The sequence below is a fragment of the Macaca mulatta genome, chromosome 15 (genome assembly GCF_049350105.2).
Source record: "Macaca mulatta isolate MMU2019108-1 chromosome 15, T2T-MMU8v2.0, whole genome shotgun sequence".
NCBI lineage: Eukaryota > Metazoa > Chordata > Mammalia > Primates > Cercopithecidae > Macaca > Macaca mulatta.
The window spans coordinates 15735885-16019915 of record NC_133420.1 but is presented as its reverse complement, the minus strand read 5'-3'; the positions used below and the strand labels follow the sequence as shown (position 1 = coordinate 16019915).

Below are 284031 nucleotides of genomic sequence, written 5' to 3'. Positions count from 1 at the left end.
TGCAGTGGTGAGACCAAGGCTCACTGCAGCCACGGCCTCCTTGCCCCAAGCGATCTCCTGCCTCAGCCTCCCTTGTAGCTGGGACTGCAGGCGGACGCCAACAGGCCCGGCTAATTTTTGCAATTTTTTTATGGAAACGTGGTCTCCCTATGTTGCCCAGGCTCTTCTGGAACTCAAGCGGGCTCACGCGATCCTCCCAACCTCGGCCACCCAAAGTGCTGGGGTTACAGGTGTGAGCCACCGCCCCCGGCCCTAGGTGCTTTTTAAATGCACTTACCCTCAGCCATTTCACTAGATGTATGTGCAAGCAGATTCGTGGCATCTATGTTTTTTTGGCAAGAAAACTAGGAGCGCCCATGGGCGTGGGAGCACGCACCTGTGGTCTCAGCTGCTTTGGAGGCCGAGGAGGGAGGATCGCTTGGGGCAGAGAGGTTGGGGCAGAGAGGTCGAGGCTGCAGCAAGCCGTGGTCCTGCCACTGTACTCCAGCCTGGGCGACAGAGCGAGACCCCGTCTCGAAAAATTAAGGCCAGACGCGGTGGCTCACGCCTGTAATCCCAGCACTTTGGGAGGCCCAGTCGAGCAGATCACTTCAGGTCGGGAGTTCGAGACCAGCCTGGCCAACATGGCGAAACCCCGTCTCTACTAAAAATACAAAAATTAACCGTGCGTGGTGGCGGGCGCCTTTAATCTCAGCTACTTGAGAGGCTGAGGCAGGAGAATCGCTTGAACCCGGGAAGCGGAGGTTTTGGTGAGCCGAGATCGCGCCATTGCACTCCAGCCTGGGCAACAAGAGCGAAACTCCGTCTCAAAAAAAAAAAAAAAAAAGAACTAGGAGCAAACTGGCGCGCCGGCAGAACGCCGTTGTGCAGACGCAGATTTAAGATCGCGCCAGATGGAATGAAAAAGCAAGGAGCAGAAGATGGGTGGGAGCCCACTGCGCTTTTAAAAAGCTGCATGTCTGCTTAGAGTACACACAAATCCTGGCACACAAAGCAGTAGCACCCGAGGGAGGCGAACTCCCGCGTTTCACACCTGCTTCTCGCCCGCTGCGCACGCGCCTCACCCTCGCCCAGTGCGCACGCGCGTTGCTACCCGCCGGACCCCGCAGGCGCGGTGAATCGAACGTCGAGCACGGCGGCGGGCGGTGTGGAGTGCTGAGCGGCCTCACCCCCAACCGTCGGCCCAGTAGGACGGTTCCGAGGCGTTGCCCGGCGCCGGGAGCGGCTCTGCCTGGACTCGGAGAAACGCGGGTACGTTTGGGGACACCGGGGACGACAGCCCAGCCCGGACTCGGGAGAGTCAGTGCGGGACGAGGGCGTCCAAGTCTTGCCGGAGCCGGGGGCGGGGTTCCGGCCCGGGCAGGTGCGGCGTTCGGCCGACAGAGCCCCGAAGAAAGAATCCGCGGCGCGTGCAGCCCTAGGGAGGAAGAGTGTGCCGCGGGTGCAGCCTCAGGGTGAGGACGGAGCTGGGGCCGACGCAGCCTCGGGAGTTGGTGGCCGGGACAGGTGCGGCCTGTGGGGAAGAAGGGCCTACCAGGAGAGGAGGTATTCCCAGGACAGGTGGGACCTTTTGGGAGAAAGGCGCTCAAGGCAGGTGCAGCTTAGGGAGGGAAAGGCGCGTCCAGGGTAGATGGGGCCTGAGGATGCCAGCGGGGCGCCAGCGGCCAGAAGCGGCTTTGGTGTGAGACAGGATGCCCCAGGGCTGATGCAGCCTCAAGAGAAGCGGCGCTCAAGGGAAGATGAAGCCCGGAGGAGAACGTGGAGGCGGAGGGTGCAAATGCACCCTTCAGGCGAGAAAGGGAGCACCTGGGGATGATGTGCCGCTGGAAGAGAAGGCAGGGAGGCACTGGGGACAGATGCATCCTTGAGGAGAGATAAGGAGGCCTCGAGGCTCGGCCAGGTTGGGGTCCCTGGGCCGAGCAGCTGAGATGGCACCCAGGAGCTGCCCAGGGTCAGAGAGCTGTGGTGTGGGCTCCTGGTCGTCGGGGAGGGAGGGGAGAAACCCTGGCATTCCTTAGCGGTGTTCTCGCTCCCAAGACGTGCTCAGCAGGTTTTATGGAATGAGTTGTTGACAGGAGTGGATGTCCAGTCCTGAGATCCCCTGAATTCCCGCCCGAGTTCACTGCTAGTGCCCCTCACCCCACATGTCTACCTCAACCAAGACTCCAGGAACTGAGGCCTTTCTTAGCAGCCCGGCTGTGCTGTGGTTCTCTCAGCGCGCGTCTGGGAGCCAGGTGGCTGGGGATTCCTTTTGCAGCTTCTCGTGAGCCCTCATTGACCACGGCTTCTCCCTTCTTTTCTAGGGCATCTGCCTGAGCCCACTTTTCTACAAGATGTGGGGATTTTTGAAGCGCCCTATAGTGGTGACGGCTGACATCAACTTGAGCCTCGTGGCCCTGACTGGGATGGGGTTACTGAGCCGGCTGTGGCGACTCACGTACCCGCCGGCTGTGGTGTAAGCTAAGTGACTCCATTCCCAGGGTGAATCTGGAATTGTACTTTGTGATAGGGGGAGCCTTACTGAAGAGCATAAATGAGAGAGTGAAATCCTGGCTTTTTGGTGATAGATGTTTTTGGCAGTGAGACGAGAGGCCAGTCTGTCCCCAGGACAGCCCCAGCAGAGTACACCTTTTAGGTCTTGCCTTCTGGGTCTGTAGCAGGTGAAATTTGGCCCATTAAATGGGTGCAGTAGAGGAAAATCTGGTTGCCAACCTTGGGTAACAGTTTTAAAGTCTTGATGGATTTGGAAGTGAGTCTTCACTGTTGAGAGTGCTCAGAATGTGTTTTTGTCATAATGGGAAGTGATTGCTGTTATTATTGCAGGGCTCTTTATTAACTGATTAATGCGTGTTTTTTGTTTTTTGTTGTTTTTTTTTTTTTGAGACGGAGTCTCACTCTGTCGCCCAGGCTGGAGTGCAGTGGCGCGATCTCGGCTCACTGCAAGCTCCGACTCCCAGGTTCATACCATTCTCCTGCCTCAGCCCCTTGAGTAGCTGAGACTACAGGCGCCTGCCACCACTCTGGGCTAAGTTTTTGTATTTTTAGTAGAGACAGGGTTTCACCGTGTTAGCCAGGATGGTCTCGACCTCCTGACCTTGTGATCCGCCCGCCTCGGCCTCCCAGAGTGCTGGGATTACAGGCATGAGCCACCGTGCCCAGCCGTTTTTTGTTCTTGTTTTTGTTTTTGAGATGGAGCCTTGCTTTGTCGCCCAGGTTGGAGTGCAGTGGGGCCATCTCAGCTCACTGCAGCCTCTGCCTCCTGGGTTCAAGTAATTCTCTGCTTCATCCTCCTGGGTAGCTGGGATTTATAGGTATCCGCCACCACGGCTGGCTAATTTTTGTATTTTTAGTAGAGACGGGGTTTTACCATCTTGGCCAGGCTGGTATTGAACTCCTGACCTCATGATCTACCCACCTCGGTCCCCCAAAGTGTTAGGATTACAGGCGTGAGCCACTCCGCCCTGCTGCATGTTCTTTTTTAACCTTTTATTATGGAAAACGTCAATCACATACAAAAGCAGGGAGACGAGTATAATGAATGACCCCCACACACACCAGTATATTCATTACCCAGCTTCACCTTGTCAGTTCACAGCCAGACCCCTCCCTGCAGTGGATTTTACTTTGAAGCAAATCCTAGACATACTGTATTCATAGATAATTCAGCGGTATATCTGTAAAAGATGAAAATTCTTTTTTTTTTTTTTTTTTTGAGACAGAGTCTCACTCTGTCATCCAGGCTGTAGTGCAATGGTGCGATCTTGGCTCACTGTAACCTCTGCCTCCTGGCTTCAAGGGATTCTCCTACCTCAGCCTCCTGAGTAGCTGGGATTACAGGCACCTGCCATCATGCCTGGCTAATTTTTGTATTTTTAGTAGAGAAGGGGTTTCACCGTGTTGGCCAGGCTGGTCTCGAACTCCTGACCTTGTGATTCACCTGCCTTGGCCTCCCAAAGTGCTGAGATTACAGGCGTGAGCTACTGTGCCTGGCTGAGGATTCTTTTTTTTTTTTTTTTTTTTTGAGACGGAGTCTCGCTGTGTCGCCCAGGCTGGAGTGCAGTGGCCGGATCTCAGCTCACTGCAAGCTCCGCCTCCCGGGTTCACGCCATTCTCCTGGCTCAGTCTCCCGAGTAGCTGGGACTACAGGCGCCTGCCACCTCGCCCGGCTAGTTTTTTGTAGTTTTTAGTAGAGACGGGGTTTCACAATGTCAGCCAGGATGGTCTCGATCTCCTGACCTCGTCGTGATCCGCCCGTCTCGGCCTCCCAAAGTGCTGGGATTACAGGCTTGAGCCACCGCGCCCGGCCGAGGATTCTTAAAAACAAAAATCACATAACCACAGTTGTATTATCATGCCTGAGAAATTTACGGTGGTTTCTTGGTTATCTTCACCTTTCCCTAATTGAAGACATGTTATTGCAGTTAATTCCCACGTTTCCCTTTCATACTTGGAACCGTTTTGTTGGGTCATCAGGTCTGATCACCACAGACACATGCTGCTGGTGGGGGTGGGGGTGGGGGTGGGCGGCAGGATTAGCCTCGTGTCCCGGCAGGTCTTTCAGCAGGTTGGCTCATAGTATCCACCGAAATCAAACACGAGGGAGAGACAGAATCTGTATGGGGCAGGCATGCTGAGTGCCAGCTGTGCTTGGGGAATTCCCCATGTCTCTGTGGGTGGGTGATGCTGTATGCATCTTCATATCTGGGGATGGGAAACAGTTGGGGCAAAAGATCCAGCCTTTGCTGATCACCCATCCAGAGTCGTTTGGAAATACATAGACATTTATCCTCACACTTTTTGTTTACAGTTAAGATTCTAATTGAGGCCGGGTGCGGTGGCTCAAGCCTGTAATCCCAGCACTTTGGGAGGCCGAGACGGGCGGATCACGAGGTCAGGAGATCGAGACCATCCTGGCTAACATGGTGAAACCCCGTCTCTACTAAAAAATACAAAAAACTAGCCGGGCGAAGTGGCGGGCGCCTGTGGTCCCAGCTACTCTGGAGGCTGAAGCAGGAGAATGGCGTGAACCCGGGAGGTGGAGCTTGCAGTGAGCTGAGATCCGGCCACTGCACTCCAGCCTGGGCGACAGAGCCAGACTCAGTCTCAAAAAAAAAAAAAGATTCTAATTGAATATAACATGGGTTTTTTTTTTTCCAGTTTTGACGAAGTGTATTATGGGCAGTACATCTCTTTTTACATGAAACGAATCTTCTTCTTGGATGACAGTGGGCCGCCATTTGGCCACATGGTGCTGGCCTTGGGAGGTAGGAATCATCAGTTAGGAGAGTAGCCCCTGCCCCTCAGGACCTCAAATACATTGAAAACTTATCAGTGCATCTCTTACGGGCAGAATCCAGGACTTATTATTGATGCATCTTGTTGATTGCTTACCACAGTACTCTAGAAATGTTTGCTGAATGGGATAGTTACTGATTAATCTTCTGTTTCAGGTTATTTAGGAGGATTCGATGGCCATTTTTTGTGGAACAGAATTGGAGCAGGTAAAAGATAATTTTCATTTCCCTTATTAATGTGCACAGGTTAGAATGGAGAGATTGTGGTTTTTGTAGGGATTAACAACTGTGGCTTTTTTTTTTCCTTTCATACCTAGTCCCGTAGAAACTGTGCCTTACTAATCTGAGTCCAGAAAATAATAAATTGGTTGTATACAAATGAAAGACTTTTGAAAAGTCTGGTTAAAACCTTAGTGTTTAGTTACAGTCATTATTTTCGCCCTTGTTTTTGGTACACGTATTATGTAGCATCTGATTGCAATTATCTTTTTACAGGTAAATTTTGTACATTGCCACAATGTTTTTGAAAATAGGGAGGGTAAATGTATAAGTAAGCCAGTAATTTTAGAATCCTTAGTCCTTTCTATGCTTCATGAGATCGGGTTCCGTGACTATGCGAAGCTCATTGTAAAGCCCTCACCCATAGTGTATGCACTGCGCTGCTGATGTGGTCCCCAGTTTTGTAAATGTGCATTTTAGAGTCTGTGAACGTGATGGCGCTGTGTGAAAACACAGCTGCCGTACATGGAGATGGTGTGTGCACAGTGCAGTCAGCTCTGCAGTGTGGTTGCTTTTCCAGAATACAGTAGCAACGTGCCCGTGTGGTCCCTGCGCCTGCTGCCAGCGCTCGCGGGGGCCTTGTCCGTCCCCATGGCCTACCAGATAGTGCTGGAGCTCCACTTTTCTCATTGTGCCGCCATGGGAGCTGCTCTGTTGATGCTTATCGGTAAGACCTGGGCCCCTACTTGTTCTTGCTGTCATCCAGGGAAGAACTGACCCTCTGGCCCAGAAGATCACGTGGGCGTGGTGGGTGAACTGCACCGAAAAGTGTACCTGGTTCATCCAGATTTGGCGCTGCCAGTCACCCACTCCCAGGCTGGCCCCATGGCTACGGGGTTGCTGAATTGTGGGATCAGACTCTTCTCAGCAGTCGGGGTATGGCAGTAGAAAACTGCCCAGATGATGCTGCAAAGTCCATGCACACGTGGGCACCTCCATCTCCAACCAATCCTGTGACCAAATGATAACTCCCCTTGTTCCACCCGTCCCGGGCCTTGGCCAACTGAGATGGACTCGTGAGTCGGCGGGTCCTCTTCAGGGAGGGTCTTCCAGCTCACGTGTATGAACAGATGAAATTAAAGCAGATGAAAAGTTAGATTAGGCCGGGCGCGGTGCCTCACACCTATCATCCCAGCACTTTGGGAGGCTGAGGCAGGTGGCTCACGAGCCCAGGAGTTCAGGACCAACCTAGGCAAGATAGTAAGACTGCATCTGTACAAAAAATAAAAAAAGGGTCGGGCGCGGTGGCTCAAGCCTGTAATCCCAGCACTTTGGGAGGCCGAGGCGGGTGGATCACAAGGTCAGGAGTTTGAGACCCGCCTGGCCAACATGGTGCAACCCCGTCTAAAAATACGAAAAATACAAAAAATTAGCTGGGTGTGGTGGCAGGTGCCTGTAATCCCAGCTACTTGGGAGGCTGATGCAGGAGAATTGCTTGAACCCAGGGGGTGGAGGTTACAGTGAGCCAAGACTGCGCCAGTGAACCCCAGCCTGGGTGACAGAGTACGACTCTATCTCCAAAAAAATAAGCCGGTCATGGTGGCTTATGTGAGCCTGTAATCCTAGCACTTTGGGAGGCCAAGGGGGGGTGGAACACAAGGTCAAGAGATCGAGACCATCCTGGCCAGCATGGCGAAACCCTGTCTCTACTAAAAATACAAAATTTAGCTGGGCATGATGGCGCGCACCTTTTGTCCCAGCTACTCAGGAGCCTGAGGCAGGAGGATCCCTCGAGCCCTGGTAGTCAAAGCTGCAGCGAGCCATGATGGTGCCACTGCACTCCAGGCTGGGCAACAGAGCAAGACCCTGACTCAAAAAAAAAAAAAAAGACAGTAGAAAATGAAAAAGATGTGTATTGGGTGATGACTGTAAGAGGCCCTGTGCTATAGAATGTGTTAACATTCACGACAGCCCCACATAGTTGTATCGCTTCTGAAGTATGCGTTTTTTCATGAATGTTTTTATCCTCATATATTTTCCCTTGCTACCTTAAAATTGACACGTATTTCCTCTTTGAAACAGAGAATGCTCTCATCACTCAGTCAAGGCTAATGCTTTTGGAATCAGTGTTAATATTTTTTAATCTATTGGCCGTGTTGTCCTACCTGAAGTTCTTCAATTGCCAAAAGCACAGGTATGGAAAATGGAGTGTCTTCCTAATTAACAAAAACAGAGATTCTGGGTGGTTTGTTGACCTGAGATGGTCCAGTACCTTTTTTTGTTTTGTTTTGTTTTGTGAGACAGTACCTTTTCATTTTGAGGAGTTGCTTGCTAAATATCTTTTTTTTTTTTTTTTTTTTTTTTTGAGACGGAGTCCCTGTCCCCCTAAATATCTTTTTTTTTTTTTTTTGAGACAGAGTCCCTGTCACCCAGGCTGGAATGTAATGGCGCAATCTCGGCTCACTGCAACCTCCGCTTCCCAGGTTCAAGCAATTCTCCAGCCTCAGTCTCCCAAGTAGCTGAGATTACAGGCACACAGCACCGTGTCTGGCTAATTTTAGTATTTTTAGTAGAGACGGAGTTTCACCATATTGGCCAGGCTGGTCTCGAACTCCTGACCTCAGGTGATCCACCGTCTTGGCCTCCCAAAGTGCTGTGATTACAGGCGTGAGCTTCTGCGCCTAGTGCTAGATATGTTTTGGTCCTCTAGTATTTTGGGGGTTGGCCCTTGGCTTGTGACTTCATAAATACATCTTCATTTTTTCTGTAATTTAAACTAACAGGGCAAAATTTTCTGGGCAAAAAGAAAAATTCTGCTGGGCCAGATACTTTGGGAGATGGGAATTCTTTCTTATTGCACCTGGGGCTCAGCATGGCCAGCTGACCCAGAAAGATTTCTCTGAGGAATGTGGAGCTTCTCTAGCCTTTTGGAAATGTGTCTGAACTATTCCTGTCTCCATCTGCTCTGTTTGTATTCCAGCCCTTTTTCTCTGAGCTGGTGGTTCTGGCTAACACTGACAGGGGTTGCTTGTTCCTGCGCAGTGGGGTGAGTTCAAACCTCTGGTCTCGGTTAGTGTCCTCCTCCTCCTCCTCCTCCTCCTCCTCCTCCTCGTGTTTTCCTGTCTCATGTTAACTCCATTCCTGTCATGTCTTTGCAGCATCAAGTACATGGGTATGTTCACATACGTGCTCATGCTGGCGGTTGCAGCTGTCCATGCCTGGCACCTAATTGGAGACCAGACTTTGTCCAACGTAGGTGCTGACGTCCAGTGCTGCATGAGGCAGGCCTGTGTGGGGCAGATGGGGATGTCACAGGGGGTGCTTGGTGAAAAGACTCAAATCCTCAATGTTTCCGAAGCAGGCAGGCCTGGGCAGCCTCGCCTGTCAGCCTCTGCACGTGCCTCTGTATGGGAGGCCAGTGTCTTTCAGTAACTTTTCCTAAGCTCATAATGTTTAGAGGTGGGTGCACTTTTCCACATCGTAGGGCGTGACTTTTCTTTGAATCTCTGGCAGGTCTGTGTGTTCTGTCACTTGCTTGCCCGAGCAGTGGCTTTGCTGGTCATCCCGGTCGTCCTGTACTTACTGTTCTTCTACGTCCATTTGATTCTGCTCTTCCGCTCTGGGCCCCACGACCAAATCATGTCCAGTGCCTTCCAGGCCAGCTTAGAGGTAAGTAAGCAGTGGGCATCGTGGCTACTGGAGGAGCAAGATGATAGTGGACCCAGAGTTTTCTTAGAAACACATCAAGTGAACATTAGCCCTTGAATCAAGAAATGAGGTATCCACATCCATATTTCTTTTTTTGGCAGTGGGGGATGGCATCTTACTCTGTCACCCAAACCCCGCCTCCTGAGTTCAAGCGATTCTCCTACCTCAGCCTCCCAAGTAGCTGGGATTACAAGCACCTGCAACCGGTTAATTTTTTTGTTTTGTTAGTAGAGATAGGGTTTCACCATGTTGGCTAGGCTGGTCTGGAACTCCTGACCTCAAGTGATCCACCCGCCTCAGCCTCTCAAAGTGCTGGGATTGCAGGAGTGAGCCACCGTGCTCCGCAGCTGGGAGCGTTTTAAAGTCAAGTCCTACAAACCCTGGGCAGTTTCACCCGCCTTAAGGACCACACTCAACTGTGACCTTCATTCCTATGAACCTCGCAGCAGTGGTAGAAGGTATCAGTAGAGGCGGTCAGGACTGTGGTTCCCGAAGTCAACCAAGCCTGCCGACGGCCAGTGCTATAGTGCTGTGTGTTTCAGCAAGTTGTTTGGCTCACCCCAGTCTTGGTCTTCTCATCTCTTAGGCAGACATCATCATTGCTCTTACCTCATAGGATGCTGGTACGGACTGAATAGGGTGCGTGTGGAAGGCTGAACTGAGTGGCCCAGAGGCAGCATTTGATCAAACTTAGCGCTCATTATGGTTCTATAATGTAACATGACGTGATTAAATGGTAGATCATTACCAGTATTACAAGAATGGCCACTAGCCTGAACATCACTCCAGAGGGAGGAGTGGCCATCGGGAAGGCTGGCTTAGGGGCATTTTTCTTTCTGTCTCTCACTCATCAACCTTCTGCTTCTGTCTCAGGGAGGACTAGCTCGGATCACCCAGGGTCAGCCGCTGGAGGTGGCCTTTGGGTCCCAGGTCACTCTGAGGAACGTCTTTGGGAAACCTGTGCCCTGCTGGCTGCATTCCCACCAGGACACCTACCCCATGATGTAAGGACAGTGATGGTTTTACTTTTAAGATTTATTTGCTCATAGATTTGCTTATCTTAGCAACTCTCCCTTTCTTTGAGGAAGTCTGTTTGCAAGACAGAAGGAAGTTGAGCAGCCCGGGTGTTGATTGCCAGTGAGCTTTGTGGTTCCCGGGTGTTGCTGGAGGGACTTGGCATGTGGCGGGGCCCAGGGTCGGCCCCAGCTCTGTGGCTGTGGCTGACCTCAGCACTGCCTGCCTAAATTATCTGATTTCAGCTCCTTATCTGTGGTATCTTCATTTTCCCTGAAACCCCTTGCTAGGTCGTATTTGTTGAAATCTGCTTCCCTTTTGCAGAAACTTTAGGAGAAAGGCTTGTGGGCCCGATCCATGACCCACTTCCAGATACGTTTCTTTCCCTTTCTTATATTTTTTTCACAAATAGGGATCTCACTCTGTTGCCCAGGCTGGTCTCAAACTCCTGGGCTCAAGCAGTTATCCTAAGTCAGCCTCCCAAAGTGCTCTGATTACAGGCGTGAGCCACCGCACCTGGCCCAGATACATCTCTTTGTTGACTTCACACAGATATGAGAACGGCCGAGGCAGCTCCCACCAGCAGCAGGTGACCTGTTACCCCTTCAAAGACGTCAATAACTGGTGGATTGTAAAGAATCCCGGGAGGTGAGTGCAGGTCCTGCGACTCCAGAGCAGAGCTCACGTCCTGGCCTGTCCAGGCAAGACCCTGGGACACAGTCCTGGGCCCCCTTCTTTCCCTCCCTCACTGACTCTAGTCACCATCACAGCCTTGAACGCCAGCTCAGTGCTAAGTCTGAGGTCGGGGAGGAGGTCATGAGATCCTCAGTAAGCAGCCTGCTCAGTAGCTGTTCTGAGTTTCCAGGCGAGCCCCAGTGCCCCGACCTGTGTCCCTCTCCCTTCCTCATAAAAACAAGAACCCCCCTCCTGCAAAAGTAGCATCATCGGCCGGGCACGGTGGCTCAAGCCTGTAATCCCAGCACTTTGGGAGGCCAAGACGGGCGGATCACGAGGTCAGGAGATCGAGACCATCCTGGCTAACACGGTGAAACCCCGTCTCTACTAAAAAATACAAAAAACTAGCCGGGCGAGGTGGCGGGCGCCTGTAGTCCCAGCTACTTGGGAGGCTGAGGCAGGAGAATGGCGTGAACCCGGGAGGCGGAGCTTGCAGTGAGCTGAGATCCGGCCACTGCACTGCAGCCTGGGCGACAGAGCGAGACTCCATCTCAGAAAAAAAAAAAGTATCATCATCCTGCACATACCCCAGCTAGAGGCGCCCCTCGCTCTCACCCCCACATCCAGTCCTGTGGATTCTGCCCCCAAACCAGGTCTCTAGCCGTCTCGGTCACTGTCTCCCTATGGTGTCCTTCCATTGCTGCCTGCCCAACTCTAGCACCTGCAGCCCAAGTGGGCTTTTTTTTTTTCTTCGTTTTTTGTGGGGGGACAGAGTCCCACTCTGTCACCCAGGCTGGAATGCAGTGGTACCATCTCAGCTCACTGCAACCTCCACCTCCCAGGTTCAAGCGTTTCTCCTGCCTCAGCCTCCCGAGTAGATAAGATTATAGGCTTGTGTCACCACGCCCTGGTAATTTTTGTATTTTTAGTAGAGATGGGCTTTCACCATGTTGGCCAGGCTGGTCTTGAACTCCTGACCTCAAGTGGTCCACCCAGCTCAGCCTCCCTAAGTGCTGGGATTCCAGGCGTGAGCCTCGGCCCCCGGGCCCCTCATACACTTTGGTTGGTGGAATGCCCCTCAGCAGGATTCCCTGGCAGTCATGGTACATTTATCACTATAGTGTTTGTAGACAAATTCAGAGCAATGCAGGTGTGATGACTGCGGGTGGAATCACATTTGGAAAGTGACCTTTGGTTTCAGAAAAGAGCTCAGTTAATGTCTGTGCTTTGGTTTCCTGTGCTCACCTCATGTGAGGCACACATGGGTTGGGAGGCAGTCTCGGCCATCAGAATTCAGAGCTCGTGTCCCTCCGGTGCAGCTGTTGGTTCTGGGGGACGAGGCTCTGCGTGGTCCCAACAGCACTGTGTCTTCCAGGCACCAGCTGGTGGTGAGCAGCCCTCCGAGACCCGTGCGGCACGGGGACATGGTGCAGCTGGTCCACGGCATGACCACCCGCTCCCTGAACACGTGAGTGTGCCCGCCGTCTGCTCTGCGGCACCCGTGGGTTTCCTCTGTGATTCTCTGTTCAGACCAAAACGTCAGCCCTGGCTCGGGCCACTGCCACGTGTCTCCCCCTCATCTGCACGTGTAGCAGCTCTTAGATCTACATTTGTTGCTGGGAGGGGACCCAGGCCTGGCCGCGGAAGGGAGGGGGTTAAGAGGAAGCAGAGGCTCTGTGAGGACTGGACAGAAGCACTTAGCACAGCCCATCCTGGGAGAGCTCGGGACCCAGTGGACGAGTGTACAAGGACGGGCTGGGAATGTTGACCCGCTTTCTACACAGAGAATGGAGTTGGGGCGCACCTCCATCAAGTGGTGAAGCTTAAAGCATGAGTGAGTCCAAGAAGCCTGGAAGTTGGGGCACGAGTGGAGCCGTGAAGGCTTCTTCCCTCCTAGTCCTTCGTCCTTGTCCGACTTGCCTTCCCGTGGCGCTGGGCACAGTTGATCATACCCTCCTCCTCCTCCCCGACTGCTCTCTCCACTGCCTCCTCTTCCTCTGTTGCTCTCAGTCTCTGAGAGCCTCTGGCCTTGCCGCCTCTGCACAGGCCCAGTCCTGGGGCTGCCTCTCCTGGACTTCCACCTGGCTGCCTGGGACTCACCTCAAGCTCTCCACGACTCCCACCTCCACAGGGACAGTCACTGGCCCTGGCTCTTCTGGTTCTCCCTTGAAAGGGCCCAGTAGCTGAGGCATCACCTGGCTCCTTCCCTTCCTCTCCCATCGAATGTTGATTCCATTGGGAGATCCTGTTTCTCAAACTTCAGAACCAGCCCTAGGTAGGGGTCCTTACTTCTCCCTCCACTCCCACCTCCTGGGGCCTGACCTCTCCACCTTGCAGCAGCCCGCTCTGTGCTCAGTGACTCCCGTCATGCTCAGTTCTCCCACCGAGGCCCCTGGTGACCCTGACATGCTTTGCCCCCGCCACCCTGGCTCCCTCCCAGCCCTGAAACGACCACCTGCAGGCCCCTTAGGGCCTTCACACTTGCTCCCTCTGCGGGAATGTTCTTGGACTTGGCTCCCCCATGGCCCACTCTATGTAGGGGTCTGCTGGGATGTCACCACATCAAAAAGTGCCTCTTGGGTGCTGTCCCCCGCCATTTGTTGTATTAGTGGCACTCTCACAGCTGCATGCTCTGCCTACCAGCATGATGGCTGTTTCCCAGATGGCTGTGAGGGCCGCATCTTGTTCACAGCGGGGTGGCTGCTCCTAGACAGTGCCAGGTGCATGGTGCGGTACAACATGGTTACTGATTAAAGGAACCAGGTGCTCCTGGCTGGGCACGGTGGCTCACGCCTGTAATCCCAGCACTTTGGGAGGCCCAGGCAGGCAGATCATTTGAGGTCAGGAGTTGGAGACCAGCTGGGCCAACATGGTGAAACCCCGTCTCTACTAAAAATACAAAAATTAGCCAGGCATGGCGGCACATGCCTGTAGTCCCAGCTAGTCAGGAGGCTGAGGCAGGAGAATCGCCTGAACTCAGGAGGCAGAGGTTGCATTGAGCCGAGATCGCGCCATTTGCACTCCAGCCAGGGTGACAGAGTGAGACTGTCTCAAAAAAAAAAAAAAAGAAGTGGGTGTTCGTGAACATTAAGGTTGATAGCCTTTTCTCCCGGCATAACTGCTGCGTCCCCAGGCCAGCTGGGCGCAGGAGCGGGCAGCTCAGCCCTGCAAGTTGTAGCATTGGTACTGCCAGCTGGCATCGCAGCAGTACCGGGTCAGGGGCCTAGGCTTGCGGTTCCTTCCTCCGAAACTTGGTTTGCTCGTCTAACAGGTGGAACGTTCCACAGCAGAGTGTCCTTTTCCCCTGGAAATGTTCCCGCAGGGCCTCCTCCCTGTTTAGCGTCCATTCCCATTGCTGAGCCTCAAGATCTCTGTCCTCAGTCGCAGCGACTCATGGGACCAGGCCACCCCTTATGGCTGAGCTGGCTTTGTTTCTGAAAAGCAACCTTTTCCCCCCTGACAGATTTAGTAAGTGCCTTCCAGAGGAGTTCAAGGAATTCCTTCTGAAATCTCAGTCTCGGTTTTCTAGGCATGATGTTGCAGCCCCTCTGAGTCCCCATTCACAGGAGGTCTCCTGCTACATTGACTATAATATCTCCATGCCCGCCCAGAACCTCTGGAGACTGGTGAGTAAGGCTGTGGCTAGAGCAACCACAGCCATCAGTAATGAACACTCCCTCACACAAAGCACCTCCTCACCCGGATCACTTCCTGACACAGCATTTCCTCACCTGGAGCACTTCCTCACGTGGAGGACTTCCTCACACAGAGCACTTCCTGACACAGCACTTCCTCATGTGGAGCACTTCCTCACGTGGAGCACTTCCTCACCTGGAGCACTTCCTCTAACACACACACTTCCTCACACGGAGCACTTCCTCACAAGGAGCGCTTCCTCTAACAGAACACTTTCTTACACGGAACACTTCCTCCCACGGAGCACTTCCCTACACGGAGCACTTCCTCTAACACAGAACACTTCCTCACACGGAGCGCTTCCTCTAACACAGAACACTTCCTCACATGGAGCACTTCCTCTAACACAGAACACTTCCTCACACGGAGCACTTCCTCTAACACAGAACACTTCCTCACACGGAGCACTTCCTCACACGGAGCACTTCCTCACAAGGAGCACTTCCTCTAACACAACACTTCCTCACACGGAGCACTTCCTCTAACACAGAACACTTCCTCACACGGAGCGCTTCCTCTAACACAGAACACTTCCTCACACGGAGCGCTTCCTCTAACAGAACACTTCCTCACACGGAGCACTTCCTCTGACACAGAACACTTCCTCACACGGAGCACTTCCTCTGACACAGAACACTTCCTCACACGGAGCGCTTCCTCTAACAAAGAACACGTCCTCACACGGAGCGCTTCCTCTGACACAGAACACTTCCTCACACGGAGCACTTCCTCACACGGAGCACTTCCTCTAACACAGAACACTTCCTCACACGGAGCACTTCCTCTAACACAGAACACTTCCTCACACAGAACACTTCCTCTAACACAGAACACTTCCTCACACGGAGCACTTCCTCACACGGAGCACTTCCTCTAACACAGAACACTTCCTCACACGGAGCGCTTCCTCTAACACAGAACACTTCCTCACATGGAGCACTTCCTCTAACACAGAACACTTCCTCACACGGAGCGCTTCCTCTAACAGAACACTTCCTCACACGGAGCACTTCCTCTGACACAGAACACTTCCTCACACGGAGCACTTCCTCTGACACAGAACACTTCCTCACACGGAGCGCTTCCTCTAACAAAGAACACGTCCTCACACGGAGCGCTTCCTCTGACACAGAACACTTCCTCACACGGAGCACTTCCTCACACGGAGCACTTCCTCTAACACAGAACACTTCCTCACACGGAGCACTTCCTCTAACACAGAACACTTCCTCACACAGAACACTTCCTCTAACACAGAACACTTCCTCACACGGAGCACTTCCTCACACGGAGCACTTCCTCTAACACAGAACACTTCCTCACACGGAGCACTTCCTCTGACACAGAACACTTCCTCACACGGAGCACTTCCTCACACGGAGCACTTCCTCTAACACAGAACACTTCCTCACATGGAGCGCTTCCTGACACGGAGCGCTTCCTCTAACACAGAACACTTCCTCACACGGAGCACTTCCTCACACAGAACACTTCCTCACACGGAGCACTTCCTCTGACACAGAACACTTTCTCACACGCAGCACTTCCTCTAACACAGAACACTTCCCCACACGGAGCACTTCCTCTAACACAGAACACTTCCCCACACGAAGCACTTCCTCTAACACAGAACACTTCCTCACACGCACGGAGCACTTCCTCACACGGAGCACTTTCTCACAAGGAGCACTTCCTCTAACAGAACACTTCCTCACACGGAGCACTTCCTCCAACACAGAACACTTCCTCACACGGAGCACTTCCTCCAACACAGAACACTTCCTCACACGGAGCGCTTCCTCACACGGAGCATTCCTCTAACACAGAACACTTCCTCACACGGAGCGCTTCCTCACACGGAGCATTCCTCTAACACAGAACACTTCCTCACACGGAGCACTTCCTCACATGGAGCACTTCCTCTAACACAACACTTCCTCACACAGAGCACTTCCTCTGACACAGAACACTTCCTCACACGGAGCGCTTCCTCTAACACAGAACACTTCCTCACACGGAGCACTTCCTCACACGGAGCGCTTCCTCTGACACAGAACACTTCCTCACACGGAGCGCTTCCTCTGACACAGAACACTTCCTCACACAGAGCACTTCCTCACACGGAGCACTTCCTCTAACACAGATCACTTCCTCACATGGAGCGCTTCCTGACACGGAGCGCTTCCTCTAACACAGAACACTTCCTCACACGGAGCACTTCCTGTAACACAGAACACTTCCTCACACGGAGCACTTCCTCTAACACAGAACACTTCCTCACACGGAGCGCTTCCTCTAACACAGAACACTTCCTCACACGGAGCACTTCCTCACACGGAGCGCTTCCTCTAACACAGAACACTTCCTCACACAGAGCGCTTCCTCTAACACAGAACACTTCCTCACACGGAGCGCTTCCTTTGACACAGAACACTTCCTCACACGGAGCGCTTCCTCTGACACAGAACACTTCCTCACACGGAGCACTTCCTCACACGGAGCACTTCCTCACACAGAACACTTCCTCACACGGAGCACTTCCTCTAACACAGAACACTTCCTCACACGGAGCGCTTCCTCTAACACAGAACACTTTCTCACACGGAGCGCTTCCTCTGACACAGAACACTTCCTCACACGGAGCGCTTCCTCTAACACAGAACACTTCCTCACACGGAGCACTTCCTCACACGGAGCACTTCCTCACACAGAACACTTCCTCACATGGAGCACTTCCTCTAACACAGAACACTTCCTCACACGGAGCACTTCCTCACATGGAGCACTTCCTCTAACACAACACTTCCTCACACAGAGCACTTCCTCTGACACAGAACACTTTCTCACACGGAGCGCTTCCTCTAACACAGAACACTTCCTCACACGGAGCGCTTCCTCTAACACAGAACACTTCCTCACACGGAGCGCTTCCTCTGACACAGAACACTTCCTCACACGGAGCGCTTCCTCTGACACAGAACACTTCCTCACACGGAGCACTTCCTCACACGGAGCACTTCCTCACACAGAACACTTCCTCACACGGAGCACTTCCTCTAACACAGAACACTTCCTCACACGGAGCGCTTCCTCTAACAGAACACTTCCTCACACGGAGCACTTCCTCACACAGAACACTTCCTCACACGGAGCGCTTCCTCTAACACAGAACACTTCCTCACACGGAGCGCTTCCTCTAACACAGAACACTTCCTCACACGGAGCACTTCCTCACACGGAGCACTTCCTCTAACACAGAACACTTCCTCACATGGAGCGCTTCCTCTGACACAGAACACTTCCTCACACGGAGCGCTTCCTCTAACACAGAACACTTCCTCACACGGAGCACTTCCTCACACGGAGCACTTGCTCACACAGAACACTTCCTCACACGGAGCACTTCCTCTAACACAGAACACTTCCTCACATGGAGCGCTTCCTCTGACACAGAACACTTCCTCACACGGAGCGCTTCCTCTAACACAGAACACTTCCTCACACGGAGCACTTCCTCACACGGAGCACTTCCTCACACAGAACACTTCCTCACACGGAGCACTTCCTCTAACACAGAACACTTCCTCACACGGAGCGCTTCCTCTAACACAGAACACTTCCTCACACGGAGCGCTTCCTCTGACACAGAACACTTCCTCACACGGAGCGCTTCCTCTGACACAGAACACTTCCTCACATGGAGCACTTCCTCAAACACTTCCTCACACGGAGCGCTTCCTCTAACACAGAACACTTCCTCACACGGAGCACTTCCTCACACGGAGCGCTTCCTCTAACACAGAACACTTCCTCACACAGAGCGCTTCCTCTGACACAGAACACTTCCTCACACGGAGCACTTCCTCACACGGAGCACTTCCTCACACAGAACACTTCCTCACACGGAGCGCTTCCTCTAACACAGAACACTTCCTCACACGGAGCGCTTCCTCTAACACAGAACACTTCCTCACACGGAGCACTTCCTCACACGGAGCACTTCCTCTAACACAGAACACTTCCTCACATGGAGCGCTTCCTCTGACACAGAACACTTCCTCACACGGAGCGCTTCCTCTAACACAGAACACTTCCTCACACGGAGCACTTCCTCACACGGAGCACTTGCTCACACAGAACACTTCCTCACACGGAGCACTTCCTCTAACACAGAACACTTCCTCACATGGAGCGCTTCCTCTGACACAGAACACTTCCTCACACGGAGCGCTTCCTCTAACACAGAACACTTCCTCACACGGAGCACTTCCTCACACGGAGCACTTCCTCACACAGAACACTTCCTCACACGGAGCACTTCCTCTAACACAGAACACTTCCTCACACGGAGCGCTTCCTCTAACACAGAACACTTCCTCACACGGAGCGCTTCCTCTGACACAGAACACTTCCTCACACGGAGCGCTTCCTCTGACACAGAACACTTCCTCACATGGAGCACTTCCTCAAACACTTCCTCACACGGAGCGCTTCCTCTAACACAGAACACTTCCTCACACGGAGCACTTCCTCACACGGAGCACTTCCTCTAACACAGAACACTTCCTCACACGGAGCACTTCCTCTAACACAGAACACTTCCTCACACAGAGCACTTCCTCACACGGAGCACTTCCTCACACGGAGCACTTCCTCACACAGAACACTTCCTCACACGGAGCACTTCCTCACACGGAGCGCTTCCTCTGACACAGAACACTTCCTCACACGGAGCGCTTCCTCTAACACAGAACACTTCCTCACACGGAGCACTTCCTCACACGGAGCGCTTCCTCTGACACAGAACACTTCCTCACACGGAGCGCTTCCTCTAACACAGAACACTTCCTCACACGGAGCACTTCCTCACACGGAGCACTTCCTCACACAGAACACTTCCTCACATGGAGCACTTCCTCTAACACAGAACACTTCCTCACACGGAGCACTTCCTCACATGGAGCACTTCCTCTAACACAACACTTCCTCACACAGAGCACTTCCTCTGACACAGAACACTTCCTCACACGGAGCGCTTCCTCTAACACAGAACACTTCCTCACACGGAGCACTTCCTCACACGGAGCACTTCCTCTAACACAGAACACTTCCTCACACGGAGCGCTTCCTCTAACACAGAACACTTCCTCACACGGAGCACTTCCTCACACGGAGCGCTTCCTCTAACACAGAACACTTCCTCACACAGAGCGCTTCCTCTGACACAGAACACTTCCTCACACGGAGCACTTCCTCACACGGAGCACTTCCTCACACAGAACACTTCCTCACACGGAGCACTTCCTCTAACACAGAACACTTCCTCACACGGAGCGCTTCCTCTAACACAGAACACTTCCTCACACGGAGCACTTCCTCACACAGAACACTTCCTCACACGGAGCGCTTCCTCTAACACAGAACACTTCCTCACACGGAGCGCTTCCTCTAACACAGAACACTTCCTCACATGGAGCGCTTCCTCTGACACAGAACACTTCCTCACACGGAGCGCTTCCTCTAACACAGAACACTTCCTCACACGGAGCACTTCCTCACACGGAGCACTTGCTCACACAGAACACTTCCTCACACGGAGCACTTCCTCTAACACAGAACACTTCCTCACATGGAGCGCTTCCTCTGACACAGAACACTTCCTCACACGGAGCGCTTCCTCTAACACAGAACACTTCCTCACACGGAGCACTTCCTCACACGGAGCACTTCCTCACACAGAACACTTCCTCACACGGAGCACTTCCTCTAACACAGAACACTTCCTCACACGGAGCGCTTCCTCTAACACAGAACACTTCCTCACACGGAGCGCTTCCTCTGACACAGAACACTTCCTCACACGGAGCGCTTCCTCTGACACAGAACACTTCCTCACATGGAGCACTTCCTCAAACACTTCCTCACACGGAGCGCTTCCTCTAACACAGAACACTTCCTCACACGGAGCACTTCCTCACACGGAGCACTTCCTCTAACACAGAACACTTCCTCACACGGAGCACTTCCTCACACGGAGCACTTCCTCACACAGAACACTTCCTCACACGGAGCACTTCCTCACACGGAGCGCTTCCTCTGACACAGAACACTTCCTCACACGGAGCGCTTCCTCTGACACAGAACACTTCCTCACACGGAGCACTTCCTCACACGGAGCGCTTCCTCTGACACAGAACACTTCCTCACACGGAGCGCTTCCTCTGACACAGAACACTTCCTCACACGGAGCACTTCCTCACACGGAGCACTTCCTCTAACACAGAACACTTCCTCACACGGAGCACTTCCTCTAACACAGAACACTTCCTCACACGGAGCACTTCCTCACACGGAGCACTTCCTCTAACACAACACTTCCTCACACAGAGCACTTCCTCTGACACAGAACACTTCCTCACACGGAGCGCTTCCTCTAACACAGAACACTTCCTCACACGGAGCGCTTCCTCTAACACAGAACACTTCCTCACACGGAGCGCTTCCTCTAACACAGAACACTTCCTCACACGGAGCGCTTCCTCTGACACAGAACACTTCCTCACACGGAGCGCTTCCTCTGACACAGAACACTTCCTCACACGGAGCACTTCCTCACACGGAGCACTTCCTCACACAGAACACTTCCTCACACGGAGCACTTCCTCTAACACAGAACACTTCCTCACACGGAGCGCTTCCTCTAACACAGAACACTTCCTCACACGGAGCGCTTCCTCTGACACAGAACACTTCCTCACACGGAGCGCTTCCTCTAACACAGAACACTTCCTCACACGGAGCACTTCCTCACACAGAACACTTCCTCACACGGAGCGCTTCCTCTAACACAGAACACTTCCTCACACGGAGCGCTTCCTCTAACACAGAACACTTCCTCACACGGAGCACTTCCTCTGACACAGAACACTTCCTCACACGGAGCACTTCCTCTGACACAGAACACTTCCTCACACGGAGCACTTCCTCACACGGAGCGCTTCCTCTGACACAGAACACTTCCTCACACGGAGCGCTTCCTCTAACACAGAACACTTCCTCACACGGAGCACTTCCTCACACGGAGCACTTCCTCTAACACAGAACACTTCCTCACATGGAGCACTTCCTGACACAGAGCGCTTCCTCTGACACAGAACACTTCCTCACACGGAGCACTTCCTCACACAGAACACTTCCTCACACAGAGCACTTCCTCTAACACAGAACACTTCCTCACACGGAGCACTTCCTCACACGGAGCGCTTCCTCTGACACAGAACACTTCCTCACACGGAGCACTTCCTCTGACACAGAACACTTCCTCACACGGAGCGCTTCCTCTAACACAGAACACTTCCTCACACGGAGCACTTCCTCACAAGGAGCACTTCCTCATACGGAGCACTTCCTCTAACAGAACACTTCCTCACATGGAGCGCTTCCTCTAACAGAACACTTCCTCACACGGAGCACTTCCTCTAACACAGAACACTTCCTCACACGGAGCACTTCCTCTGACACAGAACACTTCCTCACACGGAGCGCTTCCTCTGACACAGAACACTTCCTCACACGGAGCGCTTCCTCTGACACAGAACACTTCCTCACACGGAGCGCTTCCTCTGACACAGAACACTTCCTCACACGGAGCGCTTCCTCTGACACAGAACACTTCCTCACACGGAGCGCTTCCTCTGACACAGAACACTTCCTCACACAGAACACTTCCTCACACGGAGCACTTCCTCTGACACAGAACACTTTCTCACACGGAGCGCTTCCTCTGACACAGAACACTTCCTCACACGGAGCGCTTCCTCTGACACAGAACACTTCCTCACACGGAGCGCTTCCTCTGACACAGAACACTTCCTCACACGGAGCACTTCCTCTGACACAGAACACTTCCTCACACGGAGCGCTTCCTCTACACAGAACACTTCCTCACACGGAGCGCTTCCTCTGACACAGAACACTTCCTCACACGGAGCACTTCCTCTGACACAGAACACTTCCTCACACGGAGCACTTCCTCACACGGAGCGCTTCCTCTGACACAGAACACTTCCTCACACGGAGCGCTTCCTCTAACACAGAACACTTCCTCACACGGAGCACTTCCTCACACGGAGCACTTCCTCTAACACAGAACACTTCCTCACATGGAGCACTTCCTGACACAGAGCGCTTCCTCTGACACAGAACACTTCCTCACACGGAGCACTTCCTCACACGGAGCACTTCCTCTAACACAGAACACTTCCTCACACGGAGCACTTCCTCTAACACAGAACCCTTCCTCACACGGAGCACTTCCTCCAACACAGAACACTTCCTCACACGGAGCACTTCCTCACACGGAGCACTTCCTCTAACACAGAACCCTTTCTCACACGGAGCACTTCCTCACACGGAGCGCTTCCTGACATGGAACGTTTGAAACTGCCATTGAGAATAATCATTTTTCCTTTTGGTTGTAACAATAAAATGGGAAAATGACAGCCATGTGACATCATGGGGTCATTGTAAGGCTCCGGTATGTTAGGCTGTGACAAGGCAAAGAGCCTTTCTGATGTTAGTTGTCTTTTTTATTACTTGATGCAAGGAAATCTCTAAGCTGTGTCTCCCAGGGACAGTGTCTGGCCTTCATTTGAGCCATCTGCGAGTTCTGCCAGATAAGGACTGAGACTTGCTCACTTTTTGGACAGGGCTGTGAGCCCTCTCCATGAATAGGCTTTGCAGAGAGGCACGAAGAACATTAGGCTTTGTATTTTCTGTGAGGAGGCATCTTGTACAGCCTTGGCAAGGAGGAAGGCGCACTTCCCCAGCGACCCTCGGAGCAGCCCAGGGTGCTGTGGGCATTGGGAAGGAAGACCAGCACCAGCCCCTTGTAGCTCCCCTCACGTTGGGGGCTTGTCCCTTTATCTCAGGCTCAAGTCAGTATCATTGTTTGGTGATAGGTCTTCATTTTCATATTGAAGGAAATTTGAAAAGGAATGAAATAATTCTTGAGATCTCTTTTTGCAGGAAATTGTGAACAGAGGATCCGACACAGACGTCTGGAAGACCATCCTCTCAGAGGTCCGCTTTGTGCACGTGAACACTTCTGCGGTCTTAAAGGTAAGGACACTGTCCTTGGCTTGGCCTGTCCTGAGCTGCAGGCTCCAGTCTGTTCCTGAGCCCCTCAGGCTCCACTGCCTCTCTGCAGGCAGAACGCTTGATTCAAGTCATTGTGGCTTCCCTTTACACTGAGGGAGGGCGGCTTTTGTAACTTCTCGGGATGGAATCCTAAGGTGAAGCTCCCACAAGGGGCACCTGCTGACAGCGTGACCCCGGCAGGGGTTCCCCTTCCAACCCGAGTGGATGTGGGAGTCACAGCCTTCCCATCACGCCCTTTTCTCTCCCGCGGTGTCACCAGCTGAGCGGGGCTCACCTCCCTGACTGGGGGTATCGGCAGCTGGAGATCGTCGGGGAGAAGCTGTCCCGGGGCTACCACGAGAGCATGGTGTGGAACGTGGAGGAGCACCGATACGGCGCGAGTGAGTCCGCGGCGTAGCTTCCGCCACTGGGAATGCGCTTTGAGCTGCTCGATATTTTCGTAACATCCCAAACAGTTCTCATTTTGGTGGGAAGGGAACTGAGCACATTCTCCATGCTCGGTGGCAGGTCATCTCCCTCCCTGCACCCAGCTGCTGTGGTAACAACTCAAGACGCTTCTTCCGAGGTATCGCTGGAAGGCAGCCAGTTTATCCCTGTGCAAGTGGAGCCTTCTCGGTCGAAATCGCCTCATTTGACGGGGTAGTCTTGAGTGTGGCGGGGAAAGCTAAGTGGAGTGATGCGGTTCGATGAGTGGTCTTTGTGGCTGGTTGGAAAGGCAGGAAACCAGCTTCTTTCTGCACTGACAGCTTCTGCTCTGAGCTCTCGACCTTGTGCTACTTCTATCTGTCATGCCCTTGTCTGTTCTGCCAGGCCAGGAGCAGAGGGAGCGGGAACGGGAGCTGCACTCACCTGCGCAGGTGGACGTCAGCAGGAACCTCAGCTTCATGGCGAGATTCTTGGAGCTGCAGGTGAGGAGCGGCCAGGGGAAGCCAGCCTAGCTCACTGAGCACTGACTCCTCAGCTGGGAGGCCTGGGGGCTACACAGGTCTCAAACCAGGTCAGGCTTTGACGCTGGAACCACAGGCTCACCACAGAATGAGTGTCTCCTCTCTCCGGTGTAAGGGACTGTGTGTGACACCCTGGCCCACACCTTGTGGCCCTGTGGTCAGGAATAATATAGGGACCCAGGAGGTTCTGCAACATCGCCAGGGTGTCCTAAGGCCCCCAGGCAGCAAAATGGGCCACACTCAACAGAGCCCAAGAGAAGTCACAGTCAGAAACTCAGGGTCACAAATCCGAACATGACCTCAGAGAGCATTCGGCCTGGTCACTTAGTCTACAGAGGTGGGGCGGCGTTCCCAAGGCCACAGCCAGGGCTAGAATCCAGGTTCTGATCATGCTGCCTCTGACGCGTGATCCGAATGAACTTGAGGTGGGACGGTCCGTGTGCAAGGGGCAGCGGTGTACTCCTTTGACCAAATCCACGCACAGCGGGAGGCATCCCCCATCCTCACTCTCAGAGGCCTCTGCTTTGTTCCAGTGGAAGATGCTGGTGCTGAGAAGCGATGACTCGGAACACAAGTATAGCTCCAGCCCGCTGGAGTGGGTCACCCTGGACACCAATATCGCCTACTGGCTGCACCCCAGGACCAGCGTAAGCGAGCAGTGCTGACAGCTGACAGTCATGGATTCATCCTGTTTCTTGAGAATTCCTTCTGGCATTAAGAGCAGCCACTGTACCCTAGAAAGTGCTGGGTTTCTCCAAAGCTTTTCCTGACAAACTTGCTTTTCTGTAAACGCTTTGGCAGCCTGGAGCCAGGAGTAGGGGCGTGGCATGTGTGCCTGCTGAAGGAAACGCGGCTTGATTGCTTTTGTGGAGACACGTTGTTCCCCTTTTCCTGGCGGAAGTGGTTTTAAGATGTTCCCGGCCGGGCGCGGTGGCTCAAGCCTGTAATCCCAGCACTTTGGGAGGCCGAGATGGGCGGATCACGAGGTCAGGAGATCGAGACCATCCTGGCTAACACGGTGAAACCCCGTCTCTACTAAAAATACAAAAAACTAGCCGGGCGAGGTGGCGGGCGCCTGTAGTCCCAGCTACTCCGGAGGCTGAGGCAGGAGAATGGCGTAAACCCAGGAGGCGGAGCTTGCAGTGAGCTGAGATCTGGCCACTGCACTCCAGCCCGGGCTACAGAGCAAGACTCTGTCTCAAAAAAAAAAAAAAAAAAAAAGATGTTCCCATTCGATTTTCTGGGTGGCACCTGGCGGTGGAGCTTACCGGTGCTTCCCTGATGTGCATGCCGTCTCTCTCCACCTGGCAGAGTGAAAGCATTTGTAGGCTGGGCACAGTCAGTGCCCCATACGTATTCACTGGATGGGCAGACACTGGCAATGCCCACCTTTTTCCTCCTCTCTTAGAGGCGGGTAGGTCGACTCAGCACGTGCACCAAAGGCAGAGGTGCAGGCCCAGAGGCCGCCCCACCCTGAGCTCCGAGCGCACTTTGCATTCTCCTCTGCGAACAGTGCTGCTGTTACAAAGCGGAGTCATCTGCTCCTGGTCTTCAGTTTCCAATTACAAAACTGAGAGCATCAGTGCTTTTTTTTTCTTTTTGTGATGGAGTCTTGCTCTGTTGCCCAGGCTGGAGTGCAGTGGTGTGATCTTGGCTCACTGCAACCTCCACCTCCCACGTTCAAGCAATTCTGCAGTTCTCCTACCTCACCCTCCAAGTAGCTGGGATTACAGGTGCCCACCACAATGCCCGGCTAATTTTTGTATTTTTAGTAGAGACAGGATTTCACTGTATTGGGCAGGCTGGTCTCGAACTCCTGACCTCAGGTGATCCGTCCACCTCAGCCTCCCAAAGTGCTGGGATTACAGGTGTGCGCCACCGTGCCCGGCTGGCACCAGTGCTTTTAATGAAAGGTCTGAGTAGGCGCAGACCTGTCCACAGTAGTGGTAAGGCCTAGTGGACTCTAGGCTGTGCCTGGCGTGTTTTCACTCTGCTGAAGTAGCGCATGCATCTGAATTCCTTTCCTGTGTTCTCTTCCCTCCCTGAGCATCTTCCATGTTCCTTTAGGCTCAGATCCACCTACTTGGAAACATAGTGATCTGGATTTCAGGCAGCCTCGCCCTGGCCATCTACGCCCTGCTGTCCTTGTGGTACCTGCTCCGACGGCGAAGAAACGTCCATGACCTCCCTCAGGGTTAGTACATCTCCTACATGGCTTTTTTCCTTTTAATATAGAGATGGGGTCTTGCTGTGTTGTCCAGGTTGGTCTTGAACTCCTGGGCTCAAGCCATCCTCCTGCCTCAGCCTCCCACAGTGCTGGGATTACAGGTGTGCGCCACTGCGCCCAGCCCACAGCTCATTTTTATGTCTGTTCCTTCTCTTCCTGCTGAGCGTTCACCACCTCAGGTGACAAACCGACTTCATAGGAACCTACCCCTTAAGGCAGCCTCTTTGTTTCTGTATTTCGGGATCTTAAATTATGTTTGTCTCTTAAGTTCCCATGTTGCGTTAGAGGCACCTCCATTTGAGTGCAGCGTATGGGCCAAGAGTTGCCTCCTTGGTCCCCTGTTGCCCATATGCGCTGGAAATGGCTGGATAACACGGGCAGCCAGGCCGGGCGCAGGGGCTCACGCTTGTAATCCCAGCACTTTGGGAGGCCAAAGTGAAGGAATCACTTGAGGCCAGGAGTTCAAAACCAGCTTCGGCAACATAGTAAGACCCCTGTCTCTAAAAAAGCGAAAGAGAGAGACAAAATCCGGCCTGTGGGAGCAGCAGAGCCGGTGTAGCTCAAACGCTTTCCTGTAGATGCCTGGCTGCGCTGGGTGTTGGCTGGGGCGCTGTGTGCTGGTGGCTGGGCAGTGAACTACCTCCCGTTCTTCCTGATGGAGAAGACACTCTTCCTCTACCACTACCTGCCCGCACTCACCTTCCAGATCCTTCTGCTCCCTGTCGTCCTGCAGCACATCAGCGACCACCTGTGCAGGTACGGGGGCCGCGGAGACAGTGGCTGGACCAGGCAGCAGCCCTCTGCTGGACAGCCCATGTGCAGCAAACACGTGGGGTGCAGCGAACCCCACCCATTTCACGTTACACTGACATCCTCCTGGCCCCTCTGGGGAATGGGTGAGGTTCAGAAGAGATGCCCAGATGAGGCACTGCAGGAACCCAGAGGGAGAAGTCACGGCTGACAGAGATTAAAGCAGAGTGGGTAGTAAGATGGGGAAGGGATGCAGAGATGTGGGCGGCCTGGAGGATTCGGGAGCAGGGAGCAAGGCCCAGGAGCCTCAGGGTGTCAGGAACAGCAGCTGGTTACGGCCGGGTTGTGTGGTGTGGTAGAGAGAACCCAAGAAAACTTCTAAACCGGAGTGTGTTTGGAGGTTGGAGGGCAAGGGCCTCCCGGTCTCAGGAAGCCACACAAGGGAGGACTGTGGGTTTGGGACCAGTCCTCTGGCATCTGTGTGGAGGTGGCCCAGCCGCTGTGGAGGCCTGAGTCGTCAGGGGGGTCCCCTTTCTGTGCATCCAAGCAGGAGATGGTCACAGGTGGTGGGAGACAAGACACAGAAACCTGAAGGCAGAACCCCAGGCCTCGGGGGGCGACTGTGGGGACAGCAGATGCCAAGAGGCTGCTGGACAGGGAAGCCGCAGTGGCCACCCATCCTCCCCCACATTGCTCTGACCTCTGCAGGTCCCAGCTCCAGAGGAGCGTCTTCAGCGCCCTGGTGGTGGCCTGGTACTCCTCCGCATGCCATGTGTCCCACACGCTGCGCCCACTCACCTACGGGGACAAGTCACTCTCGCCACATGAACTCAAGGCCCTTCGCTGGAAAGACAGCTGGGACATCTTGATCCGAAAACACTAGAACAAGAGCGTGGCAAAGAACACCCGAGCTGGGGTCGGGACAAGGTCGAAGGGTCTTGGTCAGTGTAGTTAACAAGCAGGGTGGGCCCTGCGCTGGGAGGACATGGGCCGGGCTCATCAGGGCCTCTACTGGAACGCGTGGGGGTCTCATTCTTGAAAAGCCCTCTGATGAGCACCTCCTTTTGTGCAAAGTTCATTTTTTCTCAACAATGAAGATGTTCCCTCCGTGTTTTCACCCCTGAGCTAAGACACAGGGAGTATTTCAGCGGCCAGTGTAGGAGTCATCGATGAAGAAAAGCCGAGAACCCAAGGCCAGCAGTGGAGCAAGTGGCCTCAGCAGACCGGGGCCTGGTCCTTGCTAACCGCTGCAGGGTGGAGTTTGATCTGGCAGACCCGATCCTCCTTCATGAACACCCAGCAACCTGAGCAAGTCCCAGCCCTGCCCTGAGTGAGCCTGGCAGGTGTCCCGGGACAGGCGTCCAGGAGGGCCGCCTGAACAGTGAGCCGGGGCTGGGGCTTGCGAGTCATTCTCTGTGACAGCATCAAGACTGGCCCTCCGCACCATGCTGTGTGGAAACCCTCCTGAGCCTGCCGAGACGGGGCTGAGTGAAATCTTCCTCAGTGGTCAAGGTGTGTGTCATCCATACAGCTCCTTGCCTTTACTTTGTCTTTTTAAATAATAATTTAAAAAGGGACAAACTGGCATTTGTAGTTGGTGTTATTTATTGATTCTTCCTCCAAAGGGGCCTAAGCTCGACCAAACCGTTACCATTGTCAGAACCCAGCCACAGAGCTCAGCTCCCTTCACCCACGCCATGTCTGCGTCACTACTGTGGGTGAGCCTGGACGGACGGACGGGGGCTGGGGCTGTCCGTGGCAGCAGCAAGTTATGCTTCCCAGAGACAGCCCCATGCGGGAGGATCCACCCAGGCAACCCAGACACGGGTGTTCACACATGAGGCGGCGAGCTCCATACAACACAGAGGAGGCACACTGACTTCAGGCGGCCATGTCTGCGGGGACCTGGGTGATCCAGGTGCCACAGCCAGAGGCACCATTCCCTGCACATGGCCATCAGCCACCCCAGCGTGGGGCAGCCTGTCCAGACAGCACCTTGGGGACTCCCGTGAGGGTCAGCAAGGGCCCGACCCCAGGCAGGACTGTGCATGGACACTGTTCTTCAGCCGGGACAGAACTGGCCTCCGCTGCCTTCTGCCCTGCTGCATGGGCTCCCGGCCTGGCCCCACATGAGCTTGGGTGTGATGCTGGGTGTTCCCGGGGCGCCCGCCTCGCTTCTTTGCCTTTAAGGCACAAGCAAGGAGGGAAAACATCCCTGGGCGGCTCCCCACATCCGTGTAGGCCACGCTGGACTGTGAACCACTGGGCCACGAAATGAGGTTTGTAGGCCACAAGCAGCCTTGTGTTATGTAACAGAACAGAAAACATGAGGACATGTAACATGTAAAAAAGGAAAGTACTTGTTCACAAAACTTTTGAGTTACGTGTGTGTGTAAGAACCAGATCAGACTGGAAAAAAACTCTGCCCCTGTGGGTTCACTGTCAGCAAAACACCAGCCAGCCACAGTGTCCAGGCTGTCTCCTCACTCTCCCCAGTAATACGTGCCTCAATCCTCACAGAAGCCTCCTAGGCTTCCCGCACACTCTGGCATTTCTCAGTGACCTAGAGAGATCTTTAAACTGCAGTGAGCCTGAGGACGTGGCTGAAATCCTCAGGAATGCCTGTCAGTGTCCCAGCAAGTTGAGTCTGAGTGACACATCTGAGTTTCCACTCCTGAGTGAGGAAGGCCTCGCTGCTAACACCCCCCTGGGGTGTGCCAAAAGGAAGCAGTGGGTGTGGGTGGGCGTCCCCAGGCTCAGTCCCTGAACACACATGCCAGGTGGGAGACCTACCCCAAGGCTTGGCAGCCCCTCAGTGGGGTCTGCTGCTGGACTCCAAGTGTGACCGTTTGCCAGAGGTCAGCATCCCAGGGTGGTCCCCTGGCTCGGAAAAGGTCCTCTTGTAGCTCCGCCCATTGGACCCTCCTCGGTGCCATTTGCAGATGTCACCATTCAGAATGTCCTGGATGTGCTGCACGATCAGGTTGATGGCAACTGCGCCAAGAGACAGACAAGCAGCGAGTTAGCCACGTCTATCGCCCATGGAGACTGCCCCTCCCTGCAGCACTCAGCCAGGAGTGGGCGCCCAACCTCTGCCCCAAGGCACAGGCCTGCGTGAGCTGGGCATCGGGTCAAATCTCAGCAGACAGAAACACGCATCAGGACACAGCAAAATAAGACTTCTTAGCTTAGTCTTTCAGGAATTTATGTTACAGTTGCTTAAAATGCTTTCTGCTAACAGGTTTGAATATAATATATATGTACGTTTTAAGAAACAAGGTCTTACTTTACTGCCCAGGCTGGACTGCAGTGGCCCAATCACAGCTCACTGCAGCCTCAACCTGCCAGGCTCAAGCAATCCTCCCACCTCAGCCTCCCAGGTAGCTGGGACCAGAGGCGCATGCCACCATGCCCAACTAATTTTCTTATTTTTTGTAGAGATGGGGTCTTGCTATGTTCCCCAGGATCTTGAACTCCCGGGCTCAAGTGATCTCCCCGCTTCGGCCTCCCAAAGTGCTGGGATTACTGGTATGAGCCACCGCGCCCAGCTACATACATTTTTATTATTTATTTATTTATTTATTGAGACAGAGTCTCGCTCTGTCACCCAGGCTGGAGCGCAGTGGCACGATCTCGGCTCACTGCAAGCTCCGCCTCCCAGGTTCACACCATTCTCTTGCCTCAGCCTCCCGAGTAGCTGGGACTACAGGCGCCCGCCACCACACCCGGCTAATTTTTTTGTCTTTTTTAGTAAAGACTGGGTTTCACCATGTTAGCCAGGATGATCTCCATCTCCTGACCTCGTGATCCACCCGCTGCGGCCTCCCAAAGTGCTAGGATTACAGGTGTGAGCCACTGCACCCGGCCTACATACATTTTTAAGCGTATTTTAACCCTGTGCCGCAAATCAACAGTGACAGGCCTCCAGCACACAGGGGAGTGCTCAGTAACTGCATGCTGGTAGAACTGTCCCTGCCTCAAGCTCTGGGAGGGGTGGGGGGACAGCCCAGCAGGCCAGCTTCTTACCCATATTGTCCACTCCTCGCGGGATGATCACGTCAGCATACTTCTTTGTCTGTAACGCACAAGGGGGGTTTCCATGAGGACTTTTCTTTCCAAGGTGATTTTAAGATGCTCAGAAACAGATGGGACAGCAGGAAGGGCGGCCCTGGGGTGCTCAGAGGTGCTGGTGTCATCAGCAAATGGGGGACAGGGACTCAGTCCTCAGGTGTGAGATGCCATGCATGATCCAAGAAGTGAGGCAGAAAGTACAGCTGAGGCAGCCAAAAGGAAGTGCCTCTTCCAGTGTTCCCATTCCATTACAGGAGACAGCTGGCTATGCTAACGACTGGATTCACTGGGCCAAGCTACGTGTGGCACGTCTACAAAGTGTGACATTGTTCCTCCGGAATTATGAAGCTTCTGCAATACCCTGGCACAGCAACAGGACAGATGCCACCAAGCATTATTGCTGCAGGCAGGGACACCGATGGTACCTTACTCCCTCATCCATCCACTCATTGGTTCAATGCTGACTGATTCTCATTCCCTGTCAGATGCTCTGCTGCTGAGGAAGGACAAGGACGGAGATATACCAGGAAATGCAGGGCTGCTGGGGAGGGCCTGCAGCCAGATGGTGGGGGCAGGGCGGGGGGCTTTAGGGAGGGGGAAGCTGCCTGGAGAACATGCCTGACTCAGACAAAGCTGAGGGAAGAGGGAGAGCAGGGTCTGGGCCGAAGGACGGAACTTGGAACGGTGGGTGCTGCTGGCATGTGGATTTGGGTCAAGGAGGCGGCAGAAGAGACAAGCTGCAGGAGGCAGACAGGGACCGAGTCCTGGGGACAGCTGTGTCTGCAGCCGGTGGGACCCCATCTCATGAAAGCATGAGCGCAAGGGCGAGGCCTGCTTTCCATTCCGGTCTGATCGTCTGATGGGCTGGAGGAGTCCCAGAGACCCGACAGGGGTCTTAACTGCCAGCAGGGATGGGCCTGAATGCAGTCGGGAAATACCTACGCGGTCCAGGCAGAGGACCGCACAAGCCACTCAACATGAAGATGAAGGAAAAAGCAGCTCAAGAATGGCTCTGGGTGGGGCTGAGGCTGGGCGTGGTGGCTCACACCGGTGATCCCAGTACTTTGGGAGGCTGAGGTGGGTGGATTGCTTGAAGCCAGGAGTCTGAGACCAGCCCAGCCAACATAGCAAAACCCTGTCTCTGCACATAAAATAAAATAAAAGGAAAAATTAGCCAGGCATGGTGGTGTGTGCCTGTAGTCTCCAGCTACTCAGGAGCCTGAGGTGGGAGGATCACTTGAGTGTGGAAGGTGGAGGCTACAGTGAAGCAAGATCTTACCACAGCACTTGGGCCTGCGCGGCAGAGTGAGATCCTGTCTCAAAAAACAAGCAAACAAACAAACGAAAAACCAAAAACATCTCTGGGGCTTGGGCCCAGGACACAGCAGGTGACAGCACTTCCTCTATTCAGGTCGCTGGGTCAGATTTGATATCCAGAGTTTTACTGCAAATCACCTACTTTAGATCCCAGGAGATGGAGACCAGCCTGGGCAACACAGGGAGACCCCATCTCTACAAAAAATTTAAAAATTAACCGAGCATAGTGGTGCATGCCTGTGGTCCCAGCTACTCGGGTTGCTGAGGTGGAAGGATTGCGTGAGCTTAGGAGGTCAAGGCTGCAGTGAGCTGTGATTGCACCACTGTACTCCAGCCTGGGGCAACAGAGCAAGACTCTGCCTCGTTAAAAATTTTAAAAAAAAAAAATTGAGCCAGGCACAGTGGCTCAATCCCAGGATTTTGGGAGGCCGAGGCGGGTGGGTCACTTGAGGCCAGGAGTTCGAGACCAGCCTGGGCAACATGGCAAAACCCCATCTCTTCTAAAAATACAAAAATTAGCTGGGTGTGGTGGCGGGTGCCTGTAATCCCAGCTACTCGGGAGGGTGAGGCAGGAGAACTGCTTGAACCTGGGAGGTGGAGGCTGCAGTGAGCTGAGATCACGCCATTGCACTCCAGCCTGGATGACAAAAGAGACTCTATCTCAAAAAAAAAAAAGCAGCAGATAGAACTTATTTGACCTACGTATCAAAGGCAGGAATCTTGGTTCCAGTTCCTTTGTGCTGTATTTTTACCTTTTAAAGAGAACCGGCAAAATGCTCTCTTTAAAACACTCCAATTTGAGTAGAGCACAAGTCCCATCAAGCCCGAAACACAAGATGGAGAAACGGAGGAAAGACAGGTGGGTGCGCAGCGGGGAGTTCCTGCCCTCTGCGAGCCAGCTGGGATCTGTCCACAGTGCTCGCTCTGGGATTTCAGAGCACTGGCCCCAAGCAGCCCGGGGACACAGGCCCTGGAGGAGCAGCTATGAAGCACCTTCTGAGGGCCAGATCCCGGTCCTGGCAGTCAACAGCCTAACGTGCTCTGAGGGGCTAAGCACCCAGGACATGTCAGATGATAAGAAGTGCCCCGGAAAAAGGAAGCAAGCAGAGAGGCTGGCGCTAGGTACAGAGGGTTTTCAGTGTTGAACAGGGACGCTGGGCAAGGACCTGAGGCAGGGAGGAAGCGGCTAGTGTGGATGTGGGGGAGATATGGGGCTTTTTTAGGCAGAGGGAGGAGCAGGCACAGAGAATGTTTTTAGAGCTGAGAACTACTCCCAGGGCATGTGGCCGTAATGAACCAAATTCTCCTTCTTTTCTTTTTTTTTTTTTTTTTTTTTTTTTTTGAGACCGAGTCTTGCTCTGTCTCCCAGGCTGGGGTGTAGTGGCCGGATCTCAGCTCACTGCAAGCTCCGCCTCCCAGGTTTATGCCATTCTCCTGCCTCAGCCTCCCGAGTAGCTGGGACTACAGGCGCCCGCCAACCCGCCCGGCTAGTTTTTTTGCATTTTTTAGTAGAGACAGGGTTTCACTGTGTTAGCCAGGATGGTCTCAGATCTCCTGACCTTGTGATCCGCCCGTCTCGGCCTCCCAAAGTGCTGGGATTACAGGCTTGAGCCACCGCGCCCGGCCATCTCCTTCTTTTCAATCAGATCACTGTCACTCAGCACTGAGCCCTCTCACAGCACTGGGTCCCACGTGTCCTTGTGAAAGGGGAAAACGGACTCTTAAGCAAGCGCAGGTACCGGCAGGCAGAACTCCTCGAAGGCCGGCTTCACGAAGGTAGTGTACTGTGTCAGAATCTGCTCCAGGTCCCTCCCTCGGCGCACGTCCCGGAGAACTGCAGCAGCAAGAGGCAGGCATGCATCAGACCTCAGGGCCCGCCGCCACCCTTGGCCAGGCAGGCAGGGAGGCCCACGGCCGCCTTACCTCTTCGAGACAGCCTGACGTCGGAGTCGGTGTCCACAAAGAGGCGCAGGTGGAACATGTCGCGGATCTCCTGGCTGTAGAACACCAAGATGCCCTCAAACAGAACCACGTCTGCAGGGTAGACCACCGTGGTCTCTGGTAACCTGAGAGGGGCACGGGGAAGGGGGCTCTGCTGCAGACACACAGTCAGCTTCCACTCCAGGGACACTGACTTTGTGGGTGAGGGTGGAAGACCCACGGAAACCAACTGGGGGAGGCCTGCCACTAGGCAGGCCTGTGTGAGCCCCAGAGGGGACGTCCTAGCCGGCCCCTCTCCTGGGCCCTCCCAAGAACCACCTGCTTACCTTGAGTGCGTCACAAAATCATAGGTCGGCACCTCCACAGTTTTGCCCTCTACAATGTTCTTCAGAGTCCTGTGCATCAAATCATTATCAAAGGCATCTGCAGGGATGGAGATAAAGGCAAGACAGGCTGGATGTCCTCCTGCAGCGGACAGCAGGGAACCCTCTCTGCTCTAGGGTCAGCACAGCTGGGTGCTGGGGACACTGAGGACCCAAACACAGGTAGACTAGGACCTGCCCTACAGTTTAGGTTTGGTAGCAACAGCGTCCTCTGCAGCCCTGCAGACCACAGGATGACCCTGTCCTTGCTGTTCTCGGGCTGTGCCACTGCCCAAGCTCTGTGCCACTGGGATGCGAGAACACAGGGGTTTTCTGATCAGTTCTTCCTGGGAGGTGGGTAGGCTGGGCCTCTGCTTCTCTCTTTTTCTGGGACTAACTGGTTAGACTGTGGCTTTGCAGGCCTTCTTCCCACAAGTCCTTGGGAAAAGGCTGACCATGCCAGCCAGCCAGGGTGGAAGCTTCTAGCAGCGGCAGGTGTCTCCCTACCGCATCTGTCCCTGTTTACCTAGCCCGGAGCTTCAGGCCACCAGCACTAGTTTACCCACCGCCTCCCACACTGGCCTCTCTAAGGACTTTGCCCCAAAGCAGGGGAGGGAAATGAAGGGCCACCGTGGGCAGAGGTGTGTGTGGAGGGCCCTGAAGGCCGCAATGTGGGAAGGGAAGATGGGAGGATTTCTCCAGATCACAGCTGTGGCAGGCCAGGGCTCCCCACGGTGCAACAGGTTTCCTCACTGGCTCCAACCACGCTCCTGTGGGGACACCCTGGGCCCAGAGAACTCCGCAAAGTTCCCCTGACTTCACGGTGCAGCCAACTCCACTGCAGGCTGTCTGGGGAGCTGAGGGGAACAGCCCAAGTGGGTCGACATCCATCCAACCCTGGGCCCAAGCGCAGCTGGTGAGCAGCCGCCCAGAATGGGGTCTGCCCTCCCCGCACCGTTGGACTCTCGATGTACCTGGGTGATCGAAGTTGTACTGTCCCTTCAAGGCCTTGGCCTTCTGCTCTGCCGTCAGGACCTTGTAGAACCTGTCCTGGCTCAGGATGACCACCTTCCGCTGCCGCTGCTCCACCTCGTTCTGTCCCAGCAGCTCCATGATCTTCTCACACACGGTCGACTGGAGACACAGAAGGGGGATTCCCGCCTGGAAACTCTCGTCCTGTGACAGGCATGGGGCCCCTCCTGGGGGCTTCTGCACGGGGCTGGATTCTGGAGACACTGACCCACCCGACCCCTGCGGGGGATGCTTGGGAGGCGGGAGGACACCAACAGGTGTGGATGGTCTCAGTGGGAGGACCGCGGGGGCCCAACCAGGTCAGCTCGGACTAGGGGCTCTGAGGGGCCCGGCCGGCGGAGAGGCTGTGGGGGAGCCCCGAGGCCCAGCGACCCAACCCCTCGCCCGACGCCGCAGCCCGCCCCGGCCCATCGCGGCCCGCAGCCCCTTCGCTCCCGCGCCCTGCCCGCGCCTGCGAAGGGGTCCCTCGGCCAGGGCTGGGGTCTCCTCTCTGGACCCCAGCGGGACCGGGCCGCTCGTAGGAACCGGCGAGAGGCGAGACCCCGGCCCGCCCGGCCCCTTACCTTCCCGCTGGCAGTTCCGCCGCTCACCCCGATCAGGAAGGGCCGCTGGTGCGGTCGGTCGGCCTCTGGCGCTGCGCCCTCGCACTCGTCGCCTCCCGCCGAAGCCATCTCGGCCTCCGCTCCCGCGCATCAGTTCCCCGGCGCGCCCGCCCCTTCCCCAGGCCCCGCGCGCCAGCGCAGCCCAGAGGTCGGAGGCGACTCCGGCGATCACTTCCAGGAGGCACGCGGGGCACGCCGGGAGTCGTAGTCCACGCAGGGGGGGGACGCGCATGCATGAGGGTGCCGGGCCCGAAGCGCACACCGGGGCGCCAGCGGCCCCTCGCGCCGAAAGCTGACTGGCAGGGGACTGCTGCGTCCCAGCCTCCAGCCGCCTGCAAGGTCTCAGACGAAGGTGGCTGGGAAGGTGCCCGTTCCGCACCCCGAGACTGGGGCTGCGCCTCCGCCCGAGTGCTTGCCTCTGCCTCGCGCTGCCTCTGCCCCCGTCCCGGGCCCTCCCCCAGTCGCAGCCTGGCCTCGGCCCCCTCCAGCCCAGGTTCCTCTTGGCCATCCGGGCGTCCGGAGGCCTCCCACCCCACCCGCTGCTGGAGCCGTCGGGGCGCCCCGGAACGTGGCGGGGACTGTCACCTGATGACTTTAGGCTCGTGCCTACAGCGCGCCAAGGAGGCAGAGGCCCGTGTGTTTCCACCCCTGCCCCCGTGCCTGGCACAGAGAACGTGACAGGAAAATTCTGATCCATTCAAATTGTGGATTTCCCCAAGACAGAAAGACTGTTTGCAAGTCCAGCTCCTAACGCAGCTAAATATTTGATGATGCTGAGATATGATGCCAGTGGGACTAGAGTAACCTGCAGGCATAAAAAATCTTGGTTTCTGTCCCTTGGCAGCTATTCATCCATCCCAGGAGGGGCTACAGGCAGCTCCCGGTGATCAGTGGGAGGGGGCTTGGGCTCCCGGAGCCCTGTGGACATGGACAGCAGGAAGCTCCCGAAGGGGCACTGAGTAAGCTTGTCTTGCCAGGAAAAGCAGTGTGTGGTTAGGAGCCAGCTGACCTTGGACAGTGACATGATCACTCATGTTTTTCCACTTCCAGTGTAGGAGAAATACCGTGGTGAGACCTCCCTGTCCTAAAGCACACGCAGGGCTTGGCGAGGGCCCGACCCAGAGGCAGTGCCTGTTGTGTGTTTTCTTAGATTCCGTGTTTGTCTATTTGGCATCCATTCACCATCCGGCCGGTTCTATTAACTACGTTTTCTTATTTTCTGTATCCTTGGTGCTCTGGCATTTGGGCTCAGGGTTAGCCAATTCTTAGAGATAGCAAAGGCCAGGCCGGGTGCGGTGGCTCACACCTGTAATCCCAGCACTTTGGGAGGCCGAGGTGGGCGGGTCACAACATCAGGAGATCCAGACCATGCTGGCTAATACAGTGAAACCCCGTCTCTACTAAATATGAAAAAAATCAGCCAGGCAAGGTGGCAGACAGGTGTAATCCCAGCTACTCGGGAGGCTGAGGGAGGAGAATCACTTGAACCCAGGAGGCAGAGGTTGCAGTGAGCCGAGATGGTGCCACTGCACTCCAGTCTGAGCCATAGAGCAAGACTCCATCTCAAAAAAAAAAAAAAAAAAGAGATAGCTAAGGCCTGGGCCAGAGCATGCCTTTCATATACAAAACAGACAACCCGGGCGGGCGCCGTGGCTCACACCTGTAATCCCAGCACTTTGGGAGGCTGAGGTGGGTGGCTCACGAGGTCAGGAGATTGAGACCATCCTGGCTAACATGGTGAAACCCCATCTTTACTAAGAATACAAAAAATTAGCCGGGTGTGGTGGCGGGCGCCTGTATACTCGGGAGGCTGAGGCAAGAGAATGACGTGAACTCCGGGGAGGTGGAGCTTGCAGTGAGCCGAGATCATGCCACTGCCCTCCAGCCTGGGGGAATGAGCGAGACTCCGTCTCAAAAACAAACAAACGAACAAAAAAAAAGACAACCCCAAGTCTACAGCCCCAGCCACCTCCTTATCTAATTCTCGCCCTGCAAGCCAAGATTCTCCCTGCCCTAAATCACCCAGGGCCAGGTATCAGGTGACTAGAGACCACACTGCAGCCCAGAACCTGCTAGAATTACTTAAACTAGCCACTTTTAAACTCTTTCCCGGCCGGGCGCGGTGGCTCAAGCCTGTAATCCCAGCACTTTGGGAGGCCGAGGCGGGTGGATCACGAGGTCAGGAGATCGAGACTATCCTGGCTAACATGGTGAAACCCCGTCTCTACTAAAAATACAAAAAACTAGCCGGGCGTGGTGGCGGGCGCCTGTAGTCTCAGCTACTTGGGAGGCTGAGGCGGGAGAATGGCGTGAACCCGGGAGGCGGAGCTTGCAGTGAGCCGAGATCACATGCCACTGCACTCCAGCCTGGGCGACAGAGCGAGACTCCGTCTCAAAAAAAAATAAATAAAATAAAAAAAAAAAATAAATAAACTCTTTCCCTGCCCTGTCAGGCCTTTCCCATGGAAACCCCAAGAAAGTCTCAGACCTGGGCTCTCCCCTCGCTCCTGCTTCTGCCTCCTGACCAAACCTGGGGTTCCCTACAGGCCCTGCATGGCATGGGTGCCCTTTCTCTCAGGAAATGTGATCAATCTTGCAATGGCTTTGGCCTCTCCTCGTGGTCACTCAGCCGTACCTCGGTAAATTAAGCCCCAGGCACAGGACAGTGCCTAGCAAACAGCCATGCTGCTGGCTTAGATCTGTCTAGGTGTGTGCCCCAGAGGTGGCCGTCCCCCAAGCCAGCTTTGAATTTGTATCAAGGGAGAGTTAGACACGGTTTCTTGCCATTTCTTCCCCTGTGGTCCCGCCACCTAGTGAAAGGCAGGGAAACTAGCAGAGTCTGACCAGGAGATGTCCCTGGTACCCCTGGCCTCTGTCTCATGTGCCCTCTCTGGTGACTGGTCACAAGGCATGGGCTGCCAGGGCCAGTCAGGCTGTTGCGTGGTTCCGCTCCCAAGGCAAAGGTACTGTTTGGGGAGGAGTCACTCCCTGGGAACTGGCCCAGCACCCAGGAAGCCCACAGTCCAGGAAACAAGGCCCGGGCCCACATGGCTCAGGCCTTTGGGTCACAGTGGCTCCCCTGTGGGACCATCACAACCACCACCAAGCAGAGGTCCAGCCCCAAACCTCTAGCTGGTCCCTACCTCCCCATGTTGTGAAGAAGAGTGACTTGTGCGTGTGTGTGTGTGTGTGTTTGTTTGGTTTTTTTTTTTGAGACGGAATCCTGCTCTGTCACTCAGGCTGGAGTGCAGTGGCACAATCTCGGCTCACTGCAACCTCCGCCTCCCAGGTTCAAGCAATTATGCTGCCTCAGCCTCCCCGAGTAGCTGGGACTACAGGTGCCCGCCGCCAGGCCTGACAAGTTTTGTATTTTTGGTATACAGACAGGGTTTTGCCATGTTGCCCAGGCTGGTCTCGAACTCGTATTCACCCTCCTCGGCCTCCCAAAGTGCTGGGATTACAGGTGTGAGCTGCTGCGCCGGCCAAAGATGAGCCAAGATCCGGCCACTGCACTCCAGCCTGGGCGGCAGAGTGAGACTTTGTTAAAAAAAAAAAAAAAAACCGTGAGTGGATGGAAGGAATTCCTGGTGTGTTGGAGGGTTTGTTTGACCTTTGTGGACATGTGCAGAGGCCTGGCCCTGCACAAGACACACTAGGGGTCATGGAGATGGAGACAACAGGACCAAGGAGTCTCCCAGGGCTGCTCCTGCCTCCCAGCCCGCACTCGCCTCCTCAGGCCCACCGAGCCCCAGCCAGGACGCCTGCCTGTCTACAGGTACCCTCCCATCCCAACCCTGTCACTGACTCTTCCCCACACCAGTTCCCCAGTGAAGCTCCCGGCCGTCCCCTGGATGAGCCAGGCCAACTTCTCCGTTCCCAGTGGCCCTGGTTTCTCCCCTGGGAAGCCACTAACACAGAGGCAGTAAAGCAGATGGTTCTGCAGTCGCCTGCTTGACAGCTGCCCTGAGCTTCAAAGTACCAAGAGGGCAAGGCTGTGGCTGCCCACGTAGCGAAGTCTCTGCCTTGCACAAGAAATGTGGTGTCAGTGGGCGCGGTGGCTCATGCCTGTAATCCCAGCACTTTGGGAGGCCGAGGCGGAAGAATCACTTGGGCTCAGGAGTGCGAGATCAGCCTGGGAAATACAGCAAGACTCTGTCTCTATAAAAAATGTTAAAATTAGGCCAGGCGCGGTGGCTCACGCCTGTAATCCCAACACTTTGGGAAGCTGAAGTGGGCAGATCACCTGAGGTCAGGAGTTCAAGGCCAGCCTGGCCAACATGGTGAAACTCCGTCTCTACTAAAAATACAAAAATTGACCGGGCGCGGTGGCTCATGCCTGTAATCCCAGCACTTTGGGAGGCCGAGGCAGGCGAATCGCAAGGTCAGGAGTTCAAGACCAGCCTGGCCAACATGGCGAAACCCTGTCTCTACTAAAAATACAAAAAATTAGCTGGGCGTAGTGGTGGGCGCCTGTAATCCCAGCTACTTGGGAGGCTGAGGCAGGAGAATCGCTTGAACCCGGGAGGCGGAGGTTGCAGTGAGCCGAGATCATGCCACTGCACTCCAGCCTGGGCAAAAATAAATAAATAAATAAATAAATAAATAAATAAGCCGGGCATGTTGGCATGCGCCTATAATCACAGCTACTCAGGAGGCTGAGGCAGGAGAACTTGAACCTGGGAGGTGGAGGTTGCAGTGAGCTGAGATCGCACCACTGTACTCTTTTTTATTCTCTCCGAAAAAATAAAAAAAAAAACTAGCTGAGTGTGGTGGCATAGGCCTGTGGTCCCAGCTACTGGGGAGGCTGAGGTGGGAGGAGTGCTTGAGCTTGGGGGAGCGGAGGTTGCAGTGAGCAGAAATCACGCCACTGCACTCCAGCCTGGGGTTGTTGCTGAATTGGGGGTTGGGAGTAGGTGGAGAGTTGGGTGGAGTCTTGGAGCCCTGGAGTTTGGGTTTCCCAGAGCCAGGCAAGGCCGTACTCCTAAGAGTGACCACGGTCGACTCTGCGGATTCGTTCTCTTACCTACACTCTGGTGCAGGATGTTGAAAATCAGGGAGGCTGTGCGTGTGGGGGAGTGGCGAGTATACAGGAAATCTCTGCACCTTCTGTTCAATTTTTCTGTGAATCTAAAACTGCTCCCCCTGCCCCCTCAAACACACGCAGCACAGGAAACACCACCCTCCACAGCTGCCCTCCTCCCTCCTCCTTCAAGCCAGACTAACCCCTGCAAAAATGTCAGCTCATGCCAAGCCCATCCTGAAGCTTTTATTGAACACTAGCTGGCTCTCAGCGCTTAAAGAGTTAAGCAGGTGCCTGCTGTTTTAAGTATTGATTGCCCTTTTCCCTGTAATCATAAAAGTAACTCCTGCTGATTGCAGAAAATGTATACACACAAACACACAACCAAAACTAGAACCACCCCTTACTCCTCACCCAGGGAAAAGCATGGTTTTGAGTTCTGGGGTGTGCCCTTCTGGTCTGACATGGCTGTTCTAGATAACGGAATGGGAGGCTAAACAAGGTTTGGTGGTGTTTTTTTTTTTTTTTTTTTTGAGACGGAGTCTCGCTCTGTCGCCCAGGCTGGAGTCCAGTGGTGCGATCTCGGCTCACTGCAAGCTCTGCCTCCTGGGTTCACGCCATTCTCCTGCCTCGGCCTCCCGAGTAGCTGGGACTACAGGTGCCCACCACCACGCCCAGCTAATTTTTTTGCATTTTTAGTAGAGACCAGGTTTCACCGTGTTAGCCAGGATGGTCTCGACCTCCTGACCTCGTGATCTGCCCACCTCGGCCTCCCAAAGGGCTGGGCTTACAGGCGTGAGCCACTGTGCCTGGTCTTTTTTTTGAGACGGAATCTCACTTTGTCTTCCAGGCTGAAGTACAGTGGCATGATCTTGGCTCACTGCAACCTCCACCTCCCGGGTTCAAGTGATTCTCCTGCCTCAGCCTCCTGAATAGCTGGGATTACAGGCACCCGCCACCACGCCCGGCTAATATTGTATTTTTAGTAGAGATGGGGTTTCACCACGTTGCCCAGGCTGGTCTCAAACTCCTGACCTCAGGTGATCCACCCGCCTCGGCTTCCCAGAGCGGTAGGATTACAGGTGTGAGCCACTGTGCCCGGCGTGTTGCGTGTCTTAAATAGCATTAAATCCTCACAACCACCCCTGTGATATGGGTACCATTGTGATCCCATTTTCCTGATGGGTAAATTGAGGAACAGAGAGCTTATATGGCTTGCCCAAGTCCTGCAGCTGCAAGAGACTTCAGTCAAGTTGTCTGAGCCAGCAGGCGTAGGAAGCCAACGCACATACTCACACATACACACTCCACACACACACAGAACTGCACCATCTCCCTGTTCAAAGACAAGATGGGGAAACATAACCGCCAGGCCCTTGGAATTTAAGAAGGTCCCATAGCCAGTGGTTTGAAGCTGAGTTGCCCATAAAGGGTCCAGGACCAGGTATGTGTCTTAGGGGTGGGAGTCAAAGCCGCAGCTTCACACACAGCAGGAGGTTCTGGAACTGGCCCTCTGCAGACCACTGGAGCCCGAGAGGAGCTGCCCTTTTGTGAAATTACAGAAACCAGTGCAGCACTCGAACTCTGGGTAAACGGAGTCATATCTAAGAATGTGGAACCAGGGGCCTGCGCTACACCTGGGCCACCCACATGGGACAGAAACTCCAAGCTAACAAACTGACATAAAAATGGTTCAGACCAGGCATGGTGGTGCACACCTGTAATCCCACCACTTTGGGAGGCTGAGGTGGGAGGATTGCTTGAGGCCAAGAGTTCAAGACCAGCCTGGGAAACATAGTGAGACCCTGTCTTTTTTTTTTTTTTTGAGACAGAGTCTTGCTCTGTCGCCCAGGCTGGAGTGCAGTGGCTGGATCTCGGCTCACTGCAAGCTCCGCCTCCCAGGTTTACACCATTCTCCTGCCTCAGCCTCCCGAGTAGCTGGGACCACAGGCGCCCGCCACCTCGCCTGGCTAGTTTTTTGTATTTTTAGTAGAGACGGGGTTTCACCGTGTTAGCCAGGATGGTCTCGACCTCCTGATCTCGTGATCTGCCAACCTCGGCCTCCCAAAGTGCTGGGATTACAGGCTTGAGCCACCATGCCTGGCCTTTTTTTTTTTTGGAGATGGAGTATCACTGTGTCATCGAGGCTGGAGTGCAGTGGTGCAATCTCAGCTCACTGCAACCTCCGCCTCCCGGTTCAAGCCTCCCAAGCAGCTGGGATTACAGGCATGCTCTACCATGCCTGGCTAACTTTTGTATTTTTAGTAGAGACGGGGTTTTGCCATGTTGGTCAGGCTGGTCTCGATCTCCTGACCTCAGGTGATCTGCCCACCTCGGCCTCCCAAAGTGCTGGGATTACAGGTGTGAGCCACTGTGCCTGGCCAGTGAGACCCTGCCTTTACAAAAAAAACAAAACAAAACAAAAAACAAACAAAACCCCAGCTAGGTGTGGTGCTGGTGGCACATACTTATAGTCCTAGTTACTAGGGAGGCTGAGGTGGGAGGGTTGCCCAAGCCCAGGAGTTCAAGGCTGCAGTGAGCTGTGATGGCATCACTGCACTCCAACCTGGGTGACACAGACTCTGTCTTAAGAAAAGGAAAAAAAGGCCGGGCGCGGTGGCTCACGCCTGTAATCCCAGCACTTTGGGAGGCCGAGGTGGGCGGATCACAAGGTCAGGAGATCGAGACCATGGTGAAACCCCGTCTCTACTAAAAATAGAAAAAATTAGCCGGGCGCAGGGGGGGGCGCCTGTAGTCCCAGCTACTCGGGAGGCTGAGGCAGGAGAATGGCGTGAACCTGGGAGGTGGAGCTTGCAGTGAGCCGAGATTGCGCCACTGCACTCCAGCCTGGGCGACAGAGCGAGACTCCGTCTCAAAAAAAAAAAAAAAAAAAAAAGAAAAGGAAAAAAAAAAAAGGCCAGCCACAACTGGTGCACTCATGGGAACCCCTCACAGAGACAAATGCGAAACTCTGATATTCCAGGGCACCAACATGGCACGTGCAGGATGCTTTTAGAGGACAACGGCTGCTGAAGATGAACTCACACACAAAAATTACAAAGATGAGGAAATCTGCCCCCTTGCAGAACAGTTAACAGGTGTGACTAGTGATGAAGTCACATCTGACAAGATACAGATGATAACATTTGAAAAGGACCTAAAAATAAGTCTATCGGTTGGGCTCAGTGGCTCATGCCTGTAATCCCAGCACTTTGGGAGGCCGAGGCAGGTGGATCACTTGAGGTCAGGAGTTGGAGACCAGCCTGGCCAACATGGTGAAACCTCACCTCTTCTATAAAACCAAAAATTAATTGGGTGTCCTGGTGCATGTCTGTAATCCCAGCTACTCAGGGGGGTTAGGCTAGATAATCACTTGGACCCAGGAAGTGGAGATTGCAGTGAGTCGAGATCACACCACTGTACTCCAGCCTGGGCAACAAGAGTGAAACTCCGTCTCAAAAACTACAACAACAACAACAAAATATATATATAGTCTATTAAAGTGTTTGAAGACCTGACAGCTAAATGCAACACATAATCCTAGGATAGGAACAAATATGCTAGGAAAGAAAAGACATTCTCGGCCGGGCGCGGTGGCTCAAGCCTGTAATCCCAGCACTTTGGGAGGCCGAGGCGGGCGGATCACAAGGTCAGGAGATCGAGACCACAGTGAAATCCCGTCTCTACTAAAAATACAAAAAATTAGCCGGGCGCGGTGGCGGGCGCCTGTAGTCCTAGCTACTCAGGAGGCTGAGGCAGGAGAATGGCCTGAACCCAGGAGGCGGAGCTTGCAGTAGCCGAGATTGCGCCACTGCACTCCAGCCTGGGCAACAGCGTGAGACTCTGTCTCAAAAAAAAAAAAAAAAAAAAAGACAAGACATTCTCGAGTCATTTGACAAAACGGTAATACAGACAGTAGATTAGAGCAGCGGTTCCCAACCTTTTTGGCACCAGGGACATGGAAGACAATTTTTCCACGGACTGGGTAGGGGGTGGGGGGTGGTTCCGGGATGATTCAAGTGCATCACATTTATTGTGCACTTTATTTCGATTATGATTACATTGTCATATATAATGAAATAATGATAGAACTCACCTTGATGTAGAATCAGTGAGAGCTCTGAGCTTGTTTTCCTGCAACCGGATGGTTCCATCTGGGGGGTGATGGGAGACAGTGACAGATCATCAGGCATTAGATTCTCTTAAGGAGCATGCAACCTGGATCCCCTCCCATGCGCAGTTCACAACAGGGTTCACAGTCCCGTGAGAATCTAATGCTGCCGCTGAACCACACATGTATTTATAGGAGACAGAACTCAGGCAGTAATGTGAGTGAGTGATGGGGAGTAATGTGAGTGATGGGAAGTACTTAGACAGGCAAAGTTTCACTCTCTTGCCCGCCACTCACCTCCTGCTATGCGGACCGGGGTACAGGTCTATGGCATCCAAGGGGTTGGTGACCCTTGGATTAGAGTCTAACTTATTGTACCAGTGTTCAATTCACTGAATTTGCTAACTGTGCTGAGGTTATGTAAGAAAATATCCTTATTTTTAGGAAATGCACACAGTTATTTAGGGGTAAATCACCGTGATATATGCAATTTATTCTCAAATATTCAGAAAAAAATTAAGTATACGCATATACATGTGTGCATCTGTGTCTGTGTATGAACAGAGAGTACACAAATGCTAAAGCAAACAGTGCAAAATGTGAGCCGAGAAGGGGTCTGTGCAAGGGCTATGGGATGATGAGCTCCTGCCGCTGTCACAAAGTGCCAGGGGCCGAGTGGCTTCGGCAACAGAAATGTATTTCCTCCCAGTTCTGGAGGCTAGAAGTCCAACGTCAAGGTGCAGGGTTGGTTTTCACGGAAGATGGCTGCTCCTTTGCTCCCTCGCTGCCTCTTCCTGGGGTTGTCACTGTGTCCGTACAAACCTGGGGTCTCTTCCCTCTTCCACCCTTTTTTTTTGTTTGAGATGGAGTCTTACTCTGTCACTCAGGCTGGAGTGCAATGGCACGATCTCGGCTCACTGCAACCTCTGCCTCTCAGGTTCAAGTGATTCTTCTGCCTCAGCCTCCCGAGTAGCTAGGATTACAAGCACCCGCTACCACGCCTGGCTAATTTTTTTTTTTTTTTTGTATTTTTGTAGAGACAGGGTTTCACCATGTTGGCCAGGCTGGTCTTGAACTCCTGACCTCAGGTGATCCTCCCACCTCGGCCTCCCAAAGTGCTGGGATTACAGGCACAAGCCACTGTGCCTGGCCCCTTCCTCTTTTTTTTTTTGAGACAAAGTCTTGCTTTGTCACCCAGGCTGGAGTGCAGTGGCACAATCTCGGCTCACTGCAACCCCTGTCTCCTGGGTTTAAGTGATTCTCCTGCCTCAGCCTCCCGAGTAGCTGGGATTACAGGCATGTACCACCACACCTGGCTAATTTTTGAATTTTTTTTTTGAGACGGAGTCTCGCTCTGTTGCCCACGCTGGAGTGCAGTGGCACCATCTCGGCTCACTGCAAGCTCCACCTGCCAGGTTCACGCCATTCTCCTGCCTCAGCCTCCTGCGTAGCTGGGACTACAGGTGCCCGCCACCACGCCCGGCTAATTTTTTGTATTTTTAGTAGAGATGGGGTTTCACCGTGTTAGCCAGGATGGTCTCAATCTCCTGACCTTGTGATCCACCCACCCCGGCCTCCCAAAGTGCTGGGATTACAGGCGTGAGCCACCACGCCTGGCCCCTCCAGGTTTAAGCAGTTCTCTGCCTCAGCCTCCAGAGTAGCTGGGAGTATAGGCTGGTGCCACCACACCTGGCTAATTTTTTATATTTTTAGTAGAGACGGGGTTTCACCATCTTGGCCAGGCTGGTCTTGAACTCCTGACCTCGTAATCCACCTGCCTTGGCCTCCCAAAGTGCTGGGATTACAGGCGTGAGCCACCATGCCTGGTCAAATTTTTGTATTTTTAGTAGAGACAGGGTTTCGCTATGCTGCCCAGGCTGGTCTCGAACTCTTGACCTCAGGTGATCTGCCTGCCTCAGCCTCCCAAAGTGTTGGGATTACAGGCGGGAGCCACCACGCTTGGCCTCTTCCTCTTCTTATAAGGACACCAGTCGTATTCGATTAGGATCCACCCTTATGAGCTCACTTAGCTTTTGTCACCTCTGCAGAGGCTCCGTCTCCAAATACAGTCACACTCCGAGGCACTGGGGGTTAGGACTACAACATACGAACCTGGCGGGGGACACAATTTAGCCCATGACACAGCAGGTTACACGGCTGTTCTTTCCACTATTCTTGCAACTTTTTCTATGAGTTTGAAAGAATTAATAGAAGCCATTTGAAGAGAAAGCAAAGCACAAAATATGTATTAAAGTTGTAGATTTTAATTTTATTTATTTATTTATGTTATGTTTTTAGAGACAGAATATTGCCCTGTCACCCAGGCTGGAGTGTAGTAGCACAATCGTAGCTCACTGCTAACCTCAATTTCCTGGGCTCAAGTGATCCTCCCGCCTCAGCTTCCTCAGTATCTGAGACTACAGGTGGGTGCCACCACACCTGGCTCATTTTAAAATGTACTTTACAGACAGGGTCTATGTTGCCCAGGCTGGTCTTGAACTCCTGGCCCCAAGTAATCCTCCTGCCTCAGCCTCCTAAGTTGTTGGGATTACAAGTGTCAGCCACTGTGTCTGGCAAAAACTTTAGATTTTTTTAAAAACCAAATGAAAATTCTAATCATAGGCCGGGCGCGGTGGCTCAAGCCTGTAATCCCAGCACTTTGGGAGGCCGCGATGGGCGGATCACGAGGTCAGGAGATCGAGACCATCCTGGCTAACACAGTGAAACCCCGTCTCTACTAAAAAATACAAAAAAAAAAAAAAAACTAGCCAGGCGAGGTGGCAGGTGCCTGTAGTCCCAGCTACTCAGGAGGCTGAGGCAGGAGAATGGCGTAAACCCGGGAGGTGGAACCTGCAGTGAGCTGAGATCCGGCCACTGCACTCCAGCCTGGGCGACAGAGCAAGACTCCATCTCAAAAAACAAACAAACAAACAAAAAAAACAAAGACATCAAAATGTTTTGTAGGGGCCTGTTGCAGTGGCTCATGCCTGTAAGCCCGGGACTTTAGGAGCCTAGGCAGGCGGATCACTTGAGGCCAGGAGTTAAAGAGTAGGCTGGCCAGCCAGGCACTCACGCTTATAATCCCAGCACTTTGGGAGGCTGAGGCAGATGGATCATCTGAGGTCAGGAGTTCGAGACCAGCCTGGCCAACATGGCGAAACCTCGTCTCTACAAAAAATACAAAAATTAGCCAGGTGTGGTGGCGAGCACCCGTAATCCCCAGCTATTAGGGAGGCTGATGCAGGAGAATTGCTTGAACACAGGAGGCGGAGGTTGCAGTGAGCTGAGATCGTGCCACTGAACTCCAGCCTGGGTGACACAACTAGACTCTGACTCAATAAAAAAATAAAAATATTTTGTAGAGGCTGGACGCATTCGCTCACGCCTGTAATCCCAGCACTTTGAGTAACCAAGGTGGGTGGATCACCGGAGTCCAGGAGTTAAGATCAGCCTGGGTAACACAGGCACCAAACCCACCTCTACGGTTATTCCTGGTGGTGCTCACCTTGACCACCTGGCTCCAGTGCTGTCTGCCAGGGTTCTTGGCTGTAAACTCTCGGATTCACACGAGTACTGAATTCTGCACATGCGTGGTCCTGAAAGTGAGTACCCCTTACATTTTGCATCTCAGGACCTCACTGGTCTCACCATAGCCCTAGTCATGCTCTTTTCTATTTGTTCTATCTGCACTTGAATTGATGTCTCCTCTTTTTTCACTTCCTCATGGGTTCATTGAAAATTGTTTATGGTTCCATTTATCCCCTCTATTACATTTTTTTTTTGAGATGGAGTCTCGCTCTGTCGCCCAGGCTGAGGCTGGGGTTCTGTGGAGGGATCTCGGCTCACTGCAACCTCCGCATCCCGGGTTCACGCCATTCTCCTGCCTCAGCCTCCTGGGTAGCTGGGACTACAGGCGCCCGCCACTAAGCCCGGCCTATTTTTTGTATTTTTAGTGGAGACGGGGTTTCACCGTGTTAGCCAGGATGATCTCGATCTCCTGACCTCGTGATCTGCCCGCCTTGGCCTCTCAAAGTGCTGGGATTACAGGCGTGAGCCACCACGCCCGGCCAACGTTATTATTGAGATCTTTTCAATAAAAATCTGGTGATTGCCCTAGAGTTTACAACATATGTATTTAATTAATCTGTTTATCTTCAAATAATGTTCTATTGCTGGTGCATAGTGTAAGAGCTTCACAGGAGTGCAGCGCCAATGCCTCCCATCACTTTTCTACTGCGTCACATAATTAATGAATTAATTTTTTTTTTTTTTTTTTTTTTTTTTTTTTGAGACGGAGTCTTGCTCTGCCTCCCAGGCTGGAGTGCAGTGGCCGGATCTCAGCTCACTGCAAGCTCCGCCTCCAGGGTTCACGCCATTCTCCTGCCTCAGCCTCCCGAGTAGCTGGGATTACAGGCGCCCGCCACCTCGCCCGGCTAGTTTTTTGTATTTTTTTAGTAGAGACGGGGTTTCACCGTGTCAGCCAGGATGGTCTCGATCTCCTGACCTCGTGATCCGCCCGTCTCGGCCTCCCAAAGTGCTGGGATTACAGGCTTGAGCCACCGCACCCGGCCATGAATTAATTTTTTGAACAGGGTCTCACTCTGTCTCCCAGGCCGGAATGCAGTGGCTCAGTGTGATCTCAGCTCACTGCAGCCTCTGCCTCCCACACTCAGGTGATCCTCCCACCTCAGCCTCCTGAGTAACTGGGACTATAGGCACATACCACCATGCCCAGCTAATTTTTGTATCTTTTGTAGAGACAGGGTTTTGCCATGTTGCCCAGACTGGTCTTGAACTCCTGAGTTCAACCAATCTACCTGCCTCGGCCTCCCAAAGTGTTGGAATTACAGGCATGAGCCACTGTGCCTGGCCTAATTTATTTTTTAGTATGCTATAAACACAAATAAATTCCTACTAGTTTTGCTTTAGTGTTTTTTTTTTTTTATTTTAGATGGAGTTTTGCTCTGTTGCCCAGGCTGGAGTGCAGTGGCATGATCTCAGCTCGCTGCAACCTCTGCCTCCAGGGTTCAAGCAATTCTCCTGCCTTAGCCTCCCAAGTAGCTGGGATTACAGGCGCCTGCCACCATGCCTGCCTCATTTTTTATTTTTATTTTATTTTTTATTTTTAGAAGAGATGGGGTTTCACCATGTTGGCCAGGCTGGTTTTGAACTCCTGACCTCAAGTGATCTGCCTACCTTGAGCTCCCAAAGTGCTGGGGTTACAGGCGTGAGCCACTGCACCTGGCCTTTGCTTTAGTTTTTTTATTTCTTCTGCCTGAATGAACTCCCTCTGTTGTTTTTGTTTTGGATGAGAAATTACTTTTCTTTTTAAAAAAGAATTGTAATAGACTTTATCTTTTTAGAGCTGTTTTAGGTTCACAGAAAAATTGAGCTGATGGTGCAAAGATTTTCCCATATACTCCCTACCACCCCCAGAGGCACAGTCTCCCTCATTTTCAACACCCCACACCAGAGTGGAACATTTGTGGCAATTGGTGAACCTATATGGACTCACCATTACCACCAGTGTCCATCGCTACATTAGAGCTCACTCTTCATATACATTCTATGGGTTTGGATAAACTTATAATAACATGTATTCACCATGATATTATTATTATTATTATTGTTTTTGAGATGGAGTCTCACTCTGTTCCCCAGGCTGGAGTGTGGTAGCATGATCTCGTCTCACTGCAACCTCCACCTCCAGGGTTCAAGTGATTCTCCTGCCTCAGCCTCCTGAGTAGCTGGAATTACAGGCGCCCACCACCACATCTGGCTAATTTTTGTATTTTTAGTAGAGATAGGGTTTTGCTATGTTGACCAGGCTGGTCTCAAACTCCTGACCTCAAATAATCCGTCCACCTCGGCCTCCCAAGTGTTGGGATTACAGGCGTGAGCCACTGCGCCCAGCCTATAGCATTATACAGAGTAATTCCACTGCCCTAAAAATCCTCTCTGCTATTCATCTCTTCCCCTCCCTAACCACTGTTCACCGTTCATCTTCCGTAGTTTTGCTTTTTCCAGAACATCATCTAGTTGAAATCATACAATACGTGGCCTTTTCAGATTGGTTTCTTTCACTTAGCAACACACATTTAAGGTTCTTCCATGTCTTTTCATGGCTTGATGCCACAAATGTGAAATGTTTTTCTTTTATTTTTAAAGAAGTTTTTTAAATCTTTTTTTTTTTTGAGACGGAGTCTCGCTCTGCCGCCCAGGCTGGAGTGCAGTGGCTGGATCTCAGCTCACTGCAAGCTCCGCCTCCCGGGTTTACGCCATTCTCCTGCCTCAGCCTCCCGAGTAGCTGGGACTACAGGCGCCCGCCACCTCGCCCGGCTAGTTTTTTGTATTTTTTAGTAGAGACGGGGTTTCACCGTGTTAGCCAGGATGGTCTCGATCTCCTGACCTCGTGATCCGCCCGTCTCGGCCTCCCAAAGTGCTGGGATTACAGGCTTGAGCCACCGCGCCCGGCCAAATCTTTTTTTTTTTTTAATGAGATTTTTACTGGGTATAGAATTCTGAGTTGACAGTTTTTTTTTGTTTGTTTTTGTTTTTTCCTCACTTCAAAGACGTCACTCATTGTCTTCGGGCTGGCATAGTTTCAAACAAGATGTCTGCTGTAATTCTTCTATTTTATTCCTTTTTCTTTCTTTTATTTTTGAGACACGGTCTTGCTCTGTCACCCAGGCTGGAGTGTAGTGGTGTGATAACAGTTCACTGCAGACTTGGCTTCCCCAGTTCAAGTAGTCTTCCCATCTCAGCCTCCCATCTGGCTGGGACCCACAGGCACACCACCACATCTGGCTTTTTTTTTTTTTTTTTAACTTTTTGTAGAGATGTGGTCTCACCATGTGGTCCAAGCTGGTCTTGAACTCCTGGACTCAAGCAATTATTTTGCCTCAGCCTCCCAAAGTGCTGAGATTGCCACATTGATGGGTGAGCCATCACACCTGGCCTCAATCTTTCCATTGATAATTCCATTTCATTCTGACTCTTGATCTGGTGGATAAAACTGACTTTGTTTCCTATGGACATTTACAGAATCTGTCTTTGCTGCTAGAATCTTGCAATTTCACAATCACGTCCCTTTGGAGGGTATTCTCCCCAGTATGCTGGGCCCTCAGTGACCTCTTTCCATCTGAACACTTGTGTCCTTTAGTTCTGGGAAATTTTCTTGAATTCTTTTTTTTTTTTTTTTTTTTTTTTTTTTGAGACAGTGTCTTGCTCTGTCACCCAAGCTGTAGTGTAGTGGCATGGTCTCAGCTCACTGCAACCTCTGCCTCCTGGGTTCAAGCAGTTCTTATGCCTTAGCCAACCAAGTAGCTGGGATTACAAGTGTGTGTCACCCCACCCAGTTAAGTTTTGTATTTTTTATAGAGACAGGGTTTCGTCATGTTGGCCAGGCTGATCTTGAACTCCTGGGCTCAAGCAATACACCTACCTTGGCCTCCCAAAGTACTGAGATTATAGGCGTGAACTACCATGCTGGGCCTCCATTGGAATCTTGTCAGCTTGGATGGGGGTCATGTCCCACCAGAGTAGTTTTACATTTGCTTTGGATGGGTGCTCTTTCCTAGAGCCAATTTTGTTTTAATGACAATTTTTAGGGTAGGGGCATCTAGATTAGCAGATAGGCTGACTTTGAACTCCATATTCATGTGAGGAACAGGCCCAGGGCTACAACTCTCAGGGAGATTTTATTTCCAGAATTCACACTGGGTCACACCAGCTTCCTTCTCACCCCTGTGGGCCACGGGTAGATTTTGTTTTCTGTTCATTTCTCTTCATCCCAACTCCCTGCTTCCCAGACCGGGAGGAAAAGCAGGGAACTCAAGCCCTAGACTCTGAGACCAAAGCACCCAGGGCTGTTGCACACTTCCTGGGCATATCTGTCCCTCTATCTTCATTGCTGGTCCCTGAAGATTCTCTTGGCTACCTGGAAGCTCAGCTATGAACATGAAAGGCTGTCTGGCATGCTGGTGTTGTGTCTCTAGCACTTCCACGTGGTTGGACTGGGACCTGCCTCAGATTCTCCGGTCTGGCACATTTCAGAGAACAGAAGTCCCACACAAATGGTTTTTAAAAGTCAAGATATTTTGGCCAGCCATGGTGGCTCATGCCTGTAACCCCAGCAGTTTGGGAGGCTGAGGCGGGTGGATTACGAGGTCAGGAGATTGAGACCAACCTGGCTAACATGGTGAAACCCTGTCTCTACTAAACATACAAAAATTGGCCAGGTGCGATGGCTCGAGCCTGTAATCCCAGCACTTTGGGAGGCCGAGACGGGCCGATCACAAGGTCAGGAGATCAAGACCATCCTGGCTAACACGGTGAAACCCCGTCTCTACTAAAAAAAAAATACAAAAAATTAGCCGGGCAAGGTGGCGGGCGCCTGTAGTTCCAGCTACTTGGGAGGCTGAGGCAGGAGAATGGCATGAACCCTGGAGGCGGAGCTTGCAGTGAGCTGAGATCTGGCCACTGCACCCCAGCCTGGGCGACAGAGCCAGACTCTGTCTCAAAATAAATAAATAAATACAAATACAAATACAAATACAAAAATTAGCCAGGCTTGGTGGCGGGCGCCTGTAATCCCAGCTACTCAGGAGGCTGAGGCAGGAGAATTGCTTGAACTCGGGAGGTGGAGGTTTCAGTGAGCTGAAATGGCACCACTGAACTCCAGCCTGGGCAAAAGAGGGAGACTCTGTCTTAAAAACAGAAATGAGAGATTTCACATTAAAACCTACGTTTCTGGCTTCTTTTGCTGGAAAATTAAAAGAAAGCTACAGCCGCCGTGACTCCCCTCCGTGCAGGTCACATCCGCCCAGCTGTGGTGTCCGGTTGCCCAGGTCCCCACCACTCCTCATTGTCTCATGCTGCCCCGCTGGCCTTGCGGGCACTCTCGTGTGCCACCCTGACTTCTCTAGTCCGCCTGGCTGGCTCCCCCTCCTACCCCAACCCGTCCAGCCCTGCACAGCACCGCGGAGCCTCCATCAAGCCTGTTCTACCCAGGCAGGCAGGGAGGCAGGTCCGGCGGAGCTCAGGGCGCGAGGGAGCGACTGTTGACCCAGCCGTGGGCAAACAAGGCGATCAATTATTAACCGGCCGCGCTGCAGGCACCAGGAAACCTGAGCCTGCGGTGCAAGCCGAGCCAGCCCGACGGGAGGCGAAGGGCCAGGGAGTCGCGCAGCCCCTGCAGCCGCCGCGGGCTCAGACCATGGAGGCAGGAGCTGGAGGGGTAGGTGCTGGCGGGGCAGGTATGGCTGGGCAGATGCCTGCGGGGCAGGTGCTGGTGGGACAGGTGCTGGCGAGGCAGGTGCAGGCGGAGCAGGTGCTGGAGGGGGTGTAGGTGGTAGATAACAGCGGCGGCTGCTGGAGGGGCAGGTGCTGGTGGGGCCGGTGCTGGAGGGGGTTTGGGGGTAGATACCTGCGGGCCCGGTTCTGGAGGGGCAGGGATCAGAGGGGCGGGCCCAGGCCCGGGATTGTGGTGCCCCGGAAGCCGGCAGCAACAACATGGGGGAGAATGTCCGGCCCAGGACACCCCACCCGGAGCCAGGGTGGGGAGGGCCGGGAAGCTGCTGTGGAAAGTTCGGGAGCTCTGGGGGCGCTCCTGTGGGCGAGCCAGGGACGGGGCCGTGGCAGTTCATTCTCTGCGCATTTTGTCCCCTCCCGCCCCGTGTCCCGCCTCTAGCAGCTCCGCTCACCGCGGCCAGGCTGAAGCCCTTGCAGCAGGGGAGTGGGCAACCCTGGCCAGGGCGGGCTGGAGATAGAGCCTGTAGTGGGGAGCACGAGCTGGGAAGAGACCCCACGGGCTAATTCGGGGACGGAGAGCTGGAGACAGGGACCGAGAGGGGTGGGGTGGGGGCAGAGCTGGAGACAGGCGCGGACGCGGGTGGGACTTGGCCAAGGCTGGGACCAACTAGACGTCGCCCATCCCCAGGTGCCAGGCGCTGAAAGGGGCGGGAGACAGGGAACCGAGACGTCGTCCTTACCCTGGGGAGTCTCTGGCTGGCAGGAGGCAGTGGGGCGGTAGCAGTGGGACCCCTGCAGAGTCCCGCGCACTCTCTGCCCCCGCATCCCCTAGCGCGGCGGAGCTCCAGAGCCCAGGGATGAGGTGCACCCAGTCCCATTTGCAAGAAACTCCGGGAGATGCTGGAGGGCTGACCCCTCCCGCCCCTGCCCCGCCCTCCAGGACCTCCCCCCAAATCCTCAAGCACTTGCCCGGCGGGGAGCCCGGATCCCCCTTCCCAGCTGGAATGCCTGGTGGAGGCTCTGGTGTCAAGAACCTGAGAACCCACCCGAGGCCCCGCCAGGCAGCGCCGCCAGCAGGTTTATTTACTCTGGGGCTCTATCTCCGCGCCATCGGGCCAGGTATTTGCCCTGGCGGGATCCAGGGAAACTGCGGTTTTTGTTTTGATAGCTGGGGCAGGGACAGCATCGCAGAGAGACCTGTTTCGAGTGGAGAGCTGACTCGCTGAGACCCACGTTTCCTGCTGGCAGCGTGGGTTCCCTCATTAGTAAAATGGGGAGCATAAAAACGAAAGAACACCAGAGGATGACCCGGGTTACGGAAGCAAAAGCTCTCAGAGCAGAGCCTGGCCTCATGTTCGCCTTTTTTTTTTTTTTTGAGACTGAGTCTGGCTCTATTGCCCAGGCTGGAGTGCAGTGGCACGATCTCGGCTCACTGCAACCTCCTTCTCCCAGGTTCAAGGGATTCTCCTTCCCAAGTAGTTGGGATTACAGGCGCCCAATGTCAGGCCTCTGAGCCAAAGCTAAGCCATCATATCCCCTTTGACCTGCACGTACACATCCAGATGGCTGATTCCTGCCTTAACTGATGACATTCCACCACGAAAGAAGTGCAAATGGCCTGTTCCTGCCTTAACTGATGACAGTACCTTGTGAAATTCCTTTTCCTGGCTCATCCTGGCTTAAAAGCTCCCCCACGGAGCACTTTGTGACCCCCACCCCTCCCCGCCAGAGAACAACCCCCTTTGACTGGAATTTTCCTTTACCTAGCCAAATCCTATGAAACCGCCCCACCCAGGGGCGGGGGGTGGTGGCTCAGGCCTGTAATCCCAGCACTTTGGGAGGCCCAGGCCGGTGGGTCACGAGGTCAGGAGATTGAGACCATCCTGTTTAACACTGTGAAACCCTGTCTCTACTAAAAATACAAAAAATTAGCCGGCGTGGTGGTGGGCACCTATAGTCCCAGCTACTCAGAAGGCTGAGGCAGGAGAATGCCTGAGCCCGGGAGGCGGAGCTTGCAGTGAGTCAAGATTGCACCACTGCCTAGTCTCAAAAAAAAAAAAAAAAAAAGGCCCCACCCCTATCTCCCTTCCCCGACTCTCTTTTTGGACTCAGCCCACCTACATCCAGATGATTAAGAAGCTTTATTGCTCACACAAAGCCTGTTTGGTGGTCTCTTCACACAGAAGAGAGTGAAATTTGGTGCTGTGACTCCGGTCGGGGGACCTCCCATGGGAGATCAATCCCCTGTCCTCCTGCTCTTTGCTCCGTGAGCAAGATCCACCTACGACCTCAGGTGCTCAGATCAACCAGCCCAAGGAACATCTCACCAATTTTAAATCGGGTAAGCGGCTTCTCTTTTTTTTTTTTTTATTTTGAGACGGAGTCTTGCTCTGTAGCCCGGGCTGGAGTGCAGTGGCCGGATCTCAGCTCACTGCAAGCTCCGCCTCCCGGGTTTGCGCCATTCTCCTGCCTCAGCCTCCTGAGTAGCTGGGACTACAGGCGCCCGCCACCTCGCCCGGCTAGTTTTTTGTATTTTTAGTAGAGACGGGGTTTCACCGTGTTAGCCAGGATGGTCTCGATCTCCTGACCTCGTGATCCGCCCGTCTCGGCCTCCCAAAGTGCTGGGATTACAGGCTTGAGCCACCGCGCCCGGCTGCGGCTTCTCTTTACTCTCTTCTCCAGCCTCTCTCAGTATCCCTCAATCTGTTTCTCCTTTCAATCTTGGTGCCACCCTTCAATATCTCCCTTCTCTTAATTTCAGTTCCTTTCCTTTTCTGGTAGAGACAAAGGAGACGCGTTTTATTCGTGGACCCAAAACTCAGGCCCGGTCACGGACTCGGGAAGACCGTCTTCCCTTGGTGTTTAATCAAGCGGGGACGCCTGCCTGATTGATTATTCACCCACATTCCATTAGTGTCTGATCACCGCAGGGACACCTGCCTTGGTCATTCACCCACATTCCCTTGGTGGCAAGTCAATTGCGGGGACTTTGGCAAACTCAAGCACATTGCAGCCCAGGGCTGCTCAGCCAACCCCTTCTCTCCGGGTCTCTACCCTTCTCTTTAAACCTGCCTCCTTCACTATGGGCAACCTTCCACCCTCTCTTCCTCCCTCTTCTCCCTTAGCCTCTGTTCTCAGGAACTTAAAACCTCTTCAACTCTCGCCTGACCTAAAATCGACGTGTCTTATTTTCTCCTGCAACATCGCTTGACCTCAATACAAACACGACGGTGGTTCCAAATAGCCAGAAAACGGCACTTTCGATTTTTCCATCCTACAAGATCTAGATAATTCTTGTCGTAAAATGGGCAAACGGTCTGAGGTCCCTGACGTCCAGGCATTCTTTTACACATCGGTCCCTCCCTAGTCTCTGTTCCCAATGCAACTCGTCCCAAATCTTCCTTTCCCTCCCGCCTGTCCCCTCAGTCCCAACCCCGAGCGTCGATGAGACTTTTGAATCTTCCTTTTCTACAGACCCATCTGGCCTCTCCCCTCCTCCACAGGCTGCTCCACGCCAGGCTGAGCTAGGTCCCAATTCTTCCTCAGCCTGTGCTCCCCACCCTATAATCCTTTTATCGCCTCCCTTCCTCACAGCTGGTCTGGCTTACAGTTTCGTTCCGCGACTAGCGCTCTCCTACCTGCCCAGCACTTTCCTCTTTAAAGGGTGGCTGGAGCTAAAGGCATAGTCAAGGTAATGCTCCTTTTTCTTTACCTGATCGCCCCCAAATCAGTTAGTGTTTAGGCTCTTTTTCATCAAATATGAAAAACCCAGCCCAGGTCATGGCTCTTTTGGCAGCAACGCTTAGACGCTTTACAGCCCTAGACCCTAAAAGGTCAAAAGGCCGGCTGGGCGCGGTGGCTCACGCCTGTAATCCCAGCACTTTGGGAGGCAGAGGCGGGTGGATCACGAGGTCAGGAGATCAAGACCATCCTGGCTAACGCGGTGACATCCCCTGTCTACTTAAAATACAAAAAATTAGCCGGGCGTGGTGGCGGCGCCTGTAATCTCAGCTATTCAGGAGGCTGAGGCAGGAGAATGGCCTGAATCCGGGAGGTGGAGCTTGCAGTGAGCCGAGATTGAGCCACTGTACTCCAGCCTAGGTGACAGAGCGAGACTCTGTCTCAAAAAACAAACAAACAAACAAAAAGGTCAAAAGGCTGTCTTATTCTCAATATACATTTTGAGACTCTGTCTCAAAAAACAAACAAACAAAAAGGTCAAAAGGCTGTCTTATTCTCAATATACATTTTGAGACTCTGTCTCAAAAAACAAACAAACAAACAAAAAGGTCAAAAGGCTGTCTTATTCTCTTTTTTTTTTTTTTTTTTTTTTTGAGACGGAGTCTCGCTCTGTCACCCAGGCTGGAGTGCAGTGCCCGGATCTCAGCTCACTGCAAGGTCCGCCTCCCGGGTTCACGCCATTCTCCTGCCTCAGCCTCCCGAGTAGCTGGGACTACAGGTGCCTGTCACCTCGCCCGGCTAATTTTTTGTATTTTTAGTAGAGACGGGGTTTCACTGTTAGCCAGGATGGTCTCGATCTCCTGACCTCGTGATCCGCCCGTCTCGGCCTCCCAAAGTGCTGGGATTACAGGCTTGAGCCACCGCGCCCGGCGTCTTATTCTCAATATACATTTTATTACCTAATCCACTCCTGACATTAAATAAAACCCCCACAATTAAATTCTGGCCCTCAAACCCCACAACAGGACTTAATTAACCTCACCTTCAAGGGGTACAATAATAGAGTAGAGGCAGCCAAGTAGCAATGTATTTCTGAGTTGCAATTCCTTGCCTCCGCTGAGACAAACCCCAGCCACATCTCCAGCACACAAGAACTTCCAAATGCCTGAACCGCAGCTGCCAGGGGTTCCTCCAGAACCTCCTCCCCCAGGAGCTTGCTACAAGTGTCGGAAATCTGGCCACTGGGCCAAGGAATGCCCGCAGCCCGGGATTCCTCCTAAGCCGTGTCCCATCTGTGTGGGACCCCACTGGAAATCGGACTGTTTTTCAGTTTTTCAACTCACCTGGCAGCCACTCCCAGAGCTCCTGGAATTCTGGCCCAAGGCTCTCTGACTGACTCCTTTCCAGATCTTCTTGGCTTAGCGGCTGAAGACGGACGCTGCCCAATCGCCTTGGAAACCTCCTAGACCATCACGGACGCCGAGCTTCCGGTAACTCTCACAGTGGAGGGTAAGTCCGTCCCCTTCTTAATCAATACGGAGGCTACTCACTCCACATTACCTTCTTTTCAAGGGCCTGTTTCCCTTGCCTCCATAACTGTTGTGGGTATTGACAGCCAGGCTCCTAAGCCTCTTAAAACTCCCCAACTCTGGTGCCAACTTGGACAACATTCTTTTTTTTTCCTTTTTTTTTTTTTTTGAGACGGAGTCTCACTCTGCTGCCCAGGCTGGGGTGCAGTGGCCGGATCTCAGCTCACTGCAAGCTCCGCCTCCCGGGTTTACGTCATTCTCCTGCCTCAGCCTCCCGAGTAGCTGGGACTACAGGCGCCCGCCACCTCGCCCGGCTAGTGTTTGTAATTTTTAGTAGAGACGGGGTTTCACCGTGTTAGCCAGGATGGTCTCGATCTCCTGACCTCGTGATCCGCCCGTCTCGGCCTCTCAAAGTGCTGGGATTATAGGCTTGAGCCACCGCGCCCGGCCGACAACATTCTTTTATGCAATCTTTTTTAGTTATCTCCGCATGCCCAGTTCCCTTATTAGGCGGAGACATTTTAACCAAATTATCTGCATTTTAACTAAATTATCTGCTTCCCTGACTATTCCTGGACTATAGCCACATCTCATTGCCTCCCTTCTTCCCAACCCAAAGCCTCCTTTGCGTCTCCCTCTTGTATCTCCCACCTTAATCCAGAAGTATATCATGCACCCCTTACCATCCTATTAAAGGTTAATCACCCTTACCGCGCTCAATGCCAATATCCCATCCCACAGCACGCTTTAAAAGGATTAAAGCCTGTTACCACTCACCTGTTTTTAAGGCTTCTAAAGTCTATAAACTCTCCTTACAATTCCACCATTTTAGCTGTCCAAAAACCAGACAAGCCTTACAGGTTAGATCAGGATCTGCGCCTTATCAACCAAATCGTTCTGCCTATCCACCCCGCGATTCCAAACCCATATACTCTCCTATCCTCAGTACCTCCCTCCACAACCCATTATTCTGTTCTGTATCTCAAACACACTTTCCTTCCTATTCCTTTGCACCCTTCATCCCAGCCTCTCTTTGCTTTCACTTGGACTGACCCTGACACCCATCAGGCTCAGCAAATTAACCTGGGTAAGGCTGCACAGACATCCCCCATTACTTCAGTCAAGCCCAAATTTCTTCCTCATCTGTTACCTATCTTGGCATAATTCTCTGATGCGGGCCAGCCCCTCCACACCTGTGGGTGTTTCTCGTCAGGTGGGACGAAAGACTGAGAAAGGAAATAAGACACAGAGAAAAAGTGTAGAGAAAGAACCGTGGGCCCAGGGGACCGGCGCTCAGCATACGGAGGACCCACGCCAGCACTGGTCTCTGAGTTCCTTCAGTATTTATTGATCACTATCTCTACCATCTCAGAGAGGGGGATGTGGCAGGACTATAGGGTAATAGTGGGGAGAGGGTCAGCAGGAAAACATGTGAGCAAAGATCTCTGTGTCATAAATAAGTTTAAGGAAAGGTGCTGTGCCTTGGTGTGCACGTAGGCCAGATTTATGTTTGACTTTACGCAAACATCTCGGTGCATTAAAGAGCAGTATTGCTGCCAGCATGTCTCACCTCCAGCCATAAGGCAGTTTTCTCCTATCTCAGTAAATTGAACATACGTTCTGGTTTTACACCGAGACATTCCATTCCCAGGGAGGAACAGGAGACAGATGCCTTCCTCTTATCTCAACTGCAAAGAGGCCTTCCTCTTTCACGAATCCTCCTCAGCACAGACCCTTTACGGGTGTCGGGCTGGGGGATGGTCAGGTCAGGTCTTTCTCTTCCCACCAGGCATATCTCAGGCTATCACATGGGGAGAAACCTTGGCCAATGCCTGGCTTTCCTGGGCAGAGGTCCCTGTGGACTTCCGCAGTGCATTGTGTCCCTGGGTACTTGAGACTGGAGAATGGCGATGACTTTTACCAAGCATACTGCCTGCAAACACTTCTTTAACAAAGCACAGCCCTAAATCCATTAAACCTTGAGTCAACACAGCACATGTCTCTGCAAGCACAGGGTTGGGGCTAGGGTTACAGATTAACAGCATCTCAAGGCAGAAGAATTTCTCTTAGTACAAAACAAAATGGAGTCTCTTATGTCTACTTCTTTCTACATAGACACAGTAACAGTCTGATCTCTCTTTCTTTTCCCCACAATTCTCATGAAAACACACATGCTCTCCCTGCTGATCATGTCCGGCTAATCTCTCAAACCCCAATCCCTTCTACAAAACAACAACTTCTTTCCTTCCTAGGCATGTTTAGTGCGGTCAGAATTCTTTTTTTTTTTTTTTTTTTTTGAGACAGAGTCTCGCTTTGTCACCCAGGCTGGAGTGCAGTGGCCGGATCTCAGCTCACTGCAAGCTCTGCCTCCCGGGTTCACACCATTCTCCTGCCTCAGCCTCCCGAGTAGCTGGGACTACAGGCGCCCGCCACCTCACCCGGCTAGTTTTTTGTATTTTTTAGTAGAGACGGGGTTTCACCGTGTTAGCCAGGATGGTCTCGATCTCCTGACCTCGTGATCCACCCGTCTCGGCCTCCCAAAGTGCTGGGATTACAGGCTTGAGCCACCGCGCCCGGCCGTGCGGTCAGAATTCTTACACAACAGCCGGAACCACGCCCCGTAGCCTTTCTGTCCAAACAACTTGACCTTACTGTTTTAGCCTAGCCCTCATGTCTGCGTGCAGCGGCTGCCACTGCTTTAATACTTTTAGAGACCCTCAAAATCACAAACTATGCTCAACTCAATCTCCAATCTTTGCTGGCAGGGCTATGCTGAACCTACTTGGGCACGCTGTAATTGGATGTCCTGGGTTCTCCCAATTCTTAGTCCTTTAATACCTGTTTTTCTCCTTCTCTTATTCGGACTTTGTGTCTTCCGTTTAGTTTTTCAATTCATACAAAACTGCATCCAGGCCATCACCAATCATTCTATATGACAAATGCTCCTTCTAACAACCCCACAATATCACCACTTACCACAAAATCTTCCTTCGGCTTAATCTCTCCCACTCTAGGTTCCCATGTCGCCCCTAATCCCGCTTGAAGCAGCCCTGAGAAACATCGCCCATTCTCTCTCCACACCACCCCCTAAAAATTTTCACTGCCCCCACACTTCAACACTGTTTTGTTTTGTTTTTCTTATTAATATAAGAAGACAGGAATGTCAGGCCTCTGAGCCCAAGCTAAGCCATCATATCCCCTTTGACCTGCACGTACACATCCAGATGGCTGATTCCTGCCTTAACTGATGACATTCCACCACGAAAGAAGTGCAAATGGCCTGTTCCTGCCTTAACTGATGACAGTACCTTGTGAAATTCCTTTTCCTGGCTCATCCTGGCTCAGAAGCCCCCCCACTGAGCACCTTGTGATTCCCCACCCCTCCCCACCAGAGAACAACCCCCTTTGACTGGAATTTTCCTTTATCTACCCAAATCCTATAAAATAACCCCACCCAGGAGCCGGGTGCAGTGGTTCACGCCTGCAATCCCAGCACTTTGGATGGCCGAGGCCTGTGGATCACGAGGTCAGGAGATCTAGACCATCCTGGCTAACACGGTGGAACCCCATCTCTACTAAATATACAAAAAAGAAATTATCCGGGCATGGTGGCGGGCGCCTGTAGTCCCAGTTACTTGGGAAACTGAGGCAGGAGTATGGTGTGAACCCGGGAGGCAGAGTTTGCAGTCAGCCGAGATCACACCACTGCACTCCAGCCTGGGCAACAGATCGAGACTCTGTCTCAAAAAAAAAAAAAAAAAAAAAAAAAAGATTATTACTATGATTTATCTTCGCTTTACAGATGAGGAAATGGAGGCACAGAAAGTCTGTCACATGCCACGCCTCCCTTTTGGGGAGGACAAAGTCTCACTCTGTAGCCCTGGCTGGAGTACGGTGGTTCGATCACAGCTCACTGCACCCTCCTGTGAGGAAGCCACAACGTCTGGCCAAGTTTGTTTATCTTGACCTCATGGAGCATAGTTATAATGGCTGCTTTTTCTAGAAATTCCAATATCAGGTCATCTCAGGGTTGGCATCTGCTGACTGTCTTTTCCTTTGAGCATTGGTCACGTTTCCACATTTGTATGGCGAACCATCTTGGATTGTGTCCTGGACATTGTGAATAGTATTGTTTCACGTGTCCGTGTGAAGAGACCACCAAACAGGCTTTGTGTGAGTAACAAGGCTGTTTATTTCACCCGGGTGCAGGCAGGCTGAGTCCGAAAAGAGAGTCAGCAAACAGTGGTGGATTATCATTAGTTCTTACAGGTTTTGGGATAGGCGGTGGAGTTAAGAGCAATGTTTTGGGGGCAGGGGGTGGATCTCATAAAGTACATTGTCAAGGGTGGGGAGAATTATAAAGAACCTTCTTGGCCAGGTGCGGTGGCTCAAGCCTGTAATCCCAGCACTTTGGGAGGCCGAGACGGGCGGATCACGAGGTCAGGAGATCGAGACCATCCTGGCTAACACGGTGAAACCCTGTCTCTACTAAAAAGTACAAAAAACGGCCGGGCGCGGTGGCTCAAGCCTGTAATCCCAGCACTTTGGGAGGCCGAGATGGGTGGATCACGAGGTCAGGAGATCGAGACCATCCTGGCTAACACAATGAAACCCCGTCTCTACTAAAAATACAAAAAAATTAGCCGGGCGAGGTGGCGGGCGCCTGTAGTCCCAGCTACTCGGGAGGCTGAGGCAGGAGAATGGTGTAAACCCGGGAGGCGGAGCTTGCAGTGAGCCGAGATAGCGCCACTGCACTCCAGCCTGGGCGACAGAGCGAGACTCCGTCTCAAAAAAAAAAAAAAAAAAAGTACAAAAAACTAGCCAGGCGAGGTGGCGGGCTCCTGTAGTCCCAGCTACTTGGGTGGCTGAGGCAGGAGAATGGCGTAAACCCGGAAGGCGGAGCTTGCAGCCAGCCGAGATTGCACCACTGCACTCCAGCCTGGGCTACAGAGCGAGACTCCGTCTCAAAAAAAAAAAAAAAAAAAAGTACAAAAAACTAGCCAGGCGAGGTGGCGGGCTCCTGTAGTCCCAGCTACTTGGGTGGCTGAGGCAGGAGAATGGCGTAAACCCGGAAGGCGGAGCTTGCAGCCAGCCGAGATTGCACCACTGCACTCCAGCCTGGGCTACAGAGCGAGACTCCACCCCAAAAAAAAAAAAAAAAAAAAGAACCTTCTTAAGGGTGGGGGAGATTACAAAGTACATTGATCAGTTAGGGTGGGGCAGAAGCCACAATGCTGGAATGTCATCAGTTAAGGCTATTTTCACTTCTGTGGATCTTCAGTGGCTTCAGGCCATCTGGATGTATAGTGCAGGTCACTGAGGATATGATGGCTTAGTTTAGGTTCAGAGGCCTGACGAGTATGTTGTGTAGATTCTTAGTCCTGTTACAGTTCCCCTGGAGAAAGTGGGTTTGTTTGGTTGCAGCAGGCAATCAGCCTGGTTCGTTTCAGACCACAAGTTCTGTTTCACCTTCTATGAGTGGCATTTCCAAACTCGGGTCAGTTCTCAGAGTTTTTGTTAGGCTGGTCTGGGTTTTTCTCCTGCACATGCAGTTCAGGGGGAGACTGAGACTTGGGTGAATTCGTTCTAGGGAGTCCAACCATCCCAGTTTGTTTGGGACTAAGGAGTTTCCCAGGATGTGAGATTCTCAGTAGTAAATCCGAGAAGGTCCTGGGCAGACAGTGATAGGGTGGTCACCCCAGGTCACACACAGAATCAGGGGACCCCCTTTCTCCAGCTCTGTCTCTTCTAGGTCTGCCCCCATCTTCTCACTCTGCAGAGAGTGGGGAGCCCTTTCCTTTCCTGGTCCATCTGGTCAGAAGGACAGCGTTTCTACTGGACTTTTAGTCTCCTGTTCTGATCCTCCAGTGGGGGTCTGCTGCTGGTGCTCTGTGCTGCCAGGGCAATGAGAGGGGAAAAGCAGGGAACTCACCCCCTCGAAGTCCATTTCTCTACGTTTTTTGTTTTGTTTGTTTTGTTTTGTTTTGTTTTTTGAGATGGAGTCTCACTGTTTCCCAGGCTGGAGTGCAGTGGCGTGATCTCGGCTCACTGCAACCTCTGCCTCCTGGGTTCCAGCAATTCTCCTGCCTCAGCCTCCTGAGTAGCTGGGATTACAGGCATGTGCCACCACGCCCAGCTAATTTTTTTTGTATTTTCAATAGAGACAGGGTTTCACCATATTGGCCAGGCTGGTCTCAAACTCCTGACCTCAAGTGATCTGTCCGCCTTGGCCTCTTGGGAGCCACCGTGACTGGCCCATTTCTCTAAGGTTTTTTTTTTTTTTTTTTTTTTTTGAGATGGAGTCTCACTCTGTAGCCCAAGCTGTAGTGCAAAGGTGCAATCTTGACTCACTGCAACCTTCGCCTTTGGGGCTTCAGCAATTGTCCTGCCTCAGCCTCCCAAGTAGCTGGGACTAGAGACATGCGCTACCCACACGTGGTTAATTTATTTATATATATATATATATATATATATATATATATATAGCAGAGACGGGGTTTCTTTATGTTGTCCTGGGTGGTCTCAAACTCCTAAGCTCAGATGATCCACCCGCCTCGGCCTCCCAAAGTGCTGGGATTATAGGCGTGAGCCACCACGCCCGGCCATTCTCTAAGCTTTGACTCCACTCCACAACCTGCCTGCTTTTGTTTGCTTTTCAGTGACCTTAGATGGTTCCTTTTTGTATTTTGTCTAGACTTTTCAACTGTCATCAGCTGGAGAGATAGGCTTTTAAAAAATTGTGCTAAATACGTATAACATACAATTTATCATTTGAACCACTTATAAGTATGCGATTCAGTGGCATTAAGTACACTCAGATTGTTGTGCAAGCATCACCACCATCTTACCTCCGGAACGCTTTTTCATCTTCCCAAACAGAAACTCTATACCCATGAAACACTAACTCCCCAGTCCCAGCCCCTGCTAACCTGGAGAGAAAGGTCTTTAAAGCTTCTGCTTACAAAATGTTTGTCAATGCCCCATTGTCCAAAGCAAGTCACACGGCCAAGCCCAGATCCAAGGGGTGGAGAAACAGGGAACATCACAGATAAAGGTGTGGAGGTATAAACAGCGTGGCAGGTGTATGGGGTGCGGGGGCCATGAGTGAACCCCTGGCTGCTGGGAGGGGGTTGAGGCAGGACGTGCCAGGGGCTCAGCATTCCCTGACACTGGGATCACTCTGGCAAGGATCCCTGCTTCTACCCGTGGGGGACTTTAGAAAGGGTCCGCCCACCCCCACTGAGATGTCTGTGTGATGTCTGTTTCACTCATCCCTCTGCCTTCTATAACCCTTAAGGACACTTAGGAAATGGACTTCTAAAGCCAGACCCCTGGCTCTGGGCTGCCCACTTCTGCTGTGAGGCCTGAATGCCCACCTATGTCAGGGGAGTCCGCTCTGCGATTCTCTTCCAGGGCCTTCCTTGCACGCTTGCCTGAGGCCCTCTGGTGCTCAGCTGGTCGGGATGCTCTCAGGAGGTGCAGGGGACCTTAAGAATTTGTTGGGACCTGACCAGGCACCACCACGGCCTATCTTTGGGTGGTGAAGGCCAGGGCCTGGGTCGGCAGCAAGGCAGCTGGGCAGCTTTGAGGCTCTGAGTCCTGGCTTCAAACTGCTGGGCCCTGTGTATTCTGGTGCCCATTCTCTTGGTGCCTCAGTGTGCATATGGCCCTTAGTGACCTCCTGGCTCCACCATGTTACTCTAGCTACAGTTTGGCAGCTCCTGGGCACCTCACCCCTCCCCTACAACTCCAAGCCAAGAATATAATTGGTTCAGCTCATCTCAGGTAGGCATCCCCTTCTTTGGAGGTGTATCTCAGGACAGCCAATCAGGGGCTTCCCTGGGCGGATTCTCCTTTTCTGGTCCAATTAGCTTTGACATAAAGGCCTTGGGGGCAAAACTACCTCCCAATAGAGGCCATCTGCCAAGGAAAGGGGGCGGGGCAGTGTGGGGAGGGGCGGGGCCAGCAGCCTGGGTTCCCACCCAGATGAGTCGTTCAGTCTGTGTGACCCTAGCAAGGCGGGTGGCCCCTCTGGGCCTGTTTTCTAGTCCCTTTGGGTCAAGATCCGATGAGGCCCAGCTGCAGAGGGCTGGGAGCTTGGTTTGTGGGAGCTTCGGGACCAGGGAGGTCCCACCCAGCCTGGTGGCCTCTTGCTTATGGCCGCTGCCATTTCCTTCCAGGGTCCGACACGAAAGGGGGCGGCAGCCCCGCCACCCCTGAGGACCCCCGGAGTCCCCCAAAGCCCGCCGCCCCCGAGGATCCCCAGATTTCCGCCCAGCCCGCGCTGCCGCAGCTCCCGCGCCGCCCGCAGCCCCTGGACGAGGATGGGGCGCTCAGCGAGGACGGGGCCGCGGGGGGCAGCGAGCCCACACCAGAGGACGCCCCGGCACAGGCGGTGAGCGAGGCCGGTCCGGCTTCCAAGGCGGCGGCCAGCAGCGCCCCACACATCGGCTTCGTTGGGGAGCCCCCGCCCTACGCGCCCCCGGACCCCAAGGCCGCGCCGCTGCTGTACCCGCCCTTCCCGCAGGTGCCCGTGCTCCTGCAGCCCGCGCCGTCTGCGCTCTTCCCACCGCCGGCTCAGCTCTACCCGGCCGCGCCCACGCCACCCGCGCTCTTCCCGCCGCCCGCCGGGGCCACCTTCCCCTTCCCCGTGGTGAGTGGCGGCCGCCCTGGGCACGCTCCCCTCCGTGCTGTCTGCGCGTGGTCGGGGGCGCCCATGCGGAGGGCGAGAGGTCACTTCTGTCCTTGCAGAGGAGGAAGCGCCACCTTGGCCTGGGGGCGGGCGAGTCCTGGCGGCTCCTTAGAGGTAGGGGCGTTTGAGTGGGGTTTTGGAGGATGAATGGGGGGCTAAGGCAAAGAGAACGACAGGCACCCTGGGCAGAGCGCACCGCACAGGCGTGGAGGGGCCGAGACTGGGCGTTCTGGGGATGGTGGAGGCTTGTTTGGCTTGGTAGGGAGGGGAGGAAGGTGGGACCTGTGGTGAGGGACCCCAGAAACTTTGGGTAGGAGGTGATTTGATTAGATGTGCTTTAAAAACAAAACAGTCCGGGCGCGATGCCTCATACCTGTAATCCCAGCACTTTGGGAGGCCAAGACGGGCAGATGGCTTGGGCTTAGGAGTTCCAGACCAGCCTAGGCAACACAGTGAGCCCTCATCCCTACTGAATGTAAAAATAATTACCCGGGCGTGGTGGTGCACGCCTGTAGCCCCAGCTATTCATGAGGCTGAGGCAAGAGGATTGCTTGAGCCAGGGAGGTCGAGGCTGCAGTGAGCCGAGATCACACCACTGCACTCCAGGTTGAGTGATAGAGCAAGTCTCTGCCTCCAAAATAAAAATAAAAATAAAACCAAACAAAAATCCTGGGCTGACTGTGGGGGAAAGATTGGAGGTCCCCCAGGAAGGGGTGGCAAGCCCAGTAAGGACGATGAAATATCACAGAGGCTGGACCCTGGACTGAGCCAACTGCAGAGGGCAGGACTGAGGGCTCAGCGGGACTCAGTGGCCAGGGGTGCAAGAGGGAGAGGGCAGAGGGGCACCCTGACCCAACCCCTCCGTGAATTGCAGCCTCAACGGGTGGGGACTTGAAGACTGAGTGAGAGAACCTGCACGGCCTGGCTGGCCTTCTCACTCACTCTGCTGTCCAGAGGTTGGGCCAGTTCCTCACCACTGTGGCTCTGCCCCCACAGTACAATGGCCCCATGGCTGGCATGCCAGGCCCTGTCACGGTCGAGCACAGGCCCCTACCAAAGGACTATATGATGGAGTCAGTGCTGGTGACCCTTTTCTGCTGTCTGCTCACCGGCCTCATCGCCATCGTCTACTCCCACGAGGTAGGTGTGGGGGCGGCCCTGGGCACAGCCTCTCCTAGCACGCAGCCATTGGTGCCCCAGTGGGTCCACCGAGCCCCTTTTCCAGCAACACGGTCCCTGGCGTCTCTCCCTCTGGAGGGGGTAGGGAATTGGGAAGTCAGAGCCTAATTGTTTGTGGGGTCCTTGCCCCTCCTGTCTCTGCCCCCAACTACTCAAAATGTGCTGTGGAATGTTTGGCCAAAACAATTCACAGCAAAGGTGTGAATGACTGCTAAGTCCCATGCTGCCCATTCCAGTGGGGGTTTGTGTTTTAAAGGGGGTACCATCTGCTCATTCATTCCTATGCTCATCTAATCTATCCATCCACTCCATCTCTCCAACTCTCCGTCTCCCTAGCTCCCCATCCACTCACCCACCCATTTATCCATCCACCCACCCATCCACCATCTCTCTCTTTTTTTTTTTTTGAGACAGAGTCTCGCTCTGTTGCCCAGGCTGGAGTGTGGTGGCGCCATCTTGGCTCACTACAAGCTCTGCCTCCTGGGTTCACGCCATTCTCCTGCCTCAGCCTCCCCAGTAGCTGGGACTACAGGAGCCTGTCACCACCCCCGGCTATTTTTTTTTGTATTTTTAGTAGAGACGGGGTTTCACCTTGTTAGCCAGGATGGTCTCAATCTCCTGACCTTGTGATCCGCCCGTCTCTGCCTCCCAAAGTGTTGGGATTACAGGTGTGAGCCACCGCGCCCAGCCCATCCACCATCTCTCTAGCCTCCATCCATCATCCATCCATCATCCATCTACCATTCATCTACCATCTTCCATCCGCTCACCCCACTATTCATCCATCTGCCTACTCACCCACCCACCAATCCCTACCCATCCATCCATCCCTCCATTCATCCATCTACTCATCCATACACCCACTTATCACCCATCATCTCTCTAGTCTCCATCCATCCATCCATCCATCCACCCACCCATCCATCCACCCACCCATCCCTCTATCCATTCATCTATTTATTAGGCCCTGGGAATTCAAAGATGCCAATGTGATGACACTCTAATAGAGACAGAAGCAGGGCTGGGTGCGGTGGCTCACGACTGTAATCCTAGCATTTTGGGAGGCCGAGGTGGGTGGATCACCTGAGGTCAGGAGTTCGAGATCAGCTTGACCAATACAGTGAAACCCCATCTCTAGTAAAAATACAAAAATTAGCCAGGCATGGGGGTGGGCACCTGTAGTCCCAGCTACTCGGGAGGCTGAGACAGGAGAATCACTCGAACCCAGGAGGTGGAGGTTGCAGTGAGCTGAGATCGCACCACTGCACTCCAGTCTGGGAGATGGAGCAAGACTCTGTCTGAAGAAACAAACAAACAAACAAAAGCAGGCAAGCCTCTGGGGGCCTGTGCTCAAGGCTGACCTGGTCTCAGCCCTGGCTTCACTCTGCTGTTGAAGCCCCCAGCCATAAGCAGAAGGCAGCTCTCAGGACAACTCAGAGGTGGGACTTGAGAGGCTGCTGCCTGCTGGTGAATTCTGGCTCCACCATTAGTGGTGTGTCCCCGGGTAGGTCACTTAACTTCTCTGAGCCTTTGTTTCCACATCTGCAAAGTGGGGTCAGCCTCAGGGCTGCTGCAAGGATGGTAGAGGTTGAAGCTGAGGGCATCCGTCAGTGCTGAGCGTGACAAGCACCTGATGGCTGGCGGCCGCCACTGCCTTCACTCCTGCCCCCTTTTGAGCTGTGGGCCTGGCAGGTCCCTGACCTTTTCAGTGTGTCAGTTTCTCAAGTTTATGGAATTGGGCCTGGCCCTCAGTCGCACTGGGAGGGAGTGGGGGCTCCCTGTTCGCTCCTACCACCCCCTCCCTGTCTCGTTGCAGACTCGTGCAGCCCTGGGCAGGGGCGACCTGGCCCAGGCCGAGGAGGCCTCGCGGAAGGCCCGCTCGCTGGTGCTCTTCAGCCTGCTCTTCGGGGTCTTCGTGTCCACCAGCTGGGTCATCTACGTGGTGGTGGCTCTCTACCTTCCCTGAGGCTGTGACTCCTGTGGGGATGCCGGATGCCGGGATGCACAGGGATAACTGGCCGGGCCAGACCCTTTCTCTGCTGGTGGCCAGCTCTCGCCTGCAGAGGCCTCAACTGACTTGTGGCCAAGCCTCAGCCTCCTCAGCCCCCACAGGTGGCCCACTGGAGCCTCAGTCAGTGTCCTAATCCAAGGTGTCTCCAGAGCCTGACCCCAGCCGTGGGACAGGAGCCCACCAGAGGCCCATTTCCTAGGTGCCTCCTCTCAAGGCCTTCGTGGGACTCCTCTTGCCTTCATCTGTGCCCTTGGGAGGCCACTGGAGGGACCAAAGCCTTCACTGTCTTCAGAGCCATCTGGAAGGACACTGCAGCCTCCACCCCCTGCCCAACCTCCAGCCCAGCTTAGGTGATCGCGCTGCCAGTATTACCTTTCCCTGTGGGAGAGTGGAGTATGGTGGCTCCTGGCTGGTTGTTCCTCTATCTCTTCCCCGTCCCAGGAGACAGGGTCCCTCATGCTGACCCTACATCCAGAAACCAGGGCCACAGCGTCTGGTCAATCAACAGAAAGTGACACCCCGTGCAGGGCTTCACATTGCTACTTTGGGGACACTTCCTGGCTCTCTTCCAGGGCCCACGGCAACATCTGTCCACAGCTGGGCTCCAGGACACCCTACCCACCCCTCTCTGAGATGCTGTTGGCATAGAGGCAGTGCTGGCAAGAACCACCAAATGAGAGAGGATCAGCCGGGTCCTTGTTTGATGAGGGCCACCTGATTGGGGAGCACTTGAACCAAGATCCCTCCACCAGCCTGTAGAGCTGTACCTATGACCCTGGCATCAGATGCCTGGTACCCCAGTCCCATTAGCTGTGGTCCCAAGAATTACCCTGCATTTTAACAAGATTCAAAACCACTGCAGATGCTGGGCGAGGTGGCTCATGCCTGTAATCCCAGAACTTTGGGAGGCCAAGGTGGGTGGATCATCCGAGGTCAGGAGTTCAAGGCCAGCCTGATCAACATGGTGAAGCCCTGCCTCTACTAAAAATACAAAAATTAGCCGAGCATGGTGGCAGGCGCCTGTAATCCTAGCTACTCGGGAGGCTGAGGCAGGAGAATTGCTTGAACCTGGGAGGCGGAGGTTGCAGCGAGCTGAGATTGTGCCACTGCACTCCAGCCTGGGTGACAGAGTGAGACTCCGCCTCAAAAATAAACAAACAAAAAACCATTGCAGAGAGAGAAGAGGAAGGGGACCCCCAGCTGAGCCATACAAGATTGACAGCTCAAGCAAAATCGTTTGGTTTCAGAGCAGCCACCGTGTGCTACTTACAACTCTGGCACCAGGGGCTGAAACAGGAGAGTGGCCCAGCCCAGCCCAGTCCCTCCTCCAGAAAGCTGGAGAGGCAGGCATGAGGAAATACGTGATGAGCAGCCTGGAGACTGTGGATTTTGGTTCAGTAACCAGGGCCCGAGGTTCTGCATTTCTAATAAGCTTCCCAGTGACGCCGAAGCTGGTACTCAAACCAATAGCTAAGTAAGTGGGAAATTATCAAAACTACTAAAAGACATTAAAACCAGGATCATGACATGGATGCCCCCGGTGTCTCTATTCGACATTGTTGTGAAGTTCCAGCTAATGCAAAAAATAAAGTGAAATTTCTAGTAAGAAAACTATAAGAGAAAATTATTACCTAGCTAGACTATCCAAGAGTCAATTAAAAAAACATGAAACTAGTAAGAGAGATAACTCAGTAAAGTGGTTGGATACAAAATAAATACACAAAAGCAATAGTAATAACCAGGTACACTTGGAAAAATTTAAAATTCAACTTAGTGATGACAACAGTAAAATTTAGGAATAATTTAACAAAAGATCTGGACACCAAATTAAGAAAATTACTTTTAAAAATTACCAGAAAAAAAGTCCAGGTGCGGTGGCTCATGCCTGTAATCCCAGCACTTTGGGAGGCTGAGGGGGGCGGATCACATGAGGTCAGGAGTTTGAGACTGGCCTGACCAACATGACCAAACCTCATCTCCACTGAGAATACAAAAATTAGCCAAGCATGGTGGTGCTCACCTGTAATCCCAGCTACTTGGGAGGCTGAGGCAGGAGAATCGCTTGAACTTTGGAGGTAGATGTTGCAATAAGCTGAGATCGAGCCACTGCACTCCAGCCTGGGTGACTGAGTGAGACTCCATCTCAAAATAAAATAAATAAAAAAGACCAAAAAACAAATAAGATGTTTGTTTAGATGTAGAAGATGTAAGATACAAATAGCTTTTTTAATAGATATTTTTAGATAGATTTAATACAATTCTGGCAAGAAAACCCAGCTTTAAATAAATGACAAAAACTATCTTAAAATTAATTTGGGAGGAAAACTATGCAAAGATTGCTAATTTTTTTTTTTTAAGTTGAATGAGAGGGGACTTTCTTCACCAGATATTAAAACTTACCATAAAGCTATAATCAAAATGGCGTGGCATTGCCACAGAGTTAAATCAGTGAAAAATTATTGAAAATCTAGAAAACATTACAAGTATATGTGGAAAGTTAGCAGTTACTAAAAACGGCATTTTAATTGAGTAAAAGAAGGTTCCTAATAAGAGTTGCTGTCTGGTTGGAAAAAATAATTATTCTAACATTGTATGCAAAAGTAAATTCAATATGGATTAAAGAGTTAAGTATAAAATGAAGCTCTAATCATAATAGAAGCAAGCTTAGGAAAATATTTGTATAACTTCAGGGTGCTGGGGTATGTAAATGGGAGGCCTTTTAAAATCTAGAAAACCATAGAGGGAAAGATTGATTTATTTGAGTCCTATATTTCAGGAACATGCAGATTTAAGTCATGAGATATGATTTTTACCCACTGGATTGTGAAAGAATTAGAAAAGTCAAACACATCTAGAGTTGCAGAGGGACTGCTCACTGTCTCACATTTATTACTGGTGGATATGTATTGCCAGAATCTTTGTAGAAAAGAGATTGATGGTATTTGTTACTAATGTATGTATGGGCCAGGCATAGTGGCTCACACCTATAATCCTAGCACTTTGGAAGGCCAAGGTGGGAGCAGTGCTTGAGTCCAGGAGTTTGAGACCAGCCTGGGCAACATAGCGAGATCATCTCTATAAAAAAAAAGCCAGGTATTGTGGCATGGGTCTGTAGTCCCAGCTACTTGGGAGACCAGAGTGGGAGGATTGCTTGAGCCTGATGTCGAGGCTACAGTGAGCTGTGATCACGCCACTGCATTCCAGCCTGGGTGACAGAGCAAGAGCCTGTCTCAAAAAAAAAAAAAAAAAAGAGTATGTATGTGAGAGGAATTTAAAATTTTTGCACTTTTAACTGCTTATCACTATTGATTTGCATATTTATTATATACATATAATGTTCCTGTCATGTATGCATGGACATATAACTATGGACATAGGCATGCAAAAAACAGAGTCTGAAAGATTTATTCCAAATTGCTGATAGTGGCTGCCTTTGGGGACAGAAGGTGATGAGGAGGGTTTGTGCAATGCATTGCTGAATTTTAAAATAGGATGTATTGTGAATTTTTAAAATAACAGAAAATATGCATTACTTTTGACCTGGAAATTCTAGTTTTAGGATTCATAGTCATGAAGAAGGAAGGGTCTGTTTTCCTGGAGCTAGCAGTCCAACATGGGAGACAGACATTTAGCAGATAATGTAGCTGCAAACTATTCTAAAGTGCCACGAAGGAGAGGTAGCTCCTGCAAATCTGAAATGTTGAGTAAAACTGAGAAAAAACTCTCATTAAATTAGACTGTATCCTGATTTAAGAGATATGAAAATATTTCTTAGAATCATTCAGAGGTGGTTGAGAGAGTGGTGAAAAAAGGTTATTCTAAGCATAAGTTGTGAGTATATTAACATTAAAAGTCAACGAGATGCTGCCGAACTACATTCCAAAGCGGTTGCATCATTTTGAACTCCCACCAGCAATGAATGAGAGTTCCAGCGGCTCCCGTCCTCATCAACCCCTGGGATTTGTCAGTCTTTTACGTTTTAACTCTTCTGGTATGTGTGTAGTGGTATTTCAGTTTGGTTTTAATTTGCATCTCTCTGATGCTCTGATGACTAATAATATTTAGGCTTTTAATCATTTTTTTTTTAATTTAATTTTTTAAATACAGACAAGGGTCTCACTCTGTTACCCCAGGCTGGAGTGCAGTGGCATGTCCACAGCTGGAATTCCTGGGCTTAAACAATCCTCCTGCTTTGGCCTCCCATGTAGCTGGGACCACAGGTGTGCACTGCTACATCTGGCTAATTTTTAATTTTTTTTTATAGAGACAGAGTCTCTGTTGCCCAGGCTGGTCTTGAACTCCTGGCCTCAAACAATCCTCCTGTCTTGGTCTCCCAAAGCGCTAGGATTACAGGTGTGAGCCACTGCACCTGGCCTAGCCTTTTATCATGTATATCAGCTATTTGGATATCTCTTTTTACGAGGTGCCTGTTCAAGTTTTGTGCCCATTTTTATGTTGGACTGTCTTTGTTTTAGAGCAGTTCCACATGTATTTGGGATGGGTCCTATGTTAGATACAGTATCGCAAGCATTGTTTCTCACTTGGTAGCTTCCCTTTTCACTTTTTTTTTTTTTTTTTTTTTTTGAGACAGAGTCTTGCTCTTGTTGCCCAGGCTGGAGTGCAATGGTGTGATCTCTGCTCACTGCAACCTCCGCCTCCCGGGTTCAAGTGTTTCTCCCGCCTCAGCCTCCCTTCCTTTTCAATCTTAATGGTGTCATATGATGAAAAGTTCTCATTTTTTTTTTTTTGTTTTTTTTTTTTGAGACAGAGTCTCGCTCTGTCACCTAGGCTGGAGTGCAATGGCACAATCTCTGCTCACTGCAACCTCCACCTTCGAGGCTCAAGCGATTCTCCTGCCTCAGCCTCCTGAGAAACTGGGATTACAGGCGCCTGCACCGTGCCCGGCTAATTTTTGTATTTTTAGTAGAGACAGGGTTTCACCATGTTGACCAGGATGGTCTTGATCTCTTGACCTCTTAATCTGCCCGCCTTGGCCTCCCAAAGTGTTGGGATTACAGGCGTGAGCCACTGTGCCCAGCCAAAAAGTTCTGTTTTAATGTAGCCAAACTTATCTTTTCCTTTGTAAATAGTATGCGTGTAGGGGTATTTCAGTGGCTTCTGTAGCTTAATAAAATTTCTGTACTCATAGGACATGAAGATGCTCTTATAATATCTTTTAGATCTAGAAGCTATTGCTTTATTTTTTAATTTTTTTTTATTTTTGAGTTGGAGTCTCGCTCTGTCACCCAGGCTGGAATGCAGTGGTGCCATCTCAGCTCACTGCAACCTCTACCTCCTGGGTTCAAGCGATTCTCCTGCCTCAGCCTCCCAAGTAGCTGGGATTACAGGCGCCTGCTACCATGCCCTGCAAATTTTTGTATTTTTAGTAGAGATGGGGTTGCACCATATTGGCCAGGCTGGTCTTGAACTCCTGACCTCAAGTGATCCGCCCACCTCGGCCTACCAAAGTGCTAGGATTACAGGCGTGAGCAACTGTTGCCTGCCTGTGCCTGGCCTCACTGCTTATTTTCACATTTTGATCTGCCACCGGCCTAGAATAGATTCCAGAGCTCTATTTATTTATTTATTTTTTGAGATGAAGCCTCACTCTGTTGCCCAAGATAGAGTGCAGTGGTGCAATAATAGCTCACTGCAACTTCCACCTCCCAGGTTCAAGCGATTCTCCTGCCTCAGCCTCCAGAGTAAGCTGGGACTATAGGCATGCACCGCCATGCCTGGCTACTTTTTTCGTATTTTAAGTAGAGACAGGGTTTCACTATGTTGGCCAGGCTAGTCTTGAACTCCTGACTTCACAATCCGCCTGCCTCAGCCTCCCCAAAGTGCTGGGATTACAGGCGTGAGCCTATTTCTTTGCCACTATCACACTTCATTATGGGGTGCTATATACACATATATTTGACACATTGTCTTTCTCTATTACTAAGGCTGAAGTGCAGTGGTGTGATCACAGCTCACTGCATCCCTAGCCTCCTGGGCTCAAGTGATCCTCCCACCTCAGCCTCTGGAGTTGCTAGGACCACAGGTGTGCGCTACCACACCTGGCTATTTTTTTATTTTTCTGTAGAGATGGGGTCTCCCTATGTTGGCTTGTTTTTTTTTTTTTTTTTTTTAAGATAGGGTGTCAACCATGCTGGAGTACTGTGGTGTGATTGTACCTCACTGCAGCCTCAAACTCCTGGGCTCAAGGGATTCTCCTGTCTCAGCCTGCCAAGCAGTTGGGATTACAGGCATGAGCCACCATGCCCCAAAGTCACTTCTCTGTTTTTTTTTTTTTTTTTGAGAAGGATTCTTAATCTGTTGCCCAGGCTGGAGTTGCCTCAGCCTCCTGAGTAGCTGGGATTACAGGCGTGCTCCACCACACCCGGCTAATTTTTGTATTTTCAGTAGAGACAGGGTTTCACCATGTTGGCCAGGCTGGTCTCAAACTCCTGACCTCACGTGATCCTCCCGCCTCAACCTTCCAAAGTGCTGGAATTACAGGTGTGAGCCATGGTACCCGGCCCCAAATTCACTTCTTAATTCTGATAATTTATCTGTAGATTCTGTTGGGTTTTCTATATATATAATGTAATCTATATATAATGAGTCTTTTGTCCTTTTTTTTTTTTTTTTTTTTTTTTTTGAGACGGAGTCTTGCTCTGTCGCCCAAGCTGGAGTGCAGTGGCGGATCCTGGCTCACTGCAAGCTCCGCCTCCCAGGTTCACGCCATTCTCCTGCCCCAGCCTCCCGAGTAGTGGGACTACAGGCGCCCGCCACCTCGCCCGGCTTATTTTTTGTATTTTTAGTAGAGACAGGGTTTCACCGTGGTCTTGATCTCCTGACCTTGTGATTCGCCTGCCTCGGCCTCCCAAAGTGCTGGGATTACAGGCGTGAGCCACCGCGCCCGGCCTGTCTTCCTTTTCAATTCTTACCCACCTTGGGTATTTTTCTTGCCTTATTGCACTAGCTGAGAACCCTATTATAATGCTGAATAGTAGTGCTGACAGCAGGCAACCTTGTCATTTTCCTAGTCTCAAAATTAAGGCTTTCAACATTTCATCTTGTTAAAAAAACAGATTTTTAAAAATCAGGTTAAATACCCTTCTGTTGCTAGTTTACAAAGAGTTTTAAAAAATTATGCATGGATATTGAATTTTATTTTCATGTATACTGAGAAAATGATCAGATTTAATCCATTTCAAATGTTAAAATAGCTTTTCATTCCTGGAATAACTTCATCTTGATGAGGATGTATTATTATACTTTCTGTATTTCACTTTGCTAAAATTTTGTTTAGGATTTTTGCATTGTGTTCAGGAGTAAAATTGGACTGTAATTTTCGTTCTTGTTATGGTTTCAGTATCATAGTTATGTTGGTCTCATCACAAGAATTGAAAATGTTTCTCATTTTAGTTTTTGGAAGTGTTGTATAAGATCTGACATTTTCGGGGCTGGGCGCGGTGGCTCACACTTATAATCCCAGCACTTTGGGAGGCCAAGGCAGGTGGATCACGAGGTCAGGAGATCGAGACCATCCTGGCTAACACGGTGAAATCCCGTCTGTACTAAAAACACAAAAAATTAGCTTGGCATGGTGGTGGGCGCCTGGAGTCCCAGCTACTCGGGAGGCTGAGGCAGGAGAATGGTGTGAACACGGGAGGCAGAGCTTGCAGTGAGCCGAGATCACGCCACTGCACTCCAGCCTGGGCGACAGAGCGAGACTCCGTCTCAAAAACAACAACAGCAACAACAACAACAACAAGATCTGACATTTTTCTTTCTTTCTTTTTTGAGATCGAGTCTCACTCTGTTGCCTGGGCTAGAGTGTGGTGGGGCCATCTCGGCTCACTGCAACCTCTGCCTCCCGGGTTCAAGCGAATCTCCTGCCTCAGCCTCCCGAGTAGCTGGGATTACAGGCACCCACCACCATGCCTGGCTAACTTTTTGTATTTTTAGTAGAGACGGGGTTTCACCATGTTGGCCAGGCTGATCTCAAACTCCTGACCTTGTGATTCACCTGCCTTGGCCTCCCCAAGTGCTGGGATTACAGGCATGAGCCACTGCGCCTGGCCAAAATATGATGTTTTTCTATTCTTCAAATGTTTGGGAAAGAACTGTTAGCATTTCCCACTAGAAGCATAGATTTATCCATTTCTCCTTGTAGTACTGTCAGCTTTTGCTTTACATATTTTGAGGCCATGTAATTAGGGGTATACAAATTTAGAAATTGTTAAATCTGTTGAGTATAATTTGTATCTTTACAAAGTGTTTCCTTTGTAACTCTAGCAATGCCTTTTACCTTAAAGTCTGTTTTTTTCTGATATTAATATAGCTATGTTTCGGGGGTTTTTTTGGTGGACCATATTTGTAGAGTATATCTTTTTCCAACATTTTACTTTCAACTTTTCGGTACTTGTAAGTTAATTTTTATTTATTTATTTAGAGACAGGGTCTCACTCTCTTGCCAGGGCTGGAGTGCAGTGGTGGCAATCACGGTTCACTGCAGCCTGGAATTCCCAGGTTTGGGCAATCCTCCTACCTACCTCAGCCTCCCCAGTAGCTGGGACTACTGGCGCTCACCACTACACCTGGCTGATCTTTGTAGTTTTTGTAGAGATGGGGTTTTACCATGTTGCCCAGGCTGGTCTTGAACTCCCGGGCTCAAGCGATCCACCTGCCTCAGCCTCCCAGTGTTGGGTTACAGGCGTGAGCCACCGTGCCCAGACAAGACATTTTCATTTGCCGTTTTACATAGCGAGTGTTCATTTATCCACCTGTTTACTCTTTTTGTTGCTCTTCCATTCTCTCCTGCCAAGTGTGATCTTCCATTTGGGATCATTCCCCTTCTGCCTGAGACAGTCTAGTCTTTGCTTAGTGTGGGTCTGCCAGTGGTGAGTTGTCTGTTTTTGTTCATCTCACAATATCTTTGATTTTGCTGGCATTCTTGAAAGGTATTTTCAGTGAGCAAAGAATTTTGGGTGGTGGTCCTATTCTTTCGGCATTGAAGAAGATACCATTCCCTTATCTTCTGGCCTCAATCGTTTCTGTTGAGGAGTCTAATTGTGGCTCCTTTGAAGGTAATGGGCCCTTTTTCCCCTTATGGTTGCTTAAAAATTTCTTTTTCTCTTTGGTTTTCAAAAGCTTAACCATGCTGTGCTTTGGTGTATTCTTCTTCTTATCCTGCTTGGGGTTCATGAGGCTTCTTGAATCCAAGGCTTGATGCTTCCAGTCAAGGACTGATCAGGAGACTTACAGAGTAATTTGGACAGGAAAAGATTAATATAAAGAATAACCTGAAGAGAAGAGAAACTGTGAGTGCTAAAGAATGCTCTAGGGCTGAAGGTGAGTACCCAAGAAGGAAAAACTTAGGAGGGCCCAATCCCCATGGCTGGGATTGAGAAGTCACCAGAGAAGGTCTGAGTGCAGCCCACTGGGAGGTAGCACTCAATGGGCCCCTGGGCCAGAGCTGGCTCACTGGGCTGGGCAAGTCCCTTTGAGGTGCAGGTGGGCTGAGGCTGGTGGGCGGCCATGCATTGGGAGTTGGTGTGTTGGGAACCTGCTGGCCAGCAGAGTGGCACAAGGGTGAGGTGTGCATTACCTATGCCTGGAGGGCCCCAGCAAGGTGGCCACCCTACCAGCACTGGGGCCGAAGTGACAGGTGCATGGTAGGGGCAGGTCTCCACACACGCCTCTAGCAGACACTGAGCCAGAGCAAGGACAAAAGGCCTGGGCCTTCCTCCAGCAGTGTCTCTCCAGCGTCTCTATTGACAGAACTTAACGTGCTCGCTGCAAAGGAGACGTCTTCATTGCAGAGCAGGTAATGAAGGGTGGACTCGGACATGAGGAGCGGTGACATGATAACTGGGCAATTGGTTTAGAAAAACTTTTTAAAATAACAGCTTTGCCGGGCGCGGTGGCTCAAGCCTGTAATCCCAGCACTTTGGGAGGCCGAGACGGGCGGATCACGAGGTCGGGAGATCGAGACCATCCTGGCTAACACGGTGAAACCCCGTCTCTACTAAAAAAATACAAAAAACTAGCCGGGCGAGGTGGTGGGTGCCTGTAGTCCCAGCTACTCGGGAGGCTGAGGCAGGAGAATGGCGTGAACCCGGGAGGCGGAGCTTGCAGTGAGCTGAGATCCGGCCACTGCACTCCAGCCTGGGCGACAGAGCGAGACTCCGTCTCAAAAAAAAAAAAAATAAATAAAATAAAATAAAATAACAGCTTTATTGAGGTATAATCTACATATCACAACATTTACTCATTTATGATTCAGTTATTTTTAAATCTGCAGAAATGTGCAACTAGCACCATGATCCAATTTTTAAAAGTTTCCATCATCCCCAAAGATCATTCATGTACCCCTTTTGAGTTGGAGTCTCGCTCTGTCACCCAGGCTGGAGTGCAGTGGTGCGATCTCGGCTCACTGCAACCTCTGCCTCCCACGTTTAAGCGATTCTTATGCGTCAGCCTTCTGAGTAGCTAGAATTACAGGCGTGTGCCACGCTGGGCTAATTTATATATATTATATATATATATATATATGTTTTTTTTTTTTTCTTCCTGAGAGGGAGTCTCGATCTGTCGCCCAAGCTGGACTGCAGTGGTGTGATCTTGGCTCACTGCAACCTCCACCTCCTGGGATCAAGCAATTCTCCTTCCTTGACCTCCTGAGTAGCTGGGACTACAGGTGCCCGCCACCATGCCCAGCTGATTTTTGTATTTTAGTAGAGACAGGGTTTCCTTCTGTTTGCCAGACTGATCTCGTACTCCTGACCTCAAGTGGTCTGCTCACCTCAGCCTCCCAATGTGCTAGGATTGCAGGCATGAGCCACCACGTAATTTTTGTATTTTTAGTAGAGATGGGGTTTCACCATATTGACCAGGCTGGTCTCAAACTCCTGACTTCAGGTGATCCGCCTGCCTCGGGCTCCCAAAGTGCTGAGGTTATAGGCGTGAGCCACCGCGCCCGGCCCCTCATGCCCTTTTTCTAGTCTGTTTCCACTTCCAGACAACCAGAAGTGTCTCTGGACACTTCATATAAATGGAATCATGTGATACTGCACTCTTTGCATCTGACTTCTTTCATGTCCATGTTTCTTTTTTTTGTTTTTTGAGACAGAGTCTTGCTCTGTCGCCAGGCTGGAGTACAGTGGCGCAATCTTGGCTCACTACAACCTCCATCTCCCAGATTTGAGTGATTTGCCTGCCTCAGCCTCCCAAGTAGCTGGGACTACAGGCGTCCGCCACCACGCGCAGCTAATTTTTGTATTTTTAGTAGAGACAGGGTTTCACTATGTTGGCCAGGATGGTCTTGATCTCTTTTTTTTTTTTTTTTTTTGGAGACGGAGTCTTGCTCTGTCGCCCAGGCTGGAGTGCAGTGGCCGGATCTCAGCTCACTGCAAGCTCCGCCTCCCGGGTCTACGCCATTCTCCTGCCTCAGCCTCCCGAGTAGCTGGGACTACAGGCGCCCGCCACCTCGCCCGGCTAGTTTTTTGTATTTTTTAGTAGAGACGGGGTTTCACTGTGTTAGCCAGGATGGTCTCGATCTCCTGACCTCGTGATCCGCCCGTCTCGGCCTCCCAAAGTGCTGGGATTACAGGCTTGAGCCACCGCGCCCGGCCGGTCTTGATCTCTTGACCTTGTGATTCACTCGCCTCAGCCTCCCAAAGTGCTGGGATTACAGGTGTGAGCCACCACGCCCAGCTTCCACATTTCTTTTTTTTTTTGAGTTGGAGTCTCGCTCTGTGCAGTGGCACGATCTCGGCTCACTGCCACCTCCACCTCCTGGGTTCAAGCGAGCACGTCCAGCTAATTTTTGTATTTTTAGTAGAGACAGGGTTTCACCATGTTGGCCAGGCTGGTCTCGAACTCCTGACCTCAAGTGATCCGCCTGCCTCGGCCTCTCAAAGTGCTGGGATTACAGGTGTGAGCCACTGCACCCGGCCATGTCCATGTTTTCAAGGCTCATCCATGTTGCAGCACGTGTCAGCTCATTCCTCGATTGCTGAAGTGTTCCATTGTATGGACATACCTCATTTTGTTAATCTTTTCACCAGCTGATGGACACTTGGGTCCTCTCCCCTTTTCGGCCAGTATGAATAATTCTGCTGTGAACATTGATGTACACGTGAGGCATTCCTTGCTTCTGATGTGACCTTTTCCTTTCTGCTGGTCCACTTACCCTCAGGACTTCCATCCCTGGGTCTCCTCCTGCCTGGTTTGCTCCATCCTGTGTCTCTTCATGCTGCACTCTACCCACAGCGTCTTTTTTTTTTTTTCGGAGATGTAGTCTCACTCTGTCTCCCAGGCTGGAGTGCAGTGGCGTGACCTCAGCTCACTGCAACTTCCGCCTCTTGGACTCTAAGTGATTCTCTTACCTCAGTCACCCAGGTAGCTGGAATTACAGGTGCCTGCCATCACACCCAGCTGATTTTTGTATTTTTAGTAGATATGGGGTTTCACCATGTTGGCCAGGTTGGTCTCGAACTCCTGATCTCAAGTAATCCACCTGCCTCGGCCTCCCAAAATATCGGGATTACAGGCGTGAGCCACTGTACCCGGCCCCCTCATAGCTTCTAACCTATCTCCAGTTTCCTAATTTTGCTCTTAAACAGTCATTGAGTTCTTCATATGAGGTATTTCTTGGTTTAGAATTTCCATTTGTCCTGTTTATATTTTCCAATTATTTGCCAAATTTCTCAGGCTTGTGTTACTCCTAGAACGCAGTTAAGCATTGCACATTCACACCCACATTTGAGAACTCCAAATTTCAGCCTTTGGGGGCTGATTCTGTCAAATGCTTCTATTTTTCTTTTTAAGCAAGAAATGCTTGTGCCCTACTTTTTGCTGTATGTGAAAAATTAAGAAATAACTTGAGACCTAGGAGGATGTTAACTTCTCTAGTTTATTTTCTTCTTCTTCTTTTTTTTTTTTTTGTAAGACAGAGTCTAGCTCTGTCGCCCAGGCTGGAGTGCAGTGGCGCGATCTCAGCTCACTGCAAGCTCCGCCTCCCGGGTTCACGTCATTCTCCTGCCTCAGCCTCCCGAGTAGCTGGGACTACAGGCGCCCACCACCACGCCTGGCTAACTTTTTTGTATTTTTAGTAGAGACGGGGTTTCACCGTGTTAGCCAGGATGGTCTCAATCTCCTGACCTCGTGATCTGCCCGTCTCGGCCTCCCAAAGTGCTGGGATTACAGGCTTGAGCCACCGCGCCCGGCCAAACCTCTCCAGTTTCTTTGCCTTTTGTTTCTGGCAGCTGCCTGGGTTGCTAGGTGTCCAGAATCATCTTAACCCAGTTTCAGGGACTGAGATGATTTGGAGCTGGCTCCATCCCTGTTGGTATACTTGTCATGGGTGCCCCTTCCACCTGCAGGGCACCTCCCTAAGGTTTCAATTCAAAGCCTGGTGAGTTATGGACTCTCCCCTTTTTTCCTTAACTACACTTTTGTCTGAAATTCTGCTCAGTTCCTGGGCCACCTCATCTGGAATTGTCAGACTCCCTTAACATTACATGGCCCCAGGTGTCAGGCTTCCCTCCTGTCTCTTCCTGAAGCCTGGCCCAGTAACTCTTCCTTCTCTCCTAGCTCTCTGATGACTTTAGGCAGGGTTTTATTATATATATTACATTATTATTTTATTTTTTGAGATCAAGTTTCGCCCTTGTCACCCAAGTTGGAGTGCAATGGCGTGATCTCAGCTCACTCCAACATCTGCCTCCCGTGTTTACGTGATTCTCCTGCCTCAGCCTCCCAAGTAGCTGGGATTATAGGAATGTGCCACCACACCTGGCTAATTTTGTATTTTTTTTTTAGTAGAGACGGGGTTTCACCATGTTGGTCAGGATGGTCTTGATTTCCTAACCTTAAGTGATCCATCCGCTTTGGGCTCCCAAAGTGCTGGGATTACAGGTGAGAGCCACCTGACCTGGCCACAGGCAGGATTTTAAAATCTGATCAAGCTTTCCTAGGAGGACGGCTGGGTGGAATCACCAGAGTGGTAATTCTTTAACACGTTAGAATTAACTTCATCAAGGACCACATAAAGTCCTTCTTTGATTTCCTTTGGAATAGTTTTGAATTTATACATTATCTGGGGGAGAAGTGACATCTTTACAAAAGTTGGCTGGCCGTGGTGGCTCATGCCTGTAATCCCAGCACTTTGGGAGGCCAAGGCAGGTGGATTGCTTGAGCCCAGGAGTGTGAGACCAGCTTGGGCAACATGGCAAAACCCTGTCTCTACTAAAAAAAAAAAAAAAAAAAAAAAAAAAAAAAATGAGCTGGAGGTGGTGGCACACACCTGTAGTCCTAGCTACTGAGGAGGCTGAGGTGGGAGGATCACCTGAGCCCACGAATATGAGGCTGCAGTGAGCCGAGATCACACCATGGTACTGCAGCCTGGGTGACGGGAGTGAGACCCTGTCTCAAAAATCTCCCAGAAAGTTAATTTTCCTATCCACAAACATTCACACCTCTCAATTTATTAAGGTGTTTTTTATGGTTTTTAATAAAATCTGATTTTTCCTATAAAGGTTTCACACATCTTTTGCTGGTCTAGGACCATAAGACTTGTGATGCTAGTATAAATGGGGTCCTTTAAGATTACATTTTTTGAAGCCGGGCATGGTGGCACGTGCCTGTAGTCTGAGTTCCTTGGGAGGCTGAGGTGGGAGGACTGCTTGTGCCCAGAAGTTTGAGAGTGCACTCCAGCCTGGGCAACAGAACAAGACACCATTAAAAGAAACAAAAACAGGTCAGGCGCGGTGGCTCATGCCTGTAATCCCAGTACTTTGGGAGGCCAAGGCCAGGGGATCACGCGGTCAGGAGATCGAGACCATCCTGGCTAACACGGTGAAACCCTGTCTCTACTAAAAATACAAAAAATTAGCCAGGCATAGTGGCGGTCACCTGTAGTCCCAGCTACTCAGGAGGCTGAGGCAGAAGAATGGTATGAACCCGGGAGGCAGAGCTTGCAGTGAACTGAGATCGCGCTGCTGCACTCCAGCTTGGGCGACAAAGCAGGACTCTGTCTCAAAAACAAAAAAACAAAAAAACACAAAAAACAAAACAAACCAAAAACAAAACAGAAAACCCAAAATCCTCAAAAACAAACAAAAAAAGGATTACATTTTCTGGTTGCTTATTGACTGTATATAGGAATATGTTTAACTTTTTACCTGGTTGTATAGCTAGCCACCTTGATAGATTTTCTTGTTCATCTCTCAGTTATTTACTTTTCTCACAACGTTGGCAAGGATCTCCAGTACAATGAACAGACAAGGAGTTACTGGAATCTTTCTCTTGTTTCTGATTTTAAAAGAAGCACTTTGAATATTTCACAATTAAGTATGTCTGTATAGGATCTTGGAAGGTAACCTTTATCAGATTAAAGAGGCTTTCTATTTCTAGTTAACAAAAAGGTTTTTTTTTTTTTTGGCTGGCCGCGGTGGCTCACGCCTGGAATCCCTACACTTTGGGAAGCCGAGTTGAGTGGATCGCTTGAGCTCAGGAGTTCAAGATGAGCCTGGCCAACATGGTAAAACCTGGTGTCTACAAAGAATAAAAAATTAGCTGGGTGTGGAGGTGTGTGCCTGTAGTCCCAGCTACTTGGGAGGGTGAGGTGGATCGCTTGAGCCTGGGAGGTCGAGGTTGCAGTGAGCAGATGCCACGCACTCCAGCCTGGGGGACAAAAGTGAAACCCTGAATTTTTATTATTCATAATAAAAATAATGAATGGATGTTGCATTTTAAACAAAGGCTGTTCTGTGACTATTGCGGTGATTCTATGGCTTTCTTCCTTTCATTTGTTAACGTGGTATATTTGGGGGAAGTGAGGCCATGCCGCGAAAATAAACCCTGAAGTCTCCATAGCTTCATTTTTCATTCATGTCAAGCAAGCCCAACATGGGTGAGTGGGGTGGTCCCTGTCCAGGCTCCCCCAACTTCGGGCTCTGCCATCTTACCACCCAGACTCCAGGAGTACTGGGGGTAGGAAAGAGTAAGTACGGAGCCATGCAACAGTTCTTAAACGCCCAGCCCACAGTGACATGTGTCTGCCTCTCAGATCTCAGGCAGGGGCCTGGGAAGTGTAGTTCCCTGTGTGCCCAGGAAGGAGATGCAAACCAGATGTGTAGAGCCGCAGCGTCTAGCATGGGGGTCAGTGACGTTAACTGATTGAAATTATTCCATCCTTGCGTTTTTGAGATAAGCCCAACCTGGTCAGGAAGGACTGATTTTTATGTGATGCTGGTTTGGGGTTGCTAACATGATTTTATAAATTTTGTATCAGTATTCATACACTGGACTGACTTGTAATGATCTTGTACTGTCCTTCTCTTGATTCATTGTCAAGGTTATATTCCATTCATAAAACAAGTTTAGTGTTTCCTTTTTCTTTTTTTTTTGAGACAGAGTCTCGCTCTGTTACCCAGGCTGGAGTGCAGTGGTACCATCTCAGTTCACTGCAACCTCCGCCTCCCATGTTCAAGCGATTCTCCTGCTTCAGCCTCCTGAGTAGCGGGGACTACAGGCGCCCGCCACCACGCCCGGCTAATTTTTGTATTTTTAGTAGAGATGGGGTTTCTTTTTTTTTTTTTTCTTTTTTTTTTTGAGACGGAGTCTCGCTCTGTAGCCCAGGCTGGAGTGCCAGTGGCCGGATCTCAGCTCACTGCAAGCTCCGCCTCCCGGGTTCACGCCATTCTCCGGCCTCAGCCTCCCGAGTAGCTGGGACTACAGGCGCCCGCCACCTCGCCCGGAGATGGGGTTTCATCATGTTGGCCAGGCTGGCCTCGAACTCCTGACCTGAAGTGATCCGCCTGCCTCAGCCTCCCAAAGTGCTGGGATTAGAGGCGTGAGCCACTGCGCCCGGCCTGTGTGATTTTTCGATTAAGAGAAGTGAATGAGGTAAAGCACTCTGTAGAGTGCTTGGTACTCCAAAATGCTCACCAGACCCTGTTCCAAGTATTAACTCATTGAAACTTTGTGAGACCTTAGGAAGTAGAGGCTGTTATTACCCCCACTTCTAGCTGGGGAAACTGGGAAGCAGAGAAGAAAACCACTTACCCAGGGTCTTTTTGCTTAGCTGCGGAGTCAGGACACAGCCCTTTGCAGCCAAGGCCATATTCCCCCAGACTGCTGGCAGCCAATGAGGGACTCAGATGGCCCGAGCCACATCTTGACTGCTTCCTAAATAATGCACTCCTAGTGAATGAATGAAAAAAAAAAAATGGTTTGAATGAATGCTGGGGCCTGCCTCTCATCCCACAGGGGGACAGTGAGCAGTCAGCCATCATACCTCATTCTCCAGCCTTGCACTGCTGGGGGCGGGACCCAGCTTGTGGACCGCAAGGTCAGAGCAGGTGGGAGGCTTGGGGCCCTCGGCTCAGATACCTTCGGTGGGACTGCAGTTCTTGGCTGGGGCAGGCATCGGAGCCTCCTGGGTTACTGGCTAAGCACGCACACTCTCAGGCCCTGGGCGGGGACACTCTGCGGGTGGGGCGGAAGCCAAGGTGTTTCCTCCGTGACCATGGCGGCTCCCTTGCTGAATCTCGCGGTCTCGCTGAATCTCGCGGTCTCGCTGAATCTCGCGGTCTCGCTGAATCTCGCGGTCTCGCTGAATCTCGCGGTCTCGCTGAATCTCGCGGTCTGCCGGTCACCAAAGACCAGGGTGGGTCACAGCAGCTGCTGCCCCGCCGCGCTGGTGGGAAGGCTGAGGCCTGAGGTCCATACCTGGCATGTCACCTACTGCTCACTGGGGTTGTTAGGGCCCGACCAGGTTCCTGGCAGGGGAGGGAGATGGGAGTGGAGGACTAAGGAGTGAACTGGTCTCTCTTGGGCCTCTGCAAGCTCATTGGTCAAACTGGACAAAAGCAGATAAGGAGGAGCCTGAGGCACGAGTGGCTGGAGTGGCTGAGCAATGTGCCAGAGGATTGCAACGAACAAAACAGAGAACCTGGGCTTCCATCCTCCGGGGTGGTGCCTGGCACACGGGCACTGCCAACAGCTGAGGGGACGGTGGATGCCTGCCTGATGCGGGGTTCCTTCTATCAGATCTTGTGATCGCTCCGGGAATACTTGGCCTCTCCCTTTAAAGGGACAGACTTAAGCTGCTGCCTTTGAGGGGGCATGAGGGGAGATGCTTCCTCCTCACCAGGTCCGACCTCTGCACGACCAAGTACAGAGAGATGCAGAGATCCTCGGCTTCCCCAGGGGCCGCTGTGGGGCTGAAAGCTGGGGACTGGGAACCAGGGTGAATATGAGGGCTGGCCCTGACTCCCGCCATCCCTGGGTGGCTATGCCGGGGTGCTTGGTCTCAGGTGCTAGTGTGGAAACCCTGGGGCACAGATGGGCCATGGCATAGGGGTGGCTCTGGGAGGATAAGGAAGATAGGGAGATGGTGAATGGTCTCCCAGAACCATTGGGCCCTGTGCCTAACTCTGCATGGAGCGGACACAGCACACCTCAGGGCAGAGAAGGGACTGGAATCTCCAGGGCCTCCTCACTCCGACTCCTGTAAGTGCAGAGGCTTTGCTGTTCCTTGCTGGGGCTGGGCCCGAGCCTCTGCCGCTGCCTCCTGGGTGGCAGAGGACACACCGCAAAAGGCACACTATAAAGAGTGCTTCCGGGCCCTGAGGAGCAGTTCTAGAGCCTGCACTCCCGAATCCCACCCGAGGACGCCCTTTTCACCAGGACACTGGGGTGGGGGACTCTTTTGCATGAACCGACCTCCAGGGAACGAGCAATTCTTTGCCCAGTTGACTGCTTCTAGGGCACAAGGCTTAGGAGGGAAAGTTCTGGCGACATCCATTCCACTCAGCCACAACTACCCCAACGGCAGCGAGTGGGCCTGGGAATGCAGCTGAATGACCCTCAGCCTCCCAGAAGCCCTGCCTGCTACAGGGGTCTCAGAAAAGAGGTGGCGAGGCCAGCCCGGAGCAGGCTGGGCTGTCACTGTAACTGCACACACACAGCTGGGCGTGGACATGACATTCGGCAGCTTTCGTCTGTGTTTATTTTTTTTCATATAAAAGTTACATGTTTGAAATGTCTGCAGGAAGATGCCACCATCAGACAGGTTAGCTGGGGCATATATATTACAATGTAACCCTGTGGAGGTCGTGGGGCTGGAGCGGGAGACGCTCCCCAGAATTGGGTTTAGGTCAGACATGGTGTGTGCCTGCCCCTCCTTGCCAACCCCGACACCTGCAGGTGAGGCCTGACCTCTGCAAGGAACGAGTCCTCTGCCTGGCTCCTGTCTGTTTGTGAAGACTGATTCCCACAACCTGCCCGGCCCCCCAGAAGGAACAGACGAGCCATGGCCAGGCCGCAGCACTGAGCACAGAGCTCAGCAATAACCAGGGCCAGGAGCAGGGGGCGCAGGGGCACGCCTGCCATCAATAAATGAGACATACATCGCACCTTGCCATCCTCACGCAGGGAGCCCCGGGCACTGCTCATGTGCTGCCTGGGCCCCGCTGCTCAGACCACCAAGGGCTCCCAACAAGGGCCTGGGGAGTTGCTTGGGCACACTGGGGCCAGGCACAGGGTCTGTTCTGAATTCAGGGAAGGTGAAGAGACCCCACCTCCACCTGGCTCAAGCCCAAGAACAAGGCAGACAGAGCTGTGGACAGCACCCGACCACAGACACGGTTCCACCTGCTGCTGGGGGGAGAGGCCTGGTTTCTGAGGCTGCAGCATGGCACTGGCATTGCCTGTGCTCCAGAGGGGGACTCCTACGAGTCTCACAAATACAGGGAGAATTTCAGTTCGCACAAACCCAAGGGCCCTGTGTGCAGAGAGGCCCTCACACGCGCACAGCAGCATTCAACAGAGCTGGGCAAGGGAAGGGGAGAGAGAGGCAAGGATTGAAATGAAGGGACTTCAAAAAGAAGGAACAAACTAAAAACCCAACCCACACACAATACTGTTAATAAGCCAGCGACTCTACACACACACTCCTTAAATAATAAAGTGACAGGTCCCGGCTGGCCCTGCAGGACCACCGCCAGAGGGGGTCCCGCCGCCAGAGGGGGTCCCGCCTGCCACTGCACGGCTTTCCTCCCTCTATCTACAGGACAAACAAAACATGGGAGAGGGGAAAAAACCCACATTTTCTTCTTGATAAATGCTGTTCAAAAACCCACGAAGGACTCAAAGTGACATGGTTGTTTTAAAAAAAAAACCCAAATGATCAACAGATGTTGCTTTCTACGTTTTGCCTTTGTTCTGTTTGAACTGGGCTAAGCATAGTTAGACCCTGCTGTTCACTTGACCCTGCTGTCCTAAACCTGGGACAAATGAGCACTCATTCATGCACAGCAGACCCGGAGGCATGGGCTGGGGCAGCACGACTGGGTTCCCGCAGTGCCCTGCCTGCAGGCTCATGCTGGAGGCCACAGAGCCGGGTGGCACAGGGCAGGTTCTGTTTGCCAAGCGCCCCACAAGCCTTGCCCAGATTGTCAAGCTCAGCAGCGAGAACGGTTTTGACGAGGAGGAGGGAAAGAGCATCTGCTCTGCAAGCCGCTCTAGTGTGGCGAGAGTAGGGAGAGGGCGCACCTGGTGCAGCTGCTACCTTAGGAGGCTCCTCCGCGGCCAGGCCTCTGCCTCCCTGCACCCCGAGGGCCCATTCGGGTGCCTCAGGGATGCCCTTCCCTCCCAGGGGCACTGACAGCACTGGCTGAAAGGTCTGAAGAGCCAGAGGAGGAGCCCTGCTGGCCGGCCCAGGATGGGGCGAGGAGGGAGGGAAGGCCAGGGGATGGGGAGGGACAGGAGATGGAGTTTAAGGCACACAGCGAGCGATGGAGGAGGGAGGTGCTGGCCTCTCCCCTCTGAACTAACTCCCCCAGGAGCTCAGCTCTGGCCTCAGTTTGGTGAGGTTCAGAAGACTCCCAGCAATAAAAAGTACTTCTTGGATGATCAAGTCCTCCCTTACTCCAGCCTCCTCTGCTCAGCTCCCCGGGTGGTGTGGGAGGGGCCCAGTGGCCTGGGGTGGGGGGTGAGGGGCGACAGGATGACAGACACTGCTGCTGCTCTCAGCGGGCAAGGGAGGCCCTGATGGCGCCAGTACCGCGGTGCAGAGCACCAGCTGCTAAGGGGTCACCTGCGTACCTTTCCGGGCCTGCCGCAAAGCTCACACCATCCTCCATGCAACAGAAGCGGAAGCGAGAAGTGAAAGGACCTCCTCCCAGTCTACTCTGCGTTCTGCCCACCCAGCTGCTCGTCCCCATTCCAGGGCCCCTGGAGGACAACCCACCCCAGAAGGCCTCCACTCATTTTCCATTTCAGAAGATTCAGGGACCCTGGAGCTCAGGGAGGGGCAGCACCCGCCACTTCCTTGGTCTGCTGCTGAGGTCTCTGCTGCTCTCTCCCTGGAGGGGAGTGGGTGGAAGGGCAAGAGGGGAGAGATGGAAGTAAAAGCAGAAAACAAAACCAAACCAGAAAACCACCGGTTTGCAAATTGGCAACAAGACCTGCCTGCTGGCTGCAGAGGCCCACGGGTCTGCTCCCACAGAGGAGGGAGGCAGGAAGCGGCAGGCAGACTCCAGCTCCCGCCCGGCCCCGCTGAGGCCTGGCCAGCCTCGTGGCTCCGAGGCCGGGACTCCTGCCACCCGCCTAACAGGTCCAAGGTCCTCTCCGGTCTGGGAGCTGCCCTCCGCGCCCCTCGAGCATTCTCCTCGATCCCGGCGGCTGCTCCTAGGTCTTCTCTTCCCGGTCTGTTTTTCTCCTTGTTATGTTCCTGGGTTTAATTTTCAGAGAGAGTTCCCATAGGGCCTCCTCAGCCAGGTGGTCACTGAAGTCATTGAAGAAGTTTATAATGTCGTCGTTCCTCCGGATGTCATAGTGCCTGGTGCAGGGGATGGGGAGCAGTCAGTGAGCACCTGTGTGGGCTGGATGGCCCGATGGCGCCACCCTCCTGGACGGTGCCGTGGGGACCATCCCCACAACCTCGCAGGAGACGGATGCTGCAGGGGCTGCCATTAACCAACGTGACAAAGGGGGGATACCAGCACTCAAAGACAGTACCAGCATATGGAGCACAAACAGGGCCCTGAGGCTGGGCTGCTCAAAGGGAAGGGGCCCCAGGTGACCCCACTGCCCCCAACAATGCATGTCAGGGCCCGCCCTGGGGGAGCTCTGGTGCCTCCGAGTCAGGCAGGCCAGGGTTTGTCAGGCGCTTCTCACAGCAAGGTGGGCACCAGCTTCTGGTGTGTAAAATGGGAGGACGAGCTGTGCCGTCACGGGGTCCAGGCCCAGGGCCAGGCCTGGCATGGAGCCTGGTGGGCATGCTCTCAAGTCATCCTGGCAGAAACTGAAGGGCCTGGACTATATCCCTGCTCAGCAGGGGGCGGGTCCCTGGGTCCTCTGTGGCTCCCCCTCCCCTCGGCATCCCGGGCTATCTCTCCTTGGGTGTGGCCCAGGGCTCAGCTCTGCCCAGCCCCCCGGGGCAGCGGCACTCACGCTTGCTGGAAGCACCGCATGCTGTCGAGGATGTTGAACTGCTGCCACCGCTTGGAGAAGTTCACTTTCCCATCGATGTAGTCTGGGTTTCCCAGGTGAACGAAGGTCAGGTCCTGCAGGATCAGCCCCCTGGGAGGACGGGTTAGGAAGCCTGTTACTGCTACAGGGAGGGGCTGGTTTGGCAGCTGCTCACTGCGAGTCCTAGCGCCTGACACATGACTCTAGCCCTTGCTGCTTCCAAACCCCAGAGCAAACCAAAGAGCCAGTCTGGGGTGTCTGTCTTTCCCAGAACAAACTCCCTCCTCAGCCTCTGGCCTCTGGCTCCACAAGCACCTGCTGGGGCCCTCGGAAGCCAGTACAGCTGATGAGAAGCCTGAGGGTGACGTGGCTGCCATAGCTGCTAAAGTAACATTAAACAAATGAGCAGTAAAAAAAAAAAAAAAAAAAAAACCCCAAAAAAACCAAAACCCAAACCAGGGGGCAGGGGCAGAGATCTCCTTTTATTAACAGGTGTGGTGGGCTGGGTGGGATGGCTCATACCTGTAATCCCAGTTCTACAGGAGGCTGAGGCAGAAAGATTGAGCTCAAGAGTCTGAAAACGGCTAGGCTGGGTGTGGCGGCTCACACCTGTAATCCCAGCACTTTGGGAGGCCGAGGTAGGAGGATCACCTGAGGTCAGGAGTTTGAGCTCAACCTGGCCAACATGGTGAAACCCTGCCTCTACTAAAAATACAAAAAGTAGCTGGGCGTGGTGGTGCACGCCTGTAATCCCAGCTACTTGGGAGGCTGAGGCGGGGGAATTACTTGAACCTGGGAGGAGCCAAGATTGCGCCACTGCACTCCAGCCTGGGTAACAAGAATGTAACTCTGTCTCAAAAAAAAAAAATAAAAAAAGAGTTTGAAACCAGCATGGGCAACAGAGCAACACCTCGTCCCTACAAAAAATACAAAAATTAGCTGGGCATGGTGGTGTGTGCCTGTAATCCCAGCTACTAAGGAGACTGATGCGGGAGGACTCCTTGAGCCCAGGAGTTAAAGGTTGCAGTGAGCTATGATTGCACCACTGCACTCCAGCCTGGGTGACAGAGACTCCGTCTTTATTAAACAAATAAAGAAACAGGCCGGGTGCGATGACTCACACCTGTAATCCCAGCACTTTGGGAGGCCAAGGCAGGTGGATCACCTGAGGTCAAGAGTTCGAGACTAGCCTGGCCAACACGGTGAAACCCTGTCTCTACTAAAAAAATACAAAAAAAAAAAAAAAAAAAAATTAGCCGGGCATGGTTGCGCACGCCTGTAATCCCAGCTACTACTCAGGAGGCTGAGGTGGGAGAATTGCTTGAACTCAGGAGGCAGAGGTTGCAGTGAGCCAAGATCATGCCACTGCATTGCAGCCTGGGTGACAGAGTGAGACTCCATCACAAACAAACAAACAAACAAAGTGTAGTAAGTTAATAGGTGCTTCTGACTGCAGAGGACTTAAGGCCGGATGAGAGAGACGGGGGCGGCTCTTCCACTCAGGGAGAACTCAGCTTGAGCGAGCAGCTGTGGAGCCATGGTGGGAAAGACTGTTAGCGCTCAGAGCAGAAAGCCTGGGGATTTGTATCTCTGAGAGTTGAGGCCTTGAGGGCTGCCCTACAGGAACCCTATAGGATGTGCCATTGAACACTCAGCCTTGGGATGCTGCTGAGTTTTGGTCTCTTGGAGATTCTCAGTGTCTATGGCACACTAAAGGCTCTCGTAACTCCTGCAACAGACACTTGTTTGGCTTTGGTTATTCCGCTATGTCCCTTTTCTATGAAACATATTTCCTCCCACCCATGGTCCACACTCAGGAAGCACTTTCTGAACTTCTTTACACCAAGGCTCTCAAGGTTCCTGGGTGGCTGTGCATCCTCAGGTTGTTCTAATGCGCAGCCACGTGTGAGGACACTGGAATACTGTGTGATGCCGTGTGTGGGGACAGGAGCCATACATCTGTCACAAGCATGGCTGCACGTGCTCATGGGCAGGCTACGGAAGGAAACAAGAGCGGGGCTGGGGGCTGGGGAAGGAGAACCTGTGTTCTTCACCTGAGCCCTTCTGTTCTGTTTAAACTGTATTATAAGAAGCATTACGTATTATATTATATATATGTATTGTACATTATGTATTACAAGAACCTTAAGTAAAACCGAAGTACAAATGTCTCTGTTAGAAACCCCTAAATTAGGATTTCTCTGCCGGAGCCTGAGAGATCTTCCCCAGAGCAATGGAGGCAAACCCAGGCGGGGCTGGGGGCCTGGAGGGGCTGCTACTCACAGGTACGGGATGCACGGCGGTTCCACCTCCGAGAGGGCGGCCCGGTAGGCTCGGAAGGAGGATGAGCTGTCAATCAGCGTGCAGTACTCGGCCAGGCCCTGGCAGGACAGGAAGAACAGGACAGGACAGGACAGGTGTGAGCGAGTGCTGGGGCAGTGCTGGGACAGAGCCCTGGTCCTCCTCACTAACTGGAGGGTCAACCACCCTCTGCCCACCTCCACAGGTCCCACCACGTGCAAACATCCAGCCAGGTGTGGGTGCTGGCCCTGGCCAGCAGGGATTCTGTCCTTTTCAACGAGTGTCAGCCCAACCCCTGGTCACAGGGGGACTTCAGGCCGTTCTGTGGAGAAACACCCCGAGGCACTCATTGTGCCTGGGCAGCCAGCGCCTACGTGTGTACGACGTCCCGGAAGATGGGCTCCTGCCAGCCAGAGGAGCTTCCCAGGCACACACTGAGTGGCGTCACTCCTGGCTCGGAGCTGCCTTTGCTCTGCCCTGCACTCAGGGAGGACCAACTAGAGACAGCATGTGACCTCGCCCTCCTCAGGGCTGGGAGGCTTCTCTCCTGCAGGGGCGGGGGGCTCCCGCCTAGGAGAGTCAGCCAGCCCTGCCCCACTCAGAAGGCCCCTCTCCTGCCTCTTCTCCTGTTAGGTGCCTCTCCCTGCAGCGCTGCCTCCTCAGGAGCCCTCTTGCAGAGAGGCCGTGTGAATTTCCCACCTCTCCCCATACACTAGCTTACAACCATCCCTGAACATGGGCTTGAACAAGACGACCCTGGGTGGCCTGGCTGACACCCGGGTCTCTGACATGACCCCTGGGTGGCGTGGCTGACCCTTGGGTCCCTGACATGACCTCTGGGTAGTCTGGTCACACTTGGATCCCTGACATGATCCCTGGGTGGCCTGGCTGACACTCAAAGCTATGGGTTTTGCCCCCATTTGCAATATTTCCCTACACAGGATAAAGGCCCAACTCCTCACCAGGCTCCTGAGGCTCTCATGACCTAGAGCTGGTCCCCTTCTCCGAGGATGTGGTCCCCTGGCCTCCTCCTGTCCCTGGAGGTGCCAATCCCCACCTGCTCCCGGTTGTGCACTCCTTTGTCCCCTTTGATTCTCTTCCCTTCCCAGGAAACTCCTCCTCCTCTACAGGTGGTAGCATGAGTGACACTTCCTCTGGGCTGGCTGGCTGCCCACCCTTCTCTTCTTTTAGCGCTTATCCAGCAGAAACCCACCCAACATCATGCTGGGCTGTTCACAGTGCGTCCCCAGCACCTACCGCAGCGCCCGGCCTGAAGCAGACCCTTCAGAAGAACGGGCTGAGGAAGGGCAGGGGAGATGGGAACCCAGGGATGGGCCTGCTGGGTGGCAGCAGAACACCAGGACGTGACCACCCCGGAACCAACCTTGAAGCTCCCTGGGGCCTGAAGACTGGCGATCAGAGACAGGAAGGTGGGAGGGCAGCTGTCCTGGCCACACAGCATGTCGGTGGCAGAGCAGGGGCCTAGGCCCAGCCTTTGCTTCAGTGGGAGCACTTTCTGCCACAGCTGGTTGTCTGAGGGCTGCATGGCCCCCTTTACCAGGCATCCTCCCACCCACGCCCCAAGGCCGCTCACCTCTGAGGTCTGCTTCTGCCACTCCAGCCTGCGGATGGGCGCCGAGTCCAGGGCAGAGAGGATGGCCAAGTAGGAGTTGAAGTTATTCAGCTTCCGCAAGTGCTGCCGAGAGAGGGGCGGCGCCGTGAGGCAGGAGGGCAGGCGGGTCCCGGGCTCCCCAGGCAGGGACTGATGGTGGGGGCCTGGGGAGGACTTGGCCACCATTACCTTCATGATCTTGATGAACTTTAAGAGCAGCCGTTCCCTGTCCTGGGCCTTTTCCTGTAACATGATTATGGACCGGACCCTGCATGGACCAAGGGAAAAAGAAACAGCTGAGCTGACTGGTCCCTGTAGGCCCCAGGGGTCCTGGTGGAGACAGGACCTGTACGACCCCCATGCCAGTGGTCACCAGCCCACCCATACTGAGTACGTGCAGCCTGCCCCAGGCATAGCCTACTTTCTGCTCTCCAGGAGCTCACAGCATCCTGGGACAGAGGGAAGACACCACAAGGAAATCTGGTGACAATAAATCTGGTGACCATAAGGAAATCTGGTAAAGGCCCAAAGGGGGCTTCGAATCTGCAGGTGGAGCATGGAAGGATCAAAGCAGAGCCTTTCCTGGCAAGCATGGACCCCGAGTACCGGGGGGCTGGGCAGGTTCCTTGTGCGGCGCAGGACTGGCTCGGGGAGACCCGCTAGCATGTGACGTAAGAAGTCACTTTTGGCAGCCACGAGGGAAGGAACTTCTGAGAACCTTAGTAGCAACCAAAGCCGAGACCAAAGCCACAGGCCAGTCTCATCTGTGGGATAAACGCAGCAGGGGTGTCCTGCTAGCCTCAGTTTCCTGTGGTTCACAGGGGCCACTACCAGGGTCACTTAGAGGAGGTGCCACACTTTGCACTGCTGCTTTTTTTTTTTTTTTAAAGAGACAGGGTCTTGATCTGTCACCCAGTGCTGTGAGTATATCTCACTGTAGTCTTGAACTCCTGGGTTCAACTGATCCTCCTGCCCCAGCTTCCGGAGTAGCTGGGACTATAGGTATGTACCACTGCACCTGGCTAATTTTAATTTTTTGTAGAGATGGGGGTCTCTCTATGTTGTCCAGGCTGGTCTCAAACTCCTACGCTCAAGTGATCCTCCTGCCTTGGCCTCCCAAAGTCCTGGGATTATAGGTGTGAGCCACTGCGCTTGCACCTCTGTGCAGCCAGGCCCTGTGGAGCGTGCCCCCACCCAAGCTTCCTGCACCCAGCCAGAGGCTGCTGTCAGAAGCCAGGCTTGGGGCCTTGTGTGCAGCTTCCGTCTGCCTTAGAAACCACATCCTGTTGGGCAAAACCCTACGCTGGACTGCCATGGCTAAACATGCTTTCCCCAGGACAGAGAGCTTCTGTGGGGAGGATGGCAGGAAAAGGGGAGATGATCTCGGGGCCTTTAAAACACATCAGACATTCTCCTGGAGGCAGCAGTGGGCAGTGGGGCTGGCACAGCAGTGGGCAGTGGGGGGGGGCGCACAGCTGCTGGGCTCTGGGCGGGGCCCTGCCTGATACTGAGCTGCTGTGGGGGCTTTGTCGCCTCTTGAAGAGACAAGAGCTCTGCTTTATAAACACACTACTGGGATTCATTTTGTTTTAAGAATTAAAGACTAGGCCGGGCGCAGTGGCTCACACCTGTAATCCCAGCACTTTGGGAGGCCGAGACGGGCAGATCACAAGGTCAAGAGATCAAGACCATCCTGGTTAACACGGTGAAACGCCGTCTCTACTAAACAATACAAAAAACTAGCTGGGCGAGGTGGCGGGCGCCTGTAGTCCCAGCTACTCGGGAGACTGAGGCAGGAGAATGGTGTAAACCCGGGAGGCGGAGCGTGCAGTGAGCTGAGATCACGCCATTGCACTCCAGCCTGGGCAACAGAGCGAGACTCCGTCTCAAACACACACACACACACACACACACACACACACACACACGCAATTAAAGACTAAATACAAACATTATTGTTATAGAGCCCACTCCTGTGCTAACTGTTTTGTCAGGCAGAGTCCGTGTGAGCGTCAGCCTGAGATCGCCTGGCAGTGACAGGGCAGGAGGGCAAACTCGACGCCCTTCCCAACACCACCTATGGCAGACATTGCTCCTCGACCCTGGCACTCTTCCCCGCTGAGCCTCCTCGACCAGGTGGCCACTTCCAGCAAGCCCCGTCCTGTCCCTGCCCTTGTCCTCTGCCTGCCCCGTCCTCTGTCTACCATTCGTGGTCAATGCTCGCGGGGCCCCCGGGAGCTTAGAGGAATGAAAGAGGTAGCTCCTTCTCCTACCATTCGAGCTCCCTGTAAAGGAAAACGCAGAGCCCACCCAGACGTGCCACCATCCAGAGCAACAGGGCTTGGCGCTGGGCCCCTCACCAGTAGGACATGTTGTTGAAGTGCTCCGTGAACTGGGTCAAGTTGGGGCTCTTTTCCTCATTCTGCTCTTTTGCCCAAAGCAAAACCTCAGGAATCTGCAAAAGGAAAGAAGGCAGATGGAGGTGGAGCCCCCGGCTTTCCCGTGATGGGGTTTCTTTCATTCAGGGACAACCAGTGTGGCTCCCCATGGCAGGAGCAGCCTGTACCTCTATTTTATAGAAGAGCTCAGCATCCAGCAGAGTTAGCTGCTCTGCGATCTCATGGCTGTGAAAGTCGTGCAAGGTCCCCGGCCTGGAAGACAGAGGTGTGAGAAGAGCCGTCAGGGGTAGGGAGGGCGGTGGGGAGAGGTAAGCAGGCCCGGGCTGCAGTGTCGGAGCAGGAGAGCCTCTCTGCCCAGCAGGAGCGTGGAGGATACGTGGCGGGGAAGCCCCAAAAGGCTCCCTGGGGCCCTATGGGCCTCCTGCCTCTCTCTGGGACAACACTGTCTGCCTTTCTCTCCTGCTTCTGCTGAGTGTGTCCAGCAGCTTCTGGAATCAGGAGCCTGAGTTTCCCTCGTGAGCTCATGGACAACTGAGATGCCAAGAAGGCTCACTCATGGCTGGAGCCCGCTTCCAGGTGGCCAGCAAGAACAGAGACGGTGCCAAAGAAACGAAGGCTATGCACTCACCGGAAGGAGCCCACTACTCAACAGACATCTATAGCTGCAAATGGCACTCACCGTCGGTGTGGAGGGGGCAGGCCACAGACAGGAATCTTTACGCAGATTCTTTTTTTTTTGAGACAGAGACTCGCTTTGTCGCCCAGGTTGGACTGCAGTGGCCGGATCTCAGCTCACTGCAAGCTCCGCCTCCCGGGTTTACGCCATTCTCCTGCCTCAGCCTCCCGGGTAGCTGGGACTACAGGCACCCTCCACTACGCCTGGCTAATTTTTTGTATTTTTTAGTAGAGTCGGGGTTTCACCATGTTAGCCAGGATGGTCTCGATCTCCTGACCTCGTGATCCACCTGTCTTGGCCTCCCAAAGTGCTGGGATTACAGGCTTGAGCCACCGTGCCCGGCCTCTTTATGCAGATTCTTAGGGATGGCCAGGGTAGCCCAGAGGGCCGGGCTAGCATCAACCACTGCCAGGTTCATGCTGGGACAACCCAGAACTGACCCAAGCCCAGGGTGTGTGCACTCCTGCCCTGTCCTCTGAAGCCCCATGCCCTGCTGCCCACTTCCTAGTCACAAGGGGATCACCACCCAATATGTCTCCTGGAGAAGAGGCCCAGCCCCCAGGGACCCACGGGGCTGTTCCTGAGGCACCTCATCAAAGGGCCTGCGCAGAATCAGGCTGGGGCTGTGGGGCTGGCAGGGAGGGAGGGTAAACTGAGAAAGGCACAGCTCCTGGGGAGGAGGCGGGGCTGGAGAGGTGGGCTCCTCACCTGGCTGCTACCCCCCGGGCCGCCAGGGGCTGGCCAGAGGTGGCACACCTGAGCAGCTTCTTCTGGTCCACCTTGTCCAGGATGTTCTTTCGGAGCACGCGGGCCAGGCTCAGCTCCCCGTTGCACACCAGGCGGAAGACCAGTTCCATCAGCAGCTTCAGGATCTCTTCTGTCAATTCCACCAGGCTGAAGGACCAAAGAGCACAAGGTGAGGAGCAGGAACACAAGGCCCAGGCAGACTCTGGCTTTGCCTTGGGATACACAAAGGGCACGGGGCCATGACTGGCACAGAGCTGGCTGGGAAACTTCTCATGGGAAGAGAGCAGGAGACGAGAGCCTGGGATGGCTGCCTGTGTTCTTGGAGGTGTTGGGATGGTCATAGCACCTGCCATACACGCAACAGCCATCTGTTGGCACTGGACAAGCGCCAGGGACTCTGCTGGGGCCTGGTCTGCAGGGACAAGTCCCACACAAATCCCGCCCTGGGGAGCTGCTGCTCCCATTGGGCGATGAGACACCAAGACTTCCTGACCTCTCAGACTAGATGCCTGAGGGATGCTCCCCAACTTGCCCTGCTGAGAGCTGTCCACGCATGGCCATTTCCCAGCCACACAGCCACTGACCACGGTCATCTCCCCCAGCAGGAAGAAGACAGTCCGCCTGACGGAGATTTGTCAGCGGAACCGATATGGCAAGTGCCATGCCGTCAGATGGCCAGCCATGGAAACACTGAGGAGTGAGGGAGAGGCAGCCTCTCCCATTCCAGCCTCCACCATGGCTGGTGGCTGAGAGCATGGCCTGCTGGAGACTGGACCTAAGATACCCATGGGAGCAGGTGGGTGTGGCGGGTTCTCTCCTGAGGGTCCAGGAGAGAACCTCACCCACCTCACCCTGGCCTGCTGGGGACAGGCCATTCTCTCAAAGGACCAAGATAATGCAGGCAAGAGCCAGCTCTGCCCAGAGCCGATGGGCAGGAGAAGCAGGTGGATTGGAGCCTTTGCCTCCCCATTGGCCCCCTAGGACCCCAAGGGTGAAGCACTCACCAAAGCTCATCCACCACCCGCACCAGTACGAAGAATGTGTTCTTGCTGACGCGCTTCTTGAATGTGTCAGCGAAGGGAGAGAATTTCTCGTATGTGGAGCATGGGTTAAAGAAATAGCCACGTGGCCGGCCGGGGGTGGTGGGAGTGGAGGACTGACTCCTGGGGACTACTTGCTGAGCGCTCACAATGTGCCCGTCTCCCTGCGTGTAAAGCACTGGCATCCAGAAACGAGGGCATGGGACTAGCGCAGAGCAACAACTGCAAAGCCAGGATTTGAGCACAGGCATCTGACCCCAGGGATGCCCCCGGCTGCTGTCCTCTCCTGCCTGCCATGCCATCTCTGCTGCACTGTCCAGGCCTGCCTGTCGGGTTCACCCTGAGGTGCCCGTGAGACTACAGACATGTAGAGTGCCTTGCTGAACCTTAGGTAGAGAACAGTGGGCCTAAACCAAACACCCTTAAAACCCCAGGTCGCTGGGCAAGCATGTAGGCCAGAACTGTCTCCTTCCAGTCTTTCTGTGAGTTTCCATCCTGAGGCTGCCTCCCTGGGCTCTGCAGGGGAGCTCTCGCCTCCGTGACACTGGGCCGGGTCTCTCTTCCCAGAGCTGCAGCACGCTCCAAATTGGCTCCCTGTCTCCAGGGCAGCCCTTCTAGCACCCGACCAGCTCTGGCTCATGCCCTGAGGTTGGGCTCTGCTTTGCGGTCAGGGTTTCCTGCCCGGCTGTTGTGCTTGCCATCAACTCTCCAGACCTCTCCGATACCCTCCTGCTCTCTCTCTAGTGATCCTGGACCTTCCAAGTCATGGGGCTCAGGACAGAGCAACGTAGCAGGGACGATGGCTTGGTCCATAGCACAGGGGTCGCCAGCCAATCAGGCCTAGACCTTGATGCTGCACCATTTCCATGATGGCTGAGCCAGGCAGAGGCGGAGAGCCTGGGCGCTGGCAGCAGGGGGGCAAGTGGCGTGTGGCTGCTTTCCCACCAAGCAGCCACATGGGTCAGGTCCTTCATGTCTCTGAGCCTCGGTTTCCTCAATTACACAATAGGAAATTATAGAGCAGTGGCCCCATGTATAATACAGTAATTTTACACACACCCACACACACGTATTAAAAAATGGTCATAGAGCTAGGTGAAAGCACACATGTAAAGCACATCTCGCCTGACCAGCAAGCCCTCGACACGTGTGAGTGACAGCCATTCACTGAGCCAGGCCTGTGAACAGGCGCTCTGAGTGACAGAACTTGCCAGGGACCCGAGACTCCGCCAGTGGAAGATGTCCACGTGTGTCTTGATAGATTCGGAATTCTAAAGGTCACCACGAGGGGAGAACGCGAGGCCAGGAGGTCTGCAGGAGACCCCGAGTGGAGCAGTGAAGGCTCAGGGCATACAGGAAGGGGTGAGGGCGCTGGTGGACTCAGGACTTCCTACCCCAGGTGGTGGCAGCTGCCCAGCAGATGGCAGCCGTGGGCTATGTGCTAAGAGGTGGCTGAGGAGCAGCCGACCCAGCCTGCCCTCCTGGAGCAGCAGCTGCAGGTCAGCCTCGTAGGGTGGGCAGGTTCAGACTTGAAGAAGCAACGGGTCACACAAGTGGGTCCTTCCAAGCCCCTGGGGTCCTTCTCAGCCACTACTGCAGAGGGTGACATTTACTGAGGGTGGGCCCGTGAGGTAGATCTGGGGACAGGAGCCCATTCCAGTTGTGGATGTGGCAGTCGCAGAGTCCGCTGCGGGGGAGGTGACTGTGCTGACCCCTGAGCTTTCTATTTGGGTCTTGGTGTCCATCGTGCCCAATGTCCTGGGGCTCAGCTCTGAGAAGCTGCCAGAGCCGACCATGGGGGTCTCTGCAGGGGCGTCTGCAGGACCGGCACACTCGCTCCCTCCCAGTCCGCGGCATGTCTAATTCTTCTTTAGAATCATCCAATGATCACAACTGCCACCAGGCACACATTCCCAGACTGCGTTCCAGCCTCTTCACATCATTTCACTCGACCCTTTAAGAGATGAGGAGCTTGCCCGAGCTCAAAGCTGGAATGCAGGAGGGTAGAGGTGGGAACCTCAGTCCGTGGGGCTCCTGTGTCCCCACTTCAATCACACTGCCACCCAACATGCTGCTCAGCTTCCCCCACGAGGGCTGAGGGGCAAGAGGGCCCCTCTCTCTCTGAAATGCCCATGGCGCAGGGGCCGTGGGTCAGGCGGGAAAGGATATCTGTACTGCAGCTTCTTGATGAGCTCCTCTGGGGAGATGAAGGTCCTGTAGGTGGTCAGGAAGGCCTCGCAGTACAACACCAAATCTAGAGGGAAAAGCAACACAAGCTGCTTGTCAGGGTGCAGAGGGCTGAGGGTGGGAGCTGCGGTGGATCTGAGTCCTTGCTCTGAGAGAGGCAGGGGAGACGGCATGGGGGAGTGGGACGGGCGAGGGAGCCAAGGGCCTGGGAACCCCCTCTGGTGCCTCCGCCTGCATGTCCCAGAGAAGTCACATGTCCTCTCTGTCCATCTCTCAAAGGAAATGGCAGATCAGAGAGGGAAAACAGGAATGGGTTTTATCTCATGGGCACTTTCTACTGACGATGGTGCTGCCTGGAGAACCGTGCTGTGGGAGCTGAGGCCAGCTCTGGTCCCAGTGGAAGAGGGCACTTAGGCTGATGAGTGATGCCTGCCCTAGGCATCAAAACCCGGAGGCACGCCTGTTCCAGGTAGGAGCCAGCTCTGGATTAGACTCTGAGAGGCTCTGCCTGTCTGAGTCTAATGCTTCAGAGGGTCTTAGCCATCATGGGCACAAAGGAAATAATTCAAACTTGTCAGCAGGATCCTGAAACGAAATCTTAGGCAGTACTTTTATTTTTAAATTATTATTATTATTATTATTATTGTTATTTTTGAGACAGGGTCTCACTCTACCGCCCAGGCTGGAGTGCAGTGGTGCGATCTTGGTTCACTGCAACCTCTGCCTCCTGGGTTCAAGTGATTCTCCTGCCTCAAGCTTCCCGAGTACCTGGGACCACAGGCACGCACCACCACACCTGGCAATTTTTGTATTTTTAGTAGCGGCAAGGTTTCACCATGTTGGCCAGTCTAGTCTCAAACTCCTGGCCTCAAGTGGCCTCCCCAAAGTGCTGGGATTATAGGTGTGAGCCACTGTGCCCAGCCAGTACTTTTAGATGGTAGGGTCCAACCCAAAAATCTGGGGAAATTTCACGTTTTGAGTCCTAAGGGATAGGCTGAAGAGGCACAGCCTGGGCCGGGTACCGAGGAGGGGCGTGGTGCCAGCCACTGGGCAGATGTGGGCTGGCAGCTCCACCCTTCACTTCTCCACGCCTGCCTCCTCTAAGAGGAGGCTGGTACCAGCCAGGGACTCCCAGACTTCCCAGAATTGCAACAGCCTTATTTATTTGCTGTGGTGACACCTTCTCAACTGTGCTGTCTCTAGTATTACAGAAAAAAGTGGAATTTTAAAACGTAGGACACTGCCTGAGCCAACAGGTGGCCACACTCACTCCCTGCAGCCATCCCCCATGGCTGCTGAGGTGTGAGACCCAAGGAGGCTCCGCAGCCGTGCTCCTCACTGTGAGGCTGGGCGCACACATGCACGGCTTAAATCTTGTGCTCTGGGCACAGACCACCTGCTCCCACCTTCTCACTCATTGCCGAGCTGCTGGGTAGAGGAACCTTGAGGAACCAATGTCTCCAGCTGAGCCGTGCTGGCTTGGCTCCTGCCCCCACCCTTGCTCCATCCCCTCCTGCATCAAACAAGAGAGGAAAACCCATGCCTGCTCTTACACTGGAGGCTGCATGGGGTGGGGCCGGCAGGTGAGGGAGGCTCCGGGCTGGGAACCACAGCAGGACCCATGTGCGCCGTGCTCGGGCTCATTCCTGGGCCCCCACACCCAACAAGTTCACTGTCAAGCTTGGATTTTTGTTCAAAGAGTGCTTCAGGAAGGAAGCAGAGATGGCCAGCATAGACCCACACCTGCTTCTAGAAGAAGGGGCCCAAGTCAACTGGCCTTTGCGGGTGCATCATTGCCAGTAGCCATGGCGACTTCGTGGGACTCGCTGGTGAGCACTGGGCCACGCTCTGAACATACGCCACATCCTTCAGTGCCCAGAGCAATCCCACAAGGACAGAGAGGCCTGTTACCCCACCGAGGGAGGAGGAGCCCAGGCACGAGGCCACACCACCACACCGGGTCTGCGCCCATGTCTGCCCAATTTCAGAGCCCTCCCTCCTCTGCTGTGCCCTGGATTACGGCAGATGGGACAGCACCTGGCTTCTGGGACGGGCAGTGCCGTGCCACTCCTCTAGTGATCACAGGACTCTCGGTGTGGCCCTGAGCACTCTGTGCACCCTAGCTCACCTGGTCTTCGTGACAGCCCTAAAAGGCCCCAAAACCGTCCTTCATTTTCCTCCCAAGGAATTGGAAGCTCTGGGGCTAAGTGACAGGCCTGGCACACAGTTGCCAAGGGATAGACAGGATCTAAGCTGAGGCCTGAGGCCAAGGCTGACCTGACCTTCTCCCACGCAGGTCCTGACACCTGAGAGCAGAGCCGCACAACCACAAAGCATCCCCACGTGGCCTCTCCCTGCCAAGTGCTGCTCGGCAGGCTGGGGTCCACAGCTGAGCCATGGGGCTCCCAGCCGCTCGTGCTGCTGGTGCAGTCTATGGCTTGCAGGAAGCACCTGCCCAAGGAGCTTGCTTTGTTACCTGCCACAAGGTGCTTCACCCTCCCAGTGGAGCCATGGCTTCTGCCTCAGTAATACTTTCCTAGGTACAACCTTGGTTCTGGGGAGCCTCCAACCCTCCTGCTAATAACATCAGGCAAAGCTCCCAACGGCACAGAGCCTCCTCTCAGCAGGTCCAGCTAGCAAAAGCCAGAAGCCTCTTGGCTGTCCTGTCTCGGGGCCCCCTCCAGCTTTGGCCACAGCTGGCTGTACCCAACAGGACAGTGGAGTTCACCCTTTGGAGCCGAGGTCTGAAGCCAGCTCCCATTTCAGCCCCTCACTGTGGACAAAAAGGAAATGAAAGTCACTCCTGTGCCTGGCTGAGGATGGAGCCCCATTGTGTCAGGCAGGGAGGGGATTCACTGCAGAGAAGCCAAGTGAGGGCTGCGCTCAGGATGGTGCTGATCACCCCCCCTGCACCACTGACGTGGGGGGCAGGTTTCACACTCCCTCACGTAATCCGCATAACGATGGGCACCGTTCACCCCTTCAACAAGTGGAGTCTGGGGACTGCCCAGGGGCCCTCGGAGCCTGTCATGGCACAGCTGGGGCTAGGATGCAGCATCGCCAGGTCTGGGCCCTGCCCTGGTCAGAACAAACAAAGGGTGAGGGAACAGTGAAGGGGAGGGCGGAACAGTGGCTGCGGTGAGTTTGTGGGAGCCATCTCTTCTTTTTCTCTAATTTTCTGCAACGTAAATATTTTTTAGTACTACTTCCATAATTCAGAAATTCCCCGAGTCATTCTAGGTCACATGTTTTGGGAAACGTGTTGAGGAAACACAGGGACAGAGTCCTTTACAGAAATGAAACAGCGGGAGGCTGAGACAGGAGAATGGTGTGAACCCGGGAGGCGGAGCTTGCAGTGAGCCGAGATGCGCCACTGCGCCCCAGCCTGGGCAACAGAGCAAGACTCTGTCTCAAAAAAAAAAAAAAAAAAAAAAAAAAGAAAAAAAAAAAAGAAATGAAACAGGCTGGGCTAGGATTTCAAGGTGGGGGCGTTTTCATTCCCTCCACAGTTTACTTTACCATTGCTCTGACATCATCTTTTAAATCATTTTTTTCAATGTAAAAAGCAAAGCAGCGTGTGGAGAGGTGGGCTGGCCGGGTGGTGCTGGCCCCTTGAGGGTAGGCAGTGAAGGGGGCTGCGGCCGCACCCCACCAGGTCACTGGCACCTCCTTTCCAGAACATGACTGGGAATGACAGCTCTTTTGCTAGCAGAGTCCACCCAACAGGGCATTTTAGGGATTAGGGGATGGTCCCTGCTTTTCCAGCCCTCTCAATCAGCACACTGAATGCGTGGTGGGGTGGGGCAGCTGTGTGCTGTGAAACTGAGGCCGCTGCTACAGAATCGAAGGTTCCTGGATGGAACAAACTTTCAAGAATGTCCTCGTGGAGTATGTGAGTGAAGTCTGGTCTAATGGTCTGGAATAACAGAGTGACTCAGCAGTCAGGAAAGGGATCAAAAGGTACCTGCATGTTATCTTAAGTGTGGTACTACTGGGTGACACGCCACCATTCAAGGCGCTGTCTGTGGTGCACCTGCTATGCGCTGAGCCCCTCAAGGACCCTGGAGTCATTACCTTGTACCAGTGGAGGACAGACGCCACACATCCCTGGAGTTGAACATGATCTACTTGTCTCCCAAGGTGGGCTCTCCCTGCTCTGACTCAGGTGCCCCAGAACTGCTCATCAGACCTGCTCAGGGCTGGCTGCCAGAAGGGGACAGGATAGTGATGGGAGGCCGAGTGGCACCTGGGGCGGGATCAGCCCCAATCTAGTGAGCTTGCTGACACAAAGGCCGCTGCAGAGAGGGCACCCTACCTTTCCTGTCAGTCTCAGTAGCATGGACCAATAAGATGTCCCCAGATCCTCCGCGGACATCCGGCCCGTCATCACCCTGTAATGAAAACAGCCAAGGAAGGTATGAGGTAGAGTACGCCCTTCAGAGAGTCAGTTTAGGAAGAAATAGGCAGGAATGAGGTGACAAAGAAAATGCAACGCAGGGACCCCAAGTCCCCTCTCCTGTGCGCCTCGGCCCAGGAGCAGTGTGACTGCACTGCAATGCCAGGGGTGCCCTCCAGACTCGCCTTGTGCTTGGTGACAGCCACAAACTGGACTGAGTCTGGGAGCTGGATGGCCTGGGAGCTGCCCCGGCACCAAGGCACCAGGACATGTCACTGTTTTGAGCACACAACTTGGGCCAGGGGACACAGCACCATCCATCCTTCTCTGCTCACCAAACCACAAGTCAGAGGTGAAGTAGGATCCCCCCGGGGGCAAGACAGTTCCCAGTGCAGCCCAGGATGCCTGTGGAGGCAGGGGGACTATTTCCAAGCATGTTCATGTTCCCCAAAACTGTAGCAAGCTGCCCTAAATCTAAATCCATCTCCCCAGGTGGAGGTAGAAGTTACTTGCATTGACACAGGTTCTTCCATGGGGCCCTTCATTAGAGGAGAGCAAAGCATTAGAGAGATATTCAATGACATCTGATGCTGCACACCACACCTGCCTGTTAAGCAGCAAGTCTTGCTTCCATGCGGCCAAACAGAGGTCACCCAGCATACAGCCAAAAAGAGCTGTGACTAGGGCCAGGGACGGAGGTTCAGGACAAACCCCCAGGCCTGTTTCTGCCCCTGCCCCTCAATGCTCCTTGCTCTGTAACGCTGGAGGGGACAGAACCAGCCCTCTCGGCTGTGGCACGCACTCCGAGACGCGTCCACCTTTTTATTTTTGGGCTTTGGTATTTTACCTCCTGACTCCAGAGGCCTGAGATTGTCTTGGGTTTACCTCTGGGAGTGGGAGTTATGCCTTTGACCTGATTTTAAGGAAGAAATTTATGGCAAGGATCATGAAATGACACTTCTCTCTGCAGAGAAGCCCAGCTGTGCGAGTACCCCCACCAGCCCTGCCTGCGTGTGACAGTCCAAGGCACAGACACCTTCCTGGGCTGCTCCCTGCCATGGCCAGAGCCAGCGCATTCTTGCCTGGGAGTGTGCAAAGGACGGTATCTGCCCTTTTGTCTATGTGTCATCAAATCGAAGCTCCAAAATAGTTGCCTCCTCGTGCGGGCCAAGGCTGCTTTATGAAGCGTTCCTTTGCACTTCCAGCACTGCACGCCAGGAGGGAGAGGCAGGGCACTCTCGGTCCAGCTTCCTCTCCACTGTCACAGGTTTGGGCCCTGTTTTCACCAACGAGGTGCTGCAGGCAAGGCACAGGACCAGGGAATCCACAGTGTCCAGGCCTGAATTTTCTTTTCTTTTTTTTTTAAGAGATGGGTCTTGCTATGTTGCCCAGGCTGGTCTTGAACTCCTGGACTCAATCCATCCCCCTGCCTTGGCCTCCCAGGGAGACACCCAGCTGGTGTCTCCCAGGCTGAAGCTACAGTAGGGCTATATTTTCAACAACAGAAAAAGTTTCCCATTAGTGAGGGCCGACCACACACAGGTTCTGTCTGCAGAGCATTTATATGGATTTCATCTCCGCACCCTCGGGAGTTGTGGCATCTTTTGCTACAGAGGCTGCAGAACTTGACCTGTGTAAGATCACTTTCTCGAAGCATCAGGAGACGGCGCACTTCTCCTGGTGTCTATCCCTCCAGAGCCCACAGCCCAGAGGCTCCCCAGCGGCATTGAAAGAGTTGGTCTCTAAGCCTCCTGGGGTTGTTCTACTTATGACAAGATCACGGTCTCCTCAGCCCCACCTGCTCTCGGTGGGGCCAGGCTGCAAAACCCCGGCCTGGGAAGTCCTCACCTCCTGCTTGAGCGTCAGCCTGGACATAATTTCGTTGTGGTCGATGAGGGACAGCTCGTCCACTTCCTCCTCCGACTGAGCCGACTCCAGAGCATCTGGTGACTTTGGGGCCCTGAGGGGAGAAGTGGTTTGTGTTGCAAGTGTCAAACCAGCCCAGCTCCTGATGCCTGGAGGCCAAGGCAGTGCCGGCGTGCACGGCTCAAAACTGCTCCCAGAACACGCCTGCTCCGATGGCAGCTACATCGCTATGGACTGGATCCTCAGCTTTGCTACTGACTGGCTGTGTGGCCACAGGACATTCCCTGCTGCCTCCGGATGTCCCATCGGTCCACGGAAGTGATTCCGCTGGGAAAATAAAAAGGTTCCATTAAGCTGTTTGAGCGATGGTCTCAGCCACTCTCTGCCAAGGCCCATTGCACAGTCAGCATTTAGGGAGAGGAGGAGCAAAGGGGCAAGCAGAATGGGAGAGAAAGCCGCGTTGCTGCTGAGGCTGCTCCCCATCTTCTCCAAGGACCAACTCGCCACGGGACCCTTTGCTTGGCACTAAGAAAGAGCTGTGAATCAAGCAGACATAACCTCTTGTCCCTGAGGGTTCAGTCTAGCAGGAGACAGAATTTATTTATTTGTTTTTTTTTTTGTTTGTTTGAGACGGAGTCTCGCTCTGTCGCCCAGGCTGGATTGCAGTGGCACAATCTTGGCTCACCACAACCTCCACCTCCCGGGTTCAAGTGATTCTCCTGCCTCAGCCTTCTGAGTCTCCTCCAGGCACATGTCACCACGTCCTGCTAATTTTTTTTTTTTGAGACAGAGTCTTGTTCTGTCACCCAGGCTGGAGTGCAGTGGCGCAATCTTGGCTCACTGCAAGCTCTGCCTCCCGGGTTCACGCCATTCTCCTGCCTCAGCCTCCCGAGTAGCTGGGACTATAGATTCCTGGACTACGCCTGGCTAATCTTTTTGTATTCTTTTTTAGTAAAGATGGGGTTTCACTGTGTTGACCAGGATGGTCTTGATCTCCTGACTTCATGATCTGCCCGCCTCAGCCTCCCAAAGTGCTGGGATTACAGGCGTGAGCCACCGCGCCCGGCCGCTAATTTTTGTATTTTTAGTAGAGACAGGGTTTCACCATGTTGGTCAGGCTGGTCTCGAACTCCTGACCTCGTGATCCTCCCACTTTGGCCTCCCAAAGTGCTGGGATTACAGGTGTGAGCCACCGGGCCCAGCTGTTCATTTGTTTTTTTGAGACAGGGTCTCCCTCTGTAGCCCAGGCTAGAGTGCAGTGGCGCGATCTTGGCTCACTGCAGCCCTGACCTCCTGGGCTCAAGCCATCCTCCCATCTTAGTCTCCCAAGTAGCGAGGACTACAGGTATAAGCCCCCACCACCATACCTGGATAATTTTGTTCACTGTAGGGATGAGGTCTCACTATGTTGCTCAGCTGGTCTTGATCTCCTGACTCATGTGATACTCCCGCTTTGGCCTCTCAAAGTGTTAGGATCACAGGCATGAGCCACCGCGCCCAGTCTTTTTTTTTTTTTTTTGAGACAGAATTTAAAACAAGTGGTCACGGTAGCACAGAGAACGGAGAAGCCCAGAAGGGTACCACAAGCACAAGCAGGGGGTCTGGGCTCGTCTAAAGGTCGGGAGGCTTCTGGAATGGGATGGGTGAGCCGAGGCTTGCAGCACTGAGCCCAAGTTGCCAGCGGAAGGATGGGAGAGAACATTCCCCACAAAGGGGAAGGTGGGACGGCCGGGAGTGTCCAAGATGAGTCTCCCAGCTTAGGCTGTTCTGGGGAGAGTGGAAGCTGGGCCTGCAGATATACCCGGCTTTCCCCTGGCATTTTCTTCCACGTTCCTCTGTTTTATACTGGCCAGTCTTGTGGTCATAGGTCGCAGTTTATCCCCAGGTATCTGAGATGTAAAAATATGTGTCTTTATGCCAGGCGTGATGATGGCTCACGCCTGTAATTCCAGCACTTTGGGAGGTGGTGTGGATCACTTGAAGTCAGGAGTTCGAGACCAGCCTGGCCAACTTGGTGAAACCCTGTCTCTAAACCCTGTTTCTAAAAATAGAAAAACTAGCTGGGTGTGGTGGTGCTCACCTGTAACCCAGCTACTTGGAGGCTGAGGCAGGAGAATCACTTGAACCCAGGAGGTGGAGGCTGCAGTGAGCCGATATTGCACCACTGCACTCCACCTGGGTGACAGAGCGAGATTGTGTCTCAAAAAAAAAAAAAAGTGCCTTCAGTAAAAGAATATGGATGGGTCAGAGTGGGCCCTGCCCAGCCTTGACAAGAACCCTGCTCCATGTCTCGTCAATGTTTAGCCTGTGGTTTGGCCTTGATGGAGGGACAACATCCCACAATTATTTCTGAGCAGTCAAAGTGTTCATCCTTCTCTTTCACGAGAACCATCTGGAACTCTGAAGATGATACTTTGGGGTCTGGTGAAGCTGGTGGCACACCCACGAGCTGCATTTGCTTAGCCCACACACTCTGCCCCAGATATTAACCTAGAAACCACACCATTCCTGGCTTCACACCTGGGGAAACCTCAGTCTGGGCAGACAAGTCAGACAGACAAATCAGAGAGCATAAGAGTGGCCAGGAGGCAGGCTGGGCAGGTGGCCCTCTTCAACAGGTTCCTATGCAATGCTTTCTCATTTCTTTTTCTTTTGCTATTAACTGCCTCTTCAACCTGAGCCCTGAGCCCTGATAATGACAAGCGGGCACTCCCTTGCTCTAAGGTCACCAAAGACCCCAGAGATGGCTAAAGCTTGACCTAAGGAGGGAGGAAAAGCTTGAACACATGGAACATTTCACAGTGAAGGGGAAGTCAATGTGAAGTTGCAGTGGGAGTGCCCATTTGCAGACCCCACACATCATATTTCACAAGTGCATACTGGGGAAATTCACTACATATTTCTATACTCGGTCAGGTTTGCTTTGTGCTAATATTGAAAAATGTGGCCGGGTGCGGTGGCTCACGCCTGTAATCCCAGCACTTTGGGAGGCTGAGGCAGGCGGATCACGAGGTCAGGAGATCGAGATCATCCTGGCTAACATGGTGAAACCCCCTCTCTATTTAAAATACCAAAATAAATAAATAAATAAATAAATAAGCTGGGCGTGGTGGCACATGCCTGTAGTCCCAGCTACTCAGGAGGCTGAGGCAGGAGAATCGCTTGAACCCGGGAGGCAGAAGTTGCAGTGAGCTGAGATGGCACCACTGCACTCCAGCCTGGGTGACAGAGTGAGACTCCGTCTCAAAACAAAACAAAACCAAAAAAATGTTGTAAGACATTAAAGAGCTATAGTGACTAAATGCAATGAACAGCTCCTGATCTTGGCTGTAAAAAATTAAGATATACAAGACATTTTTGTTAGCAACACAACATGCACACATATGTCTAGAAATGTCCCTGAAAACAAGTTTGTAGGTGGAGGGGTGTCTTTTACACTCCCTGTCAACATGAAAGAGGCCAAGACCAAGGAAGGTTGGCCTGGGATTTGAAAAAGACAAGACAAGGCTATTGTGGGTAATTTGTAAGGTAGATAATATAGATGCAAACAATTAAGAAGTAATGGCAAACTACATGTGAAGGCCTTTGCAGGGTGGGGTAATTAGTGATTTTTCTTGCTTTCGTGCAGTTTTCTATGCTTTTCAACAGTTTCTACCCTGAGCTTGTATTATTTGAGAATCAGAAAAAAAGGAAGAGGGCCAGGTACAGTGGCTCATGCCTGTAAGCCCAGCACTTTGGGAGGCTGATGTGGGAAGATCGCTTGAAGCCAGGAGTTGGTGACCAGCCTAGGCAACATAGCGAGACCTCGTCTCTACAAAAAACTGAAACAATCAGCTGGGTGAGGTGCTGCATGCCTGTAGTCGCAGCTACCTGGGAGGCTGAGGTGGAAGGATCGCTTGAGCCCAGGAGTTAAAAGTTATAGTGAGCTGCGATTGTGCCACTGCACTCCAGCCTGGGTGACAGATCAATACTCTGTATCTAAAAAACAAAAAAAGGAAACAAGGAAAGAAGGAAGAGTTTCAACTTGAGACACCCTCAGGCCTAGGGGCCAGCTGGGAGGGGCCGCTCAGGCAGGCCTCATGAGTGGGTATGCTGCTCTTGGGGGACCCAGCTCCTCTGGGTCCACTTCCTACCTCTCACTGCCGTCTCTGCTGTCCTTCCCAGGGACGTTGCTGACTGCTGAGGGATCTCTGGGATGTCCGTCTTTCCCAGTCGGTGGTTCCTGGAAAGAGGAGTGGGTGCTGAGTTCTGGACAGGGGCCCACTGCGGGGCTGCTCTGTCTTCCCAGCATTCCTGCCTGCAAGTGGCCGTGGAGTGCAAGTTCCTATGGAGCAATCTGAGATGTGAACAAATTAACGATGAATGCCGTTAATCACAGGAAACACCAGCCCTGGAGACTAGCATCTTGGGCTTTGGAGAAAGTGAAAGGTGCCACTATTTGTAACATCTGTAAGCTGCCAATCTAGGCAAAGCCACCTCAACCACCTCCTCAAAGAAGACTGTCATAGCCGCTCTCCCTGAGCACAGCCAGGCGCTGGGCTCAAGGCTCTGTCTGCTTCTCCTCATCTGACTTCGTTAGTGAGCTAACACCATCGTCCCCACTCCATGCACAGAAACAGAGGTCAGAAGTCAAGGACCCTGCCCAAGACCACACAGCTCATAAACAGCAGAGCTTGGATTTGAACCCAGGGCTATCTACCTGCAAAGCCTGTGCCCTTAACCACTGGGCTCTGCTGTTGTGAACCACACTCTGCCGATTTAAAGTTAAATAAGTCCTCAGGTCTGCAGTGCTCAACAGGGTTCAGTCCCCAAAGGGCCAGCTGCTCAGGCCCTGGGGTGCCAGTCCCCTCTTCCTCCGGCAGACTTACTTCCTCCTGGGTCCCTGGGCTGGCCCTACTCAGTGACAACATGGCCCTCCAACATCCCTGGTCTGCTGCTGAGGCCTGATGGAGAACTGGGGCAGGACAAATACAGAAATAGTGCTTCGAGGCAAGGAGCCAGTGGGCCCTGGAAGCGTCACCGTGGAGGGAGAGAGCTGTGCAAAGCTGGCCTCTCCCTGCGCATGGACTTCACCATGGGGAGGCTGAGCCAGGGGGTGCCAGAGGCACAGGTCAGCAGAGGAGACAGCCCCCACGGACAGTGGGTCAAATCCTACTAGAGTGAACACTCTTCAGTGTTCTACAGCTTGCTAATGTCTGAAACAGGGCTGGCTCTCTGTGTGCCTCTGAATCTGTAAGGTGCTGAGAGAACCACCTTAACGGGTGTGACCAAGCTCTTCATGGGCGGGGCCCTGCCCTGGGGTGGATCACTGGGAGTCTTCCACTCCTCATGGGCCTCCCTTCAAGGAACTTGTCCCACCTGGGCTCGTGGGGAGAGCAATTTCTGAAGCTTTTGAACTTGCTCATGTTTGGCGAAGCAGAACTTGGAAAGTGGATTGCTCAATAGAACTGTCGTACCTCGACGGTCGGGAGCTGGGACAGCAGCGTCACGAGGGTGCTGACGTCGGGTACCTTGCGCCTCCCTCAGGAGGGGGTGTGCATAGCCACGGCAGGGGCTATGGGCCAGACTCACCCACTTCCTCGGAAGCAGTTAGTGTTGGAGCAATGGGACATGCTGGGGAGGAGGGAGATGAAGGTCTGAAAGGCCCTATGGGGAGAAGAGTCCCTCCCTCTGCATGAGGGACAGAAGATGAAGCTAACACCAGAAGATGAGGGAGGAAGGAACCCCACAGAGAGCACCGGATACACAGCCGGGGCCCGTGCCATGCTGCTCCCAGAGATTTCTAGAAGACCCATCTGGCCAGGCTCTGAGGAGTGCCACACGCATTGAAGCAGGAGCAAAGGGCAGACCTCCACCTGGAAGCCATGTCCTCTCCCAAGGGCAGAGCTGGCTCCCAGCAGCCTGCAGGAGCCCAGTCTGCTGGTGACCAGGAGGGGGCTCAGCCCAACAGAAGCAGGTGCGGGGGAAGCGGCCTCGGGAGGGCAGGGCCCAAGCCCTGCCAGGCCAGGCCACATGCAGGAGGCCGCCCGAGGTTACTTACTCCTCGAGAGGGAGCCAGCTCCTTGCTGCTCTGGCCAGAGGAATACAGACTGACATATTCACCCTCACCAGCTTCCTCACTGGCGTTTTCACTCTGGGGGAGACAGGACGAGAGGAAAGATACATGGGCCAGGCCCTCCAACCCGCCCTCACAGCTGGCCAGGGGACGCCACGGCCTGCACTCTGCTCTCCCCAGGTGCAGAGAGCAAAGCTGCTTTTGCCACCTCTTGCCTTTGCGCTAGAGAGGACTCAAGTCTCCTGCAGCTGCTTCTCCAATGGTGTCCTGGGCTAAATCATCCTGGAGAGACGGCCCCACTGTAGTGGAGACGGCAGGGGTCCCCAGTGTGGCGGGAAACGATTATGCAGGGAAAGAAGCAACACATCAAGACAATCCCACACACTGGGGAGTGGGGTCCGCTGCCTGCACTTCCTCTGCCCCATGTACTTCTCTGCTCCAATCAGCAAGGCAGCGTTTCTGAGTTGGACGAGGCGCTACAGGCACTTTAATAGGCTTCTGTCATCGGCACCACAGGCAACCAAACAGACACTTGCCCTGAATCTGTCACCTCCACACTTGCAAAGGGGTGTGTGACACCCTTTCCCTAAAAACAGACAACTAAATGGAAAGCTAGTAGCATTTTGTATCTTATGCGTCTGATAACTTCATCTCTAAATGGCCACTAATCTATTTGTGGAAAATCAGATTCCTAGTTTGACAGAACTTTGTATAGAAGAGTCAATTCTGCTCTGGAAACAGATGGGCTACCATTGCACCTTGTGACCCTCAGTAGCGGTCGGCTCAGCAATGCTGCCAGCAGGTGCGCGCTGGCACCCCTGACTGCTAGTGAAGTGTCTTTCAGGAACCGTGAAACCGCTTTTTAAAAAACCGTGCAGCCCCATGTGCAGGGGTATGTGTGCGTGTGTGTGTGTGTATGTGTGCGCGCTGAGTTCTCACCGAGTCAGTGAAAGAGGTTTCGGAAGGAAGGCAGACAGTGTTCCCATGAAAGCTGCTCTCCTGAGAAGCCGAGAGAGGCCCGTCCACGGTGCTGGGAGGTGGACCGGCCATGGCTGGCACGGCTAAGTCAGAGCTCTGAGCCTGGTGGGCAGGTGGGAAATGTGGAGAGGAAGAGGAGGTAGGCGGAAGGAAAGGCGGAACGGAAGCTTGGTGGTGAGGCACGAAATCCTGGGAGTAGGACCTAAACACAGACTTATACTACAGAATCCAGGTGGAGAACAAACAAAAACGAGAATACGGGAAGAAAACAGAAAAGAGAAAAAGTAATTAGATTGGCAGTAGCTGCGCAGTGACAGGCCGTTCATAGTAACTCTAACAGGGGCCACCAATCACGCCAAGCAACCCCCAGTCCTCAGGCCACTGTGATACCCACGCCCAGCACCTCCTCCCTTGAGAAGGGCCCTGAGGCTGGAGAGTGAACAGCGCTGTCCTCAGGGCTGTCTAAATGGCCACATGCTCCGCTGGGACAGAAAATAAAACCTGTGTGGTCCATCGCTGTCTTGCCTGCTCAGGAACCTCACGGCTAAATTCAATGTCGTTGTAATTACTCATTTTGAATTTCTGGACGAATCTCTCAGGTTTTATTCCTTAAACATCAAACACTGCAACTTTTAAACACTGAAATCTACCTTGAATGCTTTTGGAAAGGAAGGGCTCAAACCCTAAGCGTGGCTGGCAAGCTGCACTATGGAAATGCTAACCATGTCTGAGTCCATTTCTCTTCCTAACTCATTTTCTTTCTTTTTTTCTTTTCTTTCTTCCCCCCCGCCTTTTTGTTTTGTTTTGTTTTGTTTTTTAAACAAACGAAGTAGGCTGGGCATGGTGGCTCACACCTGCAGTCTCAGCACTTTGGGAGGCTGAGGTGAGTGGATCGCTTGAGCCCAGGAGTTTGAGACCAGCCTGGGCAACATGGCAAAACCCCATCTCTACAAAACACACAAAAATGAGCTGGGGGTGCTGGTGAGTGCCTGTAGTTCCAGCTGCTCTGGAGGCTGAGATGGGAGGATCACTTGAGCCCAGGAGGCAGAGGTTGCAGTAAGGCAAGATAGAGTCACTGTACTCCAGCCTGGGTGACAAAGCAAGGCCCTATCTCAAATAAAAACAAATGTGATCTTACACCTTTGATGCCACCTTGTAGCCACAAGGCTATACTCCCCTAGATGCTCATCAGACAGGAAGGTCTGACACTGTGCTGAGAAGTGACAGCAAATCCCATGGCTTCTGGGGTCCAGTGAGCACCCCAGGCTGGGGCTCTGCTGCTGAAGAAGGGACAGAGGCGTTCTAGGACCACTGGTCAGCAGCCTCCATGTGGAGAGAACCTAATGATGTGATGTCACCGTGTCCTACAAAGGCCTGCCACCATGCTGCTACCACCATGGGGAGCGTGGAGAGCGCTGTGGGGGTGGCCACGTCCAAAGTCCTTGCAGATATGGGTGAATGAACGAGTCACAAAATTAAACAAAACAAAGACCTTGCTGGGCTCACTGGTTGGCCCACTACAGAGGCTGGGACGTGAGGAAAGTCAAGCCCAACACAAATGTGCGTGCCACCCACTGACACATTCTCTGTGTTTGCTGTGGTTGGGGATTTTCAGAACCCACGGAAAAGAGGAAGAAGAGGAGGACAAATGAAGTTTTAAACTAACAAGAGGTCAAAGCCACTCATCCTTAAGTCGTTTTTTGTTTTCACTTTTGAGACAGGGTCTCACTCTGTCACCCAGGCTCACTGCAGCCTCGACCTCCTGGGCTTAAGCAATCCTCTTGCCTCAGGCTCCTGAGTAGTTGGGACCACAGGTGCATGCCACCACGCCTGGCTCACTTTTTGATTTTTTTTGTAGAAATGAGGTCTATGTTGCCCAGGCTGGTCTTGAACTCCTGAGCTCAAGTGATCTGCCCGCCTCAGCCTCCCAAAGTGCTGGAATTACAGGGATCAGCCACCATGGCTGGCCCTTAAGCAGTTTGGCAAAGCTACCCTTTAACGTGTACAAAGAGCTACTATAACTCGAGGGACAACGCAACCCTCTCAGTTCCACCTGTGTGTACAGCTGTGGCCCCTTCCTGGCCGCACTGACCGGAGTTTCAAACTCCTCCCTCCTTGCACTCCTGTGAGCTCCAGTTGCTGCTAGATCTCACAGCAGATCCATGACATCTGCCCTAAGAACTCACTACCACTTACACATCTGCTTTCCCCATCTAACCCACAAACTCAAGGCCAACCCTCGGCCATGGTCAAATGAATCAGTGGAAGTGTCATGCATGCGACCAGCACTGAACACTCAAGTACCTGTACAAGTGAAGTTCCCTTCATATCCTTCTTTCAGGAGAAGCTCGGGGGGGCAGACACCCTACTTGGTACACCCTGGCTTGCCGCCCTCACCTAAGCCCTCACAGCAGGCTCCACGCAACACTTCAGTGTTTCACAGCAATTACCCAGGATGGCGCTGCAGGCCTGGGAGCTCACTCTGGGCCTTCCTGGGATGGCAGTGGGGTGAAGGGCTTGGCTTTCTGGGTTTTCCATCGCATCTCTGGAGGACGCTTGCACACAGCAAGGCTCCCTCGCTGGCTGGGAAGGTCCACAGAGAAGACAGCGAGCGGGATGCACTGGCTGAGCGGTAGGACGGCGTGCCGCCTTCAGGAAACCCTTGCATGACTGTTTCAGGGAGTGGCTCAATCTTTTGCAGGAGCCCAAATTCTCAGATCGGCCAGATGTTCGTTCCCAACACCCAGACACTGCCATGAGATTTGCTAAACACTTCCCGCTCACCTTGTCTTGCTGCCGCCTAGTTTAAGAGTCATGCTCCAGGCCAGCTCCTTCTGGAGTCTTGACACAGCCTCATTGGCGCCATGTAAAGTCACTCTGTGCTTACACGTGCCCTGCAATAACTAGCACCTGATTTACACACACACAAATGGCTTTTGTGTCATCACAAAATGTACTAAGTTGGAGAAGTGTCTTCCTAACCAACCACACGGTGTGTTTAGCGGGTTTTAATTCAACGAGGTGAGGGGCAGACTCCCACAGCGTGGTGCCTCTTCCGGGAGAGGGCACAGGGCAGCTGCTGACTGCACGGTCTCCAGTTGCCCCTCGTGGCATCTCTGCCTGTGTGCCCTAGTAGAAGTGACTGAACTTCTTGAGCCTTAGCTGAAGCTGTTCATCTTTAAAACGGGGATGAAAGCAGCCCCTCTCCCACAAGGTTTCTGCGGACGTTCCGTGAGACGCAGAGCGCTACAGGCAGGTCCTCCGCGTGCTGCTGGTGTGGGCGACCTCTCGGCCAGCAGCAGCTGTCTTCTCCTGCCCTCCAAACAATCCCAGGAACTGCTCGAAATAACAGCACTGGGGCATTCAGTAGGGACCTAATACGTATTTGCTGATACGTATTTTAGTAGGCACCTAATACATAGTCTAGGCACCGTATTATTAATTAAGATGCCTAGAATATTGCCTGACTCACAGCAGCGGCTCAGTTTTGAGCGTGGATGGGTAAGAGACAAACTTCACCCACTGCATGGGTTCAGGTCCAGACACTGGGGAGGGAGGCTCAGGGAAACGACCTGGGGTGTGGACTGCCAAGGAGGGGGCAGCTACCAAGGAGAAAGGAAGGAGAGTTGGCCTCTCTTGGACAAAGGGGCCTGGCCTGGCCTGCCCTGGCCCTCCATCTGCAGCTGTGAGCTCACACTCTGGTATTCAAGCTATGCAGTCATGCTGGGACAAGAGCCAAACTGGAAAGGTACCTTCACGGGGCAGGGAGACACAGGGAAAGCCTTCTGATCACCATGAAGCCCTTGCTGTGCCCCTTGGGCTCTGCAGATGCCAGCAGCTGCATCGGGGCTCATGGTCACACCATTTTCAACAGGCCCCCATCTCTACCGATTCTCCAGAGCAATACTTCCAGCCCCTTATGATCACACTTACCCACAGGGGCAGGGAGAAAGGCAGGGAGGGCCGTTCCACAGAAACGCCGCCTCACCACAGCCGGGGGTTTATTTTAGGATCTGGCTCGTGCCCGGCTTTGCTTCTGACGAGCTGCTGCTCTCTGTGTAGCAGGAACTTTTATTTATAGCCAGAATAAGACTGTTTGGGCTGAGGATTTTAGAACGGGAAGGGCTGCCTGTCTGAGACTTGCAAACTTCTGCAGAAGATCTAGGGGTGCCAGTTAGGAGAGGGGGTGTCTGGCCCCCAACGTCAGCCCTGGTCACACAGTCAGTCGAAACACAGCAGGGATTGCCTCACGAGGAAGAGAACAACTACTCCTACTGCATCTTCCTGCTGGGCAGATGAGGCGTTGCATGAATCATCTCAATTAACCTACACACAGTGCCTTACGGTTCTTATAACTGATGAAAATACTGAGGCTGGGAGAGGAGACCACGTGCCTAATAACACAGCTGGTAAGAGGTGGTGTGGGGATGGCTGATATCACAATCAGTTCGTGTTTTCTGAAATACTGAGTGTATCCCGGACATGAGACAGACCCTAACCATGCGATCCCATAGTTCTGCAGGGTACAGCCTCACCAACTCTGCAGAGAGTTCCTTAGCTGAGTGCTTTATGACGCCAGGCATGCAAAGCCCAGTGAGCTGAGACTTGATCCATAAGCCAGGATGCAGAGAGGGGTGCACTGGCCAGAGTGCGGCAGGACAGGCAGGGAAAAGGTGGAATCAGCAACCAGCTCCTTTGGAAACACAACCCTGAAAGGGAGTCAAAACGATGCTGGAGGCCGATGACCTCATATGCGAGCGTGTGGCCAATTCATTAAAAGGCAAAGCTGCCTGAAGCTGGCCAGGCAGCAGTTTTGTTTTTCTCACAAGTAAAATACTTAGAAAAGGCACCAGTTTTCAGTGACACCTTCTCTCTATTATAGTCCTGGCATGGAAAAAGGACTAGGGGTGGGTCCTGTGTTGCCTTAGCAAGAAAGTAGGAAAGATCTTTTTCTTCCTCTCTTTTTTTGAGACAGGGTCTCGCTCTGTCACCCAGGCTGGAGTGCAGTGGTACGGTCATGGCTCACTGTCACCTCGACCTCCTGGGCTCAACTGATTCTCCTGCGTTAGCCTCTCAAAAAGGGTGGACTATAGGCATGTGTCACCAGGTACAATTAATTTTTTGGATTTTGTAGAGATGGGGTCTTGCTGTGTTGCTCAGGCTGGTCTCGAACTCCTGGGCTCAAGTGATCCTCCCACCTCAGCCTCCCAAAGTGCTGCGATTATAGGCATGAGCCATCGTGCCCAGCAGGAAAGCAGATATTTAAAGGAACAATTCTGAATCCTCAATATAACAGCCACTCCACTTAATTCCTCTGCTGATCAGAAAGACCGTGTGCCAGAGGAGGCTGTCTACTCATCAGCAGCTGAGGGTTAGGGACACAGGCCGAGGGACCGTGATCAGAACAGTTGCTCCACAGTGACTTGTGCTCCAAGCCCTGGAGAACTGTCAGCTCCACCAGTTACAGGGAAATGTGGTCATGTAAATGGATGGATTCACTGGCACGGTGAAGTGTTTGGGAAGAGAAGTTGCCAGAAATTGGTCATTACTGCATAATCTTGGCTCAAGCAAGGCTTATGACTTCAGAGTTTTTGGATGCCACTTAGCAAAATAGATAAGCTATTGGACAGCTGGTTTTCGGGTTTAAATTTTTATTCCTCATTTGTGAGAAAACACATTCAGGGGAAGCTGCTTTTCTAGTGTGGTCTGGGCTTCCTTCCCCAGAGTAGAATCAATGGGAGCTACAGCTCAGCACTGGCGGTGGGCTCAGAGCACATATGTCCTTCAACTAGGGACTGTGAGCCTCACAGTGTGGGCCCTAATTTATCTATTCTGGAAGAAGTTGAGCTTTTAACTGCTGATGAGGCCCACATGATCGCCTGGGGAGAAAAGCTTATCTGATTTGATTCTTATAGAGATGGGGTACGACCCACTCCCAGGACACCCTCCTGCCCCAGGAAAGGTGCTTGGTAACATTCCTTGTAACTCCATTTGGCAAACTCTTAGGGAGACTTCTGGCTTTGTCTTCTCTTTCTTTACAGTCCCAATTAACTACTGGTTTACAGAAGGGTCTACCTTACTTTTTGGTAGGGTCTACCTTAGGCCCAGGAGCAACTCCTCTTCTTTGATGCTCTTGTGTTAATTTGTAACAATAACTACACTTTACATAATGTCAAAAGATGAGTTCCAAAGCCAAGTGGTAGGTTCTGAGGCCAATGCCACAAGCACCTGAACTGAAATCTGCCACAGACCATTTTGTCTTTGATCCTGGTAAGGAGACAGTCATTCTTCTCCTCAAAGAAGGGTAACATTAGCATTATGTTGGGTCCAAAAAATATCTTCTCCCTTTTCAAATAAACTTCTTAGTGGAGCTTATTTTTAAAAACCACTTGAATATCCTAAGAAAAAAAGGATGTAAAAGAACAAAAATGTGTTGCTTGGGAGAAGATGGGTGAATGTAAAAGTTCCTTATTAAGTTCCTTCTCATGTGACATATTTTTACAACTGGAATCACAGTATCTCCCTTGAAAATACTACGTTTTGGCCAATGGTTTCATGGCAAATTACACTCTTGCAAAACCTCCAATACATTCTAGGATGCTCTGGAATTCACTAAGTGTTGATCTGAATAGCATCAACCCTTTATAGAAAGATTTAATACAGATTGAAAAATGATTCAAATTCAGTTCTAGAAGTCTGACAACTATTTTTACTCAGTTTGCATTTCAACAGCCTGACAGGGGCTCTAATTTATACTTATTCTTAGAACTCTATTTAGAGCCTGTAGCTACACTTTGTAACATGTCAGAACATGAAGGACAAATACACGCCTCTCGACGTCCAGCCTACGCACTTCTCTTTTGACCGAGCCTTACGAGGTCTCAAAATTTATTTGGCAAATTAAGCAGTTCAAAAATGTTAACCTAACACTGCATTTTTCATGATGGGGATCTGGATTCCAATCACGGCTCTAGCTTAACTCGGAACAAATGGCTCAGCTTCTCTCTCCTGGCTTCTCCATCTCTAGAACTGCAGTGAACCTCGATCACAGAGTAGTAAGGAAGGCCCTCGATAGGGGGATGGCAGCCCGATGTGGAAGTAAAGGCAAGAGGCACCGGACGTGGAACTGGCCCTCAGGGTGCGTGTGAGCACACGACCTTTACAAGGAATGGGGGTGCTTTTGGTACCGGCCTTCCAAGAAGGTTTGTGTCTATTTCCTACAACTTTATCTTAAAATTTCTCCTCTGCAATTTTTCCCAGCACCCTGACTGAACTCCCACCTGACAGTTTGCCTGTCACAGATGGAGTCAGAAGTACAACCACGGCCAGGTGCTACAGTGACACTACTGCGCCTGAAGCTGGTCCAGGGGCACCGACCAGCCAAAATGCCAGGCTGTAAACAACAAAGATTCTTGAAGTCTAGAACCAGGGGGCGGAAACAGCTGCATCAGACTAGTTGCTTTTGAAAGCCCCCAACACAAGGCACTCTCAGCTCTGCTCCTGCTGTCAGGGCTGTGACCAGTCCTGCTCTCGAGATGGGCACACTCCCTACTGCCCACAGTAAGGCAAGGCAGGCTCGCTCCTGGGCTCAGGAGGTAACGCCGTCTCCTCCAGAGCTGGACATTTCTCCAGAGGTGGCTCTGCAATACCTCCTGAGGGTCGCAGCGACCTGGAGGGGGCTCTGGTCTGCATGTACCTCCTTCCACAAGACCGGGTCAAGCTGAGTAGGATCTAATCCAGTCTTCACACTTCAGAGTAGCACTGGGTCTATCAGGAAGAGTGGAAAAGCACAGGGGGAACGCACTGCAGGAGCCAAACTGTGTTTCAAGGGCTCTGCAGACAGGAACTACCTGGGAAACTCTCGACCCAGACAGAACAGCAAGACCCTCAGGTCAGTAGGGAAGGAAAATGAAGAAGAAAATGGATTCTTGGCCAGAGCCTGGGATCAATCCATCTGTTACATGGGAGCTAGAGGCTAGGCTGCACCAAAGCTGCCAGTTCACAGCTCATGCCCCCTCCTCAGGGGACATGCAATCCTGAGAAGACGAACCGGAGCATTACACAGGAAAGCAGCAGCCTCCCCCATGTGGTGAAAGATCTGATGCTAATACTTCCCTTTCCATGAAATGCTGGTTGTGCGTCTCGTACTACATCATGTGTGCTTTTCATCCTTATAAAAACCTCGTGCTCCCATTGCACAGATGAGGAAAGGGGGGCCCAGGGCATTGGGGCGGGGCGGTGTGCTCAGGTTCATACAGCAAGTGAGGAGAAAACACGGTGGGGAAGAAGACGGGTTGAGCAGGAAGGAGAAACTTGTAGGTGGGGAAGGGATGAAGGGAAGGCAGTGGAGGTGTGCAGGGGACAGGCTCATGGTAGAGTGGGGAGAAACAGTGTGAGGGCCTCCTAAGAGCCAGGGAAGCTGGCCCTGGTTCTGCAGGGATGTGGTGACATTTTAGTCTAGCTGCAGGCTTGAGAAGCAGGGAGGGCCTCTGACTGCAGAAGCAGGGATGCCAGTCAGGAGCTGCAGTGCAACCAGGTGAGACACGGGAGTGGGGAGGAAGCGAGCGGTCACAGGCTGGAGGGAAGTGGACGCGCTCAAGGCTAATGCCCTGTGCAGTATCAGTAGGACATGGTGGGACAGGGAGAAGAGGGGCGGGACAAGAGTGAATGGGCACTGCCTGCCTGTCTGCTATGTGCCAGGCATGGGGACTAATTTCTGACCTCAGGGAGCCCGGGGTCTGGTGAGGAGAGAAGCCTGCATGCAAACAGCTGGAGATCCACAGAGACTCAACCTTGGACTTGTAGATTCTGCCTCAAAGGGGATGAACTGCCTCAAAGGGGATGAACTTGTAGACTCTACCCCTAACGGCACAGATTGGTAGATGCTACCCCTAAGGGTATGCACCGGTAGACTACACCCCTAAGGGCACACACTGGTACACTACACCCCTAAGGGCACAGACTGGTAGACTACACCCCTAAGGGCACGGACTGCCAGACAACACCCTTAAGGGCATAGACTTGTACACTATATTGTGCTGTTAAACCTCCAAGAATGGAGGAGAGTCTAGGAGTCAATGGTGTGAAATAACCTGAAGCACCTATGTACTACATGAGCTACGCCAGGCCAAGGAGGAACATGTACCAGTGGGAGGCAGAGGCCTCAAGGAGGCTTCGCAACATGGAGACAGCGGCACAGTCCTTTCCCCAAAAGAGGAGCACTCCATGCAGACCGTGCAAAGGGAGGGTCCGACCAGCCTGCGCACCAACACCCCCACCCCGTCCAGGGAGGGGCTGCCTTGAGAAATCCCTCTCCCACCCTTGGCTACCGGGTTCTGCCCACAGACGCTCCCTGCTCTTTCTCTCTCAATGTGATCTAGCTCTGACCAGGACAGAAAGCCAGTAAGACAAGATGGCATCAGGGAGGAACGAGAGACAAAGGTCAGGATGGCAGAAACGTATTGTTTCCAACAAAGTTTCCAACAGGTGCCAAGAGCCCCATGGGACTGTCTTCCACTTCCCTCCCATGGGCCATTCCGTTTTCCTCCTCCTCTCCTTCTCTCTCTATCTCTCCCCTTTCCTGTTTGGCCTTTAGGCCCGTCAGTGTGCCCACGGTCTCTGTGATGGCTCATCCTTGGGGACGGTTTGTGGCCAGGAGGTTGGGGGTGGGGAGCGAGAGAAACAGTGAGCAAGGGAGAGGCAGACGCATGGGCAGAGTGAAGGAACCTACCCTGGGTCCCGAGGAGCTGGGCCTGGCATTTCCCAGTGAGGGGACACCATGGCATGGGGACCGAGCGTCTGCATGAAGCTCAAGCTTTCTGCTGAGAGCACATGTGCTGATGCACAGAAACCTGGGCCCATCTCAGAAAACGACTGTTTTACCCAGAATGAGATGCCAGCTGCTCTGCAGACCCTTTTTAAAAAATTAAAGTCCTCAAGATGATACACACTTAACTCTCCTTGCCTGAAGTTTTTTTTTTTTTTTTAAACAGATGACAGTTATTACAGGCATTTCAATATAACTTCTACTCACAACTTGGGTCTGCTAGCAGTTTTAATTATCCAGATTCATTCTGGAAGCCAAGATGGTAAAGAAATATTTCAACAGATTTCTAGCACCCAAATAGATCTTTTAGTGACAGTAAATACCCATAACTTTCAGTTAGCAAAGAAAGAACGTACAAGAAAGTAGTGTGGGGTACGGAGGAGGGTGTTTTTTCTTTTTTTTTTTCCTCCTTTTTTTTTTTTTTGAGACGGAGTCTCGCTCTGTCACCCAGGCTGGAGTGCAGTGGCGCGATCTCCGCTCACTGCAAGCTCCGCCTCCCGGGTTTACGCCATTCTCCGGCCTCAGCCTCCCGAGTAGCTGGGACTACAGGCGCCCGCCACCTCGCCCGGCTAATTGTTTTGTATTTTCAGTAGAGACGGGGTTTCACCGTGTTAGCCAGGATGGTTTCAATCTCCTGACCTCATGATCTGCCCGCCTTGGCCTCCCAAAGTGCTGGGATTACAGGCGTGAGCCACCGCTCCTGGCTGGAGGAAGGTATTTTTTCCAATGCCAACCCTGCAGCACCGGCAGGGCACAGGCAGCCCTAATGGTTACTGAGAGATTGTGCATAATATCTTGGTCAAGGGCACCGTGAATAGGAACCAAATCTACAACTTTCGAGATGTGCAGAAGCAGAGAAAATGCAAGCCAGAGAAGGGACATGCAGAGGAGAGGGCCATGAGAGTCTACTGTGGAAGGTGGGAAGGAGTAGGGCAGAGACAGCAGATGGGCAGCCACCAGGCAGGGCCACCATGGGAATACAGCAGGCAGCCCAGGGAGCAAGAACCTGGAGAGCAGTCAAGAGAGAAAACACGGGCAGCACTGCTACTTCTGGGAGGGATGGTGAGGCTGTCACTCAGACACGGAGCCACGCCCCCACAGAACAGGCACAGGCGGGGCCTGGCCCAATCAGGATCACAGAGGCTGCACCCACCTCTCTATACCTTTCCTGCCTCACGGTCATGCATACATTCTTCTCAACACCTTTCTTTTACCAAGCTGGTCCGAATGCCCCGGAGACCACGTGTCAGGGTTTGGAGTTCTGTCTGTGTTCAAGTCTCCTAGGGTTACGGCCTAAGTCAGGCAAGAGGCGAGTCTATGGACCAGGAGCTAACACCTCTGGTGAATGAAGGGCCAAGCACACAGGACTGAAGCCTGTGCAGGGGACGGTAGGAGGGACCCCCTGGGACCAACTCCTAGGCGGTGCTGGTGAGAGAGAAGCCCAGCAAACAGTCGAGTCCAGGCCCGGCAGAGCCTGCGGGTGGGGAGGACTGGCTTTTCCTGGAGTGGAGGTTCTGGGGAGACGGGAAAGCTGGCTGTCATCGTTGCCCTTGTGACCTTATTCTAAGTGCTTACATTTGAGATGACCTTCCCGAATGGACACTGGGCTTCCTGGCCTCCATGCCTCTGGCAGGTCCTTCTGCTTGGAACATCTTTGACTTGCTTTTCCTGCCCTTTAGCTCCTAAAAAATCCCAACTGTCCTTCAAGCCACAGCTCAAGCTCTACCCCCAGCCCCCACGACCCTGTCCTTGCTCCACCACCCACAAAGTTTCTATGCCTACAACTCTCATGTCATTCCTCACATATGCCTTAACATGGTGTGAACTTGTATTTTACATAAAAGATGTCTTAAGACTCCTATATACTCCAGGGATAAAAACCATGATGTGGCCTGGTGTGGTGGCTCATGCCTGTAATCCCAGCACTTTGGGAGGCCGAAGCGGGCAGATCACCTGAGGTCAGGAGTTTGAGACCAGCCTGGCCAACATGGTGAAACCCCGTCTCTACTAAAAATACAAAAAATTAGCCGGGCGTGGTGGCGGACGGCTGTAATCCCAGCTACCCTGGAGGCTGAGGCAGGAGAATTGCTTGAACCCAGGAGGCGGAGGTTGCAGTCAGTCGAGATCGTGCTACTGAACTCCAGTCTGGGCAACAGAGCAAGACTCCATCTCAAAAACAAAACAAAACAAAAACAAAAACAAAAAACCAAAAACCATGATGTACTCAGACCCAAAATTAATTAAAATGTGTGCAGATGTTTTTGGTTCTGAAGCAGGCTTCATGCCTATCTTCCTCTGCCTGCTAACCTGCAGCCCTGCTTTGGCTGGGGCCATCTTCCTCAACTGGATGTCTTTTGCAGCCTGGCCCGGAAAAGCTGATGTCCTGAGCTTGCTGAATTAAACCCATCCCTAGGATCAGGGGAGGAGTGAATGAGAATACTTCTCAGTATCCACTTCAATTTAAATTGTTCCACACAGGTTTAGTGCCCTACAAATTCCCTTGGCAAGAAGTTTTCAATGGTTAGAGTCTTTTAGTAGAAGTAATCGTCCACTGTGTCAAGAACCATGTGAGATGTCTTCAGATTTGACAACTGCTGTGTTTCCAAGGGACACCCCTTCAGAGTTTCATGCTGGAAAAATGACACAGGCCCAGAAGCAATGAACAAAGAAATTCAGGCATAAAAGGCGCTCTGATAGTAATCCAAAGCCCTATGTCTGGGGTTCATCTTAGAATTTAACCAACGGATATATGAAGAACATGCTGGCACTGTACTAAATCACTTTTCTGAGGTTTCAGTGTACTGGATGTTGAATGTTCCAAACGTGGCCATTACTAATGGTTCCTGAGGTATTCTCGTTTTAATGACATAAGGCATCTTATAAGGTCCTTCCCTCGGGGTCCTTGGTGGACTTGTTGCTAAGAATGCAGTGTTTTAGACACAAGATGTCTTAAGGCTCTTGTGTGTCCCAGGGATAAAAACTATGACGTACTCATAACCAAACTTAATTAAAATGCCCTCAAATTTAATTTTGTAGCAAACAGTCCAGTTCATTCATAGTCCTCTAACCCTAACTGCTCAAAAGGGATATTGTAGAAACTCTAAGGGGAAAGAAAACAAAAACAAAAACCTAGCTCGGTCAAGAGCTTGGATTGTCTACAGGCCAAGTTTCGCAAGATTTGTGAAAGGAGCTTGCCAGAGGTGCCTCTGAGGAAACCATGGGCTTCTGTGTGGCCAGAGCAGGGTGAGGGGAACCTGTCTTCCCAGCATGAGTAGGGCTGCTGGGGGCTCTAAGGAGTGAGGCCTCAGTATCCAGTGGGAGAATGCACTCCAAGGTCCTCACGACAGGCAGGACCGTCTTAGTCCTGGCCACTGGAAGTCACTAGGCATTGGACTGCCCACCCTGGGCACAGATGGAAACCAGACAAAACCAAACTGGGAACCTGAGTTTGGATAAGTCTTTAAAAATCACCCCGTCCGGCCGGGCATGGTGGCTCAATGCCTGTAATCCCAGCACTTTGGGAGGCCGAGGCGGGCAGATCACGAGGTCAGGAGATCGAGACCATCCTGGCTAACACGGTGAAACCCCGTCTCTACCGAAAATACAAAAAATTAGCTAGGCGTGGTGGTGGGCGCCTGTAGTCCCAGCTACTCGGGAGGCTGAGGTAGGAGAATGGTGTAAACCCGGAAGGCGGAGCTTGCAGTGAGCCGAGATCGTGCCACTGCACTCCAGCCTGGGCAACAGAGCGAGACTCCGTCTCAAAAAAAAACAAAAACAAAAAACAAAAAAACAAAAAATCGCGTGGTCCAAACTCATCATTTATAGAGGGGGGATAAAGGCCAAACAGGTTAGCTCTCATGTGTAAAGTTAGAAGCAGAACAAGACGAGAATCCGGAACTCTTATTACTAAGACAATGAGAGCAAGAACAGTAATAAGCTTTCTAAGCTTACGTACCTAGCCGCTTCATATAATTTTACTTACTCCTCACAATTACAAAATACGAGGCAAGGAAAATCCAGTCCCAAAGGAAAGACGCTGAAGCGAAATTGTTCTAGAGTTCTTTCCCCTGTGCTAAGTTTCATTTTAACAGATGAAAGGGAGAATGTGGCCATTTCGGTTCCTGGACATGCACAGATGCCAGTGAAAGACCCCCTCTTCAGTGTCAGCCCCTAGGCTTAAAGCAGTAAACTGTTTACACAAATGGCTGCAGCCCATTCCCTTCCTGGACCCACAGCCCGTGCAACATGACTTAGCAGCAACCACCATAAAGAGGCAGAAGCAACTTCTGTGCTCCCTGAATCTTGGCTGGCCTTGTAATTTAACTGAGCAAATGCAATGGAACAGGCATCACAGCACTTCTGAGCTTAGGCCCTAAGGGGCCTTGCACGCTTCCATTTGTTTTTTTTGGAAGCCCGCCAGCTGTCATGTGAACAAGCCCAGGCCAGCCTGATGGAGGTGACAGACTACATGGGTCACAGCCAAATCAGCCCCATTGTCCCAGCTCAGGTCCCACGGATGTCAGTGAGTTCAGCCAAAACTGGCCAAGTCTGGGCCAGAGCAGCACAACCATCCTGCTACTCCGTGTCCTAAGCAGTGACAAATGGTCACTATTATTTTAAGCCACGAAGTTTTGGGTGGTTTGTTATGTAGCAAAAGCAAACTAATAAAGCCCTTAATCAAACCATCACGCGCTGGTGAAGCCTGCTCTCCTCAACCTGGCTTTCTATGTGAGGAACAGTACCACCCATCTACCCATCCATCTCATCTGTTTTATTTATTTTGAGACAGGATTTCACTACGTTGCCCAGGCTGGATTTGAACTCCGGGGTTCAGGCGATTCTCCTGCCTCAGCCTCCTGAGGAGTGGGGACTACAGGTGAGTGCCACCACACCTGGTTATATTCCTTTTTAATCCTGGAACACAGAGGGCTGATCCAAGTCCCAAAGGGAGATTGGGATAAAAAGGTCAAAATGTGTTTGTCAGTTTAGGCCAGACTGGCCACTCGCATTTCCCATGCCTACCCTTGCCTCACCTGGACGCCTCACGGTCTTTAAGGCCCCAGAGAACCAACCATTCATAACCTTCCCATCTATGTGTAGGGACCCGCAGAAGGGCAGGGGCCATGATGGGCAGAACACATAGCTGAGGCACACGCTACCAAGGAATGGCCCTGTTCACGTGTTTCCAAGTAAGGAACAGCAGGGAGCAACTCACCGAGGGCACAGGCAAGCTGCCGTGCCGGCTGAGAAAGGAGTGAGAGACGGACACACTGAGGCCCTGAGCGGCACTGCCGTCCTCGGGGGTGAAGGCCACTTTAGTTTGCTGGACACAGTAGGAGACAGAGGAGAAGGAAGCAGCAGCACAGGAGGCCTGCTGGACAGAGGGGAGGAGAGAGAAGGCAGGGAAGGAGGGAGAGAAGCAGAGAACAGTCAGGTCCGTGCAGGGAAAGGCCATGGAGGTCGCTCTCCACATCCTCTCGGAGACATTCTGGAGAGGGACGGCTTCTAGGCCCAGTTCAGGGACTAAAACCAGCTGCCGAAGGCTATATGCAGGAAAGGGCACCCTCCTTCACTTCCTTACTCTAGATCCTAAAATTTGTGTCCACTGGAAGCAGGTTGGGTGGAAGGAGGACGAGGTGGCTGGAGCCACACAGACCTGGGCTGACTCCGGGCTTGGAGCTGCTCCTCTGTGTGGAGTGGATCCATGTGTCATTAACACGTCTTCAAAACTCAGATGGGGCTCCGGCTGCCTGGGTTTGAGTCTGGATCCTGCCATTTCTCACAGGTTTGGCCTTGGGCACTACTTAAAGGTCTCTGTGCCTCAGGTTTTCTGTCTGTAAAATGGGGAGAACCCTGGCACCTCCTGTACAGGGCTGTTGGGAGGATGAAATGGGATGATATGTGTGAAGCACCTGGAATCTTGCTTATCACACTGTACGTGGGCCAACAGGCGTGTGTAATGAGCACCATTTTTGTCTGTGAAGTGTGGATAATGCTTCCTGCATCTGCATTTGAGAGGGTGCGACCAGCAGCTGGCAGGACTTGTCAGGTGGTACGCCTGGGTTGTCGTTAGGATTGGGCCTGGCTCCCAGGTCTTCTGTTTCTAGCTGTGGGCTTGGATTAAGGTTCGCTGGCTCTGTCAGCGTCAATTTACTTATAATGGGGATGCCAGGAGCTGTGGCAGGGACCATGTAGAGCCAGATGAGACCCCCGGTGCTTACCTGGGGAGGTGTTCAACACAGATGTTCCTAACAGGCCTCCAGGGGCTGAGTTCACCACTGCCCCACAGGCATGGTGGAACAGGTTCTGATTCCACTCACTCACTAGGGGTGTCTCCCCAAATATTCAGAAGCCTGTGGACTCCACAGTGTGGAGAAGATGCCCAATGGGCCAAAAATATTTTCAATAAATCTGGCTCAGCAATGGCTGTTTTTTTTTGAGACAGGGTCTCACTATGTTGTCCAGGCTGGTCTTGAACTTCTGGGATCAAGTGATCCTCCACCTCAGCCTCCCAAGTAGCTGGGACTATAGGCATGTGCCACCACCACTCCTGGGTCTCGGCAATGGTTCTAACCAAACATTTTAAGCAAGGGGTCTCTAAATGAGGCATTTATGTTTCCATGGTGGGATCCTTTTTGAAACATCTTCAAAGCAATTGAGACTCATATTCTCAATTGTGCCTGTGGGATGGGCAGGGCAGGTGAGGATCTGAGACCCTGAAAATGGCACATGTGACACGGCTAACGAGTGGCAGGGTTGGAATTCAGGACTCTCAACTCCAGGCTTGGCCTTTCCTCTACTGGACATGGCCTTCTCTGAAGGGGCTGAGTGTGGTTTCTCAGTGGAAACAAAACAGCTTGCTTGGTCAGCCAGAGCCCACTGAGTATAGGAAGCTCAGGGACTCCTGGGACTGGGCTGAGCCCCAGGTGATTATATGGAGTAATCCAGGGATATTTGTCCTCCAGTCTGCAGCTGCCTCCCAGAAGAATCAGACGGCCCTTCATGTCCTCTCGCAATGGATAAAAGATGGCCCAGGGCACACTAGTCGCCTCCTGGTAGAAGCCACCAGACTGGCCAGCACACGAGCACAGCAACCCAGGCAGTTCTGAACAAGCCTGGAGCTCCCTGTTGGGGAGCTTCCTCTTCCTGGGGAGCATGGCTGGACAAGAGGCTCAGATCCTCAAACCCGACTAGGGCCCTCCATGTTCATTAACTGGCAGCAAAGGGAGAAAGTTTGGAGGGATGCCACAGGCACCCCCCATCTGCCTACCTGCCCAGTGCCTGGGCAGTTCCGGAGCCTCATGGGGTGCCCACGGTGGAACAGCCTGCCTTCTGTGCTGACCCGTGCTTCCTTACGTGCACGGGAGTCCTCAGCACAGGAGTGTTTTCTAGAAGAGGAAGGTGCTGTGTCTGAAACAGAGTGGCTCTGTTTAAAGCCATCCTCCGCTTCAATGGCGCTTGTTTCCCTTGGGCCCTCCCCGGCCAAGGCTGGGTTGTAAGTCACTCTACACAGTTAGGACCATTATGCCAATCAAGTCCACAGATGGCCATGCACAGACCATGTCCTGTGCTTTGACTGAGTCCCTCCCTTCTGGGAGGTCTATGTTGAAGCCAAAGAAGACAGAAAAAAATACAAGAGACTGTCAGCAGAGAGAGCAAACACCCTGAGTACAAGCCTGTCCCTGCTGCGTGGGCCTGCTGTGGAAAAGAAAGGTCCCTGCACCCCAGGGTGGGGAGGTGGTGGAGCGGGCACTGGGCTGCTGGTGAGCATCTCAGGAGGAAGTAAAAGCATCTGTGTGGGAGATGGTGCCTTCCACACCCAAAACTGGGGCCCTGCCACGGCAGGGAGGAAGCTCGTTCTGGTTCCTAGAGACCTGCTAGAATCAGAAGTTCTAGTCACAAGGGAGGGTGTCACTCACCAGCTGCCGCTGCTTGGGGGGTAGGGCGGGCGGCGGGGCCAGCTCCTGCACGGAGTCCACCCCGCTGAAGGAGTCGCTGAAGCCGTATACCTCCATGAGGAGCTTGTTCTTCTGCTGGTAGATGTGCTCGTTCTGCGGCGTCTGGTAGAACATGGAGGGCTGTGGCTCCGAGTAGTCCTCCAGCAGCTGCATGTAGGCCAGCACTGTGAAACGGAGGGACAGAGCTGCAGCAAGGCTGGGGGCTGCCACGTCAGGGAACCCCTCCCCGCATTCTTCCCACAGCAGCTAGGGGGCTTTCCACCGAAAGCACCTCAGGGAGGGACAAACAGGCGGAGCGCAGAGGCCTTTTCGGGCAGTGAAATCACACCCTGTCTGATGCGCTAATGGAGGAGACACGTCCAGACCGGCAGACGCGCAACACCGATGGGGAACCCTAATGCGAACTCAGGACTCAAGCGAGGGACTCAAGGGATGGCAAGTCTCAGCCACCTCCTGAGCAGGCACTTTCCCCTCGGGGCACGTCACAAGTGCCACGAGCACCTGCCAGGTGGAGCTGAGCTTCAGATACCAAGAAAAAGTGGTGGCTCTGCAGTGCTAAATTTTGTATCCTCAAATAAGCACAAAGCCAGAGGCTTTTCTGCAAACCCCAACTAGTCAACAAACCAAGGAAGGCCAGACACTGAGCTGAGGAAGACAGTCACAGAGGTAGGGAGTTTATTTCTTCCCTGAGCCGCTCTGGGGGTCCAGGTATAGAGGAAATGCTCTCTCTCCAGGAGTGTCACTGAAGGAAGGGGTTCAAAGTCACCTTCTTTATTTAAAAGATTATGTAAGAATTTCTTACTAGCTCCAACAAGCACAGAGCAGAACTTGGTTGGAAAAGATGCACAGGAAGAGATGGTTCCCCCCTGAGGTCAGCTGCTGCTACTGAAAGGGCAGCTCGCAGCCCCTTGAGCTTGTCTTTTTTTTTTTTTTTTTTTTTGAGACGAGTCTCGCTCTGTCACCCAGGCTGGAGTGCAGTGGCCGGATCTCAGCTCACTGCAAGCTCCGCCTCCCGGGTTTACGCCATTCTTCTGCCTCAGCCTCCCGAGTAGCTGGGACTACAGGCGCCTGCCACCTCGCCCGGCTAAGTTTTTGTATTTTTAGTAGAGACGGGGTTTCACTGTGTTAGCCAGAATGGTCTCGATCTCCTGACCTCGTGATCCGCCCGCCTCGGCCTCCCAAAGTGCTGGGATTACAGGCTTGAGCCACCGCGCCCGGCCGAGCTTGTCTTACACTTCCTTTTTTTTTTTTTCGAGACTGAGTTTCACTCTTGTCGCCCAGGCTGGAGTGTAATGGTGTGATCTCGGCTCACTGCAACCTCCACCTCGTGGGTTCAAGTGATCCTCCTGCCTCAGTCTCCCGAGTAGCTGGGATTACAGGCATGGACCACGACGTCCAGCTAATTTTTGTATTTTCAGTAGAGATAGGGTTGTGCCATGTTGGTCTGGCTGGTCTCAAACTCCTGACCTCAGGTGATCCACCTGGCTCGGTCTCCCAAAGTGATGGGATTACAGGTGTGAGCCACTGCGCCTAGCCCCACACTTCCTCTTTAATGCTGTGCAACCATCGTCACCAGGCTCCAGAGGAAGGGGCAAGCCTAGGAAGGTGATCCCAAGCACCCACAAACTGCTCCCTAAAAAGACTAAACGTGGCCGGGCACAGTGGCTCATGCCTATAATCCCAGTGCTTTGGGAGGCTGAGGCAGGAGGGTCACTTGAGGCTAGTTCGACACCAGCCTGGGCAACACAGTGAGACTCCCATCTCTAAAAAGAAAAAAGAAAAGATAAAACTTAGCAATGGTGGTATGTGCCTATGGTCCCAGCTATTCAAGAGGCTGAGGTGGGAGGATCCCTTGAACCGAGTTCAAGGCTGCAGTGAACTATGGAAAAAAGAAAAAGACTAAACACAACCACCTCTGCCTGACTTTTCTGTGAAACTGTGATCTCTTCAGGAGGTCTTTCTGAACTCTTGATGATGAAGCCCTTGTAGAGACCTGCTAGCCAAGCATAGGGAATAGCAGTGACATTCCCAGCCTTCTAGAAATGAGGAGGACCCAGTCCATTTCAAAAGCAGCCCAGTGGCAGCCCAGAGGCCAGGCAGCCAGCATTGCTGGGAAGGCTCAGCCGCCAGTGCTCAGGGCCTGGGACTGTGGGGATTTCAGGTGCCGGACAGTGATCACAAGGCTCGTCTGGTGCAAGGGACTCATGGGGTTGCCCCTGGCAAGAGGGGCTGGGGACCCTCATGGTATCAGTGCATCCCAAATGATGAGGATACGTCGTGACACTGGGACTGAGCGTGCGTGAACTCAGGCCAGTGTCAGCCACGCGGCCAGGGTGATGATTCTTTCCTTCTTTCCCTGAAAGCAATTTTGAGGCATTTTCCACAAGGTCACCTGAGGGTCCCCTCGGGGAGTGAAGAGCAGACTGGGGACTAGGACTGAGGCTCAGGGCACCTAAGTTTGGGGCTCTTTCACAGAGTATGGAGAAGACCACCCCCTGCATAGGGGTCAACACTGAAAACTGGATGGGATCTCAAGGAAGGAGGGCTGAATTCCTCCTTGGCTCGGGAGGAAGTGTAACAGGCTTGTACAACTCAGGTCAGGCTCTCAGTCCCAGATCCGTGCCCCACTTGCTTGTTGATCTTGGGCAATACTCAGTTCTTTTAAGCTCCAGTTTCTCTACCTATGAAATTGGAGCTAATAGGGCCTGCCTTGCAGGTGGCTGTCACGATGACCTTCGACAGGGCGTGTGAAGCTTTAGCTCAGGGCACGCCATGGCTGCAGCTCAGGAGTTTTTTAGAGGTTTGCAGGCTCCAGTACTGGAGACACTGATGAATGGGTTAAAGCCTCAAAATGGTAGCCTAAATTACTGGGGATTTTCAGCCACTTGAGACTGTTTGAAAGGAAACACTGGCTACCCCTCCCTTTCCTTCTCCCCTCTACAGACCCTGCATGAGGACCGCCGCCCACACTTGTTCTAGGAGCTGGAAGGGTAAGGCTCTCTGGCGTCTGCTGCAGTTTGTAAGGATGCCATCCTGCCCAGTGTCTGAGCTCAGAGGACCCCTCCCCTAGGGAAGGAAAGGGGGTGAGCTTGAGTGGCATGTAGCCCAAGATAACAGAGGTGAAGGGGGAGGCCAACAGCTCTTTAAACACTTGTCCATGCAGAGGGAGGGGAAGAGAAGGAAATGCTTCTGGCATTGCCATTGCACACCCCTCTGCGGAAGCCCTGGTTTCTGATGAGCGAATATACACGACAGATGGGGATGACATCATTAGTCCCACAGAGCCAGCCCTCCCTCTAGCTGGGGGACCACTGCTGAGGCCATCACACAAGCTGGGCAACACCCACCGAGGAGCTGGGGATACATGACACCATCTCAGCCGCAGCCTTCTGGAGACCACGCAGCCGGCCCTCAGGGCGATCCTTGCTGGACTGAACCAAGCCAGGTCTTCCCTTCTTTGAGAATGGGGCCCAGTTCTAAGCTGGGCTCAGATGCTCTCATTTGGGAATTTGGAGTAGAGATTCCATTTCTAGTTCACAGAAGTTCTCTGTTGGATATGTCAACTGAGGCCAGGGAAGCCTGGGGCTGTGGGGCTAACGTGACCACACACATTGAAACGGTGACAGCTGCGCTGCCAAGAAAATCGAAGCAGAACTATGCTAGTGAAGCGGGGAGAGGGCGGGGACAGAGGGGGCCAGGCAACTCCCAGAAGTGTGGGGCAGTTAGGGGAGCTAGGAGAAAACAGAATTTCCAGGAGAACTCTCCTTATTACTTTTATGGCAGATTTACAGTTGGAAAATATTCAAAACTTCAGCTCCACCCCTGGGCTCCAGTAACATCATATATTAAAATGTTTGGTCCAAGAAGTGTCCTCAATTACTCCTGCTGGGCAACCTCAGCTCCCACGTCATTCTGGGAGCATGAACAGAGACAGCGTGCTCTAGACAGGATCCTTAGACAATCACTCTGTGGACACTAGGTAAGTTCTGCTGAAATTCACATATCCACCTCGCTCTATGCAGATGTTGCTGCAATGCTGTCCTGCATGCCAGGACACTTGTTTCCCTCTGTCACTGTGATCAGGCCAGAAGGTCAACTGCTGCCATCTAAAGAGGAGAAGCCCTCGGGCTACGTGGAGAATCGGCCTGAGACTGTACGGAAACTATAAAGGAGAGATCAGCTGATCAGGCTTTAAAAACGATCACCTGTAATGAGAAAACCTGGCTCCCAGAAGTGTCGACATACCTGGCTGGCCTATCTTTTATGAAATAATGAGGCCACTGATTTGCTTCTGGTCTAATGCTGAAAGAAAACATACTGCCATTTCAGGTTATAAAACGCACTTCCTGACAACAGTGCAACAAAAGCTTACTGTGTTTGTTTTTCTTCTCTGGTAGAGGAGGTGGTTTTTCTGGGTCACCCGTTGATTCAGGAGCAGTAAAATCACCCACAAATTCGACAGGGGCTGAGGAACCTCCATGCTGAAAGGGGAGAATAGCAGCAAAGGGCGCATAGGGGACGGACTGGATTGGGGCCGTGCTCTGCAGGTCCTCCCCAGAGATGTTGTCGTACTGCGAGGGATGCCGCTCGTAGGACACCCTGCAGCCAGAGCTGTCCGCCGTCTGGGAGGCTGCACTCCTGCGCTTCTTCTCGGGGAGAGCAGGCGGCGTATCTGTCTGCTGCCCTGGGGCCAGAGGTCCGTCTGGCTGGGGATGGCTGCCAAGAGGCAGCTGGAAAGGATGGCCAACAAATGGAGACCCAGACTCCCCCAAAGACTCTGGCAACGGGCTAAGGTTCCAGGCCGTCTGCTGAGGTATCTGGTCTGCGTTAGAGAGGTCTTGCTGGAGGAATTCATAGTCGGGATCATAGTGGTCTGCAGTTACAACAGGGAAAAAAAAGACCCGTTAGCCAGAGGCCCTGCAGGAGCAGCCAGCCCCCGCTGCCCACCTCTTGCCGGCTTGCTCATGGGTGTGTGACAAAGACATGTCTCCAGGGTTTCGTTTATATTTACATGTTATATTCTTCATTCTTCTCCCTGATTATAAAAGCAAACCAGATGGGAATATGGCTGTTTGCTATACTTTTCTTATTTTTTACATTTCTTACTTAAAAAAAAAGAAAAATACACAACCATCACAGAAACCGTGGCAAATTACATCAAGAAAATAAAAATCACCCACAACCCCGTAATCTAACTGTATTTTCTATTTACATTTTGATGTATTTCCTTAAATGCCTCTTTTGCTTCTAGGATTCCTTTTTGAAAAAGCCCAACTGAGGGCTGCGTGGTGGCTCACGCCTGTAATTCCAGCACTTTGCAAGGCTGAGGCAGGCCGATCACTTCAGGTCAGGAGTTCAAGGCCAGCCTGGCCAATGTAGTGAAACCCTGTCTCTACTAAAAATACAAAAATTGGCTGGGCGCAGTGGCTCACGAATGTAATCCCAGCACTTATTGAGGCTGAAGTGGGCTGCTCACTTGAGGCCAGGAGTTCAAGACCAGCCTGGCCAATGTGATGAAACCATTTTCTCTACTAAAAATACAAAAATTGGCTGGGCACGGTGGCCCACGCCTGTAATCCCAGCACTTTGGGAGGCTGAGGCGGGCAGATCACCTGAGGTCAGGAGTTCAAGACCAGCCTGGCCAACATGGTGAAACCCCGCCTCTACTAAAAATACAAAAAAATTACCCGGACGTGGTGGTGCACACCTGTAGTCCCAGCCACTCGGGAGGCTGAGGCAGGAGAATCACTTGAACCTGGGAGGCGGAGGTTGCAGTAAGCCCAGATAATGTCACTGTACTCCAGCCTGGGGGACAGAGTGAGGCTCTGTCTCAAAAAAAAAATTGAGAATACTATGAAAATATGTAAATGGCCCTGTACTTTTTCCAGTTATCAATATATTATGAGCAATTTTTAATAGCTACAGATTATTCCAGCAAATGAATGTACCATCATTCACCTGATTTCCTACCAATGAAATCTTGCTATTAATCGCTGATTATGCTCCTAGGATACATTCTCAGAAGTGAAAATATCTAGTTCACAGGATACAAACAGCTTCCTGCTCTCTAAGCCCCCTGCCCGGCAGACGGGAGGGGCCCGCACAGCACACATTCAGCGCTGACTAAGGAGAAGGCTGGCTCGTGCGGCTCTTTCCCCTTCAGCCTCTGTCAAGTGTTGTCAGGACCCCCACCCCTTCATTTAAAGCTCTCAACACAAATGGCTCTTAATTTTGGTAAAGAGAGTCAAATTACCCACTGACAGATGAACTAACAACAGTTACCGCTTGAATATCTAGGCTGTGGTTTTACGTTGTGATTTCATTTACATGCTCAACTTCCTAGGGAGGCAGATACTGTTATCCTTATTTTGCAGATGAGGAAGCTGAGGCTCAGATTTTAAACAAGTGGGCCAAAGTCACGTAGTCAATGATCGCATGACCTGGGACTCCCACCCAGGACTGTATGGCCCCAGAGAAGCCACCAAGACAGGATGGAACAGGAGGATGCTGGCGGCTCACCTAGTGTTTCACAGCTTGTGTTCCGGGAGCACTGCCCACTGTCCCTGTCCAGAGAGGACAGCTGCTCGTCTGACTTGCTGAGCTTGCCTATGCTGCTGCAGGGGGAGAGGCGGGGCGACTCTCCACCATATGAGTGGCTGCCTCCTGACAGTCGTCTCTGTGCATAACAGTCAACGTCAAAATCCTTAAACGGAAAAAGAAAAACAAAGCCAAGTCACTTCTGAGAAACGGTGGCAGAGACCAGGGGTGAGGCAACCGGTGCATTTACTTAGAGAAGGAAATACTGCCAGGCAAACTCAAAAACCACCTCTGACGTCAGCAATTGAAGGACACATACAGCAGAGAAGCAGCCATCTGGAGTTGGTGGGGGGTGTGACCAGGGAGGGCTCTGGGGCTGGGCTCACCTATCCCCAGGAGACGCCCTTTGGCTCTGGCCTCCCTGCCCTGACCCTTATCCCCATATGGGAATTTGGATCATGTCCTGGAATGAGAGGCATGGGTACAAGGTCTCACACCCCTCGATGTGACAAAACACCAGTGACTGAAGACCATGGGTTTCAGCTTCAGGAGCAAATCCCGACCCCCCTCCCTGCCTTCCCAAGAAGCGAACACGAGCTGCATTACCTGCCTATTGATTCCAACAGGCAAACTGGAGCCACTGGTGGCTCGGCTCATGGGGGCCACCACAGCCACTCGGGTAGGGGACGGTGCCGACTGTCTTTTCTTGGGTGGCAATGCTGGTGGAGGACTGAAACAGACCGAAACGTCCAGGCAGACCAAACCACACTCACCAAAGCTCTTCAGCATGATATTGGGGTACAGGATGTGGGGCTCTTTCATTACTAGACTCTCCACACCCAGTGTTCACACTTCAACTGCTGCCTACTCCCCTCCGCCAAAATAAAACCTGTAAATACCAAATGAACGAAAAAGAACAACCCTTTCTTTTTCTTTCATAATAAATCATACCAGGTCTCCCTGGGCTGAGGGCACAAGGAGGCCTTCAGGAGAGCTCAGGGTGGCCAGGGAGGGCTGGGCGGGGGGGGGGGGGACAGCTCCAGAGTCAGCCTCCCAAGGGGGGCCAAGCCCCCAGCACTGAGGGGAAAGGGCCCGAGCCCTGCCTTCCTCCCTTTCTTGCTCATTCTGCCATGGGAGGCACTGGACAAACAGGAAGGTAGTTACCTATTATCAACCACCCGAATGCCAGGCAGAGGGGGCTTGGGGGGCGCGACCTCTTCATCTGTGGCATCTGGGAGGAGCTCAGTTGACTGTGACATCCCGGTCGTCTTGTTTAGGATTTCTACCTCGCGGTCTGTCAGGGGGAGCTCTGCTGGGCTGCAGAATTGGGAAGAACTTGGGGTTACAGAAGGTCAAAGACGGGACGAGCACATACAGGCCCTGAGAGGGTGAGGATGTGACTGGGTAGAACATGGTGGGTGAGGTGGGGCTGAGGAGCAGGCTCCCTGGATACAGAGCTCTGGGGTTCTGGTTTGGTTGCTAAGGAGCTACTGGAGCTTGGCTGTGCCCCCAACTTTGCACCTCAGTTTCCTTATCTGAAGATGATCTAAGGGCTCTCTAAAATGCTCCAGGCCGGGCACAGTGGCTCACACCTATAATCCCAGCACTTCGGGAGGCCAAGGTGGCGGATCACTTGAGGTTAGGAGTTTGAGACCAGCTTGGCCAACATGGTGAAACCCTGTCTCTACTAAAAATACAAAAATTAGCCGGGCGTGGTGGCGTGCACCTGTAGTCCCAGCTACTTGAAAGGCTGAGGCAAGAGAATCGCTCTAACCTGAGAGGAGGTTGCAATGAGCCCAGATCGTACCACCGCATCCCAGCCTAAGCAACAGAGACTCTGTCTCAAAAACAAAACAAAAGCTCCAAATTTATGTTTTATATTTTTACCAGGAGCTTAGAGTAGAGATGAATATAAACCCTTACAACCATCGATGTCATCCTCAGTTTACTCTGGATCAAGCAAGAGTGCACTCAAGTCAAAGTCCCCAAACCCAAGCCCTTAAAAGTTCTTTGTAATTATGAAACGAAGTTGCCCAGGAAAAGCACTGGTATGTGTCACTGGATGCGCTCACACATGATCCTTGGAAACAGTCACACTGAAGAGTAAACTTGAGATGGGCAATACTTCAAGCCTGTGTGAAATATACACACAATGCTAACCACTGAAAAAGCAATATGGGCCTCCAGCAGCCCACCTTCATGCTGCCCACCCCCCAGGCCCTATCCTTGTCAAATGTAGAGACTTTGCCACTGAGTGTGACCCCTGCGACAGGAGGGTTAGTCAGCACCTACCCATCAGGCTTGCCAGCAGGGGAACTGGGCTTCACGGGGCTCGTCGGAGATGGACGTCCCTGCTTCTCGACGGTGAGCCTGACCAGCTCCTACCCCACAAGAAAAAGGCAATGAGCAAAGCTCCCGTCACCACTGAGTTTCCACAAGAAGGCAGGCAGGTGCTGTCTGTCCTCTGCTGCTGGGTCTCATTTCTGTGCCTACAGATTCTCCATGCGCCATAAACGCAAGAATCACTCGCCTTAGGTAATCTGCATGACTTCCCAAATGTCCCCGGTCCTCCAAAAATACCTTCATGGCATGTCAAGAAGTTTCAAATGCGTAAAGGCACTTCCTCTTGGAAGGGGAAATGGCAAACCCCAGAGTCTCAAAATGATTGTTTATCACACAAATTACAATACCCGGCAGAACAGATTCCCAGTCAGTTTGTTGGGGAATTACTCTGTTTCTAGTTCTCTAAAGTCACTAGATCGTGTGGCACTGGGTGGCTTCCCAAGGCGAGCTGGCCACAGGTGTGGTGGAGCAGCTAGCTGGTGGGGGTGGGTGGCGGCTGGTTGGGGTCCTTGTCAATGGAGAAGGAGTTAAGGGGAGATAACCCAGCAAAGAAATCACTTTAGAACCATTAACTGAGAAAAAAGAAAAGAAAAACAGCCTTTTTCAAATCATAGCAAAAGAAAAAAAAGGGAAGACCTAAGGGCCCACGTGGTTTTTTAAAAAAGATTAGAATGCATTTTCTCCCAGTTTGATGAGTTTTGACAACTGCATATACCCAAGTAAGTGCCACTAAAAACACAAAGAACATTTCCAGCCAATCTGCCCTGCCCCAACCGTTTTTTAACTTCCATTATCATAGATTACTTTTGCCTGTCCTAGAACTTTATATAAATGCAACCATATCATATATATACTTTTGTGTCCATTTTCTTTTTAAAAACAGCTTTATGGATATATAATTCATATGCCATCAAATTCACCCATTTAAAGTGTACGATTCAGTGGTTTTTAGTCTGTTCACAGAGTTGTGTGACCATTAGCACAATCAATTTTAGGACTTCTCATCACCCCAAAAGGAAACTCCACATTCCCCTCGACCCCCAGCCCCTGGCAGCCACCAATCCACTTCCTGTCCACACATCTTTGCCTGCTCTGTCCCCCAAGCTCAGCGTCAATGGCTGTGCTTCGTGTGTGCGAGGTGCCTGCTGCTAGTTGCCGGCAGTGTTCCCACGAGTGGATGCATCACAACTCCCCCCGCCTTCCTGTCGATGGACATCTGGCCAGGGCCTACGTGTTTCAGCAGGAAGCTGTTTCCAAGTTATAGAGGAGGTGGCAGCGGATGCCAGTGGGCAACACAGTAACCAGAGACCCTGAACCAGTGGCTGCCAAGCCTCTCGACTCAAAAACACCACACACCAAAATGGCAGTGTATGCTGCAAATAAGTCAGAGTCAGTTACCATCCTTCCCAGTGCAAGGGTTCTTTCGAAAACACAAAAACTAGAAGGTGAACACGCCAAAAAAAATATCAAACAAGAAAGTCACAGATACCAATGGTCAATAATCATAAGACATTCATCACTTTGGATGGCAACAAAATAGAAACTTCCAGATATAGTAGGTGGGAGCAGCGCTTCAGACAGCCTCTTCAGAGGGATGACTTATCAGTACATATCAAAAGCCTTAAACATTTGCATTATGAGAATTTTGCACCAGGTGCAGTGGCTCATGCCTATAATCCTAGCACTTTGGGAGGCTGAGGCAGAAGGATGGCTTGAGCCCAGGGGTTCAAGGCTGCAGTGAACTGTAATCACACTCCAGCCTAGGTGAGAGATTAAGACTCTATCTCTTAAAAAAAGAATCTTGCCCAAGAAAAATGTCATGAATGTGTGCAAAAATCAAACCACAAAAGATGGTCATCACAGAGTATACATAAGATTATGTATCATTAATGTGATAATTTTGAATAGTTCAATATCCCACAATTAAATATTTGATAATATGTACTGATTACATAAGTCATGATAGAACCAGACAATGGGCCAACCATTACATTGTTATTAAAAACTAAGTCACAACAAGAATATGCACTGTATCATGGAAAGATGCTGTAATACATTAAGTGGAAAAATAGTTCTAGGTGATATGCTGGTATATATTGCACGTTTTGTAAACAAAGCCAAATCAAGAATATATGTAATACAAAAAATATGGCTATGAAACACCCCTTTATTTTGTTCTTTTTCTATTTTCTAAATTTTCTGAAATGAACATATATTACTTCTGAAATAATAACAAGCAAACCCCCCCAAAACTAAATGCATCTATCAAACTCTTGGGCTCAAGTGATCCTCCTGCTTTGGCCTCCCAAAGTGTTGGGATTACAGGTGTGAGCCACCATGCCCAGCCAGGCATATCCACAGACACAGGTTCAGTGTTACCTTACTCTGTGACAGTTGTTATCCCATTCAGATGTCTATTCTTGAAGAACTGTGGAGAAGTAAAATCTCTAAGAGCCAAGTAATAGCAAGAAAGGAGAACCTTAATAGTTAGATGTCAGCATAATTTAGAAGTTAATATTTAAGGAGCAGTCATCTAGCTGGTGATTGATTACAAACAGGACAAGATAGAGGATGAGAGACTATACAATCAGGGAAGAGAGCAATTAGGACAGAGGCAGCTCCCCTGCACCCTATCGCCTGGAGGAGGGGGGACGGTGGGAGACGCAGCTCTTCCTAAAAGCACAACGCCAGGCCCCAAAGAAGGGCATCACGGCCTTAAAGGGAGTTAAAGAGTGCCAGAACACAGTGCCCTGGACACCCCACTTTCAGATTCACTCTTCTTTACAAGCAGGGCGAAAGGAACAGAAAGAAGTCTGTGTTGTTTGCATCTGTTGATACAGGAAAACATTCCCGACTCTTCATTGATTCATGAGCAATTATAATTAGATCGTCATCTTTCTGGAGAGGCAGCTGTAAACTCAACTAATGAACGATGGCAAAAGAATCCTGGAATGACAGGCACACACGTGCAGGCAGGCGCCCGAATTCAAAGATGATGTCACGATCCCAATCACGCTCCCTACACTAGCTCGCATGGCCTACGCTTGAAGAGTATAAAAGGGGGCGGGCTGCTTTTTAAATTTACCACCTATCTCCCTGCCTAGACAGAAGGTCTTTAGTCTTGACTTGCCTTAACTATCACAGAAGAGAAACCCTAAAATGTGCACATATCTAGCTACTGTGCTAACACCCTAATCTCATTGAAAGCTGACCATTTACAACTTGGCATGAACCCAATACCTCCTACTGAAGGTAGAATTTTTTTTAGAGGGATGTCAGACTTTTTTTTTTTTTTTTTGAGACGGAGTCTCGCTCTGTCGCCCAGGCTGGAGTGCAGTGGCCGGATCTCAGCTCACTGCAAGCTCCGCCTCCCGGTTCACGCCATTCTCCTGCCTCAGCCTCCCGAGTAGCTGGGATTACAGGCGCCCGCGACCTCGCCCAGCTAGTTTTTTGTATTTTTTAGTAGAGACGGGGTTTCACCGGGTTAGCCAGGATGGTCTCGATCTCCTGACCTTGTGATCCGCCCGTCTCGGCCTCCCAAAGAGCTGGGATTACAGGCTTGAGCCACCGCGCCCGGCCAGATGTCAGACTTTTTAATTGTCCTGAGGCACAAGTTAGAAAAGACTGAAAGACCAGGCGCAGTGGCTCACTCCTGTAATCCCAGCACTTTGGGAGGCTGAGGTGGGTGGATCACGTGTAGGTCAGGAGATCGAGAGCACGGTGAAACCCCGCCTCTACTAAAAATACAAAAAATTAGCCGGGTGCGGTGGTGGGCGCCTGTAGTCCCAGCTACTCGGGAGGCTGAGGCAGGAGAATGGTGTGAACCCGGAAGGCAGAGTTTGCAGTGAGCCGAGATCGCGCCTGGTCAACAGAGCGAGACTCCGTCTCAAAGAAAAAAAAAAAAAAAAAGACTAATAAAAAGGCCAGGCGTGGTTGCTCATGCCTGTGATCCTAGCACTTTGGCAGGCTGAGATGAGTGAATCACTCGAGCTCAGGAGTTCAAAACCAGCCTGGGCAACATGGTAAAACCCTGTCTTTACCAAAAAAAAAAAAAAAAAAAAAAAAAAAATTAGTTGGACGTGGTGGTATGCACCTGTGGTCCCAGCTACTCAGGAGGCTGAGAATGGAGGATCACTTGAATCCAGAAGGTAGAAGTTGCAGTGAGCACAGATTGTGCCATTGTTGCACTCTAGTCTGGGTGACAGAGTGAGACTGTCTTGGGGGAAAAAAAAAAAAAGACTGTAAGAGACTACTCTAGAGTCTATGTCTACAACAGTGACTGGAAACTCCCGGCTGGTCACTGAAAATCAGTTTTCAAAAGTCAAAAACGGTATTTGGAAAAGTAGCTCTCCAAATATGTAATACTTTACTGCCATGTTCATTTTATTCATATTGAAAATGATTATAGGCCTGGCGCAGTGGCTCACGCCTGTCATCCCAGCACTTTGGGGGGCCTAGGCGAGCGGATCACTGGAGGTCAGGAGTTCAGCCTGGCCAACATGGTGAAACCTTGTCTCTACTAAAGATAAAAAAATTAGCCGGGTGTGGTGGTGGGTGCCTGTAATCCCAGCTACTGTAATCTCCTGCTGAGGCAGGAGAATCACTTGAACCCTAGAGGTGGAGGTTGCAGCGAGCTGAGATCACGCCTGGGCAACAAGAGTGAGACTCCGTCTCAAAAAAAAAAAAAAAAAAAAAAAAAAAGAAAGAAAGAAAGAAAGAAAATAATCACAGAGAAGGAAGGGCTTAAATGACCTTTGACAAATCAAAATACAGCTCTGGTGCTCAAGTAAGAGAGGAAATTAACTGGTCAAGTTGGAAAGAGGTGGGGTACTGATTTCAAAAGGTCATGCTGGGATATCTCTTTGACCTTGAGTGGCTCAGCCCCCCAACATCCAGGTGCTAGACTGGGTGTGGTTTTCAGAGAAAAACATTGAGGGTCTTTAAATTCCTCAGATTTCCATCCTTCAAGAGGCATAACCACCTCTGAGCTACAGGCTCCCGGTGGAAAAGCAGCCCCAGAACCTAACGAGGTGACAGGGGTCTACCTCTTACCTGAGATTATAAGACTACCTGGAAGAGAGCCATCATCACCGTCAAAAATGGTCACCGTGAGCCATTAGAAATGAACACTTCTCCAAGCAACACTGTTTCCCCACTGCCTCCTGGTTAACCTAGTTCTTACCAGGTACTTTATATACTTTATCTTACTGAATCTCTCCTCAAATCTTCAGGGCAAATATTTTAAAACCTACTTGAAACTCAGGGAAGTAACTTGCCCAAGGTTATACAGCTTGAACAAGTGGCATTTATGAGGAGGCTTAAATGATAAATGCTACTACCCATTCAGGGACAAAACCAAAGTAATCCTGTTTTATAACACATGTTCAGTCATTCAAAAAAAAGGGGAAAGACTCCCTTGAACAACTGAATGGGTTACGTAAACGATGGTGAGTCAGTGTAAAGCAGCGTCCAGCCCCTCCTCCAGTGGGCTGTCGACAGCGTTTCCCCTCTGCACAGCTCCGGCCCCTCCCAGCTGCAGGAGGCTCTCTCACGCTACCAGGGCATGGGCTTGTACGGTGTCCCAGGCCTGAAGGGTCGGCGAGAGACGTTGGAAGTCACAGCTGGCTTGTGGGTGGGAGTGCAGAGAATCCCGTCCTCCCGTGGGAGGTAGCTCAGATGACATGGTGCCCAGGAGCCGGGGAGGGGGCAGCGGGTTGGGGTGGAAATCATGCCCTTGCCACTGACTCTACTGCTCCACCTGGGCCTGAGTCTCCACACCTGTGAAAGGGGTAAGGGGCAGCCATTCATGCCTACTATGGAGGGTTGTCATGAGTATAAAGTGAGGATAATGTACAAAAAGCACCCAATAAATGTTAGATATTATTACTATTAGACAATAACAACAAATGCCAACATCATAGTGTCTCGATCACTCTCACTGCCTGTAATGACTCCAGCACGAAAAGCTCCCAGCCACAGGCAGCTCCTGTCCATCCTCCAGATGCTGGCCTGTCTCTTCCTCGGGGAAGCGTCTCTGATCACCCTGAGAAACGAAGGTCATCATACCCTTTCATCGCACCCTGTGCCATCTCCCTTGGCAGCGCTATATCACATGGGTGTGCCTTTGTGTTTATGGTCCTGTCCTCCTTAGACTTTAAGTGCCATAGGGCAGGGTCTGGGCCAGCTTTGCTCATATTCCCATTCTCTCTCACTGCCTGGCACACAGAAGGTTCTCACTAAATGCTTCTTGAATAAATGAAACAAAACTGAATTTGTAAAGCTTCTCACCTAGAGAATCTTTGTTCTGGCTGAACTATTTTTAAAGCAATTGTGGAAAAGTTATTTGCTCCGACATTGACAGGTTCATAATCTATAGGTTTCTCTCTCTTGTTTTTTTGTCCCAGTCACTTTGAAAAATCAAGGAAATTTTTCTTTCAGACATGCCTTTCAACTAATGAAGTGGTGCTGTAATGACTCCACAGAGGAAATGTACTTGGGACTGTCACAAGGCTTTATGAGTGGAAACTCACTCTCCTCCGTTTTGGCTACTCTAACTTGTGAACATCTCATCAGAATCAATTTGATAGGAGGAAACCTTAATAATGTTACCTGAAAAATAACAATTTTCAATAATAGCATTTTCAGAAGCCTGGACAGGAACAGCAGGGATGGGTGAGCCAGAGTGACTCGGGACTGCTGATAAAGCCCCAGGCCATGTCCCACTCTGCCCTGCTGAACCCAATGTGCTACTGTGGGGACCAGACAGGATAACGTACGTGCCTGTCCTCCAAATCCTGGAAAGGGCCGTCGGGTCTGATCACAACAGCCACCCTGGGCTATATCCTTGAGTCTCGCTGCCCTAAGCAGACACTAGTAACTTTTTGGAATGAAGGGAACACGGGCAGGCTGGGCACGGTGGCTCACGCCTGTAATCCCAACACTTTGGGAGGCCGAGGTGGGCGGATCACCTGAGGTCAGGAGTTCGAGACCAGCCTGGCCAACATAGTGAAACCCCATCTCTACTAAAAATACAAAATTAGCTGGGTGTGGTGGTTCATACCTGTAATCCCAGCATCTCGGGAGGCTGAGGCAGGAGAATCACTTGAACCTGGGAGGCAGAGGTTGCAGTGAGCCAAGATTGCACCACTGCACTCCAGCCTGCGTGACAGAGCGAGACTCCATCTCAAAGAAAAAAAAAAAAGGAGAACATGGGGGAATTCAGAGGAAAATACTGATGTCATCTAGGCAAGCCCCCTTTACATGAACTCCATGACCCCAGCAGACACATCACCTCCCCTTAAATGCTGCTGGGGGTGGAGGGCCACCCAGATGTCCTGGCAAACACACATTTCATTCTGGAGCAATTTTCAATGCTGAGCAATGCTTTCTCAGCCTCTCTCTGTAATTTAAGCCCTTTGGGGGTCCTTATTCTACTCTCCAGAGCTGCTGGGGAATGTTAAGCCAAGGAGACAGCTTTCAGGAATTTGTTAGCCTGGTTGAGTGGGAAGGAATTGTTTTGACCTGGGGTAAATACCTCAGCTATAATTGTGGACTGAGGGGTCCAGAAAAGAGAGGGACGCAGGTTTTTTCAAGCCAAGAGATCTGTTTACAAAGCATGCATCTAGCACCACATAATTAATAATAAATAGCAGCTAAGGCCTGACTGCTCCATATGTGCCAGGTGCTGTTCTAGAAGCATTATGTGTATTGACTAGTGTAATTTTTCCTATAACCCTGCAATGCACGATGCTATTATTATCCCTATTTTATAAATGAGTTACTTAAGGTGCAGAGCAGTTGAGTAAATTATTCAAGTTCACAGACTAGCAAGTGATAAACTTGGGATTCAAATCTATCCAGGTGCTAAGGCTGGCCCCCTTTCTACTACATTATACGGCCTCACACAATAGCGGGGTTTCCACTGTCCTGCTGCCTGCAGCCCTGGCCCTGACCCAAAGGCCCTTACCTGGTTCATGTCCAACATTCTGTCTTGCTCCCCATCCACTAGGGCTTATTTTCTCTATTAGGATTTGTCCCCCTGACCCCAATTCCAGACCCTCTATGGCCTTTGCTTCCCATCTTAACTAGGATTCATAATTTCTTACGCCGTTTCTGACTTCTCTGGATAGCAAATACACAGACCACATCATGGACATCAAGTAAATATAGAAAGTTCCATTTCTTACTCAACTCGCTCCTGCTTTTCTACCAAGAATCCTAGAAGTTCCCAGAATATGAAAAGGTAGCGCTGACATGACATGCTGGGAGCTTTGCTTAAAGTCATTGTGAAAACGATCTCCATTGTATTTTGTCTAGCTGGTAAGCATGCTCAGCCAGCACGATGCTACGAAGGCTCACTGAAGATTTAATGCAATGCTCAGTAAGGGCTGACTGCTCTGGGCAGCTTTTCCATAAGAGCCATTTGCACCAGTCCTGAGAGAAGTAAGTAGTTATGGGATACAGCGCACCAACACCAGAGACGCAGAAAGACATTCTAATGTTTGAAGGTTGGGAGCAAGATCTTATGTGACAAGCATCAGCAGGCAGGTTGCTCTTAAGTCCCTGACCGGGACGGTCTGGAACCTGCACCGGTACCTTCACTCCATCCAGCACGGCCTTGATGACCCCCTTCACAGTCGTCACCATCTCCTTGTCTTCTGAGTTCACACCTTCCAGCATCACTTGGTCAGACCAGCGAATGAGGTTGGCGAGACTTTGGTACACTCGGCTATAGCAGGAAGAGAGGGCTGAGCTACAGGGAAGAGAAAAATGGGAAAAAAAAGAAAACCTAAAGCATGACTATCACTTAGCACAGAGCCAGCTTCTTGGTGACGAGGTGTGTTTCTCCATCTTTCTTTGTGCAAAATCCACACCGCCTTTGAATAAGCAAACTTCTCCCATGAGCCCTTTTCCTTACATCCAACAAAGATTTTGTGGAGCTTTATATTCTAATCTGTGTTTCAAAATTTTTTCATTTCCAAAATGGAACATTACAAAAATTCCACCACGATAGTTAAGATGCTTTTTCGAACTTCACATCCTTCTACAAGATTCTGATCACATGTCTCGAGGAGTGCCCCATCTCCCCCTCCTTCTAGCTGCTAATCACTAGACCAGGTCCAGGGAGTGTATACTGACTATCAGCAATTAGAATAAAATCTATTTTAGATGTGCCACAAGGAGCCGACAGGTTTGCGGGATTTTAACAGTCATGAGCTCAAAACAGGTCTGCGGTTTATTAGAACTCCTCCGTCAGGGGGCCAGCTTCATCATCCTCTGCACTATAACCATGAGACAGACGTCAGAAGCACACGAATGAAGACTATTTTGAGAATAGTAAATCGGGGCGAGGGGGCCTGTGAGATGGTGGTGGGGATGTGAAGGTGGGAATGTAGGTGAGTGTGTGTGTATGTGTGTGTGTGTGTCGCACCACGCTACCAGTTATACTGCGATGCCAGCGCCCATGAACAGAAGCCCTGAGTGCCTCAGTGATTGTAGAGTAGCAGCCGAATGGAGGTGTTTACATCTTTCACATATTTTTAAATAACTAATTTCCCTAGGAATTGTGGAATTATTTTTCGATTTCAAACAATTGTAACAGAGGAAGAGCAACAATATAGAAAATTTATGTGCTGAAACCTCTAGTCCAAAAAAAAAACAACAACCAAAATGATGCAGACATTTAGGAGCCAAAGATGTAACTTTGAGGAAAATATATAATATTGTAAGATATGATTTAAATAGGTTCTAAAACCAAAGCCATTTAAAACAAAAATGTGAACCAAATAGTGCTTTAATGAGAAGCTCTTCAGAATCAGGTAAGGAGGAAACAATTATTGCAAGGGATCTAAAGTTTCCATTTAGCCAGGCGTTCCACTCTGCATGTTCCAACAGAAGAAAAGGGTGGAAAGCAAACTTTCTTTTTCTTTTGAAAAGAATGAAAGCAAACTTATCAAGTCCATTAGAAACAAACAAACAAAATTCCCAAAGGAGCCCCGAGAAAGCCAGGATTGGGCTACTTTAGAAGATGATATGGATGGAAAGTATTTGTTGTTGGAACTCCTCTCTTAGGAAAGAGGATGGAGAGGGGAAAACAAAGACCCTGCAGTCTCTCCTGGGGTTTTGGACCAGAGCTGATCTCATCCTGCAGGGGAATGTGCTTCTAACGGCTGGGCTGGACCTCGCGCTGCTTCCTGGCAAGGCCAGGTGAGGCCTCTTGACAGAAGCCTGTGGCCTTCCCGAGGTGCTGCAGGAGGATTCCACTGGAGAAAGCATCTCACTGTTACACTGCTAGTAACAGTGAGGTGAAAGAGGGGGAAACACTTTTATGCACTACTTCCTTTCTGCCTGCATTGGATGCTAACGTTTCCCTGAAGGTGCTGGAAATGTCCAGCGTTCCTGTCATTAGCTTGGAAGCAGAAGATTCCTGTGCCAAGGGGCTAAGACATAAGAAAGGAAGGAGAGTTGAGGACTATAAAAATGCCATCTGAGGCCCAGCTGCTGGCTCATTTCCACCATGGAGCAAAGCCCTCTGCGTGTGACGAGTGTAACTGTTGCTCTCACATGGGCCTCCGGGTGCCTCACTCGGGAATCCTCCATTCACAGCTCATGCTAAGAGCCAGCTGCTTGTTGGAGGCCAGCTTGTCACCGTCCCAGGAACTGAGGTGAGGGCGGTGAGGGCGGCAAAGGGCCTGCTTGCAAGGACCCGCCTCGCAGAAGAAACGGGAAAGGACCTTCCAGCTCGCAAACTGCCCTTAGGGAGGAAAGAGATAATGCAAAGCATCTAAAAGGAGCATCTGAGGAGGTATTTCCAATCACTGCGGGAGACCAAAAACCACCTCCACTAGCCTGGAAGAATTTCAGAAGGAAAACCCCTTCAATGGGATTAGTCAGAGGACTACCAGAAAACAAACCGTATTTCATGGGTCCTTACAGCCACACCCAGGCACTTCCCATTTTCTCCTCTAAGAAATGGTTATAGACATTCAAGGTCAATTCAGAGCCACGCCTCAACAGACAAAAAATACCCCCAGCCATTACCATGTGACTTGATCGATTCTTACCCAGAGTATGCAAATGACCTCCAAGCAGCGCCCTGGATCCAGGAAGCAAGACTCCTAGCAGCACCACACTCTGGGTGTGAGGGTCCAGGGGACACTATCCCGGACTCTCCCAAAGAGGCTTAGCGCCTGAGGGCGCAGGGTGAAGTGATCACTCCCCTCTTCCCACTGTTCCCCTCTCGTCCACGCCCTAGGACGGATACCCTCTGCCCATGACTGCCCGAGTCGCTGCCCTCCCCTCCCTGGGACACACCAGGCCCAGTGGCCTCAGTTCCTTTGCTCTTGTTCTCCTGCCCCCACTGCTAATCCAACTGCTGCTTTCCCTCAGGTCGGGCTCCGAGAACTACCCAGTCGAGGTTTCATCAGATCAAATCCAACACCCGTGTAGCTCTCCTTTCTTCAAACTCCAACAGAGCTTCCTCTCTGTGCCATAAAACAAGGGCTGTATCATAGAACCGAGGGAGCTGATTTGTTTCAACTAGGCTTTAACTCTTCCAAGGCAGAGACTACCACATGAGACTAGGTCCACAAGAACATGTTCTAAAAGGGCATCCATACATCTGACTGTGGCATGATGTCGCCATTCACTTCCAGGAGCCCAGCACCGAACCCTTCTACGAGCTGAAGCTGGATTGACTCTGGTAAAGACAGAGTGAAGACAAGCATGTCCTGCTTCCTCCCCGTCACCAACCAGTGCCAGCGAGCTTCTGGCCAGAAGACCACAATCTCCACGGGTCAGCTGAAAGTCCAGGGTGGAAGCCCCAGGGCAGGGAGTTTCTTGTAAATAAAGACACTATTTGCTTTATCCCCCAGAAGAAGAAAACTATGAACTTCATTGCCAAGTTCTGAAAGCAGTTCATAAAAGCTTAGCCTCACGGGGCTAAATGAACACTAAGCCATCTTGGGGAACTGTGACAGAGAAGCATTTATCCTGAACAGGTACCATGGAAGAAAAACAAAAAATGCGCCAGCCTCTTAAGAAAAAGCTCCTGCTGGGCTTTCATTTCAGATTACATTTGGTACTGCTTTTCTTTTCACATTTAACAATAAATACAGGACAAGCTGCTAACTAACCTGTAAGAGGAAAATGCACTTCAGCAATGAAAGTATTACCCAACAAAAGCTTCCTGGGGCAAAGGCTGGCTCCATGTCCCCTGCACGGAGTGCTTGTAATTTTACGTTGCCTCAGCATCTGTTTTAAAATATGTTTAGCTTTCTCATACCAGAAGTAGGGCAAACGAACCCTTGACAAGGTTCCTAATACTAACTACATCCCACCTGACTGGCTCTAGCCGGTGGCCAGATAGAAACTTATGAGCATCTCTGCCCGCCAGCAGGCTGGCTCCTGGCTTACCTACTGCTCCTTTAGACAGACCATTTGTCTGAGAACTTAAAGTAACCACCTCTTAGTCACAGGCTGCGCCTCCTGAATGCATGCCTGCTTGCTTTAAACCCACCAATTAAAGCTCACTGCAGGAGGCCTGCTGGGATAAGGCCCGCCCCGGACCCAATAACCCCAGTAACGGCACTGGTCCACAGGGTCCCTTCTCTCTCTCCCAGCTTGTGCTTCTTCGCCTCCCCGTGCAGCCTCCAGGCTGCTGTGTAACCCCCAAGGTCTAAGGTACTAGAAAACTCTTAGCTTGTGAGCCTGCAGTCCAGCCCCTGACAGTGAAGCCTGCGAAGAGCCTCATGCAGGTGGAGGCCCTGCTGGTGCTCTTCAGTCTGGGCCTCGGGTGATGACTGGAAACAGTAGCTTCCAGCTGACAGATAATGAAACTCAAAAAGTTTCATTCAAAACAGGCTCCCCCTACCCGCAGTGAATCCAGGCTCCAAGTCTGGGAGGTGTCCTGGCTTGACACAGTTAAGTGCTGCGCGGCCCATGCTCTAACAGGGGCTTCCCTACCTGCCTCTCTTGGCCTAATCATCTAAGCAGCTGGACACTGATAGGACTGAGTGGACATGTTAGGTGATTGAGGGCTTCAGGAGAAATGTATCCAAACCAATGTGACTACTGCCCATGAGCTAAGGCAAAGAAATGACCACAAACTTACACTGTGACCACATCCCTAGGGATGGCAGAGATGTGTCCCGGGCTTCAGGAGTAATAGTGACCTCAACTCTGAGATGGCATCAAGGGACAGTTGTGGGGGGATGGGCCAGGGGAAGGATGCTGGGTGATGGAGTCCTTTTCCTGACTGTTCCTAGGAACCTTGAGTTTCCAGTGCCACCAAACCAAGAGGCCTCTAAGGCTTCCATTGTTCTGACACAGCCAAGGACTTCAGAGCCACTCACCTGTGCTGAATTCGAGGATCGTTCTGCACCAGGGGTAAGATGGCCTCCAGCACCTTGCTGGCTGACCCTGGAAGCATCTCCAGTACCTTCTTATCAATTGCCATTTTGTCCACAATGGTCTTAAAGTAGCGCAGGGCACTGACCACTTCCTTCTCTTTCTCCTCCAGCCAGCTCAGGTTCTGAAAGGAGACGTTCAGCATAAGGAGGAGGAGAGAGATTAAAGGGAGCTATTTTGAAAAAAAAATAAAGGAACATTTTCTTTAAACCAGCTTGAGATCGATAGGAATGGAAAGGCTCTTGCTACAGAAACCAAGCCAGGTCATTTTTCTAAGGACTGTAATCAGGAGACAGAGGGTAGAGCTGAAGGAAGAAGGGGGCTTGGACCAAGAAAGCTCATTCAGAAATTTCTGAATTCCCTTTCCAGACCCTGAGGTCTTGAAAACCACTTCTCGTCCTGTCTGTCCTCATCAGCCACACTGACAGACCACCACTAACCCCATTAAGTAGAGTGAGGACTAATTTGCTGATGACTTGGAGAAGCAACAGTCAAGGCCCATATCCTGTAAATCACATCAAGAAACTCCAGGCTTTTGTTTCAAAGATCTGAGGGACTGTGTAAGACCAGTCCGGGGCATGAGGGGCTGAAACCCATTCCCTGAGGACTCCTCACTAGGTTCCCAGATTGTTCACCCCACTGAAGCCCCCACTCAAGGAAATGATATGCTATTCCTAAAGGTCCTGGAAGCTCCCAGAGCTAGAAGGGGCAGGAAGTCTGGGGAGAGAAGGCAGAGAAGCCAGAGCAGATGACACTGCTTCTCAAGATTCAATGACTACTCATGCAGTGGGCGCCAGCAGCATTCATGCTCCCTCTGCTCCTGAGAGAAAGAGAAAATACAGAGCCCTGCGCTTTCCAGTGCTTAAGCCACAACCCCAAGCTTTTCTCCCTGATCATGGGGGGCCTTGGATCCAGTTGGTGGGTCTACACACCCCTTTCGTTCTTCTCTCCAACTTCCCCTCTACTTGCCCAGATGTCAATGATCCAGGTCTCAGCTGGCTGGCAGGGGAAGGAGGCTGACAGTAATCTACAGAAATGGAGTCTCTGAACCTGTTCTGGTTTGGGAGGTTGTCCTTTAAAAAAAAAAAATAGTAGTCTACAGAATGGATAAATCCCAAAATGGACAGTGTACTCAAGTAGTCAATTACATGTCTAGTGCAAATTAAGAGGGGCGTGTATGAGGCAAACAGCCACCTGCAGGATCCCAGAAGTCTAGAGGATGTAAATAAAAACAACTGAGGGCAACAAGATAATTTCTAGAAAAAGATGATTTAAACAATATAAATATACAAACAAATGGTAGAAATTAATAAAAAGTGCTTATGATTCTGAACACTAGCTCTTTTCTTCTAAAATAGTGCAGACTGGCCAGGTGAGGTGGCTCACACCTATAATCCCAGCACTTTGGGAGGCCAAGGCGGGCAGATCACTTCAGCCCAGGAGCCAAGACCAGCCTGGGCAACATAGTGAGACACCGTCTCAATTAAAAAAATAAAACAAAGTTAAAAAAAGGTGCAGAATATCATTTAAAATATAAAACAGTTCAATAGTGGAGGCTTTTATTTCACGGGAACGTCAAAAGAAAAATCTATACATGGCTACTTTTAGTCAGACAATGTGCAAAAGACCGGGTCATTTCTTCCATCCAGTCTTTCCCAGAAGGTGTCCCACAGACCGGAAGACACAATTCTCCGCTGGTGGCGGAAGTGCCCCCTCCTCATCCCCATCCCTGGGTCCTGCACCCTGGCTTTATTCTTCTCTTTTCACTACCTGACAGATTTGTTTATGGTCTGTTTCTAAGAGGCTGGGCGCTTGCTTTTCCACCTTGTGGACCAGAGCTCTCTGCTTCATGTCATCTGCCCGGGGCAGGGAGGAACCTGAGTGTGAAGCAGTCGCAGTGCCGACAGACCTCAGATGTGCCTAAAGCCACGGTCAGCCAGGCAAGAAGAGGACTATGACAGTAACACTGCCACCTTAGCACATCAGAAAGTGTTAGAGACCACCAATGATGAAATTTGGTGAGGAACACGAAACATTTTAAGAAAATGTGTCATCAGGTTTGCTGGGGAGAAAGTGGCTAATCTGAAGATGGGAGGCACTCGAAAGCGGCAACGCATTTCAGAGCAGAGAGTTTTTCTGCCATTGCGGAGAGATCAAATCAGCCGTTTGAGAGTCAGGCTGCTTGGCCGGGTGCGGTGGCTCACGCCTGTAATCCCAGCACTTTGGGAGGCCGAGACGGGTGGATCACGAGGTCAGGAGATTGAGATCATCCTGGCTAACACGGTGAAACCCCGTCTCTACTAAAAAATACAAAAAACTAGCCGGGTGACGTGGCAGGCGCCTGTAGTCCCAGCTACTTGGGATGCTGAGGCAGGAGAATGGCGTAAACCCGGAGGCAGAGCTTGCAGTGAGCTGAGAGCTGGCCACTGCACTCCAGCCTGGGTGGCAGAGCGAGACTTCATTTAAAAAAAAAAAAAAAAAAAAAGGGTCAGGCTGCCCTGGGCTCCTCCTAAAGGAGCCAACAATGTAATGTAGTACAGCCAGGCTGCCTCCGAGAACTCAGATTCCATTCCCAGAATTAATGGCCTCTGAGTGTTGTGCATTCTCCAGCCTTTCAGCTGTCAAGCTGGGGCTCCTTGTGAATGCAGCTGGCAGTGAGAGTTCACAGCTACACACCCACATCCAGCACTGGTTTGGACTGGGGACTCCATGCCTTGGCTTTGCTGAAGGTGCCTCGTTGCATAACCTGAAGGCAGGTGCGTTCACCTGTGCACCCCTCCTGCTGTGAGGGATGGGTTGCCATCATTGGTCCACATAAGCCTGGAAACTAAATCAGGCTGTCCGTGTCTGGGGATGGCTTAGAGACAAGGCCAACTACTGGGCTTCGGGCTTGTCATGCACAAAATGGGGAGAATAACATCTGCCCCGTGTAACTAAAGAGGTGACTGTGGTGGACTGAATGAGAATGCATATGGAAGTGGTTCACAACATTTAACAGGCACTATACCAACACCAGAGACCATATACCTGCCAGTAATAAAGCAGAGAAACAGGGCCTAGGATGGGAACATCTGAAAGGGAAGAAACAGGCCAGATCGTAGCTGCCATTCATCGGGGACATGGAGGCACCCACTGTGCTATGGATTTTATGTAGGCTATTTTACTTGAAGGTTACAACCACCCTGTGAAGTGGATACTATTATTTCACAGGTGGGGAAACTGAGGTTTGGTGGGTTGTAGGGGAGGTTAAGCAACTTGCCCAAGGCCACACAGCTGTAGTGACAGATACGGAATTTGAACTTGGTCTGAGTTCAGAGTCTGGAGAGATGGAGAGGAGAAGAAAGACTAGATCAGAAATGTGCTGAAGTTAAAAGGTTGACTTGAGATCCCCTGGTCTAAAGATCTCATTTAATAAACGAGTAAACTAAGACCCAGATGGCAGAGGTGGACAGAAAACCCCCATTGCCTTTCTGGCCCCGTGGGTCATATTCATTCCTGACGCCCAGGCTGTGGCTCCACAGCCATGTGCCATCACAGGAGACGGCGGGGAAGAGGGTGAGGAACACTGGCCCTCCTCTCCAGATACTTCTCTCCCCACAGCTGTGCTGCATCCGGGACACCCCATCTTGCCCTGTCACTCCTTGTCCCATCTGCAGCCCTGGTGCCTCCCCTCTCCACAGCAACGCAAGCCTCATTTCCACACTATAGGACAGTGTACCCGGAAAATGTGGGTTAAGCTGGGGAGTGAGGGGAGGGCAAGTCACAATCAGTATAACAAAAAACTAGAATTGTAGGATTTAAAAAAAAAATGGCAAAGCAACATCATTCTTCTCCATTAGCCCAGGACAGTGAGGCCTAGGAAGAAGACATGGCTAACACAGACATTGGTTACAATGAGAGCACCAAATCACCACCTGCCACCAGACTGTCCGGCAGCAGCAGCTCCCTGCTTCTATTTCATCATAAGATCTGAAGAGCTGAAGGGGAAGGGCTTTCAGGAATTCACCCAAGAGCCCTGGGATCCAACTTCTGTCCAAATGCCCTCAGAGATGGGGCACTCACACCTCCCAGGACCCCCTGATCACTGCTCATTGTAATTATACCTTTGGACTCCCAGTATGTGGCTAAACTTCCTCTACTACTTTAGCACTGCAGCTTACTGCCAGACTTGTTAAAAGGTTGCAAAAAAGTTTAGAAGTTCATCACAATGTACTTTGAATTTTAAAATTCACTAAGAAGATGCAAGAGACTGCTAATATGGAATCAGTCTGGGAAGACAACAGAATATAGTGAGAAAAACAGATTTTGATGAAGAAAATGTGCACCGGGGCCAACACTGTCTGCGCAGTGGGAATAATAAAAGCTTCCCCACACAATTATGGTGAGGAGTAAATAAGACAGCGTGTCTGAAACCACCCAGGACAGGGCTGGGGCAAGGAGGAGCCCTTGAGAAGTGGCAGCGAATCTGAAAATGTACTTTCATCTCCCTGCACTTCCATTTCCCTCGTATCTGAGCAGGGAAAGCCATGTATACGACCTGAAGTAAAATAAAAATGTATGTAATCGCTCCCTAAGCGGTAAGAGAGCTAATGAATACTCAACGAGGGCGGCAGATGACAGACCCGCTGCAAGGTTTCTTGGACATAACCCTCTAAGTCCACATACTCTGGTAGGTTTCTCAACGCTTCTGGTTCTGTCCATGGGCCTCCACAAAGCAATAGGTTTGCATTTACTTGTCCCATGCAGGTGGCTTGGGACAGAGCACAGTCATCCAGCCCTTCCTAATGGGCAATGACGAAAAAGGGGATAACATTCCTTCTTGGGTGAAGATTGCACCTATAGCTCCTTGCTACAGAACAGATTTCTCTTGGCACTACTGACATTTTGGGGCAAAGAATTCTTTGTTGTATGTGGGGGCTGTCCTGTCTGGTGTATTGTAGGTTGTTTAGCAGCTTCCCAACCCCTACCCACTAGAAGCCAATAACATCTGCTTTGCCTTCCTATGGCAACAACCAAAAATGTCTCCAGACGTTGCCAAATGTCTCTTGGGGTTTACAGGCACCCCACTAAGTGAGGGATATACTTTAGCACTGAATTTTTCTCCATGATCTCTCTTGGAAAAATGAACAAAGGGGAAAATCCCAGCTGGGTGCATTGGCTCATGCCTGTAATCCCAGCACTTTGAGAGGATGAGGTGGGCAGATCACTTGAGGTCAGGAGTTTGAGACCAGCCTGGCCAACATGGCAAAACCCCGTCTCTACTAAAAATACAAAAATTAGCCAGGAGTGGTAGAGGACGCCTGTAGTCCCAGCTACACGGGAGGCTGAGGTGGGAGAACTGCTTGAGCCTGGGAGGCAGAGACTGCAGTGAGCCAAGATTGCTCCACTGCACTCCAGCCTGGGTGACAGAGACTCTTGTCTCAAAACAAACAAACAAAAAACAACAAAAACAACAACAACAAAAAGCGGGGAAATTCCAGGAATTGAGTGGCTGAACAGTTTCATATCAGAGTTCACTAGCAGAATAACGTTGTTAGTAAGTGAATCATTTTACTCTGACTGCCTGGACTAGTGTTGGATGACAATTACACTCCGCTTGTAGTTAATACTAACTCGGCTACAAGAGGTTACTAAACAGGTTGTAATAAAAAATAACTGTGGCACAGACCAAATCTACTGTATTATTCTTCAATCTGGAATTTAGATCAATCTGGCAAACACTGACTGTTTCCCTCTTGCTTGTCAGCCACCTTTTGTTAAAAGAGGGGGCAAGAAAAACTATTTTTCAACAAAAGACTATTAGATTTAAAACCTTTATTTTCCTCCACTTTTAACTAAAATTTTAAGATATTCTGCTGGTCAACATAAAAACCAAAAAATAGATGAATTGCAAAATTCAAGAATTATGTATTTAAATAACAGGCTAGCTTGCACCAGCTGCATTAAACTGATGGCTATGACTGTAGTTCTGCTACATAGAAATTATACTTTGGATAAGCACTAAAGGATTAATAATATCTGTCTACAAGGTTTGTTTTATTTTACATTACTCAGTTTAGTTTTATTTTATTTATTTATTTTTTGGAGACAGAGTCTCACTCTGTTACCCAGGCTGAAGAGCAGTGACATGATCTCGGCTCACTGCAACCTCAGCCGCCCCGGTTCAAATGATTCTCCTGCCTCAGCCTCCCAAGTAGCTGGGATTACAGGCGCCTGCCACTATGCTTCGCTTATATATATATATATATATATATTTTTTTTTTTTGTATTTTTAGTAGAGAGGGAGTTTCGTCATGTTGGCCAGGCTGGTCTTGAACTCGTGACCTCAAGTGATCCACCTGCCTCAGCCTCCCAAAGTGCTGGAATTACAGGTGTGAACCAGTGTGCCCAGCCTAGTTTTATTTTTATGTAGTCAGGATTAATATTTAAATTCACGAGATATTAAAAATTCTGTCTTTCATAAAGAGGAAATGTAGCATCTCGAGAATTCAGACTCTGATGTCAGACAGCCTGCATTCAAATCTTGACTTCGCCAACATTTTGCTGTGTAACTTTGGCTAAATGCTTAATATTTCTATAGATCCAGTTTCCTTTTTGGCAAAATAAGTTTCCATACATCAGGGTTGCTATGAAGATAAGTAAGAGGACACATGTAAAGCACTCAGCACTGGGCCAAGAAAAGGCTCCATAAATGTTAGGGACACAGGTGTCTGTGGCTCTGAGAGCACTTGGTCATGCGGCGGTCTCACTGCACTCCACCAGCCTTGTGAGATGGCTAAGAAAGCACTCGAAGGCTTCAGAAGCCTCTTCCCTTCTAAACTATTCAGATCATCTTAGCAATTCAAGGAACAGCTGGTCTTGAGAGATGAGACTCGCCCACATCCCCCGGAACCCGTTGGACCCAAGCAGCACACCCAAACCAACCCCAGAAAGAATCCCTGAGCTTCTGCCACAAAGCTCTCTCCAAAGATCATGGGACCTTGCATAAACTCTCACTTTCATCCAAGGTCCCTTGGACTCTTTCCTGAACAATTCAGCCCACAGTCACCACCCAGTTGAACATAATAATAGTGCAATAGATTTTTTTTCCATCCCCAAAACCATGGACCAGGATTCTGCAGTAGAAGGCAAGGCAAACCCAATTGTTCTTAATGTTACACTGACCTTCTGCCTTTGAGACCTGGAAGCCACAGCACTGGTGGACATAAATTCTACTGCCTGCTGCTCCAGATCCAAGGGGAGAGGGTAGCCCTCTGGTAGAAATCTGTCTGTTGCCTCCTGGAAGAGAGGAAACCTGGATTCCTACAGAGCTTGAAATGGCTGTTTGAGGCTGAAGGGAGGGGTTGATGAAAGTCAATAGCTGTTTCAACATATCTGGCTTGACTGGCCCTGCTGAGGCCACTAACTCTTGAGGACATCTTTGGCTGGGTCTCAAGGGGTTTGCATGTTTCAGAGCACAGGCCCTAAAGCCGAATGATGGATGTTCTGGACATCACAAAGTTCCCTGTGTTTGAGTGTGCGCCAAGGCAACGAAGGGAACTGCAGGGCAGGGAGGCAGCAGCCTGGGGTGTGGACATGATGTGCTGAGCTGTTTTAAATGCCCAGAGGATGACACAGCTGGAAAAGGAGAACTGTCCTAGCCAACTGAGCTTGGCTAACATGGCAAACACTCACCATCCTAATGGTTCTTATTTTATAAGGACACCAAAGGTCCCGCCCATGGAATGCTACAAAGTAGGTATGAATCACTGAAAGCTGAATCCCCAGGGAGGGAACATACAAATCGCACAAACTCATACTGCTTGAAGCAGGTGAGGCCAGGAGAAACACCTAGAGTCAGCTTACTTTGTTCACAGGTTTCTCTGGAATCTTTACGGACACCTCAGCTGGTTTTCCCTTCTTTGATGGCGTTCTCTTGATTTTGGGTGAGTGGAATTTGTCCATCAGCTTCATGGTGAAGGAAGAGAGATGAGAACGCTGAGAGTCTGAAAACAAAGAGGGTACTGACTGTTAGATGGGAGTGGGAAGAAGCGACGGTTCATTGACCTTTTGTGGAAATGAGCAATGTCCCCAAACCCATCTTTTTTCTTGGCTGTTGAGAGTTTCAAAGGAAAGGACGTATGGATCCACTACAAAACATTTCTGCTTACATGCTTCAATTTTTGCAGTTTTCACCAAGGAATTGTGGAAATCAAAGGCAGTCCAAATAAATATGGAAAAAGAACTTGCAAATATTCCCAAGTGTCCATAGAGAGTTTGTGTGATGATCTAACTACCATCCTAGGGAACTGGCTAAGAAGAAAGAACACCCAGTCAAATCATAGATGTGTAGGAGGTGGGAACTGGAAAGGAAGGCCCTTTCGAATCCACCTCTTCACTCTTTAGGAAACTGCAACAAGTGACAGGTGCAAGGCTCTGGAGTTGGCAGCAGTGACTGAACAAGAAGTAAGGTGTTCAAAACCCTCTGGGCCATGGTGAAAGACTGAAGGACTTGCCCCAAAGATCAGGAATTAAGACTAGGACATCTGTTCTCGCCACTCCTATCTGACATTGAACTGGATCAGACCTAAATGTAAGAGTTACAACTGTAAACCTCTCAGGAAAAAAACAGGAGTTTTTGTGACCTTGAATTTGACCATGTTTTCTTAGATACAAAACCAAAAGCACAAGCAACAAAATTAAAACATAGAAAATTGGACTGCAAATACTACTACTAAGAAAGTGAACAAACCCACAGGATGAAAGAAAATACAGTCATGTATTGCTCAAGGACAGGAATGAGTTCTGAGAAATGCACCATTAGGCGACTTCGTTGTGCAAATGTCATAGAGTGTATTCAAATGAACCTTGATGGGATAGCCTACTGCACACCTAGGCTATATGGAGTAATACCCATTGCTCCGAGACCACACACCTGTACAGCACGGTACTGTACTGAGTACCGCAGGCAACTGCAATACAATGGTATTTGTGTATCCAACCATATCTAAATGTAGGAAAGGTACTGTAAATGGTATAAAAGATTAAAAATTCCACCTGTGAAGGGCACTATCATGAATGGAGGCTGCAGGCCTAGAAATTGCTCTGAGTGAATCAGGGAGTAAATGTGAAGGTCTAGGACACTCCTGTACACCAGGATAAACTTTATAACCGTGGCACATTTAACCTAAATTTATTTTTAAAATGTTCTTTCGTCAATAAGTTAACCTTAGCTTACTGTAACTTTACTTTATAAACTTTTAATTAAAAAATTTTTATTCTTTTGTAATAGCTTAAAATATAAACATAGTACAGCTGTACAAAGTATTCTTCTTTTGTTTTTTTGAGATGGGGTCTCACTCTTTTGCTACGACTAGAGTGCAGTGATGTGATCACGGCTCACTGCAGCCTGGAATTCCTGGACTCAGACATCTTCCTGCCTCAGCCTCTCGAGTGGCTAGGACGATAGGCAAGTGCTGCAATGCCTGGCTCATTTTTAAACTTTTTATAGTGATGAAGTCTCACTATGTTGCCCAGGTTGGCAAAAATATTTTCTTTCTTTATATCCTTATTCTTTAAGCTTTTTTCTATTTAAAAAATTATTATTTTTTTTACTTTTAAAACTCTTCATTAAAGACAAAGACAGACACACATTAATCAGCCTAGGTCTACAGGGGCAGGATCATCAGTATCACTATCTTCCACCTCCCCATCTTGTCCCACTGGAAGGTCTTCAGAGTGATAACATGCATGAAGCTGTCATCTCCTATGGTAACAATGCCTTCTTTTATAACACCTCCCGAAGGATCTGCCCGAGGCTGTTTTACAGTTAATATTTTGTTTTTAGTAAGCAGAAGCATACTCTCAAATAATGATAAAAAGTACAGCAAATCCATAAACCAGTAACATAGTCATTTATTATCATTATCAAGTACTATGTACTGTACATAACCATATGCGCTATGCATTTACACCAGCATCACCATAAACACGTGAGTAATGCACTGTGTTGGATGTTACGATGGCTACACCAGGCGAGGTGACAGGAATTTTTCAGCTCTATGATAATCTTATGGGACCACAAGATTATAATGTGGTCTGCCTTATATGTGGTCTATCACTAACTGAAATGTCGTTATGCAGAGCATGACTCTATTTGAAAATCATATGAACCTTAGCATCATCAGGGGCTTGGTTCCAGGATCCCCTTCAGGGATCAAAATCCACGATGCTCAAGTCCCTTATATAAAACAGCGGAATATTTGTGTATGACGCACACACATCCTCCACATGCTTCAAATCATCTCTAGATTACTTATGATACCTAATACAATATAAATGTTATGTAAATAGTTATACTTTATTTTAAAATTTGCATTATTGTACTGTTATTTTTACTGTTTTTCCCTGCATATTTTTGAACCATGAAAATGGTTGAATCAGAGGCTGCAGAACCCATGGGTATGGAGGGCCAGCTATACCTGGTAAGGGACTTGTATACAGAAAACATTAAAAAATTCTTACAGCTCTAGAATAAAAGGCATATAACCCAATGTAAAATGGGCAAAGAATTGGAGCAGACATTCTCCAAAGAAGATATACAAATTGGCAATAAGCACATGGAAAGACAGTCAACATAATTAGCCATTAAGGAAACGTAACGCTTCATGCACACTAAGTCTAATAAAAAAGACAGTATCAAGTGTTGGTGAGGACTGGAGAACTGAAAGCCCCACACATTGCTGGCAGGAATGTAACATGGTTTCCCTGCTTTGGAAAATGTCAGGCAGTTTCTCACAAGATCACAGAGTTGACATGTGACCCAGAAATTCCACTCCTGGGCACATTTGCGAGAGAAATGAAAGCCTAAATCCATGTGACTTGTACAGGTAAGTCAAAGGAAAGTTCACAGCAACATTATTCATAATAGCCAAAGATGGGAAAAACTCAAATGTCCACATGTTTGTGAATGACTAAATAAAATTGTTATATTCCATACAATGGAATATTATTTGGCAATAAAAAGAAATTAAGTACTGATCAGCTACAACACAGTTGAACCTTGAAAACATTATCTAAGCTAAAGCAGTCAGCCACAGAAGACCATGTATTGTATGGTTCCATTCATTTGAAATGTCCAGAATAGGCAAATCCATAGAGACAGAAAGTAGACTGGTGGTTGCCTAAGACTGGATGGGGCCGAGAGATGGAGAGGGCTGCTGTGATCAGTATGGAGTTTTTTCTCCTGGTGTACAAAAGTATTCTAAAATTAGAATCTGGTGATGGTTGTAGGCCCAATGAATTACAAGGAAAAAAAAAAAAAAAGAACTGTACCCTTTTTGAATGAATTGTATGATATGTGAATTAAATATCAATAAAGCTATTTTTTTTAAAAAGCCCACTGGCAGTCTTCCTTCATCTCAGCATTATTACAACCTGTTCCAGTGTCTGAAAACATCTTATTAATTGATTTATTTACACCTGTCTCCTCACAAGAATGCAAGTTTGGATGGGCGCGGTGGTTCATGCCTGTAATTCCAGCACTTTGGGAGGCTGGGGCGGGAGGATCACTTGAGCCCAGGAGTTGGAGCCTAGGCAATAGAGTGAGACTTTGTCTACCTATTAGCTGGGCATGGTGGTGCACCTACAAAATATTAGCTGGGCATGGTGGTGCACACCTGTAGTCCCAGCTACTCAGGAGGCTGAGGTGGGAGGACTGCTTGAGCCCAGGAGTTAGAGGCTACAGTGAGCACTGCACTCCAGCCTGGGCAACAGAGCGAGACCCTGCCTCAAAAAAATTAAGGCTCAGGGGACAAGTTCCCTGAGGACTGCACCTGTCTTGTTCATGCCTGTTTTCCCAGCGCTGACACGGTAGTTGGTCCACAGAAGATAATCAGTAAACACACATTCAACAAATGAAGAAATCAACCAACAACAAAAATATCCCAGGAAGAAGATTGCTTCTTTAGTAACAGCAGAAAATACTTGAAATTGGCTGAAAATTAAGGAAGAAAACCCTGTGCTACGCAATGGAAAAATAAATACCTGTAGTTTTAAAAATAAAAAGAACTCCCTCTGTCAAGTTTTTCCAGCAATTTAGTACAACCAAACAAAACAAAACAACCCTCTGAATAAACAGCACAGCACCTTGCACTACACAGCTCTCACGGTGTCTACTATTGCTGCATGTGACTTAACAAGGCCGAAGTTCAATTCCTTTGTTAAAGACCTTCCAGGTGGCCAGGCAGGATCAGATAAACTATCTACACTTTGCAAATTACCTAGGCACACATGGTGCTCTGGACCAAAAGAAAAGCCAGGGCCTGACCCGCATTCACATGTGGTCAAACCAAACAGCTTCACAGCTGTGTGCTGGCCAGAGCTGCAGAAAGCCCTTCTTAGTCCCCAGATGGGAACACAAGTCAACAGGAAGCTGCTGCACCTGGCTAGCTCACCTGGAACAGCTCAACAGGGTCAGGAGGCTCTCAACACCAGCCCTCATATGTTAGCAGTCATCCCTGGCATTCAAGTGAACTGGGATGGTGCTACTTGTCCCGCTCCCCTGTGTCCTGCCTCTTCTCTCTCTCTCACCCAAGCAGGGTGGATCCCATTTACAGTTTATAATTCCTTCTTTATACTTCAACATGGATGGGAACAGTCTAATCCTTCATGTGATGCTTAAGAGGGTGTGCACTGTTAGCCGGGCCTGTTGGTACATGCCGGCAGTCCCAGCTACGTGGGAGGCTGAGGCAGGAGGATTGCTTGAGTCCAGGATTTTAGCACTGTAGTATGCTATCATCGTGCCTATGAACAGCCACTGGATGCTAGCCTGGGCAACATAGCAAGAACCCATCTCTTTTAAAGGGGGGTATGCACTGGAGTCAGAATGCTTGCATTAAAATACTTAGATATCATCTCTAAATCTTTCCCTTTTTTTTTTTGGAAAATGAGTGAGATAACATCATATTTCTTGAGATGGCTGATGTGATGTGATGTGATGTAGATTAAATGAGATATTTACTGTGAATAATGCAATAAGGTATTTCACAAAATGCCTGACACAAGGCACCTGCTCAACACGAGGAGCGTGGATGCATAGCAAGGTCGATCGATTCTGAATTCTTATTTCCCAGTTGCTTCCAGATCTTCATCCAGTTAATCGGCAACACTGAACATTTAACTCACTATCCTAAGTAAATGAGGACCTTATAAATGCCCACTCTTCTCTTCCTTTGGCACTGAACCAGAAGTCTCAATCTGGCCTTTAGCCTATTAGTCTATTTCCCTCTTTGGTTTAACCTGCCTCCCTGCATATGGATCCTATTGCTGTCCCTACCCCATGTCTTCTGAGGACGGCCCCACGGCGTCCCTAAAAGACACAGCCTCTTCCCTCACCAGGCAAGTTTCCAAGTCAGATGGGCTGTCAGAGCAGTTTCCTAATCCATGCCACTTCTACCCTGTTAAGTAAGACTGAAAGCAGGGAAAACAGACACAAATGGAGAAGTCTGGGCAGGATGCATGGGTTCTCTGGTGGTCAAAGATCTTCAGGCTGGGTGAGCCAACTTCCGCTTTCTCCACCGTCTACTGCCCTGAGTTGCTGTTCAGGCAGGCACGGGGCTGAGGAGGTGGCAAGATTCACAACTACGCCATCATGACCAGGGCGGAACTGGGGTTGACAAGTGAGGTGTGGCATTCGATCACCAAAAACCCTCTCAGGTTCCAGCAAGGGCAGGGACCAACCAAGTGCACCTCTGCCCATGAGCTGTTGACAGAACTCAGGAGGGCTATTATTGCACTCACAATTCTCGTCTGCTTTGGGCACAGCTGGGAAACCATGTCAGCACCTAAAGATAGTGCAATGCCTACCAATAAATCTCCCTCTTCAGGGTATCTGCCTCGGAAGAGTCAGCTCTAGCACAAGAAGTCATAAATCAGGCAGAGAGGAGAGATTCTTTCAAATGACAACCAACCTTCTCAACGCTGGAAATCGAGGACAGCACTAACTAGGACAGAATGCTTGTCACATTCTCCTTGAAACCTTGGGTTTGCAGCATAGGCTTCAGGTGATTTTCAAGGTCATTCACACTATGCCTTTGAGTGCTGAGGAGGTACTATAATGCCTTGCAACAGCAGGGTGGGGAGGAAACGACAGGTGCCCTCGCATGAACACTGTTGCAAGGGCAATCTTGCCAACGGCTCCAGACAGATGGACGGACAGACAGACAGGCACTCTCCCTGCCCCTGTCTCATGCATGTCAATCATCTGGGATGGAGGGCGACGTGAAGGGAGTGTTCCCACATGACTGCTACATCTCAGGCAGTGCCACTGACCACTCTCTTGCTATTTCCCCGCTTTTCACACTTAGGAAGTTACACTGTCGATTTCGTATATGCCTCTTTTTAGTAATTTGCTAGAACTGAAGTTAAAACAAAAAATTTAAAGATTTTATACAAATATATACATACAAGTTATACAGAATGAATCAAATCCAGGCACCCACCATCTGGCCTATCAAACAGAACCTTCTGTAGCGATGGAGGCAGCCGGTACCTGAACTGTCTAACACGACAGGCACTAGTGGCTACTGAGGCCTGCTTGTGGCTGCTGTGGCTGAGGCACTGAACTGTGAGTTAACTGTGTAATTTAAACAGCCCCTGGGGCTGGTGACTGGCACACTGGATAGTGCAGCTCGAGAAGCAAATGGATTCCACTGGTGCCGCCACGCGCTCCTCTGCAGCCACGCCTCTTCCCTACGGGCAGCCCGACTCTAACTTTCAGACGTATCATCCCTTACTTTTCCGGATAGTTTATATCGACACACACACTTTAACTTATAAGTCTGTGAACTTTACAGAAGTGATGGCATATTGTAAAGATTCTCACGCTCTTGCTTTTTCCGCAACAGCAGGCCTCGCACTCAGGCATGCTGGGGTATGTCAGTGCTTTCGTTTTCAATGCTGAGAAATTCTGTAGATTCCATAAGCCCAGCTTCATCTATCTGCTCTCCTGTCAGTGGACACTGGGTTGCTTCCAGCATTTTTGCTTTCACAAACAATGCTGCTCACACATGTCTCCTGGAACACATGCCAAGAGGCCTCTAACAGCAGAATGGCTGGACTGTAGGGCATATGTCACATTGATTCTTACAGATATTGCAAAACGATTCTCCCAAGTGGCTCTCCCACGTTACAGTCCCACCAGCAAGGTTAGGAGAGTCCTAGTTGCTCCATATTCCTCCCGACACCTGGGGTTGCCAGACATGCACACTTTCCCACATGGCCATGTCTAAGAAAGGACACGAAAGTCCTCCTTCACCTGGAAATGCCACATGCTGGTTTATTTTATTGTGATCTATCCAATCTGTGAGAGGAACTTGAAATTCACCTGAATGTAAGAACAGAAAGCCTCAGACATTTAGCCTCCATGTGACATTTACCCTGAGGTCAGAGACTCCCAATGACTAATCTGCTAGTCATTCCTTCAAGAGGAAGGGTGGCTTATATGAGCTCACAACCAATTTCTGTATAAATGACTGTGATGTTAACAACAGCAGCCACTTTCCTGGGCAACCATCGCGGGCCACAGATCTGGCTGTCGGATGAAAGTCCTTCTCCATCGAGAGAGAAAGAGGATGGGCTGGAGGAGAGGATCATGTCTCAACAGAAACCCAAGCAGAATAAAAAGACACCAAAGCCCAACCCAATGTCTTCCAAAGTGGTCTGCCAGATGCCAATATGCCAATATTTCATTGTTAAATTTTTAACTTGCCGTGCGGCCAGGCTTAACAATCGTCTCTGCCTGTTGCTGACAAATGTGGCTATCAACTGGCCTTCTTTCTGTGTCACTTGTAGCAGCAGCTGGGATCCCAATTTAGCAGTGGTTTCTGTCTCAGCTTAATCTCTCACCAGGGATGGCGGGGAGTCTCTAAACATCACAAAGTCAAGGGCAAGGTGGACAACTTTGAGGCAGCCAATCTTGAGAAATGCTGTGACTGTGAATTCCTCATTCCCTGTCTTCTACTGGGCTCAGAAGTAGAGCACTGGGAAGGATTTAGAGATCACTTACTTAATCCACATTCCCTTTTCCAAATGCATAAAAAGGACAAACGGAATGGAGGCGTGATTGAGGACATTAGGAAGGGCTTTTTTAAAGATGAGGATTTCAGATTTTTTAACAGTCTTTTCACTTGTCTAGGATTTTGTGCACTGCAAGGTAAAGATGGAGACAGAGGGCTGTGGGCATGGCAGGCAGCACAGCTGAAGTCTGTGGCTTTTTTTTTTTTTAAATTATTAATTTATTTATCTTGAGACCAGGTTATGAGACTGGCTAATTTTTGTATTTTCAGTAGAGACAGGGTTTCGCCATGTTGCCTAGCTTGGTCTCGAACTCCTGGACTCAAGGGATCCTCCTGTCTCAGCCTCCCAAAATGCTGGGACTACAGGCATGAGCCATCACGCCAGGCCTGTGTGTCTTTGTTTTCACTTGAGCTTGGCCACTAACCTGGGAAAACTTTTCACCCAAGACTCCGGTTCCTCATCCAGAGGAAAGCCATAGCCACAGACCTAGCTCCTCCTCCTCAGGTAATTGTGCGGATTAAATGTGACCTGTGTGTAAAGCATGTAGCCAAGGACCTGATATATAGAAATACTTACTACATGGCAGCTATTATTGTCATGTGATAACCTTGTCAGGTCTCTGCCAACACTTAAAAAGGCAAAAGCTAAAAATAACCCCAGTCTAGTCGAGCCAAAACCAACCTAGAATTATATTTTTCTTTTTTTTTTTTTTTTGATACGGAGTCTCGCTTTGTTGCCCAGGCTGGAGTGCAGTGGCCGGGTCTCGGATCACTGCAAGCTCCACCTCCTGGGTTCACCCCATTCTCCTGCCTCAGCCTCCCAAGTAGCTGGGACTACAGGCGCCCATCACCACGCCCAGCTAATTTTTTGTATTTTTAGTGGAGATGGGGTTTCACCGTGTTAATCAGGATGGTCTCAATCTCCTGACTTCGTGATCTGCCCGCCTCGGCCTCCCAAAGTGCTGGGATTACAGGCATGAGGCACTGCGCCCTGCCTGGAGTTATATTTTTCTAACAACTTTCACATCGAAAGATCCTCTGTCTTACTTAATATAGAACTATTCCTGTTAAAACAGAGGGAAAACAGTATTTGAAGTTTTGCAATTCCAAAGACTCTTTTGTCATGAAAATCCATTCCTACTACCCAATTGTTCAGGAAGTCTACTGGATAACTATGACACTGCTAATGGGAATACTAAGCCTATCTTTTAAAAAAATTTTCAAACAATCTCATTATAAAAAGCCAAGCACTGTAAAAATATATAACGTAGAAGGTAAAAATTTCTCATAACTCCACATACAGCAGAACTCTTTTTCATTTTTTTTTTTTTTTAAACAACAAGCCATTGTGGGCATTTTCCCATGTGAGAGCAGTTAATGGCTGCATGATGCTCTGCTGGACGGCGACCACAGTGTATTTATGCAGTCAGGGCCCTGACTGAATAGATTCTAACTTCTCTCTTCAAACAATGCTGCGTTGATGAACACCCTCATGCTGGCCTGTCTGCGCCCTTGTGTGGTGAGACAGCATCCCAGGGATGGAGTGGTTCGGTCACGGAGGACAGGCATGGGAAGCTGGATGCGATACGGTCAAACTGCCCGGCACTGAGCTGAATGCGGCCAGCACTGCCTGCCCCAGAGTGGGGCCCTGGATGGCGGCAGAAGGGGTGAGGAGGGATTCTGAGCCCTGGGGCCTTGCTGCCTATGCAGGAAACCAGGCTTCACCTTGGATTTGGGTTAAGATCTGACAGAGTCACCCTTTTCATTTTACTTGCGTTAACTAGTAAGCACTACAAAGAGATTGAGAATTGGACACCTCACAAAAGGCAATATTCAAACGGCCAATAAACATACAACACGGGGCTCATCAGGAAGCAGTACATCAAAACCACAGAGCTACCACCACGAACATGCCTGAATGGATAAAAAGAAAAAACAGGGAACACTGTCGGTGAGGATGAAGAGAAGGGGGACTCTCTACCCTGCTGACTGACAGCCACCCACTTCCTCTCCAGCCCAATAACTCCACTCCAAAGAATGCCTATGTGAGTTCACCATCAGACACGTACCTGAATATCACAGCAGCACTCGGCGAATGCCTGTCCACAGCAGGACGGGTGAACTGTGGCACCTTCGCACAGTGGAATACCATGCAATCTACACCCGTGACGGGGGCGGTTCTCATGAGTGTAGTGAGAAGCCAGATTCAAAAGAGTACATTTTATACGATTCCATTTATATAAACACAAAAACAGACAAAATTAATCTATTATTTGGGGATTCAAGATAGTGGTTATGCTCAGGGAGTGGGGGTGGTTAACTGGCAGGTGACATGAGGCAGTGGGTTCCTGAGGTGACGGTTACGGCCTGTTTCTTGATCTGGGGGTTGGTTGTACCAGTGTGTTCAACTTGTGAAAATCCTGCAAGTTATCTGCATAAGGTATGTGTATATACTTTCTGATGTATAGTTGTATTTTATTTTCCAATAAAAAGGTGAAATAAACTAGATACAAAGGTCTAAGATTCTTCTGAAAAACAGCCCACATGATTTTTTTTTTTCTTTTTTTTTTTTTTTAGACAGAGTCTCGCTCTGTCGCCCAGGCTGGAGAGCAGTGGCGTGATCTCGGCTCACTGCAGACTCTATCCCCCGGGGTTCATGCCATTCTCCTGCCTCAGCCTCCTGAGTAGCTGGGACTACAGGCACCCGCCACCACACCCGGCTAATTTTTTTTTTTGTATTTTTAGTTGAGACGGGGTTTCACCGTGTTAGCCAGGATGGTCTCAATCTCCTGACCTCGTGATCCACCTGCCTCAGCCTCCCAGAGTGCTGGGATTACAGGCGTGAGCCACTGCGCCCGGCCCCACATGATTTTTACATGGGTCAGATTAACAATTGCAAAGTTCATTTACAAGTTAAGGAAATTCCATTCCCTAAAACAAACAAATGTATTTACCCATGAATATCTTCCCTAAGAACTCTGAATTTACGATCTCAGGAAGAGCCTGTGAATATCTCAGGAAATTTTTGTTTCATCTTTTAAAAAATAACAAAAGATAACACCTACATAAATGTATACATTCTGAGGATCTTAAATCACCAGTAAATAAACATTTTCCAATCTCTTCTCCCTTATTGTGTGAAAAATTCTAGGAACTTAATGTAAGTACAATTGAATCCTATAATTTTCTATGTTTAACCAAGATTGAATCAATATATTTTTAATAATAGTATCTATTTCATGAGGTTAGCCTAAGAATTAAAACCAAAACTCATTCAATGACTTTTTAGGCATCTCATCTGTGCCTTACATCAGCAGTGGGGCCCCACCCACCAGGCCTGCTCACACACTGCACCAGCCATTCTCTCCTCTCCCCACCACTAGGTTTCCTTCTGCTGTGCGTCACTTCACGTATGCACATACGCATGGTAGATCTCCCCCATCTTAAAAACCCAAGTCCTTAAGCCCACCTTCTCCTCCAGCTACTCCCACATTTGTTTCTCTAAATAGCAAAACCACTTGAAAGACTTGCCTATATGCTGTCTACAGTTCCCTTCCTCTTATCCTTTATTTTCCCCCAACATTGTTTTTTTTTTTTTTTTTTGAGATAGGGTCTTCCTCTGTTGCCCAGACTGGAGTACAGTGGTATGATCCCAGCTCACTGTAGCTATGACCTCTGGGGCTCATGTGATTCTCCTGAGGAGCTGGGACTACAGACATGTGCCACTATGCCTGGCTAATTTTTTTTTTTTTTTTTTTTTTACATGGAGTCTCACTCTGTTACCAAGGCTGGAGTGCAGTGGCATGATCTAAGCTCACTGCCTTCCTGGTTCAAGTGATTCTCCTGCCTCAGCCTCCTGAGTAGCTGGGATTACAAGCATGCACCACCATGCCTGGCTAATTTTTTTGTATTTTTAGTAGAGACAGGGTTTCACCATTTCGGCAAACCTGGTCTCGAACTCCTGACCTCAAGTGATCTGCCTGTCTCGGCCTCCCAAAGTGCTAGGATTACAGGCGTGAGCTACCACACCTGGCTAAATTTTGTTCGTTCTGTAGAGATGGGGTCTATGTTGTCTAGGCTGGTCTCGAGCTCCTGGGCTCAAGTGATCCTCTTGCCTCTGCCTCCCATAAGTGCTGAGATTATAGGTGTGAGCCTCGATGCCTGGTTCCAACGTCGTATTTTGGGGAAAAAAAAAATTAAACCTATTGATGTGCTGAAAGAATATTATGAAGCAAACGTCCACACACCCTTCACCTAGATTCACCAACTGTTAACATTCTGTCATGCTCGCTTTCCCTCCCTTTTCATTCTCTCACAGATACACACATGCAAATTTATTTTTCATCAAAGCAACTTAAAGTTGCACACGTTATAACACATCTCTAAATACTACCAGCTGTCTCTCTCCTAGGAACAAGGACATTCTCCTACATAAATAACATAATAACATTATCATACCCAAGATATTTAACACTGACATTAATATTTGCTCCATAAGCAAATTTCTCTAATTATGTTCTCTGTAGCTTTTTTTTTTTTTCCAATCCAAGACCCAATTAAGGAGCACACATTGCATCTGGCTGTCACGTCTCTCCAATTTCCCTTATCTAGTCTGGAGGCAGGAGGGAGGGGACTGGCTTTTGGACGTTGACATATTTTGAAAAGTGCCTGCTGGTTGTCTTGGAGGAGGTCCCCCGTAGGTTGGACCTGCCTGTTCCCTGTCATGAGATTTAGGTAATATATGTTCGGTAAACATAGTTCCTGGGTGGTATGTGCTTTCTACTGTATTATATCAGTTACTGATAACGCTAAGTTCGATCACTTGGTCAAGGTGGTATCTGCCAAATTTGTCCACTGCAATGACATAGTTTCTCTTTTGTAACTAATAAGTAATCTGTACTGCGATTTGAGATTTTAAGCATCTTGTTCCCTAACAAATTTTCACTGAGATAGTTTGGCATCCACTGATGTTCCTTATGTGAATCTATATTTTACTAGTGGTTACACATTGGTGATTTTTAATTATTCCTCGGCATTTATTGGCTGGCATTCCTTTATAAGTAACAGACCCCCACCCCTCACTTTTTTTGGTATCACTATGGACTTGGATGTTCATTTATTATTCAGTACGTTAGAATCCATTATAATCATGCCCTTTGATGTTCAAACTTCCAAACTTGGCCAGAGGGAGCCCTTTTAACCCATCTCCAGTGTTACTGAGGAGGCTCCATCAATCTTTGAACACTTCTTTGGTTTTTGATGCAAAAGAAGCTCCAGAATCACCTTGTACCTTCCCTACCCCATTTCTCAAGGAAATCAGCGTGGAATCTGCCCCTTCTTTAATGTGCCCTAGCTCCTTTTGGTGGGGAGTGGTATTTAGAAACCAAGATCTGGGCATCAGATGTGCTCATTGCCACTGGGATGTCACTGTTCTATGTCCTTTCAGTGGACACAGCTAGGAGAGAAATACATACATATATTTAATGTAAATACATATAATTAAACATGAGTGTGTATACATATATATTTTTTTTAATTAGAAGTTAATACTGTTATTTCTTATTGCAAGCCAACACCACTGGGTTCTTCCTCCTTCCTTGATTCCATATTTGCAGCCCCCTTCCACGACAGTGAGAACCCTGGTTTCTAACATCATCAATCTACTCATCTGCTTTATCCTACAATAAACACACAATTTCTTCAGAATTGCTACAGCAATATCATTATCAACAACCACTAAAGGTAAAAGTTCAAGATTTCTTAGCAATTCTTTTAGTCCTTAGAATATATCCTGTGACGGGCATACAACAAGTACTGTGTTCAAAAAGATACTCTAATTCTTTTTTCTGTGTGGGTTACATTATCATTTAATATACAGTTAGGTTTGTTTTTACTGATATTCAATTTCAGGATTTTTTTTTGAATTTGTAAAACATTTATAGAGTTCAAAAGTTAAAAAACTACATAACTTCTGGTTTATCCCTCATTTATACAGAAATAAGTAGTATATCCATCCTTATTTCCTCTTCCTACAAATACCATATTAGACATCCACAGGAGCCTGAATTAGGCAGTTCAAGAGGAGTGAAGGTGCTCGATGAAGGCTAGGGGTATATATCTGGGAGCTGCTGGCATATACACAGTATAGGAAGCTAGGAGGCCAGTGGAGGCCCTCAGGGACATGTGCAGATAGAGAAGAGGGCCAGGTTACTTCATTGTTGGGTGGTCTCTTTACACAACACAAGCTCTTGGTGATTCCCTTGGACATCTGACAGGTGGCTCAAACACAAGTCTAAAGCTGCATCTCTGAAGCTTCCTCCCAAACCTGCTTTGACCACATCTTGGTAAACAGGACATTACACCCTTCCAGCAGCTCAGCTTAAAATCCTTGATTCTTCTCTTTTGCTTGAGTCCATCCTGCAATCCTTTGGCAAATCCTGTGAGTTCTACCCTAATGGTACATTCAGAATCCACCACTTCTCACCACCTGCACCACGGTCAGCCTGGCCAGTGCCATCTTTATTCCTCACCTGGATGACTGCGATGGCTTTCTAACTGTCCCCTGCTCCTTGCCCTCCCCATTCTCAACTCTGCAATCAGAGTAGTCCTTATAAGAGCTAAGTCTGGCTATGTCACCCTTCTGTTTGAAACCCTCTGATGGCGTCTCTTCTCCCTTAGAGAGGCCCTGTGTGATTTGCACCCAACCAACCCCCTCCCCACCTGTGAGAGTAAGCCCTCCATGGTAAGCTGTTTGATGTCCCCCAGATGGGGAGGCCTGACAAGTGCAAAGCCACTATGAGTGGTTGGGTAATGTTGGTCTAATCCTGGCACTCAATACTGGGAAGCTCACTGGGCTCTTAGAACAAGCTGCATCCTTCAAGCAAGGCTTTAGGAATCAAGGTGATATTTGGGTCCCTGTCTATCTACCTTACTGTCTTCTTTCCCAGCTTTCAGAATTCAGGGGAGAGAGAAGGGTTCTACTTAATTAGTCCTTTGAGACCCCAATGAGAGAATCAAATCTCATTCATTTTGGAATCTGGCACTTAGCCCAATAACTGGCACACCATGAAAATAAATAAGTGCTTGTTAGCAAACACACAGATAAAAGAATCAATGAATGAACCCTATAACAACTAACAGCTATGACATTCAATCTACGCCAGAGGGTAATATCAGATCAGAGATGTAGAAAGGATGGTTTATAAGGATTTTTAACGTAATTCTCTAAGTAGTTCTAGCACACGAGTCAGAGACAACTCGATCAGGAACTTTCTTTGGTGGGATGCTTCAGCCTGGGTTACTACTATCTGTTGTTCAAGCTACCTCCAGGGAATAGACAAGAAAGATTATACTGTTCACCCTCCTCCTCTAGGTTCTAAAGCATAATGGACTCTCTGGGCCAGCACTATCCAATAGAAACATAATGTGAACCACATATGTAATTTACTTTTTTTTTTTTTGAGACAGAGTCTCGCTTACTCTGTCCTTCAGGCTGGAGTGTGGCAGCAAGACCTCAGCTCACTGAAACCTCCACTTCTTGGGTTCAAGTGATTCTCCTGCCTCAGTCTCCCAAGTAGCAGGGATTACAGGTGTGCATCCCCACGTCCTGCCTAATTTTTGAATTTTTAGTAGAGGCAGGGTTTCACCATGTTGGCTAGGCTGGTCTCGAACTCCTGACCTCAAGTTACCTGCCCGCCTCAGCCTCCCAAAGTGCTGAGATTACAGGCGTGAGCCACTATGCCCGGCCTTAAAAATATTTTTTAATTAACCCAATTTATCTAAAGTATTATTACAACATGTAATATAAAAACGATTAATGAGCTATTTACCTTCTTTTTCTTTCATATTAATCTGGTGTGGATTTTACACTTCAGCACATCTCAGATGGCACTGGCCACATTTCCAGTGCTGCTGGACTAGACGCACAGCCTGGGCCCTCACCTCCTGTGATGGGGACGGCTGGGACATGAAGCAAAGAGCCTTGGCCTGGTGGGATCTGCCTGCTTCAGGGTGGTGTGCTGAGGTCTTGAAGGTGGCGCTTCCTGTTCGCCTTCAAGGCATTCTTTTTTTGAGACAGAGTCTCGCTCTGTCACCCAGGTGGAGTGCAGTGGCACGAACTCGGCTCACTGCAACCTCCGCCTCCCGGGTTCAAGTGATTCTCCTGCCTCAGCCTCCCTAGTAGCTGGGACTACAGGTGCCCGCCACCACACCTGGCTAATTTTTGTATCTTTAGTAGAGACGGGGTTTCACTATGTTGGTCAGGCTGGTACCAAACTCCTGACCTCCAGTGATCTGCCCGCCTCAGCCTCCCCAAAGTGCTGGGATTACAGGTGTGAGACACTGCGCCTGGCCAAGGCATTCTTATTACCACTCAACAGATGAGACCGAGTCACTGGTGGCTTCCTGCTCGCCTTGGGCAGGGCTCAGGGCAGCACTGGAGTCCCAGGCTATGGAGCCCTCCCACACCCTTTTCCTACACGGAGGTACTGCCCCATTTCCTCCTCCACGGTACCTGGTACAGCGAAACAGAGCTTGCTGGGTGATGGCATCAAGAAATGTCACTGTACAAGGCCTGGAGATGGAATGCATGGAAAAAGAGGCAGTCTTCTATTGTTTCAAGAGAAGAAATCCCTACGATCATAGCTTCGCAACAACACAGACTGATTTTTTCTGAAGGCAAGGACCATGGTCATTCAAGGGGGAACTACCGCCATGTCCTATGGCTATGATACGGGGCAAACAGGAGCGGCACTCATCTCTGCACGTGGGCTAGGGCAGCCTATCCACGTAGTCCCACTCCACCCACGTCTCAGATGGAAGGAAAGGGGCCTCATCTTGTGTGATGTTGAGTCAGTTGGCCTCCCTGGGGCTTGCTTTTCTCTGCTGTGAAATGGGAGTAGTGATCTTTACCTCACTGGGCCGCTGGGAGGATGTCATACAGTACTGCACACACAGTCACTTAGCCCAGTCCTGGCACTTAGTTAACATTCATAAATGTCATCTGCGGCCACCGGACGGTTCAAAGATATACTCCTTTTTGGGATAAATGCCACCATCTTTAGTGGACAGCTGTTATTTCTTAACACAACTGGCTTTAAAAATAGAGAAAAATTCCAATAACTTAAGCATCTCCTAGGATTTAAACAGAACCCACAGCCCCTGTCAGGTAAACTTTTCCGTGTGAACAAAGCATGGAGATGATGTCCTGGGAGCCCCTCCCCGACCTGCCAGAGACGTGAAGAGAATTCCCAGGCTCACTCCCCTTACAAACCACAGACGCAGCTCGAGGGGATGGAAGGGAAGCCTCTGAGACTCAGAGCGGCTTCCCTCCTGGAGCCCCATCAAGTGGTTAAATCAGCAGCGGCTGTTTTTAAACTTCCCCCTCAGAAATTTTTTAATTAGATGCTAAAATTTAGATTTTTAAAAAACTTACAATTTTAGAAATCCCCTTAGAAGCCAGGAGTGGGGGTTCTAATATGTGGGGAGCTCTTGGTATATGCCTGGTCCTCATGCTAACATCAGAGGGGAGGTATTCTTATTACCACTAAACAGATGAGGAGACTGAGTCACACGGGAGTCATGGACCTTGGCCAAAGTCACGGGGTTAAGTTTAAACCTTCCCTCCCCTCCCATTTTCATAGACAAGGTGACTGCAGCCCTAGCAGGTGTCCTGAACCACTCAAGGTGGCCTGTCCCCACGGTGGCCTACTCCCAAGGAAGCGTTTCTTTTCCATTACTGTTAGGCATTGACCTACAGATTAAAACCACAGACTTCATAGGCTTCCTGAGATGTGAATTAGTCATTTCTCAGCTTTATTTTCAGAGGCAAAACGAAAAAAAGGGTGATGGTAAAATAGCAGTTTATTCTGAGTAAACCACAGAGCAGAGGCCAGGGCACATCTCATCACCTGGAGACAGAGCCTCCCCCGGCCTCCGTCTTTTAGGTGGAGTAGTTTGGGGCAGTCTCCGTGGCTCAGAGGAACTGCCTGTTGGGACGGCTGCCAGCCTAGGAGGGGCAGGTGGAGGCAGCATGCCATCTCAGCACTCCAACAGTACTCGGCCGGGGCTGCAGCCTCCTGCTCTCCAGCGCAGTGCCACCAGCAAAGCAGCCAGTCTGGGGGCAGGAAGGCCTGTCTAGCTGGGGCTGGGTCATGGTGATGGAGCCCCATGGGCCTGCGGGCAGGAGGTGGCAGCGACGGCCCCCACCTCTGCTGCGCTAGCCCTGCTCAGAGACTCTGAGAACTCACAGTTTGTCAGGCCACCCTCTGGGCCTCCAGAGGAAAAACAGCATTTTCGTTTGTCAATGAGCACATACTTATGTATTTATCTCCCAGACAACAGGGGAAGGAGCTGGCAGCCACAATCCCTAGCAGCCTGGGACACTGCAGAAGGAGCTCATGGGCAGAGAAAGAAGACAGTGAAGGGACAGGAGTCACCTGAAAAGTCCTTCCCTGTCACCTTAGGGAAGCAGACTGCACTGGATAGTGCAGGTCAGGCACGGCCCGGCATTCTCACTCAACCACCCCTTCACTATGTAAACGTTTACATGCTGAGCACTCGCAAGGTGCCAGGGTCAGGAGGAGGCCCAGTTTACCACCCAGGCCCCTTGCCCCCGAACAAGGGCAGTCCAGGCTCCTTCCTCCAAACTGGCGGAGAAAGTGTCAACTCGCCTCCCTCAGCCCTTTCTCCTCCTCACGCAACCATTCTGACATGACACCCAAGTATACAGAGAGCCGCGATGGAAGAGCATACCACGGTGCTACTGATACCAGCTGACTCTTACTCCGGAGTTACTAGCCTAACCCCTATGGGAGGCTCCTGAGGGCCCCTGAGGTTCTGGGAAAGTTGGAGGTCCTGCTGGTTTAGGCACCGCCAGAATTTCATCGGTTTAGAGCCTAAAATTCAATCCACTTCATTTCCAGTCAAATATATTGGCCCCCACTATGTATAGGGAGTTGTATCAGGTGCTGAGCAACACAAGGCCCTGCCCACGTGGAGCTGGTGGTGATGACAATGGCCACACAGCAATGACTAGGACCACTTCTTGTGCAGCGAGCAGCCAGCACCCCTGCAGGCACTGAACAGGCCTCATCTCACTGAAGCCTCGAAGTGACCCTCCAATACAGGTACCACTGTCTTCACGTCACAGACAGGGAGAGTGAGGCTGAGGAGTAAGTGACAGACCCTGGATTTGAATCAGTTCTGCTTCACACACCAGCCACACGGTCTCCTAGTTTAGTAGAGAGAGGAGTCAGTAAGTACCCTAAGGATGGTTCAAACAAAGCAGAAGCCAAGTTCAGAGGAAAGAGGGCTCACATCTGCTCTCGTCCCTGGAAGACTTTTTTCATTTCCTCTGGGTCAGTGTTCCACTTAAGTCAGCGCCCACTCAGCGTGGGACGCTGGGCTCGGCTAGGATCACCACCATCCTGTCCCCACCCTGGCTTCCAACGCAGATGCCACGACCTTGGTGTAGATTCCTCTTCCCCCTCTTTTGAAGCCAAAGACTAGCAAATCAGCTGTTTATTAAGTGTGTTCACAACCTTGGTCACCAGGGGAGTAAGTCACCGTAGGAGTAGAAGAAAAGACTTTCTGAAGCCAGGACTGCTTGTAAAAGTGAATTACACCCTTCTGGAAAAGCCCAGGACCAAGATGGCTCGCTCACAGCAGGCACACATCAAAGGCCTCCTGGCTGTGCTAGCACCTCGGCTAAAACTACTCTCAGCGCAAACCCTCGGGACAGTCTCCCAGCCTCAAGGAAGACGCCAAAGTTATACACTGGCTCTCTCGACTTGGGAGGTGGGATTATGGGTGCAACCAAGACACTACTTTTAAACAACCCCAAAAATAATGGGTTGGGGAAGAACATATATTTCAGTGATGCCTGGAATTGCCAACATTTGTCTAGAAAGCGGGGAGGGGACCTTCCTAAATCAGAAAGTCCTCCCTTTCTCACTGCCTTTATGCCTTAGCAGTCTGTATCAGTTACAAAACGGCCTCGCCAGACTGATTAAAAAGGCTCCCCAACCAAGTGTTTTTAAAAGATAGCCATCCCTCTTCCCTGGATCTTGGACTCAGTCAAACAGCATTCCTCTAACTCCCTCCAAATTACCTCTCTCATTTAACACTCTCTAAACCCCACACCATTTGGGGAATGCCCTTAGGAAAAACCAGGGGCAACCCAACTTCAAAAACTCAGTTGCTTTATTCTAGAATCCTCAGAGCAGGAAACTGATGGTTTTTCAAGAAGGAATCTCATTTTTCATTGCTCTCCCTCAGCAGCTGTAGCCTGTAAGTCTCCTGGAGTTGAAGTTCTATTTTAAAGGCCCAAATCCTCCACAGGAGGCAGCCTCCTGCCGTCTGTCTGAAGGCCTACATCTCAGCCCGCCAGGGAGGAGGCATGGGCCACACGGCGGAGAGGCAGGTAAAGCAGAGATCTGTTTTTTCCAAGTCAGTTGCTGGAATCAGCACACACCTTCCTGTTGAAAGAAAGTTAAAAACCAAGTCCCAGTTCCGGGCCCGCCCGCAAGACTGGGGTTGCAATGTGGCTGAGTGCCTCCAACCAGCCCGACAAAGCGGGGTTCCGGGGGCACAGGAATGCAGGCTCTGCACTCAGGTGGTCTATAAGCTGACAAGGAAGTCAAGCCACCAACCCAGGGCTATGGCACACTGTGGGGTGAGTCAAATGCTGGGGACATATGGGGTCACTTTGTGAGAGATTCAGGAAAAGTTCATGAACGGAGGCCCTAGAACTGAGACTGGCAGATGGCGCAGGATCTGGCTGTGGTAAGTGCAGGGCAGTTGAGCTGGGGGAGAACAGGTGCCCTGGAGAGTTGTGGGAACTGGTCCTGGCCACTTGAGGGGTGGATTTGTGGATTACTCCCAATGCTGATGCTTACTATGCACAACCCAGTTAGCGCTTCCCAAAATCAATGTCATAGATGAAAACATGAAACAGAAAATCTCGGAGGCCGTGCATGTATTAAGGCTAATATCGTTTCATGAAACTTACTTCAATCACAACCAACTTGAAACACTTGAAGACCCTTCTCCCTGGAGTGTGGGGTGCAGAAACCCCCTCACTGGGCCAACAGGTGCTGCTGTAGGTTAGGGGTCATGTACGGTGGTCAAGACCGCAAACCTAGCCCTTAGCCAAAAGTTGCCAAGACGCTGGTTGGCTTCCCCTCCTGATCCTGGAACTAAGCCTGGAACAGGTGCAAAGGCACAGGTGGGCATTTCAGAGAAGGAGTAGCAGCTAAGGCAGAGGCTAATAACCTTTCTGACCTGGTAAGAAACGTATTTTATATTACAACCAAGTACACAAAATACGTCAAAAATCTAAAGATTTAAATTCTATCTTACTTTTTCACTACTTGCGATTTCAATGAATCAATCTAAGGCAACACTGTGTCTTCATCCTTCGTTCAGCTGAGAAGAGAAGGGGCTGGGCATCAGATGACGGCATCAGCGTCACATGGGAGGGGGTCCGGATGCCAGCTCTTTAGCCCTGGCCCAAATCTAATGAATATGATGAACTGGGGTCTCTGGGCCATCAGATTCCCTGGGGTCCCTGGGAAGGGACCAGGACACTGGGCTTCAACAAGTCCCCCAGGTGGCCCTGCAGCGCTGGAGTGTGAGAAGCACTGTTTCAGAAGACAAAGGTCTGAGGGAACTGGTTGAGCTATTAAGATTTTCCACATCTTGGGCCAAAGACAGGGAGGGGCTGATGGCAAGCCCAGCAGAGCCACATGGGAAGTGACAGGCAGATGGGACCCTTTGACTTCGACAGCAGGGGAAGTTCTAATCTCATCTCAGATCAGAACATTCCTCAGGATAAGCCCCTCCTGGTTGGGAAACAAGTCTGTAAATGTTGAACCTGGAAAAGGCCCGTGTAGGGGAAGAGGGGGTGACCACCAGTTCCAGCCACCAAATTCCAACTAAGCCATCACCCCTACCAAAGAAATTTAGCTGAATCAGGCTCTTCTGGTAAAAGGCTCAGAGCACCAGTCAGCCAGTCTCCTAAGCCCTACTGCGTGTGTGGAGTGACAGACATAAGAACCAGGGGGCCAAAGCCACCACTGAGCCCTGCTCTTCCTTCTGCTTCAGGGCTTGCTTGTTTATATTTGGCTGTAGACTTTGTTTAGCACCTACTTTGTGCTGGGAAAATACGTGCTTTTTGCTCTCAAATAACTGCTCTAAGTCAGTGATTCTCAGGAGAGGAGGGAGGTGGGTCAGAATGACCTGGCATCTTCTGAAAAAGTGCACCCAAAAAAAACCATACATGTTCCTATTTGCAATCAGAAGAAAGCAAATCTGAACAAATCTTTTTGTCTCTCTCATAGGAATACAGAGTAGATACAGTGATTTTCAAATCAGAACTCCTAAGAGAGAGGGGCTGAAACATCAGTGTGTCCCAAATCAGGGCTGGGTGAAAAGCCACCATGCCACTTGGCCTGCTAGGAGCAGGCCCAAAAGCTAGAGGTTGGGGTCCCAACTCCACTGCTGACCCTGCCCTGTAGATGAACTGTGTCCTCAGTGGAAAGCAGTATCTTTAAAGTTCTTTGAACACATTCTAAGATGATAACCACCTTTTACATTTAAGATGAACTTAGAATTTTCTAAACAGGTAAACCAATTGGAATCAATTGTAAATCAATGAGAAGGGAAAGGAATTTGCTGAGGACCTTGTGACCCAAAGCACAGGTCCTCTGCAGATGGACAGAAAGCTGGACATTCCTATCAACTCCATCTGTGCAGGGCTACAAAAGCCCCTCCCCCGGCCAACAGAGAGGAAAGGAGGGGCCAGCAGAAAGTCCAGTGGTGTTGAGTCAGAAATTGCCAAGAGCCACCAAGTGACCATGAAGAAAAACAGGCCCTTCATTTTCCGCCAGGTACACGGGGCCCGTCGTGTACTCATCATGGCCTCTGTTTCCTAAAAGACGGTTCCATTCTGCAGCTGGTGTCTGCCAGTCGCCATGTCCTCAGATCTACGGGTCCCTTGATAACAAAAATATGGAACTCGGAGAGCTAGCAGACATGTTCACAAATGCATGACCATCCGTGGACTGAATCTATAAATGGGTCTCTAAACTCTGTAAAAAGCAGAATTATGGGGGCAGAGAGTTATGCACATTTAAAGTATTTTTGGTTCTAACTTTTGCTTTACAAATTGAAGCACCACTGGAGAGCAGGGATTGGGATATATCTAGTTTCTTTATAATAATATTTTCGTATTCTTTGTGGTGGGGGTTGAGAGCAGTGTTTTTAAATTTTTCATCAAAACAAAAATATTAGCACAGAACTATGTGTCCTGAAGCTTGGTTAAAATCCGGGGTGCTTCAAACAGGGCTTGCCGCTTTCAACATTCCTTTCTGAGGGCAATGAAACAACTACGTAAAGACCAGTCTGAAAATGCTGAAATAGTCGGCTTGCAGAGCACGATTTTGCTTTAAAATTCTGCCCTCTTACCCAAAGCAATCAGCCTGACTTGAAAAGGAGCTCAGACCTCTGTGTTATGAACGGGCCCTGGTCCAGTTCCCCAAGGCGTGAGAAGCCACGACTGTGGTCCCTCTCCCTCAGGTGCAAGGAAATCTAGGTCTCCACACTCGGCTCACGAGAAAACTGTTCCCCTGCATCGTTTTGGGCAGCTAGGCCTGGAGCTCTGACTGCTTGGGCCTGGTAGGCATGTGGGGGTGGGAACCGCGGGGTAGAGTCCAGTCTGGTGATGGCCTCCCTGGCACAGCCCACCTGCTCCAGGTCAGACGGCCTTCCCACCATCCCAATCTGAAGAGGGATCTCTAGAAGAGATGCCAATCTGAGCTGGCTGCCTGCTGAGGAAAAGCCTCTGTCCTGTCCCCTACTCCTCAGAGAACAAGAAGCCCTGTGGAGGCGCAGGGAGGGCAGACCTGAAGCATCGCTACTGTGGTCGGGGGACAAGTGCTACACAAGTGAGGCCAAAGACCCCTAACCAAGTCTGGAGAGAGGGGTGCGGATGGCCTCCCCCACAAGGTGAATGCTTCAACCTTGGTCCGGTTCCCCGGAAGCAGACTCCTGGGACGTGCAGGGACGCTGGGGGGTTGTGGAGGAGCAGCTGGGAGGGAGAGAACGGAGAGAAGGCAAGCGTCACAGCCCTTTCCACAGAGGGTGGTGGGGGGGTGGTGGCAACTATGCTTACCACCAGGAGGAAAGTGGCTTAAGCAGAAGCTGGTGAGATTTGCTGCACTTGGCTGGATTTGCACGGTATTTCTGGTGGGGATGAGCACGTCTGGAAGGCCCCAGCCCAGCAAGGTCAGCTGAACGGGGGACCTGACTCAGAGAGGGCAAGAGTCAGGGGCTGGGCGAGGCTGCAGAGGAGGGCTCTGCGGGAGTAGGGAGCCTGGCAGCCTCCTGCGGGTGCTGGGACACGCCGTCCACAGGGTTCACGATGTTTTTCTTCACCAGCCATGAGAAAGGATTATTTCAGAAATCTAAAAATGGTCCCCAACAGGCTGAGAAGCCAAACACCCACTAGCCACCTTCCACTAAGAGATGAACTACCTATGTACTGGTGGTCCTGATGTTTAGATAAAAATGAATTCCCCCAACCCTGTCTTACAGCAAATTGCCACAAGGCAAAATCCAAAGTAAGCACACACTATTATCCTGCCCCCGTATCAGGAAAGCCCCTGAGGAATGAAGGTAGAGAAGAGGAATTTAAGGCAAGGGTTAGGCAGGACCTAGTCTACCTCTTGCTCCTCAAAAGATAGCCTGTAACTTACTGAGAACTTACTATATGCCAGCCCTGACAGGCAGACATTAATTGCCATTTTGCAGATGAAGAAACTAAAGCTCAGAGAAAAGAACTAGGTGCAAAGTCACAGCATGATTGGGAAACAGCCTGAACTCGGACTGCTCAGTTTGACAACAAATTCAGTCTTTTTTTTTTTTTTTTTAAATCTCACTCTGTGGCCCAGGCTGGAGTGCAATGGCATGGCTGCAGCTCACTATAGCCTCGAACTCCTGAGCTCAAGGGATCCTTCCACCTTGGCCTCCCAAAATGCTGGGATTATAGGCTGGCCTCACAGTCTTAATCACGACAATAAAGTGCCTTCCTTAAGTGGAGCCAGTGGCCATGTCTCTTAGAAGGGGGAGGTGGGCACCAACAGTGCAATGGAAGGGATGTAAAAGAAAACCGTGGACAGGAGGCAGCCACAATAACCTCCTTCTGCCCCAACTGAACAGCTTCTGAGGTGGGCATGGGCAGCCGCTGGGGGTTCTTCCCAGCACACCCTGAGGAAAGGGGCAAGGGCTGTGAGGAAGTGAAGGGTTCCTCAAATGTGCTTCCCTCACCCCAATCTCAGTGCCCGCCATGGTATACGGGAATCACCTGTGTGGGGGACTGACTCCCCTTCAAGGCAGCTGAACCCCAAGCACCCCAGCTGTGCTAAGATCTCCAAGATGGGCAAGAAAATCTGGGGACACAACTGCCAAATGATGAGAAAACTTAACTTGGCTCCAAGCCCAACCACTTCCTTTGATGGGCAGCAGATGCCACGAAGAGTGGCTGATGCAGCTAACACGTGCCTGGAAGGACACCTCCCATCCTCTTGTTCTGTCCCAAGGTTGTCAGGCTGGGATGAAATCCCAAGAAAGAAACTGGGGCATGTGGTCACTACCACAGCAGACTGCCAGTTAGGGACATCAGAATACATTTCTCTGTCCTCAAGTTAGGAAGTGAGAGGACAAACCTAGCCTTCTGTGTTGGTTCAGCCACTAATGGGTTTTGTTAATTAGGCAAAACACAATTTCTCCAAGCCTCTTTTCTCACCCACAGCTATTAGCCTAGTCAGCGGTTCTCACCAAGAGACTTCTTAGAAATGCAAATTCTTGGGCCCCAGGCCACACCTACAGAAGCAGACACTCTGGGGGTAGGCCCAGCAATCTGTTTTAACAAGCTCTCCAGGTGATTCTGATACACACCAGGTTGGAAGACCACTGGCCTAGCTGATGTCCCTTTTTATTGTTTTAGAAACCATCCTTCCTTACGGTCTCCTACCTGTAGTGCTACTGACTTCATTCACCCAACATACATTTACAAAGTTTCTACTATGTGCTAGGAACTGGGGACACCAGGGGAACACACTCACGTCTGCTTTGTGTTTAAGCTCTCATCACAATGAACGTGCACGCAGCTTGCTGGCTGGTTGTTCACTGAGTGAGCAGCACAACTGTATTTTCCAGCAACTTGCCTCTTCAGCCATGATCTTCTCCCAAAACTTATTGTACTTTTAAAATTAAAGAGCTCTGCATGCAAGTAGAGATGCAATGTGCTAACAAATACAATGTTACTGTATTGCTGTAGATGAAAGAAAGAGAGTATGGATGTCCAATTAACATAAGCACAGAAAATCACCTGGAAAACTTCTAGAAGGAAATATAGAAAAGAGTAACACAGACAACATTCCTTTCTCCTAAAACTATTTTCGTGACTCACAGTGCTCACGGGTCTTGAATGTTATTCTAGGCACAAAATAACAAACACCAAGTGACATTTTTAGCAGTCCATTTTGCTTCAGGACATACACACAGGAAATGCAAAAGCAAAAACAAAAGTTAAAATGCTCTACCCTAAGAGGAAGGACGCAACCAAACCACCACAATATGAAAAACAGGACTAAAATTAGCTTCCTCCCTTATGCTTAAGGGTCTTGCTAAAAACATCTGCCGACAGCTTTTCTTCCTCTCTCCTCTGCTCAAGCAGACCAGGGAAGGCAAATGAAACAGGCTCAGAAGACAAACAAGCGGCCAGCTGCTGCAGAGCTCAGCGTTAACAAGAGTCTTGGTCTGCATCAATCCCACAAAGATTCACTCCAGGCCAGGACCAAATTCTCTTAAGTCAAAACTATATCATGGGATTTGACCCTTTTGAGTAGAAGCAGAAATGAGAGTTCTTACCCAGAGCACAGGTCAACAAGCTCCTGTCTGCACTAGTTAAAACAACTCACCTAATAATTAATATAACATACTCACAGCTGTTTCTGCTTAGACTCGAGGTCAACGCAAACCACAGAGCTAATGTGCAAAGTTACAAAGCAATTCCTCCTCTAATGGTAGGTATTTATTTAGGCAACACTAAGCAAGCAGCAAATGAGACACTTTAAAAGCAAACAGAGTCAGAAGCTTAGAACTCAAGATTTACTGCAACTGAGTTGTATTCATTTGGCTCTAGGTTTCCTAGGGGCAAAGGTAAAAAGGTAAATAAGATGGGTTTTGTCCATTAAAAGAAAATAAGTAAACTCAACAGAAGAGAGACTTTTCCTAGCACATTCTAGAAGGAATTTCAAGAAGAACGTAAAGTAACTTGGAATCTGGTCTTCAACTTTGCTTTTACAAGATCTAGGATGTTCTTCAAATAACGATTTAATATTTACACTCTATAAAAAAATCAATAGTCCGATAACTTTATATCAATACACATTTCTCAGAGAATCTAAACCACTGGTATAAGCCAGTGTGCTGTTTTCAGAAGCTCTAACTTAATACAGTACCCTCAAGAACTTAACAGAAATATGTTCCTCCCCATCTATTTATGGCAGAAGTGAGATGGTGGTCACGTCAACACTGAGCTCTGAGGCCCAATGTTGGCAGCTCAGAGCAGTTAAGTGCTGATGACTAAGGGATGACACACACCCGTGCCTACAGGGACTGTGAGTACTGCAGGTACTAGCAGGACCTCAGGGGTGCAAAAGGACACCCAATCAAACAACACACCAGGAGGCCAGCCTCCATGATGGGGGGCGCCGGGGGCACAGGAAGCCCTCTTCCTCCTCAGAGCACCTCTCTTCAGAGAACCAACAACCAAATGGGAGCCAGGACTACACAGGGGAGGCTGGAGGGTTTGGTTTGACCATCTCCCCCTGCTTTCTTTTTATGAGTGAAACTGGATACGGTTTAGAAGCGCAGTGGCTAGACAAAACAGGCCAGCAGGAGCAGGACAGATAAAAAATGCAGGAATTCCTCAGCCCGGAGAAGCAAAGGCTAAGAGGCAGCAATGACTGGGGGTTGGGGAAAATGATGAGGAGAATCCTAGGACAAATATGGCCCTAGGGTGCTGGAAACTCACACGAGGAAATCCCAGCGGGGAACTCATTATTGACAAGCGGGGTGGGGGGGGCACAAGCAGCTGTATAAAGGATAGATTATAAATGTCTCAAGATGCTACCTCCTTGGAAGCTGCAGCTGACTTCAGGGAAGACAAGACATGGAGGACAGGGCCAGCCCCTGTCCTCCATGTGTCTTTCTGTAAAAGAACACTGGGCCAAATGATGTGGGATGCCCCCTCTTCCACTATGACCAAGGAAACCTGTCAGTGCTACAAAAAGGACCTCAGGAGCCATTTTCGGCTTTGCCTGATGGGAACAAAAAGGGAACAGTGGATTAGAAGCTCACCAAGGCTGTGATTCAGATGTTCCCATCCTAAAGTGATCTGACTTGGCTCAGATTTTTTAACACTCAATAAGTACCAGTAACAACTTGTGTAAGTCCTGAAATGTTTCGTATCACTGCATAACGAAGCACACAAACTCAGTGGCTTCCAATACACATTTATCCTCTCCTAGCTTCTGTGGGTCAGGGGTCCGGGTTCATGCACAGTTTAGCTGGGTCCCTGCAAGGCTGCAATGAGGGTACTGCACAGCGGGGACTCTGCCAGGGAAGGGTCTTCATTCAAGCTGCCCACTCGGGGTGTGGGCATAAGAACTGACTTCCTTGCAGCTGTAGGACTAAGGTCCCCTGCTTGCTGGATGTAGGCAGGAGGCCACCTTCAGCTCCCTGCCACAGGGGCCTCTTCCTCAAAGCGAGACAGGAAGAACGGCCCCAGAGGGAGTCAGCTGGCAAGAAGAGTTAGAAGTGGGAAGCAAGTCACAGGCCACATCCAACTCCAGGGGAGACAATGGCGTCAACTCCAGGAGGCAAGAATCTTAGGGGTCACCTTAAAGTCTGTCTGCCATATGCATCCAGCTCCTTTACAACAATAAAATCAAACCACATTTATAACTAAATGCAACTAAAACTAACTCCCATCCCCAAATTCTGATTAACAGTGCTCATTTATAAGGGCGTGTCTTCTTGAGACTGCACAGTCAGTTCCAATGTGAATCCAGTGTAGGGAGTTACAGTTATATTGGGGTTCAATATGCTTAACTGTGTGTCACAGTAACAACTCATTCTCTTACCACTTTTTGCTACTGAATCACTAGACATCATTTTAGCTTTCCATTGGCAGAAGTGCCTCATCCACATTATTAAACCTGGTTCTGCTCTTTTCTCATCAGCCTGTCTACTGCAATTGAAGGAGGAGGAGGGGCATACAATGGAGTATGGAGAAACCTCAGGCGAATTTAGCTACGTGCATTTGGACAAACAGAGAGACAGACAGAGAGGGCAGGGAAAGGAGGAAGGAAACACATTTTAGGCAAATCACTCTCTGATTTAGTCAGAGCACATATGATCCCAGATGAGCATCAGATGGAGAGGTGAGGTGGCGGCGTCCTCAGTTCCTTCCTATGTTCTGGGGTGTGAACATCTCACCTCGCTGCTACGATTCTGGTGTTGAAAGGCAACGATTTTCTTTTTACAACATAGTGCCCAAATATAAAACAAATTCCTTCGTTTGCTCCAAAGCAGAGGGCAGCAAACTTTCCTTGAAGGGCAACATACAAGGCACTGGACTTCGTGGGCCATACAATCTGCTGCAAATATTCAACTGCCATTTTGGCGAGAAAGCAGCACCAACGATATGTAACTAAATGGGTATGGCTGCGTTCCAACAAAACTTTATTTACAAAACAGCCAACTGGATTTGGCCCATTTGCCATCCCCGCTTTTCAGAAACAGCATTCTGTTCCAACGCTGAAGACAACCGGCTTTGTGGGTCTCCGACAAGGATTCTCTGTTTGATTATGACTATGGGCAACTGGTGCTGCGTGGACTTTTCAGACCCAACCCCCGACTGTACGGAATGCAGCTCCATGACACAACTGGGCAGCCATACAAGGAGCTGTCCAATCAGCCTGAAATCAACACAGTCACCATCCGGGCCGTCCACAAGATGCTGGGCTCCCTCCTGTTTGAATAATTATTTTCTCCCACAGACCTTCCTTGACCTCCTAGACTGGGTAATGAGGCCACAGCTTTCTGCACAGCATTCACCTCTCTGTACTGTAGGTTACATCTACTGCCTTTGTTTTCCACCCAGCAGTGAGAGGATGCCTCCTAGAAAAGGCAGGCAAAGCCCCTATTTTGCTCAGTGCCTAGCACAGTACCAGAGACTTAGATAGTCCTCATTAACATCTGCTGATGAAGAAACTGGATTTTAGTGTATGTTTTCTCAGCCCCAGTGTTTTACATTCAGAGTACTTAAATGTAACTACATCATCATACTCTCATGATTTAGTTGAACTATGATGGAGTTCTGATGAGATGGAACATATAAAATAAGTTGACTGCTGAGGTGTTGAGGTTCAAAACCATGCGAAGATAATAAAATAAAATTACCAATAGGATCTGTTAAGTCAAATGTTATGTTAAATCAATACCAGCCTCTGGCTTCTTGACAATACTGGAAAATTTGAGAATGCAAGCCTGGACAACAGACTCAATTCATAATCAATCAGTAAGCTTTCTGAGTGGCCAATCAAGTAACTTGCATACAGTTTCTTTCTTTTTCCTTTCTTTTTTTTTTTTTTTTTTTTGAGATAGAGCCTTGCCCTGTCCCCCAGGCTTGAATGCAGTGGCATGATCTCAGCTCACTGCAACCTCCACTTTCCAGGTTCAAGCAAATCTCCTGCCTCAGTCTCCCAAATAGCTGGGACTACAAGCGTGTGCCACCACCACTGGCTAATTTTTTTTTTTGTATTTTTAGTAGAGGTGGGGTTTCACCATCTTGGCCAGGTTGGTCTCAAACTCCTGGCCTCAAGTGATCTGCCTGCCTCGGCCTCCCAAAGTGCTGGGATTACAGGCGTGAGCCACCATACCCGGCCTTGCATAGAATTCCCATTCACTCCTCCCCAAAAGTCTGTTCTCAACTGAGCATGTTTTCCTCAGATTTCATTTTTTAAAATGCCTTAAGAGTAAGGTGGTCCTTGGCTTTTAATGGGAAGAAGCAAAGGAAATGCATGGAGGCAATGCAGCCACTTGTACAGCCAGCCTCCTGTGATTCCTTTAGAACTCAGAGCAGTTCCTAGGTTGGTGCTAAGGAGGACAAGTTTAAATGTAGCTGACAAACACTAAATGCTTAATCTTCTCTCCCTCCATGCCACATATCCCAGGATCCTCCACCTCCATGCCTTAAAAAAATCAATTTTCATACACTTTTCTATATAAATGGGAAATTAACCTGTCAATCTTGATACTCCACCATCACATGGGTCCCAAGAGTTTAATAACAAAACACTGCAGGCTGTGTGGAACCAGCGCGTTACCCACGTGAACATACACAGCAGAGCAGTTCTTCCATAAATCATGGGAGTCGCTCATGGATGGAGGCTCCCTGGAACCTCTGAATGAGAAGCATTTGCATTAGGAGCCCAAGTACCCAAGAAAAGAAAGAAAAATGAGCCACAGCCAGGTCTCTTGACCTTTCCAAGGTTAGTTCGTGCACAGTTACCTGCCTGGGCAGAGGTGCTTAGAGGAGATGCGCTGGAGACGCCGTGCCAGACGAAAGGGAGACCTCTCTCAAGGTGGAGAATTGTCCCCCCAGGTCACTCCCTTTAAAAGCCCCCAAATCTCACAAGCTAAGAACTTTGGGAAGAACTGAAGTCAATGATTCCGAGTCTGTGAACACCTCCAGTTAATGGTTTAAACTCTGGTGGTGAATGAAAATGGAAAAAGCCCTAAAAGAACCACAATTCACTGTTTATACATAAACCAGTGTCAACAAGTGTCCTGTGTTTCTTCTCTCAGTGGATGTTAACTACCCATTAACATAAGCCAGAAACCTGGTGGCATCCTTGACTCACTTTATACTGCCAAATAAAATGTATAGCGGCCTACATTTCCGGCATTCAGCTGGCTACTCTGAAACTCTGTAAGAAATTTACATCTATAAAGGAAATCTCCATTTTGTAAGGGCTCTGCCTGTCTGCACCCTGAATCACTAGACTATTACAATGAAGAAGGCAAGACTCAAATCTAAATAACAAGCCTGTGGCCGGGCGTGGTGGCTCACGCCTCTAATTCCAACACTTTGGGAGGCCAAGGTGGGCAGATCATTTGAAGCCAGGAGTTTGAGACCAGCCTGGCCAACATGGCAAAATTCTGTCTCTACCAAAAATACAAAAAATTAGCCAGGTGTGGTGTAATCCCAGCTACTCGGGAAGCTGAGGCAGAAGAATCACTTGAACCTGGGAGGTGGAGGCTGCACTCCAGCCTAGGCCATAGAAACGAAACTAAGTCTCAAAATAAAAATAAAAACAAAAAACAAAAAACACATAATAAGCCTCACCTTGGACCACTGTGTCTTAACTGGGCTTTCCCCTTTACCCCTTTCTTTGTTTTGACAAATAATGGTGTTTAATGTTATGCCTCTGAGATGTCAATTTTTAAACTCATTTCATCCAAGAGTCATCTTTTTGGAAGGACACATTTAGGGTTGCCTAGCTAACAACTGCTTAGGGTGATGGAACAGAAAATGGAAAGATTAATGGTTTGATATAAAAAGAATCATGTTTAACTTCTGTTTCTTTGATTCTGTGATTTTTTTATACCTGTCTTGTTTGTCAACAAAAATAAAATAATGTAAGATGATGGGGCAGAGGAGGGATGATGACAGCTGAGTGCTTCTGAGAATCTGTCTTTGGGCAGGTACGAGTTCAGAGAATGCCTCTCCCTGCATTCGTTATATTTCAGGTACGTGCAGCTGGAAGCGATCAATATACTAATGCGACATATTCCGGAATGGCATTTCCTGAACTCCTTCACTGACTAGTTTTAAGAAGCATTTTAAGCATATATATTAAGAATGACTAAATTAGGTCAATGTAAAGGAGATAAAGGTTTATAGATGAATTAAATCATAGTTTCAAAAATCCTTTTCAGTAACTTGAAAATCTTTTTTTTCTTTTCTTTTCTTTTTTTGGAGACACAGTCTTGCTCTGTTGCCTGGGCTGGAGTGCAGTGCTGTGACCTCGGCTCACTGCAACCTCTGCCTCCTGGGTTCAAGCGATTCTCCTGACTCAGTCTCCCGAGTAGCTGGGACTACAGGTGCGCACCACCATGCCTGGCTAATTTTTTGTATTTTAGTAGGGATAGGGTTTCACTGTGTTGTCCAAGCTGGTCTCCAACTCCTGAGCTGAGGCAATCCGTCCGCCTTGGCCTCTCAAAGTGCTAGGATTATAGGCGTGAGCCACCGTGTCCAGCCAGTAACTTGAAATCTTAAAAGTTGAGTTATGTTAAATTAAGTAATAGTTATGAAACATCTGAGTTGTTTCTAAATAAGTTAAAATACTGAAACATGAATATCTGAATATAAATGTAAAGTATATGTATTTTGGCATCTTGGTTTTTTTTTTTTTTTTTTGAGACGGAGTCTCGCCTGTCGCCCAGGCTGGAGTGCAGTGGCCGGATCTCAGTTCACTGCAAGCTCCGCCTCCCGGGTTCACACCATTCTCCTGCCTCAGCCTCCCGAGTGGCTGGGACTACAGGCGCCCGCCACCTCGCCTGGCTAACTTTTTTTGTATTTTTTAGTAGAGACGGGGTTTCACCGCGTTAGCCAGGATGGTCTCGAACTCCTGACCTCGTGATCCGCCCATCTCGGCCTCCCAAAGTGCTGGGATTACAGGCGTGAGTGAGCCACCGCGCCCGGCAGCATCTTGTTTTTATATGGCATAAATTAAGTATATGTAGGCCTTGTGAGTCTGTTAATAAACATGAAAAAACTGTATTATTAGGGCACATGTTCCTAAACATTAAGAAATGGTGCTCATGTACAAAATGCTGATATAAAACAGTTTAAAACTGCTCACTCCCTAGTTTTCACTAGAAATTAAGGTTACCAAGAGTTAAAAAGTCTAATTAATAGATGACCATTAAAACTAGAACGAAATAACACTGTATGTGAGGGTAATAAGAGACGTTTAAAATAAGAGACGTTTTAAATAGGAAGTCATAAAGTATGAGACTTTGTTAAGGGAAAAAGAAAGTAATTTTTTCTTTTTACAGTAGAGTGATGGTTCTTCCAAAATGAGAAAGAGGAACATTAGAAGACAAATGGAATCGATTAGGAAATGGTAAAAGGTTTGTGAATTTTATGTTTGCTCAAGCTAAAATTAAAAGGAAATTATTTATAACATCCAATTTTTTCTAAAACTTTTTTTTCTAAAAATTGAGCATTAATATCAAAAGTACACTGATGGGCCAGGCACGGTGGCTAACGTCTGTAATCCTAGCACTTTGGGAGGCCAAGGAGGGCAGATCGCCATAGCCTAGGATTTGGAGCCCAGCCTGGGCAACATGGCAGAACCTCATCTCTAACCAAAAAGAGTATACAAAATTAGTCAGGCGTGGTGGCATACACCTGTCGTCCCAGATACTCAGAAGGCAGAGGTGGGACCCTGGGAGGTGGAGGCTACAGTTAGCCGAGATTGTGCCATTGCACTCCAGCCTAGGTGACAAAGCGAGACTCTATCTCAGAAAAATAAATAAAATAAAAAATAGAATTTGGTTCTCTCTGTTAACACGAGGTAATCACGATCATTTTAAGTCTTGTTATCTACAGTTAATTGCTTTATTCTGATGCTTTTCTCAATGCTTTCTTGGAGTATCGATTTACTCTTAATAAGAAATGGTGAAAGGTTTTTCTTTCCTTCTAGATAATTGGCCTAGGAAATAAAGATTTTGTATTTTATCAAGACAATTTTTTGTGCTTTGTGTTTTCTTTTATCAGGTCTTTGATTACTTAAGAAACGTGAGTCTTCTCAATATTAAAGGAGGTAAGTTTTTGCTGACAACTATGTAACTTACTTTATTTGCCTCCTGAAGTCTTTTAATTATCACTGGTTAAATGAACAACTATTATTTCCACAATGACCTGTGATACTATTTTAATTGTTTTAAACCTGTGGATATTTTTGACAAACTTCCCAAAATCAATTTTAGATTAAGTCTCTCTGACCTCAAATTCACTTTTGAGGTTTCTCAGTTGGGCCCCCAGAAAACATCAAAGGATGAGTGTCTCACCTTGAAAAAGAGAGACATTACTCCAATTAGGCTTGTCTGATCATCTGATACGTTGTCAGTCATAATTTTGGTTATCATGATAACTTGTTGTATGCCACAGGAACAGCCAAATTTCCTTGTCGACTGAATTATTATAATGAACCCTCATCAGATCTCTAATCATGGTCGCTTTAAGTCTTGTTATCCACAGTTAATTGCTTTATTCTGATGCTTTTCTCAATGCTTTTTGCAAGCAACTATAACCCTAAAATGTTGTGTTTTCAAGGAGATTCACGGAAAGAGATCTCTGATAACTTTAAGATCATACCATTGGACTGGGTAAACGTTTCCATAACTCTGACAAAGAAACTGATGGGCTCGTGAAACTACTGACCAAGATCAAGCAGAACAAAAATTAATTACATGAAATGGAATAAAATGATAAATAATAATTGTGGGTTTTATGGTTTTTAATTTGACACATTGCCGGCATTTTATTTCTTACATTAAAAAAAAAACCACACCTTTTTCCTTATATTAGCTTTCAGCAATTTGGTAAAGTTATACTCTTATGAACGAAAATGAAATATTTATGTTTTCTCCCTACCTAATCTCTCCAGAATTCGGCAATTATCTGTGACTCTTCTTATCTTTGCGCTATCGTTATTTCCAATAAGTTCAATATGCATCTGCTCTCATAACAGAATATAGTTGGAAATATCAGTTTGGCTTCCTAGCTTTGAGGGTCCTTTAAAGGTTCAATCTGAGATTTCTTATCCAAAGTTCCAGCAAAGCAAACTTTGTGATCAATCACTAGCGTTACTATAGTTGTGTAAATAATCAGGTCAAATTTGACGAGACTAAGCTTATTTTGCAAAAAAAAATTCACCTTGCTTTGATTATCTTTAGTAGAAATGAGGGTGACTGTAGGGAAAAAACTATGTTTCAGAAGAAAAACTATAGTACACCTGTTATTAGACTGTAGCCCTGTTCGTTGTTTTTGAGTTTTTACTATTTGTGGACTGAACTGGATCCGGAATTCTTCTACTTTCCTATTTGGAAACATTTGGCTACAACTCTCCAAATATGAACAAGAACTGCTCTGTCCCAGAAGCCCTACAAGCTGGAGCTTGACAACTCCATGTATATTACGAGGGACAGGTCTCATACCTGATATGTGGGCCACAGAGAGTTCACCTAAACACCAGATGTTACACTCACAGACAGTCAAACTGCAAACCAGGACAAGAAGCTGACAACTTCATGCTGTGGACAGCTTTTCCCAAGACATCAGAACAAGATGCTTTATCATAATGAGACTCTGACTCCTCTTGATTTTTCCTTGCTTATGCCTACCTTTTTCACTTGGCAGGATAATGCTATATCACTGGAATTGCACAATCAGTAGCTTCTACAGAGACTTGATGAAAAAAATGGATCTGTCATGCCAAACCTAGTCATGGGATGGTAGGCAACAGAAATGTTACCTTCTAGCCGAACAGGAAATAATCTGCACAGTTGCTAATGCTTCTTGTTGCACATGGATAAACCGAACAAATAAGCTGCTTGGCTAAAACAGGTAGATTCCCCATTTGGCTCATTATTTGATCTAAATGATTTCAGCTGGTTTGGTTCATGGGGACCCTGGCTAAGGGGCATACTCCAGACTCTTGGTATTATCATCCTCATAGTCATTAGCCACAACAGTAGTCTCCCTGGTGCACTGTATCCTCTCAAAAAAGTCTTAAATGTGCATATGCAGCATCTGCTGAATGGTAAATGTTCTCTCTCTGGCTGGAATGATGGAAACTCCAAGAAATGCATGATAATAGGGATACCCATGAATGACGTGTTAAGATTCAAACCCTAGGGCCGGGCGCGGTGGCTCACGCCTGTAATCCCAGCACTTTGGGAGGCCGAGGCGGGCAGATCACAAGGTCAGGAGATTGAGACCACGGTGAAACCCCGTCTCTACTAAAAATACAAAAAATTAGCCGGGCGAGGTGGCGGGCACCTGTAGTCCCAGCTACTCGGGAGGCTGAGGCAGGAGAATGGCGTGACCCTGGGAGGCGGAGCTTGCAGTGAGCCCAGATCGCGCCACTGCATTCCAGCCTGGGTGACAGAGCGAGACTCCGTCTCAAAAAAAAAAAAAAAAAAAAAAGATTCAAACCCTAAAATAACGATGACGGAGTAGTGCTGATGCCCTAAGTTTTGGTCACACTGTCTCCTAGGTGAGAGCGTGACAAAAAGGGAGAAATTGTTAAATTAAATTTATAGGAGGTCACTGGTTTGAACTGAGCTCCTGCAATAAGCCCAACAGACCAAACCAGAATGGCGGCACTCACGCTGAAGTTCCATACCACTAAGCCGAAATAAGATTTTTATCTGACCTTCCGAGAAATCAAGAGAGAGAATAGCCAAATCCCCAAACAGGTCAGTTGTAGCTGGATGATAAGAAAGTTCCCTCTGCTTTAACCTTTATAAGAAAAGTAACTCTGAAACAACCAACCTGCTTTTTATTTTCTGTTTCTGCTTTCCTCAGTTCTTTTCTTTCTATAAAAGCAACCTCCTCTGCTTGGCCCATCAGAACACTCAATTCTATTCAAGCGTTGCCCAATTCTGGAATCACAAGTACGAGCCAATTCAGGCCTTTACATTTGTTGTAATGTTGTCTTTTGACAATACCTTTTCAAATCCCAGATCCTATCCATTCCCAAGTCCTCTTGGAGTTTCCATTATATCCAGGGAATCTGTCCCACTGCCACCACCCTTATCCAAGCTGCCGTCGTCTGCCTGCAAATACAAGACAGACTAAGAATTCCATTCTTGCCCTTCCGAGGCTTTCTCCCACTGCAGCCAGGGCAATCTCATCAATTTTTCAAAGCACAAATCTTGTATCCTCTCAATCAGTTTCTCTCTCTCTCTCTCTCACACACACACACACACACTCTCTCTCTCTCTCACACACACACACACACTCTCTCTCTCTCTCTCCCCCCAAACACTTAATGGCTATTTAGCTTGAGCTTGAGTTTAAGTGCTCTTAAACTCAAGGCTTTGACAGGCCCTACAAAATCCATCTCACCGCCTCTCCCAACCTCTGCCTCAGGTCTCTGCCCACTGTTTTCTCACCTAGACAGTATCCTCTCCCTCCCCGAGGGCCCACCTCACATTTCACCTAGTTAACTCTGACTTACCCTTCAGATCCTAGTTCTGATCTTTCATAGTATTTACTAGTCTGTAATTACAGGGCAGGGGCTGGGGGAGGAACTCTGCCTTTTTCAGTCAGGGTTCCAGCAGAGAAGGAGGCCTAATACCCTAGGGCATGCACTGGATGTACTGAATGAATTTCATCAGCTGTGTCACACTCCTGGAAGAGCTGAAGAGCTGAATAGTCACAGAGTTCTGTATTGTGTGGTTCAGATGGGGAACCCAGGTCTGAAAAGCTTTATGCCAAATACTAGTTGACACAGAGTAGGTGCTCACAGGTTTGTTGAGTTAAAATGAAACAGAAATGTAATCTTGCAATGACCCCCAAGGCTGGCATGCTCTCGCTCACTCTGCTCCAGTCACACTAGTCTCGTGCTGTTCCTTCAATACCTACCAGGTCCCCCTGCCTGGCATGCCTGTGCCCCAGTTATGTGCTTGGCCAACTCCCTCACCTTCTCAAGACTTGATGCAGATCTCACCTTTCAATGAGGCCACCCCGGACACCCTCTTTAGCTCTGCAACCTGACCCCATGATCCCTGGAATTCCGGATGCCCCCCTATCCTCCTTCCTACAGCACTCATCACCTTCACACTTTCTTTACATGCAGCTCACTAATGGATAATGTTGATTGTCTATCGTGTATTTTCCCCTACTAGGAATATAGGTTTCATTAGGAGATCTGTAACCCAAGTGGCTAAAACAAGGCCTGGAACGTGTCTTATCAATGTTCACCAGATAAATGCATGAACGTGCTGCTTCTGAGTTACTACTCTCTCATAATTTGGAAGCACACAGGGGCTGCCTGGTTCCAATTCTGTAGATTCTTTAGCTCAAATCCCCGCCAATGATTAGAATGCCTCTCCATGTCCAGTTTCAAATTCCTGAGGCAGAACCAATTGACCCAGCTTGTCTTCCCAAAGCAGGCCACACGATAGAGGTCAATGGTAGCTACCCACGGATGAGCCATTTAGTGTAGAAGGGCCTCTCAGCATAACCGAAAAAGAGCAAAGCCATCTGAAGCTATTCAGTGTGGAAGCAAAAGCTCTCCCCAGATCGCAAGCACACTGCCGTGTTACAGCAGAGGCCACACTGGGTATCAGTGGAGGCGGGGGCATCAGGAGCGAGGTGGATCAAGTTAGATGTTTAGCCGCCAATCCTGACCTTAGTGGGGGCTGCTGCCAGGACTGAGTGGTGTACCTCAATGTCTGGCTCACCCAGAAGAGGTGCATCACTCCCTCAGGAAACTTAACTTACATGTCTATATGCAGCCATCTGCTGAATGGGAAATGTTCTCTCTCTGGCTGGAATGATGGAAACTCCCAGAGATGCATGAGAATGAGAACACCCATGAATGACGTGTTCCCATCTCATCTTCTCCATAAACAGATCTGTGGACAAGTGTAACCAGCAGACACTTAAATAAAAAATCAAAGTAACTCTGCAGGCAAGCAGGCATTCTTTAGAACTCCTCACTGCACCCTGTTCCCTGCTGCGGATTTTATAATGAACTGAAAGGCAGAGTGGCTGACACAAGCTGGATAGCTCTGGCTCAGGAAGATGTCTCGCGAAGCTGCAGTCACCTGAGGCCTGACTGGCGCTGGAAGAGCTGCTTCCCTTCCCTGTGGGCTGCTAGTTGGAGCCACAGACCCTCACCTGTGGCCTCGCCTCACCACCAGGACAGCTGGTCTCCCCCAGGGCAGGGGATCCATGAGAGACAGGCTGGCGGAAGCTACAGCATCTTGTATGACTTCTGCTGTATTCTACTGGTCACAAGACCAGCCCTGATGCAGAGAGGGAGGGGATGACACCTGCGTGTGAATACCAGGAGGCGGGGACCCCTGGACCATCCTAGAGAAGACATACCACACAGTCTGTTCATGTAGACAAAGGCCTATTTTTTAAGGGCTCAGAGCTAACAAAAGGTTTTTACATCTTAAAGGGCTTTAAAAAGGAAAATAAAGAAGCATATGTGACAGAGACCACATGTGGCCTGCAAAGCTTAAAATATTTACTATATGGTCTTTATAGAAAAAGTCTGATGATCTCCGATGTACACCATACTTTACAGACGATTTAAGGGATCTTTCAAGGCTAATTCTTCCTCTGTGCCATGTTCTCTTTATGCTCTGACTTTAGAATCTATCTCCCAAGTGAGCAACTCTATTGAAACAGGCGCTCAGCGAACTGTAGCTCTGAATATTATAGCGGCAAGTGCTAAGAAATGAACAGCTTATCATAACCTGAACAGAAAGATAATAAACAAAGGTTCCTTGTCCATAAGGTGTCTGATAAATACAAACTCAGTGAATCAATGACTAAATGGATAAGAAATACTACAAGGATGCATCTTGAAAGTATGGAGCTCTCATGACAATAAAAATATCTTTAACCAATGATTTACAATATAAACACAACAAAATGTGAAGGCGCTATAATAACAATGACAGCTGAAATTTATCGAGGGCTAACTCTATGCCAAGTATTGTCAAGTATTCTTGCATTCACGCCTCATACGCTGAGGCAGGTGCCTTCATTTTACAGATGAGTAAATTGAGGCTGACAGAAATGAAGTAATTTCCCCAAGATTACACTGATACATAAGTAGCAGGACCATTTTCTCGTAGCAAGCTACATAAAAAAGTAAGGAGCAACTCTGCATCCTGAATGTCATGCCTGAGATCAGTTTGCTGAAAGCGCAGCAGAGACAGCAGCCCTCCGCTGGCTCAGGCTTCTCCTTCATCCCTTCTTGCTCCCTCCCTCCCTCACACTCAGCTGGCTCGGATCCCAACCCAGGGACTCCAAGAAGGGCCCAGTTCCGGACTTCCTATATAAGCAAGGTCACAGAGACTTGAAATGGGTGATTGAACCTAATTACTCACTGCTCTGCTCCCTCTATCCAAAGACAGTTGGAAAACATTTTCACTGAGGTCTTTGCTGGGATTGTGGACTGAGCACAGGACCTACCTCCTGCTTTCCCAAATGAGCGAAGTGGCTGGCAGCTGCTCTAGCTCTGGGGCCAACAAGGTTTTGACACTTGAACTAGGAGAGGGCAGACAGAAGGCTGCAGCTCTTGCAGCAAAATGCAGGGCTGTCAGGTATACACCCAGGACACACTGCAGCCGCTGCAACAGAACTGAGCTCTAGGCCAAGGGTTTCCGAGGCAGACACAAAGAGATCTTGCTCTCCCTGAATGGCCTTGGAGACGGCTCAAGGTGCCCACTCTTCCCAGATTCGTGAACCTGAGAGTACAGGACCTGCTCAAGACTATACAACCAGTGGCAGAGCCAAAGTTCCCTGATGCTAATTCAAATTTTCCCACGTTTTGGATTCTGCTCTTGGAAAGCTTGAAGTCCACTTAGTTGAAAAGACAGTTGATTATGACAAGTTCTGGAGGGAAGAGGACCTGGGCAGAGGGAGCCTGGACTAGAGGTTGAGTGTACCTGTGTCAGGGACAGAAAGAGAGAGGCCAGGGTAAACGCAGACAGAGGAAGTCAGAGGCCTGGAACAAAGTGGGGCGTGAAGGGGAACATGTGTGACTATCTGGACAGGAGAGTCAGCTGACCAAGGACAAGGGCAAAGACTGTCAAAGAGCACTGAGGGACCAGCTGAGAGCAGAGACATGAATCTCTGTCAGTAACACACCACTGTGACCTCAATGGGATTCTCATAAATAGAGCTGTCCAATCCCCGCACAGTAAACATGCAAGCCACAACAAGATGACCACTTCCCTCAGTCCACCCTGATGATGAGATAATCATCATCCACAAAAATATTCTTCCCACGCCTGACAAGCAAAGGGAGGAGGGGCCCTCTAGTCTGCGCTTGTAAACAGACACTTGCAGGAAGGGAGAACAGGGAAGAAAGGAGCTTTGACATCAGAGACCAGTGTAGGTCCCAATTCTGCCACTTACTAGCTGCATGATCTCGAACAAGTTACTAGACACTTGGTGACCTGGTTTTCTCATCTGTAAAATCCAAATCATACTACCTACCCCAAAGAACTTTTGTGACGATCGGAAGCAACATGCTTAGCTCACAGACAACTGTGACAGATTGTCTGCAGTAATGGCCAAACGATTCCCTGCTCCTTATACCCACAGCTTGGCAAGATGACTGCACTCTCCTGTTAGAAGGACGGGTAGAGGGAGGGGGCAGGTCTCTCTCTCCCTTCCCCTTGAATCTGGGCTGGCCTGTGGCCTGCTTTAGCCAATGAAAAGAAGTGGAGGTGACTGTGCGGCTTCTGACCTGGGGCCTCAGCCCCCAACCCCGCCTCTGAGGTGAGCAACCCCATCAGGGGAGGGGCCCAGGGATAAGCCCTCCCAGCTGCTGATTGTAGACATCTGAGGGACCCTAGGCAAGACCAGGAGCCCAGCAGCCCAGCCTGAACTGCCAGCTGCAGAAGTGTAAACTAGGTGCCCAGTTGTTCTTTAAGCTCCCTAAATACCGGGGTGATTTGTCAGCAATGACTGGAGTAATACTCAATGCGCCACAGCTGATAATCAGGACTTCTGTCCGGCAATTCTCCTGGTCTTGAGCGATGTTTCCATCTCTACCAGGTCATTCCCATCAGCATGCAACCTTGCCATTATTTCACCCTTTATAAAAAAAACTTTCCCTTGACCCCAATACCCTTAACAACTACCACCTTGTGTCTTCACTCCCACTTTCAGCAAAACTCCAAGAAAGGCCCATGCTTTTGGAAAGGCCTCTGCTTGTTCTTTGACACTTTCATATTGAACACTCCACTGACACTTTTTTTTTTTTGGCGGAGTTTCGCTCTTGTTGCCCAGGCTGGAGTGCAATGGCATGATCTTGGCTCACTGCAACCTCTGCCTCTCAGGTTCAAGCGAGTCTCCTGCCTCAGCCTCCCGAGTAGCTGGGATTACAGGCATGTGCCACCACGCCTGGCTAATTTTGTATTTTTAGTAAAGACGGGGTTTCTCCATGTTGGTCAAGCTGGTCTCAAACTCCCGACCTCAGGTGATTCGCCTGCCTCGGCCTCCCAAAGTGCTGGGATTACAGGCTTGAGCCACTGCGCCCGGCCGACACTTCTTGTCGAGGTCTCCAGTGACCACTATGTTACTGAATGCCAAGGCCAAGTCTTGGCCCTCACGTGACTTGACACAGTCAGCACCATGTGTCACCGCAGCCCCTGCTCAGCCTCCTCCTCAGGAACACTTTCTGCAGCTGGCTTCTGAACACCAGTCTACTGCTTTCCCCCTACCTTCCTGCAAGGTCTTTCGAGGTTTCTGCTGGTGCTCCCTCATCTCCTCCACCTCCTAATGCTGGGGTGCTCTGGGGCTCAGGCTATGGCCCCTGCTCTTCTCTGACTTACTTGCTGGTAATCTCACCCAGTCTCATAGCTTTAAACACCATCTCTATGTCAACAACTCTCAAAAAAGCCTACACTTCTTTTCTGAACTCCAGATCTTTATACTCCAGATTTTAATGGCCTAATGGCCACCTCCTTGATCTCTGACAGGCACCTCAAACTCACTCTGTACCCACACAGCCCCAATCGTCCCCCACAATCTGTGCCACTGGAGCACTCCTGCTTCGAACGTCAACCTTCTGATGCTCAGGCCAAAACCACTGGGGTCGTCCTAGACTCCTCTTTCTCTCTTGCACCCCGTACTCAACCCCTCAGCAAATCCCACTGGCTCTCCCTTCCAAGTCCTTACAGTCATCTCAAGGCCTGGCCTCATCTGCCATGGGTCTCCAGCTGCCGCCCTAGTCACACACACTCCCGGCTCAGGACTTCCGTGCCACTTCTTCCTTTTCCGGAGCACGCCTGCCCAGACATCTGCAACGTATAGGCTTCTGCTCCTTATTTCTGATCACTCTCCCTTTCCATCACGCGTAAAACTAACAACCCTCTTCCCCCCGGCATCCTGTCCCCTTCCCTAGCTCCTCTATATGATACCTGTCATCCAAAAGCCTACATACTATACTTGTTCATATGTCAACTAAAAACTCCAGAGGGCAGAGATGTCTTACGTTCCTCATTAGGTACCCCCGGTGCCTGGAACAGTGGTGACATAGGACCTGTTCAATAAACATTTGTTGGATGAATGAACATCCAATCAATAAATGAACAAACATAGAAACAACAGAATTTTTTTTAGTACAGTGTCCCATTTAATGGTAAAGGAAAAATGCTGAAAGCCTCTATAGTTAATCACGAGGTTCTACAAAACTTCCACTGTCTATTTCTCCTTACAGTGGTGAGAAGGAGAAAGAGGTCTCCATTTGCATAGATGGAGACCTGAATGTGTGTGTGCTGGAGAAGCCAGAAGTCTCGCTGAACGACCCCAGTCAAACAGGAGGCAGCTGGGGGGGTCATGGTTCAGTCGTCCTCTGGCCCCCAAGTCACAAGATTCTTTGACCTTTTTAAACTGATGAGTGACCTGCTTCTGGATTCCAGAGTAAGAATGACTGCAGAGAACACCCGAACCAAAGCCACACTGCAGGTCAGGGATTGGCGAACTCCTACCCACAGCCCAAGTTCACCCGGACCTGTCTGTGCAGGCTGCTTGTTTGTAGCCTGCAAGTGAAGAATGGTTTTCATATTTTTAAATGATTTCACTTTAAACAGTTTTATGGGTATCTGTATAATAGTCTTAATTTTGCTTCTTGGGCCTGCAAAGCGTAAAATATTCACGACTTGGCGCTTTTAGAAGTTCACCAACCCCTGGGGGCAAACTCCTTGGTAGTCCATGAGGCCCCTGAAACAGCCACCCAGGTATTTCAGCAAAAAGTAACATCTGAAATGAAATGCCTTAGAAGCAATCAGCGAAAAGTGATTGGAAAAGTGATTAGAGATAAAGTGGCCACTGGCCATGGCTATTATCTAAAATAATGGTGACACCCTCTACACAGCTGGGAAAGAAATAGCCAAACACGGAAATGTATTTTACGCATGTTCCCAGGGTAAAGCATATCCGAAAGCCAATGGCTATGATAGATATTGTTCTAAATTTGGAGGTATCTGATGACAGAATGAAGTTTCCTTCCCTTTTCTTACCCACACCCAAAACTACACCCATACTTCTCATGAGAAAAATTCTGTCACACTTAGGGTTTCCATTTCCAACATCTGATCTTTCACTTAAGAAAAAACCCATTTCTGGGACACTTTAGTTACCTATCAACTGCTCCCAAATGGAAGCTCCTAATATACACAGACCTTTCAGTGCCACGCCTGGCAAAGAGGAAGCCACAGGCATTATTGTAACACTGTATCCCAATATGTTATTATTGTATCATTGTTACATATATTATTGTATCACATATTATATATGATACAATACATAAGGGATTGCATATACAATGTATTGAATATTCTGTAACATGTAAATATAAAATCATAACATATATAGTATGTTGTATGGTTTTATATTATTACATGCATTATTATATCACTGTTACATTGCTATCCTAACTTAGGAGACACAAAGCCACACATTAGCTGCAGGGCTTCAGACAAGTTACTTCACTTCTAGAAGCCTCCATTTCTTCATTGGCAAAATTAGGGAATAATTTGAGATTTTTACTCTTCTCTTCTAGTTCAAGATGTCTGTGACTCCACAGTCATGTTAAATAATCTTTTGTTTACCTTTTTCTCCTACCCCGAACCAGTTTATGACTACATCCCAATACGGCTTCTAAGCTCACTGATGAACCAATGGCCTTGTCCATTATATTCACTCCAACACCCTGACGCTCTGCACTAGTTGATTCAAACCGCCCTCCCAGCAAGCTGTTTAATGTATCTATTTTCCTAACAACTAAATTGATGCTCTTGTCATACATATGCACTTGGGGAAATGGGTAGCCCTCTACAGAAGCAGGGAAGAGGGATTGTTGGGTCATTAGTCACACTGCCTAACAGTAAGCATTACATTAACAATGTTAATAACACTTCTGGGCTCGCTCTGTCTCTTTCATGTGAAGAAACTAAGTATTTAATAATCACTGCTCTCTGGGAGGCAGAAGACAAAAAGTTGTGATGGTAATTGGGTATGCTTAAATAAGGCCTCATGTCTCTTTTCTATGAAACTCAGCACTTGAATGAGATTGAGTCAAGCCCTAAGCGAATGACTGTGGGAAATTAGAATTTTCTAACGAAATGGATTCTTAACACTGATAATAGCTTTTGAACTTCCCATACCCTTTCTCTGAGTCCCATGCCATCAGATAATTCATCAAAATGGCGTTTGTAAGTGTAGTTTACGTTTTACAAGAGGAATGATTTCAAAATAATATTCAGTGCTGATGTGCTTGTGAGTAACTGGTAAATTTATACATCACTCATGAAAATGCATCACTTTTGGAAAACAACAAGGCAAGATCCTTAAAGCTATTTCTATGTTCCTGGCTTGGGAACTTTACACTGGGAACTTATCCTAAGGACATGATCCAACAGAATCACAAAACTATATTAATGAAGCTACTTACTGCTGCCTGACCTGTAAAAAGTGGAAATAATTTCAATATTCAACAGCGGGTGAATGATTTCATAAGTTATGGAACAGTAACATGATGGAATGTCACAGTCATAGTAGATATTATGACCACATAGAAGCATAAAATTAAAAGAAAAAAAGCAAAAATATTTGCACATGTTGACAACTCTATGAATAATATGCATCGTGTGCAGCCACTCTGAAAAAGAATAATGGCACCAACTAACACTTTTGCCGCCTTACTATGTTTTAGGTCATTCATTCATTTTAAGACAGGGTCTCAGCTCACCCAGGCTGACATGCAGGGAGGATCACCTAAGTCCAGGAGGCAGAGGCTGTAGTGAGTCATGATCATGCCACTGAATGTGTGCTACCACGCCCAGTTAATTTAATTTTATTTTTAAAAATTTTTTGCAGACAGGGTCTCACTATGTTGTCCAGGCTGGTCTTGAACTCCTGAGCTCAAGCGATCCTCCCACCTCAGTCTTCCAAAGTGCGGGAATTATAGGTGTGAGCCATCATGCCCGGTCTTTTATGTCTTTTAGGCTTAGACACTCAACATGCATTTTCTTGTTTGCATTGTGTCCGTTGGCTCCAATGTTTTTCTTTAATAATATAACATCATTTCAACCAAAATCAAATGTAACTTCGCTGTATGTGACCTAAAAGTAGTAACAACAATAAACACTGACTGGATACTGACTGCAAGCCAGGCACCATCCTAAGCACTTTGCATGGACAGACTCCTTCATCCTTACATCTCCCTAGGAAGTGAGCACTATTTGCAGATGAGGAAATTGAGGCCCAGAAATTAAGTAACTTGCTGAAGGTCAGCCAATTAGAAAGTGGGAGAACAAAGACTCCACCCTGGCACCCGGGCTCCAGAGTTCTAAAGAAATTTTCAAAGAAATTCAACACCATAAAAAGCTCTCCTGTGATATCTCAGCTCAGCCAAACCCAGGCTGTCTAAGCAGGTACTAAATGCTCCAGGAGCTAGCAGATCTGAAAGGCAGTGTGACCAATGCTGATGGCCACTGATGCACAGCCTGCAAGGGGTCCTTCAAGACCAGCAGGCATGTGATACGTTAAGCTGAGAGACGGAAACTAGTGGAGAATTACCCAAACTCATACAGCCACTGGGACTGGGATGAAGCCAGGCAGATAATCCATGTCCATGGATCTGGTAAATCCAAGGTTCTCTCTACTATGCAATGCATAACAAGAATCACTATTATTCATTAAATGCTCAGTGTATGCTAAGGGCTATAACCCCTTTATGTGAATTATCTCATTAGTGCTCACAGTAGTCCTTCAAAGTATGCATTATTATTAATCTCGTTTAGAGATCAGGAAACAGGCCTGGAAATGTGAAGTGATTTGTCTTGCCTTACTTATAAGCTAGAACGCACTGAGCTGGTGGTAATTGCAGCACCCAGCCCTTGTGCATTCCGGATCAATATTAATTAGCTGGCACACGGGCATCCAGTTGCACCAGATGCTACTTTGCCATCTAGTGCGCAGAGGCGAGTCTAAACACCTTTGCTGGCTGGAATGCAAACATTTCTAAATTTGCCCCTATGGCAGAGCAACCACTCGCATTCAGAACTGAGGCAAATCCTTAACTCACCCCCTGCCACCCCCAGCCCCACCTGGGCCTGCCAATCTGCTTCCAGCACAGCAAACCCCACAATCCACCAAGGCCTGTGGGCTGAAGCTTTTTATACTCAGCTCTGCTACTAAGGGTGTTAATTTCATTCGCTCACACCCACACTGTGTACAAACATGCAAATCATTAACATTTCCATTTACCAGGCTGGTATGGCCTGGAGCTGCTGGGATTTTTGAAGGAGATAACAATTCAATTTGCAATTACTGCTGCAATTTTTAATTCCCAAGGAAACTTCTGTCAGTGCTGTACTCCCAAGAGCCAAAATGAACACTGTAAGCAACTCTTCAAATTATTTCGAAAGAGAGAAAAAAAAAAAAGAGAGGAAAGGAAGGAATAAAAGGAAAGGAAAGAAGGAAAGGAGCCAGTCAGGCAGGGTGCCTGCCTATCTCTGGGAGGGCAGGATTATAAGCCTATTTCAGAGAAGTTCAATTTAGCTCTAAATTTCAAAGTTTCCTCCAGCTGTATGAATCAACAACTAAATGTTGACTCTTTAAGAGGGGCTTTTGTGAAGCAATATTTGCAATTGAACAATCATCAGTACATTTACTGTTTGTAAACTCAGAATTGCTGTGGGATAGAGGAAGGTGTACCTATTTTCATTCTCCAACGTTTCTACTTTGGGCAATGAAAGGCTAAGAATGAACATTTCCAGGTCCCAAATAACCACCTGCCACCTTCCAAGTCCCAAATACACCTGCCGGCACGGGTAACTATTATTTATTGCATGTCCACTGTGCACTATGCACCAGGAACCACCATGCCCTGCATACGCCTACCCTTCTTTATACCAGCAGCGAAACTACAGCCAGGCAGCACTCACAGAGGGCACATGTGCCAGGCACCGTGCAAGTGCCGAGGACAAAACAACGAACCCTGCAACTGCCTGCCCTCAGGTGGTTTACAATCAAGTGGTAAACAGATCAATAAAAAAAAAAAAAAAACCCCACGGATGTAAATTAAATAACACAATAAGATGCAGTCGCTTGGAACAGGCCACTGCAGACAAGAAAAGCCAGGGCATTTGGCATTAGAAAATGCATCTGTTCAAGGTCGGAGAGCCGGCTGGGCCAGAACTCTGGCTGGAACTCTCAGGATCACACTTGAGCCACTGCCTCGTGCCACTTCCCATCTTATTTTTTCTGTTTGGGGCCTGCTGGAACTCACTATGGTAATACACATGAGTCAGATTTCTCAACCCCAAAGAGCATCCATTATTGTAAAAAACATTTTCTTATGTGTGGGGTTGGTCCTGAGAGCTATCAAAAAATAAAAACCAGAACCATAAGTCGGACAGTATAGTGGTCCCCTCATCGGGTATGTGTCCCACACTGTCTCAAATCACTAGAGAAGCTTCTCTAGCCAGCATAAAATGCAGGTGGAGGCTGTGAGATTCATGTTTTTCACACTGGTGTTCTGCCCCTGTGGCTTTTCAACTCCCCAGGTGTATGACATGGAAACACACGTAAACTATCTAAATGGCAGATAAAAGTTTCCTTTAAATTTGCCTTTGGAATGCACTCTGGGCCTGCCCTTCCTAATCATGATCATCTTTGGCTCTGGTTAAAGTCTTATTCTCCGGAGCACCTAACACAGGGGCACCGGGGCAGAAATCAGGGGCCGTCTGGGCTGTCCCAATTGCCTGTAGCAAATCCACATAATGATATGCCCGGGATTCCCATTCGCCTGTCCCTAAACTAGACACAGACAGTGCTACTTGCCCTGGAACCTGGGGCCATCATTCATCCACCAAGATTTCACAACCACGTTGAATGTGGGCTGCAGATCAGGGTCATGGTGGTGCCCTGGGATTCTTGTTTTTTTTGAAACGGGGGTTTTGCTTTGTCACCCAGGCTGGAGTGCAATGGTGCAATCTTGACTCACTGCAACCTCTGCCTCCTAGGTTCAAGCAATCTTCCCATCTCAGCCTCCCGAGTAGCTGGGACTACATGCGCACACCGCCATGCCTGGTTAATTTTTTGTATTTTTGGTAGAGATGGGGTTTTGCCATGTTGCCCAGGCTGGTCTTGGTTTCGAACTCCTGAGCTCAAGTGATCCGCCTGCCTCGGCCTCCCAAAGTGCTGGGATTACAGTATTGTTTTTAATTGGAGAAAAGGCATACAAATTTATTAACGTGTACACAGGGAAAATCACAGAGTGATTATGATTTTAGACAGTAAATTATAGACAGCATAACTCTTCACCCCCAAATACTTCAGCATGACTATTCAAAAAAGCACATACTCCTACATGACTCATCACCGTATCACACATAATCACATGAACAACAGTTCCTCATTATAATCCACCATGGAGTTCATATTCAAATTTCCCAAACTGTCCCCCAATGTCTTTAATAGCTGTTTTGTTCAAACCAGGATCCAATGAAGGACTGCTAAGGAGTACCCTTTCCAAAGTAACATGTTAGACAAAAGAATGACTCATGGAAAGTCAGAAGGGCTGGAACCTGACAGTAAATTAGCATCCCACCTACTTGCTTTTTAAGAGAAAAAGATCTATCATTTGACAAACAGCAACTGCTCTTAACATTTCCATGCATTTTCTTCCAGTTATTTCTTTTTCTTTTCATAAACACACCCATATATGCAGCTGTGAACAAACTGTCTTGCTACTGATCAAATGCTACCACAACTTCTTCTGGCAAGAGGAGACCAAGACCTGGTGAACTCTCGCATATGTCATCTCTGGCATGCCTGCCAGCCGGCCGGCCTCCTGGGTCAGTAACTATGAAAAAAGGCCACTGAGTGCGTCAGAAGACTGCCCTGCACTGAGACACTATCAAAGGTCCTTGAGTTCCAAATGTACCACTGCACTGCTCTGTGGCCCTGCCAACTTCCTCCTTCTCAAGCTGACATGACCCCAAGCCCTAGAAAGACAGAGCAGGTGTCAGGAGAGGCTGCTGTCCCACTTCCTGGGTGTCCAGGATGGATAAATGTTAAGATTTTACAGAAAGTACCTTGAAAGTACTTTGGAATTTTTGGAAGTGCTATATATTTAAAAGCTGTTAATAACATTCTCTAAACCAAAAATATCACAAAAGCCTCAAACTACTAGATATCAAAGCTTTGACTTGGAATATCTCTCTCTTTCTTTTTTTTTTTTTTGAGACAGTTTCACTCTGTTACTCAGGCTGGAGTGCAGAGGTGCAATCTCGGCTACTGCAACCTCCACATTCTGGGTTCAAGCGATTCTCCTGTCTCAGCCTGTAGCTGGGAATACAGGTGCCTGCCACCACGCCTGGCTAATTTTTGTATTATTAGTAGAGGCGGGGTTTCACCATGTTGGCCAGGCTGGACTCGAACTCCTGACCTCAAGTGATCTGCCCACCTTGGCCTCCCAAAGTGCTGGGATTACAGGCGTAAGCCCCTGCACCTGGCTGACTTAGAATGTTTCTAAAAAAGTAAAAATTTTCGGCCATGTGCGTTGGCTCACACTTGGGATCCCAGCACTCTGGGAGGCAGAGGCAGGTGGGTCATGAGGTCAGGAGTTCAAGACCAGCCTGGCCAAGATGGTGAAACCCCATTTCTACTAAAAATACAAAAATTAGCCAGGCACGGTGGCGGGTGCCTGTAATCCCAGCTACTCAGGAGGCTGAGGCAGAGAATTGCTTGAACCTGGGAGGCGGAAGTTGCAGTGAGCCAAGATCGTGCCACTGCACTCCAGCCTGAGTGACAGAGCGAGGCTCTGTCTCAAAAAAAGTAAAAAATTTCAACAGACACATACTGCACTGAATGAAACATCTCAAGTTGAACCTAAACCCTCAGCCAAACCAAGCCCTCATATTGAGAGAGGAATCATCTTATTCCTCAGGAGAATTGTGAATTTTCTTGAAACCATGTTGGATTACCAGTGCTTTCTGCTCTAGAAAGTGACTCCCCAGGCACTTCAGCTCTGGTGCCGGGCCAGTCTCTCAGAGAAAACTGCCTTCTTGCTTCTTCCTGGAAAGGAAGCCCAGGGCTTTCTTACCTTGTTTCCAGGGGTACAGATGACTTCGTTTCAACGGCTTCTGTTTTTCAATAGCATTGCCCATTTTAAAGCCAGAGGACGCAGGGCCCTTCCCAGCCCTGGCGTTTTTCTGGAACAGCAACTGAGGACCGAGTCACTGGCTGAAAGGGGATCATCTCTTGGACATCCCAAACCACCCAGCAGCAGAGCCCAGGCAGCCTCACAAGGGAAGCTTGAGGAATCTCATTCTGAACAGTCTTTGCCTTCTGCCTTTCAAAATCCCTTTGGCCCCAGGGAGGAAATCAGAAGAAAGGGCTTGTTATCGCCCTACCGGTGTGTCTCAGGCATGGTCTATATTAAGAAGCTCTTTCCTCGGCATCCTTTTGACACTTTATTACTCATCAGCACAGCAGTGGCTGGAAAGATGAATTTTATGTCCAAATACTTTTAATACCACTTTTCCCCGCAGGAGAAATGGGGAATCAGGTGATCAAAAAAGCTGAAAGTCATAAACGAAACATTCTGGGGCATGCCAGGAGAAACACTTTCACACAGACCCTTATGCCACGCCTTCTATTTCAGAGTCCCACGCTCAGACCAGTGTGTACCACGTAACAAGTACTGTCAGAGAGAACAAGCTGATTTCACTAATGCTGTGTTTCCAAGGGAAACACAAAACAAAACAAGACACCAAAAAACACTGCTACACCTCAGTCTCCAAAGAAGAAAACACCTTGGGGACAAACACAGCTAAGAATTTATAACCTCACGTTCCAAACTTCCACTGCACTTTGGGAAAAATTTTGCTGGAGAAAGTGCTACACTATCTAAATTCTGAACAATGGGTTTTCTGGAAGAAAAGAAGGGAATGAAATCAATCATATATTCTTGGTAAAATGGAAGACAATGTCGAGGTGGATGAAAAGATTTCATTTATTTAAGTCCCAGAGTTTGAAGTTATAAAACTCCTAAAGAATCCCCACAGCATGATATGGGTAAGAATGCAGGCTCTGAGCTGGGCGAAGTGGCTCACGCCTGTAATCCCAGCACTTTGGGAGGCTGAAGTGGGTGGATTACTTGAGGCCAGGAGTTCAAAACCAGACTGGCCAACATGGTGAAACCCTGTCTCTACTAACAATACAAAAATTAGCCGGGCGTGATGGCACAAAACTGTAATCCCAGTGACTTGGGAGGCTGAGGCAGGAGAATCACTTGAACCTGGGAGGGGGACGTTGCAGCAAGCCGGGATCATGCCATTGCACTCCAGCCTGGGTGCAAATCCTAGCTCTGCCCCTTGGCTTTGCCAATTGAGCACAGTAGTCTCAGTTTCCTTATCTGTTAACTGGGCATAATTCCAGTCCCACCTCCTCAGCTGTAATAAGAATCAAATACAAGAGAACATTTGTGAAGTACCTAGCATGCTGCCTGACACTCAGGAAGTCCTTGGTGAATATTTATCTTTGTTTTGGGGTGAGGGCGGGAACAGGGTCTTGCTGTGTCACCCAGGCTGGAGTGTAGTGGTGCAATCATGGCTCACTGCAATCCTCCTGCCTCAGCCTCCCAAGAAGCTAGGACTACAGGTGCATGCCACCTCGCCTGGCTAATTTTTAAAACTTTTTGTAGAGACAGGGTCTCCCTATGTTGCTCAGGCTGGTCTCAAACTCCTGGCCTCAAGTAAAACTCCTGCCTCAGCCTCCCATAGTCCTGGGATTACAGGTGTGAGCCACTGTACTCTGCTTATTTTATTTTATTTTATTTATTTTTTGAGACAGAGTCTTGCTCTGCAACCCAGGCAGGATTGCAGTGGCGCAATCTCAGCTCCCTGCAACCTCTGCTTCCTGAGCTCAAGTGATTCTCTTGCCTCAGGCTCCTGAATAGCTGGATTACAGGTGTGCACCACCATGCCCAGCTAATTTTTGAATTTTTAGTCGAGATGGGGGTTCGTCATGTTGGCCAGGTTGGTCTCAAACTCCTGATCTCAAGTGATCCGTCCACCTCGGCCTCCCAAAGTGCTGGGATTACAGACGTGAGCACCATGTCCAGTCCTTCATCACTTTTATAATTGTAGACTGAAAATATATTAGCTTAGGTGGCAGATGTCTGGCTTCGGTCAATTTAGCCAAAAGCACCAAAGTAAGTTTATTTTACAGAGTTGGATGGTAAAAAATGGGAGTAAGTATAGAACTGGAGTAGAATTTGAGACAACATTCCATAAAAGACCCACAGAGCCAGAGAGACTAAGTTTAAGAGGCACTTAACACCCTGTTAAGTTTCTGGGCGCAGTGGGTCACTGTTATACCAGGCCCTTCCTTTCTAAAGGAGGGGGAAATCATCTTTCCAATTTATGCAAAACAGACGAAACCAAAATCCAAATCTCTACAAAATCTTAAGGCCTCATATTTTGATCTACCAATACAGAGGTCATTTTTGCAAAATCACGGCCTGAGATTCCAAACTTGGCAAAGCAAACAGTATGTGTCTGTCGCACCCTCTCCAATGAGGCGGCAGGAAAGAGCATGCGTGCAGAGGCTCCCCGTTTCCCTCACAGAGCCGCAAGCTCCTCCCCAGATTAAACTGCAGCCACAAACTGGAAGAAAGCACAGGGAACCCCCACCACGCTAGAGGGGTCCAATGAAACCAGTTGCACAGCAGAATACCTGGCACACAGTAGGTGCTTAATAGCTCTCTGTTGAATAAATAGGTGGAGAGGTGACGGAATAAACCAATGAGAATTATCCCCAACATACACACACTGATTGTCCTCTCCCCCTGGAATGCGTTAACCAGAGTTTCTAATCCATAAGATAAACTCTCCTCTCCTAGCAAGAGTGGGAGGGTGTGGGTGGCTGGGGCCTGTTTCCTCCACTTCCCCACTCCTTGGCTCAGGCCACTCCCAGCCCTGGAGTTGCTTCCCTCTCAGGAGTGCAAAGCCCCTGAAGTCAGGAGCCGTGTCTGCGGCAGCTCCTCGAGGCCTCTGTGCACACAGAGAATAATGGGTCACAGTCACAGAACCTGGGCTCAGGTGTGCGCTCTGTCATTTCTTAGCTGGGGGCCAACACATTCGTAATGTTGTTTCCATGAAAAAACGCATCCTAGGTTCCAAACAACTAATTTACTGATGAACCTTGAGAATGAACTGGACATTTCCCTGAGAGAAGGGCTTTGAAATGAGGACCCTGTGGTCCAACCACTTCTCAATCATGGCTCCCCCAAGGTAAGTCCAATGTGAACTGCTCAGGGGGAGAGGGAGGGGAACGGCAACAGAATAACCTAATCTTAAGAATTCCTCTCTAATCCCCAGCTCAGAAAGCGTCTTTTACAGTCATCCCCTCTGCAGTGTCCCAGACTAAGTGAGCGAGGAAACAAACAAACAAACAAAAAAACACAGAGCCACCCCCAAAGACCAATATGCCTGCAATCCAAGATGGGCAAGCGACCCACCTCCAGGGCACATTTCAGGGAGACAACACAAACCTTTTTTGCTTCTTCACAAATGGGAAGCAGAGGGCGGACTGCACAGCCACTGTGACAAGTTTCCAAGCCTTGCACAAATACGCCGAGAACGCTGTAACGGTACGAACTGCCTTCAATCAGACCCGACTTGGCCGTTGTGTTATCAAGGTCACTCCTTCAGGGATGACTACTCCAAGCCCCAAATCTCCGTAAAACCCAAGGAGATCCACAAGATCATCTGCTCCAGCGAGCCCCTCCCCCATTTCACAGATTCTTCAGAGAGGGGCAGGGATTAAGGCTAGGCATTTAGTTGGAGGGCCAGATCCAGCCCCCAGATCTTTATCTTTGGCTAGGAAAACCTCTGCTACCCATTCCCTCATGACAGGAGGAGGCAGGAGGACAGTGTGAAGGAACTGGCTTTGAAGGCCAGCTGGCCTGGTTTGAATCTCTGTGGGCACTTCCTAGCTGAGCAACTTTGGGATAGAAACTAAACCTCTCCACACCCTGTATTTTCACATACGTTCACATGTACAACTATGTTATCTACTTCATGGGTAGTTTAAAGGTTAAATAAGAATTTAGATTGGGAGGCTGAGGTGGGAGGTTAAGACAGGAGAATCATTTGAGCCCAAGAGGTCAAGACTGCAGTGATTGTGATCACACCACTGCACTCCAGTCTGGGCCACAGAGCGAGGCCCCATCTCTAAAAACCTAAAATAAAATAAAGATGTTTCAAATTTGTGGGTACACAGCAGACACTCAATGAGAATAGCTACTGTCACTGTTTTTATTATTATTACCTATAAATCTCCAAGCTTTAGATACAATACATTGAAAAAAAATTATTTACCCTCACTAGGGATTTTCTCCCCCATATCAGAGTAAGATCCACTGCAATATTCTAGTAAATAATTCATTATCTTAGTACAATAAAAATTAAATTTATCTTACAAACATCTGTACCTCAGGAATAATTTTTTTTTTTTAAGAGACAGGGTCTCCCTACATTGCCCAGCTGGCCTTGAACTCCGAGAAGTGATCCTCCTGCCTCAGCCTCCCGAGTAGCTGGACTCCAGGAGGAATGATACTTTGATTGTGGAACATGACATAAGCCGGAGGGGTAATATTGTGGCCACTGAAGTAGGAACATTTTAAGGAGCGCCTGTCCCTACACGCAAGACGCTGTTGGCTCCAGACAAACTCTGAGTCAGGATCCTGCAAGGCGGTGCTCACTTCTTGAAGGAGATTTTTTTTTTTTTTTTAAAGATAGAAATGGCTCAGAAGGGAAGGGCCCGTGGATCCCTGTAATGTACACATTCACCCACCCAGAACCAAAGAAACAGAGGCTGGGCTCTCAGGCGGGTACCCGGTAGCTGACACAAAGCTTTGTGTATGGAATTTGTCTGCTGGGAGGAAAGTCTGATGTTGGTCACTTCCCTCCTGGAGAAAAATACAACAATACGAGGAAGCGTCAAGCACTGTGGGAATGTTCCAAGTGCGAGTTCCAGCTCAGCCCAGAATATAAACAAAGGCGATGACCAGCCTGGAGGTCAGGCCCAGCAGAGCACTGAGGCAGAAAGTCTGGGAGCCACTCTTCTGTCTTCTGGGTTCTTAGACTCTGCTTTTTTTTTTTTTTTTTTTTTTTTTTGAGACAGACTCTCCCTCTGTCATCGAGGTTGGAATGCAGTGGTGCAATCACAGCTCACTGCAGCATCCAACTGCTGGGCTCAAGCAATCCTCCTGTCTCAGCCTCCTGACTAGCTGGGACTATACGCACTTGCCACCATGCCTGGCTAATTATTAAAATTATTTTTTGTAGAGATAGCATCTTGCTTGGTTGCCAGGCTGGTCTCAAACTCATGGCCTCAAGTGATCCTCTAGCCTCAGCCTCCCAAAGTGCTGGGATTATTGGCATGAGCCACCGAGTCTGGCCTAGACTGCTTTGAAGTAACTTTCCTGTCCAGGCCTGGAGGAAATCATCGAAAGCAAAGGCCACCACGTGTCGAATGTCATAGGAAATACAAGCTCAGGGACTCTCTTATGACACACCTGCAAACCCATAGATCAGTCTCAGAATGTCATAGCTGGAGGGGCTCAGAGATTTACTCAACAAATACCAACACGGGGCCTGGGGAGGGTCGGATAACATGCACGAAGAATCACTTACTTATCCCGGTGATCAGTGCCAAATTCAGGGTGGGGGGCGCATGTCTAGCAGGGCGACCTAATCTAATCTGGAAGTCAGGGAAGGGTGAGACCTGAAGGATGAGCAGAGCTGGACCAGGCAAAGGGGCAGCGTGTATGAAAGCCCTGTGTAGCTGGAGGTACGTGCCCAGGGGAAGGTTGGGGGTCAGATGGGACAGGGTCTTACAGATCCAAGGCTTTGTCTCATGGGCTTTGGGGGTTCCTAAGGTGTTGGCAAACCACATGTGTTCATTTTTCTGGGAAGAGAGGTCTATGGCTTTTACCAAAGTCTTAAGGAGTTTTAAGAGGTTAAGAATGGCTCAGCGGCCGGGTGCGGTGGCTCACGCCTGTAATCCCAGCACTTTGGGAGGCCAAGGCGGGCGGATCACAAGATCAGGACATCGAGACCATCCTGGCTAACACGGTGAAACCCCGTCTGTACTAAAAATACAAAAAATTGAGCCAGGAGAATGGCGTGAACCCGGGAGGTGGAGTTTGCAGTGAGCCGACATCCATCGTGCCACTGCACTCCAGCCTGGGCGATAGAGTGAGACTCCGTCTCAAAAAAAAAAAAAAGAATGGCTCAGCAGGGTGGCTCATGCCTTTACTTACAATCCCAGCACTCTGGGAGGCGGAGGCAGGCGGATCACGAAGTCAGGAGATAAAGACTATCCTGGCCAAGATGGTGAAACCCCGTCTCTACCAAAAATACAAAAATTAGCTGAGCATGGTGGTGAGCATCTGTACTCCCAAGCTACTTGGGAGACTGAGGCAGGAGAATCACTTGAACTCGGGAGGCGGAGGTTGCAGTGAGCCGAGATCACGCCATTGCACTCCAGCCTGGTGACAGAGTGAGACTCTGTCTCAAAAAAAAAAAAAAAAGAGGTTAAGAACTACTGAGCTAGCCCAGCTCATTACAATAAAATGGAGAAACTGAGGTCCAGAGAAAAAAGACCTTTCACGGGAGGCTAGAGGCCCTAAGTCACCAACTCCCAGTGCAGTGCTCTCCCACAGCTAGCCCACCGCCCCACTTCTACAGGGGATGTGTCAACAACTACATACGCTGGCTCCCATCCCACTCACCACTGCTGCTGGACCCCACACGAGGCTGCTTTGTTTCTCCATCCAGGCAGGCCTAGAAGGACACTATACAGAAATGAACTGCAAGTCACCAGCCCATCTTTCTTGCGCTAACCTAATCTACAAAATACAGGGGCTCAGAATCTGTCCCCTGCTTCAGATTTCAAGGATCCCCCAATGAGATACCTTCTGGCTTTTCAAGGACCTTTATGGATGAGGCTGGTTCACTGAAGGGCAATCAGGGCTCAGCATCCAGCGTTCTGAAGAAGCTGTTTTACTTGTTGTTCTTTACAAAGTCAGGACTTGGCCAGGAACTAAACGTAGCCCTCAGTACGGGAAAGGGAGAAATGTAGAAGACTGGGAGGAAAGTCTAAATATGTACAGAGAATGCTTCTTAAATCCCTGATGTGGCCAGGCACTGTGGCTCACGCCTGTAATCCCAGCACTTTGGGAGGCAGAAGTGAGTAGATCACTTGAGCCCAGGAGTTTGAGACCTGCCTGGGCAACATGGCAAAACCCCATCTCTACAGAAAAAGGAAAAACATAATTAGCTAAGCATGGTGGTACGTGTGTTTGTAGTCCTAGCTACCCGGGGGGCTGAGGTGAGAGAACGGCTTGAGCCTGGGAGGCAGAGGTTGCAGTGAGCCAAGATTGCGCCACTGCACTCCAGCCTGGGTGACAGAGGCAGACCCTGTTTCAAAAAAAATAAAATAAAAAATAAAAACCCCTTGATGCTTCCTGTAATACTAAGAGTAGAAGCCCTAAGTACATGGATTGGCATTCAAGGCCTTTTGGCGTCTGGCCCCAAATTACCTTTCCCACCTTCATCTCCCACTTCTTCACATGAAGACTGGACACTGGGCACAGCCCTGCACCTGCCTGCCTGCGCTGTAGTTCATGTCCCTCCTCTCCAGCGAGTCAAAGGACACCTCACAGCCAACATCCAGTGGACTCTCAAAGACCAGTGTTGAGAGTCCCACAGCCTCTGCTTCACTTGGACCATGGCAGTACCGGAAGAGGCAATGCCCGCGCTGGGGAAGACTCCGGCCCCTCTCCCGGCCAGCTTGCTGACCTCAGGCTCCAGGCTCTGGCAGTTGCAGAGGCCTCTGCCCTTTACACCTCCCCGCCTCCAGATAAACTTGACCCAGCCACTCACTGCTGATGGCCCCCTGCACTGAGCTGCGCGAGTGTGAACACAGTCACAGTCTGCACTCTGCCTGTGCTCCTCAAGCTTGTAAAATGCACCCCTGTCTCCTTTAAGAGATCTGGAGTCCATACCCAATGGGTACTCACTATCCATCCAACAAACATTAGTGAGCATCAGTTATGTGCCAGGTACCATTCTGGGCTTTGGTGAAACAGTAGCTGACAGGGAGCTTACCTCCCAAATAGGGAAAAAATCATAAAAAAGCAGCAAATAGGCCAGGCGCGGTGGCTCACGCCTGTAATCCTAGCACTCTGGGAGGCCAAGGCGGGCAGACTGCCTGAGCTCAGGAGTTCAAGACCAGTCTTGGCAACATAGTCCCTATCTCTATTAAAAACACAAGATATTAGCCGGGCATGCTGGTGCATGCTTGTAATCCCAGCTACTGGGGAGGCTGAGGCAGGAGAATCGCTTGAACCCAGGAGGTTGCAGTGAGCCAAGACTGCACCACTGTACTCCAGCCTGGGCAACAGAGTGAGACTGTCTCAAAAAAAAGCTACATTTAAAGGGGGGGAAAAAAGCAGGGGTAAGGGAGGGACAGAAAGTGATGGGCGCCCTGTCTGCTATTGTGGGCCCAGTGGTTAGGGCTATCCTCACTGGGTGGCATCTGAACAAAGATGTGAGGGAGCTAGGGAGCAAAGGACGCAGGAAGAGGAACTCATATCTCCCCAGTGCTTCCGATCCAGTACTCCCCAGCAGGAACTCACCACAACCCTACCGCAGGATCCATCTTATCAATGAGAAATTGATTTTTAAAAGGAAGTGGGTGAGCAAATTTTCCCAAGGTCACATGATCGGAAAATGGTGGCGCCAGCAGCCTTTAAATCGTGGCTCTTGTCTGTGGCTTCTCAGCAGGTGCCCTACAATATCTGGGGAATGAACTTTCCAGTAAGAGAACGGCAAGTGCCAAGGCTCTGAGAGAAAGGAACACCTGGAGGAAGAGCACAAAAGCCAGTGTGGCTGGGACACAGCGACAGGGAGAGGGGTGTCGGGGAGTGAGTCAAGGCCCAGAGTCCACGGCGCGCTCACGCCACGTCGAGGACCTTGGATCTCTTCACATGTGTGGGGAAGTCCCGGGAAATCATAAACAGGATCCATGTGATCCAGTTCACACTCTGGCTGTGGAATGCAGAATGAATGACTCTGAGTCGGGAGTAGAAACCAAGACGCCGGTTAGGAAGGCATGGGGCAGTCCAGGGAGAAATGGCAGTGGCCTGGAGTAAGGGGTCAGCAGAGGAGGTGCTAAGAGGGACCAGTCAGGATTTATTGGAGTAAATCGCGGGGCTTACTGAGGGACTGGATTTGTACCGGGAGAGAGGAGGCAAGGACACTCTCATTGTTTTCTCATCTAAACCAAGATTTGAGCCTGAACAACTGGGTCAAAAATGGCATTATTTACTGTGATGGGGGAACCCGAGAGCAGTCACCAGGCAGAGAGTGAAGGGAAGAATCAGAGCTCTGGTTCAGGCGCATAATGTCCTACAGAGGGGCTGGAAACATGCGTTTGAGAAGGACCACTGTTTAACTAGCTGGCTTAGTGTCACGAGACTAGACTGCCAGTTCCCAAATGGAGAATTCAGGAGACAGAAGAGCCCCAAAAAGACGGCTGAGATGAAACCCTTTACAGAGCACATACACCTGATGCTGTAAAATTACTCATGTGAGTACTGCGTGACTTCAGATATAATTTAAATTTTAAACAGGTTGTGGGTTTCTTTTTCTTTTTTTTTTTTTTTTGATACAGGGTCTCACCGGGTTGCCTAGGCTGGACTTGAACTCCTGGGTTCAAGTGATCCTCCCACCTCAGCCACCAGAGTAGCTGGAAGTACAGACACATGCCACGGTACCTGGCAAAATTTTAGTTTTGTCTTCACATTCTAGATGCTTAGCTTGTAAATGTCTTGCTTATCGTGACTAATATGTCATCCAAATTAACCAGCTAATATCCCAAGGCACAATATACATTCAGAGTGAGATTCACCAAAGAGTTTTCTTCTCGGCCGGGCGCGGTGGCTCAAGCCTGTAATCCCAGCACTTTGGGAGGCCGAGACGGGCGGATCACGACGTCAGGAGATCGAGACCATCCTGGCTAACCCAGTGAAACCCCGTCTCTACTAAAAAATACAAAAAATTAGCCGGGCGAGGTGGCGGGTGTCTGTAGTCCCAGCTACTCGGGAGGCTGAGGCAGGAGAATGGCTTAAACCCGGGAGGCGGAGATTGCAGTGAGCTGAGGTCGGGCCACAGCACTCCAGCCTGGGTGATAGAGCGAGACTCCGTCTCAAAAAAAAAAAAAAAAAAAAAAAAAGAGTTTTCTTCTCAACTGCTTGCTTCTGGCCATCTCTTGTCAGGGCCCATTAGATCACTGTTGTTTTTCCCTCGCAATACTGCCGACAAGAAGCATGAACCGGAAGCAGAAGGGTCACCATTTTCTTGTTCACGCGTACTTATACTACTAGAAAAGTCTTCAGTCTGTGATGTCTTTCTGGGGCTATGACTAAGCTACTTCTCCATTTTATAAGGGTTTGTTTCAATACTGGGCAGCGGCTTCAACCCAGCTCTCCCAACCTATCTCTTCAACCCAGCTGGACAAGTCACAGAAACCCTTCAGGGCCTTTTTTGTTGTTTTTTTTTGTTAGTTTGTTTGTTTTGTTTTGTTTTGTTTTGTTTAGAGACGGAGTCTCGCTCTGTCGCCCGGAGAGATAGTAGTAGCTGATGTTCTCTAGGGCACTTAGCTCGTGCAGTACCAGGCTCCTTTCTGTGTATTTTACACTTGTGGTTGCATTAAATCTTCACAATAAGAGAAAGATACCGTTACTGTTCTCATTCCACAGAGGAGGAAACTAAGACACAGAGCTCTTCTTTGAAATCTGAAAGAGTTAGGATTTGTACATAGTCATATACTGAGTTGGGGCAAAGTTAGGGGAATAGCCCATCTGACTATTGCCCATGTAGCTATGTTTTCTTCTTTTCTTCTTCTTCTTCTTTTTTTTTTTTTTTTTTTTTTTGAGACACGAGTCTCACTCTGTCACCCAGGCTGAAGCACAGCAGCATGATCTCAGCTCACTGCAACCTCCCCCTTCCGAGTTCAAGCAATTCTCCTGCTTCAGCCTCCCAATTAGCTGGGACTACAGGCATGGGCCACCACACCCAGCTAATTTTTGTATTTTTAGTAGAGACAGGGTTTCACCATGTTGGCCAGGCTGGTCTCAAACTCCTGACCTCAGGTGATCTGCCTGCCTTGGCCTCCCAAAGTGCTGGGATTACAGGCATGAGCCACCACGCCCAGCCTTGGGCCTCAGTTTTCTCATCTGTAAAATGAGGCCACTGTGACCTCCTTCCAGTCCTTTTGGGAGGATTAAATACATGTAGCACAGCTCCTGGCATTAATGCACAGAAATTCTTTGTTATGCCATCATCATCATTATTATTACTATTATAAGGGCAACCTTTTATCTTATAGGTAAGTCCCTATGACCCTTCCAATTCCTCTCCAGACTTTGAGCGGTGGTTCCAAAGATACCCCCCCACCTCCACCAGCAGTGTCACCAGGGAACTTGCTAGAGATGCCCATTCTCAGCCTAACCACAGACCTACTGAATCAGAAACCAGGCGCCGGAGCCCAGAAACCTCCAGGTGCTAATGTTTGAGAGCCACCGAACAGGCAGGCAGCATTCTGGGTACCCAGCAGGTCCTCAGGACAGTGACCACCCGGCCCCAGATGACCGTGTGAGCAACACCTGCCAACATCACAGGCTGCAAGTTACCAATTTGTCACAAACATCAAGCTTCCTACCTGCTTTCTGGCTGTTTCCTTTAACCCCCTCCCACCAACTATGCAGTATATCACTTGCCCAAAAAATGAAACTTCTTAGAAAAATCCTATGCCTGTACCTTTTCCATAGCAACAGAAAAAAAAAAAAAAAAAAAACCTCTGTCCCAGCTAACCAAGATTAGTGTCCCTATATAATTATTTTTCCAACTTTCTCTATAAAACTTAAATTGACAAAAATACTACTATCCTTCTCCCCCATTCCAAAGAATAACAATTTGAGATTTGGTTGATCTGATTTTCACCTTAAGATAACATGCTCTGGTTGTTGGATGTACATGTTTATGTTTCTTGAATCAAACCATCCCAGATTTTGATGCTTCTGGGAGTGACTGGAACATGCCAAGTAGCAGATGCCCATGGGAGAACGGAGCCCCAGCCAATCCCACCGACCCTCCTGCAGACTCCATGGGTTTGACCTGTGTTAGAACAGGCTGTGGACCTGAAGCAGTTCCCTCACTGCAAACCCAGACCCTCTCCAGGGCGAATCTGTGGAACGCGATAGATGTCAATGATTACTCCCTCAGTGTTTTCTCATCCAAACCAGGACACTTCGAAGGGGGGAGGGAGGGCTCCGTTAATAACGATGCCAGGACAGCAGGTGGAAGCCGGGAAGTGTGATCATCACGCCATCTGTCACGCGCTCTGTCAGCACGGTGATCCTCAGAGTAGTTTTCCTCCGGTGTCCAGATATCTAACTGAGAGGCTAGAATAGAGGTGCACTGACAAGCAAAAATCCAGAGTCCAACCCTTCAGTCAAAGGCAAAGTCTTATTTGGAGGGGTGCACTTGGACCCAGTCACAGCAAGCTCATGAGGGCAGGAGACCTGACTTCCTCTTTATCAGCGTTCCAGGCATCTATTGCCACCGACTGTACGGAACAGGCATCGAAGAAATCCGCTTGAAGATGGGTCAGTGGCTTATACTGTATCTCCCTGTTCTAAGTCATATACAGTTGGCCCTCTGCAGCCATGGGTTCTGCATCTGTGGATTCAACCAACGGAGGATTGAAAATACTCAGGAAAAAAAAAATGGATGGCTGTGTCTGTAACTGAAACACATACAGACTTTTTTCTTGTCAATATTCCCTAAGTAAGACGGTACAGCACCTATTTACATAGCATTTCCACTGTATTAGGTATTGTAAGTAATCTAGAGATAATTTAAAGTATACGGGAGGATGTGCATAGGTTATCCGCAAGTACTATGCCATTTTGTATCAGGGATTTGAGCATCTGTGGATTTTGGTATCCACCAGGCATCCCAAAATCAATCTCCCTTGGATACTGTAGTTTTTCACAGCTTCACTTTTGAAATCAAGGTGCGTTTTATAATCCACCTGCTAATGTATTTTCTCCTTTGTTTCCTGAGAAACATTAAATCGATAACACCTTACATGTCTTACATGTGTTGGTGTCTTAGTGTCAAAAAAACCCCAAGGTAATTGGTTATCACCCAGATTCGTAGAGATACATGTTAACGATACTCGTAGGAAAAGAGACCGTATCGTGGCCAACTCCAGGTGGCGCTCCCACTCACACAGCGGTACCGTGCCACCTAACAGGGCCTGCCAGGCTGGAAAATTCTTGGAGAGGGCCTTGATCTTGCTTTTGCCTACATCGTCCTCTCTTTTCCCCTCCCCCAAGCCAGTGATACCTTCTCAAGAATGTGGCGAGAGCCTGGAATCCTGCCAAACAGCTCTGGAGTAAGTGCCATCTGTGTTGTCAACTCGGAGAGAGTAAGTGCCGCTGATGGATCCAGGCAGAGCCCTCGGAGGGAAGCCACTGCAGAGCCTGAGAGTCTTTATTAACAGCCGACGTGAGCCAAGCACTAACTACGCGCCAAGCTGCATCACCACCAGGGGCTGGAGCTCAACTAGACATTTAGGCTCCCAGGGACTTCCATCGGCCCCTGATGGGAATGGGAGCTTGCCAGGGGACAGCAGGAGCCCAGCACCACTGAAAGGCCCAGGTCCAAGATGACTGGGTCCCCATCCAGAGGTGCGGGATCTGCCCTGGATTAAAAGCTTCATGGGCTGGGCAAGGTGGCTCCCACCTGTAATCCCAATACTTTGGGAGGCTGAGGCGGGAGGATTCCTTGAGCACAGGAGTTTGAGGCTGCAGTGAGCCATGATCACACCACTGCACTCCAGCCTGGATAACAGAGCAAAACTCTCTATTTAAAAAAAAAAAAACAGGGTGGGGGGCAGGCATGGTGGCTCACACCTGTAGTCCCAGCACTTTGGGAGGCTGAGGCTGGCAGATCACTTGATGTCAGGAGTTTGATACCAGCCTGGCCAACATAGTGAAACCCCGTCTCTACTAAAAAAACAAAAATTAGCCAGGTGTGGTGGTACACGCCTATAGCTCCAGCTACTCAGGAGGCTGAGGCAGGAGAATCACTTGACTCCGGGAGACAGAGGCTGCAGTGAGCCGAGATCACACCATCGCACTTCAGCCTGGGTGACAGAGCGAGACGCTGTCTCAAATAAATAAATAAATAATTTTAAAAGATACTTAAAATTAAATTATGTAATTATACAAACATTGAAAAAACTGTGGTAAAGTACATATAACATTTGCCATCTTAATCATTTTAAAGTGTATGCTTCAGTGGTAATAAGTAACATTCATAACGTGCCACCACCACCAGCAGCCATCTCCAGAACCTTTCTACCTTACGAAACTGAAATAGTCTCCATTCCTCCCTCCATCCAGGCCCTGGCAGCCACCTCAGCACCCTTCGGTTGCTATAATTTTGTCTAGTGTAGGCACCTCACGGTCTAGTGGAATCATATGGTATTTGTCTTTTTGTGACTAGCTTATTTTACTTAGCATAATGTCCTCAAGGTTCATCCACATTGGAACATATGTCAGAAAGTCCTTCTTTTTTAAGGCTGAATAATATTCCACGCATGAACATCCCACCTTTCTTTTTTTTAGAGACGGAGTCTTGCTCTGTCGCCCAGGCTTGAGTGCGGTGGCGTGATCTCGGCTCACTGCAAGCTCCACTTCCCAGGTTGACACCATTCTTTTGCCACAGCCTTCCGAGCAGCTGGGACTACAGGCGCCCACCACCACGCCCGGCTAATTTTTTTGTATTTTTAGTGGAGATGGGGTTTCACCATGTTAGCCAGGATGGTCTCGACCTCCTGACCTTGTGATTCGCCTGCCTCGGCCTCCCAAAGTGCTGGGATTACAGGCGTGAGCCACTGCGCCCGTTGAACAGCCCACGTTTCTTTATCCATTCACTCATCAACGGACGGACACCTGGGTCGTTCCATCTTTTGGCTGTTGTGAACGATGCTGCTACAGAGACAGTGCACAAACTTCTCCTCAAGTCCCTGCTTTCCCTTCTTTTGTGTACACACCCATAGGTATGTATATACTTTGCTGGATCACGTGGTAATTCTATTTTTAGTTTTCTGGCGAGCTGCCATACTGTTTTCCACAATGGCTGCACCATTTTACAGTCCTGCCAACAGCGCACAAGTGTTCAGATTTCCCCACATCTTCTACAACACTTATTTTCCGTGGGGTGTTTTTGCTGTGGTGGCAGTGATTGTTGCTGTGGAAAGAGTTTGACTGCTTTATTATATTTTGCCATTAATATTTTATAAAAAGTAGTGAAAATGAGAAAATGGAATAGTTGATACGAGTGAAAAACACAGGTTTCATAAAATACTACTGCTGAGAGAAGACAGAGGTGAGTGGCCATGCCAAAGCTATAGATCTTCGTCCTTACTCAGGTAACTCATCGGACTGTGTGCGTGTCCGGCTGACAGTGTATTGGTAAGATACAGGTTTGATATTCAATTTTCAGACATGCTTTCAGGAAGGCCATATGCACATATGAAGCAGCAGACTTCCCATAGGGTTCATGGGAAAAAAGTCCACTCCTCTCCTAAAACACCAGGATTGTTACTTTCAGCATCCACGGCCTGGTAAATCCAAGGAAGGCTAAAGATGATTAAGGAACTTAGAGAGAAAGCCTATGGCAACCCTGATGGATGAAATGAGTTCTGACCAGCAATACTGAAATCTGCCACAGGAAATGTCAAGGTCCCTCCTAAAGATCTTGCGATTCTGCTCTCCCTTGTTGCAGAAAGAGGGCCCGTCCCCCGGAAAGACACAAAGATACTGGCAAACCCTGTTTAAAAACAGCAGCCACAGTCTGTTAATTCCATCTGCCTTGTGCTTACCCATTTATCAAAAAGGATATTACAAAGGACACAGATGAAGAGTTGCACTGGGCAGGGCCTGCGAGAAGGGGCACGGAGCTTCCACGCCCTCCCCGGGTGTGCCACCTGTTCAGCTATCTGCAAGCTCTATTTTCTGTGTTTTTGAAAACAGCCATCCTCATGGGTGTGAGGTTGTATCTCCTTGTATGTACTTAAGTATGTATGTATGTATATATGCATGTATGAATGAATAAGACGGGGGTCTCACTATTCTGTCCAGGCTGTAGTGCAGTGGCTGTTCACAGGTGAGATCTCACTGCTGATCAGCACAGGAGTTTTGACCTGCTCCACTTCTACCCTGTGCCAGTTCACCCCTCGTTAAGCAACATGGTAGTCCCAGAGGTCATCATATTGATGTTGAACTTAGTACAGACACCCGGCAGGCACGGTGCACTACAGCCCAGAACTCCTGGGCTTAAGCAATCCTCCTGCTTCAGCCTCCCAAGTAGCTGGGACTACAGGCTTGCACCACCATGCCTGGCTAATTTTCTTTCTCGGGGTTTCACTCTATCACTCAGGCCAGAGTGCAGCAGTGCGATCAGAGCTCACTGCAGTCTTGACCTTGCGGTCTAAAGCAATCCTCCTACCTCAGCCTTCCGAGTAGCTGGGACTACAAGCATGCACCACTGTACCCAGCTCTGTCTGTAGTTTTGATTTGCACTTCCCTAATGATCAGTGGTGTTGAGCATATTTTGACATGTTTATTAGCCATTTGTATATCTCCTTTGGAGAAATGCCTATTCAAGTCTTTTGCCCATTTAAAAATTGGGTTGTTTTTTTGTTGGTCCTGTGCCATCTTTGTCTATTTCTAGCAAATGGACAGATAGTTAGCCAAGGTCAAATTCTCATGCAGATAAGCAGTTATTATGTCAATGCAACAGAATACTATTCAGCAATAAACAGGAATGAACCAGGGATAAAAAGGACAATCTGATGAGTCTCAAAGTCAGTACAGAGTAAAAGGCCGATCACACACTCTATGGTTGTATTTACATGGTATCCTGGAAAATGTAAATCTATAGGTATAGATAAAAAACAGATCAATGCTGGCTGGGCATGGTGGCTCACATCTGTAATCCCAGCACTTTGGGAGGCTGAGGCGGGCAGATCACTTGAGGCCATGCATTAGAGACCAGCCTGGCCAACATGGTGAAACCCGTCTCTACTAAAAATACAAAAATTAGCAGGACGTGGTGGTGGATGCCTATAATTCCAGCCCCTCAGGAGGCTGAAGCAGGAGAATTGCTTGAGCCCAGGAGGCAGAGGTTGCAGTGAGCCGAGGTGGCACCACTGCACTCCAGTCTGGGGGACAGAGCGAGACTGTGTCTCAAGAAAAAAAAGAAAGCAAGCAGGCAGATCCACGCTGCCAGGGTGGGAGAAGGGTATGACTGCAAAGGGGCGGCAAGAAGGCTTTTCTCCCCAGGGCGATGGAATTGGCCTGTATTCTGAATGTGGTAGTGGTTACGCAAATCTACACGTGTTAAAACGCACAAAACTTTATACCCCACTAGCCTGGCAAACATAGGGAGACCCTGTCTCTACAAAAATAAATTTTTAAAATGAAAAGGGTGTGGTGGTATACACCTGTAGTCCCAGCTACTCAAGAGGCTGAAGTGGAAGATTCCTTGAGCTCAGGAGGTTGAGGCTTCAGTGAGCCATGACTGCACCACCGCGCTCTAGCCTGGGTGACACTGTGACCCCACCACAAATGAAAAACAACAAATACAACTGTATATCCCCACAACATCAATTTTACTGTACATCAATTTTTTTAAAACCTCACTCATAAGGGAGAGGTTCCCCCTTTTATCTGTGCAGGCATTACACCCAGCAGCTTACAAGCCCCATTTCACAGAATCCTTACCAAATTCCGGGAAGGCATAATTACTGTCACTCGGACTCAGATCTGACTGAACTAAGTCCTGATTGTTTCAGATAACAAAAATTCTATTTGATCTTTCCAAGACCCTGGGTATTTGCAAATTCTCATTTGTCATATAGTAGTGGGAATTTACAGCTTGGCAGAAACATGTCCACACATAATGAATCTTTCTCCCTGGGGACAAGGTCCACAGAGCTTCCATCAGACTCTTGGGAGACCTATGATCTTAAAAAGCTCAGGAACCTCTGTTCCAGTTCAAGGCCCTCAAATTATAGAGTGGGGTTCAGAGGCCCAGGAGGGAATCCTGGCTTGCCCCAGAGGACACGGTGTGTCTGTGGCAGTGCCAAGCTGGTTCCCTCTTCATCGCCCAAAGATGTCACAGGTCCAAACATTTCTGGCGATTGTGACTCACCTGCTCCCCATGACTTTAGCCTACAGAATTTCCTCAGCAGTACATGCATTTCTCCTGCCAAGCTGAGGCCAGGGAACTCGGCACCCCTGTAGCAAGGGCAGTCCCTAGCCCGAGTCTCAGTAATCCAGGTCCCTAGCCCAATTCTTACTTGTCAAATATAAAAGCTTCATTCTATAACCTTGCATATTTAGGGTAATTAATAGAGAAAGCTCCTCGTGAACAGAAAAAAACAAGGACAGATCATGCAGAAAAGCATGCTTTTGATCTGTGCCTTTGGTTTTCTGATGAGCTCAGAGAATTAATATTTGGAAGGCACTCTTGACAAGCTGAGGCAGAAGCACAAATTAGTGTGGTTATGCTAATTGAGAGGTTCTGTAGCTCCAGGACGAAATGATTACAGAAAGTGAAAAGGGTTGACTGGGCTTTGGTCTCTGCAAATAGCACTGTGCTTCATGCTAGCTGCATGGACAAATTTGCAAGGAGACTACACACGTTTACTTTCACGTACCCGAAATTCCCCGTGGAGCAGGGGTTAAGGAAGACTCAGAACACCACAACAGCATTTCTGAATTTATCTTTACTGTGAAAATTAATCAAGAAAGAAAAACAAAGGGTATGAAATCCCCCTTCTTGCAGTGCTCAATGCAATTTGTACGTTACTTGGTACACGAGGACCCTGAATGTCTTGTGGTTTTTAACTGTCACAAACGCAACACTCTGTGATCATTTCACCTCCAGAGCTGAACAAAGACAATTTAATTAATCCCTGAGAGTCACTCCGCAAGGAGAAACTGGGGAGGTGTCTCTTGAGACAGGGCAAAAAATATACCTGTTGGTGTATCAGCCCCGCTGTGGCTCTGACATATACCACAGCCTGCAAGCACAGGCCCATTCCTTCCAGAGAGACTCAAATGAAAATCAGGGCCTCATGCTCTGCCTGCATGCACTGGGACACGTGTAGCTGAAATGAACTGCCCTCTACTCGTCCTATGAGTGATCACTTCAAGTGATCACTTCAAAAGTTTATTACTTAATTGGAGAAACCTCCTCCCTGGACTTCAGCTTTCTTAGAGAGAGAAAGAGAAAGAACAAACCAGCCTAAAAGGAAATACCTCAACAGCCAGGGACCTCCCCTTCTCTGTGAGTACTGAGGTTTGAATTTTAGTTACCAGATTACCATTGTTAAAGAAATGATCACTTTAGAGGAGAAGGCCACCTGACGTAAGAACAAACGCTAAGGTTTATCGAGCACTTCTCATGTGTCCAGACTCTGATTAAACGCTTTACGCACATCATCTCATTTCATTCTCCCTCCATGCCATAAGGCAGGTACTGTTAGGATTTTCTCCATTTTACAGATAAGTAACTGAGGCTTTGACAAGACAGAGTGACATGCCCAAGATCCCACAACAATGACACAGGAGGGCTGGTATCTAAAGCCATAGCTGGAGGACCTGAAGCACATGCTCTCAAGTCACTGCTCTGCACCGGCTCACCGCACAGATGGAGAGACAGGGTTGGGGAAGGGCACTGATCCGGTACCTCGGTGCAGACCCAGAGGCCATGAGGCAGGTCTCCCAACTCTCAGCTCAGGCTCATGCTGCCTGTAACATGGTTGAGGGTGTGAGAGTTAACATCAAAAGTCTCCTGTGCACAACACAGGTGGTGGCTGATTGTCAGTTCCCCAAGGGCACTGACGCCTCAGCCTTCTCAGTACCCTCTCCTCCCTGGCAGGCTGCTCCACACTCAGTGACAGCCAGCGTTGGGTGGGCGGATGGACGGAACTACTTTAACTCATAAGGGCCACTTCCCACTGTTGTGCCATCTGTGAGAGGTTTCTCCAAAGCAGATTCTCATGCAATATTTTCAGCAAATGTACTTTTTAAGCCACTTCAATAATGGAGAAACCAGGGGCTTCTTCATAAATCTGTAGGCAGATGTGGTGCCACCTTAACAGTCCTACAGAGAGCTGGAAAGCCCCAGGGGGAACCCCAGAGTACATTCTAACCCAAGGCAGTGGTGGTGCCGTCAAGTCAGTCCTAGACCCCAGGAAGGGGAGAGAACTGAAACTCCAGTTCTCAGCAATACACAACCCAACCCTGGCAAGTCACTTCCCTCTTGCTGCCTCCCTTTCCTCAACTGTCAAATTGGCACAATACCTGCCATTGCTGACTCTTTATAAGGACAGAATTAATTAAATCACACACATATCTGAAGGTAAAGCTCCTAGGATCATTCCTGGAACACAGGAAATAATAAATGTGAGCTGCCATCGTCCTCATCCGGGAAAAATTCTTGTGCAACTGCAATACCTTACGATAAGAAACAAATTGGCCGGGCGCGGTGGCTCACGCTTGTAATCCCAGCACTTTGGGAGGCCGAGGTGGGCGGATCATGAGGTCAGGAGATCGAGCCCATCCTGGCTAACACGGTGAAACCCGGTCTCTACTAAAAACACAAAAAAATTAGCCAGGCGTGGTGACAGGTGCCTATAGTCCCAGCTACTCAGGAGGCTGAGGCAGGAGAATGGCATGAACCCAGGAGGCGGAGCTTGCAGTGAGCCAAGATTGCGCCACTGCACTCCAGCCTGGGTGACAGAGCAAGACTCCGTTTCAAAAAAAAAAAAAAACAAACAAACAAACTAACTAACAAAATTAACAAAGCCCAAAACAACAAAGAAACTAATCTGTACAAAATGTTTCAAAACCTATTTTGATGATTAGTTAAGTGCTGTCCAACATTTACTACCATTAAAAACCATCAACAAAACAACCCTCAGTAAGTCCACATACTGCAGTCGAGACTCACAAAGAACCAGCCTTAGGGCCGGGCGCGGTGGCTCATGCCTGTAATCCCAGCACTTTGGGAGGCTGAGGTAGGCGGATCATGAGGTCAGTAGTTCGAGACCAGCCTGGCCAGAGAGACCAGCCTGACCAACATGGTGAAACCTCATCTCTATTAAAAATACAAAAATTAGCCGGGCATGGTGGCGGGTGCCTCAAATCCCAGCTACTTGGGAGGCTGAGGCAGGAGAATTGCTTGAACCTGGGAGGGGGAGGTTGCAGTGAGCCGAGATCACCCCATTGCCCTCCAGCCTGGGTGACAGCAGAGAGAGACTCCATCTCAAAAAAAAAAAAAAAAAAGAAGAAGAAGAAGAAGAAGAAGAACCAGCATTAGAAAGGGCTCTGGGGTGGGTTTATCTACCCTACCAAATTACAACAAAGGCAGCTGAGGCTCAGAGAGATGAAGCAATTTGCCCACCGTCACCCAGCCAGAAGCAAGGCTTCCGCGGTCCCCTGTGAGCTGCAGCAGGACAGCCAGAAGGAGAGCTATCTTTCAAAGGAACCCTCAGGATGACGGGGTATCCTGTTAGCGCAGCAGCTGCCTCTGTGGCAGAGGGGTCCCTGGAAACGCGAAGGCTCATTTTCACCCACGTCACAAAGCCAAGAGAATGATATCAGAATCAATGAAAATACAGATGCATGGGGAATAGTCTGATGGGCTTTAGTCCTAACTTTGCCCCAACTCAGTATATGACTATGTGTAAATTTTAACTCTTTCAGATCTCAAAGACTAAGCTCCGTGTCTTAGTTTCCTCCTCTGCAGAATGAGAACAGTTAACAGTACCTTTCTCCTATTGAAAGGATTAAATGCAACCACAAGTGTAAAACACACAGAAGCGAGCCTGGCACAGCACGTGGTAAGTGCCTAATGAACATCAGCTACTACTATTATTTGTATTTATTATTGAAAGGAGGGGTTGAGAGTAGCCAATTCCATGACTCACGAACAATCATCCATCTATTTATTCAGAACCATCACTTGAAGGAGGATGGGAGCACATGATAACCAGCAAATAAACACAACCACTGTTTCCAACCAGGGGTTTTGTTTGTTTGCTCATTTGGGGTCAGCTAAGTGGCTATTTAACACGGTCACATTCCACTGGCTGTCAGCTGTCCTCTCTTCTCATTCCGTGTCTTTCCTTCTCTCAATTACTGCCAGCGTCACACTCCTGCTCCGTCTTTAACAATACAGTGTGTGGCTGGGAATCGCATCTGCCAGGTCCACACCAATGGCACAAATTTTAAAAAGCTATAGAGCAAATGCCTGAAATCCGGCCCTCTGAACCCAGCCCTGGGCAAACCCACACAGCATCCTGTGCTCAGTGCTCCATTTCTATGCTTTAAAAGCACTGCAGAATTGCCTGATCACAAAACTTAATATGCAGTAAAGTCACTATGTGGTTCCGGCAAGCCAGTGAAAAGCAAAGAGAAAGCCTGCTGCTAAGGGACTGATGGGGACAGAGGTCTAAGCTGTGACAGGAGTCATGGTGTTCCAGGAAGCAGCAGTCCAGACGGCAGGGTGGGTGGGACGTGGGTTCAGAGAACTGCCACCTGTCTTTCAAACTACGAATGGAAGAAGAAAGTGGGACAAAGAGGAATTGTGACCAGCAGACAGCAGAGTTCTAATACACTCAGGTGAGCCTCTCCCCTGTACCTCACGGAAGAAGGGGAAGTAGCAAGAAAGACTGCCCATGCCCCTTGACAAAGAAGGAAGGCGGAGCCAGAGGCACACCAACAGCCTGCACCCCAGCCCTAGACAGCACACACCACACAGTTATCCTGGCAAAAGACAGTAATGCTGCAGAAAGCTAGTCCTAAATCACGTTGAAAGGCCAACTGAAAAAAATAAATAAATAACAAGTAGGGACAGGGATTCCTGGGACGGTGCTCACTATGGGTGTCAGGCTGAGCAGAGCTGGCACAGGCCTTGGTTTGTAAATACAGGGCAGAATGAGCATTGCCTACAAGTGCTTTGCTCCTGAGTATCCCAAAGAACCAGGCAGTCACTACAAGTGGAAGCTCAAAGAACATGCACTGACTGACAGATGCAGCGTCAGAGCCGAGTGGCGGCTCAGCCTTCACGGTGTCCTGGCATTCTCCCAACAGTGTTCTGGGAATTTGATCCTAACTTCATCATTAATGTTCAGAGGACTACAGGAAAACACTGACCAAGGTGTATGGTTAACACAGAACCCCCAACTAATTGCACACCACTCATCAGATATTGGTCCTATTAATGTACCAAGAAACATCCTTATTGGCTATTTAAAACCAGAATAAGCTACATCTAAAGATAATTTGAGACTTGGAACCAGAAACTGAAATTCATTCCATGATAACATTAACGAAATCCACTCATTCTTTTAGTAACTATTTATTGAGCACCCATTGCGTTCGAGGCCCCGTGATGGCACCACAGCGGTAGACAGGCACACTCCCTCACGCAGCTAATGATCTCTTTAACGTTTCACTTGTTGATTTTTAACTTGCAGAAAGGAAACTGGGGCTTTGATTTTGAATGAGTTAAACATCATTCTACTCAAGCACTGATCTGGGGCATTTCCATGGAATTTAGTACCTGTTAGAGGAAGAGAAGGCACAAAGAGCCCAGAGGAAGTTGATTTTGGTAGGGGAGGCTGTGAGAACATGCAGGAAGTGGGTTTTCACATTGTGTTTAGGGCGGAGGGTCCAAGGAGGAGCCTCGGCCACGGCTAAGCAGGAAGGACGGCATTCAAAGAGGCTTCCCCATTAGTGGTTACCTAATGGTCTTCTTATGTATAAAAAAGGGCCTGCAGTCACGCATGCGGGGCTTAAAACCTAGATGATGGGTTGATGGGTGCAGCAAACCACCATGGCACATGTATACCTCTGTAACAAACCTGCACGTTCAGCACATGTATTCCAGAACTCAAAATTAAAAAAAAAAAAAAAGTCGGGGGGGGGGCAGGCTGCAGCTTAAAAACACAAACAGAGGAGCATTCCTTTTGAGTCCCACTCCTTCCTGGCACTGATGAGGAAAATAAGCCCCAGGAAAGGGTACGAATCACCCAAGGACACAACTCAGACGTTCTCAAACAGATGACCAGAAACTAAGATGACTGGCCTGCTGGATGACAGATCCCTTAATAATTCACAAACGGTGGGTTTTATTTATTTACTCATAAAACAGCCTTTGGGGCAAGACGGGTGACGGCTCAGAGGAACACCTGTCCCGGCGGCGAGGCGGCCGCGGGGTGGGGCAGGCGGCGGGTTGTCAGGCCTGTCCTCTTTCCAGAGCGTGATCTTATCCTGGCCACAGGGAACACGCTCAGCTGGCCTGAGGTAAGACCCAGCCTGGCACTCAAGGCAATCTCCGATCCGGGCTACTTTGGGAGATATTTTTCTGCAAGCTCACACATGACTCATCTCTACAGACCTCCTACAAGGTCTCTTGGCTACAAGGAATCCCATTCAAACCGCCTCTGCCAACAGCTGCTCTAGAGACCAGGAAACATTTGGGGTTGCTGTGGTTGATTTTTTCTAAAAACACATTTAGCTGGTGTTAGTGTTATTTCTTATCTCTCTACAGCATTGTTAATGTGACTAGTATCATGAGTATCAGACGCAGCCTAAAGACTGTAGTGGCCCTCCCTTAATTTCACCGGTAGATCTTTTTTTTCAAACATCAGAAAAGAGATTGAGAAGCCTGAAGAAGAATTAAGACAGAAAGCTACTGTCTCCCCAGCAACCAGGGAGGCGCTAACAAGTGCTCTGCAAAGGCAAGAAAGGGGGCTGGTTCCCTATTCCACTTCTCTAGGGCATGACCTTGGGCAAGAAACCAAACTTCCCTGGGCCTTAGCTGCCCTCAGGAGTAAAAGAGGGGTACTCAGCCCTGCTCTCACCCCCTGGGCTGTTGTGAGGATGAAATAAAATGAGGTAGTCTATAAGTGCATTCTGAAAACCATAGGAAATGGCAGAAATGTTCAAGATCGTTCTGGTTCTACCCCTGGACTGTGGCCTCCAGGGACAGGTTCCTGCTGGTTCCCTGCCACGAGGCATCACTTGGTGTTTGCCAACGAGGAGGCACTCCGTAAGTGTTAAAAAGGTGAGCGAAAGAAAGCGGAGTAGGTGCCATCAAAATGTCGCATTGCTTGACTGAGTACACTTTGACCACAAAAATTCCTAACTATGGGGGAAAAAGGAAGTACAAATTTGAAGAGTTTAAAATTGATCGAAATACAGTGACTGCCAATCTAAGAGGACCTCTTTCTCAGGCCACAAAAATGTGCAGCCCCACATGATAGGACTTGTATTCTTAGCATCTGCTCCGAGAAAATACATCATGACAAAAAAGTGACCACGAATGCAGTCATTGTAAATTTCTTTTTGATTCACAATAAAAGCATCTTCACACATTTGAAACCATAGCACATTGAGCATGAGACACCGTATTTATTCTGTCCTCAGGCAGCGTGCTGGGCAAGCCTGCGGCCACTTTACCAGGCCCAGTGAACTGCTCCAAGGTGACGGGAGCTACAGTGCTGGCAGGAGGGTCCAGTAAATGATGAAACTCCCAGCCAGCCTGTGGTTCACTGGGAGCACAGAGAGGAAGGAAAGGGACTATAAAAATATATATACCAAATTGCTTAACTTATGGCCAGCTCAGGTAGAAGGTATGGCCCAGGAGGCCGGGATCTTTGCTGTGTTCCAAGAACTAGAACAACTCCAGGCCCTTAGGAGGTTGCTCTGTGAGGTAGGTGACAAGTGAAGCTACTGAAGGAAGGAAGAAAGGAATGAGTGACTGAAACTGACGCATGCAGTCCAGGGACCTTCTTCCCTCCAGCTAAGGAGGCCTCGGTCTGCTCCCACCCCAGGAGACTGGTCCTCTACCCCACAGCCTGTGCTCAGCTAATTGGACCCATCCTCTACCTCTCACCTTAAGTCCCATTTTGTCACAGGAACACAGGAGTTTTCTGACTATCCCTCCCCACTACAAGTCTGATCCCTTGCCACCTTCCTGCCCACCCTGTGACACACAGAGGATGCCTGTATTCAGGGCAGGCAGCGCAACATCTGCTGAGTTCACCACTGAGTCCCCAGAGCCTTGTACGGAGCCTGATGGGGCCGGTGCTCGATCCCTGATGAATGAAGGATGGAGTAATGAGTCAATGAAGGGATGGGGCAAAGGTTTCAAAGTCCAGATAAAAACAAACAAACGTGAATCATTTCTCCGGGGAGGGGATGCAAACGCAAATGTCAAAAGTCCAAGTGGGCCGTCGGAGGTGTGGCTGGCTGTGGGAGTGGTGAGGGGCTCCGTGGGAGTGGCCGCCACCTGACACCCACCCACGGCTGCCTTGTAGTCAGGAACAAGGTCTCAGGGTTACCAGAGATTCTCATTTCTCAAGGGAATCAGGAACCTGGCTTTTGAGATTGTTGAGTGACTTCCTGATTTTTCAATACTGACCATCGATTCTTCTGCTTTTTCCTCAAGAACACACACAGATCCTACCCAGCATACCTGTGGACTGAATCCAGCCCGTGGCTGCCAGTCGGCGCTCAAGCTCCAGAAACGTGAGGGTATCAACTCTCCTCGCTCAGTGTCTCTATTGGAAGACACGTGAGCAAACAGAACCACAGTAACTGCTTGCACAACCAGAACCACGTTCATTTGTTCTCCAAAGCAGCCTCTACACAGTTGCATACATCTCCCATCAGTCTTCCAGAACGAGTCCCTCTGAGCTCCTAGGGAAGAGCCTCTTCTCCGCTGCAGACCTGCCCACAAGCTCACCCTGGGAGCGCCCTAATCTGTCCAGCTCTCTTCTACTCCCCACCTTCTCGTCATCTCTGGAAGCACTGTGGAGTTTAGAAAAGCCTCCCCTGCACCCTAGCTTCTTCCTGGCCCTCCAAATTCAACCCTTCTCCACTAGGTCTCACTTGACAGGCTCCCACCAGCCCAGCAAGTTGTCCCTGTGCCACCCTCTGGCCCAGACTGTCTTGATTCTCCATGGCACTTGGGACCCCCAGACATGAGGCCTACGACCTGGTGTGTCTTCTGAGGATATACATAGGTATGGATGAACCCCTCAAGGCCCTGCCCCAGCCAGGAACTGCTGCATGAGGAAGAAAATGTTCCAAAGAGCAGCAATGACTCAAAAGATCTCCCCCAGGGGTTAAGAGTCGTCCTGCACAGCACAGAGGTATCAGGCAAGGCAAGGGGGCGGGATGAGGAACAGGCTAGAGCTGCACACTATATGGGTTCCTGTGAAAGAGTTTCCTGTTCACCCAAAAAACCTTGGATGCCTTAAGCACTGAGAACTAAAAACACTGGTCCTTCTACTTTCAGGGAGAAGAGATTATGAACATATTTAAGCAACATTTCTGTTGCTTTGAGATAACAGAAAACAGCAAAACTCCAGTCACAATTGTTTGCCAGGTGTCAGGCTCTGCTGCCACTTCACCTAAGGGCCTCCCCTCTGAATCAAATACTCCTCTGGAGATTGACTAGTGGGGAGTCCATTAAAAAATCTCCAACAGAAACCTAACAAAATCTCATTGAAATGCAAAGGGCAGTTCACTGAGAATGACCAGCGGAGGCCACCAGGAAAGGTCATCCTCACTCCAGGAGCACCCCAGTCTTCCTTGGCAGTTGTTGTAATCTTTTGCTACGACTCCTATGAACCACAGCAAAAGACCTTCTGCAAGGAGGCTGGACCTCCAGCCAGCTCCACGTCTGTGATCCCCAATCTGCAGGCGAGGTCCTGACCCTGGTCTTGCCAATCTCAGAACTGTCTTACTTTTTCTGCTTCTCACAAAACGCATCTTCCACTGGCCGGGCGCGGTGGCTCAAGCCTGTAATCCCAGCACTTTGGGAGGCCGAGGCGGGCGGATCACAAGGTCAGGAGATCGAGACCACAGTGAAACCCCGTCTCTACTAAAAATACAAAAAATTAGCCGGGCGCGGTGGCGGGCGCCTGTAGTCCTAGCTACTCAGGAGGCTGAGGCAGGAGAATGGCGTGAACCCAGGAGGCGGAGCTTGCAGTGAGCCGAGATCGCGCCACTGCACTCCAGCCTGGGCAATAGCGTGAGACTCCGTCTCAAAAAAAAAAAAAAAAAAAAAAAAAACGCATCTTCCTCCCGCACCTTCCGCAGCTCCTAGTCACTCCTTCCCCCCTCTCCTCTTTCTCCCTGTCTCCACCAGGTATATCTCAGCCCTCTCTTCAGAGTCTAGCACAAACACTGTCCCCTCCAAAGTCTTCCTCATTCCCACACTGATGAAGGCCCTCTCTCACCGTGCCCGCAGCAGCACGGTCACTCGGTCTGGCAGCCTGGGTAGCTTAGGAACTGTGCGAGGTCAGACAAGCTTCTGTGGGAACAGGCACGTGCATCTACAACTCCCTAGCAGAAGGCGGTGCCCAGAAAAGGCCCAAGGACGACCTATGCTGAAATGAACTGGCCTCAGGTCTTTCTCCCAATAGCAGAGAACTTGAAGAGGCATTTCATTCCCAGTGGTTTGGGCTGTGGAAAGCATCTCATGGGATGACAGGTAATTTTTTCCTTTAAATTTTTCCATTCCTTTAGCAATGAGGTCTCACCATTTTGCCCAGGCTTGTTTCAAACTTCCTGGGCTCCAGCGATCCTCCTGCCTTGGCCTCCCAAAATGCAGGGACTACAGGCTTGAGCCACTGTACCTGGGTGACAGATGATTTTCAATGTGGTTCATTTTACTTTTCTGTGATTTCCAAGTTTTGACAATGAACACAGAATATTCTTATAATCAAAGAACCCAGTGAATGTTCTTTCTAAAATAAAGAATCCACGTTTCCCAGCAGTACCATTCTGACAGACACTATACGAGAAGTTCCTGAGAAATGCTGCACAGATGAACCCAAGTTATTTCTGGAGCAGCAGGTGTACAGGATGGCGACTCATGGTCACTGGGCAAGGCTGTGGGGGCTCAAATTCAGTGAGAAAAATAAGAAATGGCACCTGAATCCAAGCGCCCTGTCCCTCATAAAAGCACCCCAACTTCTGGTCAGAGGGCCGAGAATGAATACCCTAGGCGCCTGCTGCCCTCTTGCTGGCTGGACAGCCGGAACTCACTGAACCTCTCTGAGCCTGTAAAACTGGGACCATATTCTTTCTCACAGACTAGCTTCAAAAATTAAAGAAGCAATGCCTTTTAGGTGCTAAGAGTTAGATATATAGTAAACCCTCAAGAAAGCCTACAAAAATGTCCTTCTGTGCTTCAACCACAGCCTGCAAAAGTCATATTGCCTTGTGGGTCCGCTGCAGGGGTTCACCCCACCAGAGTATCCCAGATTCAACCCAGGAAACACAAGCAACTTCCAAAATCAAAGCCACAGACCTCCTTTGCAGCTCCCTAAAAATCTGCTTTCCCTAATTCAGACGCCAAGCTAACCTGGTACTTGGCTTATGACCACAGGACACGCTCCCAGTACAGGAGCCCAGGAACACCCGCCCACTTCACCTTAGACCCATGGATTCACATTTGCCCTGCAAGGTGCCGCAGGCTAATGAAGCCTGGGGCCCCATATGCGCGACAGTCATTGAATCTTTCGAGACTCTATTTCCAGGACAGGCAAACCCAGGGACTGGAAAGGTAACTCCCCTAGATTTCTAGGAACACACAAAGAGACGAGATCTGCATGAAGATTTATCATCTACATCAACCCACCGGCCCCCCACCTGCCCTCCTTGCAGGGCTGGGCTTGATCGGGGTGGGGAGGGGAAACTTGACTGTATCCTTAAAATGCCTCCACTCATCCAGCCTGCTTCCTTTGAAGCAACCGAAGTGGACGCGTCTGGTTAAATTTAAACTCAAGGCTCGTTAGAAATGACACATTTTACAGCTCAGCTCAGTTCACCTTCCGAGCGCCGAGCCCAGGCCGGGCACGGAGAGTTGCAGCCGCAGCAACACGCGGCCCGGGCTGTTCTTCCCCTGCCTGGGGCTCGAGCCATTTTCGGAAGTTCCCGGGGACCGCGGAGCGGCTCGCGCGCCCGGCCCCGGGTTGCAGGGGCCACGCCCGGCCCGACCCCCGGCGTCCCCGCAACGGCCGCTTCCCCCCGCGCCCGGCAGGGAATGGGCCTGGAGGAGAGTCTGCCAGGCGTCCTGACGAGGCCTCGGTGGCTTCACCCCGCCCCGGCGCACGCAGGGCCGCGCATCCCGGGGGACCCGCGCTCGGCCCGGGTAGCGGCGGAACCGCCGGGCCGGGCCCGGCCGGAGGGAGCCGCCCCGCGCCCGCGCCTCACCTGCTTTCTCGATCTTGCCGGACATTTCCGGGCTGCGCCGGAGGCCGAGGCCGCCGCTCATCGGGCCCGGGCCGGGCCGCCGCGGGGCGACAGGGGCGGCGCGCCCGCCGCTTGCCTCGGCCCTGGCTCGCCACGCCTCAGACCCGCGCCGGCATGGCGGGCTCCGCGCGGCCGCGGCCCTCCGCTCGGCGACCGCGCTCCAGCCCGCCCGGGCCCAGCCGCTCCCGCCGCGCCCGCCGCCGCCGCCGCTCCGCCTCTCGCGCGCCCGCCGCTGCTCCCCCGGCCCGCGAGCCGGCCGCAGCGCAGCGCCGCCGCCCGCCCGCCTGCCGGGCCTCGGCCGCGGCCACGGCCACAGCGCCACCTGCCGGGCGCCCGCCGCACCGCCACAGCGCCCCCTGTGGGCCCGGAGCCGCCCGAGCCTCCTGCTGCGACGCGCGAGACGCAGCGCCCCCTGCCGAGCCGGAGTCCCCACGCCGGGGCCTGAGGCCTGGGGCCTGGGGCCGACCCCACCTGGGACTCCGCATTCCTCTGCTGTGGGACTAGAGTCACCAGGTCCAGACCTGGGACTGACAGCTCCAACCCAGGGTCCTCGGTTGCCCAGAGCCTGGCCTGCCCCCTCACCAGAGACACAGAGACCTCTCCTGGGTCAGATCTTCCGCCTCAGGGCGTGGAACTGACACCCTCCCAACCCTAGCATCATCCCAGACCCAGCATCCCCTGTGGGCCAGAGGCTCCACGCCAGGGCCTGGAACTCACTCTCACCAGGACCCAACAAGCTCTGCTGGTTGGGAGCCTGTCCTGACACCCCCAAACCAGAGACGCAGCACTCCTTTTTGTTTGTTTGTTTTTTGTTTTTGAGACCGAGTCTCATTCTCTCGCCAGGCTGGAGTGCAGTGGCGCGATCTTGGCTCACTGCAACCTCTGCCTCCCGGGTTCAAGCGATTCTGCTGCCTCAGCCTCCCGAGTAGCTGGGATTACAGGCACATGCCACCATGCCCAGCTAATTTTTGTACTTTTAGTAGAAACGGGATTTTACCATGTTGGCCAGGCTGGTCTCAATCTCCTGACCTCGTGATCCACCCACCTCGGCCTCCCAAAGTGCTGGAATTACATATAGGTGTGAGCCACCGTGCCCTGCCCGCACCCCCTTCTTAACGGGAGACCCCACACCAGGGCCTGGGAGTGGCCTCATAGGACCTCCTGCCAGCCCAGAGGCTCCAAGCCAGGGAATGACTCCACTCTGGCATGAAAGCCCTCTGCTGGCCCAAGGTCCATGCCAAGGCGGAGGATTCATTCCTCACCCCAGCCCCTCACATGGGATTCAGCCACCCTGTCAGCGACAGCCACCTGTCCAGGGCTGGGGTCGGCCCCACTCAGGCCTAAATGTTCCCTGAGACCTAGAGCCCCCATGCTGACCTGGGCCCAACTCCCTCAGGGACACAGCACACCCTGCCTGCCCTGCTTATTTGACACCCAGATGGGCTCCCTGGGGCTCAGCTGTGGAACTTTTCTAGTGTGGAAATGAGTTCATTAAAAGTCGTGGCCGGGCACGGTGGCTCACGCCTGTAATCCCAGCACTTTGGGAGGCCGAGGCAGGTGGATCACGAGATCAGGAGATCAAGACCATCCTGGCCAACATGGCAAAACCCCATCTCTACTAAAAATACAAAAATTAGGTGGGCATGGTGGCACGCACCTGTAGTCCCAGCTACTTGGGAGGCTGAGGCAGGAGAATCGCTTGAACCCAGGACACAGAGGTTGCAGTGAGCCAAGATCATGCCACTGCCCTCCAGCCTGGCGGTGTCAGAGCGAGACTCCATCTCAAAAAAAAAAGTCGTGGCTGGGCAAGGTGGCTCATGCCTGTAATCCCAGCACTTTGGGAGGCTGAGGTGGGTGGATGGCTTGAGCCCAGGAGTTCAAGACTAGCCTGGGCAATGAGTGAAACCCCATCTCTACTAAAAATACAAAAATTAGCCGGGCGTGGTGGCACCTGCCTGTAGTCCCAGTTACTTGAGAGGCTGATGTGGGAGAATCACTTGAGCCCTGGAGGCAGAGGTTGCAGGGAGTCATCATCGCACTGTGACAGAGGAAGACCCTGGCTTAAAAAAACAAAAAGAAAGAAAGAAAAAAAAGAAAAGTCATTTAAGAATCAAAGGATCTGCTAAGGCTAAGTACAATTTCGGGTGCTGTGGGCCCTACAAAAATGGGCACAATTGGTGCTTCTCTCCAAAGAGTTCACAACTTAGCTGGGAAGTCAAAGTTAAATCCTATAATACAAGTAGTAAATAACAACAAATGAGTAACACAAGTGATGTTCCAGTGTGGGGAAATCTGCTACCTGCTTGCTATCGTTGGTCCAAGATGGAATACAAAGAAGTAGCACACACCACCTGGGCTAGGTTTTCCTCCTATTTCCCCAAAAATAAGTAAATTAAATAGCCTGGTGATGGGGACAGGATTTGGGGGAGGTGCAGGGAGGAGGAAAAAACTGTTAATGCTGTGAGAGATTCTTATTCCCATCTCCCCTGGACAGTCTAAAGGGTCACCCATTCCACAACCAAGAGCTGATCAGGCCGGGCGCAGTGGCTCACACCTGTAATCCCAGCACTTTGGGAGGCCAAGGCGGATGGATCACTTGAGTTCAGGAGTTCGAGACCAGCCTGGCCAACGTGGTGAAACCCCGTCTTTACTAAAAATACAAAAATTAGTCAGGCGTGGTGGTGCGCGCTGGTAATCCCAGCTACCCAGGAGGCTGAGGCAGGAGAATCACTTGAACTTGGGAGGCAGAGGTTGTAGGGAGCCGAGATCGTGCCACTGCACTCCAGCCTGAGTGACAGAGCAAGACTCCGTCTTAAAAAAAAAAAAAAAGGAGCTGGTCATAGATGGCAGCCAAATTTCCCATCATCATTTCATCAGTTGCAGTCCTCTAGGGGTCAAAGGCAAAGCCAAAGATTGACACATTCATTTCCCTCTTCTAGCTGATGAATGGATGCTCTGAGCCGGGGTGGCTCTGTTCAGCCCTCTTGGCAGATGCATCACCAGACAAAACTGGTCCCTGGCCCCAGGCCCAACTCCAAAACACTCTCAATGCTGTCCCCAACCCTTCTAGGCTTCTGAGCTGAGAAAAGCCAATATTTAAAATCCAAAATCCTGGGTGAAAAGTAGAAAATTAGACTGCAGGACTACTAGGTGCAGTCAGGGGTTTGTGAGAACACAGTCAAATATATTTAATAAATTATGACATATCCAATGACAAGAGATTCGCAAACAACAAAGTACTTAGCAAATGGACATTATGGTAAATCAGAGTCACAGAACTTATTTAATAAAGGCTATTCATCAAATATGTTTATAACTATAGTAGAACACACACAAGGTAATGAAGCAAACGGATTCCCACAGCCCTGTTCTTGCTGGCTTGGAGCCTTCTCATGAGCTGCTCCTGCTGTCTAGAATGTTCTCTCTCCTCCTCTCCACCTGGCTGGTTCCCGTCATCTTTCGCTTCTCGGTTTCACTGTCATGTCTATAGAGAATCCCTCCCTGACACACCCCAATAGGGTCATCCTCCAGTACTGGTTAGGAAACTTGATTTCACTGTCAGAAACCTAGCTCTGCCTGCTTAGAGCATGAAGGGCATTTTTTGAAGATCATAATTAGTAAATCAGGTATACAGCTAGGTCCAAACACAGCTAACCCCAGGCTCTGGAACAAGGCCATTGGTCCTCTGTGTTGGTTCCCTTCTCAGGCCATCTCTCTCTACAAGGCAGCAAAGGGTGAAGCTGGGCACCAGCAGTCCTGGGCCTGTCACCTGCCTGCTTAATAACCGCAATGGACACATTCCTCATTGTGTCAAAGAGAGCCCCATGGCAGACTCTAATTAGCTCGGTTTGAGTCACACGTCTATCCCCAAGCCAATGACTGCAGGAATGGGGTAGAATATGTGATTTGGCCAGCCTAGGAATTGTGCCAATTGTAAGAAAGCTTGGGAGCAGAGGCTGTGGAACAGCCTAGCAACTTAGGAAACTGAAGCAAGAGAATCACTTGAGCCTAGGAGTTCAAGCCTGTAGGGTGCTATAATCACACCAATGAATAGCTACTGCACTCCAGCCTAGGCAATAGAGTGAGACCTATGTCTGAAAACAAAATAAATTGTAAGATAACAGAAAATAAAGCCCTATTAATACAAGGGATCATGCCAGGCTCTTGTACTGCAGCAGCACCAACTCCAGCAGAGGGAAGGGGCTCAAGTCAGCGCTTGGATGGGTGCTGTCAGGCCTTCGTCCAACATCCCAGGGAAGGATGGGGTGAGCCAGGTGACCACTCTACCTTAGCAGCTCTCCAGATGCCACAGTGGAAGATGGAAGAAATAGTTAGGTGGCCCAGAGCCTGCTCATGGAGACTATTTTAGATGGGGCCCCTTGCAAAAGTGCCACATCCTCTTCTTGCGTTTGCAGACAACACTCAGCTATTCAGACAACAGGAATTCCACGAGACTAGGGTAGAAAACAGCCAGAGTGAGGCTGGTGGCCAGGGGCCCACCTCAGCTTGGATTGGTGGGATCTGTTGGCATGCACCTGCCTGAATTCCCAGACACCACTGTCCGTTCCCTGTGGACAGAGAGTATTGCTTCATTACATCACCACTGTAGATCAGAGGAGGAGGTGAAACCATTACTAACACGAGTCATGGCAATGAGGGCTGACACTTCCTGAGGGCTGCCTGTGGCTGGGCCCTGCTCAGTCACTGCCTCAATCCTTACACGAAGCCCGGGAGGGCAGGGTCTAGATAAGAGAGTGTTTGTTTGGTCACGGGTTGTAGATACCTACTTATTGTTGGCAAAGGGGAATGTATTGGGGAAAAAAAAAATGATTGTCTCAAAGGTAGAACCAAAGGGCAGGAAGTTCAACACCTGCCAGAAACTGAACTGCACACAACAATCACTTTCCCACACACCCTGAGGCCGCTTCCTTCCCCAGCTCAGCCATGAGACCAGACTCGCTAAGGATGCTCAATACAACCCCAGGTTTCAAGAGAGATGAGCTGATTGGCCCGGCTGGGGTCAGTGGTCCATCCCTGGCCCAACTGGGTCTGGCCAGGTGGGTGGGGTTATTCAGGGAACCGAAGACCTGAGCGACGTGACCAACTCAGCATTCCACTGGAGGCTATACGATCAAACAGGAAAGTGTTTATCATGCATGCAGGATGTGAGCAAACTCATCAGACGGTTCCTACCAACAGAAGGTTTGCTGGATGCCATCACTCCCTGGAGCCAAGGTTATCTACTGTGACATCTAGAGCCGGTTGTTTGAGGAATGCAGTCTTACAAGCCTACTCTGGACTGAGCAGCTGACCCCTTCTTCCACCCCCCTTCTCACTACCTCTTTTGCCTAATAAATACGGGGAGCTGTGTAAAGCTCAGAGTCCTTGTCCACTAGAGGCAAGGTGTCCCCTGACCCCTTCTTCCAAATATGCTCTTTTGTCTCTTGTGTTTTATTCCCGCGTTTGCCCCCTTAGTTCAGTCCCCTTAGGTCTGTGCGGGTTACATAGTGGCGTCCCGAACAGTGACAGAATCGGGCTCCCAACACGGTTACACAGTACAAACACAACTGCTAGAGTCTACACTCGTGGGTCCAGTTCTCAGCAAAGGAGAGCTTAGCGTGGGCATACACCTACATCCTCTATGGCTCATCTTTTTTTTTTTTTTGAGACGGAGTCTCGCTCTGTCGCCCAGGCTGGAGTGCAGTGGCGCGATCTCGGCTCACTGCAAGCTCCGCCTCCTGGGTTTACGCCATTCTCCTGCCTCAGCCTCCCGAGTAGCTGGGACCACAGGCGCCTGCCACCTCGCCCGGCTAGTTTTTCGTATTTTTTAGTAGAGACGGGGTTTCACCGTGTTAGCCAGGATGGTCTCGATCTCCTGACCTCGTGATCCGCCCGTCTCGGCCTCCCAAAGTGCTGGGATTACAGGCTTGAGCCACCGTGCCCGGCCTTCTATGGCTCATCTTAACTCCACGTGGCTTAGTGGGAGACACGAAGATACATTTCTAGTAAGCGGTGTGGCTGGAACTCACACAGGTCAGCCCACTCAGAGCTCGTGTTTTAATCACCGTGCTACAAATTCCCTAACTCAAACTTCTCTTTATACCTCTTCCCCACAGTGTTTTACATATATGCTTGATCTTGGGTTCAATTCAATTCAATCCACATCGATTGTATGTCTTTAGTGTACTGGGCCTTATGAGAAAAACAAAGATAAATAAGACCTACATACAGGTCTCCAAGAGCCTCAGGGGTGTTTGGGGGCAGAGATTTCAAGTCTCAACGGACTCTTCCAGGAACCAGCTATAAGGAATGTTCCAGCTGTGGGTGCCTACCGTGCTGTCTGAGTGTGCAGGTATTCCTTTCAATTTGGAGCCTCAGGCAAGTCCAAATAGAGAAGGCAAATGTTTCAGTGACTTTAAATGGGATCAGTGACGTCATTTTTTTTGGTTGTTTATTTGTTTGTTTGTTTGAGACAAAGTCTCACTCTGTCGCCCAGGCTGGAGTGCAATGGTACAATCTCGACTCACTGCAAGCTCCGCCTCCCAGGTTCAAGGGATTGTCCTGCCTCAGCCTCCCAAGTAGCCGAGATTACAGGTGCGCGTCACCATGCCTGGCTAATTTGTATTTTTAGTAGAGATGGGGTTTCACCATGTTGGCCAGGCTGGTCTGGAACCCCAGGTGGTCCATCCACCTCGGCCTTCCAGAGTGCTGGGATTACAGGCGTGAGCCACCATGCCCAGACGATGCTATGCTTTTATGGAGATTTTGCTCATTATTTATTACGGAGAATATGAGGCTCCCACATTCCCCCATGCCCTGGGCCTCCAAACAGCTGAATCCTGTTCTGGTGTCCATGCCCATGAAATTGAAGAGATGTCCACAGAGATCCTTAGAAAGGCCAGGAGAGATGTCTGGGTCATTGCTCCACTATCTAAATGTGGGATCTTTCAGGCTGACTCCAGCAGAACAGGCAGCAGATAAGCTTCATGGTAGTTTTGGCCTTTTTTCTCACAAGTAGGGATTCAGGCCAGTTAGAAGACCTCTTAGATCTCTGTGTACTCAAAGGCTGGTATGAAACAGACACGTTTTTTATAATGACCCATAAGGCAACCACACAGCCTCGAGGATCAGGTTAAAATGGAATAATGAAATTCATAGAGACAGAAAGTAATATGGTAGTTGTTCAAGGCTGGGGGTATGGGAGTATGGTGAGTGACTGGTTAATAGGTACAGACTTTCAATTTTACAAGATACAAAGAGTTCTAGAGATGGACGGTGGTGATGATTGCACAACACGAGTGCACTTAATACTACAGAACTATACACTTAAAAATGACTAATGTGGGCTGGGTGCGGTGGCTCATGCCTGTAATCCCAGCACTTTGGGAGGCCGAGGTGGGCGGATCATGAGGTCAGGAGATCGAGACCATCCCGGCCAACGTGGTGAAACCCCGTCTCTACTAAAAATACAAAAATTAGCTGGGCATGGTGGTGCGTGCCTGTAGTCCCAGCTACTCAGAGGCTGAGGCAGAATAATTGCTTGAACTCAGGAGGCAGAGGTTGCAGTGAGCCAAGCTCGTACCACTGCACTCAAAAAAGGCTAAGCTAACCTGGGCATGGCACACCTGTAGTCCCAGCTACTTAGGAGGCTGAGGCAAGAGGATCTTTTGAGCCCAGGAGTTCGAGACCAGCCTGGGCAATATAGTGGGATCCTATCTCTACCAAAAAAAAAAAAAAAAAAAAAAAGACTCAGATGGCAAATTTTATGTAATGTGTATTTTACCACAGTAATCAAAAATTGGTGAAAATATGAGATTATTGGGCCCACAGCTGATGTCTGCTAGTGTGAGAGACCTGGGTGCTGTCATTTCCTTAAACAAGTTTGCAAACCTTACAGATGACCTGATGAATGATGCAATTGTGCCAGTAACCTGGTAAACAGTGATAAGCAAACAGCGAACGCAAGCACATACACACATCTCTTCTGCCCCCTAGTGAACATCTAGAGTTCTAAACTCCATTTGCTTAGCATCTAAAGAGCAATGTACTATCATTTTACAGTTCTTTAAATTGTTAAATCTCACAGGAAATATGTGCTTATTATTTAAAAAATAAAAGCAAACACATATATAAAACAAAAACTGGGAGTCCCACTTTGACTCATGAGAGTTAACAGTTTAATGTACTCCTTCCAGATTTTTCTCTATTAAAAATATATCCATGTATGCTTTTTTTGTTTCCTTTGAGACAGGGTCTTGCTCTGTCTCCCAGGCTGGAATGCAGTGGTGTGATCTTGGCTCACCGCAGCCTTGACCTTCTAGGCTCAAGCGATCCTCCCACTTCAGCCTCTTGAGTAGCTGGGACTACAGGTGTGCGCCACCATGCCCGGCTGATTCTTAAATTTTTTGTAGAGACGGGGTCCCACTGTGTTACCTAGACTGGTCTCAAACTCCTGGGCTCAAGGTGATCTTCTTTCCTCAACCTTCCAAAGTGCTGGGATTACAGGTGTGAGCCGCTGTGCCCAGCCCCATGAACACATTTACGGTGTTTTGTATGAATGGGTTTAAATGGTACACATCAGTTAGTGAGACAGAGGCTGGCTAAATGCTCACCAAACCTATTTTTGGGGCACACAGCTGGACTTGTCTCCCAGTTAGGTGTGGCCAGGTGCTCTGAACAATAGATGAGGGTAAAATAATGATTGTCACTTCCGTGCCCCACCCATAAATTTCTCCAGTCCCACCTAGGGGGACTGAACAAAGGGGGCAAACGCGGGAATAAACCTGGTGGTTGACATTTTCCTTTCTCTTTTGGCTTTGATGATGTGTGGAGACAGAAGGAGCCTGTGTCCCTGAATGACTGTCTGGAGTAGAGCCGCCCCCTCCCAATGGACCTGCTTTGGGCTGTGACATCCGAAAGAAATATAGTTTTACTGGATTTGCTATAGCAGTTCACCTATCCTGTCCAATGCAATCTACAACTTGCATTTTTCATTGTTTATTAATATATTGAACATCTTTTATGCTAGTATGTATATATCTGTTGGATATTTTAAGTCATTCAAGTGTATGAATGTATAAAAATGTATTTAAGCATTCTCTGCTTTTTATTTTTATTTTTTTTTGAAACTAAGTCTCACTGTATTGCCCAGGCTGGAGTGCAGTGGTGCAATCTCAGCTCACTGAAACCTCTGCCTTCCAGGTTCAAGTGATTCTCCTGCCTCAGCCTCCCCAGTAGTTGGGATTACAGGTGCACATCACCATGCCTAGCTAATTTTTGTATTTTTAGTAGAGACGGGGTTTCACCATGTTGGCCAGGCTGGTCTCAAACTCCTGACCTCAAGTGATCTGCCTGGCTCGGCCTCCCAATCCCCATGCTGGGATTACAGGCATGAGCCATTGCACCCAGCCTCTCATTCTCTTCTTGATGGATACTCATATTAAACTCCTGGACCCAAGCGATCCTCCCATCTCAGCCTCTGGAGTAGCTATGACCACAGGTCTGTGCCACTGTACCCAGTTAATTTTTTAAAAAGTTTTTTTGGGGCTGGGGGTGGTGACTTACTCCTGTAGTCCCAGCACTTTGGGAGGCCAAGGCAGGCAGATCACTTCAGGTCAGGAGTTCGAGACCAGCTTAGCCAACATGACAAAACTCCATCTCTACTAAAAATATTTAATACAGAAATCAGCCATGTGTGCTGTCTCATGCCTGTAGTCCCAGCTACTTGGGAGTCTGAGGCACAAGAATCGTTCAAACCCGGGAGGGGTTCCCCTCTGGGGTTTCCTCTTAGGAAATGTCACCTCCTTCCACAGGTTGCTCAATTCAGAAGTCTGGGCTTGGAATCGGCTCAGTCACCAAGGCCTCCAGCCCTTGGTCTGCCCTCCAGCCCCACCTCCACTCTCCTTGCTTGTCGGGCATTGTGATCTTCTGCCTGAGTCACTCCTAATGTGGCTCCACCTCCCTTCTTGCCTTCTCACAATTTCTTCTCCACTTTGTGACCAGAGGAGTCTTCATGCTAAACCGACAGTGGAATTACTCTCCAGGTTCAAATGCCTTCAGGGCGGGGCATGGCGGCTCCCACCTGTAATCCTGACACTTTGGGAGGCCGAGGCGGGTGGATCACAAGGTCAGGAGTTCAAGACCAGCCTGACCAACACGGTGAAATCACATCTCTACTAAAAATAAAAAAATTAGCCTGGTGTGGTGGCATACGCCTGTAATCCCAGCTACTCAGAAGGCTGAGGCAAGAGAATTGCTTGAACTCGGGAGGCAGAGATTGTAATGAGCCGAGATCTCGCCACTGCACTCCAGCCTGGGTGACAGAGAGTCCGTCTCGGGGGCGGGGGGGAAGCTTTCAGAGGCCAGGCGTGGTGGCTCAAGTCTGTAATCGCAGCACTTTGGGAGGCCGAGGCGGGTGGATCACGAGGTCAGAAGATCGAGACCATCCTGGCTAACATGGTGAAACCCCGTCTCTACTAAAAATACAAAAAAATTAGCCAGGTGTGGTGGCGTGCGCCTGTAGTCCCAGCTACTCAGGAGGCTGAGGCAGGAGAATGGCCTGAACCCGGGACGCGGAGCTTGCAGTGAGCCGAGCTCACGCCACTGCACTCCAGCCTGGGCAACAGAGAGTCCGTCTCGGGGGAAAAAAAAAAGCTTTCAGATACTCCCCATCTTCACAGCACAGAGCCCAATCCCGTGGTGGTCTTCAGTCCCCTCTCTCCCACCAACCCCACGAGGCTCATGCTCTTCCTCCTGGTCATGCTTAACCAGTGGAGCTCTCTGTGCTGGGCCCACCCCCACCGCCTTCCCATCTTCCATCATTGTCTAGATGGTCCCTCCTGTAGGGCTCACTTTAAAGGTAACCTGTGAGAAACCTATCACTTTATGCAGAAGGAGCAGCATTGGAGGAAAAAAGAAAGAACGAGAAACCTATCACTTTAGCTCATCACTCAACCAAAACAATTTTTTATCAAGCAGAGTCTAATTCATGCCCTATAAACGGCATCCATTGAAAGTATACAACGTGTTGCGTTTTGACGGATGTCTACACCCATGAAATCACTGCTGTCAGTCAAGATGCAGAACATTTTCATTCCTCCAAAGGTCTCCTCATGCCCCTAGGTCCCTAAACCTTCTTGCACCACCAGCCCCAGACAACCACAGCGGTGTTTTCCGTCACTGGAGATGAGTTTGCATCTTTTAGAATGTGACATAATGGAATCATCCAGGTGTGTCATTTTTTGGTCATATGTCAATTTTAGAATTTCTTTTCTTTTCTTTTTTTGAGACAGAGTCTCGCTCTGTCGCCCAGGCTGGAGTGCAGTGGTGCGACCTTGGCTCGCTGCAACCTCCACCTCCCTGGTTCAAGCAGTTCTACTGCTTCAGGCTTTTGGGTAGCTGGGACCACAGGTGTGCGTCACCACGCCTCGGCTAATTTTTGTATTTTTAGTAGAGGCGGGGTTTCACCATGTTGGCCAGGCGTGTCTCGAACTCCTGACCTCAGGTGACCCACCTGTCTCGGCTTCCCAAAGTGCTGGGATTACAGGCGTGAGCCACTGAGCCTGGCCTAGAATTTCTTGGGTTGAGCATCTCCCCCAGCATAGCATAAGATACATAAGGACAGTGTCCATCTTATGCACATTTGTGCACAGGACCTGGTACATAGTAGGTGCTGAATGAATACATGTTGAGGGAATCCGTAAATACTCCACTCTTTGTTTATTGGAGGCAGGAGCTATTTGGATCAGGAAGATCTTGAGTCTTTTTAGGAAGCTGAGAGACAAGGCGCTTGCTAGCGTACAGGTGTCTTCCGGCTGGGTGGTGTGGCTCACCATGTAATCCCAGCACTTTGGGAGGCTGAAGTGGGAGGGTCATTTCAGCCCAGGAGTTTGAGACCAACCTGGGCAACATGGAGAGATCTCGTCCTATAACAAAGTTTAAAAATTAGCTAAGTGTAGTGGCACATACCTGTGGTCCTAGCTACTTGGGGAGCTGAGGCAGGCAGGTCACGTGAGCACAGAAGGTCAAGGCTGCAGTAAGCGCTGATCACGCCACTGCACTCCAGCCTGGTGACAGAGCAAGACACTGTCTCAAAAACAAAACAAACAAAACAAAACAAAACAAAATGGTGTCTTCTTGTTTCAGGGGTCTAGTATCCCTGGAAGCCCAAGCTTCCCCTCCCACTCACACCCACTGTGACAGCTGCTAGGCCCACAGTTCTCAGCATGAGGCGTCCTTTTTTTTTTTTTCTTGAGACAGAGTCTTGCTCTGTCGCCCAGGCTGGAGTGCAGTGGCGTTTTCTCAGCTCACTGCAACCTCTGCCTACCAGGTTCACGCCATTCTCCTGCCTCAGCCTCCCGAGTAGCTGGGACTACAGGCGCCCGCCACCATACCCAGCTAATTTTTTGTATTTTTAGTAGAGACGGGGTTTCACCGTGTTAGCCAGGATGGTCTCGATCTCTTGACCTTGTGATCTGCCCACTTCAGCCTCCCAAAGTGCTGGGATTACAGGTGTGAGCCACTGCACCTGACTGAGGCATCCTTTTGAAAATCAACTACTTTTTTTAATAATAAAAAATTTACATTGTGATAAAATACACATAACCTAAAATTTACTATCTTGACCCTTTGGTTTTTTGAAGAGGCAGGGTCTCCCTCTGTCACCCAGTGGTGTGATCGTGGCTCACTGCAGCCTCAAACTCCTGGGCTCAAGTGATCCTCCTGGCTCAGCCTCCAGAATAGCTGGGATTACAGGCACATGCCACTAGGCCCAGCTATCTTAGCCATTTTTAAGTGTGCATTCCAGTGGCATTAAGTACATTCACATTGTTATGCAACCATCACCACCATCCATCTCCAGAATGTTTTCATCATCTTAAACTGCAACTCTTTCTCCATGAAACACTGACTCCCCATTTTACCCTTCCCCAGCTCCTGGCAACTGACATTCTATATCCTGTGTCTACCAATTTGACTATTCTAGCACCTCATATCAGTGGAATCATCCAGTATTTGTCCTTTTGTGACTGGCTTATTTCACTCAACACACATCCTCAAGGTTCTGTATTGCACCATGGGTCACAATGTCACTCCCTTTTCAAGGCTGAATAGTATTCCTTTGTATGGATGAATGGACCACATTTTGTTTATGCATTTGTCCATCTATGGACACTTGACTTTTGGCTACTATAAATAATGCTGTTATGAATATGGGTATATAAATATCTCTTTGAGACTTTACTTTCAATTATTTTGGGTATATACACCGAAGTAGAATTACTGGATCATATGATCGTATGATAATTAATTTTTAATTAATTAATTAATTTGTTTTTTGAGACGGAGTTTCACTCTTGTTGCCCAGACTGGAGTGCAGTGGCACGATCTCAGCTCACTGCAACCTCCGCCTACTGGGTTCAAGTGATTTGCCTGCCTCAGCCTCCCAAGTAGCTGGGATTACAGGCACCACCACGCCTGGCTAATTTTTTGTATGTACTGGAGATGAGGTTTTGCCATGTTGGTCAGTCTGGTCTTGAACTCCTGACCTCAGGTGGTCCACACACCTCAGCCTCCCAAAGTGCTGGGATTACAGGTGTGAGCCACTGTGCCTGACTTTAATTAATTAATGTATTGAGGCAGGAGTCTCACTCTGTTGCTCAGGCTAGAATGCAGTAGAGTGATCCTGGCTCACTGTAACCTCAACCTCCTAGGCTCAAGTGATCCTCCTGTCTCAGCCTCCTGAGTAGCTAGGACTGAGTATAGGCACGTGCCACCACACCCAGCTAACTTTAAAATGTTTTTTTTTTTTTTTTTTTTTTTTTTTTTTTTGAGACGGAGTCTCGCTCTGCCGCCCGGGCTGGAGTGCAGTGGCCGAGATCCGGCTCACTGCAAGCTCCGCCTCCCAGGTTCACGCCATTCTCCTGCCTCAGCCTCCCGAGTAGCTGGGACTACAGGCGCCGCCACCTCGCCCGGCTAGTTTTTTGTATTTTTTGGTAGAGACGGGGTTTCACCGTGTTAGCCAGGATGGTCTCGATCTCCTGACCTCGTGATCCGCCCGTCTCGGCCTCCCAAAGTGCTGGGATTACAGGCTTGAGCCACCGCGCCCGGCCTAAAATGTTTTAAATTTTAAAATTTCACTATGTTGCCCAGGCTGGAGTATGTTGCCCAGGCTGGGTCTCAGCCTCCTGGGCTCAGGTGATCCTTCCACCTTGGCCTCCCAAAGTGATGAGATTACAGGTATGAGCCACCACATCTGGCAGATTATTCTATTTTTAATTATTTGAGAAACCACAGTACTGTTTTCTCAGCGGCTGCACCAATTTACATTTCCATCAACAGTGCATCGGGATTTCATTTTCTCCACATCCTCATCAACACTTTATTTTCTGCATTTTTGTTTTTGTTTTTGTTTTGAGACAGAATCTTGCTCTGTTGCCCAGGCTGGAGTGCAGTGGCATGATCTTGGCTCACTGCAACCTTAGCCTACTGGGTTCAAACGATTCTCCTGCTTCAGACTCCTGAGTAGCTGGGACTACAGGCACGTGCCACCATGTCCAGCTAATTTTTGCATTTTTAGTAGACACAAAGTTTCACCATGTTGGCCAGACTGGTCTCAAACTCCTGACCTCCAGTGATCTAGCCACCTCAGCCTCCCGAAGTGCTGGGATTACAGGCGTGAACCACCGCAGGCAGCCTATTTTCTGCTGTTTTATAATAGCCATCCTAATGGATGTGAGGGAAAGCCGACTTCTGAGGACTGGCTTTTGTTTTGTTTTGTTTTTTGAGATGGAGTCTCATACTGTCGCCCAGGCTGGAGTTCAGTGGCACGATCTTGGCTCACTGCAACCTCCGCTTCCCGGGTTCAAGTGATTCTCCTGCCTCAGCCTCCCAAGTAGGTGGGATTACAGGCAACCGCCACCACACCTGGCTAATATTTTGTATTTTTTTTTTTTTTTTTTTTTTTGAGACGGAGTCTCGCTCTGTCGCCCAGGCTGGAGTGCAGTGGCGCGATCTCGGCTCACTGCAAGCTCCGCCTCCCGGGTTCATGCCATTCTCCTGCCTCAGCCTCCTGAGTAGCTGGGACTACAGGCGCCCACAACCGCTCCCGGCTAATTTTTTGTATTTTTAGTAGAGACGGGGTTTCACCGTGGTCTCGATCTCCTGACCTTGTGATCCGCCCGCCTCGGCCTCCCAAAGTGCTGGGATTACAGGCGTGAGCCACCCCGCCCCGCCATATTTTGTATTTTTAGTAGGGATGGGGTTTCACCATGTTGGTCAGGCTGGTCTCAAACTCCTGACCTCATGATCCTCCCACCTCGGCCTCCCAAAGTGCTGGGATAACGGGTGTGAGCCACTGCGCCCGGCCGAGGACTGGCTTTTTACCTCTGCAAGATGTCCTCCCCCAAGAACCCTGGTCCTTTAAATTGTACAAATCTCAATGCTGGGAAATCTCAGCTCTGTCTCAACAGCGATTCCTCAGCCTGAGAGCCATCAATGGAAACCTGGGGCCGTCTGGACTTTTCAGTGTTAAATATGCATTCACTCCATGCTTGTGAGAGCCTGTTCTGGATGCACCTGGCGGTGGGGGGGGGGGCTGCCTGCTGACTCCAGTTCCTGCTTTGTTCCTCCCCCTGCCCCCACCACTGGGAATTCCAGAACAACAAGGCCTCTGGCTCAGCTCACCTGGATATCGAGGGCCGAGAAGACGCCTGGTTGCTGGCTCCGGTTGGCACCCAGCCTTGTTCTCCTCTCTTCTGCCAACTGCTTTTAATTTTATACTCTCTTGTCTTATTTTTATGAGCACTTGTGAGACATGCTTAATTGTTTTTCTTCTTCCAGAACAAGGAGGGTATAAATAAATAAATGAGAAATTCACAAAAGAGTGGGCTGGGCACAGTGGCTCACGCCTGTAATCCCAGCACTTTGGGAGGCCAAGGCGAGGGGGATTGCTTGAGCCCAGGAGTTCGAGACCAGCCTGGGCAACATGGCAAAACCCCTTCTCTACTAAAAATACAAAAAACCAGCCAGGTGTGGTGGCATGCGCCTGTCATCCCAGCTACGTGGGAAGCTATGGTGGGAGGATCATCTGAGCCCAGGAAGTTGGGGCTGCAATGAGCCATGATCTAACTAGCAAGGGTCTCTTCTACACGCTGACTTAATAAAAAATCGACTCTTCAAAGTCTCCAGGATGTAACCACCACCAGCGTTACAGGTGACTTCACATCCCCTCTTCCCCACCCGCCAGCCCCGATGTACATTAGGTGGCATTAGGACCCGCTCTTCCTCCCCTGGGGTCCTGCTGCCTTCCCTGGCAGTACAGTGAGGGCTTACTGAGTGCTGCGGATGTCAGCCTTTGCTGTCACCTGGTGGCGCTGTGGAGCCCTGCGTGGCTTCCGGTTCCCCACTTCCTCGTTCCCCGTCCTGGGAATGAACTACAGGTGCTGTGTATTTTCTGCTTCTCCCTTCCTCCTGGAGATTCTTTCCCAGGTTTCCTTTCCTGCTCCTAAGCCATTGGCACCTTGTGGCCCCCGCCACCACCCTCAACTTGTCACAGAAACACATGTTACTGTGTTAGTTCTTTGTTTGCTTTTTAGAGATGGGGTCTTGCTATATTGCCCAGGCTGGACTCGAACTCCAGGGCTCAAGGGATCCTCCTGTCTACAGGTGCATGTCACCACGCCTGGCTAATTTTTGTAATTTTTGTAGACATAAGTTTTCACCATGTTGTCCAGGCTGGTCTCGAACTCCTGGATTCAAGCCATCCACCCTGCTTGGCCTCCCAAAGTGCTGGGATCACGAGCATGGGCCATCGCGCCTGGCCTTTTTTATTTTTTTTATTTTTTTTAATTGAATAATATTGTTATAGACTTTTTCCAGTTAACAGAAAAACTTAGAAGGAGAAAGTAAAAACCACTCCGAATCCCACAGTTGTGTGATAACCACTGCTAACATTTTGGCAGAGAGCCTTTCTGACCAGCTTCCCAGAATATGCTCCCTGGAACACCAGCCCTGAGAAATGCTCCTTAGGGGGAAGACGTGGGGGGATCCCTTAGTCAAAAGATCCCGGGAAGAGCTGCATTCTTCTCATTGAGCATCACACATCAGTAAAGTAAAGGCTCAGAGTTCTGCTGTGTTCAAATCAGTGAGCCCCTCAGAATTTTCCAGGGGAATCCCTGGGAGTGCAGTTTGTAAAATGCTATTCCAAGTTCTTTGCTATGAGTGGACCCCATGTCTATGCACAAAAGCACATTCTTTAAAAAAAAAAAAAAAAAGAAAAAGTTTTGGCCAGGCGCAGTGGCTCATGCCTGTAATCCCAGCACTTTGGGAACCCGAGGAGGGCGGATCACCTGAGGTCAGGAGTTTGAGACCAGCCTGGCCAACATGGCGAAACCCCGTCTCTACTAAAAATACAAAAAACAAAATTAGCCAGGTGTGATGGCACACACCTGTAATCCCAGCTACTTGAGTGGCTGAGGAAGGAGGATTGCTTGAACCCAGGAGGTGGGGGTTCTAGTGAGCCGAGATCGCGCCACTGCACTCCAGCCTAGATAACAGAGACTGCATCTCAAAAAAAAAAAAAGTTTTACAAAAATTAGAATATACCAAATAACCCTCTTGTAATATTTTTTCTACTCAATATGCTGGCATTTTTTCATATTAATAAGCATAGCTGTATATCATCAATATAGTTTTTAAATTAATTTTTGATAGATAGTACATTCACATGAACAGAGAACCCGGAAAGGGAGCGCTGCAGGTATGCCCAGCTAATTTGTTGACAATGATGCAAAAAGAATGCAATAAAGTGGCTCATGAGTGTAATCCCAGCACTCTGGAGGCCAAGGCAGGTGGATCACTTGAGCCCAGGAGAGTTCAAGACCAGCCTGGACAACATGGCAAAATCCTGTCTCTACTAAAAAAAAAAAAGAAAAAAGAAAAAAAGTAGCCAGGTGTGTTGGCATGCACCTGGAGTCCCAGCTCTCAGGAGGCTGAGGTGGGAACATCACCTGAGCCCAGGAGGTGGAGGTTACAGTGAGCCGAGATCTTGCCACTGCACTCCAGCCTGGGTGACAGAGTGAGATCCTGTCTCAAAAAAAAAAAAAAAAAAAAGCAATAAAAAGGAATGAAGTATGACCTATTGATACATGAAACAATCTGATGAATCTTCAGAGAATTATGCTGAGTGAAAAGAGTCATCCCGTAAAGGTAATATATTGTATTTTTCCATTTATATATAATTCTTGAAATGACAAAATTGTAGAAATGGGAAACAGATTAGTGGTTGCCAGCAGCTGAAGAGGGGGCGGGAGTGGGAGAGAAGTGGGGTGGCTAGAAAAGGAAACCAGGGAGGATACTTATGGTGATCGAATGTTTTGGATCTTGACTGTATCAATGTTAATACCAGGGTTGAGGTAGCTTTCTATTGTTTTGCAAGCTGTTATCACTGGGGAAAGAGTACCAGAGATCTCTCTGTATTATTTCTTTTTTTCTTTTTTTTTTTTTTTTTTTGAGATGGAGTCTTGCTCTGTCGCCCAGGCTAGAGTGCAGTGGCACATTCTTGGCTCACTGCAAGCTCTGCCTCCCTGGTTCAAGCGATTCTCCTGCCTCAGCCTCCCGAGTAGCTGGGATTACAGGCACCTGCCACTGTGCCTGGCTAATTTTTGTATTTTTAGTAGAGACGGGGTTTCACCATCTTGGTCTGACTGGCCTCAAACTCCTGACCTCGTAACCCACCCGCCTCGGCCTCCCAATGTGCTGGGATTACAGGCGTGAGCCACCGCGCCCGTCCTCTCTGTATTATTTCTTATAGTTGCGTGTGAATCTACAATTATCTCAAGGTAAAACTTTTTTTAAAACTCACAAAAGTACTTAGATGATGAAAAGTACATTTCCTCCCCTCTCTGGAAGCAACCACTGTGCTCAGTTTCTCCATCCTTGCTTCTTTTTTTTTTTTTTGAGACGGAGTCTTGCTCTGCCGCCCAGGCTGGAGTGCAGTGGCCGGATCTCAGCTCACTGCAAGCTCCGCCTCCCGGGTTCACGCCATTCTCCTGCCTCAGCCTCCCGAGTAGCTGGGACTACAGGCGCCCGCCACCTCGCCCGGCTAGTTTTTTGTATATTTTAGTAGAGACGGGGTTTCACCATGTTAGCCAGGATGGTCTCGATCTCCTGACCTCGTGATCCGCCCGTCTCGGCCTCCCAAAGTGCTGGGATTACAGGCTTGAGCCACCGCGCCCGGCCATCCTTGCTTCTAAAAGCTGTGCTGTATTTCTCTGGGTGACTGTGCCATATTTTATTGGATCAATTCCATATTGTTAGATGTTTAGGTTGTTCCTAATTTTCACCATTACAAACTGTGTTATTATGAGCATCCTTGTATATATCTTTGCTAGAAGTGATATTTCTGGGTGGAGAAATACGTATGTGTGAAATGTTGAAATGTTGATACATGTGGCCATATTGTCCTCTACAAAGTGTATATCAATTTACACTTTGCCTGAGCGGTTTATCTTCTGACTCTAACAAGCTGTTAATACTTTTCTTCCCCACTAATCCATACTTTAAATTAAGAAAGGGTGCCACCAATAAAAATCCTGGAGAAACCTTTATCTGTAGTATTACACACAAACCAGGGAGTCAGAATGGGAAACAAAGACATAGCTTCCTTATTTACCAAATTTCTAAAAGGCAAATACATCAATTCATTGCATAGACTTTTTTTTTTTTTTAAACAGTGAAAGGACAACGCTGTAGACTTTAAAAGATCAACCATGCCTAGTTTTGCTATAACACTTCCTTTAATCTTCACCTAAAAGAAGCCTTCTTGAAATCCTTTCTATCCTCACTTCCACTGCTCTGAAAAATAAACTCTGTAACCTCTTATTTCCTAGGGGGGAAAAAACTTGATTTTCACAGTCTAACATGCCCAGCTTAGAAAAACAACAACAAAAAATGGAACAGTCAATGCCAGACGGAGCATGAGCTCCATGGTGGGAGCTATGTTCTGGGCCAGAAAGCTCTGGTTGTAACTTGCTGCACTGTCACGGGTTAGGGGGTTTGGGGCAAGTTATTTAAACACTCTTAAACCTGTGCTTTTGAGTGTAACATGGGGATAATAATGGTTATTGACCTTGTAAGACAGGGATATATGCTTCTACTATAGCTTCTAGGAAGGATGAGCCAGGTAGAGGTGGGGGTCTGCAGAACATCCAGGCAAGAGAAGGGTCAGGACTGGACAGTGGAACTCCTGACTGCCACCCTCGGTCAGCCATCTAAGCCACTGTCACCAAAGCCACTATAAGCCAGACATTTACTAGCTGTGTGGCGTGCACCACGTCATGCTTCAGTTACTTCCTCTTCTAAATGAAATTGATAGTTGTACCTGTCTTCTAACTTGCTACAAAGCTGAGAAGGGAAAGTCTGCAAAGCACTTAGTTGAGTAAGCAATTAAGGGAGGGCACAATCTGATGATTCGTGGAGACAGCTGCTCTTGCATTTGTATCAATAAAAAGGCTGCTACATCCTAGACAGGAGAAGCAGGCAGAGGCAGTTTTGGCCAAAAGGCTCCAAACCCCCAACTCTTTCCCCGACTCAAATAACCTTAATGCTCTTAGAGACTGCCTTTCTGCAAACTCCACAAATCAGACTCTGCACACACAGCTTTTTCCCTTTAAAATAGCTCTTATTGCTTTTTTTCATATCACAAAAGTTATAACACATTTATTGTAGAAAAATGCAAAAATACAGACAAGGAAAAAGAAGGGAGGAGGGGGAAGCGACCATCCTATTCTGTAGCTTTGAACTAGGAAATTAAGTATGTTTCATAAAAGGAAGATGTCTGGGAGGACCCTCTGGGGTTTTGAAAATAATGATCAGAAGCCAGTATGCCTGGGACTTCTCTGTGCCTGTACTTCACCAGCATTATCTCAGTGAGACCCTACAGCAATCCTAAATCCACCTGATCACAGCCCTAAGTCCCCTCTGCTCAGAGCTGCCGCCAGCAATCAGCCCGGCACCCCTCCCCTTCCTTCATTGTCTCTGGGTTTTTCTTTTATTTCTAGATTGTTTTTAAAGTTTTTCTTTGATTTTTTTTTTTTTTGAGACAGAGTCTTGCTCTGCTGCCCAGGCTGGAGTGCAATGGTGTGAGCTCAACTCACTGCAACCTCTGCCTCCTGGGTTCAGGCGATTCTCTGGCCTCAGCCTCCCGAGTAGCTGGGATTACAGGCTCACGCCACTGTGCCCGGCTAATTTTTGTATTTTTAGTAGAGACGGTATTTCACCATGTTGGCCAGGCTGGTCTTGAGCTCCTGACCTTGTGATCCACCTGCCTCGGCCTCCCAAAGTGCTGGGATTACAGGCATGAGCCACTGTGCCTGGCCTGATTTTTTTTTTTTTTTTTTTTTGAGAAATGAGGTCTTGTTCTTTCACCCAGGCTTGAGTGAAGTGGCACAATTATAGCTCACGGCAGCCTCAAGGTCCTGGACTCAAGTGATCCTCCTGCTTCAACCTCTCAAATACCTGGGACTACAGGCGCCTGCCACCATGCCCGGCTAATTTTTTGTTTGTTTGTTTTAATGTTGTAGAAACGGAGTCTCACTATGTTGTCCAGACTGGTCTCAAACTCCTGGTCTAAAATGATCCTTCCACCTTGGCCTCCTAAAGTGCTGGCATTACAGGCATGAGCTACCATGCCTGGCCATTTTTAAGATTAGCAGACATAAAATAAAGCAGGATAGTCTTACATGTATAGCTTGGTGAGATTTTACCCCTAGATAAACACCATCCAGAACAAAATCTAGAACCTTCCCAGTATCCCCCTCCCCCACCCACCAAGGCACCCTTATACTGCTTCCAGTCAGAAGGCCTCACCCTGCTGGAGGTAATCTTTATTCTGATGTGTATCACCATAGACACCTTAGGCCTTTTTTTTTTTTTTTTTTTTTTTTGAGACGGAGTCTCACTCTGTTGCCCAGGCTGGAGTGCAGTGGTGTGATCCCAGTTCACTGCAACCTCCGCCTCCCAGGTTCAAGTGATTCTCCTGCTGCAGTCTCCTGAGTAACTAGGGTTACAGGTGCCCAGCACCACACCCAGCTAATTTTTTTTTTTGAGACAGAGTCTTGCTCTGTCACCCAGGCTGGAGTGCAGTAGTGCAATCTTGGCTCACTGCAAGCTCCGCCTCCCAGTTCACACCATTCTCCTGCCTCAGCCTCCTGAGTAGTGGGGACTACAGGCACCCACCACCACGGCCGGCTAATTTTTTTGTATTTTTAGTAGAGACACAGTTTCACAGTGTTAGCCAGGATGGTCTTGAACTCCCAACCTCAAGTGATCTGCCCGCTTCGGCCTCCCAAAATTCTGGGATGACAGATGCAAGCCACCACATCTGGCCCTTAGACCTGGTTTTGAACTTCATGTAAGTGGGAAGTTTGCGTCTAGCATCTTTTTGCTCCACATTATGTCTGACATCTGCTTATGCTATTGCTGTTGTTCTTTTTTTTTTGTCTTTTTTTTTGGAGACAGGGTCTTTCTCTGTCATCCAGACGGGAGAGCAGTGGTGTGATCTTGGTTCAGTACAGCATCCATCTCCTGGGCTCAAGTGATCCTCCTGCCTAGGCCTTCTGAAGGGCTGGGATTACATGCATGAGCCACTATGTCTGGCCCATTCTACTATTTTTTTTTTTTTTGAGACGGAGTCTGGCTGTGTTGCCCAGGCTGGAGTGCAGTGGCACAATCTCGGCTCACTGCAAGCTCCACCTCTCGGGTTCACGCCATTCTCCTGCCTCAGCCTCCCCAGTAGCTGGGGCTACAGGCACCCGCCACCACGCCCGGCTAATTTTTTTTTTTTTTTTTTTTTTTGAGACGGAGTCTTGCTCTGTCACCCAGGCTGGAGTGTAGTGGCCGGATCTCAGCTCACTGCAAGCTCCTCCTCTCGGGTTCACGCCATTCTCCTGCCTCAGCCTCCCGAGTAGCTGGGACTACAGGCACCCGCCACTTTGCCCGGCTAGTTTTTTTTGTATTTTTTAGTAGAGACGGGGTTTCACCGTATTAGCCAGGATGGTCTCGATCTCCTGACTTCGTGATCCGCCCGTCTCGGCCTCCCAAAGTGCTGGGATTACAGGCTTGAGCCACCGCGCCCGGCCCGGCTAATTTTTATTTGTATTTTAGTAGAGACGGGGTTTCACCGTGTTAGCCAGGATGGTCTCGATCTCCTGACCTCGTGATTCGCCCGACTCGGCCTCCCAAAGTGTTGGGATTACAGGCGTGAGCCACCGCGCCCGGCCCCATTCTACTATTGATGAGCATTTGGGTTGTTTCCAGGTTAGGGTCATTACTAATACAACAACCTGTGCCTGTCTTTTTTAAGTGCGTGCGTGCGTGCGTGTGTGTGTCCAGATTTCCGTGTGCACACCCAGGCATGGAGCTGCTGGCTCTCAGGGCATATGTATATTTCACTTCAGCAGCCAAACATTTCCCGAGTCGTCGTCTTACCAATTTACACTCCTGTGTGTTTCCTTGGCTTTAAAAATGTGCCGTGATGATGTTGGTAGCTGCAAAACATACACCAGGAAAGAGTCCCAACACTTCCCTAAATCCCCGCTCAGTATGTATGGCATTGAATTTGCAGGTGGCAGGGTACGCAGTTTGCACTGGAATCCTGCCTTGCTGTTTTCTTTCTCACCTATTTATGCTGCCTTCACATGATCCTGACACGCACGCACACACACGCACGCACACACACGCACTCACACACACGCTTGCACGCTTGGTCCAAGACACGTAAGTGGGGATTCAGCGTTGCCCCTCGACCCAGCCACTAGGAGGGTGGCACTGGTTTCGCCCTGGCCCTGGCGCCTGGCGAGGCCTGTAGGCTGCCCCGGCAGTGGCTGCCATCTGTTCCAGGCGGGGCGGGGGCCATCGTGTGGACGACGTGGGGTGTCCGCAGCTCCAGGGTGAGGACGGGCTAGGATGGAACAGTGGCGGCCAAGGGCGCGCGGCCCTCTGGCGGGCCAGCATGTGCAGCCACCAGTCCTGCCGTGCAGCCACCAGAGGGCGGCACAGCCCCACAGAAGACAGCCCCGCCCGGCGCCACCCAGGAGCCACCCGGGAGGACCTGAGAACCAGCGGCGGACTTCGCTGTGAACTGGGTGGTGGGGAGCCCACGTTCCCCTCGCCTCACACCCTGCTGAGCCCGGAGGAGGAAATCCAAAGGCCGCTTGGCTTCTCTCACTCACGAGCTCTGGGACGTTGGGAAAATGATTCGGCCTCTCAGTGCCTCAGTTTCTGCACCTGTAAAATGGCAACACCGTAATGATAATGCCCCACCCCACTGGTGTCCTATCCCGAGGCTCAGTACCGATAACAGTGTTAGAATAATGATGACGGTCATTGCTGAAAACATTGCAGAGCTAAAAGCTAAAATAAAAATAAATAATAAAATAATAACGGTGGCCAGGCATCCTGGCCCACGCCTGCAATCCCAGCACTTTGGGAGACCGAGGTGGGAGGGTCACCTGAAGCCAGGAGTTTGAGACCAGCCTGGGCAACATGACCAGACCCCATCTCCTCAAAAAATACAAAAATCAGCCAAGTGTGGTGGCTCAGGCCTGTAATCCCAGCTACTCAACCAGACAGAGGTTGGAGGATCCCTTGAGCCCAGGAGGTCAAGGCTGCAGTGAGCCATGATCATGCCACTGCACTCCAGCCTGGGCAACAGAGCAAGATCCCGTCTCAAAATAATAAAATAATAATAATGATGATGATGATAATAATAATAATAATAATAACAACAACAACTATGGTCTATTGAGCGCTTACTTCGTGCCAGACGCTGGGCTGGTGCTTCCAAAGCCTTCACTTATTTAATCCTCACAGCCACCCTCTGAAGATGTGAAAGCAGGTGGGATGGGTGAGCTTCAGCATCGGTGCCCTCTCCACCCCGAGCATGTGCCCAGCTGTCCTGCCCTCCTGGCTGTGTCTTTCTCTCCTATCTTCAGATCATAGCCCACCCCAGAGGACACTGTGATTATCCCCACTGGACAGATGGGCAGACAGAGGGCAGAGGGGCAAGCCAGCCTGTCCAAGCTGCAGAAGCCAGGCTGGGGCTCCCTGACTCCACCCCACACCGTCTGGCCAGAGCATCTGGTCAGAGTCGCTGGGCAAGAGTCAGTGGCCATTGGTAAGGCCTGAGGCACATGCAGATATGTGGCTGTCATCTCCCTGGGAGAAGTGAGCATGGAGTTGGCCGGCCTAGGGCTCCCTTCCCTTCCCTCAGCCTCTGCTGCTTCCTCTGTAGTGTGAGGGTCAGTGCTTTGAGGCCAGGCTCTGTGGCTCACGCCTGTAATCCCAGCACTTTGGGGGGCCGAACTGGGCGGATCACCTGAGGTCAGGAGTTCGAGACCAGCCTGACCAATATGACGAAACCCCATCTATACTAAAAATGCAAAAATTAGCCAGGTGTGCACATCTGTAATTCCAGCTACTCAGGAGGCTGAGACAGGAGAGTCGCTTGAACCTGGGAGGCGGAGGTTGTAGTGAGCCGAGATCGTGCCATTGCACTCCAGCCTGGACAACAAAAGTGAAACTCTGTCTCAAAAAGAAAGAAAGAAGAAAGAGAGAGAGAGAGAGAGAGAGGAAGGAAGGAAGGAAGGAAGGAAGGAAGGAAGGAAGGAAGGAAGGAAGGAAGGAGGGAGGGAGGGAGGGAGGGAGGGAGGGAGGGAGGAAAGGAAGGAAGAAAGAAGGAAAGAAAGAAAGAAAGGAGGGAGGGAGGAAGGGAGGGAGGGAAAGGAAATAAATCAATGTTTTGCACTCATTGCTTCCTGGAGTGCTCAGATGTTGGGGGGTAAGAAGGGCAGTGAAGGTGGGGGGAGTCCCATGAATGTTGAGCCCTTTCCACCCCACCAACCCAGGCATGCCTGCTAGAGTAGCTCTTACAGGCTTTACAATTTTATTTTATTTTATTTTATTTTTATTTTGAGACGGAGTCTTGCTCTGTCGCCCAAGCTGGAGGGCAGTGGCTCCATCTTGGTTCATTCGACCTCTGCCTCCCCAATTCAAGTGATTCTCCTGCCTCAGCCTCCCAAGTAGCTGGGACTACAGGTGCATGCCACCGTGCCCGGCTAATTCCTTTTGTATTTTTAATTGAGACAGAATGTCACCATGTTGGCCAGGCTGGTCTTGAACTCCCGACCTCAAGTGATCTGCCCGCCTTGGCCTCCCAAAGTGTTGGGATCACAAGTGTGAGCCACTGTGCCCAGCCTGCAATTTTCCTTTGAAGAAAACAGTCCTGATGGTAACATTTTTTTTAATTTTTAATTAATTAATTAATTAATTAATTAGTTTTTTGAGACAGGATCTCACTCTGTTGCCCAGGCTGGAGTGCAGTGGTGCGATCACACCTCACTGTAGTCTCGAGCTCCTGGGCCCAAGCATTCCTCCCACCTTAGCTTCCCAAGTAGCTGGGACCACAGGCATGAGCCACTGTGCCTGGCTCTGATGCTAAAATTAACCAAAAAATGTTTAAAACCAGCATAGTAGATAATTCCTGAGGCCCTTCCTAGTTCTAAATATTTTATGAAAACTTTCTTGAACCTATTTGTATTTTTGGCTGGTAAGTTCAATTTACTTTTACCCTACTGGGTCCAGACTTCCTCCTACTCCTTGTCCTCCTCCTCCTTTTTCCCCTCCTCTTCCTCCTTCTCCTCCTACCTTCTCCTCCTCTCTCCTTCTCTTCCTTCTCTTCTTCTATCTAAAAGATTATCTTTCTCAAGTTTTAGGCACTCGCCATTCCAATCCCAGTTTTGGCATTCCTAGGTTTTCTGTTAAGTCTCCGTTCTACCCTGCTTAGCTCTGTTTCCGTGGCCTCACTCGTGCCCGTCCTTCCCTCTCCGTTTCCTCTCTGGATCAGCTTTCTAGCTTTTCCCTCTGGAGTTTTCCATGCGACTACTCTTTACCATTATCTGTCTGATCCTTCCCTGGACAAGATCTGTGGCATTTCTCAAAGAAGATGGCAACTAGGAGACCATGTGGTATTCTGGGAGTGGGTCACCCGGGTCTGGGAGGAGTGAATTCGTTATTAACAAGTGAGACAGAAAAGAGCTGTTCCTGTGACAAGGAGGAAAAAGAGCATCATGTACAAAAACATGCTTTTTCATCATCATCTTCTGGTCTCTGCTTCCAGCCTTTTCTTTTGAATGTAGAGATAAATCCACTCTATTTTAATAAACTCCACGTTTTATGCAGTTTTCAAGGTGTATTGGAAATAGGGTGAATTTTAATGCTAGCATATCTGAAAGCATTTTTAATAGCACCTATTCTGCTGGGGAATCAAGTAGTACAGCAAGAAACACTACTTTGCCTTTCAATAAACTACCTTCCATCCTAATCTGTAGCCCTGCTCTGAAGGAGAGCCTAACGCTTTCTACACAACACTGGTGGAGATGTCCACATCTTCCAGAGGACTCAGTGTCCTTCAGGATGACATATCCCCTTCTGCTGCATAAGAATAAGATGATCAATCAGTATCAGCTAGTCAATCAATCAATCAATCCAGGAATGTTCCTTATCTGCTTAACACGGACCTCATAGTGTTACAAGCATTGGGGAGGGGCAGGGGATAAGAAAACTAAGCATCACTTATCACTCCTGCTCCCAGTGCACAGAAACACGTTGTGTCACCAGAGCAACATCAGCTTCAGCTTTGGGTGCTGCCATGAAATGCAGCATGAACGATGACAGAAGGGAGTTTAGAATAAAATCTGTATCCTTGCCCTGATCCCCAAGGCTGTGCCTAGCCCCCCTCCTCCTGGGTGTCTCCATCTTTGCTTCCCATGCTCTGGCCACACAGCCCTCCTTCAGCCCCTGCTGGACTGACCTCCTGCCCCCAGCCTTGCACATGTGGAGTCCCCACATTTCAGCTCCTCTTCAAGCCCTGTCTCTGCTTGGCAGGATCAGGATCCCTCAGAGATTCCCCAGAGGAAACCAGGTCCCAGCATTAATTCCCTTTTTCAGTACCCTTGATCCAAGTGGGTGATTACATTTTTTTTTTTTTTTTAGACAGAGTCTCACTCTATCACCCAGGCTGGAGTGCAGTGGTGTGATCTCAGCTCACTGCAACCTCCCCCTCTCAGGTTCAAGTGATTCTGCCTCAGCCTCCTGAGTAGCTGGGACTATAGACACCTGCCACCACGCCCAGCTAATTTTTGTATTTTTAGTAGAGATGGGGTTTCACCATGTTGGCCAGGGTGGTCTCAAACTTCTGACCTCAGGTGATCCACCCACCTTGGCCTCCCAAAGTGCTGGGATTACAGGCGAGAGCCACAGCGACCGGCCGTGATTACATCGGGTTCATTTAATTTTGGCCTCCCTGGCTGGACTGTGAGTTCCGTGTCTGTCTGTGTCATGGTATCCTCAACATCCAGCTCTGTGTCCGCACAGGTGTCCTGTGAGAGTTTGCTGAATAAACGAGAGTGTGTGCTGAGGCTCGCTGAGCAGCCACAGGGGCAGAGCATGGGTGTAGCGATCAGTCCTCCCGGGCAGGAACTGCCAGGCAATTACCCCAAGGGATAAATCCTGTGTCCAGCACAGGGGTTGGCCCCCAAGGGATGTGGGGGAGAGGGAACAATGGTGGGCAGGGGGAGAATAAGACAAACCATGGCAGAGGTGGTGAAGGCCTGAGAAGGAGATGGAGCCGTCACAGGTGTGCCAACTGTGGCTGTGTGCCAGAGAGAAAGAGATCCGTCCAGCTTCAGGCTTAGGGCAGGTCTTCTCCACAGCAGGGGCATCAAATAATCCAGCTAATGTTATTGAGTGCCTACTACGTGCCAGGCACAGGCTCCGAATGCGTGGATACAGCTGTAGGCAAAGTCCCTTCTTTCATGGAGTGTTCATTGCAGGCAGGAGAGAAAGATTATATGCAAGTAAATATCCATTTATCTCTGTTGATGAATATTTGGGGATTTTTTTTTCCAGCTTTTGGCTATGCCCAATTAAAAAAACCTGTGGTTTATTCATTTCCTAGCAGAGCGGTTAGCAAAAAAAAAAAAAAAAAAAAAAAAAAAAAAAAAAAAAAAAAAAGGACTGAACTACAGGTACACACAACATGGAGGAATCTCAGAATAATGATGATGTTATGTTCAGTGAAAGAAGCCAGACCAAAAAAAAAAAAAAAAAGAGTAGACAGGGTGTGGTGGCTCACGTCTGCAATCCCAGCACTTTGGAACGAGGACAGATCATCTGACGTTAGGAGGTCGAGACCAGCCTGCCCAACCGTGGCCAACATGGTGAAACCCTGTCTCCACTAAAAGTATAAAAATTAGCTGGGCGTGGTGGCGGGCACCTGTAATCCCAGCTACTCCGGAGGCTGAAGCAGAAGAATTGCTTGAACCCAGGAGGCAGAGGATGCAGTGAGCTGAGCAAAGAAAAAAAAATAGTACATATTGGAGAATTTTTTTATTTTTATTTTTTTTGAGATGGAGTCTCACTTTGTTGCCCAGACTGGAGTGCAGTCGTGTGATCTCAGCCCACTGCAACTTCTGCCTCTTGGGTTCAAGCGGTTCTCCTGTCTCAGCCTCCCGAGTAGCTGGGACTACAGGCACCTGCCACCACGTCCGGCTAATTTATTTTTATTTTTTTTATTTTTAGTAAAGATGGGGTTTCACCGTGTTAGCCAGGATGGTCTCGATCTTCTGAACTCGTGATCTACCAGCCTCAGCCTCCCACAGTGCTGGGATTACAGGCATGAGCCACCGCACCCGGCCTGGAGAATTTCATTACGTAAAATTCTGGTAAATGCGAACTAAACTACAGTGATGAAAAGTGGCTCCGTGCTTGCTTGGGGACATTGGGGGCTAGAGGTTAGTATCTCCAGGGTACCACAGGGCATGAGGAAATTTGGGGGGAATAATAGCTATTGTATTAGTTTGCCAGGTCTGCCATAACAATGGACCACAGACTAGGGGTCTCAAACAACACAAATTCGTCTTCTCACGGTTCTGGAGGCCAGAAGTCCGAGACGTCGGCAGGATGGGTTCCTTTCGAGGGTCGTGAGGGAAGGATATGTCCAGGCCTGTCCCGGCTGGTAGACAACCGTCTTCCCCTGGTCTTCCCTCCGTATGTCTGCATCCAAATCTTCTCTTCTTATTTTTAATTTTTACTTATTTATTTATTTTGAGATGGATTTTCTCTTTTGTTGCCCAGGCGGGAGTGCAGTGGTGCGATCTCGGCTCACTGCAACCTCTGCCTCCTGGGTTCACGTGATTCTACTGCCTCATCCGCCCAAGTAGCTGGGATTACAGGCACCTGCCATCATGCCCGGCTAATTTTTTTGTACTTTTAGTAGAGGCGGGGTTTCACCATGTTGGCCAGGATGGTCTCGATCTCCTGACCTCAGGTGATCCACCCATCTCGGCCTCCCAGAGTGCTGGAATCACAGACGTGAGCCACCACGCCCAGACAAATCTTCTCTTCTTATGAGGATACCAGTTAACATCGGACTAGGGCCCACCCAATTACCTGATTTTAAATTAATTACCTCTGTAAAGAACTTGTCTCTAAATACACTCATATTCTGAGGTACTGGGGGTCAGGACTTCAACAAAAAAATGTTCAGAAGATCTCATTTCACTGCCTAACAGGCATATTCACTCTCTTGACCCTAGTGATGGTTTGACGGGTGTATACATATGTCCCAAAGTATCAAATAGTGCACTTTAAACATGTGATATCAATCACGCCTCAAAAAAGCTGTTAGGAATACAAGTCAATGAACGTATCACCCATGGGGCAGTGCTCCCTATGAAGGGAGAGGGCTCCCAGCATTGGAGAGGGCTGGTGGGAGGCTCCATCTTTCTCAGATGGGGAAGAGGCGGAGCATTGCCTGAAAGGGAACGGCAGGAGGGAAGGCCTCGAGGTGGGAGCCATGGGGCTCATTCAAGAATGGAAGGAAACCCAGAGAAGCCACATGGACAGGAGCAGTGGGGTCTTCTGGGGAGGTCAGAACTGGAGATAGAGATTGGAGATTCATTTTCTATCCATAGCTTCTTTCTTTCTCTCTCTCTCTCCTTCTTTCCTTCTTTCTTACTTTTCTTTCTTTCTTTCTTTCTTTCTTTCTTTCTTTCTTTCTTTCTTTCTTTCTTTCTTTCTTTCTTTCTTTCTTTCTTTCTTTCTTTCCTTCTCTCTCTCTATCTCTCTCTCTCTCTTTCTTTCTTTTCTTGACAGAGTCTCATGCTGTCATCCAGGTTGGAGTACAGTGGCATGATCACAGCTCATTGCAACCTCTGCCTCATGGGTTCAAATGATTCTTGTGCTTCAGCCTCCAGAGTTGCTGGGACTACAGGTGCACACTACCACATCTGGCTATTTTTTGTATTTTTTTTTTTTAAGTGGGGACAGGGTTTCATCATGTTGGCCAGACTGGTCTCGAACTCCTAACCTCAAGTGATCTGCCTGCCTCGGCCTCCCAAACTGCTGGGATTAAAGGCGTGAGCCTGTTTCATATTTTGAATGATGAGAAGCACTTCATAGGGAAGAGGGAGCAGCCTCAGGGCATCCTGGGCAGGGGGTGGAGGTTTCCCAAAGTGCCAGGGGAATTAGGTAAGTCGTTCAGATACCACAAATGCCTTAACTGTTCTTACTGTTACTACCATTTTGGCTAGAAGAACAAGAATAAGAAGAACTTTTTAAAACACCCATTTCCATAAATATGTTTAAAGGCACACGTTAAACAAACTCAAAGAGAAGAAATATAGAGCTTATTAGAGGTGATGATGACTTTAAAGAAAAACTCACCACTGCTTGTAGCAGGACTGGCAAAATGTTTCATCTTGCATTCCAACTCTGGCTCATTCACTTCTTCAACAAATGTTTATGAAGCACCAACTGTGGACCCAGGCACCATTCTAGGCTGTGAACGAAATGGACAGAGTCACCGACTGTGTGAGCTTTTTGGCTAGCTGGTCTGGAAGATGGGTTGAGACTGGCTGCCAGGAGGGCCCCCTTTAGCCAGGACTATCTTTATGGCTGTCATCTCGGTGTGATCACTAACAGCACCCTTTTCCTTGTTGAGACTCTGGCTTCGAGGTTGGTGGCAAGGCAGTTTTCCCGTCCCCGTTAGCCCAGAAGAATGCTACAAAATGCAATGCCCTCTGCAAAGCCTGGAAGGTCTAAATATCTTCCTATTACCTTAAACCCCTGTGATCACTCACCAGATTTAGATTGTTCTAGATTTAAGTGTTAATTTTGTTGATTGTATCCTTTAGACCGAAACTTGAAGATGTATGTCTCAGGGGGAAAAAAAATCCAATCAATTGTAAATTGAAAACACTATTTTGAGGATAATGTCATGGGGAAGGAATTATGAACTGCATGTGGGAGATTGACCGAAACAATCAGGGAGAAGATGTAAGGCATGTTTTTGATTTGTAGTATCTTTTAAAAAATTAACATCTGTTGCTTTTAAAAAATTGATCACCTGCTCTGTGCCAGACCCCGTGCTAGGTACCAGAACATCACATTTAATTCTCTTAAAAGTCATCTGCGGTATGCATTTGTTTTTTTTAATCAAAGGGGAGCCCATGAGGCTTGGAGGAGGAAGTGAGTGAGTCAGAATTTGAATCTGGTTTGCCAGGCTCAAAAGCGTGATCTTCTCCATGCTCAACACAACCTCTTGAGCCTCGTGGGAAAGACCATATTTCCCAGGGAATATCTCACCTCCCCTCAAAACTCCAAGCAAGCAAGTCATCATCGCCCCCTCTCAGGCACTGGAGACTTTTAGTCTCATTATTTCATCACCTACAAGCCCCTACTTCATAATAACAACCCCTAACGCCTGGAATGGAGCCTCCTCCCTTGGTAAGCTAACTCGTTTATGATGTGCAACTTCATTCATTCAGGCACTGGATGCCAGATGTATAGGGGTGTACAAGACAGATGTGGGCCCCACCCCCAGGGAGCCCATATCCCAGTGGAAGGGACAGGTAGTTAAATGGAGAATGCCCTGTGAGGGCTGCTGGGATGCAGAAAGCACAGGTGCTGCAGGGCATGCAGCAAGAGTGCTTAACCCGGGAGTGCTTCCTGGAGGAGGTGACACTGAGATTGAGACCTAGAAGCTGGGTAAGACTTAGCTGGGGAAAGAGGAGCTGGGCGAGTATTCCATAGCACATGCACAAGCCTGGAGGAGTGAGACAGCATGGAAGCTTCCAGAAGCAGAGGAAAGTTCAGGGTGGCTAGAATGTAGAGTGCAAGTGAGAGAGTAACAGGAAACAAGGCTGGAGGTGTCACTTTAAGAGTAATCACTTGTTGGGCATGGCTCACGCCTGGCCTGTAATCCCAGCACTTTGGGAGGCCAAGGCGGGTGGATCACTTGAGGTTAGGAGTTTGAGACCAGCCTGGACAACATGGTGAAACCCTGTCTCTGCCAAAAAATACAAAAATTAACCAGATGTGGTGGTGCCTGTCTGTAGTCCCAGCTACTTGGGAGGCTGAGGTAGGAGAATCGCTTGAACCTGGGAGGCGGAGGTTGCAGTGAGCCAAGATCGCACCACTGCACTCCAGCTTGGGAGACAGAGCAAGACCCTATCTCAAAAAAAAAAAAAAAAAAAAAAGAAAAAAGAAAAGAAAAGAAAAAAGGACTCACTGATGATGGATCAGTGGGCCCTTGCAGTGAGTCAGATACACTCATCATCTCATTGCTTCTTCCTGTCTGCCTGTGAGGAAGTACTTTTATTATTCCCATTTTATGGATATGATAACTGAGACCATGAGGTGCAGTAGACTGCCTGA

The 284031-nt window shown here is 50.0% G+C and overlaps 4 protein-coding genes and 9 long non-coding RNA genes across 95 annotated transcripts; 10 read left to right on the top strand and 3 right to left on the bottom strand.

Moving 5' to 3' along the window:
- The first annotated feature begins 1121 nt into the window (after positions 1-1121).
- Positions 1122-32933, top strand: POMT1 (protein O-mannosyltransferase 1). Of its 42 annotated transcripts, none has more exons than XR_013405375.1 (21): positions 1122-1251; positions 2304-2455; positions 5158-5264; positions 5451-5501; positions 6094-6240; positions 7596-7707; positions 8494-8559; positions 8672-8765; positions 9027-9182; positions 10095-10225; positions 10788-10883; positions 12286-12378; positions 14440-14536; positions 23634-23726; positions 24025-24145; positions 24576-24673; positions 25246-25359; positions 26780-26906; positions 27518-27695; positions 28398-29201; positions 32015-32933. XR_013405375.1 is itself a non-coding variant. In XM_015116538.3 (20 exons), exons 2-20 carry the CDS (start codon positions 2334-2336, stop codon positions 28570-28572), a joined length of 2178 nt encoding a protein of 725 aa, XP_014972024.3. In that variant the 5' UTR covers positions 1122-1251; positions 2304-2333; the 3' UTR covers positions 28573-29276. The 42 variants fall into 42 exon arrangements, 39 of the variants coding, with proteins under 39 accessions (XP_014972024.3, XP_077823589.1, XP_077823606.1 ...); XR_013405374.1 differs by lacking the exon at positions 32015-32933 and having other exon boundaries at positions 8672-8831; positions 28398-28636; positions 28820-29276; XR_013405376.1 differs by lacking the exons at positions 2304-2455; positions 32015-32933 and having other exon boundaries at positions 28398-28636; positions 28820-29276.
- LOC144335028 (uncharacterized) lies at positions 6405-13223 on the bottom strand. Its single transcript, XR_013405408.1, has 2 exons — positions 11967-13223; positions 6405-6842 (listed from the first exon to the last, which is right to left on the bottom strand). It is a non-coding gene; the product is annotated as an uncharacterized LOC144335028 (long non-coding RNA).
- On the bottom strand, positions 23173-37160 carry UCK1 (uridine-cytidine kinase 1). Of its 7 annotated transcripts, none has more exons than XM_077965462.1 (8): positions 36976-37158; positions 36355-36514; positions 35345-35441; positions 35001-35143; positions 34817-34911; positions 31716-31764; positions 30483-30683; positions 23173-26016 (listed from the first exon to the last, which is right to left on the bottom strand). In XM_077965462.1, the coding sequence occupies exons 1-7, from the start codon at positions 37081-37083 to the stop codon at positions 30502-30504; spliced, it is 834 nt and encodes a 277-aa protein (XP_077821588.1). In that variant the 5' UTR covers positions 37084-37158; the 3' UTR covers positions 23173-26016; positions 30483-30501.
- A 17959-nt stretch (positions 37161-55119) lies between these two features.
- On the top strand, positions 55120-74100 carry LOC114672712 (proline rich transmembrane protein 1B). 4 transcript variants are annotated; one of them, XM_077967514.1, is made up of 7 exons: positions 55245-55383; positions 57581-57738; positions 60486-60587; positions 68312-68392; positions 68788-69260; positions 70296-70439; positions 72295-74100. In XM_077967514.1, exons 6-7 carry the CDS (start codon positions 70308-70310, stop codon positions 72442-72444), a joined length of 282 nt encoding a protein of 93 aa, XP_077823640.1. In that variant the 5' UTR covers positions 55245-55383; positions 57581-57738; positions 60486-60587; positions 68312-68392; positions 68788-69260; positions 70296-70307; the 3' UTR covers positions 72445-74100. The 4 variants fall into 4 exon arrangements, with proteins under 4 accessions (XP_077823636.1, XP_077823639.1, XP_077823640.1 ...); XM_077967510.1 differs by lacking the exon at positions 68312-68392 and having other exon boundaries at positions 55120-55383; XM_077967513.1 differs by lacking the exon at positions 68312-68392 and having other exon boundaries at positions 55120-55383; positions 68788-69294; positions 70266-70439.
- Positions 74101-78769: 4669 nt separating this feature from the next.
- Positions 78770-80224, top strand: LOC144335008 (uncharacterized). The gene is made up of 2 exons (XR_013405387.1): positions 78770-79993; positions 80128-80224. It is a non-coding gene; the product is annotated as an uncharacterized LOC144335008 (long non-coding RNA).
- Positions 80225-80913: 689 nt separating this feature from the next.
- LOC144335024 (uncharacterized) lies at positions 80914-82702 on the top strand. The gene is made up of 2 exons (XR_013405404.1): positions 80914-82402; positions 82539-82702. It is a non-coding gene; the product is annotated as an uncharacterized LOC144335024 (long non-coding RNA).
- Positions 82703-91478: 8776 nt separating this feature from the next.
- Positions 91479-250556, bottom strand: RAPGEF1 (Rap guanine nucleotide exchange factor 1). 32 transcript variants are annotated; one of them, XM_028834702.2, is made up of 27 exons: positions 250494-250556; positions 250222-250400; positions 167136-167275; positions 159236-159414; positions 154479-154635; positions 145833-145921; positions 144705-144857; positions 144147-144270; positions 143523-143706; positions 141376-141876; positions 136965-137167; positions 134261-134419; positions 119181-119438; positions 118227-118319; positions 116320-116408; positions 112169-112280; positions 110240-110315; positions 105907-105991; positions 103702-103794; positions 102659-102844; positions 101442-101526; positions 101236-101330; positions 99065-99143; positions 98858-98959; positions 97246-97343; positions 94945-95073; positions 91479-94330 (listed from the first exon to the last, which is right to left on the bottom strand). In XM_028834702.2, the coding sequence occupies exons 2-27, from the start codon at positions 250280-250282 to the stop codon at positions 94180-94182; spliced, it is 3681 nt and encodes a 1226-aa protein (XP_028690535.1). In that variant the 5' UTR covers positions 250283-250400; positions 250494-250556; the 3' UTR covers positions 91479-94179. The 32 variants fall into 32 exon arrangements, with proteins under 32 accessions (XP_028690535.1, XP_028690532.1, XP_077823583.1 ...); XM_028834699.2 differs by adding an exon at positions 166455-166568 and having other exon boundaries at positions 250222-250528; XM_077967457.1 differs by lacking the exon at positions 118227-118319 and adding an exon at positions 166455-166568 and having other exon boundaries at positions 250222-250382; positions 250436-250528.
- Positions 111665-119044, top strand: LOC144335016 (uncharacterized). Its single transcript, XR_013405396.1, has 2 exons — positions 111665-112851; positions 116138-119044. It is a non-coding gene; the product is annotated as an uncharacterized LOC144335016 (long non-coding RNA).
- Positions 138498-140393, top strand: LOC144335012 (uncharacterized). Of its 2 annotated transcripts, none has more exons than XR_013405392.1 (3): positions 138498-138664; positions 139176-139247; positions 139416-140393. It is a non-coding gene; the product is annotated as an uncharacterized LOC144335012 (long non-coding RNA). The 2 variants fall into 2 exon arrangements; XR_013405391.1 differs by having other exon boundaries at positions 138512-138651; positions 139165-139247.
- LOC144335031 (uncharacterized) lies at positions 176035-180030 on the top strand. The gene is made up of 2 exons (XR_013405411.1): positions 176035-176304; positions 179477-180030. It is a non-coding gene; the product is annotated as an uncharacterized LOC144335031 (long non-coding RNA).
- Positions 182788-185592, top strand: LOC144335033 (uncharacterized). The gene is made up of 2 exons (XR_013405413.1): positions 182788-183072; positions 183676-185592. It is a non-coding gene; the product is annotated as an uncharacterized LOC144335033 (long non-coding RNA).
- On the top strand, positions 218437-223557 carry LOC144335039 (uncharacterized). The gene is made up of 2 exons (XR_013405419.1): positions 218437-219033; positions 222545-223557. It is a non-coding gene; the product is annotated as an uncharacterized LOC144335039 (long non-coding RNA).
- On the top strand, positions 227019-232504 carry LOC144335007 (uncharacterized). Its single transcript, XR_013405386.1, has 2 exons — positions 227019-229795; positions 231106-232504. It is a non-coding gene; the product is annotated as an uncharacterized LOC144335007 (long non-coding RNA).
- Positions 250557-284031: the final 33475 nt, after the last annotated feature.

Bases quoted from the DNA above. Each gene is read 5' to 3' on its own strand.
- LOC114672712 (XM_077967510.1), top strand. From the start codon at position 70,308: ATGGCTGGCATGCCAGGCCCTGTCACGGTCGAGCACAGGCCCCTACCA. The intron at 70,440-72,294 runs GTAGGTGTGGGG...GTCTCGTTGCAG, and splicing joins CCATCGTCTACTCCCACGAG to ACTCGTGCAGCCCTGGGCAG.
- RAPGEF1 (XM_015116520.3), bottom strand. From the start codon at position 219,928: ATGGGCAATGCTATTGAAAAACAGAAGCCGTTGAAACGAAGTCATCTG. The intron at 166,569-167,135 runs GTAAGCTGACTC...CCTCTCTTCCAG, and splicing joins CAGAGAAACCTGTGAACAAA to GAGGCAACAGACAGATTTCT. The intron at 97,344-98,857 runs GTGAGCGGCCTT...CTGTCCTGCCAG, and splicing joins GGCAGAAGCAGACCTCAGAG to GGCCTGGCCGAGTACTGCAC.
- UCK1 (XM_077965460.1), bottom strand. From the start codon at position 37,083: ATGGCTTCGGCGGGAGGCGACGAGTGCGAGGGCGCAGCGCCAGAGGCC. The intron at 35,144-35,344 runs GTAAGCAGGTGG...TGCCCCTCTCAG, and splicing joins GATTTTGTGACGCACTCAAG to GTTACCAGAGACCACGGTGG. The intron at 34,912-35,000 runs GTAAGGCGGCCG...TTGCTGCTGCAG, and splicing joins CGTCAGGCTGTCTCGAAGAG to TTCTCCGGGACGTGCGCCGA.
- POMT1 (XM_077967463.1), top strand. From the start codon at position 2,334: ATGTGGGGATTTTTGAAGCGCCCTATAGTGGTGACGGCTGACATCAAC. The intron at 8,560-8,671 runs GTGAGTTCAAAC...ATGTCTTTGCAG, and splicing joins GCTTGTTCCTGCGCAGTGGG to CATCAAGTACATGGGTATGT. The intron at 9,183-10,094 runs GTAAGTAAGCAG...CTTCTGTCTCAG, and splicing joins CCTTCCAGGCCAGCTTAGAG to GGAGGACTAGCTCGGATCAC.